Below are 288358 nucleotides of genomic sequence, written 5' to 3' on the forward strand. Positions count from 1 at the left end.
GGGAGGGTTTGGGCTTTAAAGCAGCAGCAGCAGCAGCAGCAACAACAGAGAGGGAAAGTCTTCCCCTATTGAGATACATTTGTCCTCAGGATAAATGCCAAACTCTTCAACTAAGCACACCAGGTTCTTCATGATCTGGCCCAGTGCCCTTCTGCGCGCTTTTCTACCATTTGCCCCTTGCACTGTGGTATTTTCAGTTTCTAAAAATTCTACCAAACCTTCTCTTGCCTTTTGCCATCTTTCCACGTAGTTTGTTTTGGCCTGTAATTCCCTCCTCTCTGTGCTAGGGGGCAGCAGAGAGGACAAGCAAGGCACTAGGCTTAGACTGTGGAGTCCATCACAGCTTTGCCACTTTCCGGGCAGTGGGGCATCTGCTCTGTTACTCAGTCTCTCGGTGAGTCAGTGTCCTTATCTGCAAAATGGGAATAGTGCCTATTCAAAGGGTGGTTGTGAGGATTAAATGAGTTAATACATGCAAAGTACTTCCCAGTCAGGGTCGCAGTAACTATTAAACAAACATGAGCAGGTGTAATGAACACTCTATGCCTGGCTTGCTTCTGTGTGTATTTCAGGTCTTACGTTAGTCATCACATCCTCTGGGAAGACTTTTCCTACACAGGCTATTCCTAAGGCCACATTGTGAGCTCCTGTGTGTATCATCTTTTCTACCAAAGCACCGACACCTGTCATTTCTCAGTATCCCCACCAGATTGCAAACTCCACAGGATAAGGGATTGGTGGATTGGTAGATCGTGTTGACTGCTGGGAGGCACTCATGGTAGGCACTCAGTCCTGTCCTAGGACTGACCCTGGGAGGACGCAGAACCGTGGGGGAAGGTTGGTGACCAACTTCTGCTGGGTCTGCGCTCTCCTGAGAAAATGCAGCCTGACAGGTCAGGCGAGTGCGCGGGCCCCGCCCCGGCCCCGCCCCTTGGCCCGGCCTCTGCCCCGCCCCCACCCTGCCCCGCCGGCGCTTGTGGCCTGCGCGGTTCCCGCCCTCCTCGCTTCCCTCTGGCTTATTACACCCGGGAACAGTGCCGCGCCGAACCCGCCACCAACGCCGCTGCTGCGGGATGCTGCGCTCCACGTCCACTGTCACCCTGCTCTCGGGCAGCGGCTCCGGGGCGCCCAGCAGGAGGGTGAGTAGCTAGGATTGGGAGCTGCTGCTGTCCCACTTCCCAGTCCAGCCAGCCCCGCTTGGGGGTCTAGAGATGGAGACGCGCGAAACCGGTCCCTCGGCCCGGACACTCCACCTGGACTCAATTTTAGGTTCTGTCCCAGCTCCGCGAGCAAGCCCCTTCTTTTCTATGCCCCAGAAACACCCCATGGGCTCGAAAGGGGACTTAGGGGACTTTCTGGAATTCCCAGAGATTTCCTCTCCTTTCCTGCCTCCTCTAGCAAGCCAAGTGTATTGATGGCACCGTTTTTAAAAATGCACGGGGAACTTTCTGCATTATCCCTATCTGGAGACTCAAAGGTGATGAATGTCTTTAATCAAACTTTCCTCCTTCCAGAGATAAAAAAAAAAAAAAAAAGGGCCACTTGTGACCACTGGTGATAGAATAACACTGATTTGGAGTGGTCTTAACTAAGGTAGGCTTTATTTTACAAAGTAGAGATTAGGAGCTGGCCACCTTGTAGCCGGGTTGTGGGACCTGGGTTTATACAAGGTGCTTTCTTCTTTCTGATTTAAATACTAGCACAGTGGGCACCATCTCCACCTAGGTTGCCCTTTGGAAGTGCTATTTCTTTGCCATCTTTGTTGCATCTTTTCTCATCGCTCCAGGTGCTCTGTGAAAGAATTGCTAGCCACATCTTTCCCATTTTGTATCTCTTCCAGGACTGGTACCTCAGAGCACACTGCCAGGGCCTTGGTTTGTGCCTTTTTCGTTGTTGTTGTTCAGTCGCTCAGTCATATCCGACTCTTTTCGACCCCATGGACTACAGCACGCCAGGCTTCCCTGTCCTTCATTATCTCCCAGAGCTTGCCCTAACTCATGTCCGTTGAGTTGGTGATGCCATCCAACCATCTCATCCTCTGTTGTTCCCTTCTTCTCCTGCTTTTTATCTTTCCCCGCATCAAGGACTTTTCCAGTGAGTCAGCTCTTTGCATCAGGTGGCCAAAGCATTGGAGCTTCAGCTTCAGCATCAGTCCTTCCAATGAATGCTCAGGGCTGATTTCCTTTAGGATGGACTGGTTTGATCTCCTTGTGCCTTGTAGGTTCATCTGTTCACTATGATATTCAGTACTCATCATCTCAGTGCATCATTTCTGTGCTTGAAACTTCTCTAATCTATTTCCCTGTGTCTGTCTGTCTGCTTAGTTGTGTCTGACTCTTTGCACCTCCATGGACTGTAGCCCACCAGGTTCCTTTGCCCATGGAATTTTCCAGGCAAGAATACTGGAATAGGTTGCCATTTCCTCCTCCAGGGGATATTCCTGACCCAGGGATTGAACCCGCATCTCTTGTGTCTCCTGCACTGGCAGGCAGATTCTTTACCATAAGCGCCATCTAGCTCAAACAGTAAAGAATCCACCCTGCAATGCAGGAGACCGCTTGTATGCAGGAGACCACTTCCATGCAGGAGACCCCTTTCATGCAGGAGACGTGGGTTCGATTCTTGGGTTGGGAAGATCCCCTGGAAAAGGAAATGGCTCCTCACTCCAGTATTCTTGCCCGGGAAATCCCCTGGACAGAGGAGCCTGGTGGGTTATAGTCCATGGTGTCGCAAGGGCTGGACACGACTAAGCGACTAAACCACCACCAACTTATTTTCCATATGTTTAGCTAAACAAGTGGCTAAGTCCAAGCCAGGGGCCCCTTTGATACTCCTGTCTGTTTTTTAGTCTTGTAGATGTGCTCACTTTATTTTACATACCTCCCCCAAATGACTAGCAGTCGTCTTCAGTGCTGTTTTTCTTTAGCTCCAGAAGGACTCTGTGTTACTCCTGGGTCTGGGCCAAGTGATAGGTTCCGATGTGTGTGAACACAAGATATTTAAGGTTGATGGAAGCCAATCGTTGGGTTCATAAAGCAAGATTCCTGTTAGGTCCAAGTGGATTTCCAACCACAGTCCTAGCCTTACACCAGGATGGGTATTTGTTTTTTTTTCTGTGGAAATCCTTCTCAGTTGGAACATAATTATGATTGAGAAAGAATGAAGTTACTGCAAAGCCAGCCCTGAGCTTGGACAGGATCCTGTGTGGGACCAGATTGTGTGAAATTGTCTAGGTCCCCTTCCAGAGTGGATACTCGTTGAGTGGCTAGAGTGATGTGGGTGGATGCAAATGTGATTAGTATAGTAGATAACCTTTCTGAAGATTTTTTTCTCAAATATTTACTTTCAAGTATTTCTTTAGCTATACATACTGTGGTGTCTGATGGAATGAACACACTGTTGAGAAGGCTTTGCCCTTTGAGTAAGACATCTGAAATACTTTGGTCTGAAGTGGTCAGTGCCCTGAATCAGACCATGTAAGGCTACTACTTTGAGCACATGGGTATTTGCTCTGCAAAGAAGATAACTAAAGATTTCCTTGTGATTTCCAACTCTGTTCAGAATTTGCAAATGGCATTGGTACTGTGTGTGTTTGTAAAAACTGTGATCTTTGATTGATTAATTGATTTTTAAGCAATGCTTATAGACCTTCTGTGTGATGAAGGGTCAGATATTGGGGTCCACTCTACCTGGGTATAGACATTTGTCCCAGACTGCCATCATACAGAGTGATGGTTGTAATAGTAGGGTAGAGTGTTGACAGGTTGCATGGAAGCTAAAAGGAAAGGTTCTTCTTGAGGCTTCTGAGGAAGGCCTCCCTCTGCAGCAGACATTTGTGTTTAGTCTTGCAGGATGGAGCGAGACTTTGTAAGGCAAGTGACATCATTGACATACTGAAAAAAGGAAGTATCATTTCTTCTAAATGGAACTGTTGGCATATACTGTTTAACAGTGATGTATTAGACCTGCTTTAGGGCAAAACACTTATTTTTTTTGGATAAACAAGGGTAGGATGTCTTAAAAATAAAGTTGCAGACCAAACAAGTGGAAAGTGTTCCCTAAGTTGAAAGTTTTTCAGTAAACTCTATATTGTTCTGTCTTTCCTCTGTGATATGCCACGAGCGATGGCCTTGTGCAGTAAAACGCTAGCCATTAAAATAACATTTCTGTTTCATCCCAAGAGCTTACCAAATTAGGGACTGCTGGGGAACCGGGATGTATCCGGCCAGGCCTTCAGGCCAACCAGAAATGGTGGTGACAGCTGACACTGAGCAGGGAGTTCTCGGAGTCAGCTGCCCAGGGTGGTGCGGCCAGACCAGACTGTCACTAGTTACCCTTCGTTTAATAGCTGCCACCTACAATTTGTACCTCCTTCTTATCTGAAATCTCTCAAGGGGGGAAAAAAAAACACCAAACAGATGGGAGAGTAATGTCTGTCAGCTGATAAACCTCTGAGAGGCATTTATGGATGCCAACCAACAGGGGTTGTAAAGTTAAAAAAAAAATCTGCCTTCGTACCTGTTGTGCACTAAAAATAGTTTTATCTATGGCAACAGCAGGAAGATAAATTGGCTGGAGAATAACCATAGATAGATTGAGATGACCTTGGAGCATGGGAGAAAATGTTTTAAAAAATATTGACATTGCTTTGTGATTTTGAAAGGAATTTTGTAAATGCAGTTAATCACACTGAATGAAGCTTTGCAGTGGAAGGGCAGTTGTGTGGCCAGGGTATGTGCTTTGGGGGGGAAGGCATTTTTGCTTGGCACAGCCAAATATTACTGGTTTAGCAGTTTGGTGAGGGTGGTGTGAGATGATAGACTTGTCAAGGGTTCCCCCAGCATCACACTGTGTTGTAATAGGAGACTATTGACTGGTGTTATTGGTGTCATGGCCCCTCCATGGCACATTAAAAAATGAAACCAAATCCAGGAAGGCCAGAGGGCAAGGACTGTCTCCTGGCCTGCTTTTGCCAGTAATTTTTGTATTTGGCAGAGTCTTCCTCTGTTAAAAACTGGAATGGGCTGGCCAGTCATCACTTCCTCACTCAGGCAGTACTCTCCTGGGTCCCATTTCTGTCTGATTGACTCAAAGAATTCTCCTTAGCTGGCCAGGGAATGGATCAGACAGGTGTTTACCTCACTTCCTTTTCCTTTCACAGAAACATCTGTGAGCATAACTTCCATATTGTCCTACTGGGCTCTGAGGAAGGGACGCAGAGCATTGTGGGAACTCAGCGTCTGGTGGAAGGAAGCTGGCTGCAGCCTTCCCCAGGGAGGGGGTTGGCAGGGGGCCTGCAGTACCCAGAAGACTGGCTGGCTGCTCTCCTGGGCCCTCCTGAGCCCAGTTGAGGAGTTTTAGAACCTGGTTTCCCCAGGATTCAGCCAAAGACCCTCTGCCACTCAGAACTAATAGTTATATGCTCAGAAAAAAAAAGTGTCCTGACTTCTCTGCTTTGGTTCACTCATCTCGCTGTGTCAGGTGTAGGATGAAGAGACCTGAGTTCTGAGGAGTCTTAAGGAAATCTGAGATCCAGAGGCTGGTGTTACCACTGAGCTTCTGGTCACTTATGAAACCTTTTCACATCAGCCTCAAAAATTGTAGAGCTGAACACAGGGAGTTGTGGGTCCTGGGCCAATTAACCAGAGACCAAGTTGAAATGTTTTGATTTAAAGGACTTTCAGCAATTATGTGCCTTACTTGTTGTTCCTGCAGTCGTGTCTCTCAGCCAAAAACGGTCCCCATCTCAACCGGCACACAGGATAGTAACACAGAGGTGTTTGCCTCTTTTCCCTCCTTAGATAAGTGATATTTCCTGAATATCAGTCACACTGTTGACTGTTTTTTGTATTTTAAGGCCAGTGTGTCTCTCTAAAATGCAGAATCCAGCTACCTAACTCTTCTGCTTTAAGAGCTCCTTCGGTATTGCCAGGAACAAGTACAAACCCCTAATTTAGCACCCAGGGCCTTCTGATCTGGCCTTTGCCCTCCCCACCCCCTCCTCACGAATACTCTTTGCAGGTGTACCAAATTACTTTCTGTTCCCCAAGATTTTGATGCTGTTCCTCACCTCTGCCATTTTTCATGCCTCTTTTCTGATGAAGGGTCAGCTCCTCTGGGAAGCCTGCCTGAACCCCCTCTTCTGTATTCCCCTAGAGGCTCGTGACTCTCATCATTGCTCCTACCTATGATTAACTACTAGAGGAGAAGGTTTAAGGACCCTCCCTTCCCAGGCCTGGTGTAATAGGTGCTTCGAAAGAAGAGTGTCCCCAGGGTCCTCAAATAGCCATACTTGACACTGAGTTGGCAAATGGGAAAACAGGAAGAGACGCTTGGAATGAAGCCAGCCCATGACCTCTGGTCCACCTGGGCAGGAAGCAGGTGCCCTGTGGATGGGAGTGTCTGCCTGGGTGAGGAGCTTCACAGCTCTGGGAAGGCCTCCAAGTAGTCCAGGTGCCTGATCCTGTTGTACTGTCGGAGTTTCATTCCTTTGGTTAGGTCAGTGGTTCCACTCTGGTTACGCATGGAATACCAAGAAGCTTAAAATCCTCCACCTAGGCCCCACCCCAGGCCATCTAGATGAGAACCTTGAAAAGTAGAGAATGACATCAGCATTGCTTAGGAAGCTTCCCCGGGTGATTCTAATATGTGGCCAAGGATCAGAACTCCTCCTTCCAGGGTTGCTCTCTCAGACAGCTTTCTTGGACATGCAGGCAATCCTGGGTCCATGTTCTGGAAGGTCCCTTTGGCTTTTTGGAAAGGCATGATGGAGGTGGGGGCAGGATGGGAGAGTCCTAACATGCTAGGACTCTGGTGTCTTTGTGTGCATTCATTTACCTGTGATTTCTCTCTGGGTCTTGGCATTTGGGGCACATGGTAAGCCTGGTACAGAAGAGCCAGCTAGAACAAGAGGGAGAAGTCACTGTCCTCCTACTTAGGAATTTTGTCTGGAATCAGCTGTGACAGGAAAGTGGGTGCCAGGACACTTTACACCACCTGGAAGAAAGTATGGAGATCAGGGTGGGCAAGTGATGACCCCATAGTCAGACCCAGCCCTTGGCCTCTTTTGTATACTCTGAGCCAAGAATGGTTTTACAGGGCCTGCAGACCCTCAGTATTTGCTATCTGGCCCTTTACAGAAAAAGTGTACCTCGCCCTGATGTAGATGGTCAGGCCTGCAAGCTCAGGGTCAAAGCAAAGCTTAAGAGTCCTCCTCCAGATGGGGCGGGCCCAGTTCCACCTGCATGTCCCAGAGATTTTAATGCTTGTGCTGAGCAGAGACTGCCCTCCCAGCCACAGCCATAGTGGCCACACCATCTGTTGTTAGGTGGAGCTGAGCAGGGAGCCACGGTCACAGAGTGGACTGCGCCCGAGGGAAATGTAAATGCACTTGGCTCATTTCTGTAGGGAAATCCATGTTTGTAAACTGATGAGCAAACCCAGCACCTCCCTGTGTCATCTTCTCCACCCCTTTTTATTTGAGATGGGCAGCTCTCCCTCAGGTGAGCCTGGATACTGAAGCTGAGAGCGTGAGGGTACGTGGATGGCAGAGTCCCCGCTAGACAGGGACCAGTCCTCTGCCTCCACAGAGTGGGTCAGAAATAAGTCCCCAGAGGCCTGCTTACCTCCCAGGCGCCCTGATTGCAGACAAGGGCTCAGTTGTGGATCTTCTTGTGGAGGAGGCTTGAATGCTCGCTGCCCTTCTCCTGCTGTCCTCCTGTGGGGATTGGCTTGAAGAAAGTGGAAGGCTCTCTGGGGAGTGTCAGGCACATTCTCCTTACTGTGTTTTAGTTCAACCTAGAAAGAAGCCCATACTGACATTTACTGAGCAAGGGCCTATGACATGTTGATCCTGTGCTGAGTGCTGTAAGGGCTACACAAGCAGTTAGGTACAAAGCCTGCTTGGGAACCCTATTTTTTCCCTTCCGGTCCATGCTGTAGGGTGTGGAACATAATAGGAAGTACTCAATAATTGCTGTTGAATCACTGAACTCAGATTTGAGCAATAGTCCTTTCCTCTAGAAATTTAAATGGCTCCCGATGGCTTCCCTTAGAGGCCTTGCTTCGCTGTCAGGCATCTGTAGGCTGTTAAGAGTTTGGCCCCTACTTGTGTGGCCATTTTCTTCTCCCGATATTGCTCAGGCTGTGGGCCCATTTACCATTCTCAGAACATGCCCTGTTTGTGTCTTTGGCCCGTCTGGAATGAATGCCTCGTGGCTCAGAGGGTAAAGCGTCTGCCTGCAATGCAAGAGACCTGGGTTCGATCCCTGGGTCGGGAAGATTCCCTGGAGAAGGAAATGGCAACCCAGTCCAGTATTGTTGCCTGGAGAATCCCTTGGACGGAGGAGCCTGATGGGCTACAGTCCATGGGATCGCAAATAGTCGGACACGATTGAGTGACTTCACTTCTTCACTTCATTCTGATGATGGATTCTCCCAACATCATTGACCTGGGAAGTCCTTTCTGTCCTTCTATACGCAGTTCACATGTCATCTCTAGAACCTTTCTGATATACTCCACCTCCAGTTAGATGACTGTTCTCCTCCTTAAATTCCCAGGGTAAAAAATGATTTACTGAAAGCTACATATGTGCCAGAAACTATTCTAAGCCCTTTTCACGTATTAGTTTATTAAAGCCTAGCCACAGGGACTGGTCCAGTGGTTAAGACTCCATGCTTCTACTGCAGAGGGCATGAGTTAGATCTTTGGTTGGGGAACTAAGATCCTTCATGCTACTCAGTGTGGCCAAAAAAAAAAAAAAAAACAAAACAATCCTTGCGAAAATCCCAGGAGAGTCGTTTCTGCACTATTGTTAACTGAGTTTTACAACGGAAGTAACTGAAACAATAAAGATGGAGTAGCCTGGAAAATCCCATGGACAAAGGAGCCCAGTATGCTGTAGTCCATGGGGTTGCTCAGAGTCAGACACGACTGAGCGACTTCCCTTTCACTTTTCACTTTCATGCACTGGAGAAGGAAATGGCAACCCACTCCAGTGTTCTTGCCTGGAGAATCCCAGGGACAGGGGAGCCTAGTGGGGTGCCGTCTATGGGGTCGCACAGAGTCGGACACGACTGAAGTGACTTAGCAGCAGCAGCAGCTTTCCAAAGGTTTCACAGCTAGTAGGTGTCAGAGTCAGAATCAGAATTGAAACCCAGAAGTGCAGTTCCATATGCCTTAACCACACTACCCTGTCTGCCCAGTATTGTATTGGTTGTGATATTGCCTTGTGTGGTTATGTTTCTGGATGATGAGCCTTTTTGGGTAGAGCTCTTTTTTTTTCCATATTGGTACCCTCATAGCCCTTAAGTGTTTTACAAGTGGTGGGTGCTCAGTGCTTGAAGTACACTGAGTCCATCTTCTTGTTTTTGATCCACTGGAAGGGACCTTTGATTTCAAGGATGGCAAGTCCAGGACTAGTGTTCAGGGTAAATAAGATTCAGCTCCCCACAATGTTCAGAACACAAGGTGGAGCCAGCTTCTGTGGGAACCCCTGGGATCAACTACCTTACCTGCCTCTCAGATACTGTCCAACCTGGGCTACTCTGGGTATTATGTACCTGAGTGTCAGGAAACCATGAAAGTGAGCATCATCAAATGCTCAGAGAGATAAGCCTTGATCTGCCTTGATCTTACCCAGGGGGAGATTTTCCCATGGGGAGATTCCTCGAAGTGAATGACTAATGGAGGTCAGCTCTACAGGGTCAGCCTGTCGGGTACATTCAGGGGTTACTTAGTACTTCTACCCAAAGCAATCTATAGATTTAATGCAATCCCGATCAAGTTACCAATGGTATTTTTCACAGAACTAGAACAAATACCTTCACAATTTGTATGGAAATACAAACAACTTCAAATAGCCAAAGCAATCTTGAGAAAGAAGAATGGAACTGGAGGAATCAACCTGCCTGATTTCAGACTATACTACAAAGCTACAGTCATCAAGACAGTATGGTACTGGCACAAAGACAGAAATATAGATCAATGGAACAAACTAGAGAGCCCAGAGATAAATCCATGCACCTATGGACACCTTATCTTTGACAAAAGAGGCAAAAATATAAAATGGAGAAAAGACAATCTCTTTAACAAGTGGTGCTGGGAAAACTGGTCAACCATCTATAAAATAAAAAAACTAGAACACTTTCTAACACAATACACAAAAATAAACTCAAAATGGATTAACAATTTAAATGCAAGACCAGAAACTATAAAACTCCTAGAGGAAAACATAGGCAAAACACTCTGTGACATAAATCACAGCAAGATCCTCTATGACCCATCTCCCAGAGTAATGGAAATAAAAGTAAAAAAAAAAAAAAAAATTCAGAGCACCTTTTAGACCTGTGGGATGTTCTCTTTGCTGCTCTTGAAACAGTCCTGTGGGTCTAGGAAGGATTGAGGACCTCCCCCGCCTCCGCCCCATCTGATATGTGCTGTGCTGTGCAAAGTTGCCTGAATCATGTCCAACACTTCGCGACACTATGGACTATAGCCCGACAGGCTACTCTGTCCATGGGATTTTCCAGACAAGAGTACTGGAGTGGGTTGCCATTTCCTCTTCCAAGGGATCTTCCCGACATGGAACCCATGTCTCCTGAGTTGGCAGACCTTTCTCTGTCTCTGATATAGTCCCTCTCAATCTTTATTATTGCTGTAACTGACTGTTAGTTGCTTGTGTCTGACTCTTTGTGACCCCATGAGCTGTAGCCTGCCAGGCTCCTCTGTCCATGGGATATCCCAGGAAAGAATACTGGAGTGGGTTGCCCTTTCTCACTACTAAGATATTTTAAAAATATTTATCTGTATTTATTTATTTGACTGCACGCCCTGGGTCTTTGTTGCAGCATGTGGCATCTTAGATCCTCATTGTGGCCTGCAGGCTGTCTTAGTTATAGGCTGTGGGACCTAGTTCTGTGACCAGGGATTGAACCTGGGCCCCTTGCATTGGGAACATGGGGTCTTAGCTACTGGACCACCAGGGAAGTCCCTACTATGTTTTTTATTTTAAAAACTTACACATACGTGGAACAGGTGCAGACATTGCAGAAATCCCCCTTTCCAAAAGATCACCACCACCACCACCAGCAGGTAGTCATGTTTCTGTAAAGACATTTTTCCCCACAAATATATATACTAATTATCAGAGTGTATTTTAAAAACAGAACAGGTTATTTTTTCCCAGCACTTGTCTTTTTTCACATGACAGTACATTTGAGCATCTTACTAAGAAGGGTCTGACCCTGTTCCAAGCTGGATTTAAATTGCATCTGTGCCGTCAGTCCATTGTGGATCAGCACTGATTACAGAGTGTAAGCACCACGTGCAGTCCATGCCCTCATGTTTCCATAAAGGCACTCCTAATGACAAGAGCAAATACGCCGCACAGGGGTGTGGGTGGAGCCGCGAGCGCCTGGCGCACCTGCCAGTTAGCTTTGAAGTCAGATGTTTATTTTACATTCTTGTTTTATTTGAATTCATTATCTATCATCAGGTTAAACTGATAGTTTAGAGAAATGCATTCTCTTTAGCCTGTGAATTAGTGTTCCGTAGTGTAAATATGGCCTGAGGAGAGATGCAGAAAGTGTGTTGAGGAAAATCAGCATTTTGGGTGGACAGATAAAGAACTGTCTCCATCAGGGGGAGGGGGCTTCTCAGTTTTGACTGATTGGAGTCATGGAGTCCCTTCTGGACCTTGTCTTTTCTTCCAGTTTTCAGTTTATTCCAAAAATGATTGACATTAGGGATTACCCCTCTAGGGCAATCAGCCTATAAAGCTATTAGTTGCTATACTAATACCCTCTAGATCCATTGGCCAAATTGTTTTTATTATGGAAAGCAGAGCTAGAAAGCCAAGTCAGCCTATTTCATTTTGGAGCTTGTAGGCTGATGACATTATTTAGATAAAAATAAAAATATCTAACAGTGATAGAAGCTTACTATATGCCAGAATCTTCCTTTACCTCTATTTTACCCTTGAGATTCAGAGAGATCAAATAGCTTGCTCATAGTCAGCACAGCCTAGTAGGTGTTGGAAACTGTGAATATGTGTGTACACCTGTGCAGGTATGTATCTCTGTGTGCACATGTGTGTGTGTGGTATAGGGTATGGTACAAGAGAAAAGTACTTCCTTTTCTCTGCAAAACTATGCTGTGGATCGGATCTGGCCTACCAGAGATGATTATTGAGCATCACAGACTTGGATTACCTGCCTGGTGTGAGTTACATTTTGATGTTCATGCAAATGCCCGCTTGTTTCAACCAGCCCATATGGCCTGAAGTCAAAGGGTTACCTCTTTCTGGAGACCCTCAGATTCCCATCAGTGTTGTTTGTCAGCTGAGGGAGCTGTGTGCCGGATTGGCTTGATTTCTCTATGACCAGCATGACTGGCGATGAGCTTTAAGGTTTCGTGCAAAGTTGGCCATGTAAGAGGGAGTTATATCGCTGTGGGTCAGGTCACGTCTCTCCCTGGGGTCACTGGAGCCAGAGCTTGCCCAGAGAAGAGTGAGATGGAGAAGGATCTCGAAATCAAATCTTGTGGCTGAAAGGACTGGATTGTTTAGTGCAGAAGAAAGGACATTCAGGCTGATGAAGAGCAAAGGGAATTCTGCTACAGTCCCTGAGGGTACCCTGGGTCTGTCAGGTAGGGGGTCTGAGGAAGCGCTGTTTAAGTCCATTATCAGGAAGTTAGAGGTGTCAGGTAGCAAAATGGGGTACCTCAGAGGAAGGCAGTGGTGAGAGTGGAAGTGCTAATGTGTGTTCCAAATGGGCTGTCACCTTTACGGGGAAATGTTAGCCTCAGGCTGGGTGTCCACTTGCCAGGTATATTGTTGAGTGAGGAGGTTCCTTCAGAGACTGGCAGGTTGGATGTCAAAGGTCTTTTACAATCGTATCCAACCGTGGGCTTCTTGGATGCAGGGTGCTTTCTTCAGAGGCTGCCCTGTGGACCAGTGCATAACTGTGACTGCAGACCAGGTTGAGGGGTATGTATTAGTTTAGTGGGGTTGCTGTAAAAAAAAAAGTACCACAAGTCAAGTGACTTAAACAGCAGCAATATATTGTCTCCTGATTCTGGAGATTGGAAGTCCAAAGTCAAGGTGTCGACAGGATTGGTTCCTTCTGAGAGCAGTGAGGGCAGAATCTGTTTCAGGCCCATCTCCTTTGTTTGCTTACATGGTGCGCTCCCTGTGTGCATGTGTGTCTCCCAATTTTCCCTTTATAGAAGGACACCAGTCATTTGGGATTAGGACCTACCCTAATGACCTCATTGTACAAGCTGTGGAAAATTCTTAAAGAGATGAGAGTACTAGACCACCATGCCTTTCTCCTGAGAAACTTGTATGCAGATCAAGAAGCAACAGTTAGAACTGTACATGGAACAACGGGCTGGTTTCAAATTGGGAAAGGAGTAAGTCAAGGCTGTATATTGTCACCCTGCTTGTTTGACTTACATCATGTGAAAGTACATGTATCAGAGTACATCATGAGAAAAGCCGGGCTGGATGAATCACAAGCTGGAATCAAGATTGTAGGGTGAAATATCAACAACATACCACCCTAATGGCAAAAAGTGAAGAGGATCTAGAGAGTCTTTTGATGAATGTGAAAGAGGAAAGTGAAAGAGCTGGCTTAAAACTCAGCATTCAAAACACTAAGATCATGGCATCTTGTCCCATCACTTTATGGCAATTAGAAGGGGAAAAAGTGGAAACAGTGACAGATTTTCATTTCTTGGGCTTCAGAATCACTGTGGACGGTGATTGCAGCCAGGAAATTAAGATGATTGCTCCTGGGAAGAAAAGCTATGAAAAACCTAGACAGTGTATTTAAAAGTAGAGACATTATTTTGCCAACAAAGGTCCAAAGGTCCATATAGTCAAAGCTCCATTTTTTTATTACCGTGTACAGATGTGAGAGTTGGTCATAAAGAAGGCTGAGCACTGAAGAATTGATGATTTTGAACTGTGGTGTTGGAGAAGACTCTTGAGAGTCCCTTAGACTGCAAGGAGATTTGACCAGTCAATCCTAAAGGAAATCAATCCTGAGTATTCACTGGAAGGACTGATGCTGAAGCTGAAGCTCCAATACTTTGGCCACTTGATGCAAAGAGCTAACTCATTGGAAAAGACCCTGATGCTGGGAAAGATTCAAGGCAAAAGGAGAAGAAGGTGGCAGAGAATGAGATAGTTTAATGGCATCACCAACTCAATGGACATGAATTAGAGCAAATTCAAGAGATGATGGAGGAGAGTGGGGCCTGGTATGGTGCAGTCCATGGGGTTGCAAAGAGTCAACATGACTTAGTGGCTGAACGACAAGCACCACTATAAATACCCTATTTTCAAATAAAGTCACATTCTGAGGTACTAGGAGTTAGGACTCCTGTGTATACATTTTAGGGGGACAGAATTCCACCCATAACAGGGACAGGCTGTGCTCTCATGAGTGTGTGCAGCTGTGGGCTGGGCACTCTGGGTGCTGCTTTGACTCTCTGTTTTTTTCCTTTGATGTTATTTTTTTAATGACAGGATAAAAAACAACACATTTTCCACTTCTCTCCAGAATATATTACAGTAGGATCAGGCTGTGATAATAGGGTGAAATAAACATCATGTGGCATTAAATACGTTGTCATTGTTGTGTGACCATCACCACCATCTGTCTTTCACATTTTCAAACTGAAGTTCCGTATTATTAAAGAATAACTCAGTCCTTGGCAACCAGCATTCTTCTCTCTGTCTCTATGAATTTGACCACCCTGGGGACCCTGTGTAAGTGGAACCATACAGGCTTGTCTTTTCATGACTGTCTTATTTCACTTAGCATCATGTCCTCAAGGTTGCTGCATGTCATAGCATGTGTCAGAAGTTTTGTTCCTTTATACGGCTGTGTAAATATTCTGTTCTATGTATATACACATTTTATCTACCTACTCATCCATCGATGGACATTTGGGATGTTTCCACCTTTCGCCTATTGTGAATAATGCTGCTGTGGACATGGATATATAGACTTTAAAAATTTTTTTGTGATTAAACATGTACATGTCTGTTATAGGAAAATCCAACATAGAGTCAAGTAGAAAGCACCTTCCCACCCCTCACCACTGTGTATAGCTTGGCCTCTACCCCTCTGGCTGTATTTTGAAATCAGATCATCCTGTACTGTAATGGAACATGAGCCATTTTAAAAAATGTTTGAATTCTATGAAACTATTCAGTAGTTTGCTAAAGAAGGAAAGCATAAAACATAAACAGGAAGGTGGGGAGTGCCTGTGCTGGGCCCGGTGCAAGCTGGTCTTTCCCCAGCGTCCCCTGTGTGATTTGTGCCATCATTCCCATTGCTAAGGAGGCGACGGAGGCTCTGAGAAACCCCAGGTGATCTGGCTCCTTCTGCCCCAAATGCAGGTTTATAACTGCCCTCTCCTGTCTTCTCTCCCAGGCAAATGTCTGCAGACTACGGCTGACTGTACCTCCCGAGAACCCAGTGCCTGAGCCGAGTGAAAAGAAGGTTGAAAGAAGAGAGCAGGTAAGCCATCTCTGAGGCGAAGTCTTGACCAGTGTCCACCTTTTTGTTGCTGTTTTATGCTGTGCGGCATGTGGGATCTCAGTTGCTCGACCAGAGTTTGAACCCTTGCCCCCTGCAGTGAAGCACAGAGTCTTATCCACTGGGCTGCCAGGGAAGTCCCTCGCCTCTTTGTGCCCTTTTATTTGAACCCCCTTTCCCTGACGTCCTCCATCCAGGCTGTTCACAGAGCCTGCGTGTCAGCAGCTGTATGATGAAAGGCCCCCCACCCGCCATCTTCCCAGAAGTCAGGCTGCTCTGCCTGGCCGGCTGGGTGGCCTCAGGACCCTGCTGTCGCTTCTGGGTGAACACCGGCTGTGTGTTGCCTTGCAACTCTAGGGGCGCTGGCTTTGGTGACAGGTGTGGTGGCAGGGGACGGGTTTTTCCTGAAAGAGCCCTGACCAGCTGAGTCAAAGGGCCCATTGTGAGCTGCGGCGGGGCCTGAGCCTTTCTCTGTGGCTGGAGCCAGAGGCCCAGCTCTTGGGGTGGGGGTGCTGCCTGGAGAAGAATGGCCCCAAAGCAGCTCTAGCAAGGGCACCCTGCTGCAGGGAGGAGGAGCCGAGCAGGCCTTTTTGTGCCAGCTGCTGTGCTAAGTGCTGGGCTGCAGAGATAAGTCTGACCTTGGCCTTGCCTTGAGGAGCTGACAGATTTTCAGGTGAGACAGACATATAAATAAACCAAGCTGATGTGACAGTTCGAGTGTTAGGATCCTGAAGTGTAAGCAGGGCTCTGGGAACATGGAGAATCGGGCTGTATCAAAGGACCCAGAAGCCTGTTTGAAAGGGCTCTCGCCGCTAAAAATGGAAACATTTCAAAATCAAAAGAATTAATGACAATGATGAATTATGACACATTGAATAATAAAAAAAAAGCCTCATGGGTATATAGTAATAGATTATAAAAGGGAAAGCTTTTTTTTTTTTTTAATATAACATTAGCTGATAAATTTAGCTAATTTCTTGTTTTGTAACCCCCATGCCAGGTCATCAATGAATGTAAAAACTAGTCGGTGAAAGATTACCTGGAGCAGTATATTGATGTGGGCTCAGAGTATGACCTCACTGATCACTTACGGGCTCTAGAGGCACAGTGCCACAGTATGGCAGCCAGTGGTTCTACCAGGCGATGCCATTTGGCTTTACCAGGACTGGGCAGCCTGGTATTCTGTGACTTCTGGTATGATGCAGTTAAGAAGTAAATAATGTTACCTGTAATATTCATGCCAAACTTATGTAACTGAATCTAGTAATAAGGAGACAGAAAAATCCAAAATGTGGGATTGTCTATAAAAAAATTAGACTCCCTTAATAAATTTAATGTTATTAAAAAAAAAGAATCTATTGGAGATAAAAGAGATGAGAGAGACTTAACATTATTATAATGCATTAAATGTTGATTAAATCCTGGTGCTATATATATATATATATATGTAAGATATATATACATATATGTATCTTTTGATACAATATCAAGTTGTACAATTTTGAATATAAACTCATATATTACATATTATTAAAAAAGGGTACTTTTTTTACTCATGATAATGGTACGTTGGTGATATATCTTAACTGTTCTTTTGGCTTCTCTGTATCTTTGAAGATTTTCCAAAGAAAAAGTTTAGAGGTAAAAGCTTATAGGCAGAGAGAGTGGAAGTGGTCAGGCTTTGGCTGCTGAACCCTGGCTGATGACCAGGGGCCTGTGTTGCTGGAGGTGTGGGTCCCCTCTGCCCTCACTGATCCCCTCTCTGCCCATCCTTTCAGAGCTGATAGATTGATCAGAGGAGTGGCCCTAGGCTGTGTCCAGAGGCTCATGGGCAGCTTAGCACATGGGGAGTCAGAATGACTACTTGCTGGAGAAGAGGCCCAGGCTGGGGCAAGTGACAGGACAAGGGCCCCGAATGCATGGTAGAGGCAGTGGGGAATTGGGTCTGTTGGAGTTAGCTCTGAGCTGCATACCTGGGGAGATGTTTCTGAGGGGCTTCTGCATGCTAACACTGGGGCGGTGGGTTCTGTGAGGCACTGGAGGGCATGCCACTGCTCAAGAAGAGTCAAGTATTACCTAAGAAAATGCCAATCTGTTCTATGTCACAGGCATGTTGGTCTTCACGTTGTACCCCGATTTGTCTGTTGACCTTGAACAGTGCTTTTCAAGCTTTTAAAAACAGTTAGACCCTCTTATTAAAAAAAAAAAGTCAAAATGTCATCCTGAAGCCTCATGTAATCCAGGTGAAAGTGGTGCTGATGGGGGCCAGAGTCCTCCCAGTTTCCCTGCACTCCAGGACCCTCCTGCCCAAGAACTCCTGGAGCACAGGGCAGAAGCTCCAGGGCGAGACTGTGCCAGGATGCTAGACTCGGCAGACCAGGTGTGCAGCCTGCGTGCCAATCTCTGATGCATTGGTGACTCACTGCAGAAAAACTGGGGTAGAGAGGAGGAGGGTGGGGCCGGCTCTTACCCCAGAACCGAAGTCCTTGTGTGGTGGCAGCACGTGAAGGTCCTGGTGGTAACTCTGAGGCTGCTCTGGGTGATTCTGTCACTGTGTCCTGGCCAGGTGCCTGGTCTTGAGTCACTGGGAGCCAGAGGTGAGCACCAGCGAGGAGGCCCTGGGGCTGCTAGCCCTCCTGATGTCCTTCCGTGTGGCTGCTCCTCTCTGTGATATCGTACGTAGCCCATAGAATTGCAGGAAACTAAGAACACTGGTGAGGTGACTTCTTCCTTTGGTTCCTCTGTCTGTGGTGTGACAGTTGGGGGACTGAAGCTTGCTCAGATAAAGAAGCTGTAAATGGCCTGATGCGATGCTGATAAAGCGAAACTCCTCAGAGGATTTCCAGGGCCCTGTTAGACCGGCAGCCCACTGAAGGCAGAGCTGGATCTTGTTCTTTTTCACAGTCAGGGAAGATGCATAGCGTTTTTTTTTTTTTTTTTTTTTTGGCTCTGCTGGGTCTTCGTTGCTGTGCGGGCTTTTCTGTGGCAAGTGGGGGCTACTCTCTAGTTGCAGTGTGCAGGCTTCTCATCACAGTGGCTTCTCTTGTTGGGGAGCATGGGTTCTAGAGCCTTTGGGCTTCAGTAGCTGCAGCACGTGGGCTCTAGAGCACAGGCTCAGTAGTTGTGGCACATGGGTTTAGTTGTCTTGCGGCTTGTGGAATCTTCCTGGATCAGGTATCGAATCCACATCTTCTGCATTGACAGGTGGATTCTTTACCGCTGAACCACCAGGTAAGCCCTGCATAATGTCTTCTGGGGACCTGAGGAAGCTATGGGGCAGCTGGCGGCACATAAGCACCACTGCTAGCTGGGCCATTCTGTCTACTGGCCCCAAATCATTAGGGAGAGGAATTACTCACGGGGCAGTGGTGGAAGGGTGTGGCAGGTGGTTGAGGTTGCCCAGCTTCATGATGGGCTGTTTAGAGGCTTCTGGAGGCAATGACAACAGAGGCGGCGTCTTTCTCTGGAGTCATGGGTTCCTCAGGCAGGTGTGGAAGGCTTCCTGCTCCCAAGGCAGATGCTGGGGCGCCTGTTCCTCTTAATCTTTCTCTAATGGAACATCCCACCTGCCCCAAACCTGCTTTCCCCAGTCCACCAGATGACTCCCAGACACTTTGTTCCTCTGCTGCTAGTTTCCTCATCTTTCAAGTAGGCACATGAAAGCCTGGTTGCAAAGAGTAACTGAGTTGGAGTATGCAAAGGTCCCCCAACCGCGTCTGGCCTGTAATACTGATTAGAGAAAAGTGAAAAGTCAAAGTCACTCAGTCATGTCCAACTCTTTGTGACCCCATGGACTATAGCCCAGTAGGCTCCTCTGTCCATGGGATTCTCCAGGCAAGAGTACTGAAGTGGGTTGCAATTCCTTTCTCCAGGGAATCTTCCCTACCCAGGGATCAAACCCATGTCTCCCTCATAGCAGGTGGATTCTTTACTGTCTGAGCCACAAGGGAAGCCCACTGACTAGAGAGGCGATGGTTAAATGTCAAATGCTTCCCCTTGACTGTCAAACCCAGTGGCCCTGGTTCTTCACTTTTCTCCCCTGTCCCCGGGAGAAGTCATTCTCCTTTCTGAAATTGCCCATCCTGCTTCTCCTCCTTCTTGGGCTGTGCCTGCTGCATCTTTTCGGATAGTATGTCCTCCTCTGAGCATCCCTCTGCCAATACTCCTGGGCCTGGCCTCCTCTCTCTGCACAGACCTTACCTCAGAGAACTCCTCTTTGGTGATGATACCACCTCCTACGTCAACCTTGCTCTCCCAAGCCCTGTCCTACTGGTGGCCATGCTGGCGTTCAGTGTTCTTTACATGGTGTTTATTTTATGTACAGATATTTTATTGCTGTTTTACCATTATTTTTGTATTTAAAAATATGAAATCCAGTCTATGGCCATACCACCCAAACGTGCCTGATCTTGTCTAAAAGTATGAAATCTGGATCATTTGTGTGCACAGATATGGGTGGCTCAGTGATAAAGAATCTGCCTGAGTGTAGGAGATGTGGATTCGATCCCTGAGTCAGGAAGATCCCCTGTAGTAGGAAATGGCAACTCCAGTATTCTTGCCTGGGAAATCCCACTGACAGAAGAGGCTGGTGGGCTGCAGTCTATAGGGTCCAAAGAATCGGATGTGACTGAGCACGCATACACATCCCGTTTTATAGTTGAGGAAACTGAAGCACAAAGAGATTAAGTAACTTGCCTGAAGTGATGCAGCCCTAATCTGTGGGGTCTCAAGGAGTCAGGCACAACTAAATGCGCACACAGATAAGCAGGAAGTACTCAGCTTGGTTGGAACACAGGTAACGCACTTAGACAATGTTCTGACCCTGTGAGAACAAAGCGCCCCACGCATCTTAATGCCTGTTTCCTGATGGCCAGTGAGAACAAGCGTCTTCTCTGTTATTTGTTCCTCATGTGTGTCCCCTTCAGAGCCATGTACTTTGAGGGGACTGATGGCGTCATCTTGGAAATGAGGCAGAGATGTTAAGGGCACCACAAGGAGGGTGTGTGGGTTCGAGGGGAGGGAAGGGAGAAGCAGTTCTCTGCACCCAACTCCCTGTACGTCTGGGAGTCTGACACCCTCTTCCCTTCTCTCCTCCTTCTCTTTCGAGTCCAAAAGAAAATTATCTTTTCCAGGATAATTCACTTTTACTAGAACCTTCTTCCTCAAATAACCTACCTGATTAAGTCCTGCTTTTGGCTCTCTGACATAAAATGGCAAATGATGACAAAGGGTAGAAGATGATGAGTTGATGCCTTTCCTTTTATTTCAATATTTATGTGTTTACTTGGCTGCACCAGGTCAATAGTTGCAGGATCTTCAGTCTTCACTCTTTAGTTGCAACATGTGGGCTCTTAGTTACAGCATGTGGGATCAAACCCAGGCCCCCTGCATTGGGAGCACAGAGTCTTAGCCACTGGACCACCAGGGAAGTCCCTTCTCCTTTGAAGTAAAATAGCTATATTTGGTTATTATAAGAAAATAAATGTCAAAATATCAGTAGTGTGCATTGGTTTGCTTGTTGGTTCCATTGTTGCACCGCTGGTTGGACTGCAGGACTCAGAGCCCGCAGCCAGTTCCTCCTGCGTGACCACCCAGCCCATCTAAAATCCACTTAGTACTAACTCTTCCTTTTTTCTGGTTGGTCTGCCCTCACCAGACAGGTTTACTTATCATCTCGCAAACCCATGACATCTGCTTCCTTCTCAGAATCCTTGCTAAGTCTCTAGCCTGTGCCTGGAGGCTCTCCGCAGCCGTCTCTCAGTTTATCCAAGTCTCTTCATCCTCAAAGGCCCCACCAAAGGCCTGCCTCCCTGAGATCCTCCTGCCTGCCTGTGCTTGGGTGATTATTCCCTCTCTTGAGCATCAGGACACCCAGGCAGCCCTCTCCCTTAGCACCTAGCCATCTGGTGCTAAGTACTTCACATATGTACACATACATATTCTTGCCACGTCTGGATACAACATGTACATATGTGTGTGTGTGTGTGTATGTTGTTTTCTCAGTCATGTCCAACTCTTTGTGATTCCCATGGACTATAGCCCTCCAGGCTCCTCTATACATGGGATTTCCCAGGCAAGGATACTGGAGTGGGTAGCCATTCCCTTCTCCAGGGGATCTTCCCAACCCAGGGATTGAACCCAGGTCTCCTGCATTGCAGGCAGATCCCTTCCCATCTGAGTCACCAGGAAAGCCCTATGTACATATATACACACGCATAAAATGTGTAGTCTTTTAATTTTGTCTCCCAGACCCTAGATCTCTGCCTTGCATGTAGTTGGTGCTTAGTGAGTGACTGGACTGTGGTGATTCAGTTTTGTATTAGTTTCCTTGGCCTGCTGTAAAATGTACCACAAACTGGGGGTGGGGGGCGACGCTGCACTTTAAACAACAGAAATCTAATGTCACCATTTTGGAGACTGGAAGTCCAGGATCAAGGTGTCAGCAGGGCCGTGCTGTCTCTGAGAGCTCCAGGGAGGCAGCCATCCTTGGCTTTTACAGCTTTCGGAGGCTCTTGGCAATCCTTGGCTATGGCAGCATCACTCCAGTTTTACCTGGTGTTCTCCTGTGTGTATGTGTCTCTGGATCGAAATTGTCCTCTTTTTACAAGGACACTAGTCATATTGGGTTAGCTCTTACTCTACTGACCTCTTATTAACTTGTCTCTGTCCCCAAATAGGGTCCAATTCTGAGGTTCTGGGGAGAAAGACTCCAACATGCTCTCTATTTGCAGAACACAGTTCAACCGACGATAAGTTTCTTTGTGAACTATTATCACCTTAAATTGCATTAACAACTCGGGTGAATGAGCAATGAACTTTTATTTACATATTAAAAGTTGTTAACTATAGGGAAGAGGAAATGCTGATTCATTTGTAGACACACATTTCATGTTGAGGAATTGATGACATGTTTACTAAATTGTTGAACATTAAAGTTGGTAGAAAATAATTTTGAAATTAAACCCCTGTCATTTTCAAAGAACTTTGTGAATGTATACATTTATATTCCTATCCAAATCTGTATGTAGTATACTTTTATAGAGACATAGACATACACCCACACAAATAAGAAACCAAATCAACACCCCCTTTATCATGTTGTATCAGGGTCTCACTATATAGTTGAATTTTGGAGAATACTGTCTGAGCTCTGCCGATTCTGAGTCTGTGCAGTGGTGAAGTTTTTCCCAATTGACTAAGTAGCTTGAAGTGGATAATATTTTAAACAGCTAACATCCCACTGTCATAGATGTCCTTGGAGTGACATATGTTTCTAAAGAAGCTGTTTTTCTGTAGATCTTGGAGAATCCTGACTGAGAGAGAGCAGATATATGTGTATGTATACAAAGTCGAGGGCTTTCATAGTCGAGTAAAATGGTTAAAAGGAAACCTTTGCTGTTTGGTTTTATAGTCTTCTAAGTCTTTAAAGCCTTAAAAGCCCCGGATGAATAAGCCTGCTGAGTTCTTGTCCTTGGTGTGACTGTTTATACAATATCCCGGGCTGTTGCCAGGTGAGGGCGTGCACTGCCGTGATTCAGATGTGGCTGGGGCCTCCCTGGTGATACTGTGTAGGACTCTCTGTGCCTCTCAGAGATAGCAGCCCCTGGAAGGGCAGAGAGTCCTGGCTGCCTGACCACTCAAGGTCATGGCAGGCCACTCAAGTCATCTCCAGGGGCCTCAATTTCCTCTTCTGGCAAGTGGAAATGTTAGCCTGGAGCCAGCATTTTTCTAAATTTCTTTAGTTCTGGGACTCTCTATTCAAATAAATATGTATGACAGTGCATCTGTAGAACAGTGAAGGCGCAGTGACTGGTTTAATATAAGGTCGGGGTCAATGGTTGCCCCAGCAGTGTGCCCTGCCCCCGCCTCATCACACGCGGAGGAGAGATGGGGGACTGTGTACAGAACTGCTGACCCAACTCTTCCATTTTCCTAACTTCCCAAGACTTTGTGTTTCTTTCCTCATGCGGAGAAACCAAGGCCAGTTCAAGCGTGAGCATGTCACTGTCAGAGTGAATCTGATGACTGCGATGGAACAGCAAAAAGACGCCAGAGAAGGGAGGTGGACAGACAGGCAGAGGCATCCAGACGGACATGGAGAATCTAGTAGGAAATCAGATACTCAGAAATCTAAAGCCACCGCCGCAAACTATAGAATCTGTCAGTATCTGTTAGTATGCCCGGCAGTGCACCAGATGACTTATTATGTTATTCCGTGTCTTCCTTGAAACAAGCTTCTGAAATTGATGGTATTATCCCCATTTTACCATTCAGGACCTTGAAGTAAGTCACTTGCACAGGGCCACACAGCTAGTAATGCTTTGCAGTTCTTACTCAGGTCTGTGCCCTGGCGAGTCATCATGGTGACGTCAACTTGCATGCTTCCTCCTATCAGGAACGTCTGGTATCAGTCAAGGTAACTTACCTAAGGTGTGTACTGTACCACTGGGTTCCAGAAGAGAACTGACCCCTCGCCTCCCCCCAGATACTCTTCTCCTTTTCCTGCGGTTTTTAGGCCTAAGCAGCTATTGTCTGCTTAGAATGGAGTATTATCTTTAAGAAGTTACTCTTATAAGGATACTATCAGAACTACATTTTCTTGTGAGATTTGTTTTTTTTTTGGCTGCGCCAGGTCTTAGTTGTGGCATGTGGACTCTTCCTTGTGGCGTGAGGGTTCTAGTTCTCTGCGTGCGTGCGTGCTAAGTCACTTCAGTTGTGTCTGACTCTGTATGACCCTATGGGCTGTAGCACACCAAGGTCCTCTGTCCATGGGATTCTCCAGGCAAGAATACTGGAGTGGGTTGCCATGCCCTTCAGGGGATCTTCCTAACCCAGGGATGGAACGTAGCCCCTGCATTGGAAACCTTAGCCACTTGCATCCCCAGGGAAGTCCCTCTTGTGTGATTTCTGCTTGACTAGAAGTTTTCTTTTTCTTCTCATCTTTAAGCATTCAAAGTGATCTGTCTTTTTCCAACCATAAGTTTATGTAGGAAGTGGTCTCTATTCATTCTTGTGAGATAGTTAAAAACAACAAATATCTTAGTTACTCAAAGGTCTTCATTTATCTGAGGGGACAAGCCTGCCCATCCCCTCTGTATTCCAGAGGGAATAGTCCTAGTCCTCTCCCAGACTGTGGAAGAGCCCCAGAGGCTCAGTTATAGCATCCATTTTTGTTATAACCAGACAAAACAATGTCAAGCATGAATAATGACCAGGAACCATAATTTGCTACGATGGACACACAGGTCAGACCGCATTCCTGAAAGTGATCGCTTCTGCCTTGGGGATGGATCCAGCGCCCAGACACTCAGCATTTAAAGAGTCCCCAGGTCACCTTCTGCCTTCCGGCTGGAAAAAGTGTTAGTCTTGCAGTTGTGTCTAACTCTGCAACCCCATGGACTATAGCTTGCCAGGCTCCTCTGTCCCTGGGGTTCTCCAGGCAAGAATATTGGAGTGGTTACCATTCCCTTCTCCAAGGGATTTCCCCAACTCAGGGAATGAACCCAGGTTTCCTGCATTGCAGGCAGATTCTTGACCGTTTGAGCCACCAGGGAAGCCCTCTGGTTGGAAGGAAAAGTCCAAAACCAAAAGTTTTGAAAATGGCTTCTAGTTTTCAAGTCACTTAATTCATGTTTCAGGCCATTGAAGTCATACTGGCAGCCAGACATGTGACCAGCTGCCTATCCTGGCCTCTGGGGTCAGGGGCTGGCTGTGGCAGTCTACTAGCACTAGTTTGGATTTATGGTAGGCTGTTCCTGATACTATTTATTCTCTGAGACCCCTTCTATTTTTTAATTAATTAATTTTTAAATTGAAGGATAATTGCTTTACAGAATTTTGTTGTTTTCTGTCAAACCTCAACAGAAATCAACCATAGATATACATATATCCCCTCCCTTTTGAATTTCCCTCCCGTCTCCCTCCCGGTCCCACCCCTCTAGGTTGATACAGAGCCCCTGTTTGAATTTCCTTAGCCGTACAGCAAATTCCCGTTGGCTGTCTATTTTACATATGGTCATGTAAGTTTCCACGTTACTCTTTCCATACATTTCACCCACTCCTCCCCTCTCCCCAAGTCCACAAGTCTGTTCTTTATGTCTGAGATCCCTTCTTGACCATGGGATGTTTTTCTTTTCTAAAATCAGTGTCTTGGATGGCCACATACTCCAAATATTCTGACACAGGCACAGTTCCAACTATTTTCTCTTTCTTCTTGCCTTTGAACTGTACTTACTGAGCATCTATTTATGGTGAGCACTGAGGATCTAGCAGTGACTACAACAGATAGAGCCACTGTCTCTGTAGATAACCTCTGTAGAGGTGATCTCATTGCAAGATCTTATATTCTGAGTTAGGGTTTAGAAAATATGGTCATCTATCACTGAATTTATACCCCTGCTTTCTGATAGCAATAAAACCTCTAGAGCAGGAGTTTAGGCTGAGTTACTTTTCTATCGTTTTTCTTTTCTAAGGCGCTTGCTGCCAAGTATCTTTAGGGAAAACAGCCATAGCATGAGCCTGTAAGTAAGTTGTAAGTCACACAGACATCCCAGGGAATAGTTTCATTGAGAGAGTCTCTGTATAGTTTACTGATGGTGCCTGTCATGAATTCTGCTGCTTTGCACAGAGGGACTTGGGATGTTCTTTCAGTTGATTATGTCCTTTTCCCTTCTTTGGCAAAAACTTTTTTGTTCTGTGCCTTTATTAGGGCTTTTGTTTTCAAGGCAATTTTATCTGCTGTTGTTTTATGTCCAGGAAGCTTTTAGTAGGCCTAGTGTACATTTTTTAAAATTTGATTTTTTTAATACCGAGCAGCATTATAAAGAAGTTGAAAAAGCTTTTAATTATGGAGAATTTCAAACATAAACAAAAGGAGACTGAATTGTGTAATGAATATTGGAACCTTCACCCAGCTGACAGCCCTCAATCCACGGTCAGTCTCGCCCTATCTCCACCCCCGTCCACTTCCTCCACCCTGTGTCCCAGATGTCATAAATAGTCTAAGTATATGTCTCTAAAAGATAAAGATTATCTCTTAATATAATCACAATGCTGTTATCATGCCTAAAAATTAATATTTATCTTATGGGGAGATTATTTTAAAGGACACGGGAGGAGAAAAATTCAGCTATAAACACAGTGTCAAACGCGTCAACTCTTTTTACTTTTTTTTTCTGGGTTTTCCAGTTTTTGACCAAAAGCATGCTCACGTTTTGTAAAAGTAATAGAAGTCTCAGATACTTTGCAACTTTTTCTGGATATAGATTTTATGCTTGGGGCAAATATCACCCCCTACTCCCACCCTGTGGCTTCATCTTAGAGGAACAAAGGATGTTCTCTTCAGGGGACCAACTTTACATATTCTGAGTAATTCCCCAGAACCTCTTCCAACTTTTAAAGCTTCTTATTCATTCAGCAAGTATTTATTGAGAACTCATTAAGTGTCCATCACTGTTAGTTGCTGGGGATTATGGTGAAAAAGAAGACAGATAAGACCCTAGACTTCTTAGAACTTTGATTTGGTAGGGAAACAGGCCTTACATATATCGTGATGCTAACAGTCACTCCATCATGGTGGTGGTAAGTGTTGTAGAGACCTGACTGTCTGAAGAGTTGGTGAAGATGACCTTGAGAGAACATTTCAGCCCAGCAGTGGCTCTGCAGTGAGAGGGAATAGGCTGTGTAAATGCCTGAGGCATGAAGGAGGTTGGCTGATAAAGGAACAGAAAAGAGGCCCTGAGGCTGGAATGAAGTGAGGGACTGTAGGGAGATGGATCCTGGGAGGCTAGAGAAGAGCCTCCCATCCTGGGCTCATCTCCTCCCAGTGGCCCTGAATCTGAGGGCCTCCCTCTTGGCTCCCATAACCTTGAGGTCTGGGACCACACGAAGCTGTGAGCTCCACTTCCTCTCCTCTATGCTATCCTGAAGGTTTTGGTGGCTCAGATGGTAGGAATTTGCCTGCAATGCAGGAGAGCCAGCTTTGATCCCTGGATCAGGAAGATCCCTGGAGGAGGAAATGGCTACCCACTCCAGTATTCTTGCCTGGAGAATCCCATTGGCAGAGGAGCCCAATGGGCTACAGACCATGAGGTCGCAAAGAGTCGGACATGACTGAGTGATTAACACACAAGCTATCCTGAAGGTTTTATGGTTAAAGAAAGAGCCTAGATTTGGAAACACAAACAGGCACTTGAATACTGCCACCTTGGAAAAACTAGTAATACATACACAGTAGGGTTAATGTGGAGATTAAAGAGAACATTGTATAGTAAAATAGCTAGCCAAAAAATATTTTCTTTCTTCGTAAACCCCCCTTCCCCGTCCCCATCACAGCCCAGTAGATCCTCAGGAGTCCTCTCCCTGTGGGGTGGCCCATGCTGATGGCCCTGCTCCTGTGTTGGGCGCTTTCCTGTGGGTCTCTCATTTAGATCCTGACTTTGTAATAATTTTTTAGTTGTCATTTTTTGAAAAAATATTATTGAAGATGTGGAGTCCAACTTTCTAGGTGTTTTACTCACTCAAACACGTACTTGCAAAACAAAAAATAGAAATATGAAAGGTACTATTTTTTACTTAACAGATCTTTGATATCTTTCCATGTGCATAACTTTCAGATCCACGACCTCTTGGGATGTGTTTCACAGACCATGTTGTCCCTGGCTTGTCTGTATATACCTCCGTCTATGGTGTTCCCCATCTCCCCTCATGGGCATGAAGACAAGTCCTCTTAATCTGGTCACCTGAGCGTTTTCCTGTAGGATAGTCCACCTGTGAAAACCTTTGCTTTTCAGAAACAAGTTTTCCCAAAGCCTTAGGCCACCATCAGCTTGTTTTTCAGGAACTGGGTGGAGCTGGTGACTGAAAGAGCTTGCTTTTGTTTCCTGGTATGTGGGAGTTTCATTAGAGCTTTTCCTCTTCCTGATTATATGTGTAGTAAAGCTGGGATATCTAATCCGAGCTTCTCACTCCACTGAGTGCCATTTAACCCCCTACTCACCTAAACTCAGGTATCAACATTAAGAGTTGCCTCAGTGCCTGTGGGACCCAGGTATGAGGGGCTCTAGTGAAAGCATTTTCCATAAGCAATGCAAGTGTCCCACCCCTCATATTTTATCTCTTAACAAGTTTGTACAGAAGAGTGGGAAGCAGTGGATATTTTGTTATTTTTAAATATTTATTTTAAAATTTTTGGCTGTGCTGAGTCTTCACTGTTGCATGTGGGCTTTTTCTAGTTGCAGCAAGCGAGGGCTACTCTTCATTGCGATGTGTGGGCTTCTCACCTAGATGGCTTCTCTTGTGGAACACAGGTTCTAGCTGTGTGGGCTTCGGTAGTTGCAGCACACGGGCTCAGTAGTTGTGAGGCACAGGCTTAGTTACTCCATGGCATGTAGGATCTTCCAGGACCAGGGATCAAACCTGTGTCTCTTGCATTGGCAGATGAATTCTTAATCACTGGATCACCAGGGAAGCCCTTCTTCTTGGAGTGGGTTGCCATTTCCTTCTCCAGGACATCTTCCCGACCCAGGGATCGAACCCAGGTCTCCCGCGTTGCAGGCAGATGCTTTAACGTCTGAGCCACCAGGGAAGCCCCAGCTTAGAGGTCATTAATGATTAATAATTTGGTAACTTTTACAAGCTTTGATTGAATGGGATCATAAAGGACTTACTGTTCTGCCACAAATGAATGATTTTAACATACACATTATAGTTTTATAAGTCAAAGATGTTTTGCAAATGCATAGAAAGAATTTATGCAAAGGTGGTTTAAAAATTAGTGTAAGAGCAAAGTTACCATTATGAAACTCAGCCTTCTGCCCTGTGACATTGTCAGCCCCAAGGAAGATTAGACGTAGGCTGGTTTTTCTCTACCATCTCAGTCCCTCATCTTACGTTGTTCCTGTCCCCTTTCTTCCATGTTGTGATGGCCTACTCTGTCCCTCTACATCCAACAAAGCCTATGGGGAGGTGTCCTTAGTATCGGACAGAACTGGGCTTGAACCTAGGTATGTGACCATGAACAAGAGATGAGACTTGACCTCTCTGAACTTAAGTTCTCTCTGCTATAAAGTGGAAAGGACAGTCATTGTGTTGTGGTGTGGCTGTGAAGATTAAATGTGTGAGGAACATGTCTAGCTTATAGAAGGTGCTCAATAAATCTTAGTTTCTCTTGGCCACGTCCCCCCTTCCCAAGTGTGTTTGCACTTCAGCAATGATGGGAGTTTTAACTGAGAGAGCCAAGGAGCAGAGGATTCTTTTGGAGTGATGTCATGCTGCCTCTGCCTGACTTTTCAGAAGTATTTCATTTCATTTCATTTCAGAATAGTCACAACAGGGGACCCCCACCTCCCTTCCTCAGAACTGGCTCCAGGGTCAGCTTTAACGTCAGAGGACAATCTGGCTGCCAGATGGCTGTCAGCATTCTTCCCCGCACATATCTCAACCTCCTGGATTTCAGGCCACACAGTTAGTGATGATGATGAAGTCATACAGAGGAACCAGCATACAAACAGCTTTACCAAGAATGTGAGATTTCAGACACTCACTCTTGCTATCAGGGTTGGCACAAGTACTTTGTCGGAAGGCGCCTTTGTCAAAAAGATGCCTTCTCTGGGAAGATGGGTTCCTGCAGAGTGCTGCTTGATAAAGGGACAGAGCTTTGGTGGAAATTAGGGCAAGGTGCTGGTCTTCCAGGGGAAAGATAGGCCCAGGCCAACTATGACTTGGTGAGTAGAGACCAGGTTGGATTTCTGCTGGCAGTGCCACCCCTCCCTCATTGCCAGGCATCTCAGTGCTGGGCACAACCTGCATAACCGTGTTCAGTGGGCCCGTGATGACAGCTGCCTCTACAAAGCCTAAAGAGTCATCATTCTCTTCTCTTTTCCTCCCCTCTTTCAGCATCGTGACCTGAGCAATGGAGAATCGACCAGGAAACTCCCTCAGGGTGTTGTCTATGGTGTGGTGCGAAGATCAGATCAAAACCAGCAGAAAGAAATGGTGGTGTATGGGTGGACCACCAATCAGCTGAAAGAAGAGATGAACTACATCAAAGACGTGAGTAGTTTAAGGATTTTTTTTTATCTGTTTTATAGTCTTCTTGTAGCATCTAAGAGGGTGGAGTTGGAAGCTCTGATATGAATGTAATAAGTCATTTTGAAATAATTCTAAACGTTGTCATTTTGGATGGAAAACCACTACAGATCTTCATGGTGATGTGAAAAGTGTTAGTTGCTCAGTTGTGTCCAACTCTTTGAGACCCCATGGATTGTAGCCTTCCAGGCTCTTCTGTTCATGGGATTTCCCAGGCAAGAATACTAGAGTGGGTTGCCATTTCCTTCTCCAGGGGAACTTCCCGAGCAGGAATCGAACCTAGGTCTCCTGCATTTCAGACAGATTCTTTACCGTCTGAGCCACCAGGGAAGCACACATGTAATTTTGCAGTGAGGTACAGAATGAAGTTCAATATGTTATTAAGTAAGGAAACTCAGTAGGCCAAATAGCTTTTTTCTTCCATGTATGATAAGGAGGCTCTTAGGTAGTTTTGCTAATTATATTGGACACTCCTGAAATTAAAAGACGCTTACTCCTTGGAAGGAAAGTTATGACCAACCTAGATACCATATTCAAAAGCAGAGACATTACTTTGCCAACAAAGGTCCATCTAGTCAAGGCTATGGTTTTTCCAGTAGTCTTGTATGGATGTGAGAGTTGGACTGTGAAGAAAGCTGAGTGCCGAAGAATTGATGCTTTTGAACTGTGGTGTTGGAGAAGACTCTTGAGAGTCCCTTGGACTGCAAGGAGATCCAACCAGTCCATTCTAAAGGAGATCAGCCCTGGGTGTTCTTTGGGAGGAATGATGCTGAAGCTGGAACTCCAGTACTTTGGCCACCTCATGCGAAGAGTTGACTCATTGGAAAAGACTCTGATGCTGGGAGGGATTGGGGGCAAGAGGAGAAGGGGACGGCAGAGGATGAGATGGCTGGATGGCGTCACCGACTTGATGGACGTGAGTCTGAGTGAATTCCGGGAGTTGGTGATGGACAGGGAGGCCTGGCATGCTGCAATTCATGGGGTTGCAAAGAGTTGGATACGACTGAGCGACTGAACTGAACTGAATATAAGAGTTTGGATAGCTGTATAAATTTGGATACTTTTGGCTACAGGTAGCAGAAAAGCCAACTCTTCAAGGAAATTTTTCTCATGTGGGGATAAGTCTAAGGATAGGTGCAGTCCAGGCAGGGCTCTCCAAGCACCAGTTCTACTTCTGAGATTCCCTTGGTTCTTTCCTCCTTCAGCCTTAGGCTTACAGCATCATCTGAAAATATGATGGTGTCTGGAGAAGGAAAAGGAGACAATCATCTCTGGTTACCTTTTAGAGACCGTCATCAGACTTTCCCTGGTGTCTCATTGGCAAGGACCCAGGTTACATGCCCATTCCCAAATCCATCACTGGCAAGGGGAATGGGCCTTGGGAATTGGTTTGATGGTTCAGGCCAATCAGTTGGGTTGAAACAGATGCTGGGAAGTCAACCACAATAGACATTGTCCAACCCAGGCCAATTAATACCATTTCTTTGTACTTAATATTACATTTCTTTTAAAATGTATGTTCTTTGGAGAACTTTTGAAAAATATAAAGATGTATGAAGAAGAAAACAAAATCACCCGTGATTCTACAATTCAACCAGAACAGTTGTTAACATTTTGGAGTATTTCCTTGTAATCTTTTCTTTTCTTTTTATCTATCATCTATCTTTTCTTCCTTCTCTCCTCCTTCCCTCCTTCCTTCCATCCATCCATCATCTCCATTCCTTCTTGGTCTACCCAGTGTCTCCCTAGATTGAATAGTGCCTTTGTTGTCAAACCAGAGTGATTAGATAGAAAGGATATGAGCTGTCCCAGACACTGGCCTGTGGACTAAAAAGTACCCGTGAGAAGCAGGACAGCATGGGCAGTGGAGTCCCCATGGATCTTGGTTCAAGGTCCAGCTCTTTGACCCAGCCAAACTTTTGCCCTATCTGAGCTTCACTTTTCTCCTTTACAGATCATGGGGGCTGAGAAGGGATCGTTAAGGTCAAAACTAGCTCTGTTTTATCTGGCTTTGTTTGCCAGCAGGACTCAATCACGTGTGGTCAGCTTTTGTTTTGAGTTTTTGAGAAGAACATCTCTTATCAAATATCAAAAAATAATAAATGTACCTTTCTTAATGTGTCTTGAAAGATTTGGATAGTTGTACAATTTTAAGGAATAAAAAAGATAATAAATTCTTAACCGAGAAAATGAAGAAAAGCCAGATGAGCCATACTCATACACAAGTGGGCAGAGCCTGTCTGACACCTGTCACCCTCAGAGCCCCCGTCGTCCAAACCCTGAAGATCATTTCTAACCATTCAGAGTAGCCCATTCCTATGTTTCTATGTAGGGACAGCTTGTACCTTTTTGGTTGCCCCTATTTTTCTCATGCAAATGCTTATGCCTTTCTCACTGAGATGCCCCAAATAACATGGCACCACTTCAGAGGTAAACCTGCTAAGCAGATTGGTGAGTTGCAGATTGTCCAAGACAAAATCGTAGGTTCAGGCTGTCAGGTGTCCAAATCACATGAGAATTTCTGACCTGAATTGCCAACCTCCACTGTGATCTACAATTTAAAATCAATTTTTTGATTCCACCTTCTGGGGCTGGCTTCAGATCCATCCCAGGCTACTCATTCCTGAGTGTGTTTATGGGTTTGTGCACCTTCCCTCACTTGTGGGTGGACTCTGGCGGTATTTGCCAATGGGAGTCACATCCAACTCCACCCACTCCCCAACAGTGAGTAGGCTGAGAACCAACTCAGGGTCACAGATGAAAGCCGTTCTGTCTGCCCAGAATGAAAAGGTTGTTGCTTTTGGTCTCATTTCCCCCAAAATGTTTGTATTCAATGGTGAGAAAGTAGACTCTATCATTACAATTCATTTGGGAAGGCAAGGTGTTGTGACTTGCCTTCTCCTGCCCTGAAATCTCCACCAATATCCAGTCATTCCTAATAAACATGCAGTTTAAAGCAATGTGCTAGTTGTATAAATACAGTTTCAAAATTAAGTCCCCATGTGCTGTGGCCTACTTAACCCCTCATTCTAACCAAACTGCTGCTTTTGAGCCTTTCCTGTGATAGAAGTTCCAGAGCCTTCTGGAGAGGGCTCCTTTGAGGCTGCTTTTTTTGTATGAGAATCCCTGAGTTCTTCATTCAACCAAGGGAGCACCAGAAGAAGAGTGAAGATAGAGACTATTTGTTAGGTTTTTTGCTTTTATTGAGAATATATTTAAGGCCCCATTACTCCTCTGGAAGTGGTATTATAGAGAAATTTAAACAGAGTTTGTATAAACAGGTGTTTGGGGGAATCACCATGACTTTTCTTACATTTAGTGCCTTGTGTAGTGTTGGTGATTATTGAGGAACTGACTTTCACATTTATGGGCTCTCTAAGCTCATACTTTCCTTCCTTACATTCCAAACATTTATTTGTTCTTTGGCAGTCAAGACAGCGATAGGGAAAATTAGAGGTGCCTTTTTTTGTTTTTTTGTTTTGGTCTGCCTAGTCGTGTGTTTTGGCTTCCCTGGTGGCTCAGTAGTAAAGAATCCACCTGCTGATGCAGGAGACATGGATTTGATCCCTGGGTTGGAAGATTCTCTGGAGAAGGGAATGGCCACCCACTCTAGTATTCTTGCATGGAGAATCCCATGGACAGAGGAGCCTGGCAGGCTACAGTCCATGGGGTTGCAAAAGGGTTGGACATGACATAGTGACAAAACAACAACAACAACAATAATCATGTATTTACGAAGTTGACCAGTTAAACAGTTCCTACTTATAAAAGTATGTGATAGGAAAAGGGGAAAATCCCGCCTGAATATGATTTTTAGGGTGGTAGGTAAATTTCAGTAAACCATTTTTTCTTTAGAGCATGTTATTTGATAATTAATATTTATTAATAATTATATATAATCCACAATATGTATTTATTATTATCACTATTATTTGGATAATTCCCTTGTGATACTCTTTCTTAATATCCCAAATTGTCCTGTTCCTAAGAATATTTTTTTGTGAGGCCTTTCTCTCATTAGGGTTTCTTAAATGTTTTGGAAATCTCACATGAAAATATTGTAGCTTGATCTCTAACCAGCATTTTTGTGGGCTGCAGGTGAGAGCCACTTTGGAAAAAGTAAGAAAGAGAATGTATGGAGACTATGATGAAATGAGACAGAAGATTCGACAGCTCACCCAGGAACTGTCAGTAAGTAGCATCATGTGAAGGGATGCTAGGGCTTAGAACTCCCTCTCAGTTGCTAGTGCCTGAAGATACTTGAGTGTATCGTGTTCCTTGTGAGTGGAATCATAGGAACGTGATTGCACTGGGTCTGTGGTGCAGCTCGTGGGCTCTCCAGCTGTGGCGCGTGCTTAGTCTCTCCATAACACGTGGAATCTTAGTTTCCTGACCAGGGATTGAACCCACCTCCCCTGCACTGGAAGGCAGATTCCTAATCCCTGGACAACCGGGGAAGTCCCTGGAATCATATTTTACATGAATTGAGGGAATATTATCATAGAATGAAGTTTATTATTTGAAGGAAAATTTTTGTGGCAAGAATAATTTTCACTTTCAAAGCATTCCCTCCAAAGTCAAGAACAAGACGAGGAAGGCAGCTCTATTATTATTAAATGACATTGTACTGGAGAGACTAGCCATGGAATTTAGCAAGAGAAGTAGATTTAGAGGTATAAAAACTGGATAGGTAGATGAAAAACTATCACAGTTTACAAATCGTATGACTACATACCCAGAAAACTCAAGCGAACCAATGAAAAAACTGCTGTAAACAGAAGAATTCTGTAAAGTAGCAGGGTAAAATATTAATGGACATAGACAAATAGATTGCAATATGCAAAAAACCAGTTAGAGGAAATAAAAGCAACAAAATACTGCCAGATATCTGGAAATAAATTTTAATAAGTAGAAAGACATATATATCAGGTACTTGGAAAGGAAGATTCAACATCATAAGACATTAATACCATTCGTGTTGATATGTAAGTTTAATATTACCCAGTAAAAGTATTAAAGGATTTTTATTTTATGTTGTTCTTTTACAACTGAACTAGGTGGTTCCATGGTGTACAGAAAATAAATATGAAGAGTTAAAATTCTAGGGGGAGAAAAAGGCAATGAAGGAGACTAGCCCTCTTATTATTACAAGAAATTGAGAAAGCCTCAGAGATGAAAACAGTATAGTATTGGCACATAAATAAATAGACATTAATGAAAAAGAGCCCAGAAATGTAACCCAATCTATGATAAATGCGGCATGTGAAATGAAGGGAGGAAAATAGACCAGTCAATATATGCTGTTGGGACATACTTATATCTGGACAAATTCTGGGTAGATTTTGTTAAACTTAGTGCCAGAAGAAAATATATATGAATTGTTTTACAGTCTTGGAGAGGGGAAGGTATTGTTTTATGAAGAGATGCAATTCCAAAATCTCTAAAGGAAGAGTTAATGACACTGATAATTTTTACTACATTAAAATGAAGACTAGCGCTGGCAAAAATACCAAAGTCAAATGACAACCTGGGAAAAATTATTTGCCTTCGTACTATAGGTAGTAGGCATGGAGAATGAAATGGCAGCCCACTCCAGTGTTCTTGCCTGAGGAATCTCATGGACTGAGGAGCCTTGCAAGCTGCAGTCCATGGGGTCGCAAGGAGTCAGACACGACTGAGCGACTAGTAGGCAAATATCCTGGATACTTAAAAAGTGCCCATGAATCAAAAAGAAAAATGCCCCACCTCATAAAAATAGGCAAAATATTTGTGACAGATAATTTATAGTAAAGGGCAGATGAAGAGATCTTAAATTCCTCATTCTCAATAAGAGAAACTCAGATTAAAATGGTCCTGTGATGTCATTTTTATCTAGCAGACTGGCAAAACTGCAAAAGTGGAACAAGATGCTGTATTAGCTGTGCTATAGAGGAACAGGCAGATTGCTGCTTGGAATGTAGTTTGCATTACTTTTAGCAAAAGCAGTTTGGAATATCTACCCAAATTACAAATGCCTATATCCTTTGATAGCACTTCTCTTCCTAAGAATTTATTCTATAGAAAAACTCTCACATATGTGAAATGATGTATGTATAAACTCAGTTGTTAAACATTGTTTATAATAGTAAAAAGATTGGAAACCTTACAAGTCCATTAAGAAAGAGAAAATTTTAAGAATATATTATATCTCTACAATCACAGAGTTGTAAAAAAATAAAAATGAATAAGTTCTTCAAAAAGATACAGAAAAATTTCAAAGATACAGAGTAAGTGGTAAAAAAGCAAGACACAGGAAAATGTCATGTGTAGTATACTACCATTTATGTAAACTAAGAGAAGAAAATAAATATATCTAGATTGTTTTGTGTGTGTACAAAAAATTACTGGGAGGATCATCAAGAAAGTAATTAGCAGTGGTTCCTACTTGAGGTGCAGCGTGGGCATGGTGGTAACTGAGCAGATGGGACAGGAGTGAAAAAATATTTTGTTTAGTATCTAATATTTAGAAATATTTAGTGCCTTTTCTACTTTTAAAATGTTTGAACTCTAGGAATATATTGCCTACTCAAAATTAGAGAAAAAATAAGCTTCCTCTGGTTTAACCTAGCTAATGTTTTATGGGGAAAACATTTAAAAGAATATTTGTGGTTAATAACCTTGAAGGAAAAGTCTATTCTGTATGACATACTTCCCATAAAAGTTAACATCTGCAGTAAAGGAGCACAGTTGCAACAGTCATGTATTAGAGTCTAGTTTATGTCTGGGCTGTGAAATTATCTGCTTAAGTAAGACCTACTGCCTTGATTACATGGGCTGGGAGTATACTGGCATATCCAGCTTGTCATTCTTATTGACATGTAGGAAGAGATTTGTGAAATTGTCACCTGCCAGTGGAAATTCACTCTGCCATCCACTGACGCTGACTGTAATTAAAGCCAGAGGACTGGATTTGCATGCATAAGCAGGTCTCTGCCCCTTGCTTTCCATTGGCACCTCCTGCACACCCTCGTTTTCTCATCTAGACTGTCACAGGAGCTTCATCTCTACCCGCAGTCTCCTCGTCCTCTGGGTCACACCACAGACTGTAGCCAGGTTAAGATGCTAACATGGACTTTCCTGGTGGTCCAGTAGTTAAGACTTCACCTTCCAATGCAGGTGATGTGGGTTCGATACCTGGTTGGGGAGCTAAGATCCCACATGCCTCATAGGCCAAAGGTCAAAACATAAAACAAAGCAATATTGTAACAAATTCAATAAAGACTTAAAAATGATCCACATCAAAAATAATCTTAAAAAAAAAAAGATGCTAACTTATTGGCTGTATGAATGTGCCCTGAGCAGGAACATACCTCCTGTCCCTGGCCTGCTATTTCTTCCCTCTCCCAAGGGTACACTGCTTCCGGTGGCTCCCACAGGCCTCACAGGATCAACCTTTGAGCCTCCCAGAACCTTACCTCTGGTTCTATTGCCTCCTGGCCTTTCTATATACCCAGTCCTTCTTTAACGTCTAGCTTAAGACTGGGCTCTGATGAAACTCTGAAACACATTAAATATACATCCAACAAAGACAACACAACAACAGCAGCAGCCACAAAACAACTCCTGGGAACTGGGTGAGTCCAAAGCATATTCCTTCTATGGTGAGTAGGCAAAAGCAAGACTGTACAAAGTCATATCCAACTAGATTCTAGTTGTAAAGGTAGCTATACATTTGCATTCAAATCCCTTAACTTCTCTCCTTCCCTTTCCTCCCTATAAAAAGGCATGTTCTGGGGGCTGCATAGTGTTGTGAGAAGTAAGTGAGGCCCTGATGGGGAAGGAGTGAATCATCCAGGGGAAAAGTTGTCTTGCCTTTCTGCTCTCTAGGTCATGCAGATGTTGACTTTTTAATGTCAAGCTGTACTTGAAGTATCATTGACCCTGATGTGTCTGCCCTCAGGAGAAAGTTGTGACCTAGCTGAAGATTTTTGTGAGCATGTATGGTTTGGTTGTGTGTAACTGTCTCTTCAATCTGTCCAGGTTTCACAGGCAAAGCAGGACTATCTGGAGAATCACATCCAAACCCAGTCGTCAGCCCTGGACAGTTTTAATGCCATGAACGCGGCGCTGGCATCAGACTCCATCAGCTTGCAGGTACTCACCTGCTCCCCGTTGGCCGGGTTGTCCTCTGTTCCAGCGCACATGAGCTTAGCCAAGGGTGGGCCCTGTGTCTTTGTATTAGAGTAAGTCACAGAATGTTCTCGGCTCATTATTCAGAATACACTCGGCCACAGTAAAGGCTGAGCCAAGGAGACGGTTAAGGAAGGAAGCTGATGGAAATGCTTCCAAGCTGAGACTCCCAACCTTGCAGCTGCAGTTGGTTTTGTCCTTATTAACATGGGGGTTTAGATCCTGAGTTCAGCGCTAGTGATATCACTTGTCCCGCTAGACACCTGAGTGGTCCTGAGCATCAGGGCCTGAAACAGCGTATCACCCAACATATCACCCATATCTCCCTCATGCTGCAGTGTTAGGAGAAGTCTCACCAGTCACAGGAAAGATGGCCTTAACCCAAGGCAATCCTCATTTATTCATGACGAGTAACTCCCAAAGGCTATTAGGCATGTTTTCCTAATGTAGAAATTATTTTTGCATTAAAAGAAAAAATCGTGTGCCTTCCAGAGAACACCTAGGAGTGCCAGACAGGGATGCCAGAAAGAGTCAGGGTCCTGCACGTGTGCAGGTGTGTGTGGTCAACCCGCATCAAGGGGATTCTTCTCGTTATTACTATGATTTGTTGGGAGTTAATCCCTCACATGCTGCCTATTGTTACTCTTTCAACCGAGCCCCCCATGTAATATGCAAATTAATTTGAAAATGTTCAGAGCCAAACATTAGATTCAACATTATATTCAACAGCCTCCTCGGGCTTTAATTTCCAAACATGCAAATAATAGATTCTGTCCCCTTCCAATTTTATTTGGCTCTTATCTCTTTACCTTCCTCTTCAAAGTTCACACAAGCTATTTCATATCCTTTCTGGTTCTCTATAAATAATTTACTAGATAAGCAAACAAATTTTATGTTGGGATGATCCACTTCCCCTAGGATCCAGTACTTTTTGCTGACAGCTGACTGGGCGGTAGTGCCAGCGTCGAAGCTAGGATAGTCCCACAGTGGGGCAGACCTTGTGTTTGGATTTGTTTGGAAGCCCATTTCTGGTGGGGCTCTGAGTCCCACCCTTTTCCTGGCTCCCCTTAGAGCATGCCAGCTTTCCCCTGGCCTCACGCCAGGCCCTGCTTTGGGTCTGGTTTATTCAGTAGCCTTTGTTTTCTCTTCCTCCTGCCATCAAGGGGGTTTGTCCAGGCTCCCTTTCCTTCTCTCCTGGACATGTTCTCACCCTGGCCAACCAGGAAAGGCTGTATCTTACCTGACTTCACATCTGGTTGGTATCTGTGTTTTTTTTCTTCCTCATCATACTTCTGATTTGCCACCCCCTGTTGACTGTAAAAACAACAACAACAACAACATACAACCTAAAAGTTGAGAGTTCTGTTTTATTCGGAGACCTCCCTGAGGACTATAGCCCAGGATTCAGTCTCTCAGAGAGTTCTGAGAAACTGTTCCAAAGAAGTAAGGGAGGACCAGGATATACAGGAGTTTTGGCTGAAAAAAAAAAAAAATGTAGTCAAACATCAGAAGATTTCTGTTAATCACAAAAGAGAGACATCTTAAGTTAATGTTTTTAATGCTTTTGTATGTATGATAAGATATAAGAGTCTGGGCTCATGGACATTATTTCTTTGGTATGCATCTTAACTCTCTAGGCCTGGTATCCTGCTTTTTCCCATCCTGAATTCCCCTCAGGGCACACTTTCAGGTGGGCTGCCCTGGCTGATGGCTTGATGGCCAGCAGCATTCATTGTTTACTGGAATGGCAGGCAGGCAGGCAGCATTTTTGTCCCCATCACTGACACTCCAGGCATTCACTTCCAAGGTCAGCTGTTAGAACAGGGTCCACCCTTACCCAGGGACCCTCACTGATTCCTCATCATGGTCTAGTCTCTTATTCCAGGGCAGTCAGAAGAGCCTTATAATGAAAAGATTAAAAATTGTTGTTTGAGAAAAATAAGAAGAAGTGGGTGGAGGCAGGGAAAGGGGAGGAGTGGAGGAAAGAAAGATACTGTCTCATGGCCAGGAAACTCAGATGCGTCTGAAGATATTAGCTTCTAATTTCTTCCATTGTCTAGTCTACCCCATTTTCATTATTAATGACAATAAGACCAGGTCTTCAGTTCGACTTTATAGAATGTCAAAGCTGGAAAGAACGATTGAGATGATCTCCAACCCCCTTGTTTGATGGATAAACAAACTGAGACCAACAGAAATGACTTGAACAATGTGTGTAGCTCCAGTCCTGGTCTCTTGGCATCTGATACAGGTTCTGAGCACAGGACTGGTCTCTGTAAAGCCAGTGGGACTTGGAGAGAGGATGCTTGGCCAGGTGGTTTTTCAAGCTCCTTGCGTCTCCAATGTTCTGTGATTCCAGCCTCCAAATGGCTTCTGTATTTTCTTTCATACCTATATACCACCATTAAAAATCCTTTTTTACTGACTTGAATAGGTTTAGGAATGAGGCTTATTATCCAAGGTGGAGGCTCAGAAGTGGAGGAGCTTCAGAGACTGGCCAGCTACAAAGAGGACACAGGTGGTAGGAAGGTAGCCAGCATCTTATATTAGAAGAATTTCCAGCTCTTCTATATGAGTTGTAGGTAACTGCAGGAGGCGGTAGGAGGGGGTAGAAGTTGCCTTGTGTCTAGTGCTAGGAATTCTGGGGTTGTGGAAGCCATTCCTCTGTAATGAGAGTTAAGCGTGAAATAGCAACAGTATTAATTTAAGCATTCCTGCTTCAGTGGCGGTCTGGATTAATGAGCATCAGGCGTCTGACACTTGTCAGGCACTTGTTGCAGACTCTGTTCACCAGTCCTCCCTTCATCACTACCCTTCTGTGCCTGAGGGAAGTGCATGCAGCATCATAGTAGCCTCAGCCATGTTGTTGCTATTCTGGCAGCTCGTCTACAGGTGCTGAAGTAAACAGCCTGTTCAAGAAAAAAGGGGGAATACCTCCTTTTTATAAAATACCTATTTGGTTTTCTGACTTAGGAATTTGGAAAATGTAGAAGATTTTAACAGAGAAGAAAGGTAATACCATCCATACTCCTGTCCCTAGTGAAGGTGGTTATTTGAATTTGGTAACTCTCCTAGTCTTCCCCTCTCTCCCCGGTGGCTCAGCAGTAGAGAATCTGCTTGCCAATGCAGGAGACATGGGTTCGATCCCTGGTTTAAGAAGATCCCCTGGAGAAGGAAATGGCCGTCCACTCCAGTATTCTTTCCTGAAGAATCCTATGGACAGAGGAGCCTGGTGGGCTGCAGTCCATGGGGTTCCAAGAGTTGGACACAATTTAGTGACTAAACAACAGCAAGAACTACAACCTCCTAGTTTTTTTTTTTTTTTTGCTGGGCCTTTGAACAGATGCTTATGCTTTTTTTTCAAAGTGGGGTTCTTCTGTACTTATTGTTTTCAAACCCAATTTCTTTACATGTGAAATTATGTGTCATTAACATTTTTCCTTGGAAAAGGGTTTGATCCATTTCCATCCATCCTAGGCAGTGGTGCGTGGTGTTGGCAGCAGTGATGGGGAATTATGGGGAAGCTGGCTGGCTTCAGTACAGGGCAGCAGACCTCCTGACCACCAGGGGGCCCTCAGGCGCTCTAATACCAGGGGCCCAGGCTTGTAGCTCCTGTTGCTGATGTCTCAACAGTTAATGACAAAGGGATGTCCCGGTGTGGTCTGGCCCGTTTTCTCACACCGCTAGATCTGGTTTTTATTTTCATCCCATCAGAAAACCCTTGTGGATGTTACTTTGGAGAACAGCAACATCAAGGATCAGATCAGAAATCTGCAGCAGACATACACAGCCTCCATGGACAAGCTGCGGGAGAAGCAGAGGCAGTTAGATGCAGCGCAGGTTGAAAACAAGCTGCTGAAAATGAAGGTAAGTACAGGAGCATGGATCTCCTGCTCACCGTTTCCTCCTCTTGCCTCCTCCTCCTCTCTCTCCTTCCATCATCAGCTCTCCCATTCCGATTTCTCCATTCTCTTCTCTGTTGGGTTTTGGTGCCCTTCTGTGGCCAACCACGCAGGATCTGACCTGATGGCACTGAGAGGGTTTCTGTGTTCAGAGCTGTCAGTGCAGATTGGGGGCACCCCCATACACACCCCATTGGGCTCTCCTGCCTCGATCCCAGTGGCCTCAGCTGCCAAGACCTCATCATGGCACTGCCCTTATGTACTGAGAGGGCCCTTGGGATGCCTGCAGGTTTGGGGCTTGAGAAGCTTCAGTGTTGGGGACTTCCCCAGTGGTCCAGTGGTTAAAAATCTGCCTGCCAAATGCATGGGACACAGGTTTGATCCCTGGTCTGGAAAGATCCCACATGCCACGAGGCAACTAAGCCTGTGCACCGCAACTACTGAGTCCTCGCTCTAGAGCCCGTGCTCCACAGCAAGAGAATCCACTGCAGTGAGAAGCCTGAGCGCCAAAACAAAGAGCAGCTCCCGCTCACTGTAATTAGAGACAACCCGCATGCAGCAATGAAGACCTGGCACAATCCCAAAATTATTTAAAAAGAAGATTCACTGTTTAGCTTCTCTTTTAGATCCCAAGGTCTTTTTGTCTGGTTTGAAAATGAAGAGCTGAGGGGCCCCCTGGAAGAAAATGAATGGGTGACCAAGGACTCTAGGCAGTGTCCCTCCTGACCCCAGGCCTGGCTTATTCTGCAGCTCAACCTCTAAGGCCCTGGAGGTCTCAGTGCTCCTTCCATATGTGAGGCGTGGAGCCCTCGCTCGTCCATGGGTCTGCTCCTGGCTCTGGAAAGAGTTCCTACCCAGTGCCAGGAGCAGAGCCACAAACAGCTCCCAGAAGTCACTCAACAAATTATTTCCTGAATGAATTTGTTTTCATTTGAACCTGTGCTTCTCAGATTGTGTTCAACACAGCCTAGCCTGTTCTAGAGGAGAGTGCCTTGTGGGTTGCATTCAGTTCAGTTCAGTCGCTCAGTTGTGTCTGACTCTTTGCAACCCCATGAACTGCAGCATGTCAGGCCTCCCTGTCCATCACCAAATCCCAGAGTTTACCCAAACTCATGTCCATTGAGTTGGTGATGCCATCTAACCATCTCATCCTCTGTCGTCCCCTTCTCCTGCCCTCAGTCTTTCCCAGCATCAGAGTCTTTTCACATGAGTCAGCTCTTCGCATCAGGTGGCCAAAATATTGGAGTTTCAGCTTCAACATCAGTCCTTCTAATGAATACCCAGGACTGATTTCCTTTAGAATGGACTGGTTGGATCTCCTTGCAGTCCAAGGGACTCTCAAGAGTCCTCTCCAACACCACAGTTCAAAAGCATCAGTTCTTCAGCGCTCAGCCCTCTTCACAGTCGAACTCTCACATCCATACATGACTACTGGAAAAACCATAGCCTTGACTAGACGGACCTTTGTTGACAAAGTAATGTCTCTGCTTTTTAATATGCTGTCTAGGTTGGTCATAACTTTCCTTCCAAGGAGTAAGCATCTTTTAATTTCATGGCTGCAGTCACCATTTGCAGTGATTTTGGAGCCCCCCAGAATAAAGTCAGCCACTGTTTCCCCATCTATTTGCCATGAAGTGATGTGACCGGATGCCATGATCTTCGTTTTCTGAATGTTGAGCTTTAAGCCAACTTTTTCACTCTCCTCTTTCACTTCCATCAAGAGGCTCTTTAGTTCTTCTTCACTTTCTGCCATAAGGGTAGTGTCATCTGCATATCTGAGGTTATTGATATTTCTCCCGGGAATCTTGATTCCAGCTTGTGCTTCATCCAGCCCAGGGTTTCTCATGATGTACTCTGCATATAAGTTAAATAAGCAGGGTGACAATATACAGCCTTGATATACAGTATGTATACAGTATACAGTATACCACACAGTATACAGTACACAACAATGTACAGGTTATATACCCACATGATTTATTGCATGAATCAGAGTATGTTTGGGAATGAAAGGAAGTGCTGTTAAGAATTAGGGGAATAGCCTGAGCTACATGGTCCTCTCCATAAGGTCTACCCACAGGGCAGCTGATGGGGAGGACAGGCTGCTATCCCACACTGCGTGGTCTCCATGATGACTGCCCGTGGGCCCTGCCATCACCACCCACTTGGCCAAACACAGCCACCTGGGGGAGGGGAAGGAGCCAGGGAACTACATAGTCAGTCAGCTCCTCCCTGCTTTCCTTTCAAACAGGGCTGTTCTTCTATTTCTGCTTTCATGTATTATATTTCTGCACAAGAGTTACTTCGAAAGAAAGGGGTTTGTTGCTGAAACATTCTGAAGTGACTGTTAGGAGTTTCTCCCTCAGGGCAGGATCTTTATGCGGTCATTCATCCCACAAATATGTATTGAGTGTCTGCTCTCTACATCCATGCTCCGCAGCCGTCTGTTCCAGTGCTGTGGTGTCAGGGAGACCAAGCCTCTAACCCAGCCTGCAATTGTGTTTTGGAGGCTAATGCTTTACCCCAAAATAACAATTTAAGAAGTGACAGTATTTCACGTAACCTGGATGCAGTGTCAGCAGGACATGAGGGACAGAGCTTGTTTTCAAATTGGAGATGAAGCACAGGACACACTGGGTCTCTCTCAGTTCGTGATAATCTCCATTCAGAATTTCCCATGTTGTGGCTTCTTGGTAGCAAAACTTGCCTAGTGATGAGAAAGGAGATGTAGAGGACATCAGAGGAGACTTTGGTCCAGTCTTTGGAATAAACATCATGTAACCTCTTAAGGTTGTAGTATACTCTGCTTATATAGAGATTATCTACCCAGCTAACTCAGCTCTCTTGAATTAGCAATCAGCTGGAGGGAAGAGACACCAACACACTTTCAGAGGCATAAAATTAATGGCCTGAGCTTTACAGGCAAGGGCAGGGCCTAGGCAGAAAGGAAGCAGCAGCCACCCCCAACATATGCCTGCCTGCCCACTTTACTTTTTCTCATCTGCTAGGCTGGGTCTGTGCAAGCCCCCAGGAGCCCCCAGATTGGGTTCTGCAAACCACATGGGAACATTTCCAACTGCACCAGTTGGGAAAGCACAAAAGTATGGAAAGGATGAGTCCAAATTTCTTACATGAGCTGAAGTCTTCTCTAGGGACTGAAAGCTGATAAGATGGTTTCAATTCCATGTGGCACCTTCTCTTCAAAGGCTTTCCTGTTCTTCTGACTTATTTTTTAGTGTATGCATGTGGGGGGAAAATGTCAAACAAATATGAAAGGTAACGTGGAGGTAGGCATACACCATTTTACATTCCTACCACCATGTAGGAGAATTCTAGTTTCTCCCCATCGTTGCCAATACTGGTTACTCTCTTACTGATTATAGCCATCCTTGTGGGTGTGAAGTGGTAGTTAATTGCATCCTTGATAACCAGTGATGTTGAGCGTTGTTTCATGCATTTGTTGGTCATTTGTATATTTTTTCTGGAGTGTCTGTCAGATCCTTTACCCATTTAAAAATTAGGTTATTGATATTTTATTGTTGAGTTGTAAAAATTCTTTATATATTCTGGATACAAATTATTAGATGTATAATTTGAAAGAATTTCCCCCCACTCTCTGTGTTGTCTTTTCAATTTCTTGATGCTATCCTTTGAAGCACAGCAGTTTTTAATATTGAATATCGATGAAGTCAAATTTATGTATCTCTTTTTTTGTCAATTGTGCTTTTGGAGTCATATCTGAGAAGCCATTGCTTAATCAAAGGTCACAAATTTTCTTTCTAAGAGTTTCATAGTTTTGGCTTTAACATTTTAAGTTTTTCATCCATTTTGAGTTCATTTTTATATATGGTGTTTTAGGGACCCAACCTCATTCCTTTGTATGTGACAAATCCGACTGTCCCAGCACTATTTGTTGAAAAGACTCTACTTTTCACAGTGAAAGATCTTGGTAATTGTTTAAAATTGTTAATTGTTTAATGATTTAATTGTTTAAACAATTAAACAAGATAATTGTTTAAAAATTAATTTTTATATCAGGTAAATTATTGGTTTCAAAGTCAGCTCTATGAAACAAGTATAAGAAACAGCACATCTGTATCTGCCCTTTCCTCTCTTATTCCCTCTTTCTTCATATAGCAAACCTTTTTATTTTTAAATTTTATAGTTTATCCTGCTGCTGCTGCTGCTAAGTCACTTCAGTCGTGTCCGACTCTGTGTGACCCCATAGACAGCAGCCCACCAGGCTCCCCCGTCCCTGGGATTGTCCAAGCAAGAACACTGGAGTGGGTTGCCATTTCCTTCTCCAATGCATGCTCTGACCCAATTCTGATAATGTAGTGGTCTTATTTTCATCCCACAACAGAGTGAATTTGTTTTCATTTGCATCTATGCTTTTCAGATTGTGTTCAGCACAGCCTTTTGGCTGTTCTAGAGGAGAATGCCTTGTGGGGAGAATATCCTCATGATTTATTGCTCAAATTGCTTAGATTCTTGAGTACTCAAGACTTTCAAAAAGCATGTCTTTCTGAGGCCAGTTAGAATGTGGATATATTACCTAGTATAGTGAAGGACAGGGAAGCCTGGCGTGCTTCAGTCCATGGGTTGCAAGAGTCAGACACAACTTAGCGACTGAAAAACAATATTACCTAGAGGGAAAGGGTTGTTAAAACTGATAGAATAAAATATGATAAAATTTCAGGAGGAAAATAACATTACACAGGAAAAGGCACTGAAGAAAGGGGTTAATAAGACAGTGCAGGGACTTCCCTGGTGGTTAAGAATCCACCTTGCAATGTAGGGGACATGGGTTTGATCCCTGGTCGGGGAACTAAGATCTCACGTGCTGTGTGGCAACTAAGCCTGACCGCCACAATTACTGAGCCTGTGTGCCACAACTAGAGTCTGTGTGCCATAGTAAAAGATCCCACACGAAGCAACAAAGATCCTGTGTGCCCAAGACCCAATGCAGCCAAATAAACATAAAGAAAAAAATAAGACAGTGGAGCACATTTTAGAGAGAATTCAATTTTAAAACAGTTAGATTTGAAGTGCAGTGTTGATAGAGAAGTATGTTTCTACCTTGTGAAAAAGTCGCTCGTGGGACACCTTTTCCTGATAATATTAGTATCAAGTAGATAAGTTTACAGGGCTACTTTTAATGTTCCATGCACCTGCTCGTCCCTTTTCCTTCTTCCTTCTATCTCTCCCCATCAGTTCCTGCTGCCTCTGTCCCCTGCAGAGCCCTGGCCCCTGGGCCTACTCCTCTGTGAGTTCATGCTTGACCCATACAGAGTGTAAGGTGCAGATTCGCCAGAACCTGCTGAAGCTGTAGCTCTGAAGTGAGTCTCTGTGCAGGTGGAATGCTCCCAACAAGCCAACGCGGAGGTGATGAGAGAGATGACCCGGAAGCTGTACAGCCAGTACGAAGAGAAGCTGCAGGAGGAGCAGCAGCGGCACAATGCGGAGAAGGAGGCTCTCCTGGTGTGTATGTCCCACCTGCTGACGGAACAACCGGGGAGTGTTGGGTGCATTATTGTTGAAAATGAAGTCGCTCAGTCGTGTCCGACTCTTTGCGACCTCATAGACTGTAGCCTACCAGGTTCCTCTGTCCATGGGATCTTCTAGGCAATAGTACTGGAGTGGATTGCCATTTCCTTCTCCAGGGGATCTTCCCAACCCAGGGCTCGAACCCGGGTCTCCTGCATTGTAGACAGACGCTTTACCTTCTGAGCCACCAGGGGTGAGCTTTAAATGGGAAGGTGTGTACTTGGAGGTGAGTTAGTGGACTCTAACATGGGTTTAGTATGTGCCCACTCACTCCTCTCCCTTCTCCCTCCCTTCCTTTACTCACCTTCCTCCCTGCTTAAAAGAGCCCTCAATCTCTGTCTCTCAGTACACCCCTTTCTCCAGCCAGTCTGACCATTTGCCACATCCAGGTTGACCCTGGCTTACCTGAAGCTGTGCATTTCCTCACCGCGTCTTCTCCTCCTTCCCTATCCCCATCCTGCTTATGCTTCCTGAGAGTCTTGAAGATGCCAGCATCTCCACGAATGAAGTCTTTCCTCCTCACACAGCTGCAAGTGTCCCCGGTCCTGGGGAAGCCCGTTCTCTGTTCTCTGCTGTGGAATTCTCTTGTCCCTGTTATTAGAGCTGGTCTGTGCATCTCCCACCTTGGCTTCTCTAGCAGAGCATCAATTCCTTGAGATCAGGGACTCCAATCTGCCTCATCTTGTGTCCTCACAGGCTTAGTACATGTGCTGAATAATTGACTGAGCTGGTGTTTGGGAGAAAGATCTGGGCACTCTGCATTCAATTCCACTTCTAGCCCTAATTCCCTTTATGTTGTTGGCAAATACAGTGATACTTTGAGCATCTTGTCAGGGGATAAATAACATTTGTAGGCTTTTTTTTTTCCTCAAGGAGGGGGAAAAAAGGCAGAAAGATAACTAGGCCCTTGCAGTGTGTCTTTTATTCATTGGTTAGAACCAGAATCATGGAATTTGGGTTCGTGATTCTCTGAGACTCTTCTAGGCTCCCGGGTCATGCTTCTAAAGAGACAAGATGATTTAGTGAGGCCTGAGCTGTTTGAACCCTGATTGGTAGTGACTGAGTGTTCTCCTGAGAAGAGTGTGTTTCTTTTGCAGGAAGAAACCAATAGTTTTCTGAAAGCCATTGAAGAAGCCAATAAAAAGATGCAAGCGGCAGAGATCAGCCTAGAGGAGAAGGACCAGAGGATCGGGGAGCTGGACAGGCTGATTGAGCGCATGGAGAAGGTAACACAGCTTGGAGCCCGCGGGCCCCTTACCCAGCCTCCCTGTAGTGTAACAGCTCCCCTCAGGCCTGCCCAAAGGTGTGAGAAGCCCTCACCACAGATCCCTCTCATTCCTACAACTTGTGACTTGAAATAACAAAGACAGAACTATAAAATAAAGTATATGGATGTAAAGCCATTATCCTCCAATTAAAAATAAATCTAAAAAAAAGAAACAGCAAAAAGTAAAGTATATGGAAGTTCCACCAAGTCCTAAGTGTTCCTATGTTGAAAATTTTGATGCTTCTAACATCATTACATACAAAATTATTTATAGAAATTAATCTTTTAGCAGCCCTGCTTTGCTGGGGCTCTCAGCATGAACTTGGTTTCCTTGGCAGGTAGTCAAGCCCTGTTTCCATGTTACATTGACACCCCAAGCCAGTTGTTTCTGGGACCGGGGTCTGAAGGGTTGTTTATGCATCAGAGTAGGGGAAATTGCTCTCCGTGGGTGGGGGTGGAGCAGGGAGAGCCTGCAGAAGACAGGAGCTCAGCTGGGATAATGAGCCAGTCTAGAGAGAGGGAAGAAATGAAGTGGGAAGTGGAGAAAAGAGAAGAGGTGGGAGAGAGGAAAGAGAAAAAGCAAGAAAGATGAAGGGAGGGTGACCTTTACCAGGTGACAGCTGACTTCCAAGGGAGAGTGGTGGTTGAGGACTAGAGCTGTGGGTTCTAGGAAGTGGCTCTCTAGCTGTGTGAGTTTACAAAAGAGAGGGGACCAGCCAAGAGCACCCTTCAGCATCCTGTGACCCACACTGGACACTGAGAATCCCCACGCCAAGGATGGAGGGAGGGGAATGACTGGGAAGCAGGGTCAACAGCTGGGCTTCCGGCTGGTTCCGAGAAGAGGGCTGACCTGTGATGTCTGTGGCCTGGTCCCCTCTACACTCCTCTGACCAATAAGGTGGGAATAGCATTAAACAGAGCTTCTCAGCTGGCCAGGGGGCTCTTCTTTTAAGTAATATCTTTTGAGGGGAGGGACTTGAACAAATAAAGAGTCAGTTATAATTTCATCTCTACCCTCTGGGAAAGCAGAATCCTATCTTGTCTTGAAGAAAAGGTCAGTGGCATGGTTAGGGCTGATGTCGGTACTGGTTGTAGATGGTGGTTGTAATGATTGGGCACTGAAGGCATTTTCTAGAATGCAGGCAAGCTTTCCCCTACATCGCCGCTCTCCTGCAACAGCAGAAGGTGCTGGTTAAAGCACACTCCCCCCGAGTGACAGGCTGTCCTGCAGCAAACAGGAGCCAGGTGAGCGGGTGGTCTGGGGAGGGGTGTGGGCAGAGAAACCATCTCACAGAGAGACTATCCATGTTTTAGAATCACGAACCTAGGGTTTGAGTCTTGGCTCTCTTTCTAGTTGCAGGAAGTTACTTGACTCTTCCAAATTTAGCTTCCTCTTCTGTAAAATGTTGATAATAGTAATTCTTATTCTTAGGCCTTTTGTGAGGAGTCAACAAGAAAAATCCAGGCCAAATGTTAAGGGCAGTGCCTGGCATATATAGAGGAGGGGCTCAAAAAACGTGTGGCTCTGATTTTTAGGTTTTGACTCACATAAATGTCTGCCCCTGGTGTCATCTTTTTTTTGTTTCAGCTGGACCTGTTCTATAGCTTAGTTTCTTTGTCTCCTTGGGCTTCTGGAAAGTTCCCAACAGTTTCCCACTGATGTCCATGTGGAGCCCGCATGGGGGTGTGTGGCTGGGGGGCTAGGGCGCTAGTAAGGCTGGCCCTCCCTCCCCGCAGTTGTGTGGCATAAAACGTTCCCCATGTCCTCTTGGCGTTTTCTTTAGTGATTGAGAATCTGTTGTCCTTTCTCGTGACTTTTCTCATTTAGGCTAGCAAAATGCTTGCCTTAGGTAGCTAAGATTAGATATGCCCATTTACTGGTTTTCGCCCTTCACAGCTAAATCTGTGAGAGCAGGAACTGTGCCAAACCTCTGTCACACACTGTGAACAGCATGCCTACAGAGTTTGTATCCTGTTCTCACATATTTTTGGATTTTTCTCGAGGACAAACCACGTGCTTTTGAATGGCTTCTCTGCTGTGCCCCTTAGTTTACTGTTTCTGAACATTGTGTCCAAAACAGCTTTCTTTTTTCCTTCATCAGTTAAAGTATTTTAAGGAGTGTGTTCTATCAGAGACCTTTCTGCACAATAGATAGTACCCTATGCCTTGATCTTGGTGGTGGTTCCACCAGGTAATGTGAATACAGATATGTCAAGGGATTGTACAGTGTCCACTTAAGATTTGTTGTACCTCAACTTAGGAAAATATCAAAATTTAAAGCATACCGTAAGCTAGGCCTTGCCCTACTTTAAGACAGCTTTTTGGGGAGTTGGAGGGAAGGCTCACTTGTTAAGAATTCATCACTATTATTTCAGGGCTCATGGAAACTTCCAGCCAGTGGCAGAAACCATGGGGACAGTTAGTCTGTACATTCACTTGTAGAGATTTAAAAGAAGTAACGAAACCCCACGAAAAAGTTGGTCTCCCTTTATTCTGAATATGTCGGTGATAACATACCCTCCCTTCCAGAGTGTACTGCTTCCCAGTCTGACTATCCCTTGTCTGCTTACTGCTGACAGCTTCAGAAGTTGTGGGAGTTCAAGTTTCAAGGATTTGCTTTTAATATTTGGTGGGAAAGAAGTTTGGGATCTGTAAAACTAGTCAAAGCTTGTTGGGCAGAATTTCTGAGGGTAAAGATCAGTCACAGCCATACTTAGAGAAAGCCTTCAAGCAGAAGAGTCTCCTTTCAATTAGTGAGCAGGATTTGATAAATTTCATTTTAAGGAAATTTGTCATACTAACAGTTGTAATTATTTCTGGTGCAGTTTTGGAGGTAATGGGTGCTATACGTTTATTATTTTTCACTTTGTTCAAAGAAATAAATGTCCAGATTCTTTTTACTTTTTTAAGGTAGACTAAATTTATATAAAAATGTGTGCATATCTTCTTAAAAAATATTAATTTATTTGACTGCATTGCTTCTTAGTTGTGGCACGTGGGATGTAGTCCCCTGACCAGGAATCAGACCCGGGCCCCTGGATTGGGAGTGTAGAGTGTTAGCCACACCAGACCACCAGGGAAATCCCTGTACAAATCTTATGTGCACAGCTTATTGGTTTCCTATTGATACTGTAATCATTTACCACAGTTGGTGGCTTTAAAACATCATAGAGTTACCATCTTTAGTTTAGGAGGTCAGAAGTCCTAAAATCAAGGTGTGGGCAAGGCTGTTGGGAGCTCCAGAGGAGAATCCATTTCCTCGCCTTTGCTCCCTTCGAGAGACTGACTATATTCCTTGGCGCATGGCCCCATCCTCCAGCTGCTAAGTCAGCATTATAGCACCTCCCAGCCTGTGTCCATCTCTTGACTCTAACCCTTCTTCCTATAAGGGCCCAACCAGATAATTCAGGATAATCTCCCCATTTCAAGATTATTAACTTAATCATGTCTGCTAAGTTCCTTTTTCCACATAAGGCAACATGTTCCCAAGTTTCAGGGATTAGAATGTGGATGTCATTGCAGCACATTTATTCTGATTTTCATGGTATGTTTTTACAAGTAAACACAGCTGTGTAAACACTACCACAGTTAATTTATAGAATATTACAGAATTCCAGACCCTCCTGAGGATTCAGAAAATAATCAAGAAATTTGTAGTATCACAGGCCACTGATTTAGAGTATTGATTATCATTATTTAGAACTGTATACTTTCATAAGACATCTGAGCTTGGGCTGATGAAATAGTTTTTAAAAAATAAATCTTGCATGGCTTTCCCATGGTATTTGTCTCTAACTCATAAATACATCTATAAATGCACACTAGCAAATTTGAAATTTTGAGATTTGTTTGGACTCTGGTGAGTGAGTGTATCGAAGCCCATAGGTGTCATATAGATTTGAACTGACTAGTATTGGAGTTGCTTGCTGTACATTCTCTAGCCAACTTGGGATCCATGGTTAAATATTAATGTCTGTCTGTTTTAGGAGCGCCATCAACTTCAACTTCAACTCCTGGAGCATGAAACAGAAATGTCAGCGGAAATAACCGATTCTAACAAAGAAAGGTAAGATACACTGTCCCGTGTCTTATAATGGATTTAGGTGCTGGACACGCTGTGCTTGTGTGGGCTCACTTGGTGCTTGCATTTTCATTCATTTGGTCATCACTCATTGCAGACTGATAACATGTAAAACGCTGGACTGGGAGCTTCCAGCCACATATTGCAGCCAAGGGGTGGTTGTTAGAACAGTGGAACACGTCAGTGCCTGTCACTAATGCCAAAGTTCTGTCTATAAATGTTCCCCATAACCTTGAGCTCCACAGGATGCACCTTGTTGATGAGAAAACTCAACAGTGACTAATCCCATTGCCTTGGAAACGAATTTTACAATGTCTTTGTTTCCAAACATTTTTCAGTGAAACCTTGCCTTGTCCCTTGGCTGTGAGTGTATAAAGCCCTGCATGGGAAATGCAGGAGCAATGAACTGCCTATTCTGGAAACCAGAAGGCAGAGAGTCCACACGTGGCCCTCTAGTGAAGGGAAATGGGGTTGGCATGCGCTGAGCATTTGAGCAAGTTACTTAATCTGCCTGAGATCCTTTGCTTCTCTGTAAAATAAGAATTCTTTTTTAAAGTGAGAGGAATTAAAGTGATACTAATAATGCCCATCTCATTGGGTTATTATTGTGAGAGAACTGTTGGCTGTACTGCCTGCCACAATGTATGCTGAAAAATACCTGTTCTCCTTCCTCTTACATGACATCAGAGTTTGCAGAGTTCTAGGAATCCTCCCTAGTCTTTAAGGTTGTGCTGAGGAGGGACCCAGCAGAGATGGGAAGTGGTAAGCAGACCACCAGACCCTTTTCTGTGTTCTAGTTTAGTGGCCCCAAAGAAAGAGTCCATCTGCTGGTTCCTTGGGTTTATTTGAAACAAGTAGAGTCTGAGGATAATCTGTGCTGGGTTTTTTTTTTTAAACATGAAATATTTTCTGAGGTGGTCTGTTCTGTTTTGATGGAGGAAGGGTGTTTCAGCATATTTCTCATTTTCTCAAAATAAATGATGTGTGGAACAACTGTAATTCCTGCCTTCCCAGGACTCTGCCACTTGGTTTCAGATATGTTGTTGTGTTGCTAGACTCTTCTCTGTTTTCCTAATTGTGGCAATTACTGGATGTTCCAATGTTGTATTAACCCCCAAAGAAACAGTCTCTCATATCTGTAAGTGGTTAAAATTCTCTCTCAGCTCTTGGGAGGTAAAGTAACTGTCCTTACACAGGGTGAAATCTGCAAGTGGGGACTTGAAAAAGGGTCCTGTGTTCCTTCTCCAGTGGGGTGGTTGGTTGGTGGTTAATAAACTAGGATACATACAAAGTAGGAAGAGTGCATCTTGTTCTGGGCGGTGTTTCTCTCAAGCGGTGACTTCGTGTGCTGATGCTGTGTCGGTCAGGGGTTCACTGGCTCTGTCTTCTATCTGTGTTAGGTATCAGCAGCTGGAGGAGGCGTCAGCCAGCCTCCGGGAGCGGATCCGACACCTAGATGACATGGTGCATTGCCAGCAGAAGAAAGTCAAGCAGATGGTTGAGGAGGTAAGTCACTGTGAAGGGTCATGGGCGTGAGATTGCTTCCTGTGGTAGGGACTCTGCAGCCCCAGAGCCAGATATGACTCTCAGCTCCGTCTTCTGTGGTTGGCAGTTAACTAGCTCAGGCCACTGCTGTCTTGGCCCAAAGGAGAAGCTCCTCATCTGTCCCCTTTGGACAAGTGATGATCCCTCTAAAAGAGGGCTCTCTCCAGATCAAAAGGTTACAGTTAAGAAAGCTGGGAGGCACATTTCATAAATTCACCCCCCTATGCAGGTGGGTGCCTTCAGCTCAGGGACCAAAGGGTCCTTTTTCTCTTTAACTGTATAGTATGAAATCAAGGTACATACTTACTGATTGTTGGACATAGTTTACTATCCTGTTTTTCTAAATGAAAAAACAGGTAAGTTGAACATTTATAATTCTCTAGGAGGAAAAAAATATTTCTTTTAAGTTGTGTTATAGTAACCTGTCTCTTATGGTATTTTCTCCATAGGAGAAAATCCATGTTGTGTACAACGTATTATCTTTTTCTTACTCAATTAAAAAAATCAGAAACAAGAACAATTAGTACTAACAAGGTTATAAGGATTCCCTAGGGACTCATTCTCTAACTTGCAAAGAAAAGGTTTCGTTTTAATTAAACATTTGGTCTGCAGCAGAAAAACTGAAAAAAGCATTATATGTGCTTATATTAAGCACAGCTCTGAAAAGTTATTTGTTAATGGATTATTAAAATGAAAAGTATCTACTTCTAATAATTTACACATATGATAGACAAGTAGAAGGTTAAACATATATCTTTTTTTAAATTAATCTCTAAAATGTTGGAGCTACGAGTGGGGCTAAAGTCAGGAAATTGTGAGGGTGGGGAGGGACACCTTTTTAAATTGTGTGTAGGATAAACACACATTAGATAAAATCTTCACCCAAATGAGAAACCCACTTATACAGTGTGATTGGCCTGGGTGGAGTAGAATAGGAGAAGGGGGAGCAGGGGCTCAAATGAGGAGATCCTGATGCAGTTTCACGGTCCCTTGGCCCGGCTGGGCAGGAGCACTGCCAGCAGCAGTGATGGGCAGATCTTGCCCCATATCGGCACTGGGTAGATGTCAGGGGTGTTTCCGAAGGAAAAGCATCACTTTGTCACAGTTAGCATCTCAGGAACTATGGCAGTCTTAACTGTGGCTTTTCTGCCTCTGACTTCACACTCACGGTGTCTGCAGCCGGCTCCCCTCATTTCCCCAAGGGGCTCCTTGGCTGTGGTATACTCCATTTCTCCCGCCTCACCACAGGGTACTCTCTGCGTTGTTTCCCTGTCTAACATTAGAGAATGGTGAACAAAACCTCACGTGCATTGGCTTCTGATTCGGTTTTTGTCTATAAGGGTTTAATGATTGGTCTTTTAAAAAAATTATTTTATTTATTTATTTTTTGGCTGCGCTGGGTCTTCGTTGCTCTGGGCTTCTGTGGGGCTTCTGTAGTTGCGGCGAGCAGGGCTACCCTCTAGTTGCAGTGCGTGGGCTCCTCATTGTGGTGGCTTCTCTTATTGTGGAGCATGGGTTCTGGGGTGTGTGGGCTTCAGTAATTGTGGCATGAGGGCTTAGCAGTGCGGTTCCTGGGCTGTCGAGCACAGGCTCAATAGTTGTGGCACACAGACTTAGTTGTCCTGAGATCTTCCCCAACCAGGGATTGAACCTGTGTCTTCTGCATTGGCAGGTGTATTCTTTACCACTGACCGCTGGAAGCCCTGATTGGTCTTTTTAAAAAGACATTTTCAAGTTTAGAATTCTAAGTTACTTCTGGAATCTAATAAACATACTGATTTGAAAGCAGTAGGGGAATAATTAGGGCTTCCCAGGTTGTGCTGGAGAAGGCAATGGCACCCCACTCCAGTACTCTTGCCTGGAAAATCCCATGGACAGAGGAGCCTAGCAGGGTGCAGTTCATAGGGTTGCAAAGAGACACAACTGAAATGACTTAGCACAGCACGGGGGAGTATTTATATATGCAAATGAGGAAGCATCTAAAGATCACTGTCCATATCTTGCTTTAGTGTCTCTAATGTAATATCTCCCAAACATAGCTGTTCTAAGTGCCGATGATGTGGTCTGAAAGACCCAGCCATTGAAGTGAAATCGCAGGCTGAAATTTAGGATGGCATCATCAGAGGCCAGCTGGGGCCAGCTGGGTTTCAGTTAGGTGGAAGAGAAAGAGAGCTTTAATTCTAAATTTAAGCTAAAAATTACTTCTATCAGGTAATAAGAATTAAGGTATTTGTCCCGTACACCGTGTTAACTCATACAACAGGAGGATGGTTTAAAATCTCAATCACTGTAGCCAATTCTAACTTTTTTTAAAAGTTAGAAACATGGAAAAGGGACAAGTGAGCACACTGAGAAGTCCAGGATGAGGTTGGAAAGTATTAGAACTCTAGTAATCCAGGGAATGGTTGAAGGACTTGGACAGGTGATGGCCACGGGGAGACGTGAGAAGGGAGTTCACATCTTAGGAAAACTGTCATGGAGAAGAGGTAATATATTTTCCTTTGTATTGCAATGCAAAGCCAGATTGGAGCCACTGGGTGGCACTTGAAAAGATGCACATTTCAACTTTCAACATAAAGGAAACATTTGTAGTACTGGCTGCCCTGAAAGGTATTTAGCCCTTAATCAGGTACGCCTTTATAAGGAGAGAAGACGAGATTGAAGCTCTTTGTATAAAGGATTCTCTATAGTTTACTAGGCTGTGCTGTTGGTAGGATCTCAGCCTTTTCACTGCTTTGCATAATGCATGAAATCAGCAAATATATACTAAATTTGGACCAAATTTTTAAAAATCTAGATGGCTGAATTAGTCATTTGGACCAAATTTTGAAAAATCTAGATGGCTGAATTAGTCATGTGGTGTCCTCACTCTGGCTTGAGAAGAGAAGTGCTTTCTGTCTGTGAACTCCAGCCACCCAGACATGGAGGCAAATTTGACTGGAAGATAGAGGCAACCTTTATGTGTCACCAGTGTTAGGGACAGTTTTCCCTCTCTTCCATAAAGTCTGAAAGCCTGTCCCTGTGATGGGTTCATACTCAACAGGGGTAGGAATCCAGTCCCTGTCCATTATTGCTGTCATCTGAGTCATAATGTCTGTGAAGAAATTTAGTTTATTAAAATGATAGGCTTCCTTCTTCTCAAAACATTTAGGTATTATTACTGAGGTTCTTTGAATCCTGACATGTTAAGCAGTATATTTACTTCCACTCCTACTGCTGCTGCTGCTAAGTCACTTCAGTCACGACCGACTCTGTGCGACCCCATAGACGGCAGCCCACCAGGCTCCCCCGTCCCTGGGATTCTCCAGGCAAGAACGCTGGAGTGGGTTGCCATTTCCTTCTCCAGTGCATAAAAGTGAAAAGTGAAAGTGAAGTCACTCAGTCATGTCTGGAGCGTAATTTCTTAATAATATACTAAATAAAAATTAACCAATCTTGGTATTGCCATCCTTAGCCCAATAATAATTTTTCTTTGAATCCTGACATGTTAAGCAGTATATTTACTTCCACTCCTACTGCTGCTGCTGCTAAGTCACTTCAGTCATGACCGACTCTGTGCGACCCCATAGACGGCAGCCCACCAGGCTCCCCCATCCCTGGGATTCTCCAGGCAAGAACGCTGGAGTGGGTTGCCATTTCCTTCTCCAGTGCATAAAAGTGAAAAGTGAAAGTGAAGTCACTCAGTCATGTCTGGAGCGTAATTTCTTAATAATATACTAAATAAAAATTAACCAATCTTGGTATTGCCATCCTTAGCCCAATAATAATTTTTCTTTGAATCCTGACATGTTAAGCAGTATATTTACTTCCACTCCTACTGCTGCTGCTGCTAAGTCACTTCAGTCATGACCGACTCTGTGCGACCCCATAGACGGCAGCCCACCAGGCTCCCCCATCCCTGGGATTCTCCAGGCAAGAATGCTGGAGTGGGTTGCCATTTCCTTCTCCAATGCATGAAAGTGAAAAGTGAAAGTGAAGTCGCTCAGTCGTGTCTGGAGTGTAATTTCTTAATAATATACTAAATAAAAATTAACCAATCTTGGTATTGCCATCCTTAGCCCAATAATAATTTTTCATTGTATGGGACAGTACACTTCCACAGGGATCTGTGCTGTAAAAGTTCCAGTCACCCTTTTGAAATGAAGGATTAATATATATCTTATCGGGTCAAGTTCATTGAGAAAAGATACAGAGTATCTTCTGTGAAGTGTGAGAGCAGATACCCCCACTTAGCTAGATCTTTGTACTCAGTTAAGTCTCCTTTTGTGCTGTTTATCAGGGGTTGGTCATCTCCTTCCCACCACTAGTTCTTCTGACTAGTTCTGGATCTGACAAATAGATACACACACACACACACACACACGCCCAAATATGCCCCTTTTAGACTTTTAAGAGTTTTCCAGAAAATACAGAGGCACTGAAAAAAATAACAGTCATGAAGAAACTCACTCATCCATCCATTTACCAGATCCCTGCCTGTACTTTGTCTTTGCTGGGGCCGGGCACCAGTTGGGGGTGGGCAGGGCAGATAGTGGCTCTGCCCTCATGGATCTTACTATCTGGCGTTAGCTGAGTTCCAGTCATCCTTGCTCTTGGGCTTCAGTCTTCTGTTGCCAAGCTGTCTTGGGTGTGGGTCTTTTGTCTCAAATCAGGTAGAGTTCTTTAGCTTGCTGCTAAAGGACACAGGAGATCAGGGATGAGCACACGGCTGCAAGAAACCTACAGCCCGAGCAGTGAACACCTGACATATCTTTAAATATCTTCAGTCAACAGGGCGTTGACACCTCTTTCCCTGCTCTCATCAAGGCCCAGTCCCCTGCCAATCAAAGCAGCTTTCTGCCCAGGGGAAAATTATCTGGAGGAAAGCAATTTAAAAAATTCAAATTCTCTCTGTTCCGAGAATCTTCCCTTTTAAATGGATCTGCCATTTGTTAGCACACAATTTATTTTAAAATTCTTGTGTGGTGTGGTGTGCTGAAATGTACAATGCAAAACACGTTTTCACCAAGTACCCTCTATTTAGAGGATTCAGAGTGCTCTCCCTCATTGAAAATTAGCCACCTGGGGGAAAGGGAAAAGAGCTGCGACGATGAGCCCACAACCCTAACCCGCTCAATTGCCCTGTTTCCAGATCATGTCCCACGAGCTCTTCTCCAGATTTAGTCTCCGGCTCTTTGGAAGATAACAAAATGGTAGCCTGCTCCGGGTTGAAAGCAGTTGCTTTCATTGTTCGTGGTTAGAAGAACACTTGTACTCTCTCTGCTGGGAAGAGGTGGTATGTGTGTGTGATGAGCTGATGAACAAAACACGAAAGACATGCTATTGAAAGGAAAATGTGATGACGTAGGGCTCTTATTTGTGGAAACACCCACATTCTGTAACCTCAGCTTCCATGGCCTGACACTACAGAGTCAAGAGAACTCCAAGACCCACCGAGTATTTCTAGCAACATGGGTTCCTAGACATCAAAGAAGTAACTGTGGTGAAAGACAGTACTAAAATATAATTTTAAAGTGCCAGGTGGAGGCTGGTCCTAAGATCTTGGAGATTGAAGCCTTATTTATGGAAAAGCTATCAAGGACACCTGCCAAGGAGATGGGAAGCAGGCTTGAAGAACTCCAGTGCTCCAGGAGGAAGTGCTCCCCACCTGATCACACCCCAGGAAATACAGAAGCAGCCAAGTGTCACTGTCGCTTGATTATATTTGTATGTGGGAAGTGGCCCTGAGGATGTCATAGTGCTGAATCAAGATACAACATTAGTCAACTTAGCATTCTCCTTGTTTAAGTACATTTGGTTTGCTTCCATCCATGAATACACAGCTCAACTCACTTCATGAAAAGAAGTCTATCTGATGAAAAGAGAAATGTATTTGGCTGAAATGTCCTTAACATCTTATGGGAAAACCTGAACAAACTTTTTGACCCACCCAATATATTGACGTGAAATATACTTCATGCATGCTGTATTTTTATAGAGGCCTTGAGACAGCCACAGGCCCTGGTATCTCAACTAAACAGTGTTGCTGAGAATTGTAGTAGCAGCAGTGGTAATAATAGTCAGTGGGTGGTATTAGCCTAGTGATGGAGTGAATTCATCAAGGGGGTGGGTGTCATTTAGACGTTGGGTAGTTTTTTCCACTCCATCCACTTCTCTGTGGCCAAGTGGGCAGGTAAATGCCTTCTGGTCAGTAGTTGGCTTTGGTCTTCCGTTTAGATGTTTCTGTGCAGCAGAAAGGGAGCACATGGATAACTTTGCACTTAAGTAGTGAACTGGTGATGTGGTTTTACTCCCCGCCAGTGTTCTGTTTGAATGCAGATCCCCAGATACTCTGCTGGGTTTCCCAGCTTCCACCAGGGAGCTTGGAGTCGGATCTGAGAATTGCTCATATAGATATCACTCTAGCATAGGGACCTACATTGTTTCTAGAGATTCCATTACTGCCCTCATGTTTTTCAAACCTGTGGTGGAAAAGTTATTAGCATTTGTTCTAGTGGAGTAGACTCACAACTCAGCTTCAAAAAGTGAAATAATATCAAACCAGGGAGTGTAATGACTTCTAGAGAAAGTGGGGCACCCATGTGGGCCTCCGTCCTAGGACTGTCTGCTCTTGCCCTGCCCTGGGAGTTCCTTCTCTCTTTTGGGCCATGGGCAGTGTCCTGGGGCCAGATGAGCCTTCTGTTGTGGGGCAGAGAGTGAGTGAGGGGCTGAGACTGTCTGTGAGACCCTGAGAGTGCCTCCGAAATTTTGCCTTAACTAGATGACCCACGCACCTCCGCCTTGGCCTGATGCTGGTTCCTGGGCTGGTTGGGGACCTCCTTAGATCTGGGTCCCCTGCCTTTCAGGACCTCCCTCCATCTGCTCCTTCTTGCCTTTGCCCATGTCCCTCAGTTTACCGCTCCTGCCAGGACAGCGATATGGTGTGAACTTGACTTACTACATCAAACATGAGTTAGGTGCTCAAACCCTGCCCACCCCCCACTCACACTACCACTCCATTCCCAACCCTTAATTGGATCCTAAGCCTTGGACTCTTTTTTAAGGCTATACTTTTGTCCTAGGGCCGCTCACACTCCTACCCAAAGGAGATACTACACACAAGCTGAGGCCGAATTTACAGTAATTGAATGAGGCCGAATTTACAGTAATTGAAAATGTTGCAGTTTTCAATTCTGGTGTTTAACACTGTATTAGCCACTTCTTGATTTAAAAATCTTAGATGCTTGATCTAAAATGTGAAGGCTTTAGAAGGCGTCAGAAAGCTCACACAGATGTAAACCTTTTTCTATGCATTATTGAAAAATTGCAGGTTCATTGTATTGCTGGTACTGATTAATGTATTCACGATTCGAACTGTCCTTTCAAGGGAGAAGGTCTTTTCTTTGTAAATGTCATTGAACCCACCTTCTGTTTGTTGAAATCAGTTCTGATTGGCTCAGATATATTTCTCAGAGGCTTGGAAGCTCACATTCTGTCTGTGGCGGTCTCTGTGACTGTGCTTCTCATCCGAGTAACTCTCAGAGAGTGGGTATTCATCGTGTTGCATGGCTGTGCATCTAGGCCTCCCATGCCACGCTAATTCTCTGTGGGCGGTATTACTGGCACCATATTTTAGTACAGGAAACTGAAGCTTAGTCTTAAAAAAATAAGTTGCCAGCAGCCTCTCCACGAGTGATGATGGTGCTAGGTCTACACCCAGATTTTTGACTCCAAAGCTAGCCTTGTTCTTTGCTTATTTTTTTAGCAGTTGGAAAAAATTATAATTTTTTTTGTGTGTGGCCTCACTGCACAGCGTGTGGGATCTTAGTTCCCTAAGCAGGGATTGAACCTGTGCCACCTGCCTTGCAAACGCAGAGCCTTAACCACTGGAGCACCAGGGAAGTCCCTGGAAAAAATTTTAAATATGGAGAATAATAAAAATAAAACCCATGTACTGTCTTCTGGAATTGAAAGATATTAACATTTTGGCATATTTTGTATTTTTTCTAAATAAAGAACTTTAAAGACATTCTCATTTTACTCCTCCCATTTCGATTCTTTGTCCTTCTTACCCTCCACCCTATCCTGCCCTAGCGCTTCCTTCAGAGGCAACTGGCCTCTATCCAGACCATGTTTCTCTGCTTTTACTACACGCACATATGTTTATTGTCAATATATAGCTTAGTTTCTGTGTTTGAAAAGGTATGCTGGGAGTTTCCTGGTGCCCTAGTGGTTAGGATTTGGTGCTTTCATCACAGGAGCCTGGGTCTAACCCTTAGTCGGGAAACCATCCCACATGCTGTGTTGTGTGGACAAAATACAAATAAATAATAAAACTGTGTAAAATTTTATATATAGTGTATAAATAAATTTTATTGTATTTATTTTGAAACTTACTCTTTTCCCCAATTTTGTTTTTGGTGTTGTTCCATATACTAGATCTTAATTATTCATTTTGATGGCTCTCTAATATTCCACTGTCTGAATATCTTATAATGTATCCTCTTGATAGACATTTAGCTTGTTTCCAATTTTTTATTCTTTTACAAACAATACTGTACATGTGTCTATGCTTATCAAGGGAATAAACTTAGAGGAGGAATTGCCAGGGACTGGGGTTGGCACAGTCTCACCTCTGTCACTCTCCAAAGTGTGCATAGACTTCTACCTGTCATGTGTAAGGACAGATTTCCCCACATCCTCACCACCTCTTAGACTATAATTTTAGCCAGTTGTGAAATATTTCTTTGGCTTAGTTTTAATTTGCATCAGCCTGTTAACTACTCATTACAACTAGAGAAATTGACCCTAAACTTCTCAGCAGTCAAGCTCCCATTGTTATAAATTGGTTGTTCACATCTTTTGTTCATTTTTCTGTTTGGTGGTTTGTCTTTTTTCCTGCTGATTTGTAGGAATTCTGTATACTGCCAATATTAGTTGTTTATCAAAATAGTTGCATGCTATTATCTTTCCCAGTTCATGGTTTTTGGTTGTTTATGGGGTTTTGTACAATATATACATTTAAAAAAATTGTTATAAAATTATCAGTCTTTTTGTGCTGTGTTGTGTGTCTGTTTGTCATAAGTTTTAGAGTTTTGTTTTTCATTTTTAGGTCTGTAATCACCACCACCCCCCCCCGCCACATTCTTGCCCATCGTTCTTCCTTACTCTCTTTTTCTCCATAACACTTTATCATCTTGTGATATATCCTACACTTACCTGTTTTGCTTGCTTATGTGTTGTCTCTTTCTCCCCACTGGAATGTAAGCTCTCTGAGGGCAGTGGTTTTTGTCTGTTTCATTCATGTCTGTATCCCCAGTACTTGAAATAGTCACTGGCATATAGCAAGTGCTCAATAAATTTTATTGAACAAATAAAGAGTAATCTGTATGGAATTTATTTTTTGTGTATATAGTATGAATAGAAATTTCACCTTTTATTCCCTCATGGAAGGCTTGTTTCTCTAACACCATTCATTGAATAGTCCATCCTTCCACCACTGACTTTTTTCATTCAGCCTTTATCAAGCTGAAGTAATTTCCTTTGCACCACTGTCTTTATATATTCCCATTCCCCTGCCTCTGTGCTAAAGTTTGCAGGAAGGTCAGCCCTTCACATACAGCAGTGGGAGTGGGGGTGACGAAGAGCTAGGCCCTGTTTATGGAGAGCGCGTTTCTGATGGGTCAGTCAGTAAACATTTAAGAAGCACCTTTTATGAACCAAATGCAAAGACAGACCTGAGTCCTCAAAGCCCTCAGAGGATTTTCTGGTTGACATTAAAGCTGTTATAACTCAAGGCAGAATGTAAGTGTTGAGCAGGCAATGAGCTGTTTGCTGAGGACATAGAAACTGGAGAACACAGTGGTTAAGTTTGTAGGCGTCAAGTAAATTAAATCTGTCTTTGCATCCTGCCTCTGCTTCTCACTGGGCTTTATATCTTGAGCAATTTACTTATCTTCTCCAACATTTAATTTCCTTATCAAAAAATGTGAGTGATGATAATAATGCCTGCTTCAGACGTTGTTGATGGAAAGAATGTACCCTAAGGGCGTAGGTCAGTGCCTGCAAATACTCACTAATTGTAGTGTGCATGGAGAAACTTTAGGGAGGAGATGATATTTGACTGGGTCTTGCAGCATGGGTTAGATTTTTGTAGCAGGGATTGAGTAGGTGGAAAAGGACGTGCCAGACTAGACATAGAATCAATTAAAGCACAAACATGAAGGCCAGAAAGTATAGGGTGAGTTCAGCGAGCAATATTCCAGTTTGAGTGCACTGTAATGATGACAGGGAGGAATGATGAAGAGACTGGAAATGTAGGTTGAGCCTAACTGCGGTGGATTAGCAGCAACAACCCGAGAAAACGTCCTTTATTTCTCAGCTCCTGATTCCTCGATGGCTCCCCATTGCCAATGCCTCTAGCAGGGGTTTCTTGAAGACTCAGAGAGGAGAGGGGCAAGAAGGGCAGCTCAGAGGCTCCCTGGAGAGTCCTGGTCAGTGCAGGTGAGGGTCCATGTTCCAGGGCATCTGAACTTTAGGAACATGTGTTTGTGTGATGTGCACCTGCGTGTGTGTGTGTGTGTATGTGTTTAATTGAAGCCTCCTTTATTTTTTGTTTTGTTTTGTGTTAGAATTGACACAATTGGTAAACAAATCTTTTTTTTAAATTTTATTGGAATATAGTTGATTGACAATGATGTGTTAGTTTCAGGTGTACAGCAAAGTGAATCAGTTATACATCTACATAATCCCTCTTTTTAAGGTTCTTTTCCCATGTAGGTCATTACAGAGTACTGAGTAGAGTTCTCTGTGCTACACAGTAGGTCCTTATTAGTTATCTATTTAGTATATAGTAGTGCACGTCTATCAATAGGAACTTTTTTTTAAACCACTTTTTTTTTAGCATCAGCTCTGTGTCAGATGTGGAGCTGGGTGCTTCTGTATACCGGCTTACCTCACAGATACTGAAGGTTGGGCCCCAGACCACTGTAATAAGCAAATATTACAGTAAAGTGAACCACATGAACTTTTTGGTTTCCCAGTGCATATAAAAGTTATGTTTATACTGGAGTCTATTAAGTGTACAATAGCATTATGTATAAAAAACTGTATGCTGCTAAGTCGCTTCAGTCGTGTCCGACTCTGTGCGACCCCATAGACGGCAGCCCACCAGGCTTCCCCGTCCCTGGGATTCTCCAGGCAAGAACACTGGAGTGGGTTGCCATTTCCTTCTCCAATGTATGAAAGTGAAAAGTGAAAGTGAAGTCGCTCAGTCGTGTCCGACTCTGTGTGACCCCACAGACTGCAGCCCGCCAGGCTCTTCCGTCCATGGGATTTTCCAGGCAAGAGTACTGAAGTGGGGTGCCATTGCCAAAAACTGTATAGACCTTAATTAAAAATACTTTATTGCTAAAAACTGGTCACTAACCATCATCTTGGAGAAGGCAATGGCAACCCACTCCAGTGTTCTTGCCTGGAGAATCCCAGGGACGGGGAAGCCTGGTGAGCTGCCGTCTATGGGGTCGCACAGAGTTGGACACAACTGAAGCAACTTAGCAGCAGCAGCAGCAACCATCATCTGGGGCTTCCCTGGTGGCTCAGTGGTAAAGAACCTGTCTGCCAATGCAGAAGATGTGGGTTCCATCCCTGAGTTGGGAAGATCCCCTGGAGAAGGAAATAGCAACCCACTCCAGTATTCTTGCCTGGAGAATCTTGATGGACAGAGGAGCCTATCAGGCTACAGTCCACGGAGTCTCAAAGAGGCAGACATGACTAAGCGACTAAACAACAACAACAGAAGCATCCTGTGAACCTTCAGTGAGTTGTAATCTTTTTGCTGCCATGGAGGATTTAAAATATTGTGAGAATTATCAGAATGTGACACAGAGATACAAGGTGAGCAAATACTGTTGGCAAAATGGTGCCGACAGACTTGCTCAATACAGGGTTGCCACAAACCTTCAATTTGTGAGCAATGCGGTATGTGTAAAGCACCATAAAGAGAAGTGCAGTAAAACGAGTTCTGCCTGTACATCCTCTGATTGTTTAGCTGGAAACATTTCTCTCCCTGGATATTCCTGTTCAGTGTATGGTCTTTTGTCCCAGATACTGTGTCCATCCAGGGAAGCTTAGAGGACCCTCCTTCCTGCTTTCCCACCTCACCTTCCTCTAAAGTCATGGAGGAGAAAAGACCAGGCTTAAGACGTGGGGCCCCAGCAAACCGATTGTAAAAGAAGGTATTGCCTGCCAGTGTTCTTCCCTGCCTGGCCTAATTTGCAGGCAGCACTGCCGAGATAGGCTGTCATCACAGGGAGGACAGAGGCCACCCTCTGGACCTCAGGCTGGTGTGAACAGAAGAACCCAGGCCTTGTCATCAAAGAGACATGGGTTTAGGTCTCACCCCTGCCAGCATCAAGCTCTTGGGTGACCAACTGTCCTGGTTTGCCTGCAAATGAGAAGGTTCCTGACACATGAGACTAAAACCTAGGAAGTTCCAGGCCAGCTGGGACGGGCTGGTCCCCTCTTAGTCCTGTGGTCTGAACTTTTCCCTCACCCCATCCGCAGATGGCCGGTGCATCCCGTCTCTGGGTGGGAGGGGAACCAAACATCACTTGCCTGCTCCCCTGTTGTGCGAACTCGTGCACTTCCTGTTCCATGTGCTGGTTCCCTGCCAGTGGAGACAGGTCTCCCTGGCTCACGGCCGCGCTCCTGGAACCTAGCACTGGGTCACCGCTGATGTTGAGGAGTGCATGATCAGCGAAACTCTAGGAACCCCAGTTCCTTCGTCTATGGGGGTAATGACTCTGAGGGTTGTTTCTGAGAATAACGAGCTAAGCCAGCAAAAGCCCTGATGCCCAGTATGCTGTTTTTCTTCCTTGCCAGAGAATGCCCGCAGATTGGGATTCCAGAGAATGCCCGCAGATTGGGATTCCAGTTTATCCATCCTTCACTGATGTTTGTATAGTCCAGTTATGAGTGGGTACCCAGGAGATTCAGGGGGCTGGTTCTTCTTCAGTAGAAGTGGGGTGATCTTTAATATAAGATAGAAATCAAACCAAATTAGATTACTTTACCGCAGAAGCCAGTTTCAACTGATCCTTTAGAATAGTATAGTTCTATGATTATATATTACTTCAAACTTAATAGAAAAAAATTGATTAAAATGTGTGCCCTGTTCATATCTGGCCTGGCTGAATGCCACAAGACACATTAATTGAAAATGAATTTCTCCAAACCCAATCAAACATCATGAAGATGAAAAATGTACCTTTTTCCCTCCGTTCCTTCATTGATTTTTCATTTTCCCCACTCAGAGCTTCATTTAGCAATTTTTCAGTTTCATTTTGTTGTGGCCTTAACTCATCCCTGCGCTCCTCCCAAAATGAGATAATGTACCCTTTTCCGTGTCCTTTTTAAACTGTCCTTTGATGCTGCATTAGTGCAGGGCAGATCCGCGTCTTGTCATAGGTCCCTGCGTTGTATCATTTTTTAAGAAAAGAAGGTAACCTTATTTTTAAATTCTTTCTGTGGTGGTTTTTACCAAAGGGAATGCACTTAAAAAATACATAACTCTGAAATTAAACTGTTATAGCACTTATAAAATAGAATTAAGAGAAACTGTAGCAAAAAAAAAAAAAAAACCTTTTCAGAGGAAGAGTATTAGATATCAATTGTTCTCAGTTTTCATGGTGAGGTGTTTGGGCATCAGGCACGATTCCTATTTTGTTGAGAGAACTGGAGAAAACTATTTGCCAGATCACAGCATGTTGAGCTGAAAACTAGGCTGGGTTAGGACAAGAGGGAGCAAGGGGAGATGATAAAAACCCCAGGTGAGTTCTAGAAGATTCTTGCCTGTCCTGTGCCAGCTGTAACCCAGTCAGTCCACTGGGTCTCTGGGTAACTGGAGGTTCATTGTGGGTAACAATAATAGGGATCTTCAGTCTATTTTTCTGTCAAATTTTCAAATAATTGAACAGCATGCATTTCCCATGAAAAGTCAAAAAAGACTCATATTCAAGTATCGTATTGCTTCTCTTTGACCTAGAATTCAGAACTCTGGTTCTCTCATTTTGATTAGAGACTTTGATTGGCAGGTATCCATTTTTGGTATATTTTCAATGGGAAAATGACTTCTTTGTTTACCAAGGTGGTTTAAAGTAGAAAGTTTTTTTATTTATTTGTTTGTTTTATAACTTGCTTTATTTTTAACATCTTTCATGTCAAATTAGGGTTCTATACCATTCATCTTAATGGCTTTATGAGTCCATTAGAAAGAGTAACAGAAAGAGGTACTGGTGATAGAGGTTTGGAAACTTTTTATTAATGTGTTGAGTTTCATGATAAGCACACACACAAATACAAACCATCACACTGATTTTGAATAAAAGTGCTTGGTTTACTTTCCTTGGCTATTCTTAAAATTAGAATGAAAACAAAACAAATTTCAGAGGAAATAAACAATAATGTCATAAACTTAGTTTGGATTAAAAGAATCTAATTTCCTTACTCTTAGAAAATTTTAAACAATTTAATTCGCTGTGACAGTCAGTTTTAATGTACCTTCTATATCATGCTCCGTTACAGTGTATCTCCTGTTTTATGAAAGGCATTTGCAGATGTATGTATATTATCATTTTCCAGCTGGTAAGAGAAAACACCCTAAAGCATAATCTCTTAAAGAAAAAGTATCAAGTGCTATCTAGTATTTAATACTTATTTGCTGCTGTATTTCTTATATTCATTCATTTCTCTCCACATCGCCAACCTCCGTACTGAGTTATGTTTCATGAGTCTTGCACAGTCGGGTACTATTCACATTCTTTTAATTATAGGCTATATCACATTCTGACATCTAACACGAAATGACCCGTGTCTTTCGTGTCTGTCACCAATGTGAAAAATTCCAGGAAGCTGACAAGCCTTGCAACCTCCGGGGGTTGTTGTGAATCCATAAGAGGACCTTACTGAGTTTTTGTATAATTTCATTTTAGTATGGTTGACATACAAGGTCCTTTTTGAAAGAAATCGGGAGGGATCCTTTCACTATAGGAATCTGTTTCCAAAGCAGTTTATAAAAATGTGTGGATGGATAGCAGTGACTTCACCTCCTAAGAGGACTGCTCTTTCATGTAAGATAATCGATACACTAAGCCTCTGTACCGTGTGGGCTTGCTGTCTGTGCAAGGGGAAGATCTAAACACACCGTGGTGGTGGCAGTGATGGTTCCTGCCAGGGGTTTGCCTGAAGGGCTGAAATGAACAGAGACAGATGTAACGGCAGCCTGGAGGACTTGGCAAGAGCTAGCCCGGGAAGTGACTGTGGAGTACTCCTGCGGGCAGATTTCCTGGTGGAGAAGCAGATGGAGGGTGGGAGGCCCTGCCTGGTGAAGGCACCAGCTGGGGCAGAGGTCCCACTGTGTTCACAGCACACTCAGAGGATGGAGTGGCTTCTTTGTAGGGTTCATTGTGGGCCAGAGCTGGCAAGAAAGGAAACTGGGGAGATAAAGTGGGACCACAGCAGAAGCATCTCATGTCCACACTAGGGAGCTGGAACATTAGACCGCTTGGGAGGGTTGTTTTGTTTTGTTACTGTTTTCTTTTATTGAAGTGTAGTTTATTTACAATGCTGGGTTAGAGTCAGGTATACGGCAAAGTGATTTGGTTATATATAACCAATTCTTTTCTATTATAGGTTATTACAAGACGTTGAGGATAGTTCCCTGTACTATACAGTAGGTCCTTGTTGGTTATCTGTTTTATATATAGTAGTGTGTGTGTGTAAATCCCAAACTCCTAATTTGTCCCTCCTGCTTAGAAGCTTGGGAGGGTTTTTGAGTAAGAGAGCATCTCTAAGTAGAGCCTAGAAATGGACTTGGTCCAGGTGACTCCAGTGTGTGGCTACAGTTGAAAGGGATTGCTTGGCTCCAACCATCTATCCAGGTAACTCAATTGTGGCTAAAGAAGAAAAGCTGTTACCGTTTTAAAAACTAGATGACCCCCTAAACCCGCCTTATATCAAACTGGCCTGTTCCTGCATGATCAGTTAGGCTACAAGACATATATTCAGTTTGAATTACAAAAATTAAAAAAAAAAACAACTTGCTAATGAAGACAAAATTAGACATCAGTTCAGTGAGTTAGCATCAAGTAAAAGGTTCTAGATTTTACCCAGATGGGTTTCTTCCCTTTGTTCTATAAGAGGGTTTATTGTTTGATTTTTTAGATTAATTAATTGATCTCTGGCTGTGTCAGGTCTTAGTCGAGGTACTCAGGATCTTCACTGTGGTGTGGGAGCTTCTCTCTAGTTGTGGCTTGTGGGATCTCTAGTTGGGGCGCCTGGGCTGAGTAGCTGTGACCCGTGGGCTTAGTTGCTTTGTGGCATGTGGGATCTTAGTTCCCCAACTAGGGATTGAACCCATCTTCCTTGCATTGGAAGGTGGATTCTTCACTTGGATCATCAGGGAAGTCCCCCTGCTGTTTGATATTTAAATTTAACTGTTGCAACAAGATGACATTCTTGGGCAAGTAAGATAGAAGCACTTATTTTCCAGACTTCACCTAATTTCTTGTTTCTTAATGTTTTGACTTGAGCCTGGTAACTTGGGTCATTTACCACCACCTGGTGACAGCTAGATTTAAATGCAGTTTTGTGAAGTGTCCATAAACCTCTTAATGGTCAAATTTACAAACTGATATGAGTCCAGAAGTGAGAGCAAATGTGCCAAATGGATTTCACTTGCATACTGCCTGCGTGGTTCCCTGGATTTGGGGATGCCCCCAATTTTGGGGTGTGCTTTGGATCTTATATATTTAGCAAATCTGTCTTGGTTCCTCTGGTCCTCCCAGAGTCTCTTCCAAACAACTTTGTTTCTGAAGTCTACAGGGTGGATTGTTTAGAAGTAATGGATGGACAGATTCTTTGATTCATTCATTCAATGTCTGAGAATATGAAGCTGATCAAGGCCTTTACTCTCAAGAAGCTGACAGTCTAGGGAGGAAGAAACACCAGTAATAACATAGTGGTAGCTGATTTTTGACAGTTTCTGTTACTATAGGAGTAAGATATAGGAGACAATATGTCAAGGCTCTTTGAAGTTGGCAGTTAGAAATAACAGCATTTTTCACACAAATGTGTGATTTAGATATTATGGAAAAGAACCAAAGGCTTGGGAGTCATATGTTGGCTAGAATAATAGCAAACCCAGATACATGTGGGCATGCGTGCTTAGTTGCTCAGTCATGTCCAACTCTTTGCAACTATTGGACTATAGCTCGGCAGGCTCCTCTATCCATGGGACTTTTCAGGCAAGAATACTGGAGTGGGTTGCCATTTCCTTCTCTGGGGGATCTTCCTGACCCAGGGAGGGAACCTGTGTCTCCTGTGTCTCTTGCATTGTGGGCGGATTCTTTACCCGCTGAGCCATCAGGGAAGTCCCATCCAGACACATGAGAGTCTGCTTAGTTTAGAAACTGGATGACTTACTTGGGAGAAGGCATGAGGTGTGCTTCAGGAACAGACATCTGTAGGGAAATAACTTGAAATTAGAAGTTGGCACCCCTTGTAGGGCATGAGTGGCCTGCCATGCACTGCCTGCCAGCCTAAGCGTCCTTTGTCCCTAGTCTGAACACGTCAGCTCTGACCACAGAATATACTGTACAGGATGCTTCTCTGAGAAATGCTCAAGGATGAAAGCAAATGAGTGTGCACGGCTTTCATTTTTAGTGCAAGAGCACAATCGCTTCTTGAAGCATCAGTTGCTGAAAAACTTGAGCCCTGCCATCAGAAGCTTCAGATCCCTTACATTCTTCCCACACCCATTTTTTCCTCCAGAGCAAGGTGCCTCCTCACACTAACATTAGCCCAGAAGTCTCTCCTCAGCTCTCTTTCCCTAGATGATATCTCTGTTTTGCATTGATTTCTTTTTCAAACTAAAATCTAGGGAAAAGGTGAGTAGAATAATCTTGGTCTCTTCCTATGAGCTGTTCCTGAGGGCATCCGTAACCCTCACTTCTCTTGATTCACTGATTACTTCAGAGCTGGTGCACCTGGTGTGTGTGTGAAGTCACTTGTGTTATTTGATGACATATTACCCCTGACTTTGGAGTATTTTAGTTCACTTCAGTACACATTTTGCCTATCATTTAAAGACTTTAAAAGTCAGCTTTTAAGAATTTTAACAATATAAGAAGGAATGAAAAAGGGACACGATAAGGGTAATTTCTGCAAATTTTCCTACAAAAAGTGAAGGAAATGTAAATAAAACAAACTTTTGTTTTGCCCGTAATCCTACCCTAACTGCAGAATGATTTCATTTATCTAACTTCTCTTCCAGCTTCTACTTTCATCGTTGTAAACTCTTGTTTTTCTATCCCTTGAGGCTTTTTGTAAACACTTTTCCATTTTGTAATAGATTTGTTTTTAGTGTTTGTGTAATATATTCCATCAAATTGATATTCCATAATTTATTACCACTTCCTTTAGTGCTGGACATTAAGGTTATTTCCATTTTCTCTCTATTATAAATAATAGGAGTAAGAACATCTTTGTATATATAGCTCTGTTCCTACATCTGAATTATATCCTTAGGATAAATTCCCAGGAGTGGGATTAGTAGGTCAAAGGGTATGAACAGCTTTATGGCTCTTAATATTTATTGCTAAATTGCCCAAAGGGTCATTCTAATTTACAGCACCACCTGCAGCACACAAGAATAGCTGTCTCTCCCAGCCCTTCTAGCACCAATTTTCTCAGTCGGTAGTTTCAGGCAAATTTAATAGATATGAAAGGATAACTAGTGACTGTTTTTAATTGTTAATTAAAGTTTTTTTTTTTTAATCAAAATTGAACATTTTTCCTTAAGTATGTTTCTTGTGTTCTATTTTGTATAAATGGTTTGTTTTTCATGATGGAGTATTATATTTTTTGACACCAGGTGGAACTTAAAATATTTTATCACAAAAATGTCTAATTCACTCAGGACAAAGAGGGTAATAATGAATCATTGCCTAGATTCAACAAACAGCAAGATTTGGCCACATTTGCCTCATCTCCACCTTCTTTTCCTTTTATTTTTTCCTTTGTGGAATTATTTTAAAAGGCAAGTCCCAGACATTCTACGTGTTTCACTAGGCATCTCTAAAGCATGTGTACTTTTTCCTTCTGTAATCATAATTAGTTATTATTACATGTTAGTTTTCACAGCTAACAAAATCAATGATAATTCTTCGTCCCATTTGATATCGGTCTGTAATACCATTTTCCAAAATGTCTTTAAAAAGTCTTTTAATAGTACTTTGCTCCAATCAGCATACAGAGAAGTCCACTATACTTGGTTGGTAGGTTTCTAAAGTCCTTTGATCTAGAGCATGCTCCGTTTACTCCCCTCTCGCCCCCAACTCAAGTTTACCCCGACCTAGTGACTTACTGCAGGAACTAAGTCAGCTGTCCTATAAATGTTCCCACATTCTGAATTTGACTTTTTGTCTCCTTATTAGCTTGATTGGATTCTGTTTCAACTTTTTTTAGTCAGGGTAGGCAAGACTGCTTCCTGGGTGATTCATTTTGTACTGCTCCAGGGGCACATATTATCTGGTGATCCCACTTTGGGTGATGGTGAGGCTGGCTGTGGATTCAGGTGGTGACAGCCCTCAGCACAGTTATCAGGTTCCTCATCAGCTTTGCTGCTCAGCATTTCATCTGTCCATGAAAGTTGCTTGAGTCTGTTAGTAATATTTCCTAGGTATCACACAATGGTGATTTCCAAATTCTCTCCTTCCTTCTCCATTTATTACCTGGAATTCTTCTGTAAAGTAAAACTTCTTTCCTCATAAACTGGGACTTTTTCTTAGTAATCTCAACATGCAGTTTGTGCAAGTAAGGCAGGATAAATGCTTTATCCTTTTCTCTAAATCTTCATGTTTCTAAGTAAGGAGTTGGTTCCGCTGTCATTTCCAATTGTTGCTGCTTTGTTTTTTCTTTTTTAAGAATCATAAAATGCTCAGGGTTTTAAAAAAATATATATATATTCCCTGTGTTTTACTTAATTACATTCTTTTTGATGTACAAATTGTCCTGTCTTTGACCCAAGGGAGACCCTTCATGTCTTTGTTTTCAGGTAGAATAAGGTGTCTCAGGCTTATCTAGTATATTTTTAAAAAAGAAAACAAAAATTATGAGTTCATACTGATACTTTCATTTCAAATCTAACAAAACTTTTTTTTACCTCTTTGATTTCATACTCATATTTCTTTCTCTTACACTAAAGACCTTGGTTCCAAATGTTATTATACAACCTATCAAATAGTTTCAAAATATAATACTAACATTACTATCCAGATTTTCCCAGTGAGTGAGAAGTTTTGTTGCAATTCTTTTTATCTTTAGAACGCATCCACTAAAAATATCCAGTCAAATTACCTTGTTCTAACAGTGCCTGAATTACTTCTTTTAACCAATTTGATATACAGTTAAGTTCCTTTATTTCAGTTTGTTTTCAAATTTTAGGATTCACTTTTTCCCCCCTTTTTGGTTTTTATTTTTTGAATCTATAAAATGTGCTTCCAAGATTGAACCTGTGTAACAAGGTTATTATCAGAAAAGTCTTTCTTCTGTCTCTTCCTTCTAATTTCCTCCCTCTCCCTGTTGGTAAATATTAAGACTTGTTTGATCTTTGTAGTGTTTCTTTTTGCACATATTCATTCATACGTCTTCAGCAGTTTTACACCAAAATATTCATTCATATGTCTTCAGCAGTTTTACACCAAAGCCAGCATACCATACATTCTTTACGATATACTGTATCAGGGTTTTAGAGATCTTCACTTTTTCTTGAAGGTTACAAGGAAATCCATTGTTACGATGTACCATAGTTTTATCAGCCACTTATTGATGGAGTTCTGTCTTTGTGTGTGTGTGTTGCCTAAAATCCTATGTCCAAGTCATTTCATATTTTGGCTAATGTATCTATAGGATCTATTCCTCGAAATAGAATTGCTGGCTCAAAGGTTAAGTGTAATTGTACACTTGTACTTCTTTTACTTATTGCTAGAGTCCCTTCTGTAGGAATTGTATCATTTTGCACAGAGAGGGATTTTTTAAAAAGGTTCTGCAAATGCTCAAATTTCATATAAAAATTATTGGAAAATTAGTGCATTCTTCCAAATCACATGTTATTTATTGAACCCACACTCTGTTCCCACTATTGTCCAAGACATGGCCTGGTACAGCGCACTCGGCTTTTAGGAAACCTGCAATTTGTCCATGGAGACATGATTTGTGAATGAAAAACAAATGGTACTCCAAGATAGATATAGTATAAAAACAAAGGGAAAAAACCCAGCTCAAGTCCCTGTCTTTCAGAGGACTTCCCTGCTTGCCCCAGGCCTCATGAGTCCTCAATCCTCTGAATTTCATTATTACTTTCAGTGACAGTGACCTTTTTCCCAGAGCAAAACTTTTGACACTTAGTTGAACAAATATAAATATACAAACAGGACCAACAGAGCCGAATGTTGGAAATACAGGCTGTGGCATAAATTCAAGCTGAATAAATTGTTTATGTAGAGTTACGTCTGCACTTCTCAAAGCATCAGTGAAGTTTTCCTAAGGGTTCCACAGCAAAATCAGTGCAGAAATGTTAGGCTAAATAAACCTAATGAAACAGCTCCACAACCATGTTTGATGTCCCAAGCTTACCTGGGCACAGAACCTGCCTCTCCATGGAGCACCTCATGTTAATACTGTTGCACAGAACACAGAAGAACCAAAATGTAGTTTCTGTTTGAATGAAAGCCAAAGGCTTGTCTTCTAGTTGATTAACTTGTACAGTTCTGCATTTTTGATTAACAATGTCCAATTTGTTTCTTTCCAGATTGAATCACTAAAAAAGAAGGTGCAGCAGAAACAACTCTTAATATTGCAGCTTTTAGAAAAGATATCTTTCTTAGAAGGAGAGGTAAGAAGCCATGTTTCTTCATGCTGGTGTCTTCTCTACCATTAAATTTTATGTTGCTGAGCCTACCGCTGACACTTAATTAAAAATATGGCTATTTCCTGGCCTTATAAAATTGATTGAAGGTTAACTGCCAACATTGAAAATGAGGGTCTGACAGCTAGTTTTTCTTTACCAATCTGACTCTCCTCATCCCCCTTGCTACCCACCTCTGCTTTTTGGCTCCCATTTTTCTTATTCAGGAATTTTCTTAGCAAGTTGGATAGGCTGCTGATGAATACTGATAATTCCCCACATCTGTGTTGTGCTTTATAATTTGCCAAGTATTTTCACATACATCTCTCACATGATTTTCTCAACAACTTTAAGAAAGGCAAGATGAGGTTTATTCTCTCAATAATAACAACAAAAAGGCACAGGGAAGGCAGGTAGCTTTTCTCAAGGTTACACAGTTCAGTGCCAGAGCTAGGCTGAGAGACAGACCCCTCACCCAGTTCTCTTCTGTGACCTCGAGTCAACACACTTTAGAGGTGACTTGTTGTTTAATCACTGTCGTGTGCTACTCTTTGTGACTCAATGGACTGTAGCTCCTCTGTCCAGGGGATTGCCCAGGCAAGGATTTTGGAGTGGGTTGCCATTTCCTTCTCCAGGGGATCTTCTTGACCCAGGGATCGAACCCACATCTTCCGCTTGGCAGGTAGGCTCTTTACCACTGAGCCACCAGGGAAGCCCCAGAGGCGACTTAATTTCACTGAAAACTTCTATGATATTTAGTATTCATGACTTTATGGCCTTTTGAAAGGCATTTTGGGAATTTTGTGGAGGTTCCAGGGAAGGAAATTATGGAGTTGAAAGAACTTTAAGAGCTTAGGTGTTAATAGAAGTGGAAGCCTTCTGTTTTCTCTGAAGGCTTTTTATTAAGAACTTGGCATTGAGCCTCTTCATTTAAGGCTCCGTGAATCTCTCCTTGTCTGTGTCCCGTTTATAGTCCTTCCCCAGTGAGAGACAGCCCAGGAGAGAATGGTGAAGTAAGGACACAGGAAAGTAATGACAGTAATTAAGCTCCTAGTGTGTGTTGGGCGCTTTTACTTTCTGTATCTTTTGTATACCATAGAGGCTAAGAGTGGAATCAGACTTGCCTAGGATTGAACCCTACATTCTTATTAGCTGGGTGACCCTGGAAAGGTTTCTTAGAATTAGAACCTGAGGATGATAACGGCACCTACGTGTGTGTCCATGTGATGGGAGTGCATAGAAAGTAGCTGGCATGCCTAAGCAATCAATCATTTTTTCTTTATTAAGAGGGATGAGTTAGATTATATTTCCTCCATTTTATAGCTAAAGAAACTGAGGTTCAGGGATGTTAAGGAACCCATCCAAAGTGACAATTATAAGTAAGCCTGAGCACTTAACCACCATGTTTGTAGGGGTGGCAAGCAGGGTCTTTGTTTCCTCTGTTTTGGGGGGGCTGCCTATAAAAGTCATAAGCAGAAACCCCTCATGGCCCAGAGGGACCTGAGAGCAGACTCAAAGCCCATGGGCTCATTGTCCTGACAGCTGAGTAAGTGGACATTTGTCCTGTCCCCTGAGTCCAGCTCTAGCTTTATGAATGGAGACTTCTGTATCGAAGACTGTCCTCTGAGATCACAGCTCCCTGTGGAGGAATCACAGCTCCACAGTGAGAGTCAGAGAGAGAGTGACCTGGTGAAAGTCATGGGTTCCGAGAGAGGCTGGTTCCAGGAAGGAGATGCTGACAGGAGAGGCAGAGGGTTACCCAAGACCATGCCCACCCCCTCCCGTCTCCCCCGGCTGGCTGTGTTACCAAGCCGGCTCCCCTGCTGGGAAATTAGAAAATGCCCAAGGGGGACTGTGCTTTGAGAAGAGCCTTATATATATGTGTGCTTTTGATTTGGTGAACTCCTCTCTTCTCTTCATTTGGGTTGCCCAGACTCTGAGATGTGGATGTGAGTCTGCTAGTTTAGTTAGGAGGTGATCCCTGAAAGCCCCAGTGAGGAGAGGAGAAATGAGTCAGGGAAAGCATGAAGGCCTCTACCGACGACCTTACTGAGATTGCCACTGGGAACGGCTGCTGCTCACTTGCCCTAGGTTTCCGGGGGAGATGGCGCACACTAGGCTCTGAGATATTCCTACCAGAAGGTCTGAAAGCTGGGGCATTTGTCCACTAACTCCCATCAGTAGTTGGTTGAGGCCTGCTCCAGGAGGTTGTGGCAATTCTGGCCTGCCCTGGGCAGAGGAAGCCCCCCAGGTAAAAAGTCATGAAGGCATGTCAGGAATTGGTGAGTATCCAGAGCATGGGGGTGGGGTGGCCGTGTCTGCCGTGTGCATCCAAAAAGTCATTCAGAATGGCTTGAAAACTATTTCTCTTTGAGCATTTAAACACTAATTTTAGATTTGGTTGATTAAATTTCCCTAAACTATTTAAATTCCACTACAAATTTAGAATGCCGAATTCCTTTTGTTCATGCATCTTAAACAACAGATAAACCGTTATACAACATGTCAAGATTTAATAATACATTTACACTTTAACTTATTCTAAAATATTAAGTATCTTGGGTTTAATTTATATCTTCATTGTTTGTGTTCTTGGTTTTTAAGATCTTCGAAAGGTCTTAGAGTTAACCTAAATGTCATTGTGACATTTTCCAGACAGTTGCACTGATCTTTCATATCCAGAGGACAAGGAATACCTTTTCTGAGCAGCAAAGCCTACAGGATGCTGACTCTTGGAGGGACACCTTCTTGCTTTATGGTATAGGACTAGGTGGCTTCAAGGTGATTCAAACTCAGGACCCCTTATCATTGGGCTGTACTGACCTATCTTTAGTACTATTAAAAATATGTATATTCCTTATTAATACTTTACCATTCTTTGTCAGACTAGGTAAAGATTTCACCTCTTAGGAGATGAGTTTGAGCTCTTGGTTTTCCTCTTCAGGTTGTGTGAGCAGTTGATGATGTTACAAACACACTGCTGACTGTCATCTCCTTTTCAGGCAAGAATACTGGAGTGGGTTGCCATTTCCTTCTCTGGGGGATCTTCCTGACCCAGGGAGGGAACCTGTGTCTCCTGTGTCTCTTGCATTGTGGGCGGATTCTTTACCATCTGGTGATGTCCATGTGTAAAGTCGTCTCTTGTGCTGTTGGAAGAGGGTGTTTGCCATGACCGGTGTGTTCTCTTGGCAAAATTCTGTTAGACTTTGCCCTGCTTCATTTTATACTCTAAGGCCAAACTTGCCTGTTACTCCAGGTATCTCTTGACTTCCTGCTTTTGCATTCCAGTCTCCTATGATGAAAAGGATATCTTCTCTTTGGTGTAGAAGGTATTGTAGGTCTTCACAGAACCATTCAACTTCTTCATCTTTTTCTTCTATGGGGCATAGACTTGGATTACTGTGATGTTGAATGGTTTGCCTTGGAAACAAACCAAAATCATTCTATCATTTTTGAGACTGCACCCAAGTACTGAATTTTGGACTCTTTTGTTGACTATAAGGACTACTCCATTTCTTCTAAGAGATTCTTGCCCACAGTAGTAGTAGATAATAGTAGATACTAATAGATAATATGGTCATCTGAATTAAATTCACCCATTCCTGTCCATTTTATTTCACTGATTACTAAAATGTTGATGTTCACTCTTGCCATATCCTGTTTGACCACTTTCAATTTACCTTGATTCATGGACCTAACATTCCAGATTCCTATGCAACATTGTTCTTTACAGCATCGGACTTTACTTTGACCACCAGGCACATCCACAACTGAGCATTATTTCCGCTTTGGCTCAGCCTCTTTATTCCTTTTGTGGCTCTTTCTCTGCTCTTCTCCAGTAGCATACTGATCTGGGGGTGGGGGTGAGGTTCATCTTTCAGTTTCAATCTTTTTTCCTTTTTATGCTATTCATGGGGTTCTCAAGGCAAGAATGCTGAAGCGGTTTGCTATTCCCTTCTCCAGCGTATCGGTATAGCAAAGTGACTCAGTTATATTCTTTTTCATGACGGTTTATCACAGGATATTGAATATAATTTCTTGTGCTGTACAGTAGAACCCTGTTGTTTAAAGACCATTTTAGTAGTGACAAAATTGGGGAAAATATGTGTTTTTTTAAGATTCTGAGGTTGCACTGACATTTTCCAAATTTATCTAGTTGTTTTGCTTTATAATACAGGGTCCTGTTGGCCACTAAGAATTTCTCTTATTCTTACCTATTCTAACACCAGGAAGTTTTATTCCTTGACTTTCCATTCTCTGCTTTACTGTAATGATGCCAATGATGGTGTTTTAGTTATCTTCAAAAAGTTTTGGTGGACAGAGCGAGTAACCTAGTCCTGTCTGATTAATAAACTAGGTGCTGCTGCTGCTAAGTCACTTCAGTCGTGTCCCACTCTGTGCGACCCCATAGACGTCAGCCACGTCTCCCCCACCAGGCTCCCCCACCCCTGGGATTCTCCAGGCAAGAACACTGGAGTGGGTTGCCATTTCCTTCTCCAATGCATGAAAGTGAAAAGTGAAAGTGAAGTCGCTCAGTCGTGTCCAACTCTTAGCGACCCCATGGACCGCAGCCTACCAGGATCCTCCATCTGTGGGATTTTCCAGGCAAGAGTACTGGAGTGGGGTGCCACTGCCTTCTCCAAATAAACTAGCTACCCTTTGTTAAGGGCCTGACTTCAGACTCTGGAGCTAGACTGCCTGAGTTCCAGTGTCAGCTCTGTGACTTACTAGTATGTGGTCTTGAGCAAGTTACTTAACTGCTTTGTGCCTTAGGTTGCTCATTTGTAAATGGGAGTCCTCTGCACAGAGTTGTTAGGAAGACTAAATTAGTTAATACTAAGTGATTAGAAAAGTATGTGGCTCCCAGTAAATGCCATGTGTTTACTGTTTCCTCAATAGCTAGGTCCCAGGGACTCCTTCTATTGACAACTGATTTATATTTCCTCTTCGTCCTTCTCTTCCTCCTTCTTTTAAATTGAGAATGTAGATTATTTTGGTCCCTGAATTCATCATATGTACTTACTGGTGCAGAAACTCATTAGATTTTGCAACCCCTTCCCCCACCAGATCCCTAGAAGTTTGTGCTAGGCCCCATCAGACTAGGTTTTCATCAGCTGATTCAGAAATCTCCCTGATGCAAAAATATGCCCATTCTATTTTCTTTTTTTTTCCAAATATATTTTTATTCACTTATCTCTTGAAGAAATACTCCATCCCTTATTTCCAATATGTTGTAGTTTATGTGCTTAGTTGCTCACTTATGTCTGACTCTTTGTAACCCATTGACTGTAGCCTGCCAGGCTCCTCTGTCCATGGGATTTTTCAGGCAAGAATACTGAAGTGGGTTGCCATTTCCTTCTCCAGGGGATCTTCCAGACTCAGGGGTTGAACTTGTGTCTTCTGCGTTGCAGGCGATTCTTTACCTGCTGAGAAACTTTTATTAAAGTTATAAGCATCTGGCTTCATAAGGTTCATCAGCTTTCTGAAACTGAGTAGATCCCATTTCATTTTTCTCTGCTGAAAATCCTAAACTTATATTCCAACTCCAAAGTCAGAGGAAAGGAGTCAGATGTCTTGGTTTTGTCCGTCCTGCACTTAACGTGTGTTGTGTGGTACATAAACCTCTCAACGTGTCTGCTGTGCATTCCTGGGTCAATTGTGAACTTCCCTGTGTGACACCGGGGCAGCAGCACCAGGCACCACGTGCAGGTTTTATTGGACGTGCATTCTTGTTTAGAGCTCGGGCTGCAGCTCCGGCTGCTCCCTCCCTGGGGCCTCGGGAGCCGGGGAAGGAGGTGGCTGCCGTTCATCTGTGACATAATCTCCCAAAAATGCCAAGAGGTGCCACACCAGGTCCTTCCTTTCTGGAAGGCGCACAGCCTCCCAAGTTCCTGGGTGGTCTGCATTTCACAGCTCAACACAAGGTGGTGGTGTTTGAGAGTAGGAAAACCCTGGAACCTGATTCTCAGTCCTGGAGCAATCTCTTCTGCAGCCCAAGCCAGGCAGTCAGCCGAGGCTGCTCTTTAGTCATAGCCTGTGAGGCTCAGAGCAGAGTGTGTTTGCTTTCCTGTATCAAGATCTACCTTTTAAAATTATTGTTTTTTAAGTATTTCTGTCATCCTGCTCTAATTTTCCTCCTGTTGCCCATATTCAGGCTCTCATCATCCTTTTTTAGGTCCTGTCAACCTTGTATTAATTCATACAAATAAAGCTGAAGCTTTCTAAAGTGTATGGTGACAGATGTTAACTAGACATCCTGCTGTGATCATTTTATAGGGTGTGCAAACACCAAATCATATGTTGGATACCTGAAACCAATAGAATATTATATGGCAATTAAGCCTCCATTTTTAAGAAAGTATGTAATTTAATGAGTGTTGACGGTTGTATATACCCATGAAACCACAACTGCAGACAAGATGCAGAACGTTGCCATCACTCTCAAGATCTATTTCCCCTTGCGGTCCATCTCCCTTTCTATTCACCACCAGGCAACCAGGGATCTTTTTTTGGACTTGTTTGCATTTTATATAAATAGAATTATATAGTTGTGTGCTCTTTCATGTCTAGTTAGCTTCTTTCACTCAGTGTAATGATTTGAGATATATCCATCTTACATATATTCTTTTTTTGTGGCAGGATATTTTTTATTAAGATACCACAGTTTATTTCTCCATTCCTTATTGAGACACATTTGGGTTGTTTCCAGCTTGGGGCTATTGTGAATAAAACTGCTGGGAACATTACTGTACAAGTCATTATGTGAACTTAGGGTTTATTCTTTTTTTAAAGTAATTAATTTATTTTAAATGAAGCAAAGATGAATATTTTTAATGATAAAAGGTACAATTCACAAAAAGATAGACATCATAAACTATTAGACACCTTAACAACAAAGAAACAGACCCATAAAGAAAAAATCAGAAGAAATATAAGGGAAAAGAAAAAATATATAATCATAGACATACTAACATTTCCCTGAGAATATTTTATCAAGTACACAAAAAATAAGAATAGGGGTATCTTGAATGATGTCGTTAATGATTTAAATATAACAGATTTCTATTTAATTTATATTAATCATATCCTACATAAATATATTTAAAATTTTATATCTCATATGTTATCAGATATCCATAGGACATTTAGAAAAACTGGCAAAACAGATAAACATTACTAAATTTCAAAAAGTTTACAAAATTTCTTTTGTGTGTGTGATTCAGTTATACATATACACATATGTTATTTTTGAAATTATTTTCCATTATAGGTTATTATAAGATATTGATTATAGTTCCCTGTGCTATACAGTAAACCTTTGTTGCTTGTTGCATATCCATTTTTTAAAATTAGAAATGTAGCATTCTATTCACATCAAGTCAATCAAATGGAATCTAAATATCATAAATTTTTAGTTAGGAAAAATTTCATAAGTTTTCTAAAATATAGATTATATAGATTATATATATGTATACAAAAGCTTTTCTACTACACTTGATAAAGGCTTGAGAAAGAACATAAAAAAAAGAGAGATGGAGAAATTGGGAAACATAAACTAAATGAAATGGGAGCACTGACTATGAAATAGAAAAAAGAAATAAACTAGATAAAAGTAAAAGATCCTTATATAGTCCAGTTATTTTTAAACATGGCTACTCACTAGAAACATATCTGGAGCGCTGGCAAAAACACAAAGCAATACCTGGGCATTTGTATTTTTTAGAAAATTCCAAAATAATTCTCATATGCATATGGATTTTTTAAGTGATTACAGGTTTTTCTATTACATGGTTGTTTTGGTGATACAGAATTCTGTAATTTTTCTGCTGACCAATCGTAATACAATGGTACTGAGTAATAGTTACATAATCACAATAGTGAAAGATGTTTATCAGTTTTCACAATCAATAACAAGACAAAAAATAAAAGATAATTACAATTGCAAGCCATAGTGGGAACATGATTAACCTAACAATATAAAATAATTACATACAGTTTGGGGGGGTCAAGCAGAGTGATGTGGTAAGTGAAAGTGCATACATGCACGTGTTTTCATCTGCTCAGCCAGTCTGTGTCTTTTGGTTGGTGTATTTAATCCATTTACATTTAAGGTAATTATCCATATGTATAATCCTATTACCATTTTCTTAACTTGCTTTGGGTTTATTTTCTGTAGGTAGGGCTTTTCTGTTCTCTTGTTTTAGGCCTAGAGAAGTTCCTTTAGCTTATGTTGTTAAGCTGGTTTGGTGGTTGGTGGTGCCGAATTCTCTTTAATTTTCTCTTGTCTGGAAAGCTTTTGATTTCTCCATCAAATCTGAAGGACAGTCTTGTTGGGTGGAATATTCTTGGTTGTAGGTTCTTCCCTTTCATCACTTTAAATATGTCATGCCATTCCCATCTGGCTTGTAGAGTTTCTGTTGAGAAATCAGCTGATAGCCTGATGGGAGTTTCTTTCCATGTTACTTGTCATTTTTCCCTTGTTGCTTTTAGTATTTTATCTCTGTCTTTAATTTTGTCAGTTTGATTACTGTGTGTCTCAGTGTGTTCCTCTTTGCGTTTATCCTGCCTGGGACTCTGTGCTTCCTGGACTTGGTTGATTATTTCCTTTCCCATGTTTGGGAAGTTTTCAGATATTATCTCTTCAAATATTTTCTCAGGTCATTTTTCTCTCTCTTTTCCTTCTGGGTCCCCTATAATGCTAATGTCCATGCATTTACTGTTTTCCCAGAGGTCTCTTAGGCTGTCTTCATTTCTTTTCCTTCTTTTTTCTGTATCCTGTTCTGTGGCAGTGATTTCCACCATTCTGTCCTCCAGGTCATTTATCCATGCTTCTGCCTCAGTTACCCTGCTGTGGATTCCTTCCAGTATATTACTGATCTCTGTTTGTTCTTTAATTCTTCTAGGTCTTTGGTAAGCATTTCTTGCATCACCTCAATCTTTGCCTCCATTCTTTTTCTGAGATCCTGAATCAACTTCACTATCATTATTCTGAATTCTTTTTCTGAAAGGTTGCCTATCTCCACTTCATTTAGTTGCTTTTCTGGAGTTTTACCTTGTCCCTTCATCTGGGATATAACTTTCTGCTTTTTCATGCTGATTAACTTTCTGTAACGTGGTTTTATTTTAGTTGCTTTGAGATTGTGGTTCTTCTTGTTTCTTCTGTCTACCCTCTCTGATGGAGGAGGCTAAGAGGCTTTTGTAGGCTTCCTGAAGGGAAGGACTGGTGGTGGGAAAAACTAGGTCTTTCTCAGTAAAGCTTTAATCCAATTATCTGCTGATGGATGGGGTTGTGCTCCCTCCCTGGTAATTTTTTGGCCTAAGGCAACTCAGCCCTCAGGTCTAAGGGCTCTATGGTCAGGTTGGTGGTGGCCTCCAAGAAGGTTTACACCAAAGCTGACCTCCCCAGACAGCTGCTGCCAGTCCCACGCCCCTCCCCCAACCCCCGTCCCTCTGGGGAGCCCCTGCTGACCCACACCTCCACAGGAGACCCTCCAACACAGGTGGTTTTGGTTCAGTTTCCTATGGAGTCACTTCTCCTTTCCTCTGAGTCTTGGTGCACGCAAGGTTTTGTTTTCAGCCTCCAAGACTGGAGTCTCTGGTACCCCAGTCCTGTGGAAATTTTGTAATCAAATCCCACTGGCCTACAAAGTCAGATTCCCTGGGGATTCCCAGTCCCTTTGTCAGGTCCCCAGGCTGGGAAGCCTGACATGGGTTCCAAACCTTCACAACAGTGGGAGAACTTCTTTGGTATTATTGTTCTCCAGTTTGTGGGTCGCCCACCCAGAGGGTATGGGATTTGTTTTTATCATAATTGTGCCCCTCCTACCATCTAGTTGCGGCTTCTTCTTTGTCTTTGGGTGTGGGGTATCTTTTTTTGGTAGGTTTCAGCGTCTTTCTGTTGATGCTTGTTCAACAGCTAGTTGTGATTCTGGTGCTCTTGCGGGAGATGGGCGCAAATCCTTTTACTCTGCCATCTTGAACCTGAAGCCCAGGTTGATTCTTGTTGAGTGAATTCCTAGTAATGGGATGGCTGGGATGTATGGTAGATAAAGATCTAACTTTTTAAGAAACTATCAAAGGAGTCTACTTTCCCACCAGAAGTTGGACTGTTCCAGTTTCTCTGCATCCTCACCCTTAATACTGTCAGTCTTTTTCACATGGCCATTCTGGAAGGTATGTGGTGGTATCTCATTATGGTGGTATTTCCATGGTCACCAGTGATGCTGAGCATGTTTTAAGTGCTTATTAGCCATTTGTATATATTATTTTTTGAAGTGTTTGTTCAGATCTTTGGCCCATTATTTTACTGAATTTTACTTTTCTTTTTTGTTGTGTTAAGGGTTCTTTATGTATTCTGGATACCAGTTCTTGGTCAGATAAATGTATTGTGAACATTTGCTCCCATTTCATGACCTCCTTTTTCATTTTCTTAATGATACCTTTTGGTATCCATTTTTATTTTTGGTAAAGTTCAATTTATCAATTTGTTATGGTTTCTGCTTTTTAGTTCCTAAGAAATCTTTGTCTACTACAAGGTCACAGAGATTTTCTCCAATGATTTCCTCTAAAAATGATAGGCGTTTTGCTTTTAAATTTAGTTTTAAGATCCATTTGGAGTTAATTTTTGTATTTTGTGTGAAGTAAGGATTGATATTTTTGTTTCACCATAGATATCCTATTATTTCTTTTTAATGCCTCTTTATTCTGATATTGATCATTTGTCCCCTTCCACCCTTCTTTGATCAATCTAAGTAGAATGTTATTAATTTTGCTGTTTTTTTTAAAAACTAAAATAGCTTTTGGCTTTGTGGATAGAGAATATTATCTGTTTTCTGTTTTATTGAGGCTGTTTGCTCTGATATTCATTATTCTCTTCCCTCTAATTATTTTGGTGTTACTTTGCTCTTCTTTTTCTAGCTTCTTGAGGTAGACCTTATAGGTCAGTGATTTTAGACCTTTCTTCTTTTCTAATATACGCTTTTAAATCTATGAATGTCCCTTCCCAGCTCTGCTTCACCTGCAACCTACAAGCTTTAATAAGATGTATTTTCATTATCATCCAGTTCAAAATATTTTCTAATTTCCTTTGAGATTCTTTGACTTATCAATTATTTAGAAGTGTGTTGTTCAGCTTCCAAATATTTGTGGTGTTCTTAGACATCTTATTGTTTTTTATTTCTAATTTAATTGTTATGGTCCTAGAACATGCTTTGTATGGTTTTCATTCTTTTAAATTTAGTTTGACTTGTTTTATGGCTCAGCATATGGTTTCTCTTGGTTGAGTATTATAAAAAAAATTCATATTCTGCTGTTTTTGTGTGTGTTATATAAATATCAATTAGATTTAGGTTGTTGATAATATTGTCTGGATTATTTATGATTTTCCTGGTTTTTGTATAACTGTTCTCTTAGTTGCTCAGAGCAGGTATTAAAGTCCCTTGCTATGATTTCAGACTGTTTAATTTTGTTTTTTACTTCATATATTTTAAAGCTCTCTTATTAGGTACAAACACATTTTTGACTATTGTGTTTTGGCATGAATTGATCTCTTTATGAAATACTGGTCACTACCTTTGTTCATACTCTTTGTCTTAAAGTCTCTTTTATCTGGTATTATAATTTCTGCACTCTTAAGTTTATTGTTTGCATGGTATATTTTTTTCCATCCACTTATTTTTAACTGGTCTGTGTTATTTAAAGTACATCTCCTGTAGACAATATATAGTTAGGTTTTGTTTCTTTATACATTCTGATATTCTTATACTGAAGTGAACAGTCCATTGACATTTAATTTTTATTGACATGGTTGGATTTAGTTCTGCCATTGTTTGTTTTCTATTTAGTCCCTCTGGCTTATTTGCTGGTTTTGTTCCCTTCTCTTGCCTTTTTTTGGACTATTCCAAAATTTTTTAGAATTCCATTTTAATTCATCCATTCATCAGTTGGCATTGTGTCTTTAATATTTGAGTGGTTGCTCTAGGTACTATAATATACATCATCTAGTGTTCACAGTCTACTTAGAGGTAATATTGTACCATTTAATATAAAATGTAGAAATCTTACAATGATAAGGTCCATTAACCCTTCCCCCTGCTGTCTGAGTTAACCTTATGTATTGTATCTATATATTACTATAAACCCACTGTATATTGCTAGAAGTTTTATGTCATATGTATTTGGAGAAATTAAAATAATTTTCTTTTATGTTTACTCATATAGTATTTATTTCTGATATTCTTCACTCATTCCTGAAAAATCTGAGTTTCTGATACCTCTCTTCAGGGTGAAGAATTTTTTTTTTTTTTTTTTTTAGGGTGAAGAATTTTTATTTAGCATTTTGTGTAGTGCAGACCAGATGGGGACACATTCACTTAGTTTTTCTTATTTGAAAATAAGGCCTGTAGTTCACCTTCATTATGGAAATATATATAGAGTTCTAGGTTGACAGTTTCCTTCATTAGTATTCAGTCTCGTCTGGCTTTCATAGTTTTTGATGAGCAACCTTTGGTAATTCAGATTACTGTTTCCCTATATGTAACAGGATGACTTTCAAGATTTTTCTTTGTGTTTTTCAGTAGTTTGACTGTAATATGCCAAGGTAGGTTTCTCTTTGAATTGGTTGTCTGAGTTTGATGAGATTCTTGAATTGGTTATATTCAAGATTATATATATTGAATCAATATATAATCAATATATTGGTTATATATATATTCAATATATATATCAAGATATATTGATATATATTGAATATATATATTCAATAATATATAATCAATATATTGTTATAGTCAATTCTTGAATTTATATAAATTTATGTCTCTTACCAAAATGGGAAAATTTCAGCCATTCTTTGTTTTCCCCAAGAACCTGGAGATGTACTACCCCCCACCCAACTGCCCCCTTAGTTTTTTGAATATTTTTTCTGCTCCAGTTTCTTCTTTCCTTCTGTGATTCCAGTGTCCCTATGTTAGGCTTTTAAAAATTGTCTCACATTCCATGAAGTTTCATTTATTATTTTCAACATTATCTTATCTTGATTGAATGACTTCTTTAATGTGTCTTCAAGTTTACTGACTCCTTCCTTTGGCATATCCATTTTTTTCTTAGGGCAATCTAGTGATTGATCTAATTTCAGGCATTGTACTTTTCTGTTCAAAAGTTACCATTTGTTTTCTATTTATATTTTCTGTTTCTGTTTTTTTTTTTTTTTCCTCCTTCATCAGTGATGTGCAGGAAAATAGACTTGTAATTGCTTTAGAAGGTAAAGAATCTGGTTAGACCCAACTGCATCCTGCCTTGCTATGGTGGGTGATGGGTTAGATCTCGGTTCAGTTCTTTAAGCCTTGGCTTCATACTTCTTTCACTTTGCTCCACATGTACATTGTTCAGGGGTCTGCTGGAGACTGGAACTGAGTTTATACACAGAATATAGAATTTCAGTCTTTTCTGACCCTTCCATTTTGGCTTCCTTCTCACTCTTGGTAATGCTTCTATCCCGTAGACTCCTACTGTTTTGTTTTTTTTTTTCCTATCATACAGATGATCTTTCTATCAAATTTTTACTGTGTTAGTGCTGCCTCCACTATGACTATTCTGCTCTTGGGCAAAGCTGCAAACAGAAACAAAAGAATCACAGAGAACCCAGCCAATGCTTGTCAACTGCTCCAAGTTTTACCTCCTGTCTAAAACTTACCTGTCCTTCAGTCTCTGAAGACCTCGGTTGTTGTTTGTCTTCTGTCCAAGGTTGATAGCTATTCTTTGCACGAGTCTCTATTTTTAAAATTAAATTATTTATTTAAATTGGATGATAATTACTTTACAATATTGAGATGGGTTTTTGTCATACATCAACATGAATTGGCCAGAGGTATACATGTGTCCCCCCATCCTGAACCCTCTCCCTCTCCATCCCATCCCTCTGGGTTGACCCAGCGCACTGGCTTTGGGTGCTCTGCTTCATGCATCAAACTTGCACTGGTCATCTGTTTTACATATGGTAATATATATGTTTCAATGCTATTCTCTCAAATCATCCCACCCTTGTCTTCTCCCACAGAGTCCAAAAATCTGTTCTTTACGTCTGTGTCTCTTTTGCTGCCCTGCATGTAGGATAGTCATTACCATCTTTCTAAATTCCATACATATGTGTTAATGTACAGTATTTGTGTTTCTCTTTCTGACTTACTTCACTCTGTATAATAGGCTCCAGGTTCATCCACCTCATTAGGACTGACTCAAATGCATTCCTTTTTATAGCTTAGTAATATTCCATTATGTATATGTACTACAACTTCCTTATCCATTCAACTGCTGATGGGCATCTAGGTTGCTTCCATGTCCTAGCTATTGTAAATAGTGCTGCAGTGAGCATTGGGGTATATGAGTCTCTTTCAATTCTGGTTTCCTTGGGGTATATGCCCAGCAGTGGGATTGCTGGGTCATATGGCAGTTCTATTCCCAGTTTTTTAAGGAATCTCCACACTGTTCTCCATAGTGGCTGTACCAGTTTGCACTCCCACCAACAGTGTAAGAGGGTTCCCTTTTCTCCACACCTTCTCCAGCATTTATTGTTTGTAGACTTTTTGATGATGGCCATTCTGACCAGTGTGAGATGATTCCTCATTGTGGTTTTGATTTGCATTTCTGGTTTTACATTTAGATCTTTAATTCATTTTGAGTTTATTTTTGTGTATGGTATTAGAAAGTGTTCTAGTTTCATTCTTTTACACGTGGTTGGCCAGTTTACCCAGCACCACTTGTTGAATAGACTGTCTTTTTCTCCACTGTATAGTTTGAGGAGGCTCTATTTAACTGCTTACTCCTATATACTAGAAGTGCGGCTCTCACTCTACCTAGAAAATTGCAGTGACCTCCCTGACTGATCTTCCTTCCTTATAGTTTTATTTCCTCCCAATACAGTTTTCACTTGGAGCCCAAGTGTTTGAAGTAAAATTTGAGTTTGGTCTTATGGGCCTGGGTGTAGAGGCTTGGTTGTGGCATACACAGCCCTTCATAACCAACTCCTGCACACCTGTACACTACAGTCAGGGGCCTGTTCTCAACCCAGTATTCTTCCATAATTCTGGGGTACTCATTCCTTTTATTTCCCTTACTCTCTGTCCCTTGCATAACTCCAGAAAATCTTCAGACAATTCAGTCCTCCATTTTGAGTTGGACATCCCCTCTGAAGTGCCCCCATGATATTTTCTGGGTCCCCCTGGCATGAGACTTAGGAGTTTGTTCTGTTATTTTCTGCTTAGATGTCTGTACCCCCAAAAGACTGAACTCCTCAAAGGTTACAAATTATGCCCTATTTCTTTAGCTGCCAACTTCCTCCCCTCACTTGATTTTACATACTACCTGATTCCCAGCAGATACTCAGGTTTTTTTTTTTTTTTTAACTAATAGTATTACATTTTTAAAAGTTAAAGATTTTCATATCAGTGCTTCAGTGAATAGCTGATTCAGGGTTTGAACCCGGGTCTCCTGCACTGCAGGCAGATTCTTTACCATCTGAGCCACCAGGGAAGCTTGATTTGTACGAGAGTTCCTTTGAAATAGAACAAAAGACTTAGGACTACAAGTCCACTACTCACTGTATACCAATTGGGATACATTCGCTAACCTTGCCTTTTTGCCCCCTAACTATAGGTACTCAGCTCAGCATTTTACAGAATCCTCATGATTACAGTCTACACTGAGAAAGAATGAAACAGTGGGACTGTTGATTGTTAATGGGCAGGCCTCTCTTTCTGTATGAATGGGAGAGTTCAGATATTGTTGGTGAAGCAGTGTGTGTGTGTGTGTGTGTGTATGTGTAAATGATGGTGATCCCCTGGCAGTTAGCCAACAGCATTCTCCCAGAGCACCAGGTGACAGATGCCGAGCCCACAGATCAGTCATGGCTTGTCAGCAGCTAAGGAACCTGGAGTGCATTCTCTTCCTGTACACCGTTTCGCATTATCAGAAGGGATTCCTAGACCTTTATACCCTGCAGAACGTGAGTCTGCACCAGAGCCGCTGCTTTGCGCCTTGTTATCACCCATCCAGAGCAGGAGCTCTTTCAGAGCAAATGAGCTTGTTTCCAAATAACTTTTCAACTTTCATGTGTTGTTGAGTGTCTTAGAATACAGTGCCTTAGCTTCAGCATCAGCTTAGAAAAGACAAACGCTTAATTTTTTCTGGTTATGCAAATAAAACACTCATTCCCTGGTGGCTCAGTTGGTAAAGAATCTGCCTGCAATGCAGGAGATCTGGGTTTGATCCCTGGGTCAGGAAGATCCCCTGGAGAAAGGCATGGTAACCCACTCCAGTATTCTTGCCTGGAGAAGAATCCCATGGACAGAGGAATCGCAAGTTACAGTCCATAGTGTCACAAAAGGTTGGACATGACTGAGCGACTAACACACTTTCAAAGGCATTTATACATTTATTCAATACATATTTATCTTGCATATACTACATACTGTGTTCTGAGTAATACAGTCAGGAACATAGTTATGGTTATTGCCTCATGAAAATTTAGCATTACAGAAAATACATAGAACTTTAAAAGAGAAATCAAAAAATCTCTATACACAGAGAGAACCACTGTCTGAATTTTTTAAAAGGTGTGTCTTTCTGTCCTTTGGGTTTTAGGCAGCAGCATTTCATCTGTTTTCATTTCAATATCCTCAACTCCCTTGCTCCTTTGTCCTTCATTTCCCCCACGGGGCAAATTTCCAATTCCTGAGCATCTAATCATCAACTTATGTAATGTTTGGCTCTGGTCTGGGGAAAAAACACTATTTCAGAATGCTAATTTTAATCCCAAGGAGCTTGTTCTACTTTATATGTTTGAGATTCTGAATTTTCCACACCTACGAAATACTAATTATTAAGTTACAGAGGTATTTCCCTCTAAATTAAGTTAATAGACTTAAACTCAATTTATAGTTTAATGAGGGAGTTTTAAAACATGAGCTGTACCTTATTTATAATTACAAAAAAAGTGATAAATATCTAAAGGTCATCAGTAAGAGACTAGTTAAATAATGTAGATCCATACAATGGAATGCTATGAACCCATTAAAATAGTTTGTTGACATAAAAAGAAAACTAATAAACATGGAAAGAGTCACAACACATTGTTGAGTGGGAGAAAAGCAAATGGTACAGAGTAGGGCAAAAAGCAAATAATGGTACAGAGTAGGATATTTTGTTTGTTTCCATTCAGGTAAAATTGGATACATATGTATGTCCAGGCACATAAAGCTATTAGTAAGGATTCAGTCAATATATTCCTTCAATTCCTACTGTATAAGAGGCACTTAAAAATACACTGTGATAGATGTCTGTGTCTAGGGGAAAATCCAGATAATACCTATAAATTGTATCATATGTATTTGTGGGGGAACACATTTGCTTTACTAACAGCCCTTTTCCCCCTCATCTCTAGAATAATGAACTACAAAGCAGGTTGGACTATTTAATAGAAACCCAGTCCAAGACTGAAGTGGAAACCAGAGAGGTTGGAGTGGGCTGTGATCTTCTACCCAGGTATTTAAGAATTTCCTATTGTTCCAACTCAAATTCCCCTTTGACTCGAGAAAATACTTTCACTGTGCTGTTATTCCCAGAATTGCATTCTTTCTATCAAAAGTATTTCTGCAAAGAGAAGTGGTGGCTGCTGAGGGGTCTGGCTGGTTTCTGTGGAGTGGGGAGACTGTGGAGGCCAAGGGCATGCATGGCCCAGGAAAGACCTGGGGAAGCCCCTGCAGAGAGATGAGCCCCATCAGCAAGTGTGTGCATTTGGTCCTTCATCTATTCATTTATCTGTTCATTCGGCACACATCTGTTGAGTACCTCCCCTGTGCCAGACAGTGATGATAACGAGAGGAATTAGACTGGGTTCCTGCCCCAGAGTGCAGGCTGCAAGGGAAATCAGATGTACAGGCAGACATTCTCAACAGTGTGAGAGGGCCCTGTGAGGTAGTAACAGAGTAGGGAGACTCTAAACCCTGCTGCTCCCTAGTACTGTAACAGAGTGTTGTCATGCACTAGACCAGATTCACAAATACATCTCTTCAGACATAAGCACATAAACAGGAACTATAACCTGGTTTGTTCAGCTGCATTGCTGAGCTAGAGGACTGAGCCATGTGTTGTTAAGTTGCTCACAAGCCCAGTACCTGGGTCTCTCCCCAGTCAGGTTAGCGCCTGTGACCCAGCAACCCAGCCCATGTCTCTAGGTGCTCAAAACTGTGCTTGGCTCCAAGAGGACAGAAAACAAGTGCATACCAAGGGCACTGACGGTACATGGCTTGTGACTTGGGTCACCAGAGTCACAGAGTGCCACACCCTGTGTGCAGTGCCGGAAGGTGTATTCTCGTGTGGTTAGGGGCGTGTGTGTGGTGGTGGACATGAGTCGGTCAGGAAAATGTAGACTCCTGGCTTTGAATGGTTACATCCATGGGAAACAGGAATGAGCTGATTGCCAAGCTGGGCTGTAGAACACCCAGCTCTCGTCCTCGGGGTTAGGAGCTGCGGGACATGTTCAGGCTGGACTCTTGTTAGCTGGGGCCTCCATTTCCTGACCTGGTAAGTCAGTGAGTTGCCCAGGTGACTACTCAGCTCTAACCAGTTCTCACACTGTAGAACAATGTCTCATATCCCTGTTTAGTCATTACTGATATTGTCTTTTTTGTTTATTAAAATGAGATACTTGCCATTCTCAAAATACTTACCAAAAGCAGGATTAAGCTCTTTTATTTATTTTTTTGAGATAAGTCTCATTTATGTTGCTCGCTTTTTAATTAAAAACAAGGCAATATTTTTCATTCTGATACCATTAACAGAATATGTTTAAAAAAGAAGGAAAAAGAATGTATAAATAGACTCTAGGTCTCATCAATGCAGGGGATAAAGTACTTGATAAAAATAGGACCCAAAAGAATGATTGATCATACCCAGGGACAACTGTTAAAATATAAATAGTTTGGCTATTTCCTCTTTTTTTTAATTTTTCAAGAACCAAGTGGCTTAGTCCCCTCTAATTGCCCACATAATAAATCTTATTTGGTTGAGACGGGTACAAAACTATGTCTGAAACCAATAAATTGTTTGTTTTCTAATTCCCACATTTTGGCCTAAAACAGGGTTTTCAATTTGTATGCCGAGGGATAGCCTGAAGCAAACTTTTATGGCTAAGTTATGAAACCACAAAGCGGTGTTCATAATGGAAGTGCTGACAGACCCTTAACTTATGGCCGCACTGAACTTGGAAGCCACTTCAGTATCTAAAAGCAGCTTTTCCATAAATGTAACATTTGGTTTCCCCCAGGATCCATCTTAGCACTTTAACTACCTGGGGCAATCAGCAGAGGAAATGAAAACTACGTATCCCCATTTCCGAAAAGGCAGGGTAATCTTTCATTCTTTCTCTCGCAAGTATTTATGAAGTGCCTACTATGTGACAGGCGCCGTGCACGTCTGGGGGGCGAGGAGCACAGCCTCTTGAGAGGTGAGGTGGGGCCGTGGTTTCCCACCTGTGCTTTTTGGAACTGTGCGCTCTGTGCTCGGGCTCCAGGAGGGGCTTCGGGGTGGGGGCGACGAGGTAAGCAAGGAGCTAGCCTGTGGAGACCGTCCCCCCTCACAGAAAAAAACCCAACCTGAGAAACTCAGTTTTTAGTGTGTTTTATATGTTAGATTCCAAGTAAGATTTTGCCTGAATAAAGAACTCTGTGGTCACAATCAAATGGGAACCCCCACCCCCGGATCTAATCTCCCTGTTTTATAGATACCAAAACTGAGGCCCAGAGAGATACAGGGATTTCCTAGAAGCCACAGAGCCAGGATTTGAGCCATACCTCTGGAGTCCTGGTATGGTACATCTGTAGTTTTAAAATGCTCAGTAGAGATTGCTAAATTGTGTTACGTATGTTCTAAAAGAATCCCTGGTTCTCACTTAAGACTTCAACTGCTGCTACTGCTAAGTCACTTCAGTTGTGTCCAACTCTGTGTGACCCCATAGATGGCAGCCCACCGGGCTCCCCCATCCCTGGGATTCTCCAGGCAAGAACACTGGAGTGGGTTGCCATTTCCTTCTCCAATGCATGAAAGTGAAAAGTGAAAGTGAAGTCGCTCAGTTGTATTCGACTCTTAGCGACCCCATGGACTGCAGCCCACCAGGCTCCTTCACCCATGGGATTTTCCAGGCAAGAGTACTGGAGTGGGGTGCCAATTGCCTTCTCCTAAGACTTCAAACTGGCATCTAACTAACAAAAGATTCCATGGTGTTTTCAATAATTTTTTTTTCATTTTTTAACTTTACAATATTGTATTGGTTTTGCCATATATCAACATGAATCCACCACAGGTATACACGTGTTCCCCATCCTGAACCCTCCTCCCTCCTCCCTCCCAAGAATATTTTGAAAACAGGCTCCCCAAATATCTTAGATCCATAAAAAGTAATGAATTAAGCCTGTTACGCAGGTGAGTTTTGTTCTTCCTTCTGGGTCTTCTGCCGTACCCTCCAGCTGGGAAGGTTTAGGCTGTGGGGGTCCCTGCCCAGCCAGCTGAGCACAGCCCTGCGCCAGTTACTTAGTCTCCTTTAATCTGCTGTGATTCCATCCTTACAATGGGAATGAAGATGACAATATCAAATCATATTGGACTGTTATGAGGATTAAATGAAAACATATATGTAAAGAATTTAACATGGTAACTGAAGAACTTAATAGCTAGTATTCCTATTATCTAAATCAAAACTTGATTTTACATATAAAACATGGTATCAAGTATTTTTTTTTAACATTTTATTGGAGTATAGTTGATTTACAGTGTTGTGTAACTTTCAGGTGTAGAGCAAAGTGATTCAGTTATACATGTGTTCATTCTTTTTTAATTTTTTGCTCATATAGGTTATCACAGGATATTGAATAGAGTTCCCTGTGCTGTATCGTAGGTTTGTGTTGGTTATCTGTTTTATACATAGGAGTGTACACGTGTTCATCCCAAGCTCCTGGTTTATGCTTCTCCCCAGTGTTCCCCCTCTGGTAACTGTGAGTTGTTTCTGATACAAGTCTGCTTCTGTTCTGTAAATAAGTTTGTGTCTTAGTTGCTCAGTCGTGTCTGACTCTTTGCAACCTCACGGACTGTAGCCTGCCAGGATCCTCTGTCCGTGGAATTCTCCAGGCAAGAATACTGGATTGGATTGCCATTCTCTTCTCCAAAATAAGTTTGTATCGTCTTTTAAAAATGAGATTCCACATATGAGTGATATTTGTTTTTCTCTTACTTCACTTACTATGATAATTTCTAGGTCCATCCACGTTGTTGCAAATGGCATTATTTTGTTCTTTTTTATGGCTGAGTAAATATTCTGTTGTAAATGTGGACCACATCTTTAGCCATTCATCTGGCAATAGACATGTAGGTTGTCTCCATGTTTCGGCCATTGTGAATAGTGCTGCTCTGAACGTCGGGGGCGTGTCTTTTTGGATTAGAGTTTCGTCTAGATATATGCCCAGGAGTGGCATTGCTGGATCATATGGTAATTCCACTCTCAGTTTTCTGAGGAATCCCTGCCTTCCATCATGCATGCACTAACTTAATTTGCGCTGACAGGGGAGGAGGGTTCCCTTTCTCAGCATCCTCTCCAGCATTTGTTGTTTGTTGACTTTTTAATGATGGCTATTCTAACTGGTGAGTTGGTACCTCATGGTAGTTTTGGTTTGCATTTTTCTAATAATGAGTGATGTTGAGCATCTTTTCATATGCCTCCTGGCCATCTGTATTTCTTCTTCTTTGGAGAAACATCTATTACGGTTTTCTGCCAATTTTTTGATTGGGTTGGTTGGTTGACAGCTTAATTGAGTGGCTCGTGCTCCCGTATGTGTTGAATTTTTCAATTGTCAGCGGTTTGGTATCAGTGGTTTACACTGGACGCTGTGTAGAACTCTGGAAGCCCCAGTGATAGATGAGGTCTTTGGTCAGCTGTGTTATCAGGTGTTGCAGTGTGTCCCAGGCACTGGGCACAAAGCCCGTGCTGCTGTAAAGCCTTATGGCACCTAAGACCCATTTCTCCCTATACCTGCAAGTTTTACATGCTGTGCTACTGCTAACAGCATTTGGTGGCTAACAATCTGCCTGCCAAGCAGGAAACCAGCTTTGATCCCCAGGTAGGGAAGATCTTCTGCAGTAGGAAATTCCAACCAGCCTCCAATATTCTTGCCTGGGAAATTCCACGGACAGAGGAGCCTGGCGGGCTACAGCCCCATGGAGTTGCGAAGAGTGAAACATAACTGACTTAACAATTAGAGCTGCTCAGGGAGCACAGAAAAAATAGAGCAACTCTAATTGGAAGTCAGTTGACTATCAAAATCTTCCCCTAGGTAAGGAAACTGAGATTTGAAGAGCTTAGGTAGCTCACACCTCTCTTGCATACAAGTCCTCATTCCTGGCTGCCTGCTGGGCACCGCTTCATCTTCATACAAACCCTTATCCATAGCTGAGCACATTTTTTTCCATCAAAGTCAGATCCTCTAGTTGTGGTTAAGAGCAAAGGCTTGGAAATCAGCCCTGGGTTTGGGTCCTGGATCTGCCTCTGGGTATATCTATAACTTTGAACTAATGCCTAACCTTTTTGAATCTCAGCTTCCTTACCTAGGGGAAGATTTTGATAGTAATTCCTACTGAAACTTGCTAAGATGATTCAGATATAAAGTGTCCAGTGTATATGGCCATGTTTGCATATTTCTGCTGCTGCCATCACCACAGTCCCAGCTGCCATAAGTTCAGGGTTCTGCACTCACCTTTGAGCTTTGCACCTGGACTCACTCACTGGTACGGGGCTGGCTTTTTCCTTCATGACTTGCTCCAGACTCTCTATTTGCACTTCCCCAGCCTCTTGGAGACCAGTGTTCAGTCCCATCCCTGGCTCCAGGTTCTCCTTCTCAAATTCTTCTCCTTCATCTCATCTTTGTGTGGCATAGATTTCTCGAAAGCAAGGAGAGAGGGAAGGGGTCAAAGGCATTCACCCTGATGCCAGGGGCTTCTAAACACCTAATTAAAGGCAAAACTCATGAGTCAGATTTGAGAAGTTCGATATATATTAATTAAGGCCATTGAGAGCAATTTTAGGTCAGCTAGCCTTCAAAGAGAAAAGTGGAAAACAAAATACCAAAAGAAAAGAGACTTCTGTCCTTTGTCCCTTAGTGAAACTCAGTTTCCAGTAAACTCATAAATTATGTCTTAATAGGTACATTTTAATGAAAAATATTCCTTGCAGTCATAAGTTGCCGGCGCATAGTAAGTACTTTAAAATGCCTACATTTTCATATTTCTGTTGTAGAAACCAGAACACAAAGCAGCTTTTTGTCAAGGCATTATTTGCTGACTCTGCTTTTGTTTGCCCCAGGGAACTGCCCCTTTATGGATTAATAAAAGGTTAACAATAGCCTTAATGTGTTAAAGAAAATGGCTGAATTTTCATTCTGTGGTTGAAATTATTTGTGTTCTTGAAATCCTGTTTCTTAGTGATCAACTAAAAAAACTAACCTCAATTCTTTTTGAAAGGTTGAGATATGAGAGCCTGTTTCTGAAACCCAGAGGGTTCACCTTTATAAATATTTCTGAACTTTATGGGCTTTTAGGATAGTGTCACCAGAGACTATTTCTGTTCTGTGGTATTTTCACAGGAGTTGGCACAAATTGCCATCTGGCTCATGCCCCTGGCACTCCACTAAACTGCCTGGTCGGGTCCCTGGGGGCTCCTGAACTGTGATATCCTGTGGATTCCTCTGTAGCAGGTGATGGTGAAATTGTTACCACTCGTTCCTCAAAATCCATTGTCCTCTGGTTGCCTTGGTCATTGATCTGTGTAGTGATAGTTCTGTGTCTGGCCTGAGTGAGCTGCTGAGGTCATGAAGATAAGCAAGATGTGGTTTTCACACTTCACGAAATTATAGCTAGCAGAGGATGTGCAGACCAGCAGGTGCAGTGAGATGCTTCCAGGAGTGTCACAAGCCTCTGTGACAGTCATTTTCAATGGGAGGAGAGTGTGGAAAAGACATTGAATCTCTTGGGAGAGTTATGTGAAGATTAAGATTCCCCCACACCCAGGCTTCTAATACACCTTATTAAGAAGTTGTCTCCTAACCATGGTTGAAAATCACCGCACGGTAATAGGTGTTTGTTGTTGTTGCTGTTTAGTCGCTCAGTTGTATCCGACTCTTTGCAACCCCATGGACTGTAGCCCGCCAGGTTCCTTTGTGCATGGGATTCCCCAGCAAGGATACTGGAGTGGGTTGCCATTTCCTTCTCCAGGGGACTCTTCCCAATGCAGGGATCGAACCTGCGTCTCCTGCATTGCAGGCAGATTCTTTACTGCTGAGCCACCTGGGTAGCTGTATATAGTTATAAACCTTTTCTCTTGTGATGATTTATTAGCAACTCTCAAGCAATACAGTATTGTTACCTACAGTTGTATGCTGTCCATTACACCCTGTGACTTTTATAACTGGGAGTCTGTACCTTTAGGCCCCTTCACCCATTGTGCCCATCCCCCACCCACTTCTTCTGGCAATCATCCGTCTTTTCTTGGTATCTGTGAACTTGGTTTTTGTTCTGTTTAACATATGAATAAGATACTTTGTCTTTGTCTGACTTATTTCACTTACCCTAATGTCCTCAAGGTCCATCCATGTTTTGCAAATGGCAAGATATTATTCTCCTGCATTGGCAAGTGGATTCTTCACCACTGAACCACCACGGAACCCTGTGGATGGGAGGTGTTACTGATGAGGGCAAATTTAAAAAAAGTGAACCCTGTGGAAGGAGAAAACTGAGCGGTGCTGCTCAAGGAAACTGAGGGCACACAGAGAAAGGGATGATGGTTTCTGTCACTGCTGTGCAGAATCGGGGGATGAGGTTTGACTCTTGAAATACAGGTAGGAATTCATCAGATTTATTTGAGGGGACAGTTGAGGATGGCAGAACTGTGAAGCAGTGTGTAAATAAGGAAAGGCCAGGCGAAAGACAGAACAGTAGATGGCAGAGGCCTTTACACCCTGCAGGGGAGATGAGAGTCCATCCAGGAAGCAAGGGGGGAAATGAAGAGTTTGAAGAATAGTAATATGCTCCAATTGCCCTTTTAGGAAAATATATTTGGCAGCAAAATGGATATGGGCTAAACCTGCAAGTAACAGAAATCATTTCTGCCTGTCATGTGGTCTACCAAAGTGCAAGGGAAGCTGGGAAAGGTAGTTATATGTCTATAAGGAAAAAGAAATGGGACATTTTCTCCATTTTAATCACAAAATTGTTACTTCTGCCTCCTAAATATCATCTTAACATTTCCTTGCTACTTTACCTCCAGTGCGATTTTTACAGTTTGAGTTCTCATGGTCTCTCTCACTTTCTAAATAGCAAAACTCTCCTAAATAACCTCCGGCCTCCAGACTAAGGCCTTTGGAGTCAACCCTCAAGGTGTCAAGGAATCTTGCTAGAATAAAAATAGGGGCATATCCTGCCCTCCTTAAAAACGGCTCACTGTCTCATTCTGAACCCCTTAGCAGGGCACAGAGGGCCCTTCGTCCCCCTTCCGCCCCAACCTCATCTTCTGCCATTTTCACATTGAACTCTTTTGCTCCAGTCCTGGCTGAGTATGTCTCCTTTTCACACTGTGGCCTCTGTGTTCACCCTTCTTTGCCTGTACTGCCTCCGCCTGGAATTCCCACCTCTTCCTCACTCACCTGAGGAATGCCTAGGCATCCTTCAGGAGTCACCTTCCTGGGGCTGACTTCCTCTCAGTGAAGCTAACTTGTCTGCCCTCAGTTTGCCCATAATGTGTTTGTTCTTGTGCTGCTCAGGGTCTTGGCAGGAAGGGAAAATGGAAGACAGTTAAATGAAATGACTGTGTATAAATTTGAGGGCAGCTTTTAGGAAAATAAAAAATGGACACTGGCTTGCTCTGGAGCTAGCAACAGTGGCAGCTATTTCCAGCCTGGGTCTGAAGAGATAGGGAGAGAAAGCTGGTAGAGGAGATGAAGGGGTGAGTTATAGTGCAGCCTTTGCTAGAGGAATGTAGCCAACCACCAAGCTGCAGCCTGAGCAGAGGGAGCAGATGGCTTGGGCTGCCTGTGCTGCATTCTCTGCCTCCACCTCCTAACAGGTCCAAACCAACTGGAAGGTAATGGGTGAGGGGGTCTACTGATGTCCACCTCTGGGCAACTTCCCAGGGTACAGGGGAGAGAAAGGGGGGATGGATCTGAACAGGCAAATGTAAAGCATCCAATATAGCTCCTTATGTCTTTATACAGCCAAGGCAATGGCACCCCACTCCAGTACTCTTGCCTGGAAAATCCCATGGGCGGAGGAGCCTGGTGGGCTACAGTCCATGGGGTTGCTAAGAGTCGGACACGACTGAACAACTTCACTTTCACTTTTCACTTTTACGCATTGGAGAAGGAAATGGCAACCCACTCCAGTACTCTTGCCTGGAGAATCCCAGGGACAGCAGAGCCTGGTGGGCTGCCGTCTATGGGTCGCACAGAGTTGGGCACGACTGAAGTGACTTAGCAGTAAGACATTACAATGATTTAAGTATCTTTCCCATCTAATTGTGAGCTCCTGAATGCATGGTTTTTTTTTGTTTTTGTTTTTTTTTTTTTAATTTTTCTGAATCATGGATACCTAGCAACCTTAAGTTGCTAAAACTACTGTCTGGCTCCAGGGAAGAAGGGGGTTCAAGATGGTGGAGGAGCAGGACATAGAGCTCACCTTTTCCCACAAAAACATTAACTATACATCTACAAGTGGACCAGTTCACACTGAACATTTACTGAATGCTGAAAGAAGACCTCAGACTTTGGAAAGGGCAAGAAAATCGCCACATAACTGGGTAGGATAAAAGGGAAAAGAAAGAATTGGGATGGGGCCTGCACCCAGGGAGGGAGCTTTTAAGAAGCAAAGATATACCATATCCTTGGATTGGAAGAAGTAGTATCCAAATGACTGTACAATGGAAAAAAGACAGCCTCTTCAATAAGTGGTGCTGGGAAAATTGGATAGCTACATGTAAAAGAATGAAATTAGAACACTCCCTAACATCATACACAAAAATAAAACTCAAACTGAAGACCTAGACGTAAGGCCAGACACTATAAAACTCCTAGAGGAAAACAGAACACACTCTGATGTAAATAGCAATGATCTTTTTGGATCCATCTCCTAGGGAACATATCTCAAAAGCCATTTATGACAAATCCACAGCCAACAACATACTCAATGGTGAAAAGGTAATAGCTTTCCTGCTAAAATGTGAACTAAGGCTGCTCACTGTCACCACTTCTATTCAGCATACTCCTGGAAGTCTAGGACACAGCAGACAAGAAATAAAAGGTATCCAGACTGGAAGTGAAGAGGTAAAATTGTCACTGTATGCAGACAACATGGTTACATATATATATAAAATCCTAAGAACTCCACACAAAACTACTTGAGCTAATAAATGAATTCAGCAAAGTAGCAGGATTTAAGCCTAACATTCAAAAATTGGTTGCATTTCTTTACATTAACAATGAAATATCAGAAAGAAATGTAAAAACAAAAAAACTTTTAAAAATAGCACCAAAAAAAGGAATAAACCTGACCAAGTAGGTGAAAGACTTATGCTGTGAATTATAAAACAATAATAAAGGAAATTAAAAAGCATTCAGAGAAAGGGAAGATATCCCATGCTCTTGGATTGGAAGAATTCATACTGTTAACACATTACTGACAAGGGGGTTTTTGCAGAAACTAACACCTGTGGCCGGTGATTTGTTATGTAAATGAATATGGAAACATCTCTAGTCAATAATGTTCAGGTAACAAAACACATATTACTACATCTCTGATCAGTAACGTATTAAAATAGCAATGTGACACAAAAAAGTCTACAGATTTAATGCAAACCCTATCAAAATACCCATGACATTTTTCATAGAACTAGAAAAATAATCCAAAAATTAATATGGAATTATAAAAGACACAGAATTGCCAGTCCTAAGGGAAAAAAGCAGGAGGCATAACTCTCCCAGACTTCAGACAATATTACAAAGTTACAGCATTCAAAACAGTGTATTATTGGTACAAAACCAGATATACGGATCAGCAGGACAGAACAGAGAGGCCAAAAACAAACCCACATATCTAAGGTCAATTAATCTCCAACAAAGGAGAAGAGAATATAAAATGGGGGAAAAGTCTCTTGAGCAAGTGGTGCTGGGAAAGCTGGACAGCAGCACATAAATGAATGAAATTAGAACACACCTTCACATCATGCACAAAAATAAACTCAAAATGGCTTAACGCCTTAAACACAAGACATGACACCATAAAACACCCAGAAGACAGCACAGGCAAAACGTTCTCTGACGTAAATTGTACCAATGTTTTCTTAGATCAGTCTCCCAAGGCAATAGAAATAAAAACAAAAACAAACAAATGGGACTTAAGTAAACTTACAAACTTTTGCACAGCAAAGGAAACCATAAAAAAATGAAAAGACAATCCACGGAATGGGAGAAAATATTGGCAAATGATGCAGCAGACAGGGGCTTAACCTCGAAAATACACAAACAGCTTATATAACTAGACAACAACAACAGCAAAAGCCCAATGGAAAAATGGGCAGAAGACCTAAATACACATTTCTCCAAAGAAGAAATATAGATGACCAGTAGGCACATGAAAAGATGCTCAGCATCACTAATTAGTAGAGAAATGCAAATTACAATGAAGTACCAACATACACCAGTCAGAAGAGCCCTCATTAAAAGGTCAACACACAATGAAAAAGAAGTTACAACAGACAATGCAGAAATACAGAGATTACTGTGAGCAACTATATGCCAATAAAACAGACAACCTGGAAAAAAATGGACAAATTCTTAGAAAAGTACAACAACCATCCAAGACTGACTCAGGAAGAAATAGAAATTATGAACAGACCAATCACAAGCACTGAAATGGAAACTGTGATCAAAAACCTTCCAACAAACAAAAGCCCAGGGCCAGATGGCTTCACAGCGAATTCTATCAAACATTTAGAAATGAACTAACACCTATCCTGCTCAAACACTTCCAAAAAACTGCAGAGGGAGGAATACTCCCAAACTCATTCTATGACGCCACCATCACCGTGATACCAAAACCAGATAAAGTTATCACACAAAAAAGAAAACTATAGGCCAATATCATTGATGAATACAGATGTAAACATCCTCAACAAAATACGTGCAAACAGAATCCAACAACACATTAAAAGGATTATATATCGTGATATAGTGGGTTTATCCCAGGGATACAAGGATTCTTTGATATATGCAAATCAATCAATGTAACACACCATATTAACAAATGCAGAAAAAGCTTTCAACAAAATTCAACTCACATTTGATAAAATCTCTCCAGAAAAATGGGCACAGTAGGAATCTACCTCAACATAAGAAAAGCCATATAGGACAAGACCACAGAAAACATTATTCTCAATGGTGAAAAACTGAAAGTATTTCCTCTAAGATCAGGAACAAGGCAAGGGTGCCCTCTCTCATCATCATTAGTCAACATAATTTTGGAAGTTGTAGCCATGGCAATCAGAGACGAAATAAAAGGAATCCAGACTGGAAAAGAAGAAGTTAAACTCTGTTTGCAGATGACATTGATAAAGATACCACCAGAAAACTACAAGAGCTAATCAATGAATTTAGTAAAGTCACAGGATATAAAATTAATACACAGAATTCCCTTGCATTCCTACACATTAACAATGAAGAATCGGAAAGAGAAATTAAGGAAACAATCCCATTCACCATTTCAACAAAAAGAATAAAATACCTAGAAATAAACCTACCTAAGGAGACACACGATCTCTATGCAGATATACTGATGAAAGAACTCAAAAGACGATACAAACAGATGGAGAGATAAATCACGTTCTTGGATTGGAAGAATCGACAGTATGAAAACGTACATTGCTTTGGGTAGTAAAGTCGGATTTCATGCAATCTCTATCAAATTACCAATGGCATTTTTCACAGAACTAGAAGAAAAAATTTTATAATTTGTAGGGAAACACAAAAGACCTTGAATAGCCAAAGCAATCTTGAGAAAGAAAAATGGAATTGGAGGACTCAACCTTTCGACTTCACTCTATATTACAAAGCTACAGTAATCAAGACAATATGATACTGGCACAAAAACAGAAATACAGATCAATGGAACTGGCTAGAAAGCCCAAAGATAAACCTCTGCACCTATGGGCACTTTATCTTTGACAAATGAGGCAAAAGTATACAGTGGAGAAAAGATAGTCTCTTCAGTAAGTGGTACTGGGAAAACTGGACAGCTACATGTAAAAGAATGAAATCAGAACACTTTCTAACATCATACACAAAAACAGACTCAAAATAGATTAAAGACCTAAACATAAGACCAGAAACTATAAAACTCTTAGAGGAAAACATAGGCAGAACAGACATAATGCTCAGCCAAGATCCTCTTTGACTCACCTCCTAGAGTAATGGAAATAAAAAAATAAACAAATGGGACTTAACTAAACTTAAAAGCTTTTGCACAGCAAAGGAAACTATAAACTAGATGAAAAGACAGCCCTCAGAATGGGAGAAAATAATTGCAAATGAAACAACTGACAAAGGATTAATCTCCAAAATATACCAGCAGCTCATGCAGCTCAATATCAGAAAAGCAACCCAATCAAAAAATGGGCCGAAGACCTAAACAGACATTTCTCCAAAGAAGACATATAAATAACCAACAAACACATGAAAAGATGTTCAACATCACTTATTATCAGAGATATGCAATTCAAAACTACAATGAGATATCATCTCACACTGGTCAGAATGGTCATCATCAAAAAAATCTACAAACAGTAAATGCTGGGGAGGGTGTGGAGAAAAGGAAACCCTTGTGCACTGTTGGTGGGAATGTAAACTGATATAGCCACTATGGAAGACAGTATGGAGATTCCTTAAAAAACTAGGAATCAAATTACCATGTGACCCAGCAATCCCACTACTAGGCATATATGAAGATAAAACCATAACTGAAAAAGACACATGTACCCCAATGTTCATTGCAGCACTATTTACAACCGCCAGGACATGGAAGCAATGTAGATGTCCATCGGCAGATGAATGGATAAGGAAGTTGTGGTAGATATCCGCAGTGGTATATTACTCAGCTATAAACAGGAACGAATATGAGTCAGTTCTAATGGGGTGGATGAACCTAGAGCCTTTTATACACAGGGAAGTTAGAAGGAGAAAAACAAGTATTGAATATTAGTGCATATATATGGAGTTTAGGAAATGGCAATCCACTCCAGTACTATTGCCTGGAAAATCCAATGGACAGGGGAGCCTGGTAGGCTACAGTCCATGAGGTTGCAAAGAGTTGGACACCACTGAGCGACTTCACTCACTCATGGAATTTAGAAAAATAGTGCTGATGAACCTATTTGCAGGGAAGGAAGGGACATGAAGATGCAGGAAACAGACTTGTGGACACAGTGGGGGAAGGAGAGGGAAGGATGAACTGAGAAAGTAGCACTGACATATATACACTACCATGTGTAAAATAGCTAGCTAGTGGGAAGCTGCTGAACAGCACAGGGAGCCCAGCCTGGTGCTCTGTGATGACCTAGAGGGGGGAGGTGGGAGCAGGGAGGCAGGGTCACAGCGAGGGGACATATATATAATTATGGCTGATTCATGTTGTTGTATGGCATAAACCACACAACATTATAAAGCAATTATCCTCCAATTAAAAAATAAAATGAAATAAAAATATTGTATATTAAAGCATTCATACGGAATCTAGAAAAATGGTACTGATGAGCCTATTTGCAGGGCAGGAATAGAGACACGGGTGTGGATACAAGCGGAAGGAGGAGAAGGAGAGGTTGGAGTGAACTGACATAGCATTGAAATATATATATTATTATCATGTGTAAGATAGCTAGTGGGAAGTTGCTGTATGAAACAGGGACCTCATCTACAAACAATATCTGGAGAGGATGTGGAGAAAAAGGAACCCTTTTGCACTGTTGGTGGGAATGTAAATTGATAACAGGCACTATGGAGAACAATATGGAGATTCCTAAAAAAAAAAAAAAGGGAATAAAACTACCATATGACCCAGCAATCCCACTGCTGGGCATATACCCTGAGAAAACCATAATTCAAAAAGATGCATATACCCTCATGTTCACAGTAGCACTATTTATAACAGCTAAGACATGGAAGCAACCTAGATGTCCACTGACAGATAAATGGATAAAGATGTGGTACATGGATACAACAGAACATTACTCAGCTGTAAAAAGAATGAATTTGAGTCCGTTCTAGTGAGATGGATGAACCTAGAACCTGTTATGCAGAGTGAATTAAGTCAGAAAGGGAAAAACATCATATATTAACGCACATATATGGAATCTAGAAAAATGGTATTAATGAACTTATTTGCAGGGAAGGAATGGAGACACAGACACAGAGAACAGAGCTGTGGACACAGTGGCATAAGCAAAGAGTGGGATGAATGGAGACAGTAGCACTAACACGTGTACACTAACGTGTAACACAGACAGCTGGTGAGAAGGTGCCGTGTAACACAGGGAGCCAGCGTGGTGCTCTGTGATGACTAGTGGGAGGGAGGCTCAAGAAGGAGGTGACATATATGTATAATTATGGCTGACTTGTGCTGGTGTACAGCAGAAACCAATACAACATTGTAAAGCAATTTTCCTCCAATTAAAAAATAAATTAAAAAAAAAGAGGAAGCTCAACTTGGTACTCTGTGATGACGAGAGGGGTGGGATGGTGGGAGATGGGAGGGAGGCTCATCAGGGAGGGGATATATGTATACTTACAGCTGACTCATGTTGTTGTACTGCAGAAATTAATGCAACATTGTAAAGCTGAGCCATTGGGGAAGCACTTAAAGCAATTACCCTCCAATTAAAAATTGTTTTAAAAAAAGATACACTTGAATAATGGAAAAAAGTCAACAAACAACAAATTCTGGAAAGAATGTGGGGAAAGAGAGGCCTCCTATATTGCTGGTGGGAATGTATGTTAGTGTAGCCACTATGGAAAACTGTGGAAGTTCCTCAGAAAATTAAAAATAGAATTACCATATGATTCAGCAGTCCCACTCCCAGGCATATAGCTAGACAAAACTCTAATCCCAAAAGATCCACACCCCACTATGTTCACAGCAGCATTATTCACAATAGCCAACACATGGAGACAACCTAAATGTCCAGCAACAGATGAGTGGATAGAGAAGACGTAGTACATATATACAGACAATGAATAGGACTCAGCCATAAAAGGGATGAAACGATGCCATTTGCAGCAATGTGGATGCAACTAGAGATTGGCATACTAACTAAAGTCAGTCAGAAAGAGAAAGACAAACACCACATGATATCACTTACATGTAGAATCCAAAATATGACACATATGAACTTACTTATGAAACAGAAACAGACTCATAGACCGTAGAGAACAGATTTGTGGTTGCCAAGGGGAAGGGGAGGACCGGGAATGTGGGATTAGCAGATATAAACTATTACATATAGGATGGATAAACAACAGGGTCCTACTGTATAACATGAAACTCTATTCAATATTCTATAATAAACCATAATGGAAAAGAATATGAAAAAGAATGTCTATATAACTGAGTCCACTTTGCTGTACAGCAGAGATTGGCACACATTGGAAATCAACTATACTTCAATAAAAATAAAATTAAATAAAAATACAAACAAATACCTCGTGAAACTTAAAAGCTTCTGCACAGCAAAGGAAATCATAAACAACAAAAAGACAATCCACAGAATGGGAGAAAATATTTGCAAGTGAAGCAGCAGACAAGGGATTAATCAATAAAATATACAAACAGCTCACACAGCTCTATGTCAGATAAAAAAAGAAAAAACAACCAAAGAATAGGCAGAGGCTTTAAATAGCCATTTCTCCAAAGAAGACATACTGATGGCCAAAAAGCACATGAAAAGATGCTCAACATCACTAATTATCAGAGAAACATAAAATTACAGTGAGGGATCACCTCACCTAAGTCAGAATGGCCTCATCAAAACATCTATAGACAGTAGATGCTGGAGAGAGTGTGGAGAAAAGGAACCTTCCTACACTGTTGGTGGGAAGGTAAATTGGTGCAACCACTATGGAAAACAGTATGGGGGTTCCTTAAAAAACTAAAACTAGAACTACTATATAATTTAGCAGTTGTACTCTTGGGCATATATCCAAAGAAAATCGTAATTCCAAAAAAACACATGCACCCCAGTGTTCATTACAGCACTATATACAACGAGCAAGACATAAAAGCAACCTAAATGTCCATCGACAGAGGAATCGATAACGATGTGGTACGTTTATACAGTGGAATATTACTCAGCCATAACAATGAAATAATGTCATTTGCAGCAACGTGGATGAACTCAGAAATTATTACACTGAGTGAAGTAAGTCATACAAAGACATATCATATGATACCACTCATATGTGAACCTAATATTTACAGAACAGAAGCAGACTTGGAGATAAAAAAACAAACTTACGGTTACCAAAGGGGAAATGTGGGAGGCGGTTAAATCAGGAGCTTGGGATTAACATATACACACTATTATACATAAAAAAGATAACCAACAAGGACCTACTATATAGCACAGGGAACTCTACTCAATATTTTGTGATAACCTATATGAGAAAAGAATCAGAAGATGAATATACGTGCATGTGTAACAATAAAAAAGGCTGACACCGAAGAATTGATTCTTTTGAACTGTGGTGTTGGAGAAGACTCTTGAGAGTTCCTTGGACAGCAAGGAGATCAAACCAGTCAATCCTAAAGGAAATCAACCCTGACTATTCATTGGAAGGACTGATGCTGAAGCTGAAGTTCTGGTACTTGAGAGTAGCATGGAAATATATACATTACCATATGTAAAACAGATAGCTAATGGAAAGTTGAGGGCTTCCTTCGTGGCTCAGATGGTAAAGAATCTGTCTGCAATGCAGGAAACCCGGGTTGATCCCTGGGACAGGAAAATCCCCTGGAGAAGGGAATGGCTACCCGCTCTACTATTCTTGCCTGGAGAATCCCATGGACAGAGGACTTTTGAAAGTCTCTTGGACAGCAAAGAGATCGAGCCAGTCAGTCCTAAAGGTAATCAACCCTGAAATATTCATTGGAAGGACTGATGCTGAAGCTCCAATACTTCAGCCACCTGAGGCGAAGCACCAACTCACTGGAAAAGATCTTGATACTGAGAAAGATTGAGGGCAGGAGAAGCAGGTGACAGCGGACAAGATGGTTGGATAGCATCACTGACTCAATGGACATGATTCCATTGAGCAGACTCCAGGAGAGAGTGAAGGACAGGGAAGTCTGGCGTGCAGTCCATATGGGGTCACAAAGAGTTGGACACGACTTAGTGACTGAACGACAATGAGAACTTCCTATATAATACAGGGAGCTAAACCTGGTGCTCTGTGACAACCTAAAGGAGTGGGAGTTTCACGAGGGAGGGGATATTCATAAATTCTGATTCATGTTGATGTATGGCAGAAACCACACAATATTGTAAAGCACTTATCCTCCAAATAAATAATTTTTTTAAAGTTACTAAAAATAATGGTCCCTCTAAATACTCAACTGTATTACTGCAGTCTATTTTTAAGTGTTGAAAATGGATTTCCTAGAGTTATCTTATCACGTGAAGCATATGGTGAGTTTTGTTTCATATTCCTGATTTGCCTTTTTTCATTTCTCAGCCAAATAGGTAGGACTCGTGAGATCTCAATGCCTTCCAGGAACTATACTCCGTACACACGAGTCCTAGAGTTGACCACAAAGAAAACTCTGACCTAAGCACTTGGAGACATGCACTTTTCACAGATGGACAAAGGCCCTGGAACCCTGCAACCTGAAGTCTGGAAAGGGTGACTGTTGCTTCCTCCTGTACACTGTTTTAAGTCCCAGTGGAAATTGCTGAGGTTTTGCTCCACTTCTAAAACATGAGGCAAAGTGAAGGTGGAAGGGGGAGGGCAGGAGAGAGAGGTTTCAAGGTTGTTTTTCAAACCCCCAACCAGTGTATGTATGTACCCTGCTGTACTGGGCTGTTGTTAGCTTTCCATGTAGACACTGAGCCCTGGCAGGAGAATTCTCTATTTTCTGTTTTACTAGACTTCGGTTGGGAGGAAAAAGGGTATTAACTTGAAATTTCATGCTACTCATGCCAGGATCATTTGTTACAGCATGAAGGTTTTATTTACCCGTAAAAGTATTAGAGGCAGTGTTTCTCGGCTACAGGGAAGCCTGTCCATAGGAGCATGGGCACCTGGGGAAATGTGACCCCAGGAAGGAAGGGGCAGGTGCCGCAGACCCATGCAGGGGCTTGGGAGCCTCGGCTGGAGCCAGTCCTTGTGAGGGCAGACACGTTTCATTCTGATGTGCTAATCCCTCGGTTTAATTTGTGCCTTATGCCTTTATGGGGCCAGCTGAAATCACTGTATTTCTTCAACCTGTGATTTAGTTTTTCTTTCTCACTTTAAATGAAAGAGAATTTTGTATGTTGTAGAAATTTAATCACTTAATGCTTTCAGTATCAATTATTGTTTTTGTTAAAAGAATGAATAATTTGTTCATGCATGCTCTACTTTGATATTATAACCTATGTCACATACGTTTAATAAATGCCATATATTTTGTTCTACTGATGCTGTCATTGTGTGTCATTCATGACTGTGTAGAGGGGTAAAGAACAGAACCAGGTTCTGGACTGTTCAAGTTAGGGCACCATAATTTTTCAATCAGTACAATCCCTGGAATCATTTATAAACTGTACGAGAGGGTGTGTGTGTTTCTGTGTATGTATTTAAACTCTGAAATTTATCTAGTTAACTTACCTTCTAGAAAGATTAAGATGCATTCATGTTTATAAAACATTAAAATCATTTTTACTAAAAAAAAAATCCTCCTGTGTGCCCAAACTCCCTGTGCTGTGGTTAGTCGTTCAGTTGTGTCTGACTCTTTGCAACCCCATGGACTGTCACCTGCCAGGCTCCTCTGTCCATGGGGGTTCTCCAGACAAGAATACTGGAGTGAGTATCACTCTAGGGAATCTTTCCTCCTCCAGGGGATCTTTCTAACCCAGAGATTGAACCCAGGTCTCCCTCATTGCAGGTGGATTCTTTACCAGCTGAGCTACCAAGGAAGCCCGCCCAAACTCCCTACCTCTTACCTTTAAAAAAAAAAAAAAAGAGCCAAAGAAAGAAAGCAAAGCAACTCAGTTGAGTAAATGACCATAAGTCGGCATAGTGTCAAAGAGGAAATGGCATATTTTGAAGTCAAATTTTTATTTACATTGAGGTTGTGGGACCTTGGACGTGTCATCAAAGCTCTCTGAATATCAACTTCATATTCTACTAACTTGGGATAATCATGCCTACCTGATTGCTTCAGCAGCACATATACTAAAATTGGAACGCTATACAGAAGATTAGCATGGCCCCTCAGCAAGCAAATCAGATCCCTTATGATTATACAGTGGAAGTGACAAATAGATTCAAGGGATTAGATCTGATAGAGTCCCAGAAGAACTATGGATAGAGGTTCATAATACTGTAAAGAAGGTGGTAATCAAAACCATCCCCCAGAAAAATACAAGTCAAAAAGGTTGTCTGAGGAGGCCTTACAAATAGCTGAGAAAAGAAGAGAAGCAAAAAGCAAAGGAGAAAGGGAAAGATATACCCAATTGAATGTAGAGTTCTAAAGAATAGCAAGGAGAGATATGAAAGCCTTCTTCAGTGAACAATGCAAAACAAAGAAATAGAGGAAAACAATAGAATGGGAAAGACTAGAGATCGCTTCAAGAATATTAGAGATACTGAGGGAATATTTCATGCAAAGATGGGCACAATAAAGGACAGAAACACTATGGACCTAACAGAAAAAAGCAGAGACATCACTTTACCAACAAAGATCCATAAGCTATGGTTTGTGAGAGCTGGACCATAAAGAAAGTTGAGTGCTGAAGAATTGATGCTTTTGAACTGTGGTGTTGGAGAAGACTCTTGAGAGTCCCTTGGACAGCAAGGAGATCAAACCAGTCAATCCTAAAGGAAATCTGTCCTGAATATTCATTGGAAGGACTGATGCTGAAGCTCCAATATTTTGGCCAACTGATGTGAAGAACTGTCTTCTTAGAAAAGACCCTGATTCTGGGAAAGACTGAAGGTAGGAGAAGAAGGGGACAACAAAGGATGAGATGGTTGGATGGCATCACTGACTCAATGGACATAAGTTTGAGCAAGCTTCAGGAGCTGGTAATGGACAGGGAAGCCTGGCGTGCTGCAGTCCATGGGGTCGAAATGAGTGGGACATGACTGAGCAACTGAACTGAACTGAACTGAAAAGAAGCAGAAGAGATTAAGAAGAGGTGGCAAGAATACATGAAAGAACTGTATAAGAAAGGTCTTAATGGCTCAGATAACCATGATACTGTGATCACTCACCTAGAGCCAGACGTTCTGGAGTCCAAAGTCAAGTGGGCCTTAGGAAGCATTACTAGGAACAAAGCTAGAGAACGTGATGGAATTCCAGCTGATCTATTTCAAATCCTAAAAGATGAGGCTGTTAAAGTGCTGCACTCAATATGCCAGCAAATTTGGAAAACTCAGCAGTGGCCACAGGACTGGAAAAGGTCAGTTTTCATTCCAGTCCCAAAGAAGGGCAATGCCAAAGAATGCTCAAACTACCACATAATTGTGCTCACTTCACATGCTAACAAGGTAATGCTCAAAATCCTTCAAGCTAGGCTTCAACAGTATGTGAACCGAGAACTTCCAGATGTACTGGAAGCTGGATTCAGAAAAGGCAGAGGAACCAGAGATCAACTTGCCAACATCTGTTGGATCACAGAAAAAGCAAGGGAATTCCAGAAAAACATCTGCTTCATTGACTATGTTAAAGCTTTGACTGTGTGGATCACAACAAACTGTGGGAAATTCTTCAAGAGATGGGAATACCAGACCACCTTACCTGCCTCTTGAGAAACTCATATGCAGGTCAAGAAGCAACAGTTAGAGCCTGACATGGAACGACAGACTGGTTCCAAATTGGGAAAGGAGTATGTCAAGGCTGTATATTTGTCACCCTGCTTATTTAACTTTTATTCAGAGAACATCATGTGAAATGCCAGGCTGGATGAAGCACAAGCTGGAAGCAAGATTGCTGGGAGAAATATCAATAACCTCAGATATGCAGATAACACCACCCTAATTGCAGAAAGCTAACAGGAACCTAAGGAGCCTCTTGGTGAAGGTAAAAGAGGAGAGTGAAAAAGTTGGCTTAAAACTCAACTTCAGAAAACTAAGATCATGGCATCCAGTCCCATCACTTCATGGCAAATAGATGGGGAAACAGTGGCTGACTTTATTTTTGGGGGCTCCAAAATCACTGCAGATGGTGCCTGCGGCCATGAAATTAAAAGATGCTTGCTTCTTGGAAGGAAAACTATGACAAACCTGCTGCTGCTGCTGCTAAGTCACTTCAGTCGTGTCCGACTCTGTGCGACCCCAGAGACGGCAGCCCACCAGGCTCCTGCGTCCCTGGGATTCTCCAGGCAAGAACACTGGAGTGGGTTGCCCACAGGGTAATAAAAAGCAGAGATATCACTTTGCTGACAAAGGTCTATACAGTCAAAGCTATGGTTTTCCAGTAGTCATGTACAGCTGTGAGATTTGGAGCATAAAGACGGCTGAGAGCTGAGGAATTGATGCTTTTGAACTGTGGTGCTGGAGAAGACTCTTGAGAGTCCCTTGGACAGCAAGGAGATCAAACCAGTCAATCCTAAAGGAAATCAATCCTAAATATTCATTGGAAGGGCTGATGCTGAAGCCGAAGCACCAATTCTTCAGCACCAATTCTCTTTGCCACCTGATGCAAAGAGCCAACTCGTTGGAAAAGACTCTGATGCCGGGAAAGATTGAGGGCAGAGGACGAGCTGGCAGGATGGCATCACCGAATCAGTAAACCCCAGGGGACAGTGAAAGACAGGGAAGCCTGGCACGCTGCTATCCGTAGGGTCATAAAGATTCAGACATGACTGAGTGACTGAACAACAAGAAGCATGACACACAAGTTCATGAAGTGTTCCATATTTTTTACACAAAAATAAACTCAAAATGGCTTATAGACCTAAACATAAGACATAACACTATAAAACTCGTAGAAGAGATCACAGGAAAAACATTTTCTGACACAAACTATACCAATGTTTTCTTAGATCAGTCTCCCAAGGCAACAGAAACAAAAAACAAACTTAAACAAAAACAAAAAACAAAAACAACAAACAAAAAAGCAAACAATCAGACTCACAAGCTTTTGCATAGCAAAGGAAACCATAAGGAAAACAAAACCAAAATAACCTATGGCATGGGAGGAAATATTTGCAAACAGTATGACCAAGAAGGGCTTAATTTCCAAAATATCCAAACAGCTCTCAGTACAACAAAAAAAGCAAACAACCCAACTGCAAAATGGAAAGGAGGAAACTTCCCTGGTGGCCCAGTTGCAGGCTGTGCTCCCAATGCAGGGGCTCTGGGCTTGATCGCTAGTCAGGGAACTAGATCCCACATGCTGCAATCAAGAGTTCACGCCACAGCTAAAAGATCCCCCATGCCACGATGAAGATGGAAGGTCCTGTCTACCACAACTAAGACCCAGCACAGCCAGATAAATAAGTATGAAGGAGGAAAAAAGAAAAACGGGCAGAAGACCTAAACAGACGTTTCTCCAAAGAAGAAATACAGATGACCAGTAGGTTCATGAAAAGATGATCTACATCACTAATTATTAGAGAAATGCAAATCAAAACTACAATGAGGTACCAGCACCTACTAGTCAGAATGGTCATCATTAAAGAGTCAACAAATAAAAAATGCTGGGCAGGGTGTGGAGAAAGGGAACTCTCCTATGGCTGCTGGTGAGGATGTAAGTTGGGGTAGCCACTGTGGAAAACAGTATGGAAGATTCTCTGAAAACAAAAAATAGAATGACCATATATCCAGCAATTCCACTTCGGGCATAGATCTGGGCAAAACTATAATTCAACAAGAGACATGCAGCCCTGTGTTCACAGTGGGACTGTGCACAATAACCAAGACATGGAAACAACCCAGATGTCTATTTACAGGTGAGTGGATAAGGAAGATGCAGCACATATAGACAGTGGAATATTACCCAGCCATGAAAGAGAACAAAATAATGCCATTTGCAGCAACATGGATAGAACGAGAGATGATCATACTAAGAGTAAGTCAGAAAGAGAGACAAACATCCTATGATATCACTTATCTGCAGAATCTAAGATGTGATACAAATGAACCTATCTATGAAACAGAAACAGAATCACGGACACAGAGGAGAGACTGGTGGTTGTCAAGGGGGAGGGCGCTGGGGGAGGGATGGAGTAGGAGTTTGGGATTAGCAGATGCCAACTGGTATATATACATAACAGATAAATAACAAGGTCCTACTGTGTAGTACAGAGAACTATATTCAATAGCCTATGATAAAGCACAATGGAAAAGAATATATAAAAAAGAATGTATATCTGTAACTGAATCACTTTGCTGTACAGCAGTAATTAATACAACACTGTAAATCAACTGCACTTTAATTAAAAAAAAAAATCACACCTACCTGATAGGCTAACGTGAGTGCCAACTGAGGTAGGTCACGCAGAGGCCTGTCCTGGGGCTCTTGGTGCACAGGAGGGTCCTGCCATCTGGAGGTGTGTCTTAAAGCACTGCTGTTGAGTCCTGGCTACCTTCCCTCTCCAAGGTGCTTTAGCGAGAGAAGCCTTTTCCTAGCGCGGTGTCAAGGAAGAGAGTTTCAGGAAAAAGCAGATCTGGGGACCAGGAGGTAGTGAAGCAGGACTCAGAGTGGCAGAGGGTTCTGGGAAGCCCTGGGCCCCTGGAGAAGCTGGTGGGGAAACAGCTTCTAAATGAAATGTGGTGGCATAAAAAATGTCAGTTTTTGTGAGACCAAGAAAGAAATAAAGACTATTCGGCAAACACTCCACACCCTCCTTCTTAAAACAACCAAAAAAGGAAAAAAAATCAATAATCTAAATTCAAAGAATGCTAGGAATCATTCAAGGTGGTCTGTACCCGGGGCCTTTTGTATTTATAAATTTTTAAATATACCTGTGGAAATTTTGGAGAAGGCAATGGCGACCCACTCCAGTACTCTTGCCTGGAAAATCCCATGGACAGAGGAGCCTGGTAGGCTGCAGTCCGTGGGGTCGCTGAGTCAGACACGACTGAGTGACTTCACTTTCACTTTTCACTTTCATGCACTGGAGAAGGAAATGGCAACCCACTCCAGTGTTCTTGCCTGGAGAATCCCAGGGATGGGGGAGCCTGGTGGGCTGCCGTCTATGGGGTCGCACAGAGTCAGACACGACTGAAGCGACTTAGCAGCAGCAGCAACATGTGGAGAATTCTAAACATTATTTGAACTATTCAGAAAGACCACTGAAGGGACTTCCTCAGTGATACAGACTTGAAACTGAAAAAGAAAAACCCAGAGCTGATCCTTCTCACCCTTTTGTCAAAATCAGTGACACTTAATCTACTGTCTGAAACAGAGTGGCGTTTGTTCTTCAACCTCCTCATAAGCACAGGTTTCATGTAGAACTAGAGAGAAAAACTAATATCACATAGCAAATTTACTCTGAATTTATTCCAAAAATGTATTCCTATAATAATGCCTCAATTAATATTCTCATTCCAATCCTTCCAGACTTTCTTGAACACACACACAGACCATTTATTGTTTTAGAATACACAGGACTCTATACAGAAGCAGAATCACGGCACTCAGGAACGCAGGCTCTTGAGACTGTCTCAGCTTAGTCACAAGTGTGTGCCTTAAGCAAGTCACAGAACCTCTTTGAGCCCCTGTAAAATGGGATCAGTGACAGTTCTTTCCCAACTGTCACTGTGTGCAGATGAAATGAGTTAATATCTGTGGGGTTCCTAGAATAGTGCAGGGCGCAGAGTAAGCACTTGGAAAGCGTTACCTGTGGTTGATAATCACATTTCACTTACACACTACAGCATTCTATATAGGTACAGGTGTATAGAGCTACACTGATGTTTCTGACAGCTAGTTGGATTCTATTTTATTGGTGTACTATGGTTTACTTCGAAGAAGGCAATGGCACCCCACTCCAGTACCCTTGCCTGGAAAATCCCATGGACAGAGGAGCCTGATAGGCTGCAGTCCATGGGGTCGCTAAGAGTTGGACACGACTGAGCGACTTCACTTTCACTTTTAACTTTCATGCATTGGAGAAGGAAATGGCAACCCACTCCAGTGTTCTTGCCTGGAGAATCCCAGGGACGGGGGAGCCTGGTGGGCTGCCGTCTATGGGGTCACACAGAGTCGGACATGACTGAAGCGACTTAGCAGCAGCAGCAGCATGGTTTACTTGCCCTATCCCCAGCTGTTGGAATTTTGGAATTGTCTTTACTCCTTTTAAAGCAATCCTCTGATAAGTTCCTAGAAGAGGGATCACTGGGTCACGAGTTAGGTACATTTCAGTATTTCAGTGCATGTGGTCCAATGTGGCCTCTGGAGATTTGAGTCCACTGAAACTCTCACCAACAAAATGAGAATATTCTTTCCCTACCTCTTTGCCAACACTGGGAATGAGAAATGAAGGCATGTGTAAAGTTGGTAGCTTTAGGGAGGCCTGCACCCCTCCCCCAAAAAACAGACAGTGCAGAAAGTACCTTCAGGATATGGCCTGTGGATACCTGAGCTCCGGACTGTGCAGGTGTGAGCTGCAGGCGTGCAGGCGTCCCCATGGTCCAGAGAGTGCAGGTCAGCCGACAGGAAACAGGACTGGGCTTACTTAGGAGCTGGCGTCCTCCAGGATCCTGGAATCAGAGAAGGCCTGCTGCTTAGTGAGTCAGAAGCTAGAGCTGGCCATCGTGACAAAAGATTCACCATATGTCTGATAGGAGGTTTGAGTTTGGATGGCATGTGCCCCAGGGAGTTCTTTTTAGGGCTACCTGGGGAGAGAATGTTTGGGGACGCGTCTGGAGCTTGGTGATGTGACATGGTCTTCCCAATAGAGGGCGCACCAACTAAGACTGATCCCCAGCTGGTCCAAGTGGATCTGTGTACTCCAGGCACCCTCTTTCTCCCCAGAAAATGCCACTGGCCTGCTCCAGGATTCCTTTCTGTCCTGCTTCAGGCCACATCAGACCACAGTGCTCTTCTGGACAGCCAGACTCAGGGGCCAGTTCAGCTCAACCAGCACATGCCAGGTGCTGGGGAGACACGGATGTGTACCCTCAAGACCTTCATCCTTTCCGAAATTGCTCCCAGTGAGTCTGTCTCCTCCCGATCTTTGCTTTCTCTGAATCCCAGAGGTATTTGTTTCTGTCCTATCTTTTCTACTCTTACGTCTGATGACAGACCATCATGTCCAGGACAGAGGGGCCTGGCGTGCTGCTGTCCATGGGGTCACAAAGAGTTGGACTCAACTCAGAGACTGAACAACAACAACCATACAGGTAAGCTCCTTGGGGGCAGTTTCCTATAAAGGAGGGGACAACATTCCACACCTCAACAAGCATGGAGAAATCTATAAATGAAAAGTATCCAGAAAGAGCCTTGGCCAGAGAAAGTAAAGGAGACTAAGAGTTACCGACCTAGGCATAGCATGCAACCACTCCAGTCTTCACAGCAATTCTGTGTAGAAAATGTCACTACCACCGTTTTGTAGGTAAAGAAATGGAAAGTCAAAGAGAGATAAAACTTGTCTGAAACCGCCAGACCTGACTGACTTCAGAACAGGGGTGGGAAGGCTGGAGTTGGTATTGTCACTAAACTGCAATAGTCCCATGGGTGGCTCTTGAGTGTGGTGCTCCCATGAGCAGCTCTGCCCAGGAAGGAAATGGAATTGAACCCCAAAGAGGCTGGCTGGGCTGATCATGTGAAACAGCACAGGAGGAGTTTCCAGAGACATGCCTACAATCGACACTAACATTGACCCCTGCTGTTAGTACTAGTCATTACGGTGAAGGAGGTGTTGCACTATGAATATCTGCAGACCCAAGGATTTCCTTTTATTGGACACATATTACAGACTTGATGAATAATGCTTACTTGTGAGTAGGACTGTGTACAAGGAAAGCAGGGCAAAAAAACAGTATGTTGGGATAAATAGGATTAAATAAACCATAGACTTCTTTCTCTTATATGCAAATTTGAGAATAACTCACTGGACTTTGTCAGAGGAGGACAAGCCCCAAAGTAAGACGGGAGATGAGTTTCTGGAAAGAGACCAGTGGGAGACTGCTGCTAAATCTGGAGGTAATTTGTTAGGCAGGATTAGATTGCTGATACATGGTGTGAAGTATAAATCAAAGAAATTTTTGCATATGGATGTCCAATGAATTGTTTTAGCACCATCTGTTGAAAAGACTATACATTTCCCACTGAATTGCCTTTGTGCCATTGTGGAAAATCAACTGGTCATATTGGTGCACAGGTCTATTTCTGTACAGTCTGTTATAATGATCTAGTTGCCTGTCTTAACACCAGTCCCACACTGACTTGATTACTGTAGCTTTATCTTAAGCCTTGAAGTCAGGTAGTATGGGCTTTTCGACTCTATTCTTTTTCAAAGTTGTTTTGATTAGTCTAGGTCCTTGGCATTTCCGTATGAGTTTTACTCTCTGTCAGTTTCTACCTATGGGCTGTTGGGATTCTGACTGACATTGCACTGAATAGATAGGGCTTCCCCGGTAGCTCAGTGGTAAAGAATCTGGCTGCAGTGCAGAAGCCACAGGAAACATGGGTTTGATCCCTGGGTCAGGAAGATCCCCTGAAGTATAACAGAGTATGGCAACCCACTCCAGTATTCTTGCCTGGAGAATCCTATGGACAGAGGAGCCTGGTGGGCTACAGTCGACAAGGTTGCAAAGAGTCAGACACAACTGAAGTGTCTTAGCATGCACGCACACATTGAACGGACAGATCATCAAGGAGAAAACCAAGACCCACTGTTGATTATCAGGCCAGCTTGGAGCTGGTAAGACTAGGTGAGTTCCATGCTGGTGCTGCTTCTGTCTTCTTCAGTTGGGAAGGTAATAGGTAAAAACTTTCATGGAATTCTGAACAAAATATTATAAGAAACATTAATTTGTGCCCAAGGGCCATAAAACTGATGTAATTTGAATGCAATAAAATATAAATAAATGGCAAACAGTTCTTGGGGGTTTTCTCTTAATTTTTCAACACATACTTTTGAGTTTTAACATAGAGCATTTACAGCATTCACCTTCCTGAATTGGGGTGGGAGGGGGGTTGAGAAATAATTAGTAGGCAATTTTTTGGCCCTGGGACTTTTCTTGTAAATGTTTTCTTTGGCAGCCATACTCTTGAGAACAGGAAGTTACTCTCTTGTTACAGATTTAAGACTTTTCTGAGCCAAATAACAGAAAGCTGGATTAGTTCTGAAATGAAGGGGGAAAAAAAACAACTCTTGGCTCTTGCTGGAGATTAATGACATCTTGCAAATATTTTAATTCTCCGCTTTCCTCTTAACTTGCCACCTCCTAAACAAAGCACATTCAGCCTGAAAAATCTTAACTGGTCATTCTGTGGTCCAACCCTAAAATAAAATATCTTTATGGTACCCACAAATTTATTTTAACAAAATTTTTGATGGGCTGGGGGAAGGAAATAAATGCTGTCTCAAGTTGACCTTTTCTGTCACAAAATCCCAAAACAGAATTTAAAATAGAAAATGTAGTTGTAAAGATGCTACAGTATCATAAAGATTTATCTTTTTTTTTGATCCTTTAAAGTGCATTTTGCTATAGATAAAAATGATAAATCAAGCTTTGTAAACAAAGCCTATATATTGTTAGAGATGCTTGCAAACAACTTCTTAGCAATTGTTCAAAATAAGAGAATTATATCCTTTGACTACAGCATTTATTAGTCTGACTACAAAACAAGCAAACTGGTTTCCCCCAGAAAAGACTAAGTTCTTTTGAATTAATGTCCACTTTTTACATTTGATTCTAGGAAAAAAAAACAAACACCCAACAACTTGCAATGTCAATGAAGTTTACAACCTGTGGGGACATTAACTACGAAATCAGCGATCTTAATTCCCTGACCAGGGACTCTACCTGTGCGCCCTGCAGTGGGAGCGCAGAGCCCTATCCACTGAAGTGCCAAGGAATTTCCTGTAGGGATTCTCAAAACACAGATGATCTTTAGGAAAACAGATTTAGAAGTGAAGAACACCTTCCTATAACAAGTGATCTCTAGGAAGTGATCTACTAGTGATCTAGGGAGTTTCCGTGGTATTACACTCATCCCTCAGTATCAAAAGTGGGGGAATTGTTTCCACGCTCTCCATTCCCACAGATACCAAAATCCACACATGCTCAAGCCCTTATATAAAATGGTGTAGTATTTGCATAAACTTATCCTTTAATTTAAATCATCAAGATTATTTATAATACCTAATGTAAATGCTTTTTAAATAGTTGCCAGTACACAGGCAAATTCAAGTTTTGCTTTTTTGGAATTTTCCAGGATTTTTTTTCCTTTTCCTTTTTCTGAGTATTTTGGTTCCATGGTGGTGGTGGTGTAGTCGCTTAGTTGTGTCCAACTTTTTGCGACCCCGTGAACTGTAGTCCGCCAGGCTCCTCTGTCCATGAGATTTTCCAGGCAAGAATATTGGAGTGGGTTGCCATTTCCTTCTCCAGGGGATCTTTCCAATCCAGGGATTGAACCCATGGCTCCTGCATCTCCTGCACTGCAGGGCAGATTTTTTTACCACGGAGCCACCATTTTGCTCTGAGGTTTGTTGAATCTGTGGATGTGTAACCCACATATATGGAGGGCTGACTGTATTGCAGCCTCTCAAAAAAGAAAAGGCCTGAAGTTTCATTTATACTTATGTTTTCACACACCAAACTCAAATGTCCTGGTGCCCGGGAAGTGTGCATCAAGGTGGCAAGGGTCTGTGGTAGGATAATGGGGGCAAGTGGCTGGTGCTGGGGAGGAACAGGGAGGATGCTCTCCAGGATCACTAGTACATGTCCATCTTAAAGTCACTCAGATTCATAATTTTGAAAAACTCTGTGCTGCCAAACAAACTCATCTGTAGACTGCATGTATGCTAAGTTGCTTCAGTCATGTCCGACTCTGGGACCCTATGGCTCCTCTGTCCATGGGATTCTCCAGGCAAGACTACTGGAGTGAACGGCCATGCCCTCCTCTAGGGGATCTTCCCAAACTAGGAATCAAACTCACATCTCTTATGTCTCCTACACTGGCAGGCAGGCAGGCAGGTTCTTTACTACCTGGGAAGCTCCATCTGTAGATGTGATGTAGCCAAAACCCCACAATTTGCAACCTTTTATTTACATTTTCTAATGTTTTCTTTCTGTGAATTATAAAGAGAAAACTTATTCCTTTAAACCACTTTTTTTCTCTAGTCAGCATGAAGTGATGTTCCTCCCACGTCATTCATTATAAGTTTGTCTGTCTTCTGCTATTTTGACAACTTCAGGGTTTCTTTTTAACCTTATACACAATCTTAAATTACTCAGAGCTGTCATCCATTAGATATAAAAATTAAATTAAGCCCAAGAATTCTAGGTGATGGAAAACATGATCCAGTCCCATAAGATATGGGCAACCACGGGAGTCCAGCAAAGGCTGATAAAACCCTAAATTTCATCAATGTTGGATGACTATTTATTTAAAGGGAGCTACCTGCTTCCTGGTTTCCTGCATACCAAATATTTCTTTTCAACATTTATGAGCTTAAATAGATGCAGATGTTGCCAAAGAATGTATTATAACATCCATCATCCTAGAATCCTATAATTTAAGCACTGAAAGGCACCTTGGAGTTCATCTGGTTCAATACCCTCATTTTAAATGGGAGAAGACTGAGGCCTAGGAAAATTAACTGGATACAAAGTTGGTGGTACACAGACCCTCTCTTCCCAAAATCATAGTTGTGGATCAACAAATTTCACCACTATACCTTCACTTAACTTCTCTAATCTGGATCACCTTTACTGTCCATATGCTATGCTTGACTATTCTCTCCTCCAAATTTTGGAGAAAATCAAGGAGGACTTTTTCCCCTTGGTCATTCTCCCGATTCTATGCTATATGGGCCTCCCTTCCTCCTTTTCTCCTATTCCCCCTTGCTGAAACTTTTCAGAGTGGTAATCTTCTTTATGCAAGACAGAAAATTAAAGGTGACCAGACACTTGATTCTGGCCAGGGTCTCATGAGAGGAGAGGGGTGGATAGTTTTCTCTAAATCCATTTTGCTGCTGATCATTGATTTCTTTGTTTCACAGCCTCCAATGTATATTGGATTCCAAAGAGTGAGACATAAACGGTGTGCTGGCACTGAAGTAGAGACCTGGTTCTTCTTTCCCTCCACTAAAGGCACAACTCTCAAGTCCCTCTCCTATGACACTTGTAAGAAAATTATTAAATCTCACCCTTTAGTGACTTTGCAAATTACCTTCCTTAAACAACACACTGGATGTTTTACCAAGAATCTTGGGTGACAAGACCCATGTAAGTATAGAAGGATCTGCCCTTCAGCACAGAATCTGAACCGATTCTAACCAAACTTTGGTTTTAATATCCTCGCTTTTTGCCTACCCTACATATTCTCCAAATTGTGAAAAAGTGGTCTTCTGCGGTCTTTCTGCCACCTCAACTCTGTTGTAAAACTCTCGCTGGTCTACTCTTCCTCTCCAATGCCTCAAAATTCTATTTTCTCCCTTTCTCTTCTAACAAAGCCCACTTTTTAGTGTAGATCATCACCTCAGCTAGCCTTTTGTGAGAAAGCCATTTGGAACAAATTCACACTCAAGTGTAAATGACTGATAGGCCACAACCCTTCTAGAAATATCTACTGTCCCAAAGGAAGATCCTTGTTAACCTAGTGATTCTCTTATCAGTGGAATTTTAGCCAATCCATCAAAGGGAAGTGAAGTAAGTCAGCAGAGGGGAAGTGAAGTAAGTCAGACTTGAACAAAGAGAACAGACTTCTGGTTGCCAGAGGTGGGATGGGGTCGGGGAGTGGGTAGATGGAGTGGGATTAGCAGATGCAAACTAGTTTATATAGGATGGATAAACAATAAGGTTCTACAGTACAGCACAGGGAACTATATTAAAGATCCTGTGATAAACCATAATGAAAAAGAATATAGAAAAGTATATATATGCATAACTGAATCATTATGCTGTACAGCAGAAATTAACACAACACTGTAGATCAACTATCCTTCAATAAAATGTAAGTAAAAAAAAAAGTCTTTCTCCTAATGGGAGAGGAGGGGCGTCAGCTACAATGTCTGTATATTCTATAACACATATCAGCACATGCTTGCTTTTTTTTTTCCAGATGAATTCAAGGGTGGTTTAATATTTAAAAATTAATAAAAATTTACCATATTGAAAGAATATAGGAGTAAAATCATATGATTATCTCAACATAATTTTTTTGCAGTTTTAAACCTTTTATTTTGTATTGGGGTATAGCTAATAAACAATGTGACAGTTTCAGGTGGAGAGCAAAGGGACTCAGCCATGCATACACATGCATCCATTCTTCCCCAAACTCCCCTTCTATCCAGGCTGTCACATACATTGAGCAGAGTTCCTTGTGCTTCAGTATGGAACTGTGTGTTCCAGTAGGTCCTTGTTGGTTATCTATTTTAAATATAGCAGTGAGTACATGCTTTCTTTCAAGAAGGTGTTTTTTTTTTTTTTCTGGTTTATGAGTTTATTCATATGAAAAATCATAGAAGGACTTCCCTGGTCCTACCTGGTGATCTAGTGCTTAAGAATCCACCTGCCAATGCAGAGACACTGGTTCAATTCCTGGTCTGGGAAGATTCCACATGCTATGGGGTAGCTAAGCCCATGTACCGCAACTATGGAAGCCTGAGTGCCTAGAGCCTGTGCTGGGCAACAAGAGAAGTCACCAATGAGACTAGGAGTCACCCGTACAATGCAACTAGAGAAAACCTGCTTGCAGCAATGAAGACCCAGTGCAGCCAAAAAGACAAACAAATACATAAATAAACAAGTGTTTTTTTAAATGGGCAAAGGATCTGAATAGACATAAAAATAAAATTCACAGAGGTGTTAATCACCATCAGTCACATATCTAACCAATAATCTTGATTAGTGTTGCTAATTACAGAGTAAACTCACCTGGAACTTTAGCGCACCAATAATTTTTTTTTTCCTGAATTATCTCTTTCCATGCTAACAGAAATATCATAAAACACTGTGGTGGCCTGAAATGAGAAATTTGTCACCAAACAACACTCAACCGTGTGAAAGTCTGAAGAGAAAAGTGTTCTTTTCCTTTGACTTGAACCTTATTTGACTGGGATTTTCTCACCAGAGTCTTCCTATTTTTTTTCCATGGGCAACTGCCCCCTTGATTAATCCCATTTCCCTCAGTCTTAGTTTTTCCAAGCAGCTGAGCAAACAAAGATGGAGGCAGCCATTTTAACGTGCTTCCTCCCTCAAGCCCTCTGGGATGGGCCGTCCGTTCATCCTGTTCATAAACCAACGGCCTGAATGTGCTTGGAGAAAGCAGCAAGGATCTTCTGTCAGGATTAATTTTAATAGTTCCACAGTCTGTCACTGGGGAACCACAGTCCTGGAAAATGGCTTTAAATTACTATTTGCTGATAAAGAGAGAGATATGAGCTGAAAATTTGGTTCCTTGTTTCAAACAGTTTGGATAACTCATGTAAGACTTTACCTGTAGTGTGGAGTGCATGCACTTTACAGCCTAAACTCTTGGGTAGCTGAGGAAAACCTTTTGTTGCGGTGGCATCACAGTGAAATGCAAGGGGGGAAACGTGACATTCTGTTGAAGTACAAAAATTTTAGAGCTGGAAGGGAGATGAATTTGTGGGTGAATTCCTCAGCATAAAGCTTCCTATGAAACCTATTTCTGATATCTGTGAAGAGAAACTGATTCCCCTTGTTGCCCCTTCCAGTTTTTTGTCTCCCTCTCTACCAGTTTCTTCCTCTTTCCTCTTTTCACTCTGTTTTTCTCATACCCAATTCCAATTGCCTGTTCCTTCCCTTACTTTCTCTTCCCTAACTGGCAAGGCTGCTGTCAGTTAATTGCTAAGTTCTGTGCTGAGGCACAGGTGAGGCAGCTAGCAAGACTGACCGACCCATCAAGGGACTTCCCTGGTGGTTAAGTGGCTAAGACTCTGTTCTCCTAATGCAGGGGCCCTGAGTTTGATCCCTGGTCAGGTTACTACATTTTCCTAACAGACTGATGCTACTAGGCTTTGTATTAGTCAGGGGTCAAGAATGAAGGCAAAAGAAGAGGGTGGCAGAGGATGAAATAGATTACCAACTCAATAGAGACAAATTTGAGCAAACTCTGGGAGATAGTGAAAGACAGGGAAGCCTAGCGTGCTGCAGTCCACGGGATTGCAAAGAGTCAGACACGATTTAGCAACTGAACATTAGTTAGGGGTCATCAGAGAAAAAGATCCAGTAGGGTGTTTGTGTATCAGCCATTATCAGAGAGAGATTCATTTTAGGGAACTGGCTCAGGTAATTATCACTGCAGGGTAGACCATCAAGTTAGAGAACCAGGAACTTACAGTTAAAGTCTGGAGGCTGTGTGCTGGCAAAATTCCTGTGGGGGGGGGGGGTGGGAGGGGTGGTCAATCTTTGTTCTCTAAAGGGCTTCAGCTGATTGATGAGGCCCACGCACATTTTAGGGGGTGATTGGATTTACTCAAAGTCCAATGATTTGAATGTTAATCTCAGCCAAAAAATAACTTCACTGAAACATGTAGAATAATGTTAGACAAATTTATTCACTTGTGGGGCTTCTCTGATGACTCATGGTGAAGAATCTACCTGCCCATGCAGGAAACACGGGTTTGATTCCTGATCTGGGAAGCTCCCATATGCTGTGGAGCAACTAAGCCCATGCACCACAACTTTTGAGCCTGGGCTCTAGAACCACAGCTACTGAGCCCACGTGTCACAACCACTGAATGCTGTGAGCCCTGGAGCCCATGTTTGGCAACAAGAGAAGCCACTGCAATGAGAAGCCCACACACTGCAACTAGAGAGCAGCCCCTGCTCGCAGCAACTACAGAAAAGCCTGAGCAGCAAAGACCCAGTACAGCCAAAAATAAATAAATAAAAATTGAAAAAAAAATCTCTTCACTTGCTAAGCCTCTTGGTTACTGATTAAAGAACTAGATAGTTGGTGCACCCGTTGTGAGGAATTCAGATTTGTATTATAGTAACTTGAAATCCTAAACTATGTTGTGTAAAAGATTCTATCCCATACCACTGAGAATATTTTCACAAAAATTATGGTCAACGTTTATATTAAAAGCTTAAGATCTGCAATATATAAAGGGTATTTCATTAAGAAGGTGAATATGAGGGAAAGACAGGGAAAAAATTATGAGAGGGTGATTTATCAATTAGTATCTGCTACCTGCTGGGAGGGATTGGGGGCAGGAGGAAAAGGGGACGACAGAGGATGAGATGGCTGGATGGCATCACCGACTTGATGGACGTTAAGTCTGAGTGAACTCCGGGAGTTGGTGATGGACAGGGAGGCCTGACGTGCTGCGATTCATGGGGTTGCAAAGAGTCAGACACGACTGATCGACTGAACTGAACTGAACTGACCTGCTTTAAGGGAGACAGAAAAGCACAAATACAGCTCCTTAATAGAATTCCCTGACTTCACAGTTTGTTAGAAATCACCATGCACAACACACCTTGAGAAGCACGGTATGTTCTAAGCACTATAGTTATGCTCAGAGAGCAATTTGGGTTGGAATAATCTAGGAAGGCTCAGGGAGGAGGTGAGACTTGAACTAAGATTTCTAATGGACTAGGGGAAAAGGGACAGCCTTCCACAGAAGGAAAACAGCTGGGGGCAAAATTCTGAGACTTGAGAGAAAGTATCCTTGCTTGGAGGGTGCCTGTGGCCCAGGTCTGAAGAAAGGGTTTACTATCACCTGGGTAGGGGAATGGGGGTGAGGAGGTGGGGAGGGAATAAAGGCCTTCAGGTCCCGTCCAGGAACAGAGGGAGAAGGCTAGAGTAAGGAAGGCCTTGGGGGAGCTTGCCACAGGACAGATACCTGACAAGGGCCTTACGTAAGTATTTCTCATTTAGAAAGATATGGAGCAGGTTACTGAAATCCTTGTTTCAAAGCAGAGTTTATGTTGAGACTTTTGATATGTTAAACTGATTAGAATGGACTAGATAGCAAGGATACAGAAACAATTTCAGCTGTACTTCCTGAAGTAGCCTCATATTTTATCTAGAGCTTCCCTCTGGGAGGGAATTGTTTGTTTGTTACAGCACCTTACAAAGCACTAGCAAATGTAAATTTTCCGTATCACAGAAGGGAGAGACTGGGGTTGGAGGTTATAGGGTCTTTCAAACCTCATAACTGATGTCTGACTATAGCACGCTTCCTACTTTTTTCTTTGGGATCCAGCTCTCTTACCTGAACTATAGAGAAGAGTTAGGTGTTACATCGGAGAGTTAGCAGTTACACTGCTTTCCTCAACAGCCTAAAAAACTTTCTTGCTCTTTGGAAGATTTTTGAATTGGGGTGGCAGAAAGACAACCCGGACATTTGTGTCTAAAACCTATGTTCTCACTAGTTTTGTACCCTGGGAAAACTTCAGCTTTTGTGCCTTTGTTTTTCTAAGGGCAAAACGGGTAATTGTGAAAAAGAGGTTCTCCGTTTGCTTGTGCAGCACCTCCCACTATCATCACCTCTTGTGGGTCTCTGAAATCGTGTGTGTGTATGTGTGTGTTGGGGAGATGCATTTTGTATTGTTACAAGGACTCACTCAGGAGTGTGTGTGTTGGGGCGGGGTGGCGGGGGTGCGTTTTGTATTGTTAGGAGGATTCAGGAATGCCAAACAAACTAGAGGGCAGAAACCCAGACATCAAATAGACACCACACTTGCAATACCTGAGGCAGTCCTGAAAACGAGGGAAAGTCTTGCTTCAAATGCCACAGAGCCGCCTTAAGAAACGCTGATGGTTCTGAATGATCCTTCCAACATTAATGTTTGAGGTCTTCACTAAACCCAGAACTAGGAAGGCCACGCCATAGGCCAGGGCTTCACATGCCGGGTACATACCCCAACTTCACTAATGGTTAACCAACTCATCACTCATGTTTCCCCGTGTCTTTCACTTCTTGATTATTCCTTCCTTGGTGCCCATAGCCGTCTTACAATTCTTCCATTTGTTACTTGATTAATGTCTGCTCTCCTCCCGCACTGAGTAGACTCCTTAAGGGCAGGGCCCCAGGAACTCACTTTTTCTGAATACTCAAGCCGAGACCCAAGGCACAGGTGAAGAACATGCAACTAGAAAGCGCGCCCCGCCGGCGCGTGACGTCACCCTGCTATTCCCGCCCCGGCCGCCACTCCCTCAACTCTGTCCCTGTTTGTTTCCGGCGTTTCAATAAAGCTCGATTCGGCTAGAAGAAGACCTGTTCTTCCGGGAAAATGGCGACTCCCGCTCGTTCGCCGGAGTCCCCGCCGGCCGCGGATCTGGCGCCAGCTACGGGGGCTGCCGAGGACGCCGAGTGCCCACCGCCTCTCCAGCCTCAGCCCCTGCAGAATGTCCTCGCTGCCCCGCGGCTTCGAGCCCCAAACTCCCGAGGACTTGGGGCAGCGGAGTTTGGCGGAGCTACGGGAAATGTTGAAGCGCCAGGAGAGACTTTTGCGCAACGTGTAAGCTTGGGTCCCGCGAGGTCACCGCAGGGTTCCTCGGGTTCGGCACCCTGGGACGCGCCCCTCCCCGCCCCCATCCCGATCTCTTTCCTGGAAGGTCACCTTGTCTTAGGTCCGTGTCAGGCCCGCGGGCTAGTGGCCGGCCTACAGTCACAGAGCTACCGCGTACGGTCCGGGCGCCGGGCGCCTGTGTTTCTAGCTCTCCAGCGTTTCGGCTCCTCATCAGCTCCTCGTTGATTTTATTTACTCAGTGCCTGTGTCGGCCCTCCAAGGGGAGGGTCTGTATCCCAAATCCTTTCGCTCCCATTACCCCAAATAGTGCCCCAAACACCTAGTCAGTTTCATCTCTAGATCCCATTTTTTTACAGGAACTGTAGGAAATGGGAAGAGTAAGGTAAAAGAGTCGGACACGACTGAGCGACTGATCTGATCTGATCTGAGGGTAAAAGAGTGACTTATTAGGCAAAGTAAGTTTGATTAACACTTAACTGTTAGACTTCATGGATTTTAGCAGAGGATCGGTGTAACAATAATGATTTTTTAGGAAGCTTATTTTAGCAGGTTGGTGCAGGATAGTTTGAAGGAATAAGAGAAGAGACTAGGAGGTATTTTCAGAGAAGTTCCCAATAAGGGGATTCTAAGAAAGTGAACTAGAAGGGTAGCTGTGGGCCTGGGGAGACTAGATCAGGCTTAGGATCATTTGAATATGTGGTTGACAGAGATGGCTGAAGTTTCCAACCTGTATGGAGCACCATTAATAAAAGTAGGAAAGCTGGAGGAGGGTAATAGTCTGAGATTGATTTTACTTACTGGAGCTGAGTTAATGGAAAAGTTAATTATATTTGATTAAAAGTTGGAGAAGTGGTCATGAGGCTGGAGAAAGAAGAGAACGTTGGGAAAATACAGACATCTCAACTGGGAGGAATGTTAATAGAACTGGGAGGAATGTTAATAGAATTGGGAGAATCAATGTAGTGTCATAAAGAATAGAGGGTGTGAGCTGTAACCTTCCGTGCACATTTATTGTTTGGCTAAAGAAAAGGAAATCAGAAAAGGAACCTTTGCCACTTAGCCAAAGTGGCAAATGATCACGTGGGGACTTCCTGGTAGAGAACTATTTTGACTGTGAGAATGAGTGAGTTAACTTTTTAGTCTCAGGACCGCTTTAACTCTGAAGACTTACTGAACACCTTGAAGAGCTCTTGTCGTATGTGTTTTATATTGACTGGTAGTTATTGTCTTAGGAGTTACAAGTGAGAATCTTTAAAACACAAGAATACAAAAACACACGCATTCTATTAGCCATCAGAACAATGCTATCATCCATATCATGTGGCCTCTGGAAAACTCCCCTGCACTCATGGTAAGAAAATGAGAGTGAAAATGACAAATAGTACCTTAGTTATTATAAATAGTTTTGACCTTGCAGATCCATCCACCTCCCCTCACCAGGAAGGTCTTGGAAATCACACTTTTTAAAAACTGATTTGGGGCATGTCTTATATTAATATCATGCTTAAAATACTTTTGCAGAAATTCTAATTGTTAATAGATGAGACAAACGAGACACAGTCCCTAATCATCCTGTAGTCCCTTGTTTTGAGGGGTATTTGGGTAATGATTCTCTTATTTCATCCCTGTTTTGGGGCAGCTGGAAATCAGTTTTTTGACTTAAATTTCGATTTTTCTCCCTTTGAGAATACTACTTTGTGTATCTCAAGTTTAAAAACATGGCTCTATGTAATGTACACCTATTCTTTTCCTTTTGTAGAAAATTCATTTGCAAATTGCCCGACAAAGGTAAAAAGATCTCAGACGCTGTCACCAAACTGAAAGCTGCCATCGCAGAACGTGAAGAAGTTAGAGGAAGAAGTGAACTCTTTTATCCTGTTAGCTTAGACTGTAAGGAGAGGCAAAAAGCGATTGCAGTTGTTGATGGGGACAGAGATAAGGCCCAGAATTCTGACCAGATACTTGACACTTCATCACCCGTTCCTGGCTGTTCCTCTGTAGCTAACATCACATCATCTCAGACAACCTCACGACAACAGGGACTGGCACATCCAACTCGAGGAGGTGATGCTGAGGCAGCTGAGGCTGAACACACAGTGAGCGAGCACCCAACTTCTAGCAGCGGAGCCCCAGCGCCTTCCTCATCTCAAGCTAGTGAGGGTCTCCCTCAGCATTGTGCCTTAGGTCAAGTGGAGGATCATCCTGGCAGCTCAGACAACCTGTTCATTGATAGATTACAAAGGATCACAATTGCGGATCCGACTGAACACCACTCAGAAGGAAACCGGAATCCTGAGAACTTGGCCGGCCTCTGGAGTGGGCCGCAGAAGAAGCCTCATTACATGGAAGTGCTGGAAATGCGAGCCAAAAATCCCATGCCCCCGCCACATAAATTTAAAACCAATGTGTAAGTACCATCGGAAACAGGCTTGTCACAGGAGCATTATATTTGTTAAACTCCAAAAACTGGGAGACTGCGTTAAGTTCAGTGAACTTGGTGTGAGAACTGCTTGTACTTGGGAATGAGCATATTGTAGAAGCAGTAAAACAAACATGGCTGGAGTGGAGGATTCCTGCTGGAAAATGCTTTCTTTTTTTTCGCCAAGTAATTGAAAAGGTTTTCAGTAGCAGATGGAGCATTAAACTTCAGGATACTTAGGCAAAATTTTATATAAAACATAGAATTAGAGAATTTATTATAATTGTTTCCAGAACCATATTCTTGTACATAGCTCCTCCTCTAACCAGACTATAAGCTAAGAGGAAAACAATTGTAGGAACCGACGGCCTTTCTCAGTAAAAAATATTTGTGTGCTCGCTGTATGTAACAGCAGGTGCTGTGACGACATGAGAGTAAAGATTCTGTTCCTCATAGAGTTTAGGGTCTAGATGAGGACTCGAGGCTTACACACTTGGAAGAACGTTAAAGTATATAATCATTTCAGGAGGAAGGGAGCTGAGAAAGGGTTAACAAAGCAAAACAAGTTTGGGCAGGAGGGGCAAGTGAACTGTACTTCTAAGTTCCTTGTCATAGTTGTTTCTGAGATCTTCAGAAAAAAATCTCTTCAAAAAGAGTTTTATTTATTTATGTGCAGTTATAACATTCAAATCAGGGAGTAGTTTTATAAGACATTAATATCAGATACAGGGAGCTTCCCTGGTGACTCAGTGGTAAAGAATCCACCTGCCAATGCAGGAGACACAGGTTCGGTCCCTGGGTCAGGAAGATCCCCTAAAGAAGGAAATGGCAACCCATTCCAGTATTCTTGCCTGGGAAATCTGATGAACACAGGAGCCTGGCAGGCTAGGGTCCATGTGGTTGCAAAGCGTCTGACACCAACAACAGATACAAAGTTTAACCACTACTGCTTTTCTTTGAAAAACTGAAAGCTTGTAGTTACAAGTACCTAAACCAATTTTTTTTAATTATTATTATAGAGACTTTAAAGTTCAATTGTATCTCACTATTCATTTTTTTAAACCTCAAAACTATTTGTTCTGCATAGAAAACCAGAACAAATAGTTTTGAGTAGAAAACCAGCAGAGAAGGCACCCCACTCCAGTACTCTTGCCTGGAAAATCCCATGGAAGGAGGAGCCTGGAAGGCTGCAGTCCATGGGGTCGCTGAGGGTCGGACACAACTGAGCGACTTCACTTCCACTTTTCACTTTCATGCATTGGAGAAGGACATGGCAACCCACTCCAGTGTTCTTGCCTGGAGAATCCCAGGGACGGGGGAGCCTGGTGGGCTGCCGTCTCTGGGATCACAAAGAGTCGGACACGACTGAAGTGGCTTAGCAGCAGCAGAAAACCAAAATTAATTTTTAGTTAGGAATAAAAAGTAATCTTTGATTAAGTAATTACTCATCTTGTGTGTGGTGAGGTATCTTTCCTCACTTCGAGGGAGGCAGAAAACCAAAAGCATCATTTAGTCAAGACGTACAACAGAGAATACATTGACCCTGATTCTGTACTGTGGTCCTTTAGCTGGAAGTGGGAGTAGAGGAAGGGAATATCCGTGAAGGTTCCCAAGGGAAGTTTGTGAGCCATAGAGACAGGTGCACTCATCAGAAGAGGCTGGGCTTTGGGGAGCCAGGCGGTAGACAGTTGGAAGTGGCAGGGGATGCAGGTGTCCCTTGGCCGCCTCTTGCATGCTCTTCTGGCTCTTCTGATGCAGGAGGCTGTCTCTCATCTCTTCTAGCCCTAGTCTACCCAGAACTTCAGATTTGCAGAGTCAGTTACCTGTGAAACCCGGCCACGTGGGGGTGATCTGTGCCCCTAAGGTTTGTCCTGTACAAAGTAGAACTCACTTCTTCCCAGACTACTTTGTCCCATGTTCCCTAAGCCAGTAGTGCCAGCACCTTCTTTCTTCCCCTCCTTTCCATCTCTGCCAGCCATGGGAGCTGACAGTGTATTTCCTGGACCTTCGTCTCTAATCATCCTTATGTTCATCTTTTCTCCTGTCAAAGTGAAGATGCTCATCACTGTCCTGGCCTAGTCTTAACTCTACCAGTCCATCCTGTCCACTGCTGCCAGAGTTTGTAGAAGACAGACCTGAACCTGTTAGCAGACTAGAGCCTTCCACGTGCCTGCACCCAGCCTGCTGCCCCAGCCTTTTCTGTACTCTCCAGCTCCCATGCTTCCTGTGAGCTGCAGCCCTGTCCGTCCTTACTCTCTGGTGAAATGCCATCAGAGATCCTATCATTTACATGTTGAATCCATATTATTCCAAGACTCCTCAGATTGCACTCTTTTTGAAGTGTTTCTGCCAGCCATCCTGTCTCCCATTACAACAGGCCATTCCCTTGTCTGTGTTCCAGTGGGCCTGTGCCATAGTACCCATGATATTACATCACGCTGAAACTGTTCACAAGTTTAATTCCCTCTGCTAGACAGTAAGCCCCTTCACAGGTATTTTTGAATGAGAATAGGCTTCTAGCTCAAGGATAAGCTTTTTGGGGGGCTTCCTAGGTGGCTCAGTGGTAAAGAGTCCACCTGCCAATGCGGGAGACGTGGGCGATGAGGGTTCGATCCCTGGGTGGGGAAGAGCCCCTGGAGGAGGAAATGACCACCCACTCTAGTATTTGAAGAGAGAGGGGAAAGGCAATGAGTCTAGCTATCTGTTAGAGAAATGCATTGTCAAATTACTCGCCAAAAAAGGTGCCAATTTAAATATTTGTTTTTGAGGTAAATATATTTAAAAAAACGTTTTATCTATGCATGTAAATAGTGGTAAAGGCCTTACTGTTACCTTTGTAGAACAGTTAGCTGCCAAGGTTAAAGGCCACTTTGTTGAATGCTACAAATGTGTGTCTGTGAAAAGGTGGTGTAACATAAGGGTTGCTTCCTGCAGATTACCTTCACAGCCCCATGATTCATCCAGTGCTTGTCAGAGGAGAGGGTCTCCCATCTCCTCAGAGGAGAGGCGGCGCAGGGACAGGAAGCATCTTGATGATATCACAGCGGCCCGGCTTCTGCCGCTGCACCACCTGCCAACCCAGCTGCTCTCCATAGAGGAGTCGCTGGCACTTCAGAGACAGCAGAAGCAGAGTTATGAGGTATTTAGAGCGTGGCTTTTTCCTGCCTGCATGTTGTACGCTGCTTTACGTGAGTCAGAATTTACTCTAGGCCTTCGATTTTCACAAAAGCTAGGTTGGCATGGATTTTCAAGGCACCCGTTTTTAAAAGCCAGTTTTCGTCCTCAGCTCATTCAAGTGATTGCCTGGCTGTAACTAAGCATCGAGGAATCGTTTCTTACCTTGTTTGACCCTAAATGCCTGTCTGAAGGTATTTTTAGGTTGAATTAAACCATTCAGTTTGGGGTTGGTTTCCTGGCAGAGCAGTAATAACTCCACTTCAGTCCCACCTACCTGCACTACCCGTGGCCTGAAGGAGGGACATAAATGAGTTCGAGTGGGTTGGGGGCAGCCTGAGAAAAGTGAGCCAGATGAGAAATGAGCATTGCGGCTTGCCAGTCAGTCAGTGACACCGTCACTGGGCGTTTGCAAGCACATTGCCACTGTTTAAGATTTACTTAGGCTTTTTATTGCATAGTAATTTTCATGGGAGTTAATTTGGAGAGGGATAATCAGTTTTTAGTATTCTTTGATTTTTCACTGTGGCACTGAAATGTCACTCTCGAGCCTAGAAGCCATGATCTAATCTAGGAAAGAAGACTCTTCCAGTTGGAGGGCCAGGACAGCATTGGTGGTTTTTAACATTTGATGGCTCAAATTGTTCTTCAGGGTTGTCTGTACACATGCACATGCCCACATGCTTGAAAATATTTTCCTGTGTGTAACTGTCGCAGTGCCAAGCTGATTGCTCAGCTTCTCTTATAGGAGTTGGGTATTTCAGTGCACATTGTTTATCAGTGGAAGTCTGTCAGCACCGCTGTAGCAGGCTGGTAGCTCTCTCCAGCTCAGCCCTGTGATGTCTGTGCCTCATTCTCTCAGACGGCAGTAGAGAACCCAGAAATAAAGGGGCATGCCATTCTAGTGAAACCGGTTCTGTTCCAGTGACTTCCCACTGAAAAATTGTAGGGAAAAGGTATGAATGTCTAACTTTTTGCCTTTTTGTCTTAAAGGAGATACAAGCCAAGCTCGCAGCACAGAAGCTAGCTGAAAGACTAAATATTAAAATGCAGAGCTATAATCCAGAAGGGGAGTCTTCAAGGAAATACCGAGAAGTAAGGGATGAAGATGATGATCAGTCCTCCGAGGATGAATTCTGAAGATGGATGTTCAGATTATCTCCTAAATCTCTGCCTGTTGAAATCTCATTATCTTACATCAGAGTGCCTAACAAGTATCAAGATCAGTGTCAGACATTGTTGAGAGAAAGAATTTTGTAAAGTTACACTAAGGAAACTATAAAAAGAGCCCACTTTCAGATGATAACTTTCATGTGCTTGAAAAGTTGAATATTTGAATATTGTGTTTAATGACACTATATTAAATTTTGGCAGTATGTCCTGTGTTGGTCTGATATTTTAGTATATAGTAAGCACATTTTTTTCTCTAAGCCAAATGAAAGCAGGTGATTAAACTGCTTTTTTCTTTATACTTACCTCTACCAAATAATGTTTATTACATGTCTTAGTGAATTATTTAGTTTCCCAGGCATCACCTAAAATGAATTATGAAGATATAATTCCCTCTTTTTTTGAAGAACAAAGGGAGAAGTCTAGAGAATTTTGTGCATGTTTGCATAGGGGCTGTTACAGTATTGGACATTAAATACCAAGGAAGACACTCAAAGAAAATGCTTAAATATTTGTTTCTTTCTGTCTTCCCTTAGGAAATATGTTTTCTTTCTTCTCATAAGGAATATGCGGTACTGTTAGTTAATTCTAGAGGGTGGGTGGTCTTTCTAGATGACCAGATTTGCCTGGTCATGGAGTAACATGAGGAACAGGAAAAGTCTTAAGGTGATTGATGTTTGTGAAGGGAATAGCTGTTGGTGGTGGTTTAGTTGCTCAGTTGTGTCCAGCTTTTGCGACCCCATGGACTATAGCCTACCAGGGTCCTCTGCCCGTGGGATTTTCCAGGCAAGATTACTGGAGTGGGTTGCCATTTCCTTCTCCAGGGGATCCTTCTGACCCAGGAATTGAACCTGTGGCTCCTGCATCACCTGCATTGCAAGCAGATTCTTTACTGCTGAGCTACTGGAGAAGCCCTATCTGTTGTTAGGCTTGGCCTGACTTGACTTCGTTGTTCTAGCAGATGATAGGTTCAATTTGATAAGAGAACCAAAAAAGTTTCTGAAGCTACAATTGGTTTGTTATCAATATATATTGCTTCCCTGCCCCCTCCAAAAGAGACTTACGTAGGCTGCAGAAACCTCAATTTCATGTATGATTTCAAAGGATTATATGGTTGTCTCCAGAGAAATTAACACATATGTTGCCACAGTTTTGTTTAACATGTTGGTGCCTTTAAGCAGTGTTGAAAGAATAAAATATTAATTAGAGCAACCTGAAAATGCTAATGGTGATGTTTTACTGCTGGTTAATTAAATGTAACAACTTTGAAGGAGGCTTTGCATATATGAAATATGAATTAGAATACATTTAGGCAGATATAGGTGTGGTAGGAAGGGCTCAGTTCTGTGTCCTGTCCTTTTGGGAGTAACTTTATCACCCTTTTGCTTTCCTCCCCTCATCAAGCAAATATAGGAATATCCTGCACAGTTTTGTTATTTTTAGTTTTTAAAACTAATCATAAATGATTTCACATCCTAAAGTTATTTGATGCTCCTTCTTTATTAAAATAGTCATTCAGTTATGTCTGACTCTTTGTGACCTCGAGGACTGTAGCCCGCCAGGCTCCTCTGTCCATGAAATCCTCCAGGCAAGAATACTGGCAAGGGTTGCCATTTCCTTCTCCAGGGGATATTTCCAACCCAGGGATTGAACCCAGGTCTCCTGCATTGCAGGCAGGTTCTTTACTGTCTGAGTCACCAGAATAAATAAACGTTGTTCCTGGAAAACCTGATCATGGGAGGGCTCCCATGCCATACATGCAGTCCCCTGTAATCCCACCCAGAGAAGGCTTCTGTTAATATTTGGGTACAAGGACATATGCATACTTTTCTATGCATAGCTATACATTTATATTTTCAATAATGCAGTCGTACGCTGGTTAACATTCTGCTCTATATACTGTTAACATTTCCACATACTAAATATTTCACATTTTAGATAGCTGCAGAATATTCCATTTTATGGGTGTGCCGTAACTTTGAACATTTTGCTTCACGATGTGTTCATTATAATGCAAATTGGAATGATACAATCAACATCTTATGTCACATCTGTAAAAAGTGACATTTCCAAATGGTACCTTTCTAGAAGGAATTGCTAGGTGAAAGTAAATTTTTGAGACTTGATATCCTTGCCACAAAGGCTGTTTTCCTTAATGTTCCCACTAGCAATATATTAAACTATCAGAATTGCAAGTTGCAATTCAAAATATTTGCCAGTAATTCCAGAAAAGGGCTTCCTTTAAAATGTGTTTCTTTGATTATAAATGACGATTTGAGAGTCTTGTCATGTTTATTGACCATTTTCATTCATTGTTTTGAGCATTGCTTCTTCATATCTTCCCTATATTCTCTTGGCGAGTTTGCCAATTTTATTGGTTTATAAGTTACTTTGTGAATTAAGATGTCTTTTTGTCATGTGTTATTACCGTTTTCAACATGTGACTTGCCTTCTAATATAGTTGGTGGTGTTTCTGTGTAGAAGTTGTTTTCTTAGCGTCTGCCTTTTGCAGGTGTGCTGTGTGTATGAGTGTGTGCTCAGCTGTGTCCAGCTCTTTGTGACTCCATGAACTGCAGCCCGCCAGGCTGCTCCACCCCTTGGATTTCCCCGGAAAGAATAGTGGAGTGGGTTTCCATTTCCTACTCCAGGGCATTTTCCTGACCCAGGGATCAGACCTGAGTCTCCTGTCTCTTGTGTTGGTGGGTGGATTCTGTACCAGTAGTGCCACCTCGGAAGCCCATGCAGGTGTGCTAGGGCGTGCTTTCCCTACCCCAAGGATGGGTACAGATTGATCCTTATTTTCTTTTGGTACTTTAAAAAATTTCACTTTTATACTTACCTTTAATTAAGAAGGAAATTTTTAATCCATCTCAAACTTGGGAATATTGTATGAGGTGAGATTTAGTTTTTTTAAAATTTGCATTGTACTGGTATAGAATACTAAATTCCTGTGTATCTTTTGTGTCTTGGACCTGGGCCTTCTAGTTTTTCCACACTATTTAAATAAGTATAGTTCTAGTCAGTGGTATGTTTGGTAGTATGAGTTCTTTCTCATTCTTTTAAATTTTGTGAAATATACAAGAAGTACATAAAACAGGTGTGCAGTTTAATAGATGAAGCAAACAGCTATGTAATCACAAACCAGAGGCTCAAAAGCCACTGCCAGCACTCCAAAATCTCCCTGTGTGTTCCTTCCAGCTTCCCCTTTGTCCCCCAGAGGAAACTCCTAGCCTGACTTTATGGCAATACTTCTCTTTTAAAAAATGGTTTTACCTGTTATGTGTATAACAATATTGTTTTCCCTACTTTTGACTTAAAAAACTGGACTCACACTGCATGTTGTGTCTAGTGCCTTTCACTAAACACTTCCACAATGCACGCTGTGTGTCGGTGTGATTTACTCATTTTCATTACTGTGTGACATGCCGTTTCATTAGTGCCACTTTATTTTCCTGAGATGGGCACCTCTATGATGTTTTCAGTTCAGGGCTATTACAAGCAATGCTGCAGTGAACATGTTTGTGCACATAAACATTTCTGTAGGGCATTTACCTAGGAGTTTAACTGCTGGATTATGAGATAGGTATATCTGTAACATTTAATATCCTTCCCCTCATCCCTCACTGTGTATGAGAGCTCCAGATTGCCAGACTTTACTTTTAGCATGCGAATTTTTTATACAGACATTCACTGTGCTTTTATTTTGCATTTCTCTAATTAGAAACAGCCTTTGAGCATCTTCCACATGTTTACTGGTCACTGGATTTCTTCTTTTGAAAAGAGCCCATTCAGAACCTGTCTCTGTTGTGTGTGTGTCCACCACCTTACTCACTGATTGTTTGTGTGTGTGTCCGCCACCTTACTCACTGATTGTATACATTCTTCGTACTAATGGTTATTGAGTTTGTTGTAAATATCCTCTCCTCTGGTTATTTTTCATTGTCTTCATGGTTTTTTGATGAATAAAAACTCTTCATTTTAATGACAAATATATCCATCTTTTATGTTTAGTGTACTTTGTATCTTTTCTTGAGGAATGTTTTCCTACCCTGAAGTCATGAAAATACTATCTTTAAAAATCTTTTCATTTAAATAATGCTTTTTAATTTTGCCTTTCTTACTGTCTTATGTTTGACTTCCTGTGGGAGGTACCTGTGACTGTGTGAGGAAGGGTCCTTCTGTGTAGCCACTCATCTGGCACTGTGCAGTGCCCTCCTGCCATGCAGTAAGCACCAGTCTATGCCATGCATAGATTATATTTCTGTGATCCACTCTGGGTCCTCTCCGTTTCTCCAGTCTAATATTATGCCACTTTATTTGTGATAGCTTTATGGTGTAAAGCCTGTCATCATGTTCAGGAGTAGCTTGACTGTTTTGGGGCCTTTGCATTTTAAATTTTATTTATTTGGAAAGAGAAACAAAGTAACTTATTTCCTTGTTTCTTTTTGCTTTTTGTAATTATTACCAAAAGATAATTTACAATTAGATCATTTTTAAATTTAAATTTTAGAACCAGCTTGCCATGTTACATAAAAGGAAGCAACATAGGGCAAATCTCACTGATAGCGCAAATCTCCATTCATTTTCGAAAAATGCTTGATATTCTGATATTTTTATTTCTGTATTTTGAGACTTAGGAGATCTGAACCTTTGCCATTCATAAACTAAATCACTCAACTAGGCCATTACTTTTAGTCTATACAAGTTAAATAGAAAATTCACAAGACTTTTTTATAGTGTTAATACCTAAAGTATTGTGTAGTTTTGCAAGAAAGAATTTTATAAAAAGATATCAAAGTTCAGTTTAAACCAGGAAAAATTAAGTGAGTCTGTAGTCATGAACTTTTACCTTCTATTTTCAAGGGATTATGTTAAGAGAAGAAAGTTAAGTGCTAAAGTTTGGGGCTTTACCTGCTCTGGGGAAGAGGTTAGGAGGATTAATCACATTATATAATAGTCATCTATAGGGTAATTTTCATTTTCATAGGACCTGGCTCTGATCCATATCACATTCTCTGGGGAGCCAGGAGCTGTTGAGTCAAGGGCGAGGTAGATACCTTGTGGGATTATCTCTGTTTCCTGTAACAGGGATGTTGAAGTCATTTGCTCAAGGGCACTCAGAGGCAGCCAAGAAAAGAACCCGGTGCTCAAAATTTCTGGGCGCTGGAGCACATGGCCTTGCACATGAATACCACAAATCAAGGTTATGTATGGGCTTTAAAAAGTGCTAATGCTAAGCAAGAGCTCAGGTTACTCTAGGGGTATTTGTCCTGTCTCTATGACTTAAACTACAAAAGAGATGTTTTCCTTCTGATAATTTTTGCATTGGAATGTTTTATGTTTAAGCATCTTATCACTGTGTGACCATTTTGGCCACTGATGGTATCTTGATCCTTTCCTCCTCTTTGGTAGTTGGTTCATAAACCTTTATCAAAGAAAAGATATGAGAGAAAATGACATCAGATATCATGGGCTTTATTTAGAGGACCAGGTAAACCTGGCAGGTGACCCTTTGCAGGCTTCATGACAATTTATAACACTAAAAGGAAGTAAAGTTGTTTAAAAAGAAAAGATTATGTCTTTGTGTAGGAGAAGTGGAGCGTGCCTATGCTAAATAAATGAGAGTTCCATATCCCGCTTTTATGAGGAGCCTATAGAGTCATCTACAAAATATGGCAAATGGCATTATTGACTAGCTGTATGACAGGGAGGGGAAACTCACAGCTATTATTTTAATTTCTGGCTAAAGTGAGGAAGCTTTGATACAGGGCTGATGAAATCAACCTCGTGTTGGATAATACTGAACTAGAGCCAGACCACAAATCAGAAGCGATTCTGAAAGCACAGCATAAAAGCCTGAACAATTAAATATGATCTATTACTTCCCAGATGATTTTAGAAAACTTGGAATTAAAAAAAGGCCAAAAAGAGGCTAAGCCACTGGAATAGCATTAGATTATTAGATTTAGGATTTAAATGCCACTATTTCCTTTGAATCCAGTGGGAAGTTCTGTCCTCTCCTGACTATTTAGTCTGTAAGATGAGGTCACTGACCCCTTATCTAATGTATGGGGTATGTTTTGAGAGAACAAAATTTCAAAGTGTGGTCTTTATAGAATACTTTGAGGTCTAAAAGGGAGTCTATATGAAAACCTTATTGTAACGATGGTAACAATTATGACTGAAGTAGTTTAGGAGGTTCCTTTTGGCATCTGAAGCAAAATGTTTTAAAATCACCACCATATGAAGCTTTTAATTTAGTGTTAAAATTAACTGAAAACAATAGAGACTCCCTAAAAAGCTATTTTGACAAGGGGAAATTAGGACATTGAGCTAAGGAGAGACCCAGTTTCGTATGGAAAAACTTCACATTATTAAAGCAAAAGAATGAGAGTTGTAAATCAGGTCCTTGGAGTATACAAAAAAGCTCTTTGAAAGATGGAGACTCAGCTTGGTGCTTATAAACTCTGTCTGAAAATATTGCTAGTAAATACAGCAGTTCTCTCAATCAGTACCACATATATTTGTATGGAGTTAAATAGCCCTTCCAGTGCTTGTGTTGTAAAAATGAAAGTATATCTTCTATTGCTTACTTAGATTTTTAAATAAAGATTTCTCCCTTTCAGCTATGCTTGTGTGTGCTTAGTCACTCAGTCATGTCCACCTCTTTGTGATACAATGGGCTGTAACCCTCCAGGCTCCTTTGTCCATGGGGACTCTCTAGGCAAGAACACTGGAGTGGGTTGCCATGCCCTCCTCCAGGGGATCTTCCCGACCCACGGATCTAACCCAGGTGTCCCGCATTGCAGGTGGATTCTTTAACATCTGAACCATCTCAGCTACACTTAGCAGGGTTCAAATGAAGCACATTAGGAAACTGTGACTGGCAATAGAAGGCAAATCTTATCACAAATTAACATCTTTAGTAGGAACAAAAATTAGGCACTATTTTTCCATATCTCATAACTGGGGAAATTGAGGCACAGAGAGGCGTGGAGAGTTGCCTAGGGTTGTGCAGGTGCTTCTGACAGAACCAATTCTTTCTGCACTACCCATGCTGTTTGCTTAATGTGGAGCCTGTGCCTTGCATGCTAAGTTGCTTCAATCGTGTCTGACTCTTTGTGATCCTATAGACTGTAGCCCACCGGACTCCTCTGTCCATGGGATTTTCCGGGCAAGAATACTGCAGTGGGTTACCATTTCTTACTACAGGAGATCTTCCTGACCCAGGGATTGAACCCATGTCTCTTGTGTCTCCTGCATTGGCAGGCAGATTCTTTTCCACCAGTGCCACCTGGGAAACCCAGTGTGGAGTCTACTCATAATTAATTCCTTAGCACATATATGTAAAATTATAGAAAAGGCACAATGCCAGAAATGTATTTTCTAAAACTATAGGCATCTTTAATTTCTTTACTGTAGTCTTAACTATGGCAACTAGGCTACATGACTATGGCTACATAACTATGACTACAATTTTCTTGAAATAAAATGGATAATATATAAAAAAACAAACTAAAAATAGGTAATTTACTTATCATTATTTATAAGGGTTATCCTATTTTTCCTTTTCACTGTGTAACTTGTTCTGTTCTGAATGTCTCCACTCTCACACTCCTCTTCTTTTAGTCATCAGAAGGTTGACTTTCACTGGCTCATCAAACCTCTCACCAGTCCCTCTGTGAAATCTCAGTTTGGGGTTTGACTGTCATTGCTGGTTAATCAACATCATTAATAAAAATGCCAGGAAGTCAAATGTCTTCTATGAAGCAGATGAACTTGAGAAGAGTAAACCTTCTTTGAGAATTCTTTTTTAAAAATTGATGTATAATTAACATAACATGAAATTAGTTTCAGGCATACAACAATGTCCAGAGTCCCTTGGACAGCAAGAAGATCAAACCAGTCAATCCTAAAGGAAATCAACCCTGAATATTCACTGGAAGGGCTGATGCTGAAACTCTAATACTTTGGCCACCTGATGTGAAGAGCCAACTCATTGGAAAAGACCCTGATGCTGGGAAGGATTGAGAGCAGAAGGAGAAGGGAGCAACAGAGGATGAGATGGTTGGATGATATCATTGACTCAATGCTCATGAGTTTGAGCAGACTCTGGGAGATAGTGAAGGACAGGGAAACCTGGAATGCTGCAGTCCATGGGGTCGCGAAGAGTTAGACATGACTTAACAAATGAATAATGACTCAATATTTGTATACATGGTCAAAGGATTACCACATTAAGCTTAATTAACATCCATCTCAGGCTTCCCCAGTGGCTCAGCTGATTAAGAATCTGCCTGCCAATGCAGGAGATGCAGGTTCGAGCCCTGTATAAGGAAGATCCCCCAGAGAAGGAAACAGCAGCCCCTTCAGTATTCTTGCCTGGAAAATTCCATGGACAGAGGAGCCTGGTGGGCTATAGTCCATGGGGTTGCAAAGAGTTGGACATGACTGAGCACACACGCGCACACACACACACAACATCAATTTCTGTATACGATTGCAAAAAGTTTTTGTGTACAATGAGAATTTTGAGGATTTACTTTTTAAGGACCTTTCAAATATGCAATACAGTATTATTAACTATAGTCATCATGCTGTATATTACATTCCTATGATTTATTTATAAGTTTAAGTTTGTAACTTTTGATTCCATTAACCCATTTAATCTCCTTCTCCCTTAAATTCTATTTGAATTAAGATATTAATAAAGTGTCTGTGACTACAGCAAGGAGTCAGCTAAATTTTGCACTTCTTGATTCTCTCTGACTTTTGGGAACAAGGAGGAATTCTCAGAGCTTCCTAAATCTTCTGGCCCTTCAGTCCTTTGGCAGGCAGGCTGTCTGTACCTCCCTTATGTACTGCTGAGCCATCTCTGTGATCAGTACCTTCAATGAAGTGGTCAGATATGGAATGGAGGAGAGAGTCCTCCTTGCCTGACTGGTAAAGTCTCTGGTTTTGTTAGTCTTGTTGCTAATTATCATTTCTCAGATGGCCCCTTGCATCTGGCTTTTTCATCATACAAAATAATGGTGTAGTTTGCTGTCCAGGGGTGTGATCGGCCTTGCTCTTCATAGCACCCACTGCTTGGTCTTATCCAGAGAGGAAGTTTAGACGGCTGTGGGTCACGTGCAGGTCTCAGTGTTCAAGAAGTAGCTCCACTTGGCCTTTATCTTCTCTGAAGACAACACAATGAGATCCTCATTAGTATGGGGGATCCTCAGATCATTTACAAACTAAAGGAAACCATTTTGATTTTGGAACTTTGTTATAGTAACATAGTACCTAGCGTACTTCACAACTGGTGGAGACTCATGGTATGTCTTGATATGTCCCTGGACTAGCAATGCTCTCGACAATGACCTTGATGTTCTGTGCCATTTCCTCAGTATGAAAGTGTATTTCAAAATGGAAAATTTTAGATCTGCAAATTGGCAGGTCAAACGTAGCTCTTGGATAATGATGGGTGGGGTTCAGGCTTCAGTGTCTTTTCCCTCCTCCAATCTAGCTGCCATGGTTTCCTCTAGTGCAAAAACCTGTTTATCTGTCAGAGTTCTACGTTAGAATATACATTATCTTGAAGATAGCAAAATGTCAGTAAACTTATTAATTGATCTCTCAGTGGATGTCCATTTATTAGATGGCTTTTTCTTGGAGGAAAGTAGAACTTAAGGGAGTGGGAGATGAAACAGGCAAGTTTTGAGGAAGGGAAGAGAAGAAAAGGAAAATGGGGAAGGACAGGATGGAAGGGAGGCCTGCATGGACTCTGAAGAGTTGAGGGGCAGCACGAAGTGTAAATTGGAAGAGTGGTGTCTTTCACTGTCTTCAACTCCTCTCCTCCCATTTTCTCATGAACCCACTCCAATCAAGGGTCTACTCACAAAGTTCTCCTTAAAAAACTTGTTGAAGCTACCAGGGACCTTCATGTTGCTAATTCATCATGAGTCATGAAACACTGAAATGCTTAAGGTTCTCTCCTTGAATCTCTTCTCTGCCTATGCTCACTCCTTTGGTGATCTCATCCTGCCTTGTCGTTTTAAGGCCTGTTGATACATCATGACCCCCAAGCTCTTATCTCCAGCTCTGAATTGCACACTCATATTCTGCTGCAACAAGAGTGCTCTGGGTGAGTCCTGGACTCTCAGGTGAGGAATCAGAATACATTGGTTGTGGTGGTAGTTTTGCTCTTAACACAATGAATATTTTTGGCCAAGTTGCTTAACTTTTTGCGTCTTGAGTGTTCCAGTTTCTAAAATGAGGGTTGTTGCTGTTGAGTGACTAAATTTTGTCTGACTCTTTACTACCCCATGGACTGAAACATGCCAGACTTCCCTGACTTTCACTATTTCCTGGAGTTTGCTCAAGTTCATGTCCATTGAGTTGGTGATGCTATTTAACCTCATTTTTATAGTATGTAAAGGCAAAAATGAAGGAGTTGGCAACAAACAAAAGTCCAGGATCCAACAGCTTCACAGGTGAATTATATCAAACATTTAGAGAAGAGTTAACACCTATCATTCTGAGACTGTTCCAAAAAACTGCAGAGGAAGAAAAGCTTCCAAACTCATTCTACGAGGCCACCATCACCCTGATCAAAATCAGACAAAGATACCACAAAAAAGGAAAATTACCGACCAATATCACTGATGAACATAGATACAAAAATCCTCAACATAACACTAGAAATCTGAATCCAACACACATTAAAAAGATCATACACAATGGTTAAATGGGATTCAAACCATGGATGCAAGGATTTCTCAATATCTGCAAACCAAACCCTGTGATACACCACATCAACAAACTGAAGAATAAAATGAGGGAGGTGGAAAGGGTCAGCATCTCCCCAAATGCATGTCTTATAACAGAAATCTTGAGGAAAGTGGGACTTTGTGGTCCAGAGAGGTAGCGTGCTCTGTTGCCTGATTGTTGTGGGGTCTCCTACCTTTTGTCCCCGCTTCTACCTTTGTCCCTGTCACAGAGGTGTCACAATACAGCAGCCAGAATGAGTTTTTAAAGTCATCATCAGATCAAGTCATTTTTCTGCCCCGTGCCTTCTCCAGTGGCTCTCAACTCAGAAAAGAAGCAAAATTCCTTTTGGTAACCCACACAGCTGCACATAACCTCACCCTCAGTAACCTACGGGGGCACCCAGGCCTCCTTGCTGGTGCCCTAAAGTGTGCAGAGCACCAAGGGCCTTCACACAGCTTTTCTCTCTGCCTTGACACTATGGGCCTGGCTCCTCATTTCCTATGAGTATCTCCCCAAATATCTCCTGATCAGGGAAGCCAATGAGCATAAAATGACTCCCCTTAGCTGCTTTTTCTTTCCTCCATAGAATTGTGTGTGTTCCTGTTTGCTTATGGCCTGACTTATCCCACTGGAGTATGAGGGTAGGGATTTTTATTTGTTTGGTTTATTGCTATCTCCCCAGGGACCCAGAACCATACCAGACACAGTGGGCACTCAGTAATATCTTGTAACTGAATGAGAGAGCAAATGAACAAAGTGAGAGGAGAAAATGAGCAGATGGAGGTGGAAGCAGGGGCTTGGAAGCCACCCTCTGCACAAGCCTGAGGGCCCCCTTGCTCCTGCGTGTGATCCTGATGCCAACACCCCGGGGTCACGTGTTGTATAGGTCTGGGCTTCACATCTGTGGTCTCACTTGCTTCTCATCCGTGTCCTGGGAGGGAAGTAGGATCATTCCAGCATTTTCCAGAGAAGGAAACGGAGGGTCAGCGAGGGAGAGACTTTCTCAAGGTCACACACTGTAAAGGCCTGCTTCTGTTTTTCTCTAAGTGCCCTTTTCAGTTTCCCATGCTGCCTCGCCTGTGTGATCTGTTTGCTGGGATTCCAGACAGCCAGTGCCCTGCATTCCTGGGGGACTATTGAGGATGGGCAGGGGGAGAAGTGAGATCCTGTCACCAAGCCTTACGCCACCAGGGTGGACCCTTCCCTTGGTCTTGACATCAGAGCTGCGACAGGCCGTGCCTTTCACAGACATTTTCCTTAATAAGAAGAGATGACAATGACAGTGGGGAACAGGGGGCAAAGAACATAAGCACAGCCCAGGCGACAGTCCTTCTGTGCTTCGTTCCTGTCCACGTCTTGAATCCTACCTTCTAAAGCCACCACCTCCCCGGAGGGTTGTGTGGCACTTCGACACCAGCCTGAGCCAGCAGCTCAGACTTGCCACTTACTCCTAGGATAACGCTGCTTAACAGCTGTAAGCCTCTTTGTCTGAAAAGGGAGACTAATAGGAATATTGTCACAGTCAGAGGCTTATGGTGAGGATGAGATAGTCCTAAGTTTATAACAACTGTTAGCTGTTCTTCCTGCATCCCGCCTGTCTCTCTGAGGAGAGATCTGTCCCACACAAACACCTGTCCTCCACCCTCTGAGTCACTGCCTTGCAGAAGAGAACAGAAGAGCCAGGCTGCCAAGCTGAGCCCTCCCAAGGGGCTTGGCTTTGCCCTCTGTCCTCAGAAGTGATCCTAACTTCACACATCAAGAGGCAGCAGCATTCAAAAAGAACTAGACTTTCCTTCAGTGGTTGGGGTTGTTCTGTTGCATCATGGTTCTTAAGGTTGGGAGCCAGGTGTAGAAACTGGTCCAGGAGGAGAACAGAATTAAAGGGATGATAAGATAAACACTCGGCTTTGGAGTTGTCCCTGTCGGGGTCCTTGCAGACATGTCTAGTGACCGCTGGAAAGCAAGCTTAATCCTTGGGAAGTTGGTTGTCCTGGAGGCCAAGGATGAGGCCCTTCCATATAGAGAGGGTTGTTGGAACCCATAGATTCTATGCCCAGAGAGAGTGCAGAGCAGGAAGAGAAAGGACCAGCGACAGAACTGTGGGAAGCACCGAAGAGCAGGGGAGGGCCGGGCCTGACAGGCAGCAGCCTCTAAGTGGACTCAAATTCTGCCCTCACAGATCTTGTGGAACTGACACGTGTATAAATAATTCTTATCCAAAGTATACAGGGCTGGGACTTCCTGGATGGTCCAGTGGCTAAGACTGCTGTCCCCATGCAGGGGGCCTGGGTTCAATCCCTGACTGGGGAACTATTATAGATTATGCTGCAAATAAGAGTTTGTATGCTGCAACTTTAAGATCTTGTGTGCCACAACTGAGATCCCAGCGCAGCCAAATAAATAAATATTTTTTAAAAGACACAACAAAGTATATAGGGCTAAGTGACTAACAGAGACCAAGGACCTTTTAGACAGGAGGGCCAGGAAAACTCTGTGAAGGAGGGAGTTCGAACTAGGCTTTGACCCTTGGGTGGGGTGGGGACTGGTGGGATGGGGAGATGGTTAGATGTAGCATTAGAAAAGTCCAGGAGGCAGGAGAATTCAGAACGTTCAGAGAAACTGTGAGAAGGTGGTTAATATCTGGCCAGAAGAACTCATGAGAGTTGGACCATAAAGAAGGCTGAGTGCCAAAGAATTGATGCTTTCAAACTGTGGTGCTGGAGAAGACTCTTGAGAGTCCCTAGGACAGCAAGGAGATCATACCAGTCAATCCTAGAGGAAACCAAACATGAATATTCATTGGAAGGACTGATGCTGAAGCTGAAGCTCCAATATTTTGGCCACCTGATGAGCCAACATGTTGGAAAAGACTCTGATGCTGGGAAAGATTGAAGGCAGGAGGAGAAGGGGGTGACAGAGGGTAAGATAGTTGGATAGCATTATCGACTCAATGGACATGAGTCTGAGCAAACTCTGGGGAGATAGTGAAGGACAGGGAAGCCTAGTGTGCTGCAGTCTTTATGGGGTTGCACAGAGTTGGACAGGACTTAGCAACTAAGCAACAACAGAGGAACTCATGGAACAATGCAGAATTGGAGTCAAATTTAAAGGAATTAAAAATACTAGTCACAAAGAGAAGTTTGGGAAGACTTTGAAATGAACACTATTGTTGCTGACACTGAGGTGATTAGTGGGCAGGACATCGATTTAGGCAGCTTCCTGAAAGAAGCACCTGTGGAAGGGACGAGAAGGACACAAGGTGAGTTGTGGGAGAAACTGGGAGGTGCTGAAGTCTCACCAAAGGCTCGGGTGACCTTGCTGGGTGCTTGGGTGACCCTGAAGAGCAGTTTCACTATGCAGGGTCTAGAGGATTGAATGAAAAGTGGCTGCAAAACGATATATCCGCGTTCTGTCCCTCAGAACCTGTGACCTGATTTGCAAATGCAATTAAGGCCCTTGAGATGCGGTTATCCTGCGTTTGGGGCCCTAAATCCAATGATCAGCATCCTCATAAGAGAAAAGAGGGGGAGATTCAGCACTCAGACACACAGGGGAGAAGGCCAGATGAAAACAGAGACTGAGATTGGAGAGAAAGGCACCTACAAGCCAAGGCATACTGGCATTGCCAGCAGGAGCTAGGAGAGAGGCTGGAACAGACTCCCTCAGAGCCTGCCACACGAACCAGCCTGCTAGCACCTTGATTCCTGCCTCCGGAACTGTGAGAGAATGAACTCCCATTGTTTTAAGCCACTGAGTTTGTAGTAATTTGTTATGGCAGCCCTAAGAAATGAATACTGGAGGCCAGACCTCGTTGCCATGCATGGTCAGCCACCAGATGTGGGCTGCCCCTGGAAAGGAGTAGTGAGTGAGTGAGCCCCTTTTCTGCAGCAGGCATAGTCCCCTTAGAGGCCCTAGTCTGAAAGCACTCCCAGCAGCCTGAGGAATACACTGCTCATTCCTGAAAATGATTTGGACAAGGCATTATAGCAGTTGCTCTTGTATCCCTCAGTTTTCCCATCTCCATAATGGGAATAACCATAAGACCTATCCCATAAGGTTGCTGGGATACAAAATGATAGTACTAGTTGCTCTTGTTTAATTGCTAAGTTGTGTCTGACTCTTTGTGACCCCCATGGACTCTAACCCATCAGGCTCCTCTGTCCATGGAATTTTCCAGGTCAGAATACTGGAGTGGGTTGTCATTTCCTTTCCCAGGGAGATCTTCCCAACTCAGGGATCAAACCTGCATCTACTGTGTCTCCTGCATTGGCAGGCGGATTCTTTACCACTGAGCCACCTGGGAGGCCCCATTAGTACCAGTAGCTAACAACATTTATTGAGCACTTACTGTATATATGCCAAAAATGCTTATACACGAGTTTATACTGGTATGTTTCCCAGCATATTGTAAGCACCCAGGAAACAGTAACTCTTATTATAGGGGGTGCATCCAAGGTCACAGCTGCTAGATCAAAACCTAGAACACCCCTCGTTCTGGAACAGGTCCCTTCTCTGCATGTGTCTAATCAGGTCTTCTTTTCATGACAGGAATATTATTTTTATACAGTGAAACAAGATCTGTGCTTCACAAATGAAATGTTATTTTACCTTGTCATCTGAAAGGAAGAACTCTGAGTGGTCTGAAATTCATTCACACTCTCACAGGCAGACTCCATGTGACCAAAGACATTAATTTGTGAGACAGGCAGGGGCAGGAGGGGCCGCTGGGGCTGGGCACAGGGCCCCGCTGCCTACAGCTAATTGGCTCCACAGGCTCCACTCCCAGCATCTGCTGACAAGGCATTCCTGAGATGTGGGGAGAGGCCAGACACTATCATTTTAAAGAGGACAAAGTGAAGGACAGAGAGATTACCGATTTGCCCTCTTAATTATGTGGTGAGCTAGAGACGGAGCCAAGAATTGAATCCAGATTTCCCAAGTCCCAGATGGGCTTTTTCATCAGGGGGTCTTGCTACATTCCTTCCCATGGAACTGCTCCCTCTCTGTGTCCCAGAAACACACATACCTGGGTTGAGTTCAGGGGTGTGTGTGTCTCTCTGTGTTACTGCTCCCTTTGTGTGAAACTGATTTTTAAGAAGAAAGATAAAGTTTCTACCCTTAATATTGGCCCCTTAAATGAGAGCAGCATAGATGATATACCGATTGCTTACATGCTCTTAACCACATCTATTTTTCAAGAATTTTGGCTTGGCATGTCCAGCACCCAAATGGAAGAGCACCGGAGATTGGACTCAGGCCCTTCTTTCCAGAAGAATTTACATACAGAAGCACTGTGCAAATTATTCATGTTGGAAGGTGCTTTTTTCTTCATTCAAAAATCTGAGGTAAAATTCACATTGACATAGTCTGGGACTGTGAAGGAAGTGGCCATCCAGGAATTTCCATAAGCAATCCTTCCCACCTAGAAGGCCCTTTAAGAACCATGCTGTGGACTTCCACCACTAGAGGGCTTGACCTGAATTATACACTGAGGAATGGGCTAAGTACAGTCCTTACCCATTTCCAGATTTTCAGGCACAGTCAGCTTCCCAACAAGGTGACTTGCCACAGATTACTCTTATTGTTCACTTTTGGTGCATCAGATATACATCCCTGTTATGTAGCCCCCTCCCCAAACTAAATTTTATATTTTAAAAGTATGGACAACATAAGACACAAAGCTAGTTTGCTAACTTTGATCAAAGGGTCAGCAGTTACTGGCTATGCTGCTTTGGTAACTCATCTTGTGAGACCCTAGCGGTGATCTGCATCCCGAGAGGCTCCCTGGGGACCGTTCTGCCTGGCCTCCCCCGGCAGCCTCTTGGTTCCTGTGCGGACTTTCTTTGGACATACTTTTCTCTTGGTGTCTTCTCTTGGTGTTGGGGGGCAGAGGGATGTTTAGTCACTCTTCCCAAGAGCTGAGAAGTTCTTTAAGACAGAGCTAGTTGGTTTGTCCCTTTTGTCATTCTTTCCTTCCTTCATTTTTTTTGCTGCTCTGAGTGGCATGTGGGAACTTAGTTCCCTGACCAGGGATCGAACCTGCATCCCCTGTATTGGAAGAGTGGAATCTTAACCACTGGATCACCAGCGAAGTCCCTTTCCCATCCTTTATTTATTCAGCTCATGTTCACAAATGCCTAGAAGCTCCTAGGCACTGGCAGACTGTAGCACTAATTTCTTGACCTCTTGCAATTAACTGTCTAGTGGGGAGTGCTAACAATTACCTATGTGAGAAGTGTGATGGGAGCATAAATTCTACTTACTCTTCCCTCCAAAAAAAGTGATAACTGCTCCTTTTATGTTCATCTCTCAAAAGAGACCACATCTTGCTAAAGTTATTGTAGCACGTCACCAGGTAATGCTGCATTATCTCAACTGTTGGGTTTATAAGGGTGTCCTCTTGGGGCAAAATAAAAGCAAAAATAAATGTCTTAGCAGGAAAGCAGTGAAAGAGCTCAGAGGAAGCGTTCTAGGCTCTTAAATCAACATATATTGGGTGGCAGGGAGAGGGAGATGTGGAGATGAGAGTGGGAGGGGAGAAAGTTCCTGCTTTGCTGTTAATAACTCGAGCACTTGGCCCAGTAACTTAACTGCTGGAGATTTGAATTGTCCAGTTTCTAAAATGAAGTCATAGGATTGCAGTTGTCTTTTAAAAATGTGTCTCTTAAAACAGAAATTCTGAGAAAAAGGCAATTTGGTGGTAAGATGAATTTGGGAGGTGCAGCATCATGCCCCTCTTCCTCATTCACTCTCCCCTAGGAATTCAAAATCACCTTAGCATGTTAAAGGCTTTGACAGGTCCAAGAGTGCAAAGCCTGTTTAGCTTTATCTAACTCAGCATTTCCCAAATGTGTTTGCCTGGAGATCCAATTTTATGTTAATACCTATTAATATAGAAATGTTAGACTAGGTGTTCATTGAAAAGCCAATAAACATTTATTGAGCGCCTACTTTGTGCTGGGAAGTTACCTCTCGGGTTGCATTTCATGAGTTTATGAATCTCGTGATTACAGTGTAGATGGAGATTTTCCACAGATAAGACCGTCTAATTACTCTGTCCGCACTTCCCAGGAGTGATTTCCAGAGGGCACTGTTTAGCATCATTAGTGGTTTTTCACACCAGTGCCAATTTTTTTCTCTACAATGTATTGGAGTTCAAATCAGATTTAAGTCTTTACATTGATACAGTGAACAGCCGTGGGTAAGTAGTGTTGACTTCATGCTGGTTTTAATCTGCCCAGCAGCTTCCACCATAAGCTTGAACAAGGCTTCAGATGCAAAAAAAATTTTTTTTTTGAATATTCAAATAAACTTCATTCACTCATGTCTCCTATCTTTGAGTTCTAGGTACTTTAACAATTTGAGGAAAATTCAGTTAGTTTTGGGAAGGAGGTACTTTTAAAACTTGTTTCTTTTGTACAGCTGATTAAAAATAAAATCCCCATCTGATCAGCTCAAGAACAGACTCATTTTGTCCTTTGCCACTTTCTCATGAAGAGAAAGGTTGTCATCTGTCTTTAAAATGTTCTCCCAGGTGTCATTTTCTGCAGAAACTATAGGAAGTGAGTTTTGACAGAGGGTCTGTTTTCCTTTATTTTAAAGTCATCTCACTTTAGTTTTTCAAAGAAGACAGGGTAAGAGAGGCTGAAGGAGAGAAATGGAATGCACATGGATTCGTGGTGAGAAATCCCATTGCTTGTTCTAATTTTGCCTTATCTAACATTAGGGGAAAAAGAACAGGCAGGAAGTTGGAATCTGCAAGTTAGGCATTCTAAAATCTGGATTCCGTATTCTTTTTTATTCTCTGAAATTGACTCTATGCTGCTGATTGTAATGCCAAAATGATAACTGCTGATAAATATTATCTTTGTGGAGACATAGGGCATCATCATATGTCAAGTCTGCAGATTAATTTTTAATGCAAGCCCAGCAGATTTTTGTGGATGTGGGCCAGGAATCTTAATGAAAGAAAACATCAAAGATGCAGAAGAAATGAGAATATTAGTCAAGGAAGATACACAGCGATGCTCTCTGATAACCCCTGTTATTGACATTAGAACTCTGTGGGAGCAACTTAAATAAACATCTGGACACTGAGTTTAGACATTTTCAGTGACAAACCCCAGACAGATCTTTTCGACTTGCAATAATAAATATTTCAGAGGCTATATGAATCAACTGAAAATCCTGTTTTCAATTATTCTAGTTTTATAAATAGAGCATAGTTAATTATTCAAGTATAGAATTTCTTTTGAAGATTAGGTGAATTTTATATTTCCTTTGTCCATGTTATACTTCAGTTTTATTATTCATATCAAATTTATGTCTGTGTGTTCAAAAATAATATAGTTAGCTTGCCAGATACTATTAAATCAGAATCCAGCTGAGCTTGATTTTTTTATTATTTTATTTTCAGGAAAGACTCTTTTACAGCCCTCAGCACTGCTGTTCTGTGAACTTGTGCAGCATGACCAGTTCCAGAGAAGACACCAGTGGTAGTAAAGGAGGGACTCCCTATGCTTTTTGACCAAAGTTCTTCAGTTCTTGTTTGTCCATGAATTAGGAAGGGATCAGAAGCTTGTTGATAATGCTTCAACAAAGCAGAACTCAATGAATAAATTGACTGACGTAAAAAAAATAGCTAGAGTCCATGACCTAAGCTACTCAAATAATCCTACTGACTGCTGCAGTACATTTTATAACATGACTACAGGCTTTCCTCTAAAAGTTGAAAATAAAAAAGAAAAATGTGATGAAGTACATATATTACCTCCAGAGCCTAAAACTCTCTCATGTATTAAAATTTAGCGTCCGTGGTGGATAGCCCTCAAAATTTATGACCCAGTCTGGCAGAGTACATCATGTGAAATGCTGGGCTGGATGAATCACAAGCTGGAATCAAGATCGCAGGGGAGAAATATCAACAACCTCAGATATGCAGATGATACCACTCTAGTGGCATAAAGTGAAGAGGAACTAAAGAGCCTCCTGATGAGGGTGAAATAGGAGAGTGAAAAAGCTGGCTTAAAACTCAACATTCAAAAAACTAAGATCATGGTATCTGGTCCCATCACTTCACGGCAAGAAGAAGGGGAAAAAGTAGACACAGTGACAGATTTTATTTTCTTGGGCTCCAAAATGGTTGCAGACTGTGACTGCAGCCATGAAATTAGAAGATGTTTGCTCCTTGAAAGAAAAACTATGACAAACCTAGACAGCGTATTAAAAAGCAAAGACATCACTTTGCAGACAAAGGTCCATATAGTCGAGGCTATGGTTTTTCCAGTAGTCATGTAAGGTTGTGAGAATAGAGCCATAAAGAAGGCTAAGTGCCAAAGAATTGATGCTTTCAAATTGTGGTGCTGGCAAAGAATCTTGAGATTCCCTTGGACTTCAAGGAGATCAAACCAGTCAATGCTAAAGGAAATCAACCCTGAATATTCACTGGAAGGACTAATGCTGAAGCTGAAACTCCAGTACTTAGGCCACCTGATGTGAAGAGCTGACTCATTGGAAAAGACTGATACTGGGAAAGACTGAAGGCAAAAAGAGAAGAGGATGGCAGAAAATGAGATGGTTATATAGCATCACTGACTCAATGGCCATGAATTTAAGCCAACTCTGGGAGATAGTGAAGGACAGGGAAGCCTGGTATACTGTAGCCCATGGGGTCAAAAAGAGTCAGACACGACTTAGTGACTGGAAAACAATAACTGGCATGAAGATTGCAACATGGAGAAGGTCATCTTGCTTAGAAGCTGGTTTCATCGCTTTTGGAAGCTTGTAACATGGCACTCACCAAGATGTATTTGTGGAATTGTTATGTACACACTTGTTCCTTCCCAACCTGACCAGACTACAAACTCATGGACTGGAAGTAGCTCATCCCTGAGTCTGGCACAGAGGATGCCCTTTAAAAATGGTTTGAATAAAGAGGTTCTAGTTTTGCTTCTGCTTATTTGGGGAGGAGGAAGTTTTAGGCAAGCCACAACATCTCTATTGTCCAGTTTTCAATCTAGGATGTGATAATAGAAGCCAACATTCATTGAGCTATTATTCAACACAAAGCACTGTGTGAGGAGCTACATTAAAGAAATACATGTATATAATATAAAAAGTAAAATACAACTAGAGGGCTTATAATGAAAAACAGCAATCCCCTTCCCAACCCTATCTCATTCCTAAAGCCACTACTTTAGCTGCTTCTCATTTATTTCTCTCCAGATTTCTGAATCAGATGCTTATGATATTACTAATTTTTAAAATACACACTATCTATTGATTAAAGGGTATGGTTCAGCTCCTTTACCCATCCACCCTGTCACATTTCTGCTCCTCTGCTCCTCCCCATTTTAAATTAAATATTCAGTGTTTACATTGTAATGAATGTAAATAGTATTTTCTATCAACAATGCTTCCAAAGTATTCTAAGATTCCATGTCATTTGCTATATGACATGAATTTGCTTTGAAATTCATGCTCACTTTATTTGATTGCTTGATATTCTATCTGCCTAGAAAAAGGAGTCTCAGATTTCCCAACAGAAGAATTAAGCTTTTCTCCATATTGTCACACAAATTAAATAAACTTCAGTGCACTTGCATTTGGAATGTTCCCTGCTAGAATCCCCTGTGCCCCTCCACTCTGGGCTGACTGGTATCTTGGTCTGCCACATGCTGTCATCCTGAGCCTTACCTTCTCTCATATCCTGGAATTCTTTTTACCTCACTCTTATATGTGATCTGTTTTCTGGATCCCATGTCTTTGTCTGCTCTATTTTTTTCTCAAGTTTTGATAAAACACATATTCCATCCAATAAGGAAGTGGCAAAAGAGCAGAATTTGATACCTTGCAAGTCTGATGATTTTATTCAAACCTCACTCTTGATTCATAGTTTGGCAGGGTATAGAATTCTAAGCAGAAGAACATTTTCCTTAGGATTTGAAGACATTAATGACTTTACTGCTTTTTAGTTTCACTCCAGTCTCAAAGCCTTTGTATATGACTTCTCTTTCTTGCTCTTGCGTGTGCTCTCTCTCCCCTTCTCTCAACATTAGGCTTTTTAAAGTCCCTAGGATATTGAAATTCCATGATGAATTTGGAATTGACGTTATTTCTCCCCTTTGTGTGTGTGTGTGTGTAGGTGTGGCAAGTGTTGCTATACTGGTTGGATTTGTTCAATACAGAAAAGTATGTCTTGATTTCTGGGAAATCTTCATTATAGAACTATTAGATATTGGATCTCTTGGGTTACTGTTGTGTTCTTATTCATATTCATTATAGGTTTCTCTTCTGTTTTATTCTGCTCCTTGAATTATTTGTTTCTCTCAAGTGTTTATTTTCCCCCTTATTTGCTTTTGATCTCTCTAGCATGTTAGAGGCTCTCTTCTGATCTCTTCTATCTTGGATCTCTAGTGAGTTAACAAAAAGTGAGGGGAGGAGCTGCGTGTGGGCCTTGAGTGATGGGGGCACCCAGCCTTTCTTTGGGAGGTCCCCTAATGTCAGCACCTAGCCTCCTCTTGTGCTGGTCAAGTTCTTTAGAAAGTCTCCTGTCTTTTGGGTGAACTCCTAGCTGCCAGTATTCAGGGGACAGTATGGGGCTCTCACTGTTCAGCCTGCCATTTTCACTCCACCCCCCTATTTTAATTAAATGCCACTTCCCACTTGCACTACGTATCCACGAGTGTCCTTCAGTGTCCACCAAGTGTCCTTGAACCTATCCCTCTCTGGTTTCTCTCTCTAGAGGGGTGGCCACCACACGCAAGTGTTGGAGGAAGGGGTTGGGGGTCTGTCTACCTTCTATGCACACGATTAATGAGTCCTCTGGCTGTTAGCCTAGCTCTTAGATCAACTTGCAGAGCACCCTGCTACTTCCCTGTCTGAAACTTTTGGGGGTTCTGTGGTGTAACTTGGCTTGCTTTTTATTAGTTTCTCCCCATCTGCAGACACTTAAAAACCAGCTTTCTCTACTCTAGTAGGTGGGTGGATGTGTAGGTTGGTATAAAATTTTTCTTCTTCGACTATCATTTCGGTAGGGCTTCAGAATAGAATGGATTTAAATGCATGCACTCAATCTGTGTGTTTAACTGGAAGCCTGCAACAATCTATACAATAACCTTACAATGTACAAACAGTTATTCTCCCTGCCTTAGGGGGAAACAGGCACAGTTTAGGTCACAGCCAGGAAGTGATAAAGTTGGATCTTAAACTCAGCTCTGTCTGACCCTCTGCCTCAGAGGACAGGACTTAGTGGTCTCCAAAGCAGTGGTTCTCAACCCTGTTTGACATTAGAACCACCCAGGGAGCTTTAAAAAATGTTAATACCTAGGCCACACTGAAACCAAATAAACCAAAGTCTCTGAGGATGGACTCAGGCAGTGATGGTTTTTAAGAGCTCTCTTGGGACATTCTAATGTGTGTCCTGGATTGAGAACCACTGTTCTGAATTCTCCTTCAGTTCTAGGATTCTTTCTACCAGTTTCCTTTCAAAGCAGATTTCCCTGCAGTGGGATAGCCTGGACCTCCCAGTAAAGCCCCTCAGGCCCCTTCCTTAATCACCCTCCATTCCTTCCACTCTCTATTCACTTTGTCATCAGCTCTATTCAGATAAGGTAGCCAGAGTTAGCAAATAATATACATATATATATATGCACTGGAGAAGGAAGTGGCAACCCACTCCAGTGTTCTTGCCTGGAGAATCCCAGGGATGGGGGAGCCTAGTGGGCTGTCGTCTGTGGGGTCACACAGAGTCAGACACGACTGAAGTGACTTAGCAGCAGCAGCAGCATATATATGAAAATGGGAAACCTAATTAAATTTGAATTCCAGGCAAGCAAGGTTTTTTAGTCCTAATGTTCCATATTTGTGACATACTTATATTAATAAATTATTTGTTGATTCTTTGATATTCAAATTTACTGGAGGGTCCTGCATTTCATGTGGGAACCCTATATTCAGAGCTCCATTTTGCAGCACATTCAAGGTTGATAGAACCTGCTGTTTGGAAGCAGCTCAGCTTCATGCCTTCTGCATTCCCCAGGCTCCCCTTGGCATTGCAAACCCACCTCTGCCCTGCCATAGTAGAACCCAGTGGCTGGGCAGAATCTGATACTCCCATCTCATCTCCTTCTCCTTTTATAAATACCAAACTCATATTTCACAAACTCATATAAATACCAAACTCATATTTTTCCAATTCATCTTCCTCACTTTTTCTTTTGTGTCCCCACAGCATTTTGCTTGAGACTAACAAATAGAGTGAAATTCACTCTGTGCTGTGAGACACTGCATGTCTATTTCCTTGATTTGTCTGAAAGCATCTCCAGGACTGAGCCCTTGCCTTATTCACCTTCGAGTCCCCTCAGCATTGTGTCTCCTGGGTGTGGTTTGGAAAGGGGGGAACATGGAGGCACTTAGGAAGTTGGGCGGTCTTGTCCTCCTTGCCCTCTCCTCTTTTAGGCTATCCTTTCCTTTAGCAAATCTCCTCTTCCTGGTGAGCCAGGCTCTAGGACATATGATTTAAGAAGGCGCTCACTATCAGGGCCTATAAGGACTGCCCCTGAACTGGCATGACTCTGAGACTGAGTGCCTCCTTAACTTGCATACCCTGTGCCTCACTTGCTTCCCTCTAGTCTGATCCACCTCTTGAGAAGGAAGGAGCCCTTCCTGCCTGGCCCAAAAGGAAACAGGCCTCAGATCACCCAAGTATCAGAGTGCGTTTCCCAACCCCAGTTGCTAGATAAATGTCTCCCTTGCCTCATCCACAGCATGTGGAGGCTGGGACCAGGCCTATGGTTGGGCCTGTGGGACCACCAGCACACTGTGGGAGTAAAACTCAGTTTCGGTATGAAGAGTCTTCCAGACTTTGAAGTCTACAGGCAAATATTGAGGAAATACGTAGTTTGAAAAAAAAAAAAGAATCTTTTCCTGTACTCAAGGAGTTCATGGTAAATATCTTAAATTTATGTCTCTCTGTTACTAAAATAGATTCTTCCAAAAAGGAAGACCAATCACAAAACTTTCTGTGTTATCTTTAGCAGAAATAAGGTCTTTAATGCTACAAACTGGCTGTGTGTTGCAGAAGTCCCTTAACCTCGTGGATCTTTGTTTCTTTGTTTGTAAAGTGATAGGTATCAGATGAGACAATCTCTAGACCCCTCTGTATTTTAAAATTTCCATGATTTCTCTTATCTTAATATTTCATTCCCTACAATACTTGCACTTACATCCTAGCAAGTGATAGAAATATTTCTATTTTGTAGATCTTTCTTGATTTATCACTTATTTTAATCTAGTTCCGTATCCCGGCACTGCTTTGTCTAAAACCTGTATTATAATTTTTTTTAATGCAATTTGTCCTTTATAACTCTTTTTCATGTCCCATAAAAATGATGGATAGGGGAAGGTAGATAAAGCTACAGATCAATCTTAGATTCTGATAATCTAATAAATGCTTTGAGCACCAATCTTGCAGTTTATGACCTCTTGCCAACTGATTTATGGCCTTGTAGTAAATTTTCTCTCCCACTTATCCAATATTTATTGGAACATCTTGTTCTTAACAGACAAAGTACTGTATAAAACATCTGTCAAAACAAAACGCAATTCAATTAAATATATTTTACTTCCAAATCTACTTCTCTGGTTCTTTCTAGCAGCTAGATTGCAAAACAAGGGATTCTATGCACAACTTTTGAGCAAGGTTTCAGGGATATAGAATATACTTGGAAAATCATTAAAATAAAAGTTGATCTGAAAAGAGTGAAAAACCCTTATTTACTCCATATTAAAGGCTGGAGCCTGGCCAGACTGATACTGGTTCACCTAGTGGTTCCCAATCTCTTGGTCAGCAATGGCTCTGTTACTCATTTCTCCTTCAGAGACCTCATGATTTCAAAAATTTTCTTCAGAAGCAAACTATCTCCTTGGTGGGGACTAGCTTAGTTATCAACCTAAAGATATTAACCACCAACTTCCCCAGTTAGTCTGTGATGATCTGTGTTCACTCATAGAGTTGATATAATTCTAGTCAGAAACAAAGGGAGAAAAAAGTATGTACAATTTCTTTAGCATTTTGAAAAACTGAAATAGCCTCAGGGTCTCTCCCTTCTTCTGTCTTTGAAGGAACCACTAAGCGAAATACAAACTTACAAGTTTTTCACTCAGATGTTAATTTTTCTTCTATCAAGTCTAATACAAAAAAAGAGAGAGAGAGAGAGCCTGATTCTCCAAGAATTGCAGCAGTGGGAGGGAACTTTCTATTCTTCGCCGCAGAGATGCACACGCCTGTACTTCTTGCAGTCTTTCCTTCGCGTCTGGGTGAGAAGTGCTCTGATCAGTGCCCTCAGCCCCTCATTTTGACCTGCAGAAGTCTGAGCTCTACTCTGAAGGTCAGTTTATGGATGGTTTGTGTATGTGGCTTAGCGAGCCCCGACTTGCTACATTTCCAACAGTTTAAATTTCTCCAGAATTCAAGGTTCCAATTTTGTTGTTCTTCCTGCTAAATGCTCCCCAAATGTAACACGGATAGATGACATATTGAAAGCATATGTATGTTACCTCCATATTGATGTCATTTCCTATAACACCAGGAATTATATGTGAAGTGCAGGGAGGTGGGGAATGAAGGGGGGTCTGACAGGCAGAAGCAAAGGCCAAATGGAGTCCAGGAGAGGACTCTAGTATTTTTGATGTTAAAGTTGAAACCTGAAATATATTATCTTTTAATTTTATATTGGAGAATAGCTGATTAACAATGCTGTGATAGTTTCAGGTAAACAGCAAAGGGACTCAGCCATACAAATACATGCATCCATTCTCCCCAAACTCCACTCCTATCCAGGCTGCCACATAACACTGAGCAGAGTGCCATGTGCTATTCAGTAGGACCTTGTTGGTTAGCCATTTTAAATACAGCAGTGTGTACGTGTCCATCCCAAACTCCCTAACTATTCCTTTCCTCCATTCTTCCCCCTTGGCAATCATTAATTCATTTTCTAAGTCTGGGAGTCTGTTTCTGTTTTGTAAATAAGTTCATTTGTATCATTTTAGATTCCTCATATAAAGAGTATCATACAATATTTTTCCTTCTCTGTCTGACTTACTTCACTCAGTATGACTACCACTAGATCCATCCATGTTGCTGCAAATGGCATTATTTCATTCTTTTTAATGGCTGAGTGATATTCCATTGTATATATGCACCACATCTTGTTTTATCTTTACAGGAAAAAAAAAAAACATCCTGTAGATGGACATCAAGTATACTTGAACCATTTTCTTTTCCATCCTGAATCACAGGAAGTTTAGGAAGTGACCTTAACTGTAGATTTCCGTATTGTCACCAGGATGGCTATTTTCCCTCTGGGATTAATCCTTCAGGTTTTCAAACCCTGAAAATTGCCCTTAGGCATTTAATATTTAAATGTCAGCCCTGAGTTTTCCTAATACTGAGAAAAATGCCAGTGAAAGCAGGTGGACCTGCAAGACCCTTCATTTAACCCTCACAACCCCAAACCTCTCTGAGAGATGCCAACTTCTGAAACAAAACTGGAGCAAAACTGTGAGGGAGTAGTGTGTGCAGGGAGGCTCTGGGATTACTACTCAATGGGTCCCCACATCCCCTGCTTTTTTGGCACAGACGCTGCAAAGGTCACACCCCCTAGGATCTGCCTATCTGTCCCAACAGTGCCCCTCACCGACCCACTTCCCAGGGCCCAGGGTCCTGCCCCTAGAGAGCATAGGCTCTTGGATCAGAAGTCCTCACTGGGTTTTGGCTGACTGGAGGACCCGGGGCAAGTTACTCAGTCTTCTGTATCTTGTAACATGGATTTTGTGAAGATGAAATAATATGACTCATACAAAGCACTTGGTGCAATGATCAGTGCTATTAGGAGCACAGGAAATATTGGCTCTTCTTATTAGTGTGATTAACAACATTTGGATGAAAGTGATCAGGAGTGACAGTACCTCAACACTTTCTCCTGCAGAAAACACTTTCTTCTGCATCCAAGTGTCTTAGGCCAGAGTATTGAGACCCTGGACCTTGACTTCATGCCACTATGTAAGGCTGCTTGAGGCCAGAGTGTGTGACCATGGAGGAGGCGTGAGCCATCCTTGGCAGCCAGAGCTAGAAAGGCTGGGAGACGGTGGTGAAATTCAACAAAGCCCTCTGCTGAAGGATCCTGGAGCTCTGGCTGGGTGCCTCACCTGAGGATGCTGGAGTGAGTGAGGAGGGTGGGTTCCTGTCCTCAAGGAGCTTCCAGTCAGGCAGGATAGAAAGTAGCTACCAAACCATTTCCCTGCAGGTGTACAGAAATTTTCCTTCTGTTCTACTGGCTATATGCACTGCCCTTCCTATGATGCCTACTCCCTGCCAAGGTCTACTCTGCCCCCATCTGCCAGAAGTTTGGGCCATTTCTCCTTGTTCCTATGTGATACCTCTCTGCTGTGGGTCCCAGTTACACTCAGGCTATGCTCCTGGAATGTACAGACACACTTACCTAAGCAGACCAGCCCAGTTGCAGGGCACAAAGGGCAAAGTGAGCATTGGCTTTGTCTGGCAGATTTTTGATATGGTTTATGTCTGTAACCTTCAGGTCAAGCCCAACGGGCTCAGTACCTAAGGAAGCTCCATCTCCCTAATATTCCTACTAATAAACAGTAGTTTCAAAATTCAGATAACATTGATTGAACTTTCAGTATGTGAGAAGCCCTGTGCTAAGTACTTGATATACATTATCTCACTCATTCTTCTTCTTACCAACTTGAAATTGGTACTATAATTATCCTGATTTTAAAAGTGAGGAAACTGAAGAGGCTAAGGAGCAGGTCCAGATCCCAGAGTCTGCCAGCTGCAGAGCTGGGGCTGAATTCTGCTTCATATTCTCTTTTCTGTTTCATGCGCTTTCTGCTGGGGGCCCAGGTACTTCTCTCTGGTGCTCAAGTTCTATTCCATCCAAAGCCTTTCTGTCTGACACTCGAGGCCTTCCACAGCCTGGGACCAGCCAGCACCCTGCAATCACCTGTCCTCTCCCCCTCAGTACCCCCAGACTGCTCTCTACCTCTGCGCCACCACCTGGAGGCCCGTCTCCCTCTCCCAAAGACCCCTCAAGTCAGCCTCCAGGATCTGACTTGAAAGGTGCTGCCTCTACCACATTGTCCAGGACCTCACTTCCTTGATTCTCTGGCAACACTTCAGAGATCTCACCTCTCCAATTGAAGGCTCAGCTTTGCAAGCCCTTGACCAGCAGTTCATCCTCCTTTGACTCCTAGCACTGAGCTGTGCACCATGAGAGGACTGGGGGTATTTGCAAGTTTGCCTCCAGCCAAGGCTGCATTCCCTGTGACACAGACGAGGTGAAAAGGCTTAACCAAATGTAGACTGTGGATCTGGCATCTTGAATTACTACTGCTGGGGCTTCCCAGGTGGCTCTAGTGGTAAAGAGCCTGCCTGCCGATGCAGGAGACACAATCAAACGTGGGTTTGATCCTAGGGTTGGAAGATCCCCTGGAGGAGGAAATGACAACCCACTCCAGCATTCTTGCCTGGAGAATCCCATGGACAGAGGAGCCTGATGGGCTACGGTCCATAGGGTTGCAAAGAGTTGGACGCGACTGAAGCAATTTAGCATACATGCACGGCCTGATTGAGTTTATTGTTGCTATGTTGCCCAATCAATAAATAAACAATAAGAAAGGCTGAAAAATAGTGACATGATGGTGCTTTGGGAAAACGATGAGATGTGTGACATTCATCTGCTCGTTTGCTTGTCCTGCCTCTTTGAGTTGTGCCTTTCTGACCTGTCACTTTGCCTTTGGACATGGTACCAAAACCTATCTGAAGAGCCTTTGTAAATCCCCAGATATGGCCAATTGAAAGTGTTCTTCTTGGGAGGGGCCCCTTGTTTGAACTGGAACCTGAGTCTTAAGGTAAGATTCGATGGAGGGGCTACAGGCCTCTTCAGGCAAGAAGTAGACTTACTGAGCCCTCTGAAATTATGCTGAGACTACTTGACCTCGTCTTTGTGTGGACATTTTTGTTATTGCCTAAAGGATAATTTTTTTGTAGGAAGATCTCAGGGTGGGAAGCCTGGGGCCTGCTGGCTGAGGGAATTCCTGCACCAGCTGATAAGTGTGTCTGTCAGCTCCCAAAGAAAAGGGCGCCCCTCAACCTGACCTCACTCTTCTCCTCTTACCTCTGGGGCTGCTCCTTCATGGGCACCTCTCCTTACCTTGCCTGCCAACAAAGGCCGCTTTCAGCCCAGCCCTTCTCTTCACCCTGCCCCTCTCTGCCGGCTCGTCCGTTCTCATGCTTTCATTAGCACCTCTCTGCAGATGACATACAAGTCAACTCTTGCAGCCATGACCCTGGTCTGTGCCCCAGACTGCATTTCCAACCGCTGACAAGACATCTCCGCTCATGCCTTGCAGCCCCCAGCCTCTGTGCACCCAGAGCGCTCTTCTCCACCTGCTCATTCCCTTCAAGATGTGCAGGTGCCTCACAGTGCGTTCATTTCAATCAGGGCTCCTGCCAGGCTTTCAAGAGTGCTTGGCTAAGAGCTTTGGAGTCAGTTATCAAAAGTCTACTGAATGTCTATTGTGCATAAGGCAGCACACTCAGGCTTGGGGTAGGGAGATGCATGAAAGTCAGCGAGAGTGGGGGTGGGATTAATTGGGAGACTGAGACTGACGTATACACACTACTATGTTTGAGCAGGCTCTGGGAGTTGGTGATGGACAGGGAAGCCTGGCGTGTTGCAGTCCATGGGTCGCAAAGAGTTGGACACAACTGAGTGACTGAACTGAACTGATAGATAAAATAGACAACTAATGAGAACCTACTGTGTAGCATGGGGAACTCAACTCAGTGCTCTGTGGTGACCAAAATGGGAAGGAAATCCAAAAAAGAGGGGATATATGTATAGGTATAGCTGATTCACTTTGCTGTACAGCGGAAACACAACATTGTAAAGCAACTATACTCCAACAAAAAATTCAAGATATTAAAAAAAAGAAAGAAAATCACCAGTAGAATTAAGGCTCTGGGTCTCAGTAAGGGAGAAATGCATCAACAATTCAGGGAATCCCTAGTAGAGATGGGATCCTTAGTAGAGAGGGGACCCCTAGTACAGAGGGGGATCCCCAGTAGAGACAGGATCTGTAGTAGATCAGGGATCCCTAGTAGAGACAGGTGTGCAGGGTGCTCTGCATGGCCCCGTCACCTAATGTTGCCTGATGAGGAGGACCTCAGTCTCAGCTGCCGGTGACGCTTCTCCCCATCCCTACCGTCATCCTCTTGCTTCAATCCCACATCATTCACACCTAGATCACTGTAACTATCTTCTCTCTGTCTCCTGGATTGTTAATTTCTCTCTATCACCAGCTAGCTAATTTCCCCAAACTACAACTGTTACCAATTCTCAAAAGAAAAAAACATGTGTATATATATACATATATATTTATATATATATTTTTTCACTCAGGTGCCCCAGCCCTTCTCTGTAGCCTCATTTCTGCACAGTGGTTAGTGCATGGGCTCTGGGATTGGGCTCACCAGGCTGGAATTTCAGCTGTGTTTTTTTTTTTTTTTTTTTAAGGTGACTTTGTGGTTGAAATCAATGCCAGAGGGAGCAGGTCCAGTACATGACAAGATGACATCATTACAGAATCTCAGAAGGAAGCAGAGATTTAGGGCATGGTGGTAACAGCAATAGTGTTGAGAGCTAACTTTTTTTTTTTTTTTTTTTCCTTTTTGACTGCACCACACAGCATCTCAGTTTCTGGACCAGGGATTGAATCCATGACCCCTGTGTTGGGACTACGGAGTCTTTACCACTGACCCACCAGGGAAGTCCCTCAGCTCTGCTACTTAATTGCTGTAGACCTCTGGAAAACTGCTTTATCTTCCCAGGCCTTAGTTTCCTCATCTGTAAAATAGGGAGAATAATAATACCTATCTTATAGAGTTATAAATTAGAGAAGGAAATGGCACCCCACTCCAGTGTTCTTGCCTGGAGAATCCCAGGGACGGGGGAGCCTGGTGGGCTGCCGTCTATGGGGTCACACAGAGTTGGACACGACTGAAGCGACTTAGCAGCAGCAGCAGCAGCATAGAGTTATAAGGACAGAATGAGATAATTAGGCAAAATTACAATAAGCACTGAGTAGTAGCTGCTGTTGTTATTCCTTTTTACTGCTTCCAAGTCATAAGGCCCTTTGCTCTGCAGATTGGCCTTGAGGATTTGGTCTCTGTTTCCCATGATGACACTCCTACCCGAGACACCAGGCTTCTCTGGCTATGCTGCTCTTGCCCATCTATCAGACCCAGTTCAGTTCCCTGAACCTGCAAGTAATGTCCCCAGCTCCCTCCGCTCCCTGTGACCTCTCTCTGTCACCTGGGCTTGGATCACAGACATAAGAGGCCCTAAAATGTAGTTCCTGATAGACTCCCCCTAAATATACTACCCTTCCTTCAAGCAAGCAGGCAGCATTTAACATGAAAACATTTCACCTCCTATGTGGATTATAGGAACAACTTCTTAGCTGTCATTTGTACCCTCTCTGATCAGCGGCTGGCAACTCTTTCTTGCATGAGGTCAAATACCAGCTATTTTAGGTGGGCCATGTACCTACAACTCAGCTCTCAAATCCTCAGCTCTGCTGTTGTCTCAAGAAAGCAGCCAGAGCTAATAGGTGGTTGTGTTCAGATAAAAAAGGTCCATCTAGTCAAAGCTATGGTTTTTCCAGTAGTCATGTATGGGTGTGACAGTTGGACCATAAAGAAGGCTGAGTTGCCGAAGAATTGATGCTCTTGAACTGTAGTGTTGGAAAAGACTCTTGAGAGTTCCTTGGACTGCAAGGAAATCAAACCAGTCAATTGTAAAGGAAATCAGTCCTGAATATTCATTGGAAGGACTGATGCTGAGGATGAAGCTTCAATACTTTGGCCACCTGATGCAAAGAACTGACACATTGGAAAAGACCCTGATGCTGGGAAAGATTGAAGGCAGGAGGAGAAGGGCGCGACAGAGGATGAGATGTTGATTGGCATCATCGACTCAATCGTTGTGAGTTTGAGTAAATTCAGGGAAATAGTGAGGGAAAGGGAAGCCTGGCATGCTGCAGTCCATGGGATCGCAAAGAGTCAGATATGACTGAGCGACTGAACAACAAATAAGAGCAGGAGGTGGGCCTGATTTGGGCCTGGGCTGTAGTTTGCTGACCCTGCTCCAGCTGAGAGCCAATCTTGCCGGACAAACCCCACTGCTTAGCAGCATGCCCCCCGCCTCCAGATTTTCCTCCCAGGAACAGGTTATTTCCTTCTCATTTGGTCTCTAGTCAGTCTCAATGAGGGTTGAGGTGGCTTGGAGTGCTGACGGCTGCACTGCTCCTCCTCCGACAGCTCTGTTCCTGAGACCAGCCAGAGCTAGGGAGCTCAAGGCCCCAGAGGCAGAAGACATTTCTGCAAAAGGAACCCAGAGGCTCTTCCCACTCCCTTCTTCCTCCCTAACCTGCACTCCATTCATGCTGCCCTCAGCCCTAGTCCCAGAGGTCGATAAGTACACAATTTATAACCACCTCAGACAGACTTTTATTATTAAGAAAGGAAATTAAAAGTCTCTTAAGTGTAGATAATATGGAGTCCACTATACAAATTGACAATAGCCAGGAAATTGGAAACCTGGGGCTCCAAGCTCCACTCCAAGATGAAGTGCCTTTTTGGCTGGTCATCTCTCCCTGGGCTGGGCTGGGTTCAGGGCATGGTAGTGTCAGTGGTCCCAGAGTTTCTCTGGGGCTGAGCCGCTTGCCCAGTATTGCTTTGGCATTTGTAAGGATCCCTCTGCCCAGATCCCTTCTCCCCTTTGCCCTCCTAGAGGGCCAATGGGGAAGGCAGTCAACTCCCCAAAGAAAATCCCAGCCGCTAAGCCCTGGTTAGGTGTGTGTGTGCTTGCATGCATGCTAGCCTCTCTTAATGGAATCTTTCTTTAAGGGTGACAGGAACACCTCTCCAGGGACTGACCTGCTTACATTCCCCACCACCCCTTGGGTTGTCACCAGGGGATTAATTATAATTTAAATCGATGGGTACTTGAGAGAAGGTGAACTGTTTGCCCTCCTCTAGCACTTGACATTTCGAACACAGGACAAGAAAAGGTGACTTTGTTTATTTATTGAGCTATTATGGCTTAATACTAAAAGAGCTTCCTGACAAGAACTGGAAAAAAAACCAAAAAACCTCCTTTTGGGGATTAAATTTTTAAGCACAAATTGCTTTGTTACTGGTCACTGTTTGAGAAAAACACTCAGTGAAAGCTATATTCACTCAATAGTGAATGTTTTTCTGTATCTCACTGGGTATGCTGTAAGTAAATGCTTTCTCCAGTATTTCTGACATCTGGTCTTAATATTTGCAAGTCTTTGTTTCATGTACTTTTGATAGACAACATTTGTGTGTGTGTGTGTGTGTAGAGCATTTTGTTATTAGACTCTATGAAATGTTAATGTTAATCTGAGCTGCCCTGATCTTTATGGAATATAGGCCAGTCTGAAACTTTCCTTGGGTGTATCTTTGAAGGAGTATTTTGGGGATTATGCAATATATTTTGACATCCTTTCAAGGGCATCTGAATTGGTTTGGTGGAAACATTGTGTGTGCTTTTAACCCAGAGGGCCCCTGAGCAGGGTTGCTGCTCACTTCCAATCTCCATGACCAGCATATTGGGTGCTGTTATATAGGAACACTGGCTGGTTAAGTTCAGAGGTCAGGATTTGCCTCTTCTACTTGGTATTCTTGGAACCAAAGCACCTGAAGGTCTTTGCAAATAGAGCATTGAATTGTATTTTGAAGGGATCTTCAGCACTTTCTGGATGGTAATGAACTTAAAAGTTGAGGTCTATTTCCTGAGAGTCTATTTTCCACTAGGCTGGCTCATGTTGAAGTGGGAAGAGAAGTTGCTCCCCAGACTTGCAAATGATTAAAAATAACCTGGCCATATGCAGAGTGACGCCTTTCCTTAGCAGCTGTAAGGAAAAAAAAAATGTGCTCATGACAGTAAAATTTAGGTTGATAAAAATGTAGGGTGTTGGTGCCATTTTCTTGGAAGAATTTGGGCTGTGGAGATGTGGCGGAGTTGAGGCAAGGTGACCTGGAAGCCATCAGCAGGCCAGACCTAGACTTTCTGGGGCCTGGCTAAGGTCACAGAAACTTGGCAGTAAGAGTAGGACTAGATCGTGGGTACAGGGCTGAGTGTACTGCTTGTGAATCACTGGAGGATGCAGTAGAGACACAGCTTCTCTGAATGGCAATGTTGATTTCTGTGTACATGACTTTCATATATTTTTCTTTTAAATTTATAAAATGTCAGTAATCTTTCTAACATGGACTCCATAGGCTAGTAGACAGGAACTAAAGCCTGGATATTCAAAACCTTAGGGATATAGTGATGTATGAATGTCTGCAGAATGCCCCCCTCCCCTGCCCGCCAAGTGCTCATTCTCAATCCTCTTTCCATAGCACCTGCTTCACCCCAAGAGAATGTCACAGGCTTTTAGAACATTAAAAAAATCTCTTACAATTCTATTTGTAATGAACTAATGAACTAAACTTCATTACCGAGTGGTTGATTCACAGGTGTTCTCAAGTTCACTGAAGAAGAAAATCAAATGGAAATGTACACTGTACAATAGAAATGTATTGTCCAGTAAATTAAGATAGAATTAGAAACCTTGGATGAGAAAAATTCCAGAGGATTCCAGCCAAAGCTTAGTGGTGCCTCAAAAGAGAAAAAGATCTTTTAATCCCCAGGATGAACAGTCACTTTGGCAACCAAGTTACAAAGACTTAAAAAAGAGTTGACTTGGATTTCCCTGGTCATCTGGTGGTTAAGAATCTGCCTGCCAATTCAGGGGACATGGGTTCAGTCCCTGGTCTGGAAAGGTTCCACATGGCCACAGGGCAACGAAACCCATGAGAGGCAACTACTACAGCTCACGCACCCTAGCTCTGCAACAAGAGAAGCCACCGCAGTGGGAAGTCGGCACACCACATCCATAGAGTACCCACCTCTCGACGCAACTAGAGAAAGCCCACACAGCAACAAAGAATCATTGCTGCAAAGAAAAAAAAAGTTACTGGGTCCCCTCCGAATCACGGTGGGCTGTCCAATTTGTTTAAACTCTGCTTACTGATGGAAGGATCTCTAAGATATATTGTTTAGAGAAACGAGCGAGGTGGAAAAGAGTGTGCCGAGCATGCTATATACGGTTTAAAAATTAAGAACACCTGTATCTGTGTAAGCATAGACTGTATCTGGAGGGGTATACAAACGCTTGGCAAGACTGCATTCAGGAAGGTAAGTTGGATGGTTAGGCCCAGAGCAGGACTTGTTTTCACTGTAGAGCCTTATGTGTCTTTTGAAATATAGACAATGTACATGCATTACCTGTTACCCAAAATAGTTAATCCAATAAATGAAAAAATAATTCCTTACTGAGCCCTCTATCTACTCTTTAGTCTTTTGAAACCCAACTTTCCAAAAGAAAACTTACCAACCTAATTTGTAGAAATAGTATTTTTACCCCAGCCACTCTCTATCCCATTGGCAACTAATCAACAAAAATTCTCAATATCATGATTTTTAATAAACAAGTAAAACCTTTCATCCTTTGACACCTGCCTCCTCTTATTTAAGCTATCATGCCGCAGAAAGTTGAACAGGATGTGAGATATCAAAAATGGCTCTGCATTTAGACTGATGGCTTCTAATGTTGCCAAACAGATGCTGCTAAGTGTGGAAAGATGTGCTTGATTGTTTGGGATCCACCTGCAGAGACATAAGCTTATTTCCAAAGAGTATACTCAGAGGTGGGGTAAGAGATATGGTTAATGAATAAAAGCAACTTTCTAATAATGTCACATGGGAGAAGGAGATAAGAAGAGTAAGGGGGAAAAAGACCCCCACAGTCTCTTAATATTCCAAATATAATTGCCATCTGACTCAGATCTTCTCAAAGGTTATTGTTTATAGGTCATTTTTTAGTGGCATATCTTTGTCATTAACAAAACAATAATTTGGAGGGACAGCCTAAAATGATTTTACTACAGAGTTTAAGTTGCTTGGTTATTGTCTTAGTTTCTTTCATAGATGCATAGGGATCTCCTGGGAATGAAGTGGAACAAACATATTTCCTAGGGTTGGGAGTTCAAGGGTCTGGTTTGGATCTACAGTGTCATTCTCTTAAGGCAGGGGTTCTCAACCTTTTTGGCACCAGGGACTGGTTTCCTGGAAGGTAATTTTTCTACAGACGGGAGTGCGGAAGTGGTTTCGGGATGATTCAAGCACATTCCATTCATTGTGTACTTTATTTCTATTATTACATCAGCTTCACCTCAGATCATCAGGCATTAGATCCTGGAGGTTGGGGACCCCTGGCTTAAGCGACAGGAAGTATGGACCGACAAGGGCACAGGGATGGAGCCAGGGTCCATTTCTGTTTTGCTGCTTGCTAGCTGTGTAGTTTTAGACAAGCCATACGCTGTTTTTGAATTTTAGTTTTCACATCTGAAACAATGTGGTCAAGAATACTAACCTGGAAGGGCTGTTGTGAGGACTAACTGTGAGACTTTGTATCAGCACCTGTGTGTGTGTGTGTGTGTGTGTGTGTGTGTGTGTGTGTGTTTCAGCGCTTAGAATGGCTGGTTCCTTTTCTTCTGCAGAGACCCCTGAGACGGGACCCACGATCCCCACAAAGGCTATGGCCCTGTTCTCTTTTTACAAGCTGCCTGGGTAAGTGTTCCAGGATTCTGACCTTCCATGGAAATCGATGAGTGCTTGCTCAAAGGCCCCTGATGTGCTGCAGATGGCATTACCTGTTAGAGACAGAGCTTTCTCAAGAGGAGCTTGAATTTCCTTTATTTGGAGAAATGCTATTTCACAGTCCCTCAGTAGATGTCAGCAGTACAGCAAACATCCTTATGCCACAGCGGAAGCAGGTTAGTTTTCAAAACAACTTTCCTGATTAAAAAAATTAAAAAACCAATGCCCCTTTTTGCAATGCCTTTCAGAAAGCCCCAGAAACAGAGAGGTGAGATCTTTTGGCCTCAAAGTAGATCCCTGAAAGATTTACCAAGGGTACATTTGCATTTTAAAGACAACTTTTCATTCTTGTTAAAGAAAACATCATCCCAGAGATGGGTAGGGATTATAGCAACCTTTTTAGAATTTTCTGCAAGTTTATCCAGCATTTACCCTCCAGGCAAGAGTGAAATAATAGAAGATGTCCAATATTTTGCTTCTTCCTGTGAAGTAAATCAAAACCGTGGGAATGTTTTCCCCTAATTTAATTTACTGCTGTCTCCTCGAATTTATCTTTCATTGTATTCAATTAACCCTCTGATTGCGACCACAGACAACGACAATGAGGTCAAAGAATAAGAGTTTTCAGGAAAAAAGGGATGATTGGAGTTTGTGGCCAAGTATTATTTGGATGTGGATATCAACCCAGGGTTTTGCTTATGACATTTAGTCTGTAAACTGACTTGCCCTCCCCCTCCCTTCTGCACGCCTGCCTACCCCACCCCCAGGTGTGACTTGAGCTGTGTCAGTACTGTGAAGAGGTGGGAATGTCTCTGTTACTTACATGCATGCCCCTTTTTCCTTCACAGTACATAATTCTGCGGCCAAACTTGACTTCACACTAGGTTGGTTCTTGGAGTATATGTTTCCCTTGTTTCTGTCCTCACAGCTGTCTCCTGAGGCTTCGATCTGCAGTGGTTTCCTGCCATTCCCATCAGAGTCTATGTTTTGGTTGGTGGGACTGGATCATGCCAAAGGTTTGAGAACTCAGCTACTGTCTTTAGACAGTGAGCTTCTTGTCATTAGGAGTATTTGTTAAGTGGTTTTCAATCATCCGGCACATTGGGATCATCCGAGAAGGAAACAATGATGGTGACCAGTTGTCCCACACTGTCCCAAGTCTCAGGCCCCAGGGAACGCTTTTGTTCTGAGCAAACTGAGATGCTTAGTCATCTGGCTGATGCTAGGTTCCATTCCCAGAGATTCTGATTTTACGAGCATTGTGTGTGTGTGTTCAGTTGCTCAGTTGTGTCTGACTCATTGTAACTCCATGGACTGTAGCCCATCAGACTCCTCTGTTATGGGATTTTCCAGGCAAGAATACTGGAATGGATTGCCATTTTCTTCTCCAGGGGATCTTCCTGACCCAGCTATCAAACCTGAATCTCTAGTGTCTCCTGCATTGGCAGGCAGATTCTTTACCACTAGCGTCACCTGGGAAGCCCTGTTAGCATTAAAAACAAAACAAAACCTTCCCAAGTGATTCTTACATGCAGTCAGTGTTTACAACCATTGACCTTGAGACCAAATGACCATGGTCAGAAGTGCTACAGAAAGGGCTCCTGGGTAAGCTGCAGGAAGAGGTGGCTTTGCAGGTTTTCTGTAATGGTCAGAGCCTTGACCTTCGAACACAAGTCACTTGACTCTTGTATAGGAAGGCCTTGGGCTGGGATTAGGGTGAGGCAAGTGGGGCACTTGCCTTGTGCACAAGATTTAGGGGGCACCCAAACCCACAGTATTCAACATAAGATTTTGAAAGAAAGTGAAAGTGTTAGTTGCTCAGTTCCATCTGACTCTTTGAGACCCCTGTCCAAGGAATTCACCAGGCAAGAATATTGGAGTGGGTTACCATTCCCTTCTCCAGGGGCTCTTCCTGACCCAGGAATTGAACCTTAATCTCCTGCACTGCAGGCAGATTCTTTACCGTCTGAGATTTTAATACAATACTAAAAAATAAAAGTTAATACAAATGATCCACACTGCACAAAATATTAAAACTTTTAATAAAGTCAAGACCAGTACTGGAACTTTCTGGTTCTGGTGGTCCAGTGGCTAAGACTTTGCATTTCCAGTGCTGAGACCTGGGTTTGATCCCTAGTCAGAGAACTAGGGAGAAGGCAATGGCACCCCACTCCAGTACTCTTGCCTGGAAAATCCCATGGACGGAGGAACCTGGTGGGCTGCAGTCCATGGGGTCGTGAAGAGTTGGACACGACTGAGCCACTTCCCTCTCACTTCCCTTTCATGCATTGGAGAAGGAAATGGCAACCCACTCCAGTGTTCTTGCCTGGAGAATCCCAGGGATGGGGGAGCCTGGTGGGCTGCTGTCTTTGGGGTCGCACAGAGTCGGACACGACTGAAGTGACTTAGCAGCAGCAGCAGCAGCAGGGAACTAGATCCCACATGCCACAACTAAAGATCCTACAAACTGCAAGTAAGACCCAGTGCAGCCAAATAAATAAATAAATATTTTTTAAAAAAAGATAAGATCAGTATTAGTGCCTAGTGAAATCATACTGAAGCCTGAGGCAAAAGGAAAATTATGAATCCTCTTCCTGTTTTTATTTTAAAATTTGATATTTTATTCCTCAGGGATTTTTTTCCCTTAATTTTGATTTTTTGATATTGCATTTAAGTATTATATGTCTTGATGACTGACTTTGTCTTGGTGTTTCCCTTAAATTTTGCATGAGGAGTATATCTCACTTGCCTTCCCCTAACTGTGGGTGGTCCTGGGAGGACAACTTTGGTGCTCATTTACAGCAGAGAAGGCCCCTGGGGTTTCTCAGAGGCCCAGTGGGTTCCCAGATGGGCAGTGTTGCCTCACTCCACTGTCTTCAGAAGGAAGTAGGCTTCCTAGAAGAAGGAGAGTGGTGATGGGAGGGTCTGAATGAAATTCACCAGAGCCTTGGAAGGTGAGCTGGACCTGGAGCCTCAGCATGCAAGCCAGGGAGAGCAGACTCGGGCTGTTTGGATTACTGATCGAAGGAAATGCTAGATTTCTAGTATGTTTCAGTTGATTTGAACTCCTACAGCCTTTTTGATTAGAAACCAAAAACAGTCTGTATTTCTTCATTTCTAGGATTAAAATTAAGCAAAAACAGGACTTTTTTTTTTTTGGTAAGTGGAGTAGAAAACAGACAGTGCAAAAAAACCCTATCTTACTCAGGCTTTGGGGGAAGTGTGAGACAGAGGGCTAATCCTGTCCAGAGTCGGACAATTACCTAGCTGGTGTGCTTCCTGGCCCAGAGCCAAGACTGGCAGTGCCAATGGCAGAAAAGAAAGTCTTAGTCAGACCAAGATGCTGGGGCCAAGAGACCCCACAGTGAGGGCCACCTTCTGCCCTTGAGCCTTCCTGCTAGCTTGAATTGGGAACTGTGAAAAGTATACTTGTAGTTTTTCTTTTTCACTAAAAAGGTAACTGTGGACCCAAATATTATTTATGCAACACGGTTTAATGAAACAGGGTGAGATTTTAATTTAGAAGACCTGATTGCAATCCCAGTCCTATCCTGTCCAGTTGTGGGACGTTGGGCAAATCACTGAGCCCCCTAGAGAATTATTCCCAGCCTGTAAATTAGGGAGAATAGAATTTATCCTGCTGGCCCTAAAGATATTTATGAGAACCGCCTGACCTAAACTTGGTCAAAGTGCTGTGTAAGGTGTGAAGTCTCCACAAATAGAAGGCATGATGGTAGTTGTGATTGTTGTGTTATGTACTCCCTTCTCACAGTTTATACTCCTACTATTTAGCTTGCTCACCTAATTAATAAGTTAATTCAATATACATATCTTAGAGCCTGCCACGTACAAGGCTCCATCCTGTGAAGCAGCTAAAGCATTTCCCCACCCAGGGTCTAGTAGGAGACAGGAAAGATATACAGAGAAGTATAAGGCAGATAGAAATGAACACTTATGTGAGAGAGGCAAGTAGGGAGGAGCTGGTGTTCCTGGCCTGGAGAATCCCAGAGGATCGTGTGAGGAGGTAACACAGGGATGAGGAATAAGAAAGGTTGGACTTCTGCAGAGTGAGCTGGGGCAATGGGAAGGCACTGTACTGGAAGGCTGGGCAGCTAGGAATCTGCTGGACTGTTTATAGGCAAAATGGACTGGGGGGTATAGGAAGGGAATAGTGGGCAAAGTTTGCAGAAATGTGTAGGGGACAAGTTGGTGGGGATGGGACCTGATCTAGGGGAGGAAGGATGGAGTTTATTGTTTGGGGAGCTTTGTTCCTGACGTGTTTGAGCAGGGCAGTGACTCAGGTATAGATAGAATTGGCTATGGGTAGAATACAGGCCCTCTGCCACTTGTCCAAGCCCCAGAGACCAGAGTTTCCCTTCTTTTTCCTTATGGGACTCACTGGGGGATGCTGGTGGACAGGGTGAGGGCAGCCAACCAACCTCAGTTAAGATCCGTTATCATGCCTCCTCAGGACCTTGGAAGCTCAGAATTTGAACAATTTAGTGAGCTTATGTTGAGTACCCTGTCTGTTTCAGACACTAGGTCAGGGCCCAAGATTCAGTCAGGAATGAGAGTCAGTTCCTGGCCCCCAAGAAAGAGCTGAGTGTTGGTGGCTGCAGTTCAGCGTGCTGACTGCCACCATAGTGTGGGAGCATGGCTGGTCCCTAACTAGAGCTCAAGGAAGCAGATAGAGGGGGAAGGCCAGGAAGGACTTGGATGAAAGGGATGTTGAAGCTGAGACCTAGAGGCTGAATAATCATCATTATTTTCAATTTCCACAACTTTTTCATCATCCTGAATAGAAATTCTGTACCCATTAAACAATATGAGTGACTTCCTTGCTGGTATAGGAGATAGGAATCTTCCTGCTGATGCAGGGACACAGGTTTGATCCCTGGTCTGGGAAGATTCCACATGCCTTGGAGCAACTAAGCCCGTGTGCCACAACCACTGAAGCACGTGCACCCTAGAGTCTGCACACGGCAACTGTTGAGGCCGCATGCTGAAGCCCACACTCCTGGAGCCTGTGCCCCACAACAAGAGAAGCCGCCGCAATGAGAAGCCCATGCACCACAACTAGAGGAGCCCCCACTCACCGCAACTAGAGAAAGCCCATGCACAGCAACGAAGACCCAGCACAACCAAAAATAGACACATAATTAAAAAACAATACCGGCAGTGGAATTCTAAAAGCCGACCAGCTTATTCTAAATGCAGTCAAGTTTGAGAGAGAACTACTTGTCTAGACAACTTACTTGCTACGCTGGGAATGTTCCACCAAAGGCTTGGAGCACTTCTAGGGGGAAGCCTGGCTTTGGACCCTGACAGACCCTCGTTCACATGTAGACTCTGCACCTTGGCAAGTCAACTTCTCTCAGGCAGGAGGTCTGTTCCCTATATGTAAACAGGCAGTAATGTGTGCCTCCTACCACTGTGGTAACAATCGTTTGAGAGCTGGAGGAAAGCATCTAGCCTAGAACCTGGCCTGTACATGTCAATGAAGAATCATGATTATTTATGCTCTCATCTGGAGAGGCACTTCAGTGCCATGTGAGGAGCACAGATTTTGGAGCCAGAGAAACTGGAAAAATTATGGTTTCACTACTTATTAAGTCCCATGGACATAATTATTTTACTACTCTAAATCTGTTTTCTTACTTGTAAAATGAAGCTAGTATTTACCTCATAGTATTGTGAGAATTAAATAAGACAACGTGTATACAGTGATAGGCACATGGGAGCCACTCAATAGATGGGGATAATTATTTACATATGTGAGATGTATGATAGTTATGTCTGTGTCATCTGTCATCCAAGGAAGAAGGAAGCAGAGACTTTTAGCACTGAAATAGGTTTTAAGATATGAGAAAAAATTAGTAAAACGTTGAAGTTTTGAAATGTCATCTTTTACTGTAGGGCAGAAGAAGAAGCAATTGTGGGTTAGTTATCAGAGCCCTTGGAGTTCAGATATAAGAGTTATCAGCTGTTGGTTTTCAGGCAAGTCACACTCTGAGGGACTCAGTTTCCACACCCAAATAAAAGAACTTAAAAATAATATATGTCCATCAATACATACATAATTTGAATAAAGCTTCCACAGATCTCATCATCCTCTGTCGTTTTGCTAAGCTAACAAGCTGCCAAGGTCTAGATGAAAAACCCCTCCTTTGGCCCTCCCCTCCCCGATTCGGGGGTCTCTTCCATTGCCTGAAGGGCCTGACATGTGGATAACAGCATTAGTAATCATCCTCTTGTTCCCACAGATATCATTATGTAAAAAATTCTTTTCAGCACTCTCTCCACTTATTCTAAACTCTCCACCAAGGAAAGATCTTTCCTAAACCAGGATCAATTTTGTTTGGGTTCAGATGATTCTGGTAATATATACACAGTCTGATCCTCCAGGAGGAAATGTCAGCATGTTACTGATACTATTCAAAATATATACTGCCACATATATTTTTCAATTCATAATAGTCTGTGTCAGTTGATTAAATTGCTGTGTGGCACATGGGATTGTATTTGCACTCCTTATGCATGTTTTTATTATATTGTAGTCAGGATGAATTACGGTTGAAGATTTGTAGGTACTTTTTGTTCTTGATGATCTAGCTTTGATTTATCATCAAGATGGCTTTGGTTACATGATTAAACCAAATGTTGTCTCTTTTTTTATAGATATTTTGGGCTGAGTAATACTGATTAATACCAGTGATTTAAGGTCCAGCACCAGACTAAAAATTTCTATTTTGTAGCTAGATGTTCCTTTTGTAACACATCAATGGAAAATACAAGACATGGAGTCACATTACCAAAAAGTTCAAAATTGCTGAATATAGGATATGTGTGCATTGGGATGTGAACTTGAAGGGAGTCACAGGGATGAAGTCATGAAAGGCCTGAAATACTACACCAGATATTGGTGATGTATTCTGTGGATCAGGGGTCACCAATTTGAACACCTACTCTGACCAGGCACAATGAATGAAGCAAGAGAGTGAAGCAGTCCAGTGTAAGAAATTGCATCTTTGGTTACACGCTGTTGACTCTGACACAGTTTGCTTATAAAATGTGTAAGAAAAACGTTCTTACTGAAAAGAACTATATATTCTCATGTTTTCCTTTATGTGTGGCCCTTTTAAACTCTTTGCTCTACTCTTTATAGAGGTAAAAAGATCTATTTCTTCACTCTGTGAAAAACAATTGTGTACATGGGATCATATTTGGCAAGTCACTGTCACTTCAGCGTCAGGGAGACTATAGGGAGTGGTGGGGACTGTGGCTGACTGTACCATCCAGCCTCTCCCTAAAGGGATCTGCCTCTTGAGCTCCACTTGAGGTTGTTTATTTGGGGCAAGAGAACTTCCATTTGGGTAAGAATGAATTTTGGAGAAACATCAGAAATTCACTTTCTGTGAAATCTCTTGTTTTAAATGTTGACCCCAAAACAAATGAAAAAAATGTGCATGCAGACCACACGTGTACATAACACACATCTGTACATTGGATGCCATCTGGGAACTTCCAGTTTAGACCACTACCAACAACCATAGAGCCTAAATCATGCAAGTTACATGATCCATTTACATTTCAGGAAGATTTATTTAGTAGCATGTTAATACAAAGGGTGCTAATTTGTTAAAGTAATCTCATTGGCCTCTTTTTTGAAAAATGTGTTTAACAAGTACCCATATAGTGCTAATATATCCCAGAAACTGTTCTAAATGCTTTGCAAACATGCATTCCTTCTAATTGACTACATGATCTACACTATTATTATCCCTGCTTGATGAGAACTGAGGTCGCAGAGCTAGTGAGGGACAGAGCTGGGTTTTCAACTCAGACAGTCTGGTTCCAGAATGTGCCATTGAACTACTCCATCATGTTGCCTTTTAATGATAACTGAAACATTAATATGCATTCAGGGACTTCCCTGGTGGTCCGTGGCTAAGACTCTGCACTCCCAGTGCAGGGAGCCCAGATTTGATCCCCAGTCAGGGAACTAGATCCCACATGCCCCAACTACGAGTTCATATGCTGCAACTAAAGCCTGCATGCTACAAAGAAGATCAACAATCCTATGTGCCACAACTAAGATCTGGCGCAGCCAGATACATAAATAAATAGTAAAAATAATAGAAGATGCATTCAGAGGACTGTGTGCATGTATGTGTGTGTATACAAGTGTTAAGGGAGAGTATAACTTTTTGACACAATTATATTCTGATTATCATTGAGGAAATAACGGAGAAAAAGCAATCTTTGTTCTTTAAACAGCTTTGCTAAAGAGTGAGTAATTTCTCTGTGGTAAATCCAACTTATTTGACCAAAAAAAAAAGTAGTTATATATTCTGTAAGAATTGTGAAAGCCAGGAGAATGGAAATCCTAAAGATTTCCCCCAGATTTACCACACTCTACAGGATCCACTGATAGAATTTCACTGCCACACGGTGTAGCGGTAGGAGTGTTTAGTGGAAATCAATCCTCTCCTCTGATGTCCATTGGCAAGGGTATCCTAACCACCCACTGGACATGAGGACCCTCTCCCTTCAGCACTTGCCCTGCCAGGCTCTGAGACAGACCTCTTGCTGTTGACGCCCTGTGCAGGGGAGATGTTCACTTGCCTTGAGGCCACAGAGCAAGAAACTGAGGAGACAATCATGGGGTCCACTAGACTAAGGAAGCATGACAGCTGATTGTGATGTGTGACCCAGGATGAGATCTTGGACCAAAGATGAAATTGTCATCTTTGGGCTAACTGATGAAATTTGAATGAGGTCGGTAGTGTACATAAGTCTTGCAGCAGTGTTCATTTTCTTATCTGATCATTGTACTATGGTTAGGTAAGATATTAGCATTTGGGGAATCTGGATGAAGGGTATATGGGAATTCTTCGAACTATTTTTGAACACTTTGGGAAGTCAAATTATTTTAAGTAGAGGAGCTTTTTAAAAAGTAAAATAACAGACTCCTACGAGGGGTGGGTGGGCTCTTGCATTCCTCTCGAGTACATGGTAGGTACCAGCTCTGCATATGTAGCAGGTCTGCTGCAGCTGGGCCATGAACCCCACTTGGAGAAACCAATGTGTTGTTGCCCTGGTTTTCCCAAAGGGCTTTGATGTACACCCACGCTATCCATGGAACTGGCTTTGCTCTTATTTGATCTACATGTTGACAAAGTCTGTTAGGAGGACCCACCCTTGAATTGCGTGACAGGGCCTTGGGAATTCAGGAACAGGGAGGACTTTGCAGCTGGACATGAAAGCTCAGGTGGTCTGGGTCAAAATCAAAGTTTATCTGGCTTGGTTGGCTTAATGGAGTGAAGATTCCATCCTTGAATAACCCAGTTACCACAGGCAGATTACAAATTCACAAAGAATTCAAATACAAGGAAATACACTTAACACTAAACAAATAAACTAGACATGTCCCAAGCTTTCTTTAATGATTCAGAAAGCCTTCACGATTTTGTGGGGTCAACATAATAGGCATCAGCGGGTATCAATGATACACAGACGTTTTGGCTCTTATCCTTCTCTAGGATGAACAGAGTGTCTGAATTCCTTCCGACCACCTTGCTGTTCTCTTTCATCTGGAAGCATCTCATGAAGAAAACATTCTATTTGGGGACTTTCAGTTTATGTCTGGAGAAGGTGATGGCAACCCACTCCTTTACTCTTGCCTGGAAAATCCCATGGATGGAGGAACCTGGTAGGCTGCAGTCTGTGGGGTCGCGAAGAGTTAGATACGACTGAGCGACTTCACTTTCACTTTTCACTTTCATGCATTGGAGAAGGAAATAGCAACCCACTCCAGTGTTCTTGCCTGGAGAATCCCAGGAATGAGGGAGCCTGGTGGGCTGCCATCTATGGGGTCACACAGAGTCGGACACGACTGAAGCGACTTAGCAGCAGCAATTTATGTCTGTTAAGGGCCATAATGATAATCACAAAGAGGATATTAATGCCCCCAAACAGTAGTGGCTTCAAACCTTATTTTGATTTATTGCTTTTTATAATTATTTGCATTCATTAATTTTCTGTACATTATTAGGAGCACAGATTGGAGACCAAAAGAATAGTAATGCCCCAAGCAGAAGAGAAAAGGTTAAACATAAGACTTTCTCGTGCTGGGAAAAGCCCCTGGTTAACTTCTCACAAAGAGTCAGACCCGGCTGAGGGACTTTCATTTTAACTTCTCCTGGGAGCAAGTCAGCAAGGGCTGAGTCAGGTGCAACGCCCTCCCAACACACAGGGATGAGGTCTCTAGCAAACAGGATCCAGTCAGTGTCCTGGAGTCGGGTTCAAGCTGTATCTCCTCCTGTGCGAGTGAGGAGAACATGGGGAGAGGGACAGAGGGAGTTCCTTTTGTTCTATAATCTTGTAACTCCAAGCATGTACTTTTGCTCCCAGTCCTCCGCTAAGTGCTTGTTCTGTATTTGCATTATTTGCAATACGGTTGTTCCTGATACTTTTTCAAGTTGGGCCAAAGCTCATGGGTTTGGTAGGATCAGCTGCTCTAGTGCTAGACGAAGTGGGTGTCTTCGGTTCTACTGTCCATGGTCTGTGCAGGGCACCTGTGGTCTAACTACTTTAGAAAATGTTCAAGTCCACCTTCATCTCTTCCTGGGAAGAGTACTCACAGTTTCTTGCTTTGGAGCCTTTTCTCAGGAGAATCCCCTCTGGATAGTGGATTTCCTCCTTGTTATTCATTATGGTCTTTCAAACTGAATTAAATCATTCTGCCTTTGGATTTTTGTTTGTTCAGGGAACTTTATTTTACCAAGCTATTCTCTGTACCTTTGTGGGGGTATTTTTCCCTCAAGAGTGAATTTGGGGCATCCTTGCAGCTCACATGTAATATAACCTCTCTCCCAGGCCTCACCAGTCTGGGTAAAAATTTAGTCACATTCATGTAAATAACTCTTGAGTTCCTGTTCCCTGCTCCCCTACATGCTCATAGGAGGGCTTCAGCCTCCTACAAAGCCTCTCCAAATATTTCTGCGACTTACAGAGAAACCCCCCACGGGCCACAAACCAAGGGTCTGTGTTTAGTTACCACGTGGCTCTTGCCCTGGTCCTCCCTCTGCTGCCTGCTAGCCGCTGCTGCTGGTGGCAATGCCAGCTTCTGTGCCAAAGAGGCTCTGCTCCCCAGCTGCCTTCACCAGCGTTTGTCCGTGTGCCCAAGGCTACGGAGAGGACACCTCTCCCCTCCTCCATGCTCCATTTTCACCCGGGCCACAGAGTGACCCTGCTTTTGCTAAATGGCACACCATTGCTCTTGACAACAGCTTCTTCCTTCTAGAGGCCCTAACTCCTTTCCCCGTCTGGAGTCCCGAGAGCCCTGGTAGGGAATGTGTCCCACAGGACAACCTTCCTGTTTCTTACCTTTCTCTTATACCCCTTGCAGTCGGCAACAGACCACCCCTCCCCCAGCCTCAGATGGGAATCGCCACTCATTCAGTCACATCCAGGTTTCCCTGCCTCACCAGTGCCTCCAGGGGCAAACCAAACCTTGGGATTCCTGCTTGGACCATGGAGAACATCCTGCTAAATGTAGAAAGATTCTTGAGCTGAAGTTTAAGAAACAGTGAAATAACATTTTAATTGACTTGAAAACTAAAGATTTAATTTACTGAAGATTTCCTTTATTCTTAGAACTCACTAAAAGTCGTTTCAATTTACTGTATTCTTTATATTTTACCTTTTCCTGTTTTGCCTTGTAGTGACCCACTCTAGTATTCTTGCCTGGGAAATCCCATGGACAGAGGAGCCTGGCGGGCTATAGCCCATGGGGTCGCAAAGAGTCAGACATGACTCAGTGACTAAACAACAACAGACAACAGCAGCAAGATATACATTACATAAAACTCGCCGTTTTAACCATACTGAAGTGTACAACCATCACCACTACCATCCGTTTCCAGAACTTTATCTTTCCAAACAGAAACAAGCCCATTACACAATAACTCCCCCTGCTGCCCTCTCCCTCAGCACATGGCGACCACCATTGTGCTGTCCCTGTGAATCTGAGCACTCCGAGTGCTGCGTGTAAGTGGACTCATATGGTATTTATCCTTTTGCGACTGGCCTATTTCACTACGGCAAGGTGCATCCATGCTGCTGTGTGTCAGTATTTCCTTCTTTTTAAAGGCTGTATGACATACCATTGTACACACACACCACTTTTTATAATGTTTTTCTATTGTGGTAAAAGTCACATAATACAAAGTATTATTTTAACCGTACTTGACTGTCTAGTTCAGTGGCACTAACTACGTTCTCATTGCTGTGCAACTCTCACCATCATTCATCCAAATTTTTCACCTTCCTAAACTGAAACTTTGTCCCTCACTTCAGCTTAGTCACTCAGTCGTATCCGACTCTCTGCAACCCCATGAGTCGCAGCACGCCAGGCCTCCCTGTCCATCACCAACTCCCAGAGTTCACTCAGACTCATGTCCATCGAGTCCGTGATGCCATCCAGCCATCTCATCCTCTGTCGTCCCCTTCTCCTCCTGCCCCCAATCCCTCCCAGCATCAGAGTCTTTTCCAATGAGTCAACTCTTCACATGAGGTGGCCAAAGTACTGGAGTTTCAGCCTTAGCATCATTCCTTCCAAAGAAATCCCAGGGCTGATCTCCTTCAGAATGGACTGGTTGGATCTCCTTGCAGTCCAAGGGACTCTCAAGAGTCTTCTCCAACACCACAGTTCAAAAGCATCAATTCTTTGGCGCTCAGCTTTCTTCACAGTCCAACTCTCACATTCATACATGACCACTGGAAAAACCATAACCTTGACTAGATGGACCTTTGTTGGCAAAGTAATGTCTCTGCTTCTGAATATGCTGTCTAGGTTGGTCATAACTTTCCTTCCAAGGAGTGTCTTTTAATTTCATGGGTGTAATCACCATCTGCAGTGATTTTGGAGCCCCAAAAAATAAAGTCTTACACTGTTTCCATTGTTTCCCCGTCTATTTCCCATGAAGTGATGGGACCAGATGCCATGATCTTAGTTTTCTGAATGTTGAGCTTTAAGCCAACTTTTCCACTCTCCTCTTTCACTTTCATCAAGGTGAAAGAGGTCCCTATTAAACACTAATTTTCCATTCCCCCTCTCCCCAACCCTGGCATCTACCAATGTGCTTTCTGATTCTATGAATTTGCCTATTCTTCGAACCTCATGTAAGTGGAATCAAACAGTATTGATCTGCACCTACTGTATACTGGAATGCATTTTTACAGTTAATATATGTCCTACAAACAAGATTGTACCTTCCCACCCCCCAAGCTATACAGTATGGTCTCATTAGCTATCTGTTTTATACATGGTAGCATCACGGTTTGCTTATCCACTCATCTATCCATGGACATTTGGGTTGCTGCCACCTTTTGACTGTCATAGATCATACTTGTAATGTTAAATTTTCTAGTAATCACATTTTTAATAAGTACCCCCAAAAAGACTAGGTGAAATAAAAAATTTTGTTATCCTAATATATTCAAAATGATCATTTTAACATATAATCAATATAAAACATTTGCTAATAAGATACGCTAAGTTCTTTGTTTAATATGAGGTCTTGGACCTGTGGGCCATTCCTGAGCACTGATTTCTCAATATCCTTTTTGACTGAAGTCGTGGGACAATATCCCACTTTTCCTTAGAGAAAATGCCCTAAAATTGATGAATTCTTACTTGATACCTCACTAGAATAGAAATGCTCCCATTGACTGGTTTTTAGAATTGTAGGTGAGAACCATATGGTTTGAAGAAGACTCCTGTCCTTCTCCTCAGAGCACGGATCTGGGGACTTCAGGTCAGAATCTCGTAGAGGCTCCAGCTTCTCTGTCAATCCCTGTTCTCACTGGGAGGATGGTTCAGAGCACAGGTGCTGGAGACTCCCTGAAGAAAGTCAAGTTCTTCTCTGTACAGATCTCTGCCCACCACTATCAGCCAACTCAAGACTTGCCCCTCTTGTCTCTGCCCAACTAGGCAGCACCCCCAGAGTTTGCTACCTCCAGGCTTTTCCTCTGCTATTTCCCTCATCCAGCATGTTTTCCTGTCTTTCCAAAGTCAGCCTGAGCCTCACAACCTTCTTAAAGCCTCTGGCCACCTTCCTTCCTCCACCCCATCACCACTTCATCCCTCAGATGCACTTGTGGAATTTGGCTTGTCAAACTTGTTCTTTCGCCTCAGTCCTTTGGATACAGCCCTAAAAAATTCAGGTGGAAAGATGAGGAGAAGAGATTCTGTTTGATTCTGTGTTGAAAAATGTAACTTTTATATCCTGTAGCAGATCATGCTCTTCTGACTGCTCTCCCCTCCCAGGTCAGCTCTCTTTTAGCCATGGATCTAGGGCATTTCTAACATGCAATTCTGAATCTCTTCCTGATAGTCAGTACACAAACGGAACACAGCCCTTGGGCACTGAGGCCCTTTTAAAGTATCTTCACATGCTAATAAAAATCATAATGTTTGCTCCGAAAGGTTGTACCTGTTAACTCATTCAGTTCTCTGAAGGCATTATTCTCAGCCACATTTTGAAGGGAAGGAACCCAGCTTTGAGATAAAGTTGTGAAATCGTGGTTATGCAGTATACAAGTGCCAGAACCAGGGCTGCTGAGAGTCAGTGTGGACGCAGTTCTGCAGTCCAGCCAAGTCTTGGTGAGTGGAGCACAGGCCCCACTTGCTCTTCCTCCTGACACAAGCCTATGTGGCCCTCTGCCCTCCTTCTGGCCTTCTGTCTAGATCCTGTACTTCTTCTCATTATAGCAGTGTCTTTCCACTACATGGGTAAACTATAAGGGGAGAAGCCATCATTTTCTGTTTAAGGCCAGCCTTCTATGTAGGCAATAGAGGCTGTTGGTTCTCATGCGTGATCTGAAGGACTTCCAGTGTGTGTGTGTGCGCACACTAAGTCGTGTCTGACTCTTTGCAACCCCGTGGACCTCTGGTAGCCTACCAGGATCCCCATGTCCATGGGATTCTCCAGGCAAGAATACTGGAGTTGGTTAGCATTTCCTGCTCCAGTATCTTCCCAACCAGGGACTGAATCTGTGTCTCTTGCATCTCCTGCATTGGCACGTGAATTCTTTACCACTAGCGCCACCCGCTTTGGAGAAGGCAATGGCACCCCACTCCAGTACTCTTGCCTGGAAAATCCCGTGGACGGAGGACCCTGGTAGGCTGCAGTCCATGGCGTCGCGAAGAGTCAGACACGACTGAGCTACTTCACTTTCACTTTCCACTTTCCTGCATTGGAGAAGGAAATGGCAACCCACTCCAATGTTCTTGCCTGGAGAATCCCAGGGACGGGGGAGCCTGGTGGGCTGCTGTCTCTGGGGTCGCACAGAGTCGGACACAACTGAAGTGACTTAGCAGCAGCAGCAGCAGCACCACGTGCTTGCAATTCTACCATGAAGTCAGGTTTGATTAACGGTCCACTTTTATCGGGAAGATCCCCTGGAGAAGGACATGGCAACCCACTCCAGTACTATTGCCTGGAGAAGCCCAAGGATGGAGGAACCTGGAGGGCTACCGTCCACGGGGTCGAAAATAGTCGCACGTGACTGAGCTACTTCACTTTCACTTTTGACTTTTGGCTGTGTTCCTTTCTGGTGTACAGGTGTTAAGTAGGTCTTTTCATCCTTGCAACCACTGATTTACCTTTTGTGTCTATTAATTTGCCTATTCTATTTCTTTCAGACAAATGGAAATATAGGATATATGGACCATTGTGTCTGGCTTCTTTCACTTTGCATGATGTTTTCAGTGTTCATACATGTTGTAGCACTGCTCACTGGTTTTCACACTTTGTTTTGAAAAGCAAAATGCTCTAAACAGAAATTGTGAGTGGTCTTCAAAATGGGAAAAAATAATAGCAAATTAAACAACTGACAAAGAATTAATCTCCAAAATATACAGGTAACACATGCAGCGCAATACCAGAAACATGAACAACCCAATCAAAAAGTGGGCAGAAGACATAAACAGACATTTCTCAAAAGAAGACACATAGATGGCTGATAAACACATGGAAAGATATTCAACATCACTCCTTTTTAGAGAAATGCAAATCAAAGGCATGATGAGGTATCATCTCACGCTGGTCAGAATGGCCATCATCAAAAAGTCTACAAACAATAAATGCTGGAGAAGATGTGGATAAAAGTGAACCCTCTTACTATGGGAATGCAAACTGATACAACCACTATGGAGAACAGTATGGAGATTCTTTAAAAAACTAGGAATAAAACTACCATGCCAACCTGCAATCCCTCTATTGGGCATATACCCTGGGAGGAAACCAGAACTGAAAAAGACATATGTACCTGAATTTCATTGCAGCACTATTTACAATAGCCAGGACATGGAAGCAACCTAGATGTCCATTGGCAGACGAATGGATAAGGAAGTTGTGGTATATACACACAATAGAATATTACTCAGCCATAAAAGGAACACATTTGAGTCAGTTCTAATGAGGTAGGATGGACCTAGAGCCTATTATACAGAGTGAAGTAAGTCAGAAAGAGAAAGACAAATACCATATATTAACGCATGTATATGGAATCTAGAAAGATGGTGCTTATGATCCTACATGCAGGGCAGCAAGGGAGACACAGATGTAAAGAACAGATTTTAGGACTCAGTGGGAGAAGAGGAGGGTGGGATGATTTGAGAGACTAGCATCGAAACATATACATTACCATATGTAAAATAGATAGCCAGCGCAAGTTTGATGTTTGATGCAGGGCACCCAGCGCTGATGCTCTATGACAACCTAGAAGGATAGGGCAGGGAAGGAGGTGGGAGCGAGTTCAGGATGGAGTGGACACGAGTATACCTATGGCTGATTCATACCGATGTATGGCAAAAACCATCTCAATATTGTAAAGTAATTATCCTCCAATTAAAATAAATATTTTTTTTAAAAAAAAGGAAAAAAAGAAACTGTGGGTGGAAACTCAGTATTGACATAGATAGAAGCAGAAGTGCTCTGGTGGAAGTGAGGTGAATTTCCTGCCTTCGTGAAAACACTCAGCCTGCTGGCAGTCCTGAGCACCTCTGCATCACATCTGTGGAGCATCACAGAACACAGTCTCAAAGATCCTCTCCTGAGTGTTTTTAGGTGCAAAGACTTTTCTCTAAGGATTTACTTTCAAGATTGTAAATAACCCTACTGATCATTTTCATCTGAATTAGTTCACAACACCACTCCCTGAAACAATGGAGAGAGCAGAAAACTGAGCAAATGGGTGTTTGATGGGGGAACAGCACACATAGGGTTTTTATAGCACTGAGGCTGCCTTGGAGAAGCAGTGGGAAGAACAGGGGCTCTGAACAGCCTGGGAAGGAATGGAGGGTGGGCAACTGGGAAGTAAAGCCCACGTAGGCAGGAAGGGACTAGAGACAGCATAGGAGGCTGCTTCGTAATATTGCTACAGCTCCCCCGCCCCACCCTGGTGATGGCCTTTTCTGAGAAATGTACTTTTCTGTGGGGCCAAAATAGGATTGTTGTATGGTCTGCAGCTGACTGGAGCTCTTTGTTCCCTGGGACATGATTGCTTTCTTGGGCAATGAAAAAAAGTCCATGTAAATCTCTGTCCAAAGGCAATTATTTGAGATGTGAACTAGTGAAGTCTGCCAGTGGAAACTGCAGGTCATTTGAATGTGGCCTGGTATGTGGGATGCCTCAGACAGCTTTCCTGTCTCTTCCCTTGGTCCTTGTGGGAAACTTCAGGCAGTTGCAGCAGCCTCTTTGGCTGCTGTGCACCTCAGTGTTCTCCTTGGAGTGAGGGAGCTTCTTCCTAGTCAGTGTCAATCATCTTGACCAAGCAGTGAAGTCAGCTAGGGCCTTCATTCCCAACTAGGTGCCTCAAATCAACATAGGTGCTACACAGTGAGAGGAGCCCTGACAATCCAGAAACCCAAGGCCAACCAGGGATACCTAGATTTTAATCTAGGTTTTGTCATCTTTTATTAAAGCAAGTTACAATATGCAAGTCATGTTGTCATCACAAGCCTTAGTTTTTCCCTGTGTAAAATGGTTGGTAGGTTTCCACCTTGCTTTAAAAAAGTACTTACAGTAGTTAAGTACTAAAAAAAAAAGTACTTAAGTACATAAAAAAGTACTTAAGGCAACATTTTTGTAAAAGTAATAAACTTAGACTAGATGATTTCTAAGTTCTTTCTTTGTTCTATAGGTTCTAAAGACTCTTCTGCAAGGTGATTGCTGAGTTACAATTTAAAAGCCTAAATATCTCAACAGTTTTCTCAGGTTATCTGAATAGCTATATTGTCAGTGGTCATCCTTTCACCTTATTTATTCAACAGGTCAAGCTTCCTACTGATGAATTTAAATCCTCTTTAAAAAGCTTGCCAAATGAAGAGAGTCTACTTGAAATCATTAAGGGATGTGAGAACCAAATACAATGTGAGCCCCTTAATGGGATCTTGGATCAAGAAAAAAAAAAAAGCCAACAACCTGCAATTGACATTTTGGGAAACAACTGAGGTCTGGGATCCAGAGCGCCTCCAGCTTTCTCCAGAGTGCTTTCTTTGCTCTCCTCCCTCCCTTTCAGCCTTCAGTCATCCTCCACAGATAGACCTTCCCCAGACACTCTGGCCCACTCAGCTTTCCCTCTGCCTTGGCTGCTGCATCTCACTTCCACTGAACTCTTCCTGCACACTTTCCCTCAGCTAGAAGCATGCCTGGGAGCTGATGGGTATTGCTTGGTCTGAACACATGGATGCCAGTGGAAGCTATTTAGAGGCCACGGGTCCTGGCTTCTGTGCCGTCTCCAGCCAATGCATTCAAGAAATAATTGTGCTATTGAACTTGGAAAAGGGATTCAAATTCAGATATACTGTGATCATGATGATGGTGATGGTGATGATTGTTAAAGGCAAAGCTTTGTATTCTGGGCCTCATGCTCATTACTCAGAGGTGAGGGCAACATGGGCAAGGTCAGCCTGGATCCTGATGAAACCCAGCCTCCCCCAAGCTCAGAGTCCCGTGTTTATTTTACAACAATTAGAGGCATACGGGCTCCTTCGGAGACAGGTTAATCTATCAGGCTGACTTGTGCAGAGCCTCTGCTTAGATGTGCCTGGTGCGAGGTCCTTGAATGCAGCTTAAAAAATTACCTTGGTAACAGGATGGGGAAAGCACTTTCCCTGTTTCTCTAGAAACAGTTACCAGGCCCCCAAACTGGGGGAAAAAGATGTGATCACCTCCCATTTGGAAGAAACCCTCAAGAACCGGTTTCAAGCTGCCCTTGAGGGCGAGTCTATCACCATAAACTAGCCCCTCTCCTCCCCACCCCTCTTCTCCCCACTACCGCTTTTCTCCCCACCCCCAAGCAGAGCTGCAGGAGAAGGAAGGGGCTCTTTGGAGCCCAAACCTTGCTTACCCGCTTAGTGGGATGCTGTGTTTGCATCCCCTTCCCCTGCTCTCCTGGGCCCTAAAACAAAATGTGAGGGGCTGCAAAAACAAAAAACAAATCCCATCGAACGATGAGCTCTACTTGCAAGAGGAGGTAGGCATCCTGCTGCCTGGTGGATGGGTGCTTGAGCAACAGGTTTGGCCATTAGGGATCATTTGTCAATGTTTGGAGACATTCGTTTGTCAGAAGTGGGAAGATGCTATAATTATCCAGTGGGTAGAAGCCAGGGATGCAGCTAAACATCCTACTATTGCACAGAACAGTATCCACAACCAAGAATTATGTGGTCAAAGAAAACAGCAGTGCCACTGTTGAGGAATCCTGCTGTTAAAATAGCTACTGATCAAAAGAGAAGAGATGTCGTTATCCTGGGGACACGCTAACTATCGCATCGTATCCTCATGTCCCAGCATACCTACTGTCATTCTATACTACGTATTTATGCACCTTTATGCAAAACGTCCAGGTTGCTGTCCACATCCCTAGGGACCCTCATGCTCTTGTGTCTGCCCCAGGTGTTATAACCTATTAGCTGTGGGATCCCACACAGGCACCTTTGAAAAGGAAGCTGCACTATTAAAAAATTTTTTTTCAATTGTTACACATTAGAATCATCTGGGGAGCTTTCAGATTTCCCAATATAACAGCTGCATCCCAGGTCAATTAAGTCAGAATCTCTGGGGGTGGAACCCTGGCAGCTGCATTTTAAAAAAACTCCCTGAGTGATTCCAATGTTCAGCCAAGTTTGAGAATTGCTGCTCTGGATAAGACTTACCCTTCCAGTGTGTGTCACTGGGCAAGTCCTTCATCCTGTTACTATTGGAGAGCAGGGTCTGGTGGGTCAGCTCTGGTGCTCTGCCAGGTGCCAGCATGCCGACATTTGGAAGGTTGCTTCCGATTGCCCATTTCAGGTATTAGCTGTTCAACAATGACTGGATTTATTACTTAACCCCAGGAAACATGTATATATTATGAATTACATATGTGTTTCTATATAAAGCAGATATATTTTACATTTCCCTGTTTAACCACCACTCCTTCTTAACTAAGGACTGGGATCCTCAGAGGCTATAGGTTAGCCTTTGGAAATCGACTTCTGAGTCATCTGATAAATCCCATGGAACGTCAGGATTTTTAGCTTTTGCTATATCTGCCAACCTCTTTCCTGGGCCTTATGGGGGTTCCCTGTGCTCCCAGGCCTGTGATGTCACTGCCTTAACGGCTTGATTCTTTCTTGATCTACTACTTGATTCTTTCTTTTATCTGCATCTTCCTCTTTGCATTGTCCCTTTACAATGGACTCAGACTCTTTAACACCCAAATCAATAATGACTTCTGTGAATTCTGGGGCATTGAGAGGTTTTTTTAAAAGATTGGGTTTCAAATTGTGTAAATAATATGTATGTTAAAAAGCATAACAAAAGGAACACCTATAATTTTGCTACCTCCAACCCATGAACTAGATTATCGACCACACCTGGTGCACAGCGCCCCTGTTCATCCCTGTGCTTTACCAGAGTCAACAATAACCGGAATTTGTTTATAATTGCCTTTCCTTTTTGGAAAAAAGGATTTTTCTCAAGGATGTATAAATTCCTGAAGAGTATATTATTTGGTTTTGCTTATGTTAGATCTATTTTTAAATGGTAACATATTGGATATAGTCTTTTAGGACTTGAGTTTTATCCCCCTTAATGTGTGTGTGTGTGTGTGTGTGTGTGTGTGTTTTTTTTTTTTTTTTTTTTGCTAAGATTCATCCTTACAACAGCTAAGAGGAACTCACTCATTTTCAGCGCTGGATAATGCTCCATTGTGTACCTGTATACAATTTGCTTATCCACTTCACTGTTGATGAACACTGTGTTGTTTGACTTTGTTACTGTGAACAGTGCTCCAAACACTTTCTTACACATCAGCTGTGTATACATGAGCAAGAGGTTCTCTAGACCTGGGCTTCTCAAACTTTAATAAACACATGGCTCACCTGGAGATCTTGTTACATTGCAGATTCTGGCTTCGTCTGAGGGGAGGCCTCATAGTGACAGCAATGCTGTGAGTCCATGGACTTTTAGGGGCAAGACCGCTTAATTTGTAGGAGTTCTTCCAACCCTTCCTATGTTCTTACTCAAATCCTTCATTGTATGTGCTTCAAATATTGACACTCAATTTGTTTTTTCTTTTATCTTTCTTTATGGTGTTCTTTGATGAACAGAAATCCTTAGTTTTAATATTGTTGAATTTATCTTTTATATGTAGTTTGTGTCTTAAAAAAAGTCTTTAATTCGAAGTTTAGTTAATAGAATTATACCAGTGTTAGTTTTGGTAATGTATTATGGTTATGTAAGATGATAACTTTGAAGGCTGTTAGGTGAAGAATATAAATGGATTCTTTGTAATATTTTTGAAACTCTTCTGTAAGTGTAAAATTATTTTAAAATAAGTTTTTCAAGTCCATTACTGTTGGAACGTTTAAAGATATTCTCCTACATTCGATTCTGCAAGTTTTGCCTTTCATATTTAGGTCCTTAGTTCTTCTGGAATTGATTTTGTGTTTGGCACGAGTATGGATTTAATTCCATGTTGTTTCACAACGTTTGTCAATTGTCCCACAATCATTTTTGAATACTATCTTTGTTTTCTAGTGCTCTGCAATACCATCTTGGTCATACACCAAATACACAGAAGGGAGTGGCTCTTTATAGACCTCCAAGCTATATAGCAAGCAGAGAACGGCTTCTGTGAAGCATGCTCCTAGGAAGCCTGTACCATTCTCTCCCCAAACCCACATGCCCTTTTCTCCAGGATAGTTCCTCTCTGTGCGGCAGAATCAGGGCAATGTGAACATTCCCTTCTCGGTTTGTTCAGGGTTCTCAGTTATACCCTGATTAGCTTCATGTTTTTGACCTTTAGGCTTTGTCAGACCCATCTTATTCATATTATTTGAATTACACACTATTCAAGGTAGTAAAGAGCCTACTGTGACATTTTCCAGCCTTTTCAGGTTATGGTTGAAAAAACTGAAGTGTGTTAAGAAGTGTATCCAAGCTGATGAGAGAGCTGGGATTAAACCCAATTTCTCAGCTCACACTCTCCTGCCCTGTTTCTCATTGCAATCGACAGTACCACTGTCTACCCAGCCATTCAAGCTAGAAATCCGAGGTGCTCCTGCTTGTCCCTCCTTATCTGTCATGACATTCTCGTAACTGTGCCTCTGAAGTCTTTTTAAATTTTATTTTCTCACATTCATTCCCACACCCACGTCCTGCTTCATATCCTCGTCAGTGCTCCACTGGATTTCAAGAGCCTCATTATTTGTCATTTTTCCTCTATAATCAATCCATCCACTAGCTAGACTGCTCTTAAACTTCTAAATTTGAAAACACCTAGTTTACCAGGTTGTTTAATTGCCTCTGTTGCTTCGCCTAAAGACCTGTGTCTCCTTGCCACAGATGAAATTATGACTTTTAACATTTGCTCCCAATTGACCTTCTCAGGTTCATTTCTTATCACCTTCCTCCTCCCCTCCAGGGGCCAGGGCTGTATCCACACTGAACTATTGGATGCTCCTGAGAAGTGTCATACGTGTCTGGGCTTCTGATACTTAGCACACGCTCCCTCTGCCTGCAGCACCTTCACACCTTGCTGTACATCTTGCATTGCACTCACCCTTCAAGATTTGGAAAAGCGCTTTCTCCACCATGAAGCCCTCCTGCATGCCTCAGTTGCAGCTAATCTCTCATAGCATTTTATGTGATCCTATGAACCTCTGTTACAACAACAGGCTTGTTCATGTTCTGTGTTCCTTCCCAGAACATGAGCCCCCTGAGGTCTGTAACCATATACGGAGCTGGTCAATGGTAGAGGCACAATATATTATTATTGATCAAATAAAAAAACTATTAAAGGACAATGCTTAGAAAATGTTTACATCATTACATTCTTACTCTACCAATACATCTTTATATTGGTATTAATATCACTTATGTGTTAGTCAGGACTTTGTGGTAGCAAGTACAGAAATTCTATTTGCACAAAGTTAAATAAAATAATAACCAAGTATGGCTCATATAATCTGCTGTGGACAATGAAAGGCAAGAGATGCTTTTCTGGACAGCTGGAATCAGGTACTCAAGTGTGTTCAGGGTTATACTCCAGACTCTGGCCTTTGAGTTTCTCTGCATAAGGGCTTTATTCTTGCCCATGTGCTTTCTGTCAGGGAAGCTCTGCTGCTGCTGCTAAGTCGCTTCAGTCGTGTCCAACTCTGTGTGACCCCATAGACGGCAGCCCACCAGGCTCCCCCATCCCTGGATTCTCCAGGCAAGAACACTGGAGTGGGTTGCCATTTCCTTCTCCAATGCATGAAAGTGAAAAGTGAAAGTGAAGTTGCGTCGTGTCTGACTCGTAGCAACCCCATGGACTGCAGCCTACCAGGCTCCTCTATCCACAGGATTTTCCAGGCAAGAGTACTGAAGTGGGGTGCCATTGCCTTCTCCTAGGGAAGCTCTATACCAGTATTAACAGAAACGTGATAGAGTTGTTTCTCTCCTAAGTCCAGTATAAATCATTTTGAATTCTAATTGGCCAAGCTTGGGTCAAATAGCTGTCCTGAACCTTCTGGTGGAAGTTGAGTCAGTTAAGGAAATGAACGAACACGGCTAAAATGGGAGAGATAAGCAGATCTCAAAAATGGAAGGAATAACACTGATGGGTTATGGTTGGACAATCCCTCCCCTTAGATTTGTGTCCATGTAGAGGAGGAGAGACAGAAAATGACTTTGTGTTGTTCAGTTGTAGTGTTTGGACAAGAAAAGAGCCTAGTATTTGCACACTCAGCTGAAATAGTTGACAAATGAGTGTGTCTCCTAATGAAGTTATTCCATCTTTGGAGCAATGTCTTCATGTTTGACAAGTACCAGGGACTTTAATTGAAAATTACTTTGGGAATCTTGCCAGACATTGCAAATTGAAAATATGAAAACCCTTCTCCTGGGTCAGGAGTGTAACAAGCCCCATGTCAAATGTCATTACCCCACGTGCATTCTAGGACTGTGCAGGTGGGAAGCTAAGTGTTGATTGCATATTTTAGCCCAAGAATAATTTCCTGAATGGCAATTTGTTCCTTTATTTGATGAAACCGAGGTTTTCAACAGCAGTAAAATGCAATCTTTCCAGAATGTATTTCCGTGGGTTATGAAGATTGATTATGCTGCTTAGTGAGAGATTCATTATTTGGTTATTTAGACCATGATTTATTAAAAAAAAAAAGTAAAAAGGTAATGATTTCCAGTTAAGAAGGTTTGCCCTGTGAGCAGCGGTATTTAACTCAGGATTGCTTCTAATTGATAGCACTGGGAGAGAAGGGCGGGGGCAGGAGACAGGCCTGTTTTAAGCCAAGCCATTGGCACTTTCTTGGACCTCAAAGGTCCCCCCTAATTTCTCTGGAGCTCAAGACTGCACAACCCCCACTGCCTCAAGCCTGAGGGGATTGGAATTTTGATTGTGTCCTAGAATAAGGGGGTGTGGGGGCAGGGCAAAGGCATGGCAGGAGGCAGAACGGAGGCTCTAGACTACATGGAGCCTAGGAAACACCCAGGCAAAGTCAAAAAGGGAAAAAGAGCAATAAGGAAGAAAAGTGGACAAAGAATTAAGCCAATAAAGCGTGGAAGTGGGAAGAGGGGTGTGTGTGTGTTTGTGTGAGAGAGAGAGAGAGAGAGGATGGAGAATCACATAAAAGAGTTCAGACCCAGGTAGAAACCAAAGAGAAGTGGGGAGGAAGCAGATCAAAGGGAGAATGGAGCCCTCTCACAGCTTGTAGGGGTGCTCAGCTCCAAAAGCCCAGGGCTACCCAGGCAGACCTGCCCAGCTCTGTCCAGACTCCTTCACAGAACTTTCCAACTGCTGCAACTGTAAACAGTCTCTTTTCAGGAAAATAAACCAACGAGTCTCAATCATGATGATCAATTTAAAACAAAAAAAAGTGGGGAGAGGGAGGAATACTGTTCAGATCTAGGATGAAACTTGGAGAAAGGACAAGAATGTCTACTTGAACTTCCCGTGGTGATCCAGTGGTTAAGAATCTGCCTGCCAATGCAGGGGACATAGGTTCGATCCCTGGTCAGGGAACCAGATCCACATTCCACAGAGCAACTAAGCCCAAGCACCACATCTCCTTAGCCTGTGCTCTACAACTCATGTTCTGCAGTGAGTGAACTGACTGCAATGAGAAGCCTGAGCACTGCAACTAAAAAAAGCCTGCATGTAGCAACGAAGACCTAGCACAGCCAAAAATTAAATAAAAATTTTTAAAAAGCCTGTTCTCCAGTCCTTGGAATCGTGCCCCTGCCCATGGCTGTCATATTTCAGATGCTTGCCTTCTAGACAGCTTCTGTTAAGAAGCAGTCCACAGTGGTGAGAATGAAATGGTAGACAGGAAGTCCTTTGTTTCTGAAGGGGAACCAGCTCTAGATCCTAGAAAAACTGTCCCCAAAATCTTGAAGCTAACAGCCAAGACAGTGACAACCCTAAATACTCATTGTTGAGCCTTAAGTGGCTGGGACAGGACAGTCAACATCTCCATCAAAGCTTATGAGAGCCCCTAAGGGCAGGTTTTGTTGCTACTTACTCTTTTTGTTTTAAAGGTAGGTGCTATCTCTCTTCTGCAGAGGGAATCTGAGGCTCTAGAGAATTGGGTGTCTTGTCTAAGGCCTCTGCTCTGGGGGGGATGAACCAGCTTGACTCTAAAGCTCCAAGTCTTTTATTCACACCTGGCCATTTTCTATTTAGTCCATGAACCAACCACAGCCTATGATCAACCAATCAGTGCACTTGTGAACACAGCCCCGAGGTGTGTGTCAGATTTGATAAACACTTACACCAAGGCCATTCATGTCCATCACTTCAGTGTACTTTTATGGCCACACAAAAGACAGACCAGGCACCTCAGAGCAGTTGGGGAGGAGGTGCGTAGGGAGAAGGAACCTGGGAAAACCTTCTAATTGGGGTTTCTCGGATTTGGTAACCCAGTATTACTATCTACCCTATCTCATGAAAGTTAACCTTACATTTTGAACTCAAGTCTTGATCCCCTGACCCTGTTCCAGGTCAAAGAACCAGGGTACCATCTGAGGACGCTTTCCAGGCTTCAGGGGAGCAAATCAGACCATCACTGGGATCAAGAAGGGGTGAGAAATGGCACATTCAGTGGAGCCCTGCCAAGGACAAATCTTCATTTGAACCTCAAAGGAATCCACTGGGAGAACCACAGTCACTAGGGAATGGAGCATCCTTTGTTGTTCCTTTGAGATGGTCCCAGCCCAGTTTCCACAAGGTCATGCTTTGAATTCCTTCAGCATTCTTACATTTCCTTATAATTGTGTTTCCAGGAAAACCCCTAAGCTCTCAACATCCAGGAATCTCATTTACAAAAGATGCAACTGCAAAGTCCATTCAAGTAGCTCTTTAAAAAAAATAAATCATTTTTAAAAAGTATTGCACTGTATTGACGGATTTCACAATTAGCTCTTTTGCCACATGTTTCTCTTAACAATTGCATTAACAAATTTCTTTTCAAGTCCATATGGGATGGGCAGATTATTTTTTGCTGTTTTCCACATAACATCGTTTAAAAGAAAATTTGAAGAGGCTTCCTTTGGATCCAAGAAAAGTACAGTGGGTTTTTATATTACATTTCCAACTGGCAGTGGCAACACTTGGCACTAAATACCAAGAGAAGGCTGGTAGTAGTAAGGAGACTTTGCTGTGCATTCAGAGTCTAGTTGGGTCTCATTGAGCAGTAAATGAGAGACTCATATTTCAAAACAGAAAGAAGGCCCAGAGTGACAGAGAATGCACAATATCCAGAGATGTGAGGTTCCTTTTTCTTTTAAAATGACTTATGTTAGCTGAGTGATTATGAATTTCTGTAGGTCAAGACTATGCCCTTTTTGGTCCATTTTGTCCCCAAGACCTAGGACCAGGGTCTCCTCAGGTGGCTGTACAATCTACGCTCTACACAGAGCTTGGTCGATGGATGAGAGTGCTACAGTGTACCTGTTCTTGGCTCCCTGAACCGAGAGTCCCAGGCTTCCCTTCTCCATCCTAATTCATCCAATCCAGGTTGGTGGAAGTTCTGCCTAGCATCGTGCAGTGTCTGGTATTTCAACTATAAAACAAGCCAACTGGCTGATCTCCTGTAAGCCATAAAAACTCTCAGTCTCTTCATCAATGAAGTGCTATAAATGCTTAGTTTGAAACACAATTGTGAGGCTGAGATAAAAACACAAAGCACTCTGTGAAGTCCCACCGACTATACTGTTCTTGTGGAGGCACAGAGCTTGCCAGGTTTCCATCATATCAATACCCACCCCCTGACTCCAAGCACTCATCCATACCTTCTCAGAATTTACAACTCCACATTTGCACAGCAAAATTTTTGATTCTCAATGAAGAAAAAAATAACCATTCCCAATGCACCTTTCAGTCGCATTAACCAAACACATAGAACATTGGTTATTATTTTCTCTCCTAAGTGGAAATCTTAAGAGCAGTCTCTCTGAAATAATTGCCCTTTTGCAATATTAGAAATATTTCAATAGTGACAGCTTGGAAATGCTTTAACTTTTAAATACTTAAACCAAATAATAAATAAACCCTTGTGATGAATGTTTCCAGAAGGGACGATTAACATTATCCTTACAGCTGTTCATGATATAATATCAAAATGAAAAACATGCACGAGAAAAACAGCAAGCCCACGCTGACTTCACATCGCTTTTTTGCAAAGAGCTCTAATGTGAAGACATCCTCAGTAAGACTTAACCAACAATATTTCATCTGATCATCATTTAGCCAAACCACAACGATACTCCCGAGGCCTCTTCAGTTTCACTGACAGCATCTGTCATTTCAGTTACTGCAAATGTGAGCTCTTACAATGATGCTAGTGGGGTGCTCTGTGGCCTAAAAGGAAAATAAACCTCTCTCTTTCCAATTTTTAACATTTGATTTTTGAGGCAGAACTCAATAGTAGCACAGGAAGAGAGATTTGTTGTCATTGGTGGTGGTGTTCTGTTTGTTTGGGGCAGGGGGCTTTAAGTAAAATAAAACCATGGGTCTGGGCAAATGCATGTGTTCCCAATTTAATTGTGTACCTGAGCTTCTAAATGGCAAGAATTCCTGTTTACATCAAAGGTATTTTTAAAGAACAGAAAGTTGAACCATAACTTAGAAAATCTGTAATCTTCCTAGTCAATAATTTATTGGCAGAATTCCACAGTAACTTATAATTTTATGAGAGTAATAATAATTACCATATGTGCCAGACGCTGTGCCAGGTGGCCTCATATACCTTATCTGACTTAGTCTTCGTGACAACCTTCATGACCAAAACGGCATTGGTATCTTTCATTTTGAAAGGGAGGAAACTGAAGGTCAGTTTGGTTGCTAGAATGCCAGCCTCCAGCCCCATGTATTGTTGTTGACCTCCCTGGAAATTCATTTACCACCTCTGAGCTGTTGAAGGGATTGGTGAAGAGGCAGTCGCCCAGAGCCCTCAAGAGCATCTTGGGTTGTGAAGAAGAATTGCACTTCTTGGCTGGCTTCGCCCTTTTGCTTTCTTCTGAAATGGGTCCTTGTGTAGTGGGAGGGGAGGGAGGGAGAGGGGAGCGCTCTCCTGAAGACCTGGCAGTTGGGTCTCATCTTCCCAGGTTCATCAGAATGGCATCTGAGCTAGACTGACACATCCTCCCCCAGGAGTCTGCCCTGACTGGCTAACAATCCCCGATAATCTGGGAACATCCTGAGCAGTGTCAATGAAGAGCAATGGGGCTTTGATTTCGGACAAATGCTCCATGATGGATGGGCTCTGGCTGACACACTTTCCCCACTGGGGCTCAGAAGTGACATGGGAGGGCAGGTTGGAGGTGCCAGCTCCAGGCAGTGGGGAGACCAGATGGTTAGCTTCTGCCCAGCACTTTTTCGTGGCAGGGGAGGCTGCCTCTGTCGCATCCCCTGACATAACCATTCATCAAGGAGCATGTGGAGCACCCCTGGGGTCCTTTCTTCATATCCAGGCAAGAGAGCTCATTCTTGGGAGTGTGACAGGAACTGAGTTTGGGTACCACCACCTGAGCTGCAAATTTTCTTGTTTACGTAAGAGAAAATGTTCCCACGTTATTCTAGTCCACACGGATCTCAAAGGTGAGGCTGGTCTTAAGTCAATAGGGATCTGAAATGAAAGCTGTTGTGGTGAAAAGCTCGTGATATATAGCACTAAAGGGCAGCTGGGCTCTGCAGGCTATAATTTATGCTTTTTCCTACTTCTAGAATTTATCCCAAACTTTCAGCTTTTAGGAAGCTTCCTTTTGACTGGTGAACTGTCTGAATTCTGGAAACTAAATTCTCTGCTTTGTGGTGCTCAGTCTAACTTGTATTTAGAACTCCACCTAGACGTCACTGTCTCCATGAAGCCTTCCTGGATTCCCAGCTCTGGTTTAGTTCCCAACTGTGAGCTTCCACAGCAACCTGTCCTTCCCCTTAGACATCTGTATCATGACTGTCCTTTTCATTTCTGCTTCCTCACTTAACGGGGTAGGCACTGGGCCTTGTGTATATTTTTGCACTATATCACTACAAACCTAGACAGCATATTAAAAAGCAGATAAATCACTTTGCCAACAAAGGTCCACATAGTCAAAGCTATGGTTTTTCCAGTAGTCATATACGGTTGTGATAGTTGGATCATAAAGAAAGCTGAGTGCCAAAAAATGGATGCTTTAGAACTGTGGTGCTGGTGAAGAATCTTGAGAGTCCCTCGGATAGCAAGGAGATCAAACCAGTCAATCCTAAAGGAAATCAGCCCTGAATATTCATTGGAAGGACTGATGCTGAAGCTGAAGCTCCAATACTCTGGCCACATGTTACGAAAAACTGACTCATTGATAAAGACCCTGATGCTTGGGAAAGATTGAGGGCAGGAGGAGAAGGGGGTGACAGAGGATGAGATGGTTGGATGGCATCACTGACTCAATGGACATAAGTTTGAACAAACTCTGGGAGATAGTGAAGGACAGGGAATGTGCTGCAGTCCACGGGGTCACTAAGAGTCAGACACCACTAAGTGACTGGAAAACAAAATATCACCACAACCTACAGAATGATGAGGGTCAGAATACAGACCCAGAAAGCCACTCACATTGCTCTGAGGAGAGCAGTTCATGGAAAAAAAATCATACAGCCTTCACCAAGGGACGGATTGCCCCTAGGATGTTTATAGATTTTGCAATACCATGATATTTGTATTGATGAGTGCTTTTCTTTCCTTAACTAATAATTCCTACACTTAAAGCTCATTAATTTCTACTTCTATATATTAGTCTTCAGCGTCTGGCTTGCCTTTGGTGCAAGTCTGTATACTGGGTCTTTCTGAGCAGGTGTGCTGTGTTGTGCTTAGTTGCTCAGTCATGTCCAACATTTTGCGACCCTATGGACTGTAGCTCACCAGGCTCCTCTGTCCAAGGGGATTCTCCAGGCAAGAATACTGGAATGGGTTGCCATGCCCTCTTCCAGGGGATCTTTCCAACTGAGGGATTGAACGCAGGTCTCCCACGTTGTGGGTGGATTCTTTACTATCTGAGTCATCAGGGAATTTCAGAGTAGGGAATCCATCAAATCACCACAGTGAACATGACTAATCAGCATAACATGGCTTTTCTGAAGCACAGAGATTTTATTTGGTGGGATCCTCGCTGTGGTCTTGTCAGTTGAATGGCTTTCATCAGTTGGCTATGAACAAGCTGGGTTCTTGGAGGCTGTGGTCACCAGGCAGAGCCCAGACCACAGACGACAACTTGAATCTCTTACATCCCAATTGGAGTTCCTTCCTCATTGGTAACACAGGGTCCCTTTTGTTTGAAAACCCACACATGTATTTGTTACCTCAGGGTGTGAAGAGCTATGTGGTGACCATGGAAGAGTTGAGGGTGAGAAGGGGTTGGCCAAAGTCAGAGTTCTCCAAAGTTAAAGGTAGGAGAATCAGGGTAGGAGACTGAGATGAGTGTGAGAAGGTCCCAGGCTGGTGGGACAACTCAGCACGCCACTCTAGTCCTCAAAACCCAAGTTTTGTAAGGTCTCTGCAGGGCCTTTTAGCTCATGTAAAAGGCTATAAACTCAGTCTTTGAACATAGTGAAAAGAGTGAGCCAAGATTTGGATTTCCTTGGCGGTCCAGTGCTTAGGAATCTGCCTACCAACACAGGGGACATGGGTTAGATCTTGTTCTGGGAAGATTCTACATGCTGCAGGGCGGCTAAGCCCATGCTGCCACAGTTACTGAGCCTGGGCCCCAGAACCTGTGCCCCAGAACCTGTGCCCCAGAACCTGTGCCCTGCAACAGGAAGAGCCACCACACCTCAACAAAGAGTAGCACCCACTAACTGCGACTAGGGAAAGCCTGCATGTAGCAACAAAAACCCAGGACAGCCAAAACTAATAAATAAATTGGTTTTAAAAAAAACACAATGAGCCAAGATTCAGAGTTTGTCATCCAGCTCTCTTGTTGCCACCCTGTTAGTTTGACACATAAGGTAGACCCCTGGAGAACAGGGTCTGTCTGTCCTTCTGTATTTAAGTGTCCATGTTGCAGAAGGGGACTTTCCAGTCTTGTATTTTTTAAACTTCATATAAAGCATTTTTACTTCATCTATAGAATTATTTGATTTTTCCTATTATAAAGATTTTGAAATATAAATATATACTTAAACTAACAAATACATAAAACAGTAAAATACATCTATATTACAACTAGAGGAAACTACAATTGATTTCTTACACTTTATACTTTCCCTGTGCAAATACACATATATGAATAAATATTTAACTGAATAAATTCCCTTGTTTTGTTCGTATGATTTTGAAATGTTCTGTTTTCACTTAAATATTGGGCAAGTATCTTTTCAGTGAATGTCTATCTATTGTACATTTTAATGGCTGCACAGTGGCATAATTGCTTTACCTGATCCCCCTACGTCTAAATATCCAACCACACTTTGCTATAACAAACAACACGGAAATAAACATTCTCATGGACTCATCTGGAGGCCTCAGAGCTTGGACTTTTAGCAACGGCTGTGACCAATGAAGGCAGGGGCAGGTAGCAGAAGCCGGGATCTGCAGCGTCCCTGTGATCTCAGACCCAACTGTGTGTCTAGAGGAAACAGTCCTGAGACCAAACTATGAGTCTGAGTTAGCGCTGGAGAGGCCCTGCTTGGTGTTTGAACTGCTCTTATCTCCAGCAATTCTGATGAGTGGGATGGCCTAAAACTAGGGCATAGTTCCTGGACTGCGTCTCTCCATCAGGCTAAATTCACAGACATTTCTAAAGAAAGGACGTTTCACCCCAAAGCAAAATGACAGTAGTTATGTCTTGAGAATCTGTTGCACTGTAGCACAATCGTTTATTCATGGGTAGAGCCTGTTGGAGGCTTTTGCTCATCCTGGAGCAGCCCATAGACAGTGAGGGGTGTTGGGGGAGGAGACCCCCAGAGACTTGAGAGGCTTGGCCTCTAGAGGAGAAGCTGCTGTTGGTGCGGTGGTGGTTTAGTTGCTAAGTCGTGTCTGACTCTTGCGACCCTATGGACTGTAGCCCACCAGGCTGCTGTGTTCATGGGATTTCCTAGGCCAGAATACTGGAGTGGGTTGCCATTTCCTTCTCCAGGGGATCTTTTCAACCCCAGGACTGAACCTGGGTCTCTTACATTGCAAGAAATCTCCTGCAATGCAGGTGGATTCTTTACCATCTGAGCCACCAGGATCATGGTGCCAAATGGACTAAGGAAAGGAAACTGGCAATCGTGGAATGTTCTGACTGTTTCATGTCCATTCTGCTACTGAATTCTCGTATCAACTCTAGTTTATCCTGTTTATGTTAGTCACTCAGTTGTGTCCGACTCTGTCGCCCCATGGACTGTAGCCTGCCAGGCTCCTCTGTCCACGGAATTTTCCAGGCAAGAATATTGGAGTAGGTAGCCATTCCTTTCTCCAGGGGATCTTCCCAACCCAGGTATGGAACCCAGGTCTCCCACATTGCAGGTAGATTCTTTACTGTCTGAGCCACCAGGGAAACCCCATTCTGTTTATGGGTGAGGAAATAATGGGTTGGCCAAAAACTTCATTCGGATTTTTCTGTAAGATGTTATGGAAAAATCTGAATGAACATTTTGACCAACCCAATAGAAGTGAGAGAGAAATCGAGTCACTTTTCCAAGTACAGCTCGTGGTGTCAAAGCACCACGATTTTATTTCAAATCTTGTCTTTCTGGCACTTTCTATATGCCAGGCCAAGAAGTTTGAGAATTGCTCACATCCTTGCTGCTGCTGCTGCTAAGCTGCTTCAGTCATGTCTGACTTTGTGCGACCCCATAGACCGCAGCCCACCAGGCTCCCCCGTCCCTGGGATTCTCCAGGCAAGAACACTGGAGTGGGTTGCCATTGCCTTCTCCAATGCACGAAAGTGAAAAGTGAAAGTGAAAGTGAAGTCGCTCAGTCGTGTCCGACTCTTCGAGACCCCATCGACTGCAGCCTACCAGGCTCCTCCGCCCATGGGATTTTCCAGGCAAGAGTACTGGAGTGGGGTGCCATTGCCTTCTCTGGCCCACATCCTTACTGAAGTCTAAACTAATTAATGTCCATTTTGTGAGTGATGAGTTATTAATAGCATGTGTAAGAAAACTGAATATATTGACAACAGTGTGTGAACCATGTCATGCTCTATCCCCTGTGATTGGACCTTTACTTCCAAGCTGCCTTTAGACCAGAAACTTTCATGGGTATCTCAAGAGTATGGCCAGTGAGTATAGCAGGGCTGGGGCCTAGATCTGGAGGGGCTTTTACTCTTTTTGTGCTCAGAGACCTCCCAACCACAAGATCCCCTCTGGTCTGGATGGGGGGAAACACTATGAGAGAATAGAACATTTAGAACATTCCTCGAACTGCCATGAGTCCATCTCCTGATGCGGCTGATGGTCCTACTCCATCCAGCCATGGATGTGGCTGGAATGTGGTTCAGCCATGAGGGCCACAAGGGTGGGAATGCCCTGTGGGTAAGGGTATTCTGCTGCTCTGCCCATTCAAATTTCCCTTGTTTCCCTAGTCCAGGGGTCAGCAACCTTTTAAAAAATTTTGGCAGAGGGCCATATAGTAAATCATTTAGTTTGTCTCTGTCATGATTACCTAACTGATGGAGTGTGAAAACAGCTAGACAACACATCGACAAATGAGCACGGCTGAGTTTCAACAGTACTTAGCCTGTGGGATTGGTTTGCCAACCCTTGCCTTAGCCCAACAGGTTTACCAAAGCCCCCACCATCTTCCTTTCTTTCTTCAAGATAATGCTTCAAACCACAAATTTTCTCCAGTTTTTTGGCCACGAGGTACAAAGGGTATGTACATGAAAGGCCACTAGCATTTTTTCCTCTCATACCAGTGACTAAAAGTTATATTCCACCAAATCACCATGTGACCAAACACTGAGCCAGTTTTTCTGTGATACCTTTTCTTTAGCTACTGTTTACCACTGATGATCAAATGTATCCTGAAGGATGACCCTCTTATAAAGAGCATGCCCATCACATGCTCTTGACAAAGTAATCTGGACTCAGGGATAATTAATCCCATCTAGAAGAAAATCCACCAACTTTAATAACCCATTTTTTCCCCATTGTTTTTCTAGTTAGACATACAGTAAAGCCCACGGTTGCTTACTCCCAGAGTGCCTATTTCCTGGAAGAGTACAGAGGACTTTGGACCAAGACCCAGGAGCCTTGGATTTTAGCCTCAGCTCTGTCTCTATCTAGCTACCTTCCCTCAGGCAGACTCTTTCCCATTCTGGGCTCAGTTTTCTGTTTTGACAAATCATCTTCACTACATACAAAAGAATGAAGGTGGACCTGGTACCTTACATCATATACGAAAATTAACTTGGAATGGAACAAAAAATACAAAAGATAAAACCATAGAACTCTGAGTATAAACAGGAAAAAAAGCTTCATAAAATTGGATTTGGCAATGATTCTTTCTATATGACATGACACCAAAACCATAGGTAACCAAAGGAAAAAAATAGATAAATTGAACTTGATCAAAAAGTTCTGTGCATCAAAAGACAACTAACAGTGAAAAGGCAACCTAAGGAATAGGAAAAAAAAATATTGCCTTTTTTGCACCGTGTATCTGATGAAGAGTTAAGATCCAGAATATATAAAGAACTACACCCCCACCCCAAATTAAATGTAAAAAATGGGCAAAGGACTTCAATAGATGTTTCTTCAAAGAAGGTATGCAAATGGCACAGAAGCACAAGCAAAGATCCTCAACGTCACTAATCATTAGAGAAACGTAAATCAAGACCACAATAAGAAACCTATAACCTGACACCCACTAGAATGGCTACTATCAAAAAACACAAACAGCCACGCAAAGTAACAAGTGTTGGTGAAGATGTGGAGCAATGGGAATGCTTATACACTGCTGATGGGAATGTAAAATGTGGCAGCTACTTTTGAAAACAGGATGGTGAGTCCTCAAAATAAATAAATAAACTTAGAATTACCACATGACCCAGCCAATCCACTTTTAGGTATATACCCCAAAGAACTGGAAGCAGTTTCTTGAAGGGATATCTGTATACCCATGTTCATAGCAGCATTATTCATGATAGTCCAAAGGTAGAAACAACTCAAGTATCCATTGATGGATAAATGGAGAAACAAAATGTGGTATATACATGTAAGGAATAGTATTCAGCCTTAAAGGAAACTCAAATACGTGCTACAACATGGATGAACCTGAGGACATTGTACTAAGTAAAATAAGGCAGTCACACACACACACAAATACTGTATGATTCCACTTCTATGAAGTATATAGAACAGTCTAATTTAAAGAGATAGAAAGTAGAATGGTGGTTTCCAGGCCTGGGTGGGTGGGGAGGAATGGGGAGTCATTATTTAATGGATATTGAGCTTCAGTTTTGCAGGTTAGAGTTTGGAGATGTAGGGTGGGGATGGCTGTACAACACCTTAATACTACTGAACTGTACACTTAAAGAAGGTTATGATAGTAAACTTTATGTTATATATATTTTACCACAATTAAATTTTTAAAAAAGCTTAAAAAAAGTCATGAGATGACTGTGACTGTCCCTTCTGTTACAAATTCTGTATTTCACTGCACACAAGGGAAGAAGTCTTTTTTTTTTTCCATTTATCCATATCTTTTTATTTTTTTAATTTTTTTATTATAAATTTATTTATTTTAATTGGAGGCTAATTACTTTACAACATTGTATTGGTTTTGCCATACATCAACATGAATCCACCACAGGTGTACACGTGTTCCCCATCCTGAACCCCAATCCCACCTCCCTCCCCGTACCATCCCTCTGGGTCATCCCATTGCACCAGCCCCAAGCATCCTGTAACATGCATCGAACCTGGACTGGTGATTCATTTCATATACGATATTATACATGTTTCAATGCCATTCTCCCAAATCATCCCACCCTCGCCTTCTCCCACAGAGTCCAAAAGACTGTTCTATACATCTCTGTCTCTTTTGCTGTCTCACATACAGGGTTATCATTACCATCTTTCTAAATTCCATATATATGCATTAGTATACTGTATTGGTGTTTTTCTTTCTGGCTTACTTCACTCTGTATAATAGGCTCCAGTTTCATCCACCTTTATTAGAACTGATTCAAATGTATTCTTTTTAATGGCTGAGTAATATTCCATTGTGTATATGTACCACAGCTTTCTTATCCATTCATCTGCTGATGGACATCTAGGTTGCTTCCATGTCCTGGCTATTATAAACAGTGCTGTGATGAACATTGGGGTACATGTATCTCTTTCAATTCTGGTTTCCTCAGTGTGTATGCCCAGCAGTGGGATTGCTGGGTCATAAGGCAGTCCTATTTCCAGTTTTTTAAGGAATCTCCACACTGTTCTCCATAGTGGCTGTACTAGTTTGCATTCCCACCAACAGTGTAAGAGGGTTCCCTTTTCTCCACACCCTCTCTAGCATTTATTGCTTGTAGACTTTTGGATTGCAGCCATTCTGACTGGCATGAAATGGTACCTCATAGAGGTTTTGATTTGCATTTCTCTGATAATGAGTGATGTTGAGCATTTTTTCATGTGTTTGTTAGCCATCTGTATGTCTTCTTTGGAGAAATGTCTGTTTAGTTCTTTGGCCCAGTTTTTGATTGGGTCATTTATTTTTTTGGAATTGAGCTGCAGGAGTTGCTTGTATATTTTTGAGATTAGGAAGAAGTCTTAAAGACACAGCCACTGACGTAAAGCAGGAGGTTGGTCCCTCCACTTAGAACCACAGTCCCTGCCATTCCACAGCTCTTCACAAACACAACTTCTTTTCAAACCCTTGGTCTCAGTCAAGCCTTACAACAGTGCTGTAGAATCGACAGAGTGGTATTACTGCCCATGTTACAGAGGAAGAAAGTGGGTCTCAGGGGCCCAGGGCACTGAGTTAACACATGGACATGCAGGGCTGAGTCACGCTCTCCCTATTACCTTCCTTGGAAACCTTATGGGAGAGCTCTCAAAGTTCTTGTCGACATTGCACTCGGCAGCTTGCCTGGGAGGGGAGCCCTGTTGACAGCTTTAGATTTCTCCCCTAACACCTTGACTCTTACCTAGTAGTTTCCTCTTGGTTAAAGAACTTAAAGTCTTAAGTCCTTTAAGACTTAAAGAACTTAGTCTCAAGCCTCTTGCAAAGTATTTTCAGGAAAAGGAAGGAGATGAAAATTTACTGAGTACCCACAAAAACTACTTTTCCTGCACAGCAACTCACAGAGAAGCATAATTTGAGAGATGAGGAAGATGTGGTCCTAGGGTACCAGGATCCCTTGGCCAGAGAGTGAGGTGGGCTGCAGTGGAGAACGGTGAGTCAGTCACCCTCTGCCACTTTCCCCAGAAACTGAGGGCCCAGTGTCAAAATGCTCTGTGCACCGATGCTAAATATTTGAGCAGAAGAGCCAAACAAGCAGGCTTTCTCTCCAGACAGACAAGACCAATCTGCTTGCCTCAGTGAGCTCTCCTGGTTGGAAGCATCCCCTGAGCTGCTAGTAAGTGCCAGGCATTGTACAAAGCATTGAGATGCAATGGGAAGCGGGCAGGGCAGGCAGGTAGTGATGCTCCCTGGTCCACCGCCCACCTGGTAGGCAGGAAATAAACATGAAAACAAACGCACAGATGTGGTGGAGCATGTTGTGTGACGTCCAGTGAGGGAAACAGACAGGGTGATACTTGACAGAGCAGGTAGGGGAACTGAGTGGGTCTCTGAGGAGGTGATGTTTCAGTTGTGACCTAAAGAGAGAGATGACAGGAATAGAGCAAAGGGGAGAAGTCACCAGACAGGGGACAGGTGGCAAATGCAGGTGACCTCTTGTCACATAGAGCTTGGCAAAGGAAAGAGGTACATGAGAGAAGGGCAGGCAGAGAGGGGAGCAGTGACCAGCTCAAGGGGAACCTTGATGGCCATTTTATATTGGATTGGATTTTATTCTGGAAGCAAAGGGAATTTGTGTAGAGTTTTTGAACATGTAGGGGAAGGCGGCACTGCCACAGAGGCCCCTAGCATCCCAAACTGCAGAGGAAGCTGGGGACAGCTCCTCCTTCACTGCTTCACACATCGACACAGTGTGGCCTATCACCTCCACAAAAATTCCTACTACCTGTATGGAAAAAATCTAGCCAGCATGTTTTAGGAGTTATAGGATACATACATTTTTCAATGTTTCTTGTAGGTTTTATGGTGACTTAACTAAGATCATGGCATCTGGTCCCATCACTTCATGGGAAATAGGTGGGGAAACAGTGGAAACAGTGACAGACTTTATTTTTGGGGGCTCCAAAATCACTGCAGATGGTGATTGCAGCCATGAAATGAAAAGATGCTTACTCCTTGGAAGGAAAGTTATGACCAACCTAGATAGCATATTCAAAAGCAGAGATATTACTTTGCCAACAAAGGTCTGTCTAGTCAAGGCCATGGTTTTTCCTGTGGTCACGTATAGATGTGAGAGTTGGACTGTGAAGAAAGCTGAGCACCGAAGAATTGATGCTTTTGAACTGTGGTGCTGGAGAAGACTCTTGAGAGTCCCTTGGACTGCAAGGAGATCCAACCAGTCCATCCTAAAGGAGATCAGTCCTAGGTGTTCATTAGAAGGACTGATGGTAAAGCTGAAACTCCAATACTTTGGCTACCTCATGCAAAGAGTTGACTCATTGGAAAAGACCCTGATGCTAGGAGGGATTGGGGGCAGGAGGAGAAGGGGATGGCAGAGGATGAGATGGCTGGATGGCATCACCGACTCGATGCACATGAGTTTGGGTGGACTCCAGAAGTTGGTGATGGACAGGGAGGCTTGGTGAGCTGCGACTCATGGGGTTGCAAAGAGTCGGATATGACTGAGGGACTGAACTGAACTGAACTTAATATTGATGTTGAGCTATAAACAGAGTCAGGGCAGTTTGATTAAAAAAGTAGCAACTTCATGCCAAATAGGCAGTATTTTCTTCCCCTCTCCTCCCTTCCCCCCTCCCTTGGCTTCTGTCACTTCTTTTTCTCCCATTCCCTCCCCTCTCTCCCTCTTTCCCTTCTGTCCCCTTCTTTTTATTTTGCAAGTGTGCTTCAATCTAATATCTAGCTCTTGCTTGAATATAGCAGTTTCCTTAAGTCCTTTAGAATCAAATCCTGAAGTCAGGGACCAACCCCAATTTAATAGTGGCCCTGGCCTCTAGACAGAGAAAGGCAATAGCACCCCACTCCAGTACTCTTGCCTGGAAAACCCCATGGGCGGAGGAGCCTGGTAGGCTGCAGTCCATGGGGTCACTAGGAGTTGGACACGACTGAGCGACTTCACTTTCACTTTTCACTTTCATGCATTGGAGAAGGAAATGGTAACCCACTCCAGTGTTCTTGCCTGGAGAATCCCAGGGACGGGGGAGCCTGGTGGGCTACCGTTTATGGGGTCGCACAGAGTCAGACATGACTGAAGTGACTTAGCAGCAGTAGCAGCAGCAGCAGCAGCAGCTGGCCTCTAGAAGGCATACATAGATACTGTAGATGCCTTGCAGAGTGCCCTGGATGGGAAAAAAAAATTACAAAAAAGCATCCAACAAGTAATCCTCACCCCCTTTCCCAACCTCCCCAGAAACTCTCCAGAAACTTAATTTTTATAGGGCCAACCACAGAATGGTAGGGAGGCCCACAGTGCAAGAACTTGGGGAGAGAAAAGATGATGAAAAAAAGACTTCCAGAAGAAAGGAACTCACATTTTGAATAGGAATGGTATTTAAAAGAAAAACAAAGCCCAAATCCCAAACATCCCATCCAACAGGAAATTATCATCAGTGTTTAGAAATTCCAGGGAGTACACCCTGGGACAGCTGAAAAACTGGCACAGGGACTTCAGTTTTGTTGAGGAGGAGCGATGGGTGGGTTAGCCAGTTCCCCAAACATCTGGGGGTGGGTGTGCTCAGTGTCCTGACATTCCCCTGACAGGGAGGGCAAAGAAGTCAATGGTGGGCAGGAGGAGCCCAGTAAGGTGGTGTGGACCCCTGTTACTTTTGCTACATGCCTTCTGTAGTTAGCAGATATTAATCATATGCATGCTAGGGTGCCAGGCACCCTGCTAGGCACTGGGGACCCAGTGCAAAAGACAGCTTGAGTTCCTCCCTCAAGTAGAGCCTCCCCGCTGCTTTGGGAACAGTGTTTCATGACTGGGGAGTTTCCTTAGATTGTTGATCAGAGGGACCTGCCCTACCTTAGCAGACTGGCAGGAAAGTGACCCCAATGTGCTCTCCCTGAACTTTCCATCATGAGAAGAGTGACAATAACATTGGGGGAAACATAGTTGGAGTAGATTTGTCCATGTTCTGCAGAGAAACCCCTACAGGTGTTTCCATCTGGAGCCTCAGAGCTGCCCTGGCACCTGCTCCTTCAGCCTACCCCTACATTCTGAACTGCTGCAGAGCACCTGATAAATACTAGTTCTGTAGATTCGCCAGCACTGGTGTCTGTTGCTTACAACCAATGATCCTCAATGACCAGAAGGTGACTAAGAAGGAGATGGAGATAGACGATTGCCTTTGTAATTTAGATCAAAACTGAGAACTGTTAAGTCTAAATCTTTATTACCAGCAATACCTTTACTACTTTAGGTCTTTTAGCCTAAATGATTGAAACAGGCTTCTTCTGGTCTCCTTACTTCCTCTTTAGAATGATTATCCTAACAAGTTTCCCCACTTCTGCAGAACCATCAATCTCCTTAGCCTGCCAAAATCTGGTCCCAACCTGCCTTTGGAGCCTGCTGCCATCATTTAACACATTCAACGTGCAGGCTAACAAATGCTTCATGCAATTGCCAGGCTCAGTGTTCTTGCTCAAGGTCTTCCTTCAACCAAGAATGTCTTTCCATGTTTCTGGGCTCTTTGTAAATTCTGCTTCATCCTAAAAATCTCACTTGAGGGGCTTCCCTGGTGGCTCAGTGGTAAAGAATCCACCTGCCCATCTGCCAACACAGGAGACATGGGTTCGACCTCTGGTCCAGGAAGATCGCACGTGGCTTGGAGCAACTAAGTCTGTGTGCCACAACTATTGAGCCTGTGCTCTAGAGTCCAGGGGCCGCAACTGCTGAAGTCTGAGCCCTAGAGTCCATGCTCCTTAACAAGAGAAGCCACTGCAATAAACCTGCGCACCATAGCTAAGAGTAGTCCCTGCTCTCAGCAACTAGAGAAAAACCTGCAGCAATAAAGAACCAGCACAGCCAAAAACAAGTTTTAAAAATTATATTTAAAAAAACTCTCACTTGAAATGTTATTTCTGATATAAAGCCATTACAGAACGCCTAGAAGAAATCAATCACATCTCTCTCTGTGTTTCCACAACCTTACTTTGTACTGCTACTGTTTCCCTCTGTCTTGACCCTGAGTTAGTTGTATGCATATCTGTATGTCTCTCTAGACTTGACTTCATTGAAGAGGGCCTATGTCTCTGGCCCCCCAAAGCTTAGCCTCCCTGAAGCCAGGATAAACAGACAAGTTGGTAGAATTAATTTATATATTAGTCATAGGTCTCTAAGAGTTATTGGGCTTCCCTGGTGGTTCAGACAGTAAAGAATCTGCCTGCAAAGCAGGAGACCTGGATCTGACCCCTGGGTTGGGAAGATCCCCTGGGGAGGGGCGTGGCAACCCACTTCAGTATTCAGAGCAGTTTATTCACTTCAGTTTATCTGAGCAAAACCATAATTAGAAAAAGATACATGCACTGCAATGTTCATTGAAACACTATAATAGCCAGGACATGGAAGCAGTCTAAATGTCCATCAATGGAGGAATGGACAAAGAAGGTGTATGTGTGTGTGTGTGTATACACACACACACACACACACACACACACACACAATGGAATATTACTCAGCCATAAAAAGGAGTGATATGGTGCCATTTGCAGCAACATGGATAGACCTAGAGATTGTCACACTGAGTGAAGTCAGTCAGAGAAAGACAAATATCATATGATATCACTTATACGTGGAATCTAAAAAAATTGGTACAAATAACCTATTTACAAAACAGAAATAGTCACAGATGTAGAAAACAAACATGGTTGCCAATGGGGAAGTGAGGGGAAGGGATAAATTGGGAAATTAGGGCTGATACATACACACTACTATTAGAGAACTGTCAAATGGGCCTTAGAAAACATCACTACGAACAAAGCTAGTGGAGGTGATGGAATACCAGTTGAGCTATTTCAAATCCTGAAAGATGCCGCTGTGAAAGTGCTGCACTCAATATGACAGCAAATTTGGAAAACTCCTCAGTGGCCACAGGACTGGAAAAGGTCAGTTTTCATTCCAATCCCAAAGAAAGGCAATGTCAAAGAATGCTCAAACTATCGCACAGTTACATTCATCTCACACGCTAGTAAAGTAATGCTTAAAATTCTCTAAGCCAGGCTTCAGCAATACATGAACCATGAACTTCCAGATGTTCAAGCTGGTTTTAGAAAAGGCAGAGGAACCAGAGATCAAATTGCCAACATCCGCTGGATCATCGAAAAAGCAGGAGAGTTCCAGAAAAACATCTCTTTCTGCTTTATTGACTATGCCAAAGCCTTTGACTGTGTGGATCACAATAAACTGTGGGAAATTCTGAAAGAGATGGGAATACCAGACCACCTGATCTGCCTCTTGAGAAACCTATATGCAGGTCAGGAAGCAACAGTTAGAACTGGACATGGACCAACAGACTGGTTCCAAATAGGAAAAGGAGTGTGTCAAGGCTGTATATTGTCACCCTGCTTATTTAACTTATATGCAGAGTACATCATGAGAAATGCTGGGCTGGAGGAAGCACAAGCTGGAATCAAGGTTGCTGGAAGAAATATCAATAACCTCAGATATGCAGATGATACCACCCTTATGGCAGAAAGTGAAGAAATAAAGAGCTTCTTGATGAAAGTGAAAGAGGAGAGTGAAAAAGTTGGCTTAAAGCTCAACATTCAGAAAACTAAGATCATGGCATCTGGTCCCATCACTTCATGGCAGATAGATAGGGAAACAGTGGAAACAGTGGCAGACTTTATTTTTCTGGGCTCCAAAATCACTGCAGATGGTGATTGCAGCCATGAAATGAAAAGACACATACTCCTTGGAAGGAAAGTTATGACCCACCTAGACAGCATATTAAAAAGCAGAGACATTACTTTGTCAACAAACGTCCATCTAGTCAAGGCTATGGTTTTTCCAGTGGTCACATATGGATGTGAGGGTTGGACTATAAAGAAAGCTGAGCGCCAAAGAATTGATGCTTTTGAACTGTGGTGTTGGAGAAGACTCTTGAGAGTCCCTTGGACTGCAAGGAGATCCAACCAGTCCATCCTAAAGGAGATCAGTCCTAGGTGTTCATTAGAAGGACTGATGTTGAAGCTGAAACTCCAATACTTTGGCCACCTGATGCAAAGAGCTGACTCATTTGAAAAGACCCTGATGCTGGGAAAGATTGAGGGCAGGAGGAGAAGGGGACAACAGAGGATGAGATGGTTGGATGGCATCACTGACTCAATGGACATGGGTTTGGGTGGACTCCAGGAGTTGGTGATGGACAGGGAGGCCTGGCGTGCTGCAGTTCATGGGGTCGCAAAGAGTCAGACACAACTGAGGGACTGAAATGAACTGAACTGAAGAACCTACTATATAGCACAGGGAACTCTACTTACATGGGACTTAATGACTTACATGGGAAGAGAATCTAAAGAAGAGTGGGTATGTGTATAACTGATTCAATTTGCTGTACAGCAAAAAGCAATACAACATTGTAAATTAACTATGAGTGAGTACTATATTCCAATATGAATTAATTTTTAAAGTTAACCTTACTGGAAGAAGGGCAATCCAAAGCAAGTAAGAATGTTTTGCACTGAAAAAAGGTGATCTGAACATCAAGAGTCAGGTTCTGACCATGCACACAGAAACCAAAGCTCCCTACGGTCTCCTTCCTAACTCTGCCTCTGGGCTATTATTTCATCACTCTGTGGCTTTCTTCATTTGATAATTGCTCTCTCTCCTTCCAGCTACACTGTAACCATCCAGTTCACCATAGCATACCCAATCCTCAGCAAAGATGCTTAGCACATGCCAGGAGTTGAGAAAGTTATAGCTGAATGAACAAAGAAATGAATGCACTTAATCCTTATTTACTCTGAAATGAGTTCTAACTCAGACCCACCAACAACATTTGCAATTCTGGGGGCAGGAGTAGAAAGAAATCTCAGAAATCAAATGTCTGAATATTTGAAAGTTACCAAATATGCTAAAAAGTTATTTTTATGAAATGCTATCCTTTTTCCTTAACAAGTATGCCTATGTGACTTCTTCACATTCTGCTCTGAGACGAGGTGGCATAGGACAGGCTGTTCTCAGTCTCTTGTTTCCCTCCCCAGCCTGGCTCTGCTTTGTACTTTAGGACCCACACACCCCAGGGGTGTCCACACTGTCCCTCAATTGCTGCCCTTGGCTAGTCCTTGTATCTCATACACATTACAGGGATGGCCTGGCCTCAGAGGACAGACCCAGGGATGGGACCCTCAAAGGCCTGGAAACAGGATCAAGGACTTTTAGGGTTTTATACCAGGGCATAGTCTAGAAAGCGAGGTATGGATTCTAGTTGGATGAGTCCCTGTAGCTTGCATTCTCCTCACTTTATGGGGAGGAGAATGGCTAGACAAGGGCCAGGGGGAACCAGGGGAGGGTCCCCTCAAGCCTAGGTCTGAACCTATTCATAAAGTCCCTACTCTGTACTGGTTTTTCTTTGGAGTTTGAAAACTCATCATCAGTGCAGAAAGAGCCAGAGAAGTGGGTCCCCTGGACACATGGGTGAGAGAGAAGCCTGATGCTCCTCAGTGGCAATCCCCTTTTCAGGCAGCAGTGGGAACCCCTCGCAGACCACAGGTGTGCTTGGTCAGGAACGTCTAGAAGCTTCTGTCCCTTAATGTTATTACTGCCATTAAGTGAGGGTGCTTCAAAATCCCCTTGGACAGACTGGGTGGGTGGGGAGCCCCTAAGGGTGATGTTGACACTGCAGTTCTCCCGGTTGAGCAAAACCAGCGACTGGTGCTTTAAAGCAAGGAGATTTTCTGCACGGATGCTTTCCAATGGGCTCCTGCAGACAGCTGGGGCCAAGCTTTTGAAATATTTCTAGCCTCTGTGTTCCTGCTGTGAAGTCTTTCGAGAAACAATTTAGGAGCGAGGAGCTGTTTGCTATTCTGGGGCAGGGGGTACGCAGATGAAAGGGCAGATGGGTTGGAGAGGGATAATTCCCCAAGTACCCATAAAATTTTTGATCTTTGGCCCCTGCTGTAAAGTGATTCTGGGAATACCGGTCAGACGGGAGAGCCAGGCTCTGTGGACCTGGAGCTTCCCGTGACCTCCGTCTGGGCACCTGGGACACAGCCTTTGTCACCCAGGGCACTGAGATGGGGACTCTCACGGCTCCTGGAGTCTCCAGAGGCCTGCTGGCAATCAGAAGTCTCAGGCCAGATGACACTGAGGGCTAGGGGAGGTCGGATGAGATGGCAGAACCCTGTCTAGGTAGTAGGCTCAAAGAAATAAATATTCACCAAGGAAATGAACTTCTTTTTCCTATAAATGTGTTTTGGCTGATGGTCCAATTCTCTGGGGCTCAGGTGAGCCAAAGCTGTGTGGTAACTTAGCCCACTGTCAAGCGACCTTGAGTAAACCCTGGGATCTGTCACCTCCTGGCTGGAAGTGAAGGGAAGTGAAGTTGCTCAGTCGTGTCTGACTCTTTGCAACCCCATGGACTGTAGCCCATCAGGCTCCTTGGTCCATGGGATTTTCCAGGCATGAATACTGGAGTGGGTTGCCATTTCCTTCTCCAGGGGATCTTCCCGACCCAGGGATCGAACCCAGGTCTCCCGCACTGTAGGCAGATGCTTTACCATCTGAGCTATCTTCCTGGCTGGGGGACTGGCCAAATTATTTGCCCTCCCTGCTTCACTTGCTTTGCAGCTCAAAGAAGTGAAGCTCTCTTCTCAGGAATGGTAGAGTCCAATGGAAATGTCTTCATGTATTCCTCACATTCAACTGATTTCCCGATTTCCATCATTCTTCTGATGACACTATCATTTAAACTGGGTTGGGATTTTGAGTTTTGGAGTCAGATTTAAATTCAGCCCCAGCTTAGTCTTAGAAAATAATGTAACCTTAGGTGTGTGTTGGTCACCTCTTTGAGCCTCAATTTCCTTATCTGTAAAATGGAATGGTATCACTTACTTGTCCAGTTGTTTGGAGAATTAAAGGAGATAATAGCCTTGGATGCTGGTTCACATTCTCCACCTCTGCAGAGCAGCATTGCCCCTGGGGTTGGCAAGTCTGGGCAGCTCACCAAGGACCCCACAGATATGAGCTTTCTGGACTCTGAGTGAGTCTTACAGGGACCACTGTTGAAGTGGGCACAGCTTTCTTCAGGCAGAGTGTTGTATTTTCCTGGTGGGGAACTCTGTGGTCAGTTCTAGATGAAAGAAAGGCACATGGCCTAAAAGAAGGGCTTAATGAAGCAGGCTCCATTGTGATCAAGGTGAAGGCCTCCTGTCTAGAAGGTATGGTAGGAAGCAAAGTGATAGAGGTTGAAAGGCTTATCCAGAATAGGAGGCTCTTTGGTTCAATGGAAAGAGACTGGATTGGAGTAAATTGGGCTGGGACACTGTTTAAGATGACTCTGTGTCCCTGGTCCTCAACAACATAACTGTCATTCAGCTGGAGCTAAATAAGTGCATGCTTAATGAATGGAGGAGGGAAGGAAAGAACGAAGGAAGTAGGGGGAGGGTGCTAAACTTGATTCCTTGCTCAATTCCTGGTAAAATATGGATAATAATATTTACCACACAGGTTTTGTTATGAGGATTCAGGGCAACACTTGTGTTTTCATCTGTAAAGTGCTACCCACCTATGAATGATACCATTATCATATCATAACAGTATCATTTGTATTAGAACTGATAGTTACAAGAAATAAGAGAAAGTGAACACGGAGATTGAGGTGGATGTCAGTCAGGGTGAAAATATCATAATCACTGCCTTGAAAGCAATGCCATTTTTATGATGACCAACCAACCCATCAGGAAAAGGGCTCCCAACTGTATCTCAACATGGGCATCAACTCTATGGATTCATTTTCTTGCCCTCAATTTTCGGGAAAGAAGAGGCAAAATCACAATAAAATCACTCAGCAAGTATTTATTATCTGAGTTTGATCTGTGCATGTGTGAATGCTAAGACACTTCAGCTGTGTCCAACTCTGTGTGGCCCTGTGGACTGTAGCCCTCCAGGCTCCTTTGTTCATGGGCTTCTCCAGGCAGGAATACTGGAGTGGGATGCCGTGCCCTCCTCCAGGGGATCTTACCTACATGGGGATTGAACCTGCATCTCTTACATCTAACCCGCATTGGCAGATGGATTCTTTACCACTAGCGCCAATATAGTAACTCAACCATCAACTCTCATTCTATGGGATAAAGACACTGAGATTCACACTCATTAGCAACATCCTCAGTTCAAGCTTCCTTCACAAAACTTGTGTTTCAAGGCAAGACATTTAGCAGTTTTGTTCCAAGTGATGTATGTGCAAATCTTCTGTTTTTAACAGCGCTGCTTACTTCATTTTTGTCACCCCACTCGCAGGCTTAGCCCGGTAGTTAGTCTGTGCCAGGGGCTGGGGTTGCATCACGAGAACAAGACACAGGTCTCGCCCTCAAGAAGGGTATAGCCTGAGGTAGACAGACAAACAGCTGGCAGTTATAATAGTAATAATTGCTCATATAACATGCTTCATTGCTTTTGGATAATCATTGAAATTCTTTGTGTTTCTAAGTTGTTTCATAGCTAGCCCAATCAATGGAGCCAGAGTCAAAGAGGAAAATAAAGTAATACTGAGCTCCTATTTTGTGCATATGTGTGGGTTTTACACGTGTATCATTTGACGTGTTAGCAGCACATCACCCCCATCCCCATGCTCAAAAGGGACAGGTAGTATATGTCCTTTTTTTGCGACATGAGTCATTAAGATAGAAAAATTAGCACTAACTTCTAGTACAGGGTCCTATAATGATTAAGAGGGGTCTGTCTTACACTGAAATCTTGCTCTTTCAACTGTACCACTTATGCTTGAATAATGTGCCCAAGTAAAGAAAAATAATTTTCACCCACCTATTAAATGCTTGTGGCAATTCCAGAGGACTAGAGTGAGAATGTATTCAGTGAGGCACTCAGATGTGAGTCCAAGTCTGGGGCAGGGGCTGGCAGCCATGCTTAGGCTTTTATCAAAATGAGCCAACAGTGTTACCTCCCAAGCATCACCTAAGATGAAGTGAATGTTCTGTGGTGTCTTGGCAGTAGGGAGAAGTGGTTAATGGCACATTTGGCTTCAACAATCTTGGTCTGAGTTGTAAATCTGCCTTTTAAGTCTATGTGATTTTGAGCAAATTCCTCATTGAAAAGTGGGAATTGCAATGATCTACCTTATAGGACTGCTGTATTAAATCAGATAATGTCTAAAAAGTGCCTATTAATATTAAGTGGAAGTCCTGGCAGTGACTATTAGCTCCCTTTTTGTATTCTTTAGACATTTCCAAAGCTAGAGTGTGATGCTGGGGAATCAACTGGAAAGGCTCAATGTGGAGTGGACTTAAATGTTAGACAGGTGAACTCTGAAGGGTTCAATGCACCACATCAAGAGACCTGTGCACATGTCTTCTGGAAGTTTGAGGACTCTTGCAGGCCATCTCTAGGCTTTATTAGTTTGTATCTCGTAGTGCCTAGCAGAAAGTGCTACTAGTAATTGAATGGTTAAGAGCTTGTATACCAATATAGCACTTTACTGGAAGTACAACCCCCATCCCCACAGAATCAGTTTATTAGGAGTCCCAGTCCCTTAGTATCTTATGATACCTCTAAGAAGGTAGTCCGGCTGGGTGTCCAAGGGGACTGTCCCTTGAGTGTGAAGTGAGCTCTCACTGTTCTGTATGTACTAGACTCTCACCCAACAGAGGCCAACATCCTGACTCCAAAAGGATCCTTAAAGATGTTGACTTTCCCAATTCCCCCAGTCAGTTCTGGTTCCAGTGGCTCTTTCCATGCCAGCTACATGTGGGCTGTGCATGGACTGAAAAGGAACCTCTATTCACTCCATCAGTTCTGAGACATCCGGGATGTCACTAGAGAGCCAGTTAGTTAAAAGCACATATGGCTCAAAAGCAAATATGTCCAATCAGTTGTTCTATATTTGAAAAAATAAAGTAGGTTTTGTTGCTGTTGTTGCAGTTAGGTAAAATCAAGTTTTAAATCTTATTCTAATATTTTTGTCCCCCCTCCACTGACATACTTACTTTATTGTTTTTAGAGAGTAGCTTGTCTAAACAGAAATTATTACTTAGAGTGCTTTTTAAAAAACTTTTTGTTTGATACTGGAGTGTAGCCAATTAACAAGGTTGTGACCGTTTCAGGCACAGAGCACAGGGACTCAAGCCATACCCGTAAAGGTATCTATTCTCCCCAGGCCCCTATCCCATCCAGGCTGCCACATAACACTGAGCCGAGTCCCCTGTGCTATACAGTAGGTCCTTGGTAGTTATCCATTATAAATATAGCAGTGTGTACATGTCCATCCCAAACTCCCTAACTATTCTTCCCCCGCATCATTCCCCCTGGTAACCTATTTAGAGTGCTTAACAGAAGCAGTGTAATACTGGCTTAAACAATCAGGAACTTCACTATTGCACAGAGCTAGAATTCAGAAGTAGGGTGGACTCCAGGATTGCATCTGCAGCTTAGTGAAGTCATTGAGGAGCCCAGTTCTCTGGGCATCTTAGCACCACCAACCTTTATGTGTCAGCTTTGCACTCAGGCTAACTCCTCTCAATCAGAATATTCAAAGGAAGAGAAAGATATTATTTATCTTGTGTCCATGTATTTATACCTCATCAGCTGGCAAACTTCCCCTCATGTATTATCGGCCAGGATTGGGTCCCAGGCACATTCCCATACAAGTTCCTGGCAAGAGGGATGGGAGGACCACAACTGGCCCAAATGAATACTTCAGGGTGGGATGGGTGTTTGGTCAGGAAGTCACAGGCACTATTCTAAGCCTGCAGTTTCAGGTTGGCGTCCACTCCAGTACAATGAATGCAATATGTTCTTAGCACACGGCTGAGAGTAATGGCAGAAAAGATTTAGACTTTACCATTCAAACTTGTTTAACTTTGCTGCTGCATTGAGCTTCCCCAACACCATAGTCTAGCTAAATAGACAAATTTTAAGGACTCTACACTGTCTGTACACTCATGATGCCCATCAATGCTATAGCACCAAAGAAGGAACCCAGGAGTGGCCCAAAGCCCAGCTCTGCAGTTTGGTGGGTCCACTGAGCCTCTCATCCATATCCCTTCCTGAAGTCAGGATGGATGGTTAGTGCAGGGCTGGCTCTCTCAACCCAGCTCACGCAGAGAGAGGAATTCCCAAGTTGCGTTAGTCTGGGCAGGCTTTTCTGCTTTCCACGGCATTGCTTACCCACTGATTAGCTGTGAATATCGAATGAGGCTGAGACAACATCACTGTGGTCATTGGAATAATAAAATCGAGTCATTCCATCATTTCACTTTTCCTTTGAGGGGGAAAAAGCTTGGAACACAAGGCCCATCAAGGCCTTTCCTGTTTCTGATGTCTCTATCACAGACTTGGCTCCAAAGGTTAAATGTTTTGGATTACAAAATGTACATTATATTAGGGTCTTCCTATAAATCAACAAGGCAGGTATGTTAAACACAGAAAAATATCTACAGCTGTTCTCTTACTCATCCTGCTTGTTATTTAACTCAGCCTGGGCCCTAAGGAACATTTTTAGTTGTACTGTCAACAGTTTCAAAACAAAGAAGAAACTGCAACTGGCAAATGAGGAACCCAGCTGGTCCTCTGTTTAGGCTCCCACTGCATATACTTTAATCCTGACACCTGCAAGCTATTTAATCAGGATTTACAATTGAACATGAAGGATGAGGGGTCCGCAGGGCTGTGTTCTTCGTGTTTGGATTGCAAATGATGGAGAAAAACTTTGTTATCGGATGTTGTAGTTATTTGAAGTTGGGTGCCCTCTAACCCACGGGGAACTCGGCATCATTTATCACTCCCCAGAAAAAACTCAGCTCAGGCAGACGCTGCCCCTCACAGTCTAACATTCTATTTTTGCTTCTCCTGTATTCTAGAGTAAACAAACTAGGAATTTATGAACAATGAGAAAAATAATTTCCAGAGAACAGATGGCAAGAGAAAGTTCTAAGTGAAATAAGGAAAGCAAGTCTGGAATTTGACAAAGCAACAAGCAGACAAGGGCATTTGCGTACAACATGGTCAAGGCCTGCAGTGTACAAAGAGTTCTGTACTCACAAATGTACCCTTTCATGGAAAACAGCAAAGTCTTGAGCCAGAATGAAAATATGGCCATTCTGCCCAATGCTTCAGATAGAATTTAAGGTTGCTCATAAATGCACAAAGTTCCTATACAAATAAAGAGAATGCACTAATTCTGGACTTAGAAAAATTCCCTTGGGACTAGCACTTTGGAATGGAAATTTCCTGTTAGTTAAGAACCTTCTAAAATAGAGTGACTGAGACAAGCCCAGAGGAACGGCTGTGATCAATACTTATTGGGTCCCCATTGGCCTGAGTGCTTTGGAGGCGGACAAAGAAGCAGAAGACACAGGTCCTGCCCTCACTGAGCTTCCAGTCTACTCTAGGGGAGAAAAAGACCCCTACTGAAATAATAACAGGATAGAATGATGTGCAGTAGAAAGAATTTCAGAGAAGGGATGATTACTGTCCCCTGGAGTAGTCAAAGAAAACTTTCTGAAGAACTTGGAGGTTTGAGTTAAAAATGTAAGTGGCTGAGGCAATGGTTCTCAACATATTTTAGCACAAAGCACCCCCAATGATAGTTCCCCGACATTTACATTTAGAACCTATTCACCGAGAAATACTTAACAAAAAACTATGAATTTGTTACCATTGAAAGATGTTTGTATTTTTCACCATAGCAGTATGTACATGTGTTTGAAAAACAGTACACATAGGTGTGATGTATTGTCAACGTACAAGATATGGTTTCCATATGGCCTCATCTCTCTTCCTTGTAATAGCTCTGCTATTTTAGCCCAGTGGTCTGATGTCTACAGGTTAGTAAACACTGGCTTAGACTGACATGTTTGAGTGCTTATGAAACTGCCCTCAGAGCATATGCCTAATAAAATTGGACAGATGGCCCTCTGTTGATGCCTTCAGAAATACTTCAGGAGCAGTGGGGGGACTTGGGTGTGGCTTTAGTGACAACCTTCCTTCAACATCTCTGCTGGCATTTCGGTACCTTGAGCTACTGCTCTCTCCTTCTCCCCCTGCAATGTGCCCAGGTTGGTGAGTGGCTTAAGTTTATAGGGATCTAGCATCAAGGTTAGAGATGATGGGCCACATTATGTACTGCCTTTTACTGGACCCAGACCAGCTTAGATAGAAAATTCCTCACATCTCAAGAACCTATCTGTCTTTTAAAGACCAGAGAACTAGATTTAACAATATCTCTCAGAAATTCCTTGTCCCAGTGAATAAAGAATATACTTTTCTTCACATTCAAGTATAATCTGCTTGCTTTTTTGGGTAAATATCCAAAACATAGGAAAGCAGATAAACTCAGTCAGTATTCTGTTCTGATCATTTTGGCCTGTGTCTTTAACAGTTTTTTAAAAAATGTATGCATTTACATATATGCACAGATATTTTTACAAAACTGGAATCATTCTATACATGCCATTTTATAACCTGATTTTTTCCAGGTAATGTGTTGTGTTTAGTTCCCTTGTCCATACACATTTTCCAAATCCTGACTTTTTAATGCCTGTATAGCATTTGATCACGTCAATTTTCCAATTATTTAATTAATCCTTTTTTTTTTTTTTTTGGTTAAACATTTAGTTTGCTTTCATGTTTTCTAAACCTTAAAACAATGTGGTGATGAATGTATTTATAAAAACCTTTATGCTTACTGCAAAGAAAATGCAACTTCAATTTGATCAAGTATCTTGAATTCTATAGTTTACTCCCAGATTTTACCATCTCATTTTGGCTTTTTCTACCAGTTTCGGACTCAGTTTGGGATCTCTGCATTTAGCTATTGGTCAAAGTCCACAGAATACAAAGCAGTGAGGTGGTTTATTTCCAGATGAGTTGGGAGAATCAGAAAAGTATAAACCTTATTCTCACTCTACTCTTCCTGGAGGCTGAAGAGGTAGATCACCTCACAACAACTTAAGTGCTGTGAGGTATTGATGGGAGAGGAATTTGAAGTAGAAACTCCCCACTTGGACAGCAAGGAAAGCTCAGAGCAGGACACAGTATGTAAACTCTTGCTTAGAAGAGGAAGCTTGAGCTGGGTTTACCATGGAAGGCTACATTCCTGTCCAGCGGCAGTGGGGTTGGAGCCCAGAAATGTGATGGTGTTTTTCTCACTTCTGCATCTTTCTTGTATAGTTTTCCTCACTACAGAGCTGACATTTTAGGGTAAGCATTGTTGAAGAAAAATTATTCCTGTTAGTTGTTAAAGTAATAGAAATGCAGACATAAAGAACAGATCTGGACACAGTGGGGGAAAGAGAGGGTGGGATGAATTGAGAGAGCAGCATTGAAACATACACGGTATCAAAGATCAGACCAAGAGTGGGAGATTTAATCCTGCTAACTAACTTAGCAGGATTCTTGTTATGAAATCAGCAGGCCAACGACAGAGCCCAAGGTCTGAGCCTAGTTGGAAAGAGGACTCAGAGGAGCATGATTCAAGGAGTCTTTGTCAACATCTGTTTCCTGGAGTGTCTAATCTCTCATTGTGATGTTTCTCAGTTTTTCCCCCATGGAAAAAATGTGAACTCAACTTTTAGGAAGAAGTTTCCACTTGATGCTTTGCAGTTCCCATTTCTCTTGCTGTTTCTCTGCTCTGCTCTCTCCTCTCCTCATCCCATCACTTCTTGTCCTCCCACCTCCCAAACCTGTGCCCTCTTACCCACACCCTTGGCCCCTCATACCCACTTCCCTTTCCTTACACATCTTTAAGCACAGACTTCACACAGTCATTCGCTCAGTCTCTCACAGTACTTCTTTCTCTGGCACCTCTGGTGGAGGGAAGCATCAATGTCTGATAGATCATGGATCTCAAAGGCTCTGCCTTCCCTGTGGCATCTTCCCTCTTAATCTTACATACCTGACCCATTAACTTATTCTCAGCCTTCAATTTAGAAAATTTGTTTAGAAGATTTGCTAATCAATTTAGAAGATTGGTTAATCTCACTACATTACACAGTCAGATGTAGTAAGACAATTTGTTTCTAAAAGAACACTTTGAGAGTAAAACGAGGTACTACTATTAACTACACTGAATAAGTTGAGACTGTCTCCAGTAAACCCAGTTATATGATTAATTTTGCCCTTACTTTCATGCCTAGTCTCTGCAAGTTCTCTGTCAAATAGAGTCAAGAACAAATTATCATCCTAAGAATTTTAAGTACAAAATTTTGAAATTTTTATTAATCAGTTAAAGATGGTGGGCTAAATCAGGTCAGCATTGTGCTAGCAATGAAGAAAGGTTTTGTCAAACAAACAGCATAATAACAGACTTACAGAAGAAGCTGGGTAACATGGTTATATAGTGATCTAAGCAGATGGTCAAATGATTTTCAGACTTAATAACCTTTATCATTTAAGTTTATTAATTTTATTTTTCTTTTCTATTTCAGAGAAGGCAATGGCACCCCACTCCAGTACTCTCGTCTGGAAAATCCCATGGACGGAGGAGCCTGGTAGGCTGCAGTCCATGGGATCACTAAAAGTCAGACACGACTGAGCGACTTCACTTTGACTTTTCACTTTCATGCATTGGAGAAGGAAATGGCAACCCACTCCAGTGTTCTTGCCTGGAAAATCCCAGGGACAGGGGAGCCTAGTGGGCTGCCGTCTATGGGGTCGCACAGAGTTGGACATGACTGAAGTGACTTAGCAGCAGCAGCAGCAGCAGCAGCAGTTGGTCTGTTGCCCAAATAGATATAGTTTGAAAATAATTCATCTCAACTACTGGATTGGCCCAAAAGTTTGTTCAGGTTTTTCCATAAGATCTTCAGGAAAAATCCAAATTTTTTTGGCCAATGCAATACTATGGCTATTGAGGTATGTTTATGGAAATTGGTCACTGATGGTTAAGAATTATTTCTCCATCCATGGGATTTTCTAGGCAAGAGTACTGGAGTGGGGTGCCATCGCCTTTTCTGAAGAATTATTTAGGGCCACTCAAAATAAGTATGACTATGGTAGCCCTAATTTAAGACAAAATTAAAGAAACGTAACTATTTTCAAGAAGATATTAATTTCTTTTGGCTTCCTTTATGAAAAAACTTCCCATACTTCAAGCATCTTCTAAAATATGTTATTTTTCTCTTATCTCTTTTATTTTGACATTTGCATGCTGACTACTCTTTCAAAATATTCACCCAGCCTACAAGCAGGAAGCTTTGATACATCAAAGATTGTAGAAGAAATGGAAAAATGTTGCTAAATAATTACTTTCCCAAAATACACCAGACAATTTGCCAAATTTCTAAGGATCAAAAAAAAAAACAAAACAACTCTATAGAATTCTTACTGAGAAAAGCAAATATGAAAACATTTGAAGACTCATTTTAAAAAATCATAATTCTAAAGTAAAAATTTGACAAAGATTTAAAAAACCTGTAGACCAATTTTGCATATTATTAAACATGTAAAAATCCTATCTAGTTTTATGGTAAAAATAATACACAGAATGTTTATTTTGTTACCCAGGAATTCATGGATGGTATGCAATGGGGAAATCCAGAGATGTAAATTATACAGTAATAGGTCAAAGACTAAAGTCTTTGCTCAATATATTTGCTCATATATTAGTTCAATGTGATCAATAGGCATAATAACCGAATATCCTTTCTGTTTAAAAATTTTCAATAAACTTGGTATAGAATGATATTTAATACAACTTTAAACTTACAGATACACACACACACATACCCCTCTCTTCCAAATCAATAGTCATGCAGCATCATTCTTAACCATGAAACACTAGAGGCAATCTCATTAAAATAGATATACTATCATAGCTATCAATACCTATAGCATTATCAATTTCTAGGCAATACTGTAAGTCAAAACAGAAAAAAATGTAAGTATTGCTATTTGCAAGTAATGTGATTTATATAGACCAGAGGTGGGCAAACTATGGACTAAGGGCCAAATCTAGCCAGTGGACTGCTTTTGTAAGTAAAGTTTTATTGGAATATAAGTATGCCCTTTCATTTACATGTTGTCTAATGGTTGCCTGTGAACTATAACAGCAGAGTTGAATAGTTGTGACAGAGACCATATGGCTCACAAAGTCTAAAAGATTTACTATCTAGCGCTTTACAGAAAAAAATCTGGAGTACCCCCTAAAATCAATTAAGGAATCAATATGGTGGCCAGATATAAAATATACCAAATATAGTTACATAATATATCAAGAATAATAAGTTATATAAAATAAAAACAGCATATTTAAACACACAATAGGCAAGCTCCTCTGAAGAAAATCATCCAGTTTTAATAAAAATCCTAAAAGAATGTGCAAATATAGAATGTAGCATGTTCTTGAATTGGAAGATTGAATAGCATGTATATCATGTGCTGTGCTTAATTGTTCAGTCATGTTCGACTCTTTTCGACCCCATGGACTGTAGCCTGCCAGGCTCCTCTGTCTGTGGAATTCTCCAGGCAAAAATACTGGAGTGGGTTGCCATGCCCCTTCTCCAAGGGATCTTCCCAACCCAGGTCTCTTGCATTGCAGGTAGATTCTTTACCATCTGGGCTACCAGGGAAGCTCAATAAATAATCCCTCCCATATTATGAATTAGATGCAATTTCAATAAGAATTGTAATTTGAGGAGGGAACCAAATGTTCAAGAATTGTAAAAAGAATTTGCTACCAGGTAGGTGAACCCTCAAGTATACAATCCCAGACATAATAGGAGTTAATTTCTCATTCACATGAAGTACAATATAGGCATTTCAGATGGGCCAGCAGTTACCTTCCAAAGAGAGAGAAAGAGACCCAGGCTCCTTCCACCTTGTAGATCCTCCTTCCCACCACGGGGCTTCCAAGGTTGTCCTGGGAGCTTCTCAGTTCTAGGCAGCTGAGAAGGGAGAAGATCTCAGAGAATTGCCTACATGAGGTTTTATTTTTATAGGCTTTCCTGCAGGTGCCACACATTTCTTTTCTCACCTTCTATCAGTCATATTGTAACAGCTAACTGCAAGGGATCATGGGAAATGTAGTCCAGTTGTCTGCCCAGAAGTAATTTTTAAAAAAGGAGTTTGGTGAACAGTTTGCAAAGTTTGCCATAGCACTAGATGCGGCAATCAAGAAACAGACCACAGCATACGTCAGACTTTATAATGTGGTAAGTAATGGCATTTCAAATCAGTGAGGAAATTACGGTCAATTAACAGAGCTAGGACAATTACTGATTATATCTTTACTTCATACTACACAATAAAATAAATTCCAGATGTACTACATATAAGTGTATATATATATATATATATATATATATATATATGAAACTCCTAAAAACTAGAATAAATAAAATTTGATATTTTGGTGGGAAAGGCCTTCTTAAGCAAAGGTTGAAAGAAACTGTAAAGGAAAATTGATAGTTTGAGTACTTAAAAATCAGTAACATCTCTATGAGATTAGAAAAAATTATAAAGTCCAAGTGGCAAAATAAATATTTCTACTTGAAAGTCAAAACATTAATATCCTTAAAAAATTTTAATATCCTTAATAAGTTCCTAATATCGATATGAAAAAGATGAATGTAACAGTTAGAACTGGACATGGAAAAACAGACTGGTTCCAAATAGGAAAAGGAGTATGTCAAGGCTGTATATTGTCACCCTGCTTATTTAACTTATATGCAGAGTACATCATGAGAAATGCTGGGCTGGAGGAAGCACAGCTGGAATCAAGATTGCTGGGAGAAACATCAATAACCTCAGATATGCAGATGATACCACCCTTGTGGCAGAAAGTAAAGAAATAAAGAGCCTCTTGATGAAAGTGAAAGAGGAGAGTGAAAAAGTTGGCTTAAAGCTCAACATTCAGAAAACTAAGATCATGGCATCTGGTCCCATCACTTCATGGCAGATAGATGGGGAAACAGTGGAAACAGTGGCAGACTTTATTTTTCTGGGCTCCAAAATCACTGCAGATGGTGATTGCAGCCATGAAATTAAAAGACACGTACTCCTTGGAAGGAAAGTTATGAGCAACCTAGACAGCATATTAAAAAGCAGAGACATTACTTTGTCAACAAAGGTCCATCTAGTCAAGGCTATAGGTTTTCCAGTGGTCACATATGGATGTGAGAGTTGGACTAAAAAGAAAGCTGAGCACCAAAGAATTGATGGTTTTGAACTGTGGTGTTGGAGAAGACTCTGAAGTCCCTTGGACTGCAAGGAGATCCAACCAGTCCATCCTAAAGGAGATCAGTCCTGGGTGTTCATTGGAAGGACTGATGTTGAAGCTGAAACTCCAATACTTTGGCCACCTGATGCCAAGAGCTGACTCATTTGAAAAGACCCTGATGCTGAGAAAGATTGAGGGCAGGAGGAGAAGGGGATGACAGAGGATGAGATGGTTGGATGACATCATCGACTTGATGGACATGGGTTTGGGTGGACTCCGGGAGTTGGTGATGGACAGGGAGGCCTGGTGTGCTGCGGTTCATGGGGTTGCAAAGAGTCAGACACGACTGAGTGACTGAACTGAAAACCAGGAAATGAGATGTAGATGGCCTGCTGCTACTGCTGCTAAGTCGCTTCAGTCGTGTCCAACTTTGTGCAACCCCATAGACGGCAGCCCACCAGGCTCCCCCGTCCCTGGGATTCTCCAGGTAAGAACATTGGAGTGGGTTGCCATTTCCTTCTCCAATGCATGAAAGTGAAAAGTGAAAGTGAATTCACTCAGTCATATCTGACTCTTAGCGACCCCATGGACTGCAGCCTACCAGGCTCCTCCTCCCATGGGATTTTCCAGGCAAGAGTACTGGAGTGGGGTGCCATTGCCTTCTCCGTGTAGATGGCCAGTAAACATAAAAAATAAAGCTCAGTAACAAGGATAGCTTAGAAGTAGTATGACTTCCAAGGCCTCTGAGTCCCAGTTTCTCTATCTATGAAATCAGAATAATGATAGAAACTCTTCTTGAGGTTTCTGCTTAATTAAACAAGATAATGTATGTTAAACGTGCAGTAAACACAGATAAAAAACAATGGCTCATATTTATTCAGTGTTTATGATGTATTTTTAAGTGAAAAAGGAAAGATTCAAAATGTATATTCAGTGTGATATCATTAAAACATACACACATGTGCACACACACACAGGAAAGAAACAGACCAGGATTTTAGCAGGGATTGTCTCTTGGTTGTGGCCTTAGGAATAAGTATTATTTTCTCCTTCAAACATTTATTCATTTTCTAGAATTCCCACAATAAGCATGTATTGTTATTTTTATAATTAAAAAAATTAAGTGCTAATCTTTAAATAATTATTGAATGATCCCAAATGGTTTCTTGAATTTGTCTGGGATTGATTAGTTTCTGAAAGCAGAATCTATTTTCAAAACCACTAGCCAGAGCCCTGAGCAAGGAAAAAAATCACCAAATAAGCTTTGCTTCAGTTTCAGCCCAACAACAGAATCTCTTTCTTGCTTGTCCAAATGAAGTGTGAAATCTGTACCCAGGAAGGATTCAGAATGTTAACTGAAACACTCTGAAAAAGCTGGCTTATAACAGACTAAAGTTCAGATAGGGCAAAGCAACAGAACTAAGGGTATGGTTGGGTCTCTATGACCACTCGTGCAGGCGCCTCCCCCAGCTCAATCCTAGTGCTCCTCCTTGGCAATGTGTCCAGCTTCTGCTCATTCAATCCCCTTCCTTACCTTTCCTTTTCTTTTGTGGGCATCCCTTGTCCACTGCTTCTATTTTGGGGGGAAAGTTACTTAACCCAAATCTGTCTCCTCATCTGCAAAATGAGATGAATAATACCTTCCTAATGAGATTGTTTTATATAAAGCACTTAGTACAATACCTGACACATAGTAGGTACTCAATACATTGACGTTATTATTCTCTAAATGGATATAGTACTCATCCTTAAAATGTCACCAGGAACTTCCCTGGTGGTCTGGTAGTTAAGAATCTATCTTGCAGTGCAGAGGACATGGGTTCAATCCCTGGTTAGGGAACTAACATCCCACAGGCTGCAAAGCAGATAAGCCTGTGTGCTGCAACTACTGAGCCCACACGCTGCAACTAAGACCCAATGAGGCCAAGTAGAGTTTTTTAAAATGTTGCCATATAGAATCATATATTCACCTTTTCTACCTTGTACCTGGAGTAAAAAGTAAAGAAGGAGCTCTGGAGTTTGGGTGAAGCTCGCCTTTGCCCACACCTGGATAAGTCATTTCTAAATAGCCTCAATTAAACAAGTTTTCATTGCATATTGTCATAACTTGTCCCTGAAATCAACAAGTTAATAACCTATCATTAAGAAGTCTACTACAGTAAGAGTAGACTTCCGTTGTTCTAGCAGAAACGCTCTCCTGGCTTTCTGCTGCCCCAGGAGTGATTTATCTAATGTTCTTGAGAGTAGGCTGTCTCCAGTGGGCCATGCATTCTGCTGCTTCTCCAAAGCTGTCCACTGGTGGCTGGAAGGACAGAGGTAAAGGGAGACTGTCCCAATTCCTAGCTCTCTGTGATGGATGGTAGTATACACAAGAGTGGAGTTTCCTTACTAGACCTGCATGGTTCTATTGCTTCAGCCTCCAACCTAGACTCTACCAGCAATAAAAGGTAATCTACTGGTTTCTATTGTCCCTGCATTTTATTTTTGGCTTATTCAGAATTTGGGGAGGAAAGAGAAGTGCTGTATATTAGAGGCCTTCTCCATGATCCCAACAGATCTAATACAACAAAAAGCAGCTAGGCTCATCACATCTCTCAGAGACTGAACTTGACAGTATTTTTAGTTATGTACCCAACAGAAAACTCTGCTTCATGTATAGAAACGGACATGGATGAGCATTTTCACAGCAGAGTTGAAAAACTAAAAACTACCTACATTTTCATCAGTAGGAGATGGATAAATGAAATGTGTTTTTATTTACTTTTATTAATATTTTATTCCATTTCTTTATCAGAGGGAATATTGTTGTTGTTTAGTCACTCAGTCATATCCAACACTTTGCAACCCCATGGACTGTGGCATGCCAGGCTTCCGTGTCCTTCACCATCTATATGCAGTGGTTAAAAGAGATGAACTAAGTTCGTATGTTTGGATGTGGATATATATATAAATCATGGTGTAGAATCAAAAAGGAAATTCTGCTCATGTGATAATATTTATGTAAATGAAAAAACACACAGAGAATACCATATACAATTTGTGGATGTGTGTGAGAGAACTAACCACTTTACATTAGAACTGATCGAGAGAGTTGTTGATTAGTTCAGGAGCTGCTGCGGCTAAGTCACTTCAGTCGTGTCCAACTCTGTGCGGCCCCATAGACGGCAGCCCACAAGGCTCCCCCATCCCTGGGATTCTCCAGGCAAGAACACTGGAGTGGGTTGCCATTTCCTTCTCCAATGCATGAAAGTGAAAAGTGAAAGTGGAGTCGCTCAGTTGTGTCCAACCCTCATCTACCCCATGGACTGCAGCCTACCAGGCTCCTCCATCCATGGGATTTTCCAGGCAAGAGTACTGGAGTGGGGTGCCATTGCCTTCTCCATAGTTCAGGAGAGGGAGAGAAAAAGTAGGATTTGGTTGGCCCAAAAGAATTTTATCTGTAATATTTTACTTTCCCAAAGAGGGTTTAAACTTGATGTGCAGTTTTGATAAGACATACACATAGGGAAAAAATTTGGATGCAAATATAACATGCCAGTCGGTGTTAAACTCTGTGGGGGGAAATAAGTGTATTATATTACTTATGCTTTTCTGCAAATAAACCTTATCTAAAACAAAAAAGATGCTTACTCCTTGGAAGGAAAGTTATGACCAACCTAGATAGCATATTGAAAAGCAGAGACATTACTTTGCCAACAAAGGTCCGTCTAGTCAAGGCTATGGTTTTTCCTGTGGTCATGTATGGATGTGAGAGTTGGACTGTGAAGAAGGCTGAGCGCTGAAGAATTGATGGTTTTGAACTGTGGTGTTGGAGAAGACTCTTGAGAGTCCCTTGGACTGCAAGGAGATCTAACCAGTCCATTCTACAGATCAGCCCTGGGATTTCTTTGGAAGAACTGATGCTAAAGCTGAAACTCCAGTACTTTGGCCACCTCATGCGAAGAGTTGACTCATTGGAAAAGACTCTGATGCTGGGAGGGATTGGGGGCAGGAGGAGAAGGGGACGACAGAGGATGAGATGGCTGGATGGTATCACTGACTCGATGGACGTGAGTCTGAGTGAACTCTGGGAGTTGGTGATGGACAGGGAGGCCTGGTGTGCTGCGATTCATGGGGTCGCAAAGAGTAGGACATGACTGAGCGACTGAACTGAACTGAACTGAAAACAAAAAAGAATCAAGATGAGGGTTGATCTTGAAGGAGTCTTCCAGAGATAGGAAGCACAGAAGCTGGACAGTGTCAGGGGTAACAGCTGGCAGACTGACCTGTGGTGGGAGAAATGGCCAGGCCAGATGGAGGCCACGTTCAAGCTGGTCAGAAGAGAGCCGAGTAAGTCAGTGCACAGAGGAGAAACACAGCAGAGAGACTGGGACCAGAGAAAGACCACGTGGCCCACAGGAGAGGGGAGGGAGTGGTCAGGCCTGGAGTGTTCTCCATTGCTGACCTGCTGCTGCTGCTGCTGCTAAGTCGATTCAGCTGTGTCCGACTCTGTGAGACCCCATAGATGGCAGCCCATGAGGCTCCACCATCCCTGGGATTCTCTAGGCAAGAACACTGGAGTGGGTTGCCATTGCCTTCTCCAATGCAGGAAAGTGAAAAGTGAAAGTGAAGTCGCTGAGTCTTGTCCGACTCTTAGCAACCCCGTGGACTGCAGCCCACCAGGCTCCTCCATCCATGGGATTTTCCAGGCAAGAGTACTGGAGTGGGGTGCCATTGCCTTCTCCGATTGCTGACCTAGTGAGCTCCATTTCAGTCCATATTCTTAAAATAAATCTTCTTTTGTCTGGTGATAGCTTAAGTGCAACCAAACAAGCTGTATAGAGCCGCTATTTACATATTCCAAGTTCTCTTAAAAGAATACTCGAGATCCCACATTAACTCCTGTCTTAGATATTTCTGAGAATGAATGAACCCTGAGAATTCTGAACTGATGTGACCACCAATGCTATAGCATTGATGGGCTCTCTTTCCTCCTAGTCTACCTTTTTTTTTGGAACCACCACAAAAAGGTATTATTGTTGATGTTATTTTTAAAAATAAAATTTTAATAAATTTAAATGTTTAGTTTTAGATTTACAGAAACGCGGCAAAGATGGATTAGAGAGTTCATGTGTACTTCACACTCAGTTCCTGTAGTACTAGCATCTTGTGTATGAATGGTCACTTTGTTACAATCAAATAGCCAATACTGGGACTTCCCTGGCAGCCCAGCGGTTGAGACTGTGCTCCCAATGCAGGGGGCCTGGGTTGGATACCTGATCAGGGAACTAGATTCTGCATGCCACAACTAAGAGTTCGAGTGCTGCTATAATCCCACATCCTGCAACTAAAGAGCCTGCACAGCCAGGGGGAAAAAAAGAGCCAATACTGATACATCATTATGAACCGAAGTCCACAGTTTATTCAAATCTCCCTAGCTTTGAGCAACCTTTTTTTGTTGTTGCAGGATCCCATCCAAGATCCATTCTAATTACTTGTCACGTCTCTTCAAGCCCTGCTTGGCTGTGACAGCTTCTCACTTGTCTTTGTTACCCTTGACTGTTTTGTGGAGGACCAGTCAGGTATTTTGCAAGATGCCCATTAGCTGGGATTTGTCTCATGTTCTTTTCACGATTAAACTGGGATTATATGTTCATGAGAAGAAGAGCATTGAGTGAATGTGACCTCTCGTCCTGTCCTATCAACGTCACGTCACTTTTGATGTGACAAGTCATTTGTCATTTGTGGCCCTGCTCACTCACAGGTGACACATTTTACAAGTTTTTCTAGGGACTCTCTTGACCCCAGGAGTCTCTTACAGAAGGTAGGAGTCATCTCAAAGTGCAGAACACAAACCTGGCAGGCTGCCTCAGTCCCCGCTGCAGAAATGCCTGGCTTGGTCTGTGCCCCAGTTTTGCAAGTCTCCTTAGACAGAAGCTAGGACCTGAGTTTTCCTTGTGCTTCCAGCTCTGGTCACTGGGGGCTCCGAGCAAGGAGTGAGACACTTCCCAGGATTAGTGTCTGTTTCTGGAGCATAGAGGAAGCCACTCGTGGAAACCAGATTCTCCTTTCTCAAGCAGTGCAGAAGGGTATCTTGAGAGCATGAGTATTTACATTAATAAATATTTAAAGAACAGAACAGACCATTTCCTCTAGCTGATAAAGGCCCAAGGAAATGTTTGGGGCCCTGCTACTTTGCAGCAACCCTTTAATGCATCCTAGTTGACTCCCTATTGCAGACCCTGCAGCTTCATCTCAAAGGTTTTTCAGCTTTCATCCACCCTCAGCCACACCCAGAGTGATCTCTTAACCTCAGGTAATTGTGTGTGTGTAGAAGTTGCTCAATAGTGTCCAACTCTTTGCAACCCCATGGATTGCAGTCTGCTAGGTTTCTCTGTCCTTGGAATTCTCCAGGCAAGAATACTGGAGTGGGTAGACATTCCCTTCTCCAGGAGATCTTCCCAACCCAGGGATCGAACCCAGGTCTTCCTTTCATATTGCAGGTGATTTCTTTACTACCTGAGCCACCTTGTATGCTTCCTATCTAATTGGGAGGAGGAAAGCCAGGTGTCCTCAGCTCCTACAGCCTTGACATCCTCCTGTACTGATCTGCGTCTCCCTTCTCTCCATGCCAGGAATGAAGACCAACCCCTACTCCTCTGATCAACCCCACAGATATGACCATCTCCTTTCATCTAGCCTTTCCTACTGCCTCTTCTTGTTCAGCTCACCACGCTCCAACTTATTACCTCCTCCCTCAAACCAGTGCCCTCTCAAACTGTCATCTACCCTTCTTCTTCCTTTAAATGACCCTTAATGATATTAAGGATCCTTAAGACTCATCCAACCTCATCTCTGCATTTCCAGCCAGCCCGAACTATTTTTATTTTCCTACAAGTGTCAGGCTGTCTTTTTACGGCCTCTGAATCTACTATGTCCAAGGCCTGAAATACTGTCTCTCTCAGTTCCCCTTCACCCTATGTCATTGTTTGGCCAACTCCCTACTTTCTGTCTTACACCTTGGAAGACTCAGATTTTAGAGAACTTCCTCCAGGAAACCTTTGTTGAATCCCAGAAACCAAAATAGGGCCAATTCATGTACCCTGAGAGCACCTTGAGGATGTAAGAGTTGGACCATAAAGAAGGCCGAGTGTTGAAGAATTGATGCTTTCAAATTGTGGTGCTGGAGAAGACTCTTAAGAGTCCCTTGGACAACAAGGAGATCAAGCCAGTCAGTCCTAAAGGAAACCAGCCCTAATATTCACTGGAAGGACTAATGCTGAAGCTGAAGCTCCAATACCTTGGCCACCTGATGCAAAGAACTGACTCACTGGAAAAGACTCTGATGCTGGGAAAGACTGAGGACAGGAGAAGGGGGTGACAGAGGATGAGATGGTTAGATAGGGTCACCAACTCAATGGACATGAGTTTGAGCAAACTCCAGGAGATAGCGAAGGACAGGGAAACCTGGTGTGCTCAGTCCATGGGGTCGCAAAGAGTTGGACATGACTTAGTGATCAAACAACAACAGAGCACCTTATCACCCTGTCTTAGCACTTATCTCACAGTATTGAAACTACTTGTTTATTTCTATTATCTCTCACTGGATTGTAGGCTCTTGATAGGAGCAGAGTATATCTTGCTCATCAATATGTTCCTCAAATACTTAATACTGAGCTCAAAAATAGCTGTTGAATTAAAAGAGCAGTCTAGCCAGCTGCTCCTACCTTAAACCCTTGAGTGTCCTACCACTCATTACACTCCCGTCACCCACACCTCAAACTCCTTTATTTGCCTGTGGGTCAGCCACCCGGTGAGATGTTCTAGATAAATTCCTACATGTAACAGCCAATGGTCCCTTCTTAGTTCTTGGTCCACTCAGCCTGTCTTCAGGCTGCAGTGCTCCAGTCCAATTTTCCCTTCTTATAATTGTCTCCTCCTCTGAATTTCTGGGATATTGTGCTCTTCTGATTCTCCTGGACTTCTGTGACTTCTTTCTCAGAATGCTTCATGTTCTTCTATTCGTTGCCCAGTCACCTCTCTCCTTTTCTCTTCTACCCTTGCTTCTTGTCTTTGCTTCCCTATTTCTATGAATAGCAGTATCCTCCATGACCTGCAGGGGAGGCTGAGAAATGCGGGGACGCATGTGGACATGCATATGGACATTCGGACAGCACTGCTCTGCCGAGGCTCCTCCAGTAAGAGTGACCACCAGTTTGCCTGGCAGTATCTGGGTTTAACATTGGTGAGTCTTGCATCTAGGAAATCCTCAAGCCTGGGCCAACTGAGAAGCTTGGGCACTCTTTCACCAGCCCTTGACTTGTCCCTTTGTACAACCATGTCACACTTGTTTGTTTGCACTTCATCTAGATCGGGATTATAGACTTCCAGGATCACATAGACCTTGTCCATCCCTACAAAGTCTGTATTGAGTAGATAACCATATATTTGCATAGAGCTGTAAAATGTCTTTGGTTTTTGATTACATGGGTAACATCTAGTCAATGTGAAAAAAAAAAAAAAAAAACAGGTGAGCAAACATGGAGAAAACAATTTTAAACATTTTCTTAATTAATAGCCCTCCTTAGAAATTCCCATTTATCTTTGGGAGCACACACACACACATTCACCCGAGTGAATGTGCACACATGCTTGTGTGTATGTGTATAAAATAATTGGAAAATAAAACTAGGTCATGTTTCACAGGCTGTTCTGTACATTCTTTTTCTCACTGAACAATATATCTCATCAATGTCTATAGAATTAAACTGAAAATGGTATAATTAGAGGACTCACATTCATTGGGTTCACATTGTAGTACCTGGGAATGCTGGTATGATTAGCTGTATCATGTTCCGTAACTTGGCATGCTGACCATTTTATATAATTGACTGGTTGTACTTCCTTTTTTGAAGTAAATACATTGATGTAAATTGTTCCAGAATGTTGAAAAAGATGGGCAGCTATCCAGCTCATTACATAAAGCAAGCATAACCTTGGTACCCAAAACAGATCAACACAGCATTACAACAAGAAAGAAAAACTACAGGCCAAGTTCCTTTAGGAATACAGGTCTTAAATTAACTACAAGAAAATAGACTATAGTAAGATAACAACAAAAAAACTCATCCTTACAGAGGTCTGTGTTCCAGGAACCAGTCTGAGTGAATCACTTACACTGATTCAGAATCATCCTAACACCCTGTGTAGTATCTTTTTTTTCCTCCCCACATAGATGAAGAAACACATACAAAGAGTGTAACTTGTCCATGGTTACCCTACTAGTAACACCAAGACCACATACAGCTTTTGTTCCAGCCATCTATGGATAGACAAGAAAATCCAATATAATAAAGTACAACAGGTTTAACAAGGAAAACAAGATCATCCTGACAGTCTAAAAAAGGCATTCAAGAATAAATAATGCCTCTTAATAAAACTATTACAAAAATAGGAGCAGAATGGTATTCATTTTAAGAGTATATATATTTAAAATCAATATATTTCTGTTAAAAAATCAGATTCAAAGTATGGATTCTTCACTTCTACTTGCTGCTGCTGCTAAGTCACTTCAGTCGTGTCTGACTCTGTGCAACCCCATAGACAGCAGCCCACCAGGCTCCCCCCGTCCCCGGGATTCTCCAGGCAAGAACACTGGAGTGGGTTGCCATTTCCTTCTCCAATGCATGAAAGCAAAAAGTGAAAGTGAAGTCGCTCAGTGGTGTCCGACCCTCAGTGACCCCATGGACTGCAGCCTTCCAGGCTCCTCGGTCCATGGGATTTTCCAGGCAAGAGTACTGGAGTGGGGTGCCATTGCCTTCTCCATCACTTCTACCTACTAGCAACCAAAAATATGTCCCATAGGAATACTTTATAGGACGTATGAAAGTTTCCTCCTTTCAACAAAAAGAATTTGTTCTTTGAAAGGTTTAATGAAAAAGCCTAAAAAATTACAATGATGATAAAAACTCCCCTTAAAACCTAAGTTCTGAGACAACTCCAGCATTTCTATGTGCATATACTTTTTCCTTACTGAATTAGGATCACGCAGTTACTATTTTGAAACTTGTTTTCTTTCAATATTTACTGTGCTCAATGTCCTCTGTCATCCATGAATTTGAATGTGCATCTGTGCTCAGTCATTCAACTGTGTCTGACTCTTCTGGACCCCATGGACTATAGCCTGCCAGGCTCCTCTGCCCATGGAATTTTCCAGACAAGAATACTGAAGTGGGTTGCCAGTTCCTTCTCTAGGGGATCTTTCCAACCCAGGGATTGAACCCGTATGTCTTGCGTCTCCAGCATTGCCAGGTGGCTTCTTTACCACCAGTGCCACCTGGGAATTTGAATAGCTGCACAGTACTCAACCAAGAGTATCATCATAATTTAACCTCTGCTATTGGACCTCCAGGAGGTTTTCAACTTTTTGGCTATTATAAATAGAAGTCAATTAACATCCTTGTTCCTAAAACTTCTTTCACAGCCCTGAAGTTTAATTCAGGTCAAATTCCTAGAAAAGAGCTTCAAAAATTGACTCAACTTGCCAAATTACCTTCCTAGAATATTTCCCAGATTGCAGATGAGACGTGTGAGGTGTGTATGAAGAAATTGCAAAACTTTACTGAGAGCAGTGATTATTTTTGAATACGTCCATTTATTATTAGTAGTAATTAACTGTTGAACAAATCGATTCAGTAACTCCAGATAGGAGCTGGCAGGTGGGAGTGTGGAGGAAATTGCACTCTCCTACATTACTGGTACAAGCATTGACTCATACAGATACTCCAGGAAGGTAATGCATTGTGCTCCTGAGTAGGATGAATATGTGCCATGAAGCTGTCAGTTCCTCCCCAAATAATTTGCAAATCGAATCCAATGACAACAAGGAAGAGTTTGCTTAAGTGATTCTAAAAGTTATCTGCAAGAGTTTGCTGTAGAGTTTGCCTAAATGATTCTAAAAGTTATCTGGAAGAACGAGTAAGAGAAATATGGTCAAAGAAGAATGAGGGGAGGGGGCTCTCATCACATTTGTCAGAAGCAGCAGTAGTTGAAGCTATAGCCATGCAGATCCAAGCACAGTCCCTTCTCCCATGTGCCAAGCTTCTCTTCTACTCACATTCGCTGATGGCAAAAGTTTTTCTCACCAGCTGATAAAACTGTGTGGAACTCAAGGTTGTAGCGAACACTTTATTCCTTATCTTTAAATAAGAACAGAAAGAAATCCAAGCGTAAGTTTGTTATTTTCCAAAAGGCCTTGCTTTCTGTGGGGAAGAGCCCCCACTTGTAACTAGTTATGCTATAATTGGGTCTAATTTCCTCTCTCTTATCTTGTAGCTTATTTAATACGATAAAAACAGCTATGTTTATGTTGTACGTTTAACTTTTTAATGAACTTTGTAGTACACTCGCAGGCCTGGGAGGCACAACCATAGCTCCAGATGGAGACTGTGAAACTATGAGAATTCTTGTGACTGTCCAAGGGGGATCTGTGGGTGTACTCTGGCTGCTGTTGGCTCTATTTGAGCCTGCTGATTTAAAGATGGGAAAGCGGAGCTGTTTGTGTCCCCAAACCCAGATATTTTAAATACCAGGGATTAGACTCTATCCCTGGCTTCTCTTGTTTAAAACATGGTCCTCTGAGAACACGTGGTCACTGTCTATAAAAACATAAGTTCATTTGCTTAAACCCATCTGTGGGAAACTTTCCCATATAGTGCTGTTCCACAGGCCTTTCCATTTAAAGAGTAATTTGAAAGAAGAACACCAACAACACATATACAGAGAGAGAGAGAGAGACCCACCCTCCCCACCCCCGCACAGATGCTCACATACAGTCAAGTCAACCCAGTTGGTATTGACACCCAAGCCCTCCGAGTTCAAAGCAAGAGCCACCTCAGAGTTCCCACCATCTAAAGAGGACCTTGGCTTTTTCCTTTGAAGTGTTTCCTTTGAAGGTCAAGGTAAAGGGGCCATGTTGACTCAAGAAATTGCTAATCTATAGAAAGATGTGGCCTCTGCTCCATCACACATTTGTAATGTTCACATGAGGTTAACAAAACAAATGGTTTTGACTGAAATGCGTGAGCTTGGACCAGCCTTTCTTCTCAAACTGTCCCCATCATAGGAATATTTTATCAGGATAAGGTGAGAACCAGGAGAACGAAGAATGCACCAGGATCTCAAGTAAGTTATTGAATTTAATAACTTCAAGTGTCTTAAGTTTGTGGTCATCCAGTCAGAATTGAAAGTGAAAAGTGAAAATGTTAATCACTCAGTCATGTCCGACCCTTTGTGACCCCATGGACTGTTACCCGCCAGGTTCCTCTGTCCATGAAATTCTCCAGGCAGGAATACTGGAGTGGGTTGCCATTTCCTTCTCAAGGGGATCTTCCAACCCAGGGATCAAACCAACGTCTCCTGCATTGTAGGCAAATTCCTTACCATCTGAACCACCAGGGAAGCCCACTTAGCAATTGGCTACTGTCTACCAAGATGAGACTGGAATAGGAGGACCTGGATCAGATCAAACTCCCAACTCCTCTGTCCCTTATTAAGCAGTGTCATTCCTGACATGTCTCTTCAGTTTTCCTTCTTTATCTGCCTCAGACTTATTTTCTGAAAACTTTCCTAGGACAAGCTGAAAAATTAAAATGTGCTGAGAAACTTTGAGTATAGAACCCAGATGTAGGTAGGACTTACAAGCTGAATTCTAAGAGGTAGCTACCTTGGTACGTAAGAGAAACTCCATCACTGGGATAGGCTGAGCCTGGGCAGAATTTTACCAGTGTAAGTGACTGGGTAGCAAATAGTCTAAACTCTTATACTCCAAAACCCCCTCGATGATGCAACAAGCATCACTAGGCTCTTTGCACCAGAGGTATCATTCATTTTGGTTTCTCTGGTATCTAACATTGGTCCAGGCATAGTGCTAGTTGAATTCAGTTCATCAGGGAATTCAGCGTGTTCTCTCCACACTCATCCCTACCCTATTTACACACAGATATTTGGTCTAAATTGTGAGCATGTATCATAAACTAAATCTAAAAGCACTTCTCCATGTGGAGAAAATGAGTTGTTTGGTAGAGTCAAAAAAATGCGAATATCAGATAACTAAGAAACTCATTAAATGTTTTGTTTTGAGGTCGATGCAGGTAGCAACTCCTCCCCACCCCCCCAAGCCCACCCCTGCACTAATAAGGTCACTCATGGAATTTGGAATGGATGTTGCATGTGCCAGCCACCAAATGGCCTGCCTCAGAGCCCCAAAGGGTCCTATGTTTGGATAGAGTCACTCCAGCCTCTCTGTTGATGTTTATCTCAAGTCTTCATTCAAGGGAGCTCTTCCATCACTTTTTCCTCCCGAGGAAACACCACCCAGAGAGCTGAGATCAACAACAGAGAATGTAAGGTGGTTGGGGATAGGTTGTATTAGTTTAACAAGGTAAAAGAACAGGCATGCTTGGAGCTAGAATAGTGATTTTGGCTACCCCAAGATAGGATTTTACTTATATATATATATATATATATACACACATACATACATACTACTGCTAAGTCGCTTCAGTCGTGTCCAACTCTGTGCGACCCCGTGGACTGCAGCCTACCAGGCTCCTCCGTCCATGGGATTTTCCAGGCAAGAGTACTGGAGTGGGTTGCCATTGCCTTCTCATATATATATATATATATATATATATATATATATATATATATATACACACACACACACATATAAATAACATATATACACACACACACATATATACCCACATATAAGTCCATCAAATCTATCATATATCCATGTCAGATATTCCTATATCTGGATTACTCATATAGGGTATATATTACATTTTAACAGCTATGTTGCTACTGGGCCAAAAAAGAGCCTGTTTTCCCCATATACATAACATTATATCTTTCCAAAGTACTAAGTTCACTGAATCATCATCAAACTGTATAAAATGGGAGGGTGAAAAATGATTCCTATGTGAAGGTAACCTACATGGCCAGGTCACAGTGGAAGACTGGATATCTCCTTATCCAGGACTGGGACTGGCTCAACCCCAACCTGGATGCTCTCCCCAGCCCCTTTGTGGTCTAGATCATAGAGGAGGGTCAAGAATGCCCTTTGTCCCGTTCTTCCAGATGGTCTTCTAAGTGGGCGGTAGGCTTGTCACCCTGCAGCCCTTCAGGCCATCCTATGAATGCAGGTCCCTACATAGATACCCTTAGGAAACCTGTCAGGAGAAGGTTGCTGTCATCCAAGTGTGGACACTGGATGTGCCAGTGATGCATCCGCCATTTGGTCGCCTCAAAAGATGTTGGTTCAGCTGCTTTGGGAGGGATGGGAATGATATCTGGAGATGTAGAACCAGAGTCCCAGATTGTCTTTGAGGCCTGGCTTGATAATTGTGATTAATTGAGGAGATGGAGGCGGAACAGTTCTGTGGGAATGAAAGGAACTGATGTCTTCGAGACCCAGGAGGGCTGAACCATGACTTCTGTTGACACTCAGCAGTGGCTCAAACTTTCACAACAAAGGGTTGCCAAGAGGTGCTTTATGTTCATTTCCCCTTCAGTCTATTTTCCGTATCGCTACCAGAAGCAAACCAGACATTCTCAGTATGACCTTGATCAGACTTCTTCAATGGGCAGAATGTTAATAGGAGTTTTCTTTAGGTAGTAGAATACTAGATGGTTTCTTTCCCCCTTCTTTTCATTTCTGTTTTTTATTTTTTCATATTGTCTGTGAAAAACAAGTATTCTTTTAGACTCCTTTAAATGCATTGGTTTCTGTGATTGTAGTTTTCATTCTGTCTGCCCTCTGAGGGATAAGAATAAGAGGCTTATGGAAGTTTCCTGATGGGAGAGACTGACTGTGGGGGGGAACTAGGTCTTGTTCTGATGCATGGGGCTGTGCTCAGTAAATCTTTAATCCAATTTTCTGTTGATGGGCGGGGTTGTGTTCCTTCCCTGTTGTTTGACCTGAGACCAAACTGTGGTGGAGGTAATGAAGATAATGGTAACCTCTTCAAAAGGTTCTGTACATACACTGCCACACTCAGTGCCCCCTGACCCTGTAGCAGACCACCGCCAACCCATGCCTTCGCCAGAGACTCCTGGACACTCACAGGCAAGTCTAGTCAGTCTCTTGTGGGGTCACTGCTCCTTTCATTTCATGCACAGATGGGCTCGATAAAGGACAGAAATGGTATGGACCTAACAGAAGCAGAAGATATTAAGAAGAGGTGGCAAGAATACACAGAAGAACTGTACAAAAAAGATCCTCATGACCCAGATAACCACAATGGTGTGATCACTCACCTAGAGCCAGACATCCTGGAATGCGAAGTCAAGTGGGCTTTAGGAAGTATCACTATGAACAAAGCTAGTGGAGGTGATGGAATTCTAACTGAGCTATTTCAAGTCCTAAAAGATGATGCTGTGAAAGTGCTACACTCAATATGCCAGCAAATTTGGAAAACTCAGCAGTGGCCACAGGACTGGAAAAGGTCAGTTTTCATTCCAATCCCTAAGAAAGGCAATGCCAAAGAATGCTCAAACTACCACACAATTGCACTCATCTCACATGCTAGTAAAGGAATGCTCAAAATTTTCCAAGCCAGGCTTCAACAGTATGTGAACCGTGAACTTCCAGATGTTCAAGCTGGTTTTAGAAAAGGCAGAGGAACCAGAGATCAAACTGCCAACATCCACTGGATCACTGAAAAAGCAAGAAAGTTACAGAAAAACATCTACTTTTGCTTTATGGACCATACCAAAGACTTTGTGTGGATCACAACAAACTGTGGAAAATTCTGAAAGAGATGGGAATACCAGATCACCCGACCTGCCTCCTGAGAAATCTGTATGCAGGTCAAGAAGCAACAGTTAGAACCAGACATGGAACAACAGACTGGTTCCAAATAGGAAAAGGAGTATGTCAAGGCTGTATATTGTCACCCTGCTTATTTAACTTATATGCAGAGTACATCATGAGAAATGCTGGGCTGGATGAAGCACAAGCTGGAATCAAGATTGCCGGAAGAAATATCAATAATCTCAGATATGCAGATGACACCACCCTTTTGGCAGAAAGTGAAGAAGAATTAAAGGGCCTCTTGATGGAAGTGAAAGAGAAGAGTGAAAAAACTGGCTTAAAACTCAACATTCAGAAAACTAAGATCATGGCATCAGGTCCCATCAGTTCATGGCAAATAGATAGAGAAACAATGGAAACAGTGAGAGACTTTATTTTCCTGGGCTCCAAAATCACTGCAGATGGTGACTGCATCCATGAAATTAAAAGACGCTTGCTCTTTGGAAGAAAAGCTATGACCAATCTAGACAACATATGAAAAAGCAGAGACATTACTTTGCCAAGAAAGGTCCATCTAGTCAAGGCTATGGTTTTTCCAGTAGTCATGTATGGATGTGAGAGTTGGACTATAAAGAAAGCTGAGCACTGAAGAATTGATACTTTTGAACTGTGGTGTTGGAAAAGACTCTTGAGAGTCTCTTGGACTGCAAGGAGATCTAATCAGTCAATCCTAAAGGAAATCAGTCCTGAATATTCATTGGAAGGACTGATGTTGAAGTTGAAACTCCAATACTTTGGCCACCTGATGTGAAAAACTGACTCATTTGAAAAGACCCTGATGCTAGGAAAGATTGAAGGCAGGAAGAGAAGGGGACGACAGAGGATGAGATGGTTGGATGGCATCACTGACTTGATAGATATGAGTTTGAGCAAGCTTGAGGAATTGGTGATGGACAGGGTGGCCTGGTGTGCTCAGTCCATGGGGTCACAAAGAGTCAGACACGACTGAGCGACTGAACTGAACTGAATCTAGTTGAGTTATCTCAAGAACATAGGAAGTTTCCAACATAAGAAAATTAATTTAGCATATTAATCTTTAAACACACTCCAGGTTGGTTAAATTTAAAATCAAGAAGAAGAATTAAATAGAATTAGAAATCTATTTCCCTAAATGATGAAAAGTACCAATTCTAAAAGGACTAATTAGCATTACAGATATGAAAACTATTTTTGGAAATATTAACGAATTTCCCTTTAGAGTCCTGTCCCCCTGGGAACAGTCTACCTCCTAAACCAGAAGATGGATGTTTGATTTCTACACCTGGACATAGAAGTGCTCCAGAGTCTTTCTTTTCTTTCCTTTTGGTATAAAAAGGAATCCAGCCAGGCTGGCTGTTCTCAGAATTCTCCCACAGAATGACAGCTGGGCCATGGGATGATGCTCTTTGATAGGAGATGACAGGGTAAGTAAAAGCTTACGTTTCCAACTCAAGGATGTGGAAGGAAGAAAGAGGGAAGAGGGGAGACAGTTTGAAAGTGTGGGAGGTTAGAGACCTGTACTCTAGCCTCTCCTTTTTGGCTTTGAAGGCTGGGATGAGAGAAGCAGGGATTGAGTGGTGTGAGGGGCCTGAGGACTCTTGTTTTGGCCTCTGGAGGCAGCCGCCTGCAGGTGGTTCCTTCCTTTACCAACACAGGAGAGGGAACCCTGGCTCAGCACACCCTGGGAGATGGTAGAGGCTCTCTTAGGGAAGAATCTGGACAGAGTGGAATTGAGAGCCAGGGATCCTGCCAGGGACCCCCTCTGGGTGACTATAGCAGAGCTGGAGGAGACACATGCAACTCAGGGTCTAGAGGTTCTAAGGCTGATGGTTGTTGGGTCATCAGACTCTGATCAAGCCATCAAAGCAACCAGTCACAGCCCTCACCTGCCAATATCTGCAAGATTGGCAGTGACCAGGGAAAAGAGGGGGAGAAGGCAATGGCACCCCACTCCAGCACTCTTGACTGGAAAATCCCATGGATGGAGGAGCCTGGAAGGCTGCAGTCCATGGGGTTGTGCAGAGTCAGACACGCCTAAGCCACTTCACTTTCACTTTTCACTTTCATGCATTGGAGAAGGAAATGGCGACCCACTCCAGTGTTCTTGCCTGGAGAATCCCAGGGATGGGGGAGGCTGGTGGGCTGGTGTCTATGGGGTCGCACAGAGTCGGACACGACTGAAGTGACTTAGCAGCAGCAGCAGCAGGGAGAAGAGGGGCACTTCATCAGAGATTTGTGAGGATCTAAGGACACCACACATGTCTGAGGTCTTCTTTTTCACCTGCATGACACACAGATAACCACCACAAGATCAGTGATGTATTATCCTATAGGCCTTCCCTGGTGGCTCAGTCGGTAAGGTGTCTGCCTGCAATGCAGGAGACCCAGGTTCCTGGGTCGGGAAGATCCCTGGAGAAGGAAATGGCAATCCACTCCAGCACTCTTGCCTGGGAAATCCCATGGACAGAGGAGCCTGATAGGCTACAGTCCATGGGGTCAGAAAGAGTTGGACACGACTGAGTGACTTCACTTTCACTTTTCATGGATTGTGTGATCCTGTAGATTAACAGCGAATCTAATTAGTGCAGCAACCAAAGTCATAGGTTAATCACACCACGTCCTCAGGTTCATGATTTTCATGATTTGAATATTCATTTTTGTTATTATTGACTGGTTAAAGAGCTAAACTTCAAAATAAAAACTTGTAAATAAAAGAATATTCAGTTGCTCCAAGGATACCAACTTGTGAATACAAGAAATAAATTTGAAAGGAAACAATTGAAAACTCCCCATAGGCAATCTAAGAGCTTCTGCCTAATAACAGAAAGGTGGAGCTTAAAAAGTCTTAAGAGTATAATACACAAAGGAGATAATACATGTAAAATGCAGTAAACACTTAGAATAAAAAAAGGAAATGGTTTGCAATTTGTTCAGTGTTAATGAGGATCCTTCCTTGACAAAAGAAATTTTCTACATAACATTCCTGAGAAGGCAATGGCACCCCAGTCCAGTACTCTTGCTTGGAGAATCCCATGGGCAGAGGTGTCTGGTAGGCTGCAGTCCATGGGGTCGCGAAGAGTTGGACACGACTGAGCAACTTCATTTTCACTTTTCACTTTCATGCGTTGGAGAAGGAAATGACAACCCACTCCAGTGTTCTTGCCTGGAGAATCCCAGGGACGGGGGAGCCTGGTGGGCTGCCGTCTATGGGGTCACACAGAGTCGACTTAGCAGCAGCAGCAACATTGTGTCTCGTGGTAAGATATGAGTTACTCCCATGAAAGAGATCATTTTATTTAACAGTTTTATTGAACACTTAAAAAATCTGTGGATAGTACAATAGAACATTAAATAAAAAGAGATGTAGTGATTGTAAAGGAGAAGATACAACTACTGTTATTTGTCAGTCAGATGATACCCTTCAAAACAGAAGAGAATCAGCAGAAAATCATTTAGAGTGGTAGATTCCAAAATTTATCTGCAAACTGGAATCGACAGGGGAATGTCAAGCTCCGAAGCTCGAGCAGAGCCCCACCACACCGAATGGGGTTTACTTGGTCTGGGGTGTGGCCTGGGCTTGAGAATTTTTAAAGATCCCTAGGTGATTCTAACATGCAGACAAGTTTGGTAATGACTGCTTATCATTAAAAAGCAAGCCCAGTAGATAGGCTGCATTGAAGAGAAATATAGAAAAATGAATTCTTTCCTATCCCAGAAACAGAAGATAGAATCAAAAAAAAGGATCCCACTTATAATAGCAAACATGGAAGATACCTGAGAATTGTTTTAGCAAGAAAAATGTGCAAAGTGAATTATTACATTTGCACCAGGAGACATAAAAGCAGACTTGAAAAAACTGAGAGACATAGTGTGTTCCCAGATTAATTAACAGGTATAATGAAGTTTCCAGAAGGATTAGGAAGAGAGCAATTAAAAAATAGAATCTTACTTTAGCATTTGAGTAAATGTATATTTAAAAAGCTAAAACGATTTGAAAAATAAGAGAGTATCTGCCTTACAAGGTATTAAAGTGGATTTGTAAATTGCTTCTTTCTGGTCCAAGCATAAAAAGATGAATGGAACAGAACACAGTTCAGAAAGTGACTCTAGAATATCTGGGAGCTTATATATGCTGAATAAAGTATGACAATTCAGTGGAGAAAAAAATATGATTAAATAAGAGGTGTCATGCAAACTGATGAACTACTCAAATTTAATGTTGAATTTTCCCACTCTTATCAGATGTTCAATAAATTAAGGAATATTAAAAAATAAAGTCAGAAAACTAGAAGAAAATATAGGTAAATGTTATTGATATGACTGGAAGGTTTTTTAATCCCAAAAGTAATGGGGAAAAGTCCTAGAGCCTAGAAAAAATTACACACAAATTCAAAAATCAGTATGTAAGAAGAAATAAAACTAAAAGGATTAACTGGAAGAAACATTTGCAGCAAATGACAAAGAATATCCTTAATTCTTAAAAAGCTCTTAAAGTCTCAAAATGAAAATTGAAAGGTGTACACTATTAAAAATATTTATAGATATGGATACTTATAAAATATATAATTCTATAATATATAAACATATATAATTAAAATATAATAAAGTATATTATAATTTTATAAAAATACTTATAGATACTGAAAATATTTGCAGCTTCACTAGTAATCTAAGAAATGCAGATTCTAACAATAAGTACTATTTACTTATGTAACTGGAAAGATTAAGAAAAAATTTTACTCATTGCAGGGCAGGGTTTTGTGAGACAGCCAGATAAACCCTGATGGGATTGTAGGTTGATCTTAGCTTTCTGGAACTCGAATCAGCAATGTATACCTAGAATCTTAGATGTTTCTTTTCTTTGACATATAATCCCTACAGTCAATACGCTATACTTTGCCAACAGGGAAGGATTTACATCCAAGAATAGTCTGAAAGACATTATTTGTGATAAACTGGGACCCACCTAAATGTTTAGCACTGGGGAAATAATTATGATACATCCATATGGTGGAATACTGTACAACATACACATTACTTTTGCCATCAGACAAAACTACTTAACACAACTTTTACAAATAAGACAAAGACATGCTAAAATTTCAGTGGTGATTTGTGTACTTTTTCTAATTTTTAATGATTAACACAAAATTTTGATTTTATAAAGTGTTAGTTTTTAGGATCAAGAATAAAAAGAAGTAAAAGAAATAAGGCCAATCACTAAATACTGTGAAAAACCTCTACTTATAAAAGTATCAGGCCTCCCTGGTGTTCTAGGGGTTGAGACTCCGCCTGCTAACGCAGGGGCCGTGGGTTCAGTCCCTGGTCAGGAAGATCCCACGTGTCCTGGGGCAACTAAGTCCAAGCGCCACAGCTTCTAAAGCTCGCTCATCCTGGAGACCATGCTCTGAAACAAGAGAATCACCACAATGAGAAGATGGCGCACAGCAAAGAAAACTCAGTACAGCCAAACAAATACACCAAAAATCAGAGTCAATGGATTGATGAGAAAGACAAAATAATTTGCATAAAAGAAAGTTAATGTCGTACAGATTAAAAGTTATTCATGTTCAACTTGGCAGGTAATAAAAAATTCAAATTAAACCAAGTCAAGGCACCAATTCATGACTAAATTTAAATTAAAAAAATTATTTTCAGTGTTGAACAGATTACAGTGTAGTTATAGTCTCAAAGGATCAGGTTAGTATAAATTAATCCAACAGCTATATAAATGTTTGGTTCTACACAAGACTGGTAATAATGTTCATATTCTTTGAAAAATTGAATTTAATTTTGGAATGCTTCTAAGGAAATTATTCAATAGAGAAAAGATAAATCTCTCTACTGCAATTTTACTTAAAATATTAAATTGGAATGTATAGTTAAGAGCAAGATACATCATGGTACAATCTGATAAACTCTTATGAAAATAGAAGAGTGGGAAATATATGCAGATGGCAAACCTTAGGCAGGCCAGGTCACTAAAAAATAGAAACTAAGAAGGAGGGCAAGAATGTGTTAGGGAGGTGACATTATGGGTAATTTTTTTGTAATTTAATCTTGATATAACATGGTCATTAACAATGCACAAAAATTAAAGGGAAGAAGTATCATGGGGATAAAGTGGGAAATGATATTTATGCATAATTATCTATACGCTTTTTATGTATACACTCGGAGAAGGCGATGGCACCCCACTCCAGTACTCTTGCTTGGAAAATCCCATGGACGGAGGAGCCTGATAGGCTGCAGTCCATGGGGTCGAGAGGAGTCAGACACGACTGAGCGACTTCACTTTCACGCATTGGAAAAGGAAACGGCAACCCACTCCAGTGTTCTTGCCTGGAGAATCCTAGGTATGGCGGAGCCTGGTGGGCTGCCGTCTATGGGGTCGCACAGAGTCGGACACGACTGAAGCAACTTAGCAGCAGCAGCAGCATCTATACACTTAATCAGTTGGTGACAGGGGCCTTCTTACGTATACACTTGTCAAAATGGAATTATCCTTCTTTTCTTAAATGAGTGAAACAGTAGCCTTAAGAGGCAAATAACTTGTTTGAGATTACAGTCAAATTCTGGAATGAAAATTTCATCTCTCTTGACTCCATGATGCCACCTGCCTCTGAATGTGTACATGCTACTGGTTGCTAACCTTTATGAGTCACAAACCTTGTTAAGCATGATGATAACTACAAACGATTTTTCCCAGAAAAATATCCCAAGACACAATTTGCATATTCACCACCTTCTAATGGGATCATCCAACACCACAGTTTATGCCTATTGTTCTGCAATAGTTAACAGAGCCACCTTTCACTCTCAAAATTGTTCTGATTGGGACTACAAATTCTTTGGTTTTGTTTAGATTTAGGCCAGACATATTTTTTCCTTTGTTCCCTTATCCACAGTCTCACCAGTTAAGGTGACCCTTAAATGTGACCACTAGTGTGACTTCTTTAAATAAAGCAACCAAAATGGAGCATTTCTTTACCTACAGCGTGAACAAGACACTCCTGTTCCAGTGATCAGCCATCTGCCATCAGCCAACACCTCAGCTTGTACTATGCAAGTAGCTCACCCTGGGAAGTTGAAAGCAGATCCCAGAAAAAACTAGACAGTAGGCAGTGGAGTAGGTTTTGGGTGAGTAAGGGAAAGTTCTGGGCATATGTGCAACCTCTGGTCAGGACTCAGTAGCTGCTGCCACAGACCCTGGGACCCCAAATACCTGGTGAGGATTAGGAGAAGATGGGTCCTAAGATGACAGGGCAAGCAATACGGCACTTAGAGAAGGTCATCCAGCAAAAGGGAAAGTCTTCAGATACCCCCATCAAGCCCCATGCATGCTTAGTCTCCCTCCAAAGTAGTCTCTTTAAAGATATTTAGGCAAACACCAAAGCCAGCACCACAATCCATTGACATGGGAAGGGGTCTGGAGCATCAAACGGAGATTTCCAGTCCCTGAAGAGCCAGCACAGAGTATCCTCAAGCTTGCTGGGTTGGCAGCAGACGGGTCTAACATCTTCCCTCCACAAAGCAGTCCCCAGGATGTGTGGCCGCTGAGATTCCCACACGAACGAGACAAATAAGCATCTTGTTCCTCACAATTCTCTCAAATGCTAAATACCAGGGTCAACAGCAGAGAACAGGGGTTCAGGGAGATCTGTAGGACCAGATCTACATCATTTGTCCACATCAGAAAAAGCAGAAGAAACAGATTAGATACTGGCTTCAGAGGAATTGTGGCCATTGCTGGGGAGCCTCCCTGTTCTCTTCAGGCTGTTTTCAGAAAGATGTTGTCGAGGTGAGCTTCCTGCTTGAAACCCAAAGGAAACTGGGGGAAACCATGAAAGATATTACTGAGAAGCACTGTCTCCAGGGAGTATGTAGAACATCATAAGGGGAAAGCATATATTGAGGAAAATGCCTGTTTCTCTTTGATTCCATTTGTCCAAATCAAATCTTCTTAATCTGGGATCTGTGGCCTCACATGAGAAAACAAAATCCTTATTTTCCTTAACTTTCTCATGAAACTTACCATTTCCTTCCATAAATATGGGTAAACAACCACAGTAGTAGGAACAGTACCTATGAGTTTATCACTAACTGAAATCATAGCTACTTTCATGCCATGTTCTGGTTATTACAAATAGTTCTAAGTATCATTTATGCCCATTAATTTTTGAGGATTACAGTTTCTAGGTCTGCTGCTAGGTTTTTTTTTTTTTTTTTTTTTGTGAACCATGAAGGCTACCCATATGATACTCTCAGAGATTTGTCTTTTCAGAGTGAATATTTTAGTAACTATTCCAGTATAGTTGATTTTTTTATCATGCTGCTGCTGCTGCTAAGTCGCTTCAGTCATGTCCGACTCTGTGCGACCCCAGAGACGGCAGCCCATCAGGCTTCCCCATCCCTGGGGTTCTTCAGGCAAGAACACTGGAGTGGGTTGCCATTTCCTTGTCCAATGCATGAAACTGAAAAGTGAAAGTGAAGTCGCTCAGTCATTCCCGACTCTTAGCAACCCCATGGACTGCAGCCTACCAGGCTCCTTTGTCCATGGATTTTCCAGGCAAGAGTACTGGAGTGGGGTGCCATTGCCTTCTCTGTTTATCATGCTACATATTTTAATTTATATATTTAAGAACATTATTCTGAGAAGGAGTTCATGGGCTTCACCATACTTCCAAAGAGGTTCATGGCCTAAGTAGTGAGGAACCCCTGGAAAGTAAAAACACCAGGCAAGTCAGTTTACTTGCCCTGGAGGAGGGCATGGCAACCCACTCCAGTATTCCTGCCTGGAGAATCCCACGGACAGAGGAAGCTGGCAGGCCACAGTCCACTGGGTCTCACAGAATCGATACACCTGAAGCTACAGTACACACACACTCAGTTTTTTAGTGTGAGTTGCCCCAGTGGGAGTTATGTAATATTTCTATTGTGAATTGATAAGTAATTGTGGAAAAGTGACCAAGCCATATCCTGTTAGGCGGTATTCAACAGATGCCTTCCTCAAAGAGAATCTATTTGATAATGTTCTAGCTTCACCTTACTTTGAGAACTCCTTTCCTTGCACTAATGTGAATTCTTTTACTTTTTGGGCTGTATATCTTATAGTCCCAAGAAATATGGGGCTACTTCCAGTCTGTAGACCTGACAAACATCTTAGATTTGAGGATGTTCATTTCTTCCCAGTCTGCTCCTTCTATCTCCACCCCACCATAGGAAGTGGGTACTACATGAGGATTACTTATATTTTGGAAGTGATTGCACAAGGTGATGAGCAAATACCCTAGGCTCAGACTTTCAGAGCTATAAGGAATATGGAAAGAGTTCAGCTCGCTGGTAAAGAATCTGCCTGTCAATGCAGGAGACAGGGTTCAATCCCTGGATTGGTAAGATCTCCTGGAGAAAGGAATGGCTACCCACTCCAGTAGTGTTGCCTGGAGAAGCCCATGGACTGAGGAGCCTGGCAGGCTATAGTCCATAAGGTCACAAAGAGTTGGACATGACTGAGCATACATTCACATGGAGACATAGATGATAATACTAATCAAATAATGAATAGCATGTTATAGGCTATTGTGCTTTATATAACTTATTTCCCTATATAGTTTACTTGTATCTTCTGATTTAATTTATAGAACTTCCTGAAGTAGTTATTAATATATACATTTTACCAAAGTGGAAAGTGAGGCACAAGGAAGTAAGGACATTCAGAGAGTAGTGATAAAGTTTCAAGTCTGAATTCAGCTGTTCTCATACCTCATGCCCTTAACCATGCTAACTTGCCTCCCTTAGATTTGGAAATCTTCTCCAATGTCTGATATGTATAAAAGCAAAGTAGAATTGAAGAATATTATCTATGTAATGCTATGGTTTCTGAGAAGGCAATGGCACCCCACTCCAATACTCCTGCCTGGAAAATCCATGGACAAAGGAGCCTGGTAGGCTGCAGTCCATGGGGTCGCTAAGAGTTGGACACGACTGAGCGACTTCACTTTCACTTTTCACTTTCATGCATTGGAGAAGGAAATGGCAACCCACTCCAGTGTTCTTGCCTGAAGAATCCCAGGGACGGGGAAGCCTGGTGGGCTGCGGTCTCTGGGGTCACACAGAGTCGGACATGACTGAAATGACCTAGCAGCAGCAGCAGCAGCAATGCTATGGTTTAAAAAGTTGCTAAAGAAATAAAAGCCCAAGCTTAGAAAGTTGTAATGGGATTATTGCCCATTTAAAAAGAATTGACTGTAGGTATACCTTAAATGCTAAACTCTTTGCTCAAATAAACTCGACAAAGAAAGTCTTAGGGACAGAAGTTAGATTCAGATTAAAAGTTAGAAAGTGATCTTAAAAGTTTCCAAAGGGGAAGAAAAAAAGGGGAAAAAAAGATAAATCTCTTAAACACAGGTCACCCAATTCAAACCAAACTAAAAACCATCAGGTTTATCTCCTTTCACACTCCACCTTCAGGCAAACACCTATTGGATAAAACAGTCTTTAGAAAATTCCTGTTCCATATAAGTCCACACTTACCAAATAGATTTAATCAAATCACAGGGCATATATAAAGAATGCAGTTTGAAGTAGATGAAAATCTTATAGTTTCCAACAGTGAAATTTTTGCAATCTCCACCCCCTGTTCTCAAATCTACAAGGATATTTGAATTTGGCTAATTGCATATGGTGAATCTGCTATTATATCTAGTTCAGTAGTTGCTCTCCCAGAAGGTTTTTAATAGGTTTTCTCTGAGCTCTGGGCTAGGCTGCAAAGATGAGGGGCAGTGCACTCACTCATCTCTCTCCCTTGCTTTGTCTGTGCTTAAGTCCTAGCACATGCGTGTTTCGATTAGACAGTGACAAACGGATATGAGTGCTCCATGTCTGAGGGTCACTGTAGTTATAAAGACCATCCCCATGGAAAAGAAATGCAAAAAAGCAAAATGGCTGTCTGGGGAGGCCTTACAAATAGAGAGAGAGAAGTGAAAAGAAGAGAAGTGAAAAGCAAAGGAGAAAAGGAAAGATATAAACATCTGAATGCAGAGTTCCAAAGAATAGCAAGAGATGATAAGAAAGCCTTCTTCAGCGATCAATGCAAAGAAATAGAGGAAAACAACAGAATGGGAAAGACTAGGGATCTCTTCAAGAAAATCAGAGATACCAAAGGAACATTTCATGCAAAGATGGGCTTGATAAAGGACAGAAATGGTATGGACCTAACAGAAGCAGAAGATATTAAGAAGAGATGGCAAGAATACACAGAAGAACTGTACAAAAAACATCTTCACGACCCAGATAATCATGATGGTGTGATCACTCACCTAGAGCCAGACATCCTGGAATGTGAAGTCAAGTGGGTCTTAGAAAGCATCACTACAAACAAAGCTAGTGGAGGTGATGGAATTCCAGTTGAGCTATTCCAAATCCTGAATGATGATGCTGTGAAAGTGCTGCACTCAATATGCCAGCAAATTTGGAAAACTCAGCAGTGGCCACAGGACTGGAAAAGGTCAGTTTTCATTCCAATCCCAAAGAAAGGCAATGCCAAAGAATGCTCAAACTACCGCACAATTGCACTCATCTCACACGCTAGTAAAGTAATGCTCAAAATTCTCCAAGCCAGGCTTCAGCAATATGTGAACTGTGAACTTCCAGATGTTCAAGCTCGTTTTAGAAAAGGCAGAGGAACCAGAGATCAAATTGCCAACATCCGCTGGATCATGGAAAAAGCAAGAGAATTCCAGAAAAGCATCTATTTCTGCTTTACGACTATGCCAAAGCCTTTGACTGTGTGGATCACAATAAACTGTGGAAAATTCTCAAAGAGATGGGAATACCAGACCACCTGACCTGCCTCTTGAGAAATTTATATGCAGATTAGGAAGTAACAGTTCGAACTGGACATGAAACAACAGACTGGTTCCAAATAGGAAAAGGAGTTCGTCAAGGCTGTATATTGTCACCCTATTTATTTAACTTCTATGCAGAGTACATCATGAGAAACGCTGGGCTGGAAGAAACACAAGCTGGGATCAAGATTGCCGGGAGAAATATCAATAACCTCAGATATGCAGATGACACCACCCTTATGGCAGAAAGTGAAGAGGAACTAAAGAGCCTCTTGATGAAAGTGAAAGAGGAGAGTGAAAAAGTTGGCTTAAAGCTCAACATTCAGAAAATGAAGATCATGGCATCTGGTCCCATCACTTCATGGGAAATAGATGGGGAAATAGTGGAAATAGTGTCAGACTTTATTTTTCTGGGCTCCAAAATCACTGCAGATGGTGACTGCAGGCATGAAATTAAAAGACGCTTACTCCTTGAAGGAAAGTTATGACCAACCTAGATAGCATATTCAAAAGCAGAGATATTACTTTGCCAACAAAGGTTCGTCTAGTCAAGGCTATGGTTTTTCCTGTGGTCATGTATGAATGTGAGAGTTGGACTGTGAAGAAGGCTGAGCGCTGAAGAATTGATGGTTTTGAACTGTGGTGTTGGAGAAGACTCTTGAGAGTCTCCCTTGGACTGCAAGGAGATCCAATCAGTCCATTCTGAAGGAGATCAGCCCTGGGATTTCTTTGGAAGGAATGATGCTAAAGCTGAAACTCCAGTACTTTGGCCACCTCATGCGAAGAGTTGACTCATTGGAAAAGACTCCGATGCTGGGAGGGATTGGGGGCAAAAAGAGAAGGGGATGACAGAGGATGAGACGGCTGGATGGCATCACTGACTCGATGGACGTGAGTCTGAGTGAACTCAGGGAGTTGATGATGGACAGGGAGGCCTGGTGTGTTGCAATTCATGGGGTCGCAAAGAGTCGGACATGACTGAGCAACTGATCTGATCTGTAGTTGTAAATCCTACTGGGCATCAAGTGGGGGGTACCCTTGCCCCTAGATGTGCCAGTCCTCCTCCTTCCTTTTCCTTCTCCCCCCACCTCATGGCAGGGACTGTACCTAAACTTGCCTTTGTTGCCCAGTCTCAGCTTGGTGCCTGGACTTGATTAGGAGTGAGCTGCATGCAAGAGTTTCCTGTAGTTCATTTTGTTGTTGTTTTTGTTGTTGTTGTTGTTGTTGTTCAGTCACTAAGTCTTGTCTGACTCTTTTGCGACCCCGGGGACTGTACCCTGGCAGGGTCCTCTGTCCATGGACTTCTCCAGGCAAGAATACTGGAGTGGGTTAGTCAGTTCCTTCTCCAGGGGATCTTCCCAACCCAGGTATGGAACCTGCATCTCCTGCACTGGCAGGCGGATTCTTTACCACCGTGATACACACTGGAGGAAATAAGGCAAGATGACCTGTTCATCAACGGGTCTACAGTTAAGGTCACAATGGTAACTAAGGTTACCCAGAACGTAGTACACCAGAAGAACCAAAAACACTGTTATTGGATCTTTTGTCTGGACTTAGTAAGTTGCCTGGAGAATCCCAGGGACAGGGGAGCCTGGTGGGCTGCCGTCTATGGGGTGGCACAGAGTCGGACATGACTGAAGTGACTTAGCAGCAGCAGCAGCAGTAAGTTAAGATAAAATGAGAATGTATAAAGTCATACTGTGACTTGAATTATGTACCACTGACTCCTTAGTCACTCAAACATATTGACTGTCATACACAGCCCTGACTACAGTACAATTGTGATATCATCTTGGCTCCTTCCCATTAGATTATTGGTGAAACCTTATCAAAAAGTCACTGGAAGGGTGTTTCTCCTCGACTTCAGCTTTCTGATGAGTAAGGAAAGCTTGGAAGGAAAAGGAATCATGGACTACTCTATCTTTACTTTCAGTGTCATCATTTTCAGCATAAGCAGTTGGCTAATCCAGGGAAGAAGCATGAACAAGAATATAAGTGTTCCTCAATCATTTTTTTTTCAAAGAACACTACTATCTTTTTTGTTTGAAGCAAGTTCTGGTTATTGGGGCTATCAGCACAATAATTAATCAGTCATACGGTTACACATTTAGGGCTTCCCTGTTGGCTCAGTGGTAAAGAATCTGCTAGCTATGCAGGAGACCTGGCTTCGATCCCTGGGTTGGGAAGATCCCCTGGAGGGAGGGCATGGCAACCCACTCCAGTATTCTTGCCTGGAGAATCCCAAGGGCAGAGGAGCCTGGCCGGCTATAGTTCATGGGGTCACAGAGAGTCAGACACGACTGAAGCAGCAGCAGCTGGGTAACATGTTTACCATGGACCCCCCACTCCACACTCATTGTGGGGTCAGATTTCCATACTGGGAGGGCAGGGCACCACACTAATGCAAACAGGAAGTCAATGGGTGCAGACGTGCATGTAAGGTATCTTCTCTGCTTGTTTCCATGCTCCATCCACTCACTGGACTTCATCCAATATGTACAACACAAAAGAAAATATTTAAGAACTTGAACATGGCAACAGTAGATCATTAAACCAAGCTCATGGTCCTTCTGAGCATGTGACTGCACATGTCACAAACCCAGGAAGCTGGCCCTAATGGAGGCATGGAAGTAGAAGAGTAGGTTTCTGGTTTAGGGGAAGTTGAAGAATCTTGTTTGTCTTGCACATAAGACAGAAGACAGAAAAACTTAGAGAAAGAAACTGGACCAGATTCTAGAAAGCTTTGAATGCTATAGCCAGAAGTTTGGGCTTTATTTTGTATGCAGCGATAGGGATGGACGTTTCAAGTGGAAGAGTGACGTAATCTGGAGTGGCTTTATGGAAAGGATGATGGCAGCAACTTGCAATGTGCATCAGAGAAGGTGACATTGTTAAGTGGGAAGGCACTGGCCCTGAAGTCATCCTGACAGTGTAGATGAGGACTGGAATAGAGGCTGTGGCTGGGAGTCAGGAGAGGGGCTCCAGACAAAGACATACTTCGAGATTCAATCTAGAGCTGTCTTTCTGCACTACTTGTCTGGTTTTGTTTTCAAACTTAAAAGTTTATTTTAAAAATAAGGCTTACTTCTCCCTTTGGAATTCTGAAGTTTCACATGTCTACGAAAAAATTACTTGGGTTTCAGAAATTTACTTTGGAAGCTTAAGGCTGTCAATCAATTTAGAAACTATGCCCGGAGTCCTGGTGACTCTCAGAGCTGCCCACCCTGGAAGCAGTGCTAAGAAGGTCCCAGTCCCTGAGATGTTAGAAAACCATACTTCACGTAAGGAGGATTTAAAAGTCTTCCACCCTAAATAAATTCCTTTTGTCTATTTCAGACCATATGGAAATGATGTAGTGAGGGTAAAATAAAAAATCTAACGGAAAACATCCTTTCTGGAATGAGAGGATTAAGCTCTACCTTCAGCTAGTCTTATCAGACCTCTGGAGGTGAACCTGTGAAGAGGGATCCTCAGCAGCTCACAGGGGGCAGAGTTACATTCTGGCGAGCTATGTGTAAGCTAGTTAAATGGAATTTGGCCCTGATCTAACTCCCAGTACCAGACAGGGCAGAGCCACATCTGTATTTATTTATGTGTCCAAAAGACACATGCAAGGAAAGAGGTGGGCAGGGCTTTCTACTTCACACCTTGTTGGGAATATTCCCTGACAATGGGTGGGCGTGAACAAAGAGTGGTGTACCGCCAAGTGCTTTGCTTGGTTTTGCCCCATTAACTCAAAATATTTACTGAGGTCCAAGGACCAGAGACTTCTCAAAATAAGGGGTTTATTATTTTGGCAGATGGAAAATTTGCCTTGGTTTCGAGGAAGAGAAGGATTTAAATATTTCATCCACAACTTCACACAAGGGCAATATGCTTGATGCAAAGTTGTAATATGGTTCTTAAAACATATCCTGACTCTAAAGACATCGCAACTGTCTCAACAGCTTTGTTTCTCTGAAGCCATTGATTGTACTAGGTCATTTCCTTTCTTTTGTTTTCAAGGACCATTCAGGTGGTTCCAGTTTCTTTGTTGTACAATGGTAGGGCTACAGACTGCTGCTGGGTCACCAGCCCTTTCTATAGGTGGGCTTCTTTTTATAGTAGGATTGGTTAGTGGTTCAGCAGACAGATACTCTAGGCTTGAAGAGGCATATGCCGGTGCCTAGACATGAGAAGCCAGTAGGAGCACCATCAGGGCACACTGCAGCAGCTTGCAGGGCTTGGGAGCCCTCAGGGTCGGGAATGTGTGACAGTGCATTTATCTTGGTAAAGTAAGGATTCTCAACAAAAGTCAGTTTTGTCCTAGGGGACATTTGACAATGCCTGGAGGTATTTGATTGTCAAGACTGGTATTGAGGGATGTGTTACTGGAATCTAGAGGTTAGAGGCTGGGGATTCTGCTAACCCCCCTCAATTCATAGGGCAACCCCCAAAACAAGGATGTATACCATCCTACATGCTAGTGGTGCACTGTGGAGACACACTGGTGTAAAATATCCAGATATCCACTGATTAAAGGGAAAGAGTGTCATTAGTCCTGAGGATCCCCTAACCATTGCACCAAATTCTGAAGGGTGCCCTATCTGAAAAAACTGATGATCCATGTGGCAAGAAGACAATTGACATCTGGAAGGGTGATGGGTCTTTCAAGAATGCCTTCTTCCCTGTACAGGGGAATGCATGTTTAACGGACCTCATGTGTCGCTGTAGTCGATATGTGTTACTCTTTGTCTGTCCAACGTCCTTTCTCTTTTCCACCTGGGGAGAGCACCTTGATTTTCCTTGAGCAGTGACGCTCCCCTTAGCTGAGGGTAAATCAGTTCAGTTCAGTTCAGTCTCTCAGTCGTGTCCGACTCTTTGTGACCCCATGAATCGCAGCACGCCAGGCCTCCCTGTCCATCACCAACTCCCGGAGTTCACCCAGACTCACGTCCATCGAGTCAGTGATGCCATCCAGCCGTCTCATCCTCTGTCATCCCCTTCTCCTCCTGCCACCAATCCCTCCCAGCATCAGAGTCTTTTCCAATAAGTCAACTCTTGCCATGAGGTGGCCAAAGTACTGGAGTTTCAGCTTTCGCATCATTCCTTCCAAAGAAATCCCAGGGCTGATCTCCTTCAGAATGGACTGGTTGGATCTCCTTGCAGTCCAAGGGACTCTCAAGAGTCTTCTCCAACACCACAGGTCAAAACCATCAATTCTTCAGCGCTTAGCCTTCTTCACAGTCCAACTCTCACATCCATACATGACCACGGGAAAAACCATAGCCTTGACTAGATGAAACTTTGTTGGCAAAGTAATGTCTCTGCTTTTGAATATGCTATCTAGGTTGGTCATAACTTTCCTTCCAAGGAGTAAGCGTCTTTTAATTTCATGCCTGCAGTCACCATCTGCAGTGATTTTGGAGCCCCCCAAAATAAAGTCTGACACTGTTTCCACTGTTTCCCCATCTATTTCCCATGAAGTGATGGGACCAGATGCCATGATCTTCGTTTTCTGAATGTTGAGCTTTAAGCCAACTTTTTCACTCTCCACTTTCACTTTCATCAAGAGGCTTTTGAGTTCCTCTTCACTTTCTGCCATAAGGGTGGTGTCATCTGCATATCTGAGGTTATTGATATTTCTCCCGGCAATCTTGATTCCAGCTTGTGTTTCTTCCAGCCCAGCGTTTCTCATGATGTACTCTGCATAGAAGTTAAATAAACAGGGTGACAATATACAGCCTTGACGTACTCCTTTTCCTATTTGGAACCAGTCTGTTGTTCCATGTCCAGTTCTAACTGTTGCTTCCTGACCTGCATACAGATTTCTCAAGAGGCAGGTCAGGTGGTCTGGTATTCCCATCTCTTTCAGAATTTTCCACGGTTTCTTGTGATCCACACAGTCAAAGGCTTTGGCATAGTCAATAAAGCAGAAATAGATGTTTTTCTGGAACTCTCTTGCTTTTTCCATGATCCAGCAGATGTTGGCAATTTGATCTCTGGTTCCTCTTCCTTTTGTAAAACCAGCTTGAACATCAGGAAGTTCACGGTTCACATATTGCTGAAGCCTGGCTTGGAGAATTTTGAGCATTACTTTACTAGCGTGTGAGATGAGTGCAATTGTGCGGTAGTTTGAGTATTCTTTGGCATTGCCTTTCTTTGGGATTGGATATGGAGCCCTAATCACGGCCTCTCAGAATCTTTACCCCACAAGGAACAACAACACAAGGATGATAAATGACTAAGCCAACTTATTCCTGAAGACATGGTCCTTATGGTGCAGTCCCTAGACAGCTCATTTTCCTGTGTCTTTCCAATTGATTTGTTTGTTTCACCCAGCAAGAGCAGGACACAAACTAAGAACAAAAATGCCCCCATTCATCACTTTGAGCACCTGGGTGATGTTGTGGATTGGAATTATATCAGACTTGTGAGCTGCTTCATGGAAGGCATTACATTCTAGATTTATGGAGATAGACTGCAAACTCTTCAGCCCAGTGCCATCTGTGATGATGAGCTCATTAGTACCCTGCTGCTGCTGCTGCTAAGTCGCTTCAGTCATGTCCGACTCTGTGCGATCCCATAGATGGCAGCCCACCAGGCCCCCGTCCCTCGGATTCTCCAGGCAAGAACACTGCAGTGGGCTGCCATTTCCTTCTCTAATGCATGAAAGTGAAAAGTGAAAGTGAAGTCACTCAGTCGGTCAATCGGTCGACTCTTAGTGACCCCATGAACTGCAGCCCACCAGGCTCCTCCGTCCATGGGATTTTCCAGGCAAGAGTACTGGAGTGGGGTGCCATTGTCTTCTCCAGGTTAGTACCCTAGGAAGAGCAATAATCACTTGATGCAAGTTACTAGTTACTACACAAAAGCCTTTGACTGTGTGGATCACAACAAACTGTGGAAAATTCTTCAAGAATGGGAATACCAGGTCACATTACCTGCCTCCTGGGAAATCCGTATGCAGGTCAAGAAGTAACAGAACCAGACACCGAACAATAGACTGGTTCCAAATTGGAAAAGGAGTATGTCAAGGGTGTATCTTGTTACCTTGCTTATTTAATTTCTGTTCAGAGTACATCATCTGAAATGCCAGACTGGATGAGGCACAAGATAGAATCAAGATTGCCAAGAGAAATATCAATAACCTCAGATGTGCAGATTATATCACACTTATGGCAGAAAGTAAAGAGGAACTAAAGAGCCAGTTGATAAAGGTGAAAGAGGAAGGAGAGTGAAAAATCTGGCTTAAAACTCAACCTTCAAAAAACTAAAATTAAGGCATTGGTCCCATCACTTCATGGGAAATAGATGGGGGAAAATGGAATCAGTGAAAGACTTTATTTTCTTGGGCTCCAAAATCACTGTGGATGGTGGCTGTAGTCATGAAATTAAAAGACACTTGCTCCTTGGAAGAAAAACTATGAAAAACCTAGACAGCATATTAAAAAGCAGAGACATCATTTTGCTGACAAAGGTCCATCTAGTCAAAGATATTGTTTTTCCAGTAGTCATGTATGAATGTGAGAGTTGGACCATAAAGAAGGCAGAGCACCGAAGAATCGATGCTTTCGAACTATGGTGCTGGAGAAGACTCTTGAGAATTCCCTGGACAGCAAGGAGATCAAACCAATCAATCCTAAAGGAAATCAACCCTGAATATTCATTGGAAGGTGATGAATATGCTGATGCTGAAGCTGACCCTCCAATACTTCGGCCACCTGATGCAAAGAGCTGACTCATTGGAAAAGACCCTGATGCTGAGAAAGATTGAAGGCAGGAGGAAAATGGGGTGGCAGAGGATGAGATTGTTGGATGGCATCAACGACTCAATGGACATGAGTTTGAGCAAACTCCTGGGGACAGTGAAGGACAGGGACACCTGGAGTGCTGCAGTTCACAGGGTCACAGAGTCAGACACGACTGAGGGACTGAACGAGGACGGCAAGACCAGTACATCACCTGAAGCACCTGACCCTACGAGCAGGCTGACCCACTAAAAAACATCTGTGTGGAGATCACAGCTCAGAAAAATAAGCCCTGCAAAGCATGACAGGAGCTGGGAAGCGCAATCTGAAATACCTTAGACCTCTTCCTCCTTGTTTACTTAACAGTCATTTTAAGTAACTAAGGGAAGTGACTATCTGTGGAGGATAATACTAATGCTATGAGTTGCATGTTTGATACTTAGAGATACTTTACAGTGAATTCTCCAAAAGTGAACGAAAATATCATGAAATCTCTTCAAACAGTTTTTTACTATGTAGCATTTGTCTTTTATTTATTTGAAAACTCCTTTTGGCACATTTATGCATGTATCTGTACTGTGCTGGGTCCTTGCTGCTGCACGCAGGCTTTTCTCTGTTTGCGGCGAGCAGGGGCTGCTCTTCGTTGCAGTGCACGGGCTTCTCACTGTGGTGGCTTCTCTTGCGCAAGATGGGCTCTAGGCGCAAGGGCTTTAGTGCTTGTGGCACATGGGCTTAGTTGTCCCAGGGAATGTGCGTCTGTATCTTCCCAGGCCAGGGATTGGACCTGTGTTCCCCCGCATTGGCAAGCAGATTCTTTACTACTGAGATACCAGAAAAGCCTCTGTCTTTTGTTTTTAACACAAAAAATACTTTTTATGTGAAACATGTGAAAGCAGATCCCCTCTTTCCTTCCTCCTTCTTCTTATCCATTCCCTGGAAGCATAACCGCAGTGAAGAGGCTGGTATATAATACACCATATATCATCCCAGACAGCTTTTCCTGCCTAGGCAAACACACAGTTTTGTTGTTCCCCTTGTGAATCATAAAATCAGCATCACACTATACATATTTTTCAGCACTTTTTTCTCACATATATCCTGGACATCCTTCTATGTCAATACGTATAAATCTTACTTTATTACTTTTGTTTGTACTTTATCAGCACATGACTGGTTAATTTCTGAATCACTCATAAAAGCTGATTAGAACTAATGGTGATTCCAGGACCACCTCTGGCTAATCTGTGTTTTCCTTCTAGGTGAAGATCTCCTGGCCTGCTGCCTATGATATATCATTACTGTTGTTACGAAAGAGCAAAAATATGCTTTGACTATTTCCTTCAACCATCAAACCTTCAGGGCAGGAGGAAAGACCCGGATGAACTGCTCAGCAGAGAAAGGTAGAATGTCCTGGAAATGCATTCCCAGGCCAAAGGAGACCCAGCAAAAATAAAGCAGCCAATTTCTCCCACACATCCCCTCCCCCAAACCTGCAATCAGCAATAATTTTGGAGAAATAAAGCAAATGGATCGCTACATTCCTACACGTCTATTACACTTGACTATTCTTTGCAGGAGCTGCTCAGGACCAAATGTTTGGAAAGGAAGTTGGCTGGCCACAGTGCCTTTTTTTTTTTTTTTTTTAAGTTATTCTGCTGCAGCTGCAAAATACAAAAAGAAAAATCTAATACCCTCCCCTCCCCAACCAAATATCTTTTTGGGAAAATTCTTCCAGTTTTTTTTTTTGAGAAGTTCTTGTATATTTACACATTTGTGCTTACACATGCTGAATCTCTTGATAATCTGCCAAGGCCTTTTACTTTTTTTTTTTTTTTGAAGAATTAAGAAATGTATTGTCTCACAAATGAATAGTTTCTCCGAGTCAAGATTTAACTGTTGAATTTCTTGGCTTCTCTGTAGTCCTAACTGAGCTCCAAAGACAGCTTGTTTTCTTAGGGATTAGTCCCTTGTGGGTCACATGCAACAGTAATATTGATCATGACAAAGTGCTTTCCACAATCTGCCTCAGTGCTTATGTTCTGCATAAGAAACTTTGGCCTTCCCTTCAGTTTGTATCATTGCTGGCCTCTATCTGAAAAAATAGTAGCAAGCATCATATTACAGGCTAATTTATTCTGCTCTCCTAGCATGGCACTGCCAACACTTGGGTCCTTCCAAATCTGCCTCTCTGTCCTCTGGCCTCATCTACCACACTCAGAGAATACTGGGCTATCATCACTTCCATCCTCACAGCATCGGACCTTCTCCACCTGAAATGCCCTTACTTTCTTCCCTGCTACCTGGCAAAGTCATCCGTGTCCTTCCAGGCCCAGATCAAGGGCCATCTTCTAACTTCACTTCTACCTCTTACCCTCCATAGGCAGATGAAGCCTCTGCAGTTAGATGACATATTGTTCAAACTCTTACCACACGAACAGTGCAATTTATCATTATTATCAATAATATTCCTACCACTATAAAAAAAAAAACAAAACAGTTTTAAGTTCACTAGCTATGAGAAACTGCCCTAAGGTCTTCAATGAGGTCATTTAAATCTCTTTTTACTTTTGACCTATTTTACAGAGGAAGAAATGATTGTTCGAAGACATTAAGTTGCCCAAATGCACACACCAAGCAAATGACAAAGCCAAGCCCCTGCTAGTCTTGAGTCCAGAGCCTGTGGTCTGTACCCCTGGGCCATGCAGTGCATTCATGCCTGACACCTTCTCCTTGTTGGGGTGGAGCTTTCAGCAAAGTTCCATTTCACCTGCATTAGTGTTTGTTGTTCCAGGTATAGCAGGCCCTCAAACTCTCTAGCACTTTTCTATTCAAGTGGATTTTCTTCCAGATATTGAAGACTGATGAGCAAACAGGTTCAGGATGTTTTTTCACAGGTGGGCTGAAACCTCTGACACTGCCAGCTGCCCCTGGGCACAGATGTGTGTGTGTGTGTGTGGGACGTGCAGTGGGGAGGAGAAAGGCCACTGTATTAGGTGCAGCCAGATGGGGATAGAAATAAGCTTGAAGACACACAAAGGTGGGGGGATAATTAAGGCAAGTCTCTCAACAACCGAGCATCTACCAGTTGAGCATCTACCTCCAGAGCACCAGGAGTTGGTCTCCTGATTCTTTTTTTTTTTTCATTCCTCCCCATTCAGTCTTCTGTTTCCCATCTTCAGATAGAAAATGGAAATTCAGAGGGGGCTAACTTGTCCAAAGTTACATGACTAGTAAGTGGTCAAAATCCCTATCTAGGCAAAATTCCTACCACTGGGATAAAGTATGTTCATTTTAGTCTGAGGTCTAACACCACTGTACTGTCGCTTCCTGGGGTAACAACTCTAAGTACAATGCTGTGTCTCATGGAGAAAGAGAACATAGCAATATTTACTATAACACTTAGCAGTGGGTGGGGAGGGAATGCCTTGTTCTGTGTGGGGGTTGCCTCTGAATTTTACCTAGCACATTTAACTAGCAAGGAAAATGCTCTACGGTTGTAGCCAGTTCTCCACGGGACACCGGGAATCTATGGTTGAGCGCTGTGGCTATGCCCTGCAAATGGTGACCAAGGTAGGGAGTAGACTGTGTGGAGAACAAGGACTCTTTGAAGTACATCCAATCTGTGCAGCCCTTGGATGGGGTATGGGGAACACCCAGGGGTGAGAAGAATGGTTATGTCGCCTCTCAGCCTCACTCCCACACCTTTGAAGGTCTAACTCTCCCCTCATGTTTGTAGGACTCACATACCAGGTGTCTAAATATTTAAAAGTTATCAATCAAATCAACAAATGGCTAAAACATGTTCTATCCTCCTACCTGGACACATCTAACTCTGTAACAATGTGGAAGGCCAGGCTGGAATTCACAGTTCTTGGGCTCGTGGGGTCTTTGCTGGAACAAGGTGGTACAGGGAGAGGTGAGCTGCTCCTACCACAGACAGCCATGGATGCACAAATTCCAACCCATGCATTCAGACTTTTGTCCAGATACCTCAGCAGGTGGCTGTCCTGCGGCCACCCTGAGCCTAGATCTCCTCATTTGAGCAGGCCATTCTTGGGGGCAGGGACCTGGAATGATGCCTAAATGGGCTTGTTAGCTCCATGCCCAGTGTGCAGGGGTGAAGCTGGAATGGAGCCAGCGTCAGGGCACCCAAGGAACAGGGCCAGGCTAGGGGTCTCTCTCGTCCGTGTCTACTCTAAAGAAATCAATGCTGATTTTTAAAAAGTTGCATTTGTGAATAGAAGCCAAGGACAGATTTCTGACCTGTCTTGATCAGAGTAGCCCGCAAAGTCAGGATAGTGTTTAGCACACAGCAGGTGCCCAATAAATCATGATTGAATAAACTGCCATTGTAGAAGCCAAGATGGATTTTAAGTCACTGGTTGTTAGAATCAAATCACTGTGTACTTTGATGTTTTCTGAAGTGAAGTGGGATTGGGTTAGCTATGGACTCTTACTCCCTGTGTCGTGGTTCTCTCCTTCCTATTCCCCACCTTTGGACAACTCAAATTAGTTGATACTGAAAATATCAATTGAAAATAAGTGATATTAAAAATGCCTGCATTCTTTGAAAACTTGTGTTGGAAACATTGAGGGAAATTTGCCTTCTTTAGGAAAGTTAACAATTTTGTACTATATTTGGGTAGAGAAACTAAATTTCTGCATTAAAGCCTTCCTATGTTCAATCCTTCCCCAGCTGGAAGGAAACAAAGGAACCATGCCTGGACTTCTTCACATGTGTACAGCTGTCATCATCCCATTGTTCCCTTCAGAGGAGTTTTGAGTACTGCATCTTTCATTTGGGCCTGTTGTCTTGTACCCTTAATCCTGGAATAATAGCTGCCCAGTTCCACATGTGTACAAATGAAATGGAGCCTACCTTTGTGCTCTTCCATTTATGACAGCAATCTTTCTTATGTCATGTATGGAGCTTAATTTTGTCCTATTGATGTTGCCATGACCCAGCCTGTGTGCCTAGAATTGCATTTCCCTTAATGGCAAGTTTGATTAGGTTTCAGCAAAGCATATGACTAAAACAGGGCATAGACTTCCTTTTGGAAGACGCCACACCAATGAATATAGTTGTCCACCTTTTGAAATCTATTTTCAGGCCAAAAAGTCTCTAGTCTTTCCCATTTCCTAGCTTTTGTCAAGGTTCATGTAAAATAACTGAAGGTTTGTTGAATGACAGCATGGTAATCCAAACCACAAGTTTTGAGAGAGAGGGAAGGGTGGTGTGACGTTGTGATTTATGTTGAGACATATTTAGTCTTTGTCTGTTTCTGGCACAGAGCTCCTAAAACCCTTAGAATTTCCTGTGGTGATAGTCTGGGCTTGCAAGTGGTATGTCTGTGCTGTTGTGGGGATGGGGCGGAATGGTGTCTACAGTCTTGTGGGACTGAAACTCAGTCTGTGGAATCTGATGCTATCTCCAGGTAAATAGTGTCTGAATTGAGTTAAATTGTAAGACATCCACCAGTGTTAAAATTGTTGTTGGTGGGGGAATATCTCCTCTCCACTCATTGGAGTTGGGGACAGAACCCTAGGTAGATGAGTCAAGTAAGGTTAAATGATAAAGTTTCTTTTTTGACATCAGTTCTGATATGTGCAAGAAACTTGAACTTTCTAGATAAAACAGTCCCCTAGCTAAGACTATATTTAACCTCTATATTCAAAACTTTGTTCCCATTCTTGTCCTTGTTTCTATTCCTGGAGCATTGAGGAGTATCAAAGAAAAGGGAGTTTCAAGCTGAACAGGACCCTGTGGGGCCCTCCCAGGTATAAACCCTTTCCGTGTCCTGTTTCTTATTTGTAGGTGATAGGCTTCATTCAGCCTTCTCAACCTTCCAAAGGGCAGATCAAACAGTTTAATATCAGGTAAGGGAGGGATTCAGGGAGTGCAGAAACAAAGGAGGAGCTGCTTTGAAACAAGCAAGAAACAAGGGGCAATAATATACTGTATTGGTGTTTTTCTTTCTGACTTACTTCGCTCTGTATAATAGGCTCAAGTTTCACCCACCTCATTAGAACCGATGCAAATGCACTCTTTTTAATAGCCGAGTAATATTCCATTGTGCATATGTACCACAGCTTTCCTATCCATTTGTCTGTCGATGGACATCTAGGTTGCTTCCATGTCTTGGCTATTATATGTGAGGCAGCAAAAGAGACACAGATGTAAAGAACAGACTTTTTGGACTCTGTGGGAGAAGGTGAGGGGATAATTTTGAGAGACTAGCATTGAAACACATATATTATCATATGTGAAATAGATCTCCAGTCCAGGTTCAATGCATGAGACAGGGTGCTCAGGGTTGGTGCACTGGGATGACCATGAAGGATGGGATGGGGAGGGAGGTGGGAAGGAGGGTCAGGATGGGGAACACATGTATGCCCATGGCTGATTCATGTGAATGTATGGCAAAAACCACCACAATATTGTAAAGTAATTAGCCTCCAACTTAAAAAAAAGAAAGAAAGAAACAAGCGGCAAGGTCCTGCTTCCTCCCCAAGGGATACTTATAACAATATCTTTGAGTGCTTCTGCAGGAACTCTAAGGCTCCTTCCAAGTTGAAGATGGTAAATTCAGGCTAAGCACAAGATTCCCGGAGACCGCTCTGTTACCTCATCAACCAATCAGAAGAAAGTCTGCACACAGTGGATGATAACAAAGCCTCTGAACCTCTCCCCAAATGATTCTTCCTTTAAGAACTTTCATGGTCAAGCACAGTCTTTGAAGTTGGTTCCTGGACTTGAGTCCACTTTCTCTCCGGGTTGTTAGCCTCCTTGTATAAAGCAATCTTTCCTTTCCAATAAACACTTGTCCCTAGTATTGGCTTTCAAGCAGCAAGCAGCCAAACCAAGTTTAGTAACAAAAAAGAGAGGGAGAGAGAAAAGTGTAAACAGTGCTAGAGGATGGAGATAAGTATCACCAGATATTAAATTTCTAGACAATAGTGAAGGTGGAATAATGTTAATGGCAGCAAAAAAAAGAAAGTCAGTATCCTGGAACAGTTATAGGAGAGGCTCCTGTACAGGTATGTTCAGCCGCTCAGTTACGTCCGACTCTGCAGCCCCATGGACTGTAGACTGCCAAAACCCTCTGCCCATGAAATCTTCCAGGCAAGAATACTGGAGTGGGATGCCATTTCCTACTCCAGAGGATCTTCCCAATCTAGGGATCAAACCCATGTCTCTTGCACCTCCTGCATTAGCAAGTGGATTCTTTACCACTAGCACCACTGGGAAACCCTCTGTACTGGTAAGGGTGGCTTTTTCCAAGCCTGGCCAAACTGAACGAACGGTTCCACAGATCAGTACCTGGGTGGTATAATTAGGGAGACAGCGGGCTGCCAGTAACAAAATCCTCATGCTCTATCGTCACTCTAAAACTACTGCCCTCTTCACCTATTGTTCAGAGGGGTTGGCTGGGTTAAGTAGAGAGAATAGTTCTTTAAGCAAGAACATTCATGTGTGAGCTCAGCTTGGAGAGAAAGTATGGTTCTTAGTTCTACAAGCAGAGGATAAAGACAAACGGTAAAGCCACGCCCAGGGTGACTGGAAAAGTGTGTGTCCGTATTGTGTGTGTGTGTGTGAAGTACAGGATAACCATCCCCTAGAGGTAAAGGATACTTGAGTATTTTTAGAAAACTTCCCTGTTCGGTTTGCAACATAACTCCCTTCTGTTTTCCCAAACTGAAGGAAATGCTCCATGTTTTTGAACTGGAATTTATGTTTCTGGAGGAGGGAGGTGATGATGTTAGCCTCAAGTATCAGTAAGACAAGAACAGGATAGATCAAAGGGAACAGAACTTAATTATCTTTAGGATATTTGTGAATGCATCATAGCCATAAAAGCAGAGAGGAGTCATAAAATTACTCAGAAATTTTAAAATGCTACCCAAAGTAAATTAAGTTAAAAGCCTAACCTGGATGTGGCTGAAGAAAGAATAATTTGAAAGATAAGGTCAAGAATGTCTCCTGGAACAGAGTACAAAAATTCTGAGGTGATGTTAGAATGCTAAAGATTTGAGAGAAAACCATCAACACTTTAAGTAGACATTTTTTAAAGAAAAATCAAGAAGTTAAATAAGGAAAGAAAAAAAAGTTAATATAAAAAGCTCCAGATCAGGAGTACACCCCTCCCCAACACACACACACACACACACACACACACAATATGTGGGCTTACTGACCACAGTGTAGTGAAACTAGAAATGTTTTTTAAAGGGGAAAAAAAATAACACTTGAATTTTAAGACTCTATTGGGTTAAATAAGATAGAAAATTGAAATTAGACTGAACACTGCAGTAAATGTAAATAAGGCTGGGTCTTGGAATAAGTCAGAAAATATGCCCTGTAAGTGTTGAAGAGCAGAAATGGCAGAACTAATAAGTGCCAGTGTGAAGGTGAATAGGGTTGTTTTAAAAGAGTTGATATCCTGTAAAATTCCCATTCAAATATTTGAGGTCTGGAAAAAGTGATGGCCCACGAAAAGAAAATTACTTAAACTGGTTTGAGAAGGTATTAAAGTAGCATTAAATATATTCCCCTCAGTGTTCAGACTCAGCCTTAAGAGTGATTGCTTGAAGCCTTTGAGGAATGTACTTGTCAGGTCATTTAACTGTTCTGCAGCATTACACACACACACACACACACACACACACACACAGAGCTTCTGAAAATGAACACCACCCTGTGGGCCCAGTGGGGTCCCAAGAGCCTGTGTCCTCCTTTTCTGTGACCCCTGTTTCTTCTTTGTAGAAAAAGGCTTCTGCCTCCTAGACCTTCTCTGATTTCCAAAGGGCAGACTTTACTAATCAGGGAAATGAGGAAATGCAGAGACAAAGCAAAAGCAATCAAGAAACAATAGTACAGTGATGAAACAGAGTTCCAGCTCCTCCTCAAGGATTATACACAGTGTTTTTGAGGTCTTCTGCAGGAACTGAGGCCTCTACGCAGGTGGAGGATGGGAACTTCAGGCTGAGCACAGGACTCCTGGAGCACCATGCAGTCAGCAGCCACACATCGTGCAGCCTTCACCCCACGTTTTGCCCTAAAACCCTTTTGAGAACCATCTGGGAGTTCAGGTCTCTTGAGCATGAGCTACCTGCTCTCCCTGTTTGGCTCTTTCTCTGCTCCAAACTTTGATGTTTAGGTTTGTTTGGCTTCACTGTGTATCAGGCACACAAGCTGGCATTTAGCAGTATTTCCAGCTCATACTGCACCCCCATCATAATATTAAAATTAATAAAAGACCTATAAACAATGTCACATATAAACCATTTTCAAAAACTCTTATTTTAGCAAATACAACCTAATTGAATATTAAGAAAAGTATTTACATCATAACCAAGTAGGTTTTATTCTGGAAATGTAAGAATTATCCAAAATTAGCAAGGATCATCCCCAAGTACCATTTTAATAGTTAAAAGCAACAACAAACGATACTCTAAATACAAGCTGAAAAGGCATTTGGGAAAATTCAACCTTTGCTAATTAAAAAAAGAAATGAGGCTAGAAAATCTGGACCTAGTCTATTATTTGTTTTATAAGAGGAGAAAACTAAAATTTTCCCTATAGCTAGATATTTGAAAATCAAAGGGTTTTTTTTTCCTTTTTAAAGTTTGTAAGAACTTCTTGCCCAGCAAACCTGATTTCTGGGATAAAAATAGGTTTGAGATTGAACTCAAGTAACATTCTTGCCCAGTTACAACATGTCCATAGCCCTATTGGCCTTCTGAAGTGTTAAGTTAGTTGACTAGTCATATTTCTAAATAGCTGTCTTCAAATGAGAATTTCTAATTGTATTTAAAAAGTACCCACTTCTGGTATCCCAGTCAAAATAACGTTAGATGAAACATTCAATGGTTCAAGATTTACACTTGATTTAAGAGTACATTTCAAAATCATCTCACTTGTAGGAATTTCAGAGCCCAGCCAATCATACTATTTTTAACTTAGAGATATGGGCGCTAGTGGTAAAGAACCCACCTGCCAATGCAGGAGACATGAGACACAGATTCAATCTCTGGGTCAGGAAGATCCCCTAGAGAAGGAAATGGCGACCCACTCCAGTATTCTTGCCTGGAGAGTCCCATGGACAGAGGAGCCTGGTGGGCTACAGTCCATGGGGTTACAAAGAGTCGGAAATGACTGAAGTGACTTAGGCCATATGCAATTCTATGTAATTAGTAATTCTGCTTCTCACCCTTACTTCTGGAGTGCTTTTGGCCACATTTGTTGTTCAGTGGCTAAGTTATGTCTACTCTTTGTGACCCCATGGACTGCAGCGGGCCAGGCCCCTCTGTGCTCCACTATCTCCCAGAGTTTTCTCAGATTCATGTCCATTGAGTCAGTGATGCTGGGCCATATAACAATCATCTTTTAGCAGATTTTGAAAGATGGTTTCAGTATTAATGCAGTAGCTCTTTAGTAGAATTCTGTCACTATATTCTATTTGATAAACCCAAGGGTATTATCTCAACTACTTAACAATCACTGGGTAGAGGGCATAGACCAGCTAATGCAGACAGCCACCCCATCAGAAAGGGCACCCAGTAATCTGTACTGATGCAAACGAGCTGAGGGGTAAGTTGGCTGATCATCAAGCCTAGGTTGGTCCCTACAGGCCCCAGTTCCATGTTGTCTGTGGAGCAACTGAACACTTGGTTTGAACTACAGTCTCTTGCATTCATTTGTTCTCACAGCTTCATTAAAAAGCTTCACACTCAAAACTCCATTCCTGATTGCTGTGTGTTTTGCTTTTAACAGTTGGGCCATTTCCATTATATTTAACACATATCTTCACCTCTTTTTCTCCTGACGTCACTGTTCATATCCATATCATTATTCTCAGTCACTTAAGCTTGAAGTCTATGAGTAAATACCTATTGGAGACGGCCAATATCAGGACAACTGACTTGAGTGGTCTTCAGGAAGTTGTAGAGCCAGGGAGACGGAACAACTATATCAACTATGTCTCACAATAGTTATCAGGGCAAGAGACAGAATAGGCTGTCAGGCAACAAGGAGCCTAGAGTCAATGAGCCAGGCCTAAGATGAATGAGGGAGATAAGAAATCTAACTCTTGAAGTTCTAGGTGGTGACTCAAGGCTGGTGATCATGTCCCCAAGTGCATGTGGGGCTTGGATATACAGATCCAAGAGAATGACCTGGCTATTAGTACTTGAAAAAAAGTTTAAAGGAGAAACACGAATACTGCAGTATAGTGTACCTTTGGAGGCTTAATGGGTCCTCACACAACACAAGGCTTGCTAAATCCCATGAACCTCAGAGGTGATTACACTTTCTAGATCTGCACTTGAATGGCATATGGGGAGACTTATAGAATCCAGTGGGGCTAAAGAATGGGCTTCTCTGGCAGCTCAGATGGCAGAGTCTTCCTGCAATGCAGGAGACCCAGTTTCGATCCCTGGGTTGGGAAGATCTCCTGGAGAAGGGAATGATTATCCACCCTAGTGTTCTTGCCTGGAGAATTTCATGGACAGAAGATGCTGGCAGGCCACAATTCATGGGATCACAAAGAAGCAGACAGGACTGAGCAACTAACAATTTTTTTTTTAAATAGGGTGGGGGAAAGATAAAGAGATCTGTAATTCATGGACTGGGTTTCCCCACTTCTGACTGGATATTCCCATGCCTAATACTTCATTGCTAAGTAACACATATAGATTGCATAATCTCTGTTGTAGGGTACATTACATATCAACAGCTGTTCCAAGAGTTGCATCCATTCACATCCAGAGATTTTAGAATAAACAATCTCAGGAAAAACGAAATAGGCTGGAAGCTTTTGTTGGTCACAGAACTCAGTGTTAAGGAACCAGTTTTTATCATAGATAGGGAGGAGGCAGAAAGAAAGGATTAGAAATAGACTGTCGCCAGATGGTCTGACATTGCACTTTCTGATTGGCCAAGACAGAGCCCCAAGGTTCAGGAAAGTCGTCTTGAATCTTAATATATACATAGTCCATGGGATGCAGTGGACTGGAAGGATGGTACAGGAACTCTGTGACAAAGCCAGTTGTGAGGAGTAAAGGGCTTCCATCCGGCTAGAACAGGCTCTAGTCTGTGGTTCCGCAAGCAGGATATATCTAATAATGGTCCTCACAACATTATTAGAATTATGGGAAGCACAGAGTTTTGGGGGCTCGCTGAGGACCAAGTCTCCTTGTTTGTCTGCCTTGGTCTGTGCAGAGCCACCACCCAACACGCTATCTGGCATACAACAGTGCTCAGTAATTTTTTTTTTGTTAATAAATAAGCACAAACCTGCACTAAATCTTAGCTCTGCTACTTATTAGCTGTATGGCCTTGATACTTCATTAAGTCTCTGAGACTCAATTTTATCTTTACGATTAAAAATGGGATATTGTATATACAAAAGTGCACAACTGGTGTTCCATACATGGTTGTGGCTATTGTTTATGATAGAGGCATGTGACTTTGAGCAATTGACTTAACCTTTTTTTGGACTCAATTCCTTCATCTAAAACAATAGCTATTTTGGCACCCTTCTCACATAGTTATGACAAGAGTTATATTGAGATAATATATGTAAAGTTCTTAGTATTTTCTATATGCTACGCACTGCTAGGCACTGCTCTATTTAAGTATTTCCTGGTTCTTAATTTCAACTTGGTATTTGAGTTTTTTATTTTGATTAAGAGTTCACTTATACCCTTCACTCAGCTTTCTCCAATACTGACATCTTATATAATCACAATACAATGATGAAAACATCACAAAACTACTACTAGTTACTAGTAATTACTAACAGTACAGTTACTGTTTTATACAAAACTATTAAGTAATCCTCCGACCTTGTTTGAACTTGTTTTCCCACTACTGTCCTTTTTGGTCTAATTCAGGATCCGACATTGCAGTTTGTTGACACGTCTTCATCCCCTCCAGTGTCTAAAAGTTCAGTCTTTCACATCACTTTGATGACTACAGCCAGTCATTCCTAAAATGCCCTTCCAATTAGGATTTAGGCTGAGATTATATATTTGGCAAAAATAGCACAGAAGTGATACTGGATTATTCTCAGTGCATGATACCAGAGGTAAAGAAAGTTGCTATGTCTTATAGCTGATGAGGTTGACTTTGATTACTTGGTAAAGGTGGTGTCCAGTTTACTCCATTATGAAGCTACAGCTTTCCCTTTTATGATTAGTTGTCTTACAGGGAGTTATTTTAAGACTGCATGTATACTGTGTGTAACTCGCTGTGTCGTGTCTGACTCTTTGAGACTCTATGGATATGGACTGTAGCCCACCAGGTTCCTCTGTCCATGGAATTTTACAGGCAAGAATACTGGAGTGGGTTGCCATTTCTTTCTCCAGGGGATCTTCCTGACTCAGGGATCAAACCTGAGTCTCCCGCATTGCAGGCAGATTCTTTATTATCTGAGCCAACAAGGAACCCCCTATTTGTTATTAAACTCTTCACCCACTAATTTTAGCAATTATTGATAGTTCTTGCTAGTAATAACTATTACTATGCTATTCTCTTAATGGTGATGTTGTATTTCCATTATTCCTTCTTTTATTAATTGGAATTATACTGTAAGAAGAGATGTTTCTTATCCCTTATTCAATTGTTTATATCCATTGGGTTCATGGTTTTATTATCATTATTACATATTTTGTCCAGATGATCCCAGTTTTGACTACTAGGGGTTCCTCCAAGTTGACTCCAGTATTTAGACAAGCAGTCATCATTTTTTAAACTGTGTCCCATCCGTTATGGTTTCAAAAGATTTAAGCTCATGCTGTATTTTTCTGCCCTGGCCCCAGAGTCAACCAAGGAGTTTTGCCTTCTTTTATTGGAGAATGGTATTTAGAAACCAAGATTTGGGCGCTAGGCGTGCTGGTTGCTACTGGGGTGTCATTCTACAAACTTTTGTATGTATATATGTACTCACACATATAAATGTCTTTTAGTTTTAATTCTTTAAGATAGATTTTGCTTTCTTAAGATATTTTCCAAAGAGACACAGACCATGGACCATCAGTTTACTTGCAATTCTACTTATTTATTGCTTCAGTAGGTACCATAATGTAAATGCTATCTGACTCAGTAGAATTAACACGTGAGAAAAAGGAAACGAAAAGGCTTTGCTCCCTCTAGCGGTAAAACTGAGTAACTGGTATTTCATAGCCTTCAGATGGAAGTTGAGTATATGAATGAGACAGCAGAGAGACAAGAAATTTTTTAGAGATATTGACCAATAGAGGAACACGTGTGATTAGACAGAATTAGAATGTGACTATCCTGTGGCACGAATGAACCTAAAGGGAGTAATTTATAGCTAATATTCGGCTGGGTTCTAGAGACCATAGTGTAACCAACATTTTACAAAAGGCATTTACATAGGTCATCTCTCTGGGTCCTCACAATTTTGTGAGGCAAGTACAGCGGACTTATCCTCACTTGTCAAATAAGAAGCCAGTCTCCAAGAGCTTAAATGGTATGCTTTACAAAGTAGAAGACAAATTGTTTCAGACAGAGCTGGGACTTGGGTTTAATTTGTACAGCAAAGTAGTGTTGGTCTGTTTGTCACTGCTAGCCCTCTGCTCTTTCTGCTAATGAATTTTAAAATGTTGAGTATTTCGTTACAATTGAAAAAATACAAAAGACACCAACCCCAAAAATATGGCCCTATAATTTAAAGAGGAAAGAAAGGAAGGAAGGAAAGAAAACATCTTCCACATTTTGACTCTTGCAAACATTTTTAGCAGTTCATAAAAGTGAGAAAAAGACAATCCTAACTATCAGTGAAGTTCTTTATCAAGTTAACACCTAGTTAAAAACAGGTAATGGAAGCTTTATAAATACGAAATCCAGACTCTCAATAAACTTCTTACCACCAGATGTGGACTGAGATACGCACCAGTCTGGGAAGCTGGCCACCATAAACCCTCTGAGAGCTGTCCAGGAGTCATATAACCATCTCTAACCACGTGAGCCCTGGTCTCTGTACTATTACCCTTCCTTTGGTGGAAGAGAGATATCACCATAAATCTACTCCTAACTGGAAGAATGCATTTTCTCATTTTTATCTACACAGATTTGAAAATAGGGAAGAGATTGATCAATACATTCATTTTTCTGCAATCATCTGCAAGACCAAAACGGCCTTGGGGATGATGTATGACACACGGCGAATCCCTAAAAGCTTCTGGTCTCTGAGGGTTATTATGGAGACAACCATGGGAAGTAATAAAGCGGTGTCGTTTATTTAAAGGAAGGGCCTTCCTCTCATTTCTCCTGGTACCTCCCCTCCTTTTTGTAGTCCTAAAGTGCTGAATGGACAGTATGAAAGAAAAAAATGCCAATTTCAAGCTTTCAGGAATCCCATTTGGTCAGTTGATTCTAGAAAGGTAAAACCTATCAAGTATTTCACAAGCTGGTGTTACGTTAGCTTTCAAATTGATGCCAGAATAAAAATTGGGGACCTGTCATTTTTATCCACGTAACAATGAAGGGATAAACAAAGACTCCCATTCCTACCCACTGAGAGCTAACATTTCCAAGGACAGCTGAGTTATTTGAACTGAAGAGAGCTGACTGCGTGAAGTTCAATAGAGCTGTTTTCATCTGATGTACTGTGAACTATAATTGCTAAATCTGGTTTAAAAAAATAAAAATGAGCAAAATGTGCTGTGAAATACATTCCCAAGTCTAGTTGGGAAAACAACAAACAAACGAACCCGTGAAAACATGCATCAGATACTCTCTGAGGTCAAGGCTATAAAGGGAACCTACAGGTTCTATAAACTTCTCATTGTCTTTTTTCCCCTGTCCTCAGCTAGGCAGGGAGGAGACGAAGAGCAGGCTCAGGTCAGCATCTGGCTAGTATCCAGGCATGAGCCATAATGCTGTCCTCCCACACACAGGTGCTGCCACAGGATATCTGGCCACCACATGGCACAGCC

The 288358-nt window shown here is 42.7% G+C and overlaps 2 protein-coding genes across 4 annotated transcripts; both read left to right on the plus strand.

Moving 5' to 3' along the window:
- Positions 1 to 982: 982 nt before the first annotated feature.
- Positions 983 to 113887, plus strand: MYZAP (myocardial zonula adherens protein). 3 transcript variants are annotated; one of them, XM_005905616.3, is made up of 13 exons: positions 984 to 1139; positions 15445 to 15531; positions 30445 to 30600; positions 34735 to 34827; positions 38656 to 38769; positions 42520 to 42672; positions 48063 to 48188; positions 49352 to 49480; positions 53509 to 53588; positions 55004 to 55109; positions 76996 to 77079; positions 94529 to 94629; positions 112947 to 113887. In XM_005905616.3, the coding sequence occupies exons 1-13, from the start codon at positions 1074 to 1076 to the stop codon at positions 113041 to 113043; spliced, it is 1392 nt and encodes a 463-aa protein (XP_005905678.1). In that variant the 5' UTR covers positions 984 to 1073; the 3' UTR covers positions 113044 to 113887. The 3 variants fall into 3 exon arrangements, with proteins under 3 accessions (XP_070234082.1, XP_070234083.1, XP_005905678.1); XM_070377981.1 differs by lacking the exon at positions 94529 to 94629 and having other exon boundaries at positions 983 to 1139; XM_070377982.1 differs by lacking the exons at positions 76996 to 77079; positions 94529 to 94629; positions 112947 to 113887 and adding an exon at positions 60280 to 64463 and having other exon boundaries at positions 983 to 1139.
- An 18880-nt stretch (positions 113888 to 132767) lies between these two features.
- Positions 132768 to 141079, plus strand: POLR2M (RNA polymerase II subunit M). The gene is made up of 4 exons (XM_005905614.3): positions 132768 to 133034; positions 134806 to 135453; positions 138400 to 138604; positions 139633 to 141079. The coding sequence occupies exons 1-4, from the start codon at positions 132922 to 132924 to the stop codon at positions 139777 to 139779; spliced, it is 1113 nt and encodes a 370-aa protein (XP_005905676.1). The 5' UTR covers positions 132768 to 132921; the 3' UTR covers positions 139780 to 141079.
- The last annotated feature ends 147279 nt before the right edge of the window (positions 141080 to 288358 follow it).

The sequence above is a fragment of the Bos mutus genome, chromosome 10 (assembly GCF_027580195.1).
Source record: "Bos mutus isolate GX-2022 chromosome 10, NWIPB_WYAK_1.1, whole genome shotgun sequence".
In the NCBI taxonomy this organism is placed as follows: Eukaryota; Metazoa; Chordata; class Mammalia; order Artiodactyla; family Bovidae; genus Bos; species Bos mutus.

Excerpts from the sequence above, each read along its gene's own strand:
- MYZAP (XM_005905616.3), top strand. The coding sequence starts at position 1,074 with ATGCTGCGCTCCACGTCCACTGTCACCCTGCTCTCGGGCAGCGGCTCC. Across the intron at positions 38,770-42,519 it reads CAGACTCCATCAGCTTGCAG|AAAACCCTTGTGGATGTTAC; the intron begins GTACTCACCTGC and ends TCATCCCATCAG. Across the intron at positions 53,589-55,003 it reads ACCGATTCTAACAAAGAAAG|GTATCAGCAGCTGGAGGAGG; the intron begins GTAAGATACACT and ends TATCTGTGTTAG.
- POLR2M (XM_005905614.3), top strand. The coding sequence starts at position 132,922 with ATGTCCTCGCTGCCCCGCGGCTTCGAGCCCCAAACTCCCGAGGACTTG. Across the intron at positions 133,035-134,805 it reads GAGAGACTTTTGCGCAACGT|AAAATTCATTTGCAAATTGC; the intron begins GTAAGCTTGGGT and ends TTCCTTTTGTAG. Across the intron at positions 135,454-138,399 it reads CATAAATTTAAAACCAATGT|ATTACCTTCACAGCCCCATG; the intron begins GTAAGTACCATC and ends TGCTTCCTGCAG.